This window comes from Gobio gobio (genome assembly GCF_949357685.1).
Source record: "Gobio gobio genome assembly, chromosome: 1".
In the NCBI taxonomy this organism is placed as follows: Eukaryota; Metazoa; Chordata; class Actinopteri; order Cypriniformes; family Gobionidae; genus Gobio; species Gobio gobio.
The window spans coordinates 46,180,507-46,424,299 of record NC_137097.1 but is presented as its reverse complement, the minus strand read 5'-3'; the positions used below and the strand labels follow the sequence as shown (position 1 = coordinate 46,424,299).

At 38.0% G+C, this 243,793-nt stretch overlaps 15 protein-coding genes across 30 annotated transcripts; 9 read left to right on the top strand and 6 right to left on the bottom strand.

Annotated features, from left to right (window-relative positions):
- Positions 1-4,526: 4,526 nt before the first annotated feature.
- Positions 4,527-6,434, bottom strand: nupr1b (nuclear protein 1b). Its single transcript, XM_079823515.1, has 3 exons — positions 6,206-6,434; positions 5,867-6,004; positions 4,527-5,790 (listed from the first exon to the last, which is right to left on the bottom strand). Exons 1-2 carry the CDS (start codon positions 6,303-6,305, stop codon positions 5,877-5,879), a joined length of 228 nt encoding a protein of 75 aa, XP_079679641.1. The 5' UTR covers positions 6,306-6,434; the 3' UTR covers positions 4,527-5,790; positions 5,867-5,876.
- A 3,681-nt stretch (positions 6,435-10,115) lies between these two features.
- Positions 10,116-15,264, top strand: sgf29 (SAGA complex associated factor 29). The gene is made up of 10 exons (XM_079820996.1): positions 10,116-10,299; positions 10,619-10,698; positions 10,813-10,888; positions 11,056-11,128; positions 12,139-12,203; positions 12,292-12,421; positions 12,551-12,697; positions 12,811-12,846; positions 13,337-13,499; positions 14,608-15,264. The coding sequence occupies exons 2-10, from the start codon at positions 10,624-10,626 to the stop codon at positions 14,722-14,724; spliced, it is 882 nt and encodes a 293-aa protein (XP_079677122.1). The 5' UTR covers positions 10,116-10,299; positions 10,619-10,623; the 3' UTR covers positions 14,725-15,264.
- Positions 15,265-16,557: 1,293 nt separating this feature from the next.
- On the top strand, positions 16,558-20,468 carry nfatc2ip (nuclear factor of activated T cells 2 interacting protein). Its single transcript, XM_079818155.1, has 9 exons — positions 16,558-16,858; positions 17,462-17,584; positions 17,744-17,798; positions 18,342-18,453; positions 18,866-18,949; positions 19,145-19,397; positions 19,548-19,692; positions 19,845-19,954; positions 20,057-20,468. The coding sequence occupies exons 1-9, from the start codon at positions 16,826-16,828 to the stop codon at positions 20,216-20,218; spliced, it is 1,077 nt and encodes a 358-aa protein (XP_079674281.1). The 5' UTR covers positions 16,558-16,825; the 3' UTR covers positions 20,219-20,468.
- A 4,025-nt stretch (positions 20,469-24,493) lies between these two features.
- On the top strand, positions 24,494-37,424 carry spns1 (SPNS lysolipid transporter 1, lysophospholipid). The gene is made up of 13 exons (XM_079822277.1): positions 24,494-24,741; positions 26,006-26,215; positions 29,309-29,374; positions 29,637-29,773; positions 29,956-30,107; positions 32,079-32,145; positions 32,344-32,486; positions 32,959-33,111; positions 33,286-33,475; positions 33,636-33,701; positions 34,062-34,160; positions 34,246-34,414; positions 35,655-37,424. The coding sequence occupies exons 2-13, from the start codon at positions 26,008-26,010 to the stop codon at positions 35,723-35,725; spliced, it is 1,521 nt and encodes a 506-aa protein (XP_079678403.1). The 5' UTR covers positions 24,494-24,741; positions 26,006-26,007; the 3' UTR covers positions 35,726-37,424.
- A 276-nt stretch (positions 37,425-37,700) lies between these two features.
- lat (linker for activation of T cells) lies at positions 37,701-47,356 on the top strand. Of its 8 annotated transcripts, none has more exons than XM_079815852.1 (14): positions 37,751-38,076; positions 38,980-39,037; positions 42,238-42,342; positions 44,342-44,381; positions 44,557-44,585; positions 44,705-44,759; positions 44,842-44,900; positions 45,570-45,602; positions 45,808-45,850; positions 45,960-46,009; positions 46,114-46,167; positions 46,263-46,325; positions 46,418-46,502; positions 46,593-47,174. In XM_079815852.1, the coding sequence occupies exons 3-13, from the start codon at positions 42,240-42,242 to the stop codon at positions 46,492-46,494; spliced, it is 606 nt and encodes a 201-aa protein (XP_079671978.1). In that variant the 5' UTR covers positions 37,751-38,076; positions 38,980-39,037; positions 42,238-42,239; the 3' UTR covers positions 46,495-46,502; positions 46,593-47,174. The 8 variants fall into 8 exon arrangements, with proteins under 8 accessions (XP_079671976.1, XP_079671971.1, XP_079671978.1 ...); XM_079815849.1 differs by lacking the exons at positions 37,751-38,076; positions 38,980-39,037 and adding exons at positions 39,059-39,202; positions 40,217-40,265; XM_079815848.1 differs by lacking the exons at positions 37,751-38,076; positions 38,980-39,037 and adding exons at positions 39,059-39,202; positions 39,690-40,265.
- Positions 47,140-72,479, bottom strand: atxn2l (ataxin 2-like). 7 transcript variants are annotated; one of them, XM_079815237.1, is made up of 25 exons: positions 72,168-72,479; positions 71,833-71,930; positions 70,655-70,694; positions 70,456-70,512; positions 62,653-62,724; positions 62,237-62,414; positions 62,034-62,155; positions 61,820-61,911; positions 60,859-61,092; positions 60,407-60,765; positions 60,229-60,315; positions 59,861-59,992; positions 59,710-59,778; positions 59,560-59,624; positions 56,665-57,017; positions 56,474-56,543; positions 56,232-56,381; positions 56,077-56,140; positions 53,140-53,220; positions 50,114-50,295; positions 49,862-49,991; positions 49,656-49,765; positions 49,319-49,501; positions 47,731-47,902; positions 47,388-47,525 (listed from the first exon to the last, which is right to left on the bottom strand). In XM_079815237.1, exons 1-25 carry the CDS (start codon positions 72,186-72,188, stop codon positions 47,473-47,475), a joined length of 3,174 nt encoding a protein of 1,057 aa, XP_079671363.1. In that variant the 5' UTR covers positions 72,189-72,479; the 3' UTR covers positions 47,388-47,472. The 7 variants fall into 7 exon arrangements, with proteins under 7 accessions (XP_079671366.1, XP_079671367.1, XP_079671369.1 ...); XM_079815238.1 differs by having other exon boundaries at positions 50,135-50,295; XM_079815240.1 differs by lacking the exon at positions 53,140-53,220 and having other exon boundaries at positions 47,140-47,525; positions 50,135-50,295.
- Positions 72,480-72,695: 216 nt separating this feature from the next.
- sh2b1 (SH2B adaptor protein 1) lies at positions 72,696-86,624 on the bottom strand. The gene is made up of 11 exons (XM_079830981.1): positions 86,282-86,624; positions 85,979-86,019; positions 83,216-85,283; positions 82,758-82,859; positions 82,189-82,280; positions 81,941-82,026; positions 81,538-81,690; positions 78,859-79,070; positions 78,072-78,246; positions 76,037-76,127; positions 72,696-74,710 (listed from the first exon to the last, which is right to left on the bottom strand). The coding sequence occupies exons 3-11, from the start codon at positions 84,890-84,892 to the stop codon at positions 74,689-74,691; spliced, it is 2,610 nt and encodes an 869-aa protein (XP_079687107.1). The 5' UTR covers positions 84,893-85,283; positions 85,979-86,019; positions 86,282-86,624; the 3' UTR covers positions 72,696-74,688.
- Positions 86,625-92,980: 6,356 nt separating this feature from the next.
- LOC307133884 (heat shock 70 kDa protein-like) lies at positions 92,981-94,912 on the top strand (the record flags this gene model as incomplete). Its single annotated transcript, XM_079829196.1, has 1 exon — positions 92,981-94,912. One exon carries the CDS (start codon positions 92,981-92,983, stop codon positions 94,910-94,912), a length of 1,932 nt encoding a protein of 643 aa, XP_079685322.1.
- A 3,273-nt stretch (positions 94,913-98,185) lies between these two features.
- pitpnbl (phosphatidylinositol transfer protein, beta, like) lies at positions 98,186-111,429 on the top strand. The gene is made up of 11 exons (XM_079818812.1): positions 98,186-98,261; positions 98,683-98,713; positions 98,935-99,080; positions 102,246-102,337; positions 102,521-102,528; positions 102,668-102,742; positions 103,180-103,263; positions 106,373-106,450; positions 108,988-109,095; positions 109,379-109,501; positions 110,527-111,429. The coding sequence occupies exons 1-11, from the start codon at positions 98,242-98,244 to the stop codon at positions 110,572-110,574; spliced, it is 813 nt and encodes a 270-aa protein (XP_079674938.1). The 5' UTR covers positions 98,186-98,241; the 3' UTR covers positions 110,575-111,429.
- A 4,735-nt stretch (positions 111,430-116,164) lies between these two features.
- Positions 116,165-123,946, bottom strand: cabp5b (calcium binding protein 5b). Its single transcript, XM_079818854.1, has 8 exons — positions 123,821-123,946; positions 123,313-123,478; positions 122,844-122,923; positions 122,210-122,240; positions 120,500-120,643; positions 120,174-120,283; positions 119,932-120,079; positions 116,165-117,153 (listed from the first exon to the last, which is right to left on the bottom strand). Exons 3-8 carry the CDS (start codon positions 122,889-122,891, stop codon positions 117,125-117,127), a joined length of 510 nt encoding a protein of 169 aa, XP_079674980.1. The 5' UTR covers positions 122,892-122,923; positions 123,313-123,478; positions 123,821-123,946; the 3' UTR covers positions 116,165-117,124.
- A 1,883-nt stretch (positions 123,947-125,829) lies between these two features.
- asphd1 (aspartate beta-hydroxylase domain containing 1) lies at positions 125,830-136,953 on the bottom strand. The gene is made up of 7 exons (XM_079818841.1): positions 136,772-136,953; positions 136,599-136,674; positions 135,754-136,196; positions 134,783-134,989; positions 131,598-131,805; positions 129,985-130,098; positions 125,830-126,525 (listed from the first exon to the last, which is right to left on the bottom strand). Exons 3-7 carry the CDS (start codon positions 136,177-136,179, stop codon positions 126,416-126,418), a joined length of 1,065 nt encoding a protein of 354 aa, XP_079674967.1. The 5' UTR covers positions 136,180-136,196; positions 136,599-136,674; positions 136,772-136,953; the 3' UTR covers positions 125,830-126,415.
- Positions 136,954-140,858: 3,905 nt separating this feature from the next.
- Positions 140,859-158,718, top strand: sez6l2 (seizure related 6 homolog (mouse)-like 2). Its single transcript, XM_079812550.1, has 19 exons — positions 140,859-141,282; positions 142,798-142,876; positions 142,993-143,121; positions 143,205-143,426; positions 143,593-143,729; positions 143,949-144,141; positions 144,898-145,083; positions 145,207-145,390; positions 148,465-148,628; positions 148,940-149,134; positions 150,011-150,149; positions 150,232-150,428; positions 150,513-150,707; positions 151,258-151,452; positions 154,438-154,629; positions 154,711-154,749; positions 154,854-154,971; positions 155,393-155,504; positions 157,489-158,718. The coding sequence occupies exons 2-19, from the start codon at positions 142,819-142,821 to the stop codon at positions 157,516-157,518; spliced, it is 2,685 nt and encodes an 894-aa protein (XP_079668676.1). The 5' UTR covers positions 140,859-141,282; positions 142,798-142,818; the 3' UTR covers positions 157,519-158,718.
- Positions 158,719-160,362: 1,644 nt separating this feature from the next.
- kctd13 (potassium channel tetramerization domain containing 13) lies at positions 160,363-168,986 on the top strand. The gene is made up of 7 exons (XM_079823329.1): positions 160,363-160,575; positions 161,972-162,248; positions 165,497-165,666; positions 165,825-165,911; positions 166,979-167,031; positions 167,491-167,686; positions 167,764-168,986. Exons 2-7 carry the CDS (start codon positions 162,008-162,010, stop codon positions 168,007-168,009), a joined length of 993 nt encoding a protein of 330 aa, XP_079679455.1. The 5' UTR covers positions 160,363-160,575; positions 161,972-162,007; the 3' UTR covers positions 168,010-168,986.
- Positions 168,987-169,360: 374 nt separating this feature from the next.
- hirip3 (HIRA interacting protein 3) lies at positions 169,361-182,691 on the top strand. The gene is made up of 8 exons (XM_079820421.1): positions 169,361-169,515; positions 170,103-170,223; positions 174,287-174,443; positions 174,531-175,145; positions 175,226-175,392; positions 177,709-177,859; positions 181,683-181,781; positions 181,925-182,691. Exons 1-8 carry the CDS (start codon positions 169,448-169,450, stop codon positions 182,113-182,115), a joined length of 1,569 nt encoding a protein of 522 aa, XP_079676547.1. The 5' UTR covers positions 169,361-169,447; the 3' UTR covers positions 182,116-182,691.
- A 6,658-nt stretch (positions 182,692-189,349) lies between these two features.
- LOC307123976 (trypsin II-P29) lies at positions 189,350-194,800 on the bottom strand. 3 transcript variants are annotated; one of them, XM_079812880.1, is made up of 6 exons: positions 194,695-194,800; positions 193,726-193,746; positions 193,444-193,612; positions 191,029-191,291; positions 190,617-190,759; positions 189,350-190,142 (listed from the first exon to the last, which is right to left on the bottom strand). In XM_079812880.1, exons 1-6 carry the CDS (start codon positions 194,747-194,749, stop codon positions 189,858-189,860), a joined length of 936 nt encoding a protein of 311 aa, XP_079669006.1. In that variant the 5' UTR covers positions 194,750-194,800; the 3' UTR covers positions 189,350-189,857. The 3 variants fall into 3 exon arrangements, with proteins under 3 accessions (XP_079669006.1, XP_079669008.1, XP_079669007.1); XM_079812882.1 differs by having other exon boundaries at positions 189,436-190,142; positions 193,543-193,612; positions 194,695-194,786; XM_079812881.1 differs by lacking the exons at positions 193,726-193,746; positions 194,695-194,800 and adding an exon at positions 193,841-193,932 and having other exon boundaries at positions 189,527-190,142.
- Between the last annotated feature and the right edge of the window lie 48,993 nt (positions 194,801-243,793).

The window sequence follows — 243,793 nt, the reverse complement described above, 5'->3', positions numbered from 1 at the left end:
CTGGAGAGATTCTGTCTCTGATCTCTTGTCAAGTGTGCTCCGAACTCATCAGGCATTATAGAACAAGACTCAGAGCTGTTATCTTGGCAAAAGGAGGTTGCAAAAGGTATTGAATAAAAGGGTGGCATGAATTGTGTATTAGAGAGAAAACATTTATTTTATAAAGATATCCCCAGATAGACAGATAGATACTCTGAAGCATGAAGCATGAACACTCTCATATTATGAGTCACCACACAAACATAAAGGAAGACTAACAGACATGACCCTAATGAGAAATATGGTGACAGGCACATTAGCACACTGACCGTGCGTGCAGATATAGAGAGGGATCAAGTCAAAGTGTGCTATGAATATCTAAACACCTCTCACACACTCACACATGAGTGCTGACCCCAAGTAGTCTCATGCATGAGTACATACAAACACACTCTCACACCAGTTGACACTTGCAACGTCCCCACCGCACATTCTTACTGCAACAGCAACAGCAGGGGCCCTCCAGATGTTCAAACTGAAGAGACATTCATAGAAATGCACAAACACGCACACAAACACACACTTGCGCACCTGCATGTCTGACATACGGAGCAGAGTTTCTGACTCTACACGCACTCTTTGCACCCATCCGTCTTCAACACACACACACATACACACACATGCACCATGAGGAGAGGTAGTCTATGGTCTCTGTGGTCTCTTTTGGAATTTCCAAAGGCTTGTTGCTAGGCAACAAGAGGAGCTTCTCTACCCGGAGTGATACGATGGAGGGAAAAGGATTGAGAGATGGAGGGGGTGAACACAATACTTTAAATGTATTTTTAAAACTGCTCCACAAAGTTATTGATATCCAGTTACTTTTGCATCTAATTTTAATACATTTCTTTTTTCTTTTTTTAAAAAATTCATCCATTTGCCATTCGGAAATGAAGTGCCGTGCTGAATTTATAAATAAGTAAAACTATAGGCCTACGTTTGAGTAATTCAGGTGGATTAATAGAAACTTCCTGATATCTTTGCATTTGCAGAACAAGACTTCATTTGCATATTAAGATTTTCCTATGAAATCTTCTAACCATGTATACATGTTTGTTCCGGTGATTATGGGAAAAGGAAAAAAAAGAGGATTGCGCTGCCGCAGTGTGTCTGTGGGAGAATGACATAAATGGATTATCTTGTGTTAACGTTACAAGCAAAGTGCAAGGGGGAGGTGTAGAGGAAAAAAATTCTGTTCTTTCAGTGTGTTTGTGGCAGGATGAATATGAAGTTGTTATAATTTATATAATTTGCATCCCTCTCAAATTTAGCTTGTGTATATTTCAGACAGCTTTGCATATTATCTTAGTAATTATTATTATTTAATGAGTGCAGTAATAAGGTGTGCTACTTCAAAGGTCTCATTTTGCTGTGAGACACAAGATACTCCAACATTTCGAGTATGTCGCATAATAATCGAATCATTTTTCTTCATTTTGTTTTGTTGTTCAGTGTTCTTGTTGTTTTTTACCAGGTTGTCTATCTCCTTCCCCAGAACATTAACCTCTGTGTGCCTTTAGATTGCAGCTGAGCTCTTTACTCTTTACTCTTGTCTTGACCCTGATGTGCTGATAACATTCAATGCACGTTTGGAAAAAAGAAAAGGAGTTAAAAATTGATCAACCTAGAGAGATTCCTGTGGCCTACTGACTGATTAAATTTTAATCTAATGCTTTGGTTCTTCTGTGTGCATATCTCTTCGTGTTGAATTAGCCTAATATAGATCTTTCAACATTTATGGACTCCGTTTAAAACTCTACATAACTCGCCCTAGGCAAAATTTGTTTTCCAATTTTGTATTCCTTCTGTTCCTCATTCAGTTCATGTTTATTGAACAGATTCTGCCTGTGATTTAATGTTATACAGCTGCAACTGTTCATCCCATGAGTATGAGTTTATTTAATTGTTCTTTTCAGTGTTGCCATAATTTCCAATTACTGAATACGTTGACTAGATATGAGGAATATGATTTATGAAATATGAAGTAGCCTATAGCAGATGCAAAGAGCTCACAATCTCTGCATAAGGAGTTGTGCGGGTGTGATTGTTGCATTTGATTATCCCACTTTTCTTTTCTGTTGAAAAGGCTACTAACAAAAAGAGCATATTTGCCTTGAACTGCACACTATACTGCACATGCTTTTCAAAACGCTCTTAAATGAGATACATGGCGCTTCTAGATAATCCTCTGTGCAAAATTCATTTCCACGTCTTATTTTCAGCTCCACGTCTCTTTACTGCTTCACTACTGCCCTCTATCTGTCTCGAGATGATATATTGGCCTGCAAGGATTTTATGTTGCTGTGACAGATCGTTTACCTACATTGTGACAAGACAAATGTATGCTGGGTCAGTTGGAGCACTTAATTTGCACTTTAATGCAGTAAATTCTTAAATAGGAAATATGGCAGAATATCAGAAAAAATGTGGGGTTGTACATTTTATTTTTTACCAAACATGCAAAACACTGAATTCGTTTAAAGGTGGGGTAGGCAATTTCGGAGAGGCTAGCAATAGCAAGCTAGCTTTGAAAGCATAAGATCCCTCCAGAGCTTCTCAAATTTCGGTGTGATTGTGTTGTCATTAATGGTGCATAAGTCTGAGTCCGGGGACGTGAACAGCTCCGAGTAGAACATCACAAGTGGCCATCTCTTAATTACAATAGTTAAAAGATGGCGTTAACACAGCATAAACTCGTTGTTTTGGTTCAGGAAACACGGTAAAAGGTGGCTGCTTTTTGTTTGGAGCGCTTGGTGACTGTCCGTCTGTGTTTAGTCCAATTTTTCATGCCCTTCGCTGGCTAACTTCTTCACTCTGATGTATGTCACTGCTTACATTGCACGAGTGCCCACAGGGGAACCCTTCAGTGTGTTTAAATGGAACGTCCTATAAGCCCTTGATCACTTGGAATCCACAATGGAGCTGATTTATTATTTACAGTTTTTTTTCCCCCTTGTTCATTTGTTTTACGCACCGTTCTATAGGCCTGTATGTACACTTGGACTGTTGGAGAAAAATATAAAAAATGACACAAACCAAAATGATAACTACAATACACTATAACAGTCAGCTTATGGTAGCTACAATTAGCTATTATGAGGTTAAATGTCAAAATAACTCCAATATCATACATTCGAGTTGTGTGGGATGGGGGTAATTTAAAAGGATAGTTCACCCAAAAACGAAAATTTTATGTTTTTCCGCTTACCCCCAAGGCAACACAAATTAAGATTTTTAACTCCAACCGTTGCCGTCTGTCAGTCGTATAATGCATGTGAATGGGGTCCAATTCTATTAGAGTAAAAAAAAACATGGACAGACAACTTCAAATTAAACCCTGCGGCTCGTGGCGACACATTGATGACACGAAACAATCGGTTTCTGTGAGAAACCGAGCAGTATTTATGCTATTATTTCACCTATTATCAGACGAATGTCATCAGCTCTCCAGACCGCCATAACTTCCTGCGAATAAGGTCAAAATACCTGCGCGGTCATAGATATATACATAGATGCCTCATTAGTGCCTGCACGGATGGGTCGAATGAGGAATCTACGTATATATTTCTATGATCGCGCCGGTATTTTGACCTTATTCGCAGGAAGTTATGGCAGTCTGGAGAGCTGATGACATTCGTCTGATAATAGGTGAAATAATAGCATAAATACTGCTCGGTTCCTCGCAGAAACCGACAACTAATTTGAAGTCGTCTGTGCATGTTTTTTTTACTCTAATAGAATTGGACCCCATTGACATGCATTATACGACTGACAGACGGCAACGGTTGGAGTTAAAAATCTTCATTTGTGTTCTACTGAAGAAACAAAGACACCTACATATTGGATGCCCTGGGGGTAAGCAGATAAACATCACATTTTCGTTTTTGGGTGAACTATCCCTTTAATCTGCTGTGACATCACAATCCTGTTGCATGGTCTATGGGTCTGCCTGAAGTGCACATATTGAGTAGACTCCCTCAGTGAAAATTGAGGGGTCGAGGGTCTGTCTAAATAAACTTGACAAAGTTGAATGCACTTCAAAATGGTGGCGGGGATTCTCCCTAGAGGAAATGATTAGAGAAGTTCTCGAGTGTATGTCTAAGTGGAGTTAAACGCAGCCCATGTCTACAACTCTGCATAGCCTCATGAAACACGCTAATGGTGTGTGATATCTGCAGACCGGTATGCAAATACATAGGCAGACAGGCAGGTAGGACATCCATTGCATTTGGTCCAAATGCAATGATGGGACGAACATTTTTGGTCCTGAGACTTCCACAGATGATAGGCCCTATATGTACATTTTTTAATATTTAGACCATTATTGATTGCTAAAACAGAGTTTGAAACAGTATAACAAAAAAAGTGTTAATGAAAAACATTGCCTTTAATGTGAAAATATTTAAAGGTAGGTAGTTTGTTTTACAAGCACTTTTTGTTATTCTGGTTGAAACTCTCTTCAAATCCTTATAGCCTTTTAGTTTTTTTCTGAACCAAAACATCAAGCTTATGCTGCTTTCACGCCATGTCATAATTGTTATTAGGCTACAAGATGGCAACCCATGACGTTCTACTCAGAGCTGTTCATGTCCTGACTTGGATTTCTGTGTCAACACTATCAAGCGTAAGTTAATCTGCAGCAGTCAGGTGGTACAAGTAAGAGCTCTGCAAGTTGTTTACCTTCATTATTATTGTAGTCATGTGCTTTGAGACATGAGGTCATGTAACGGCGTCTCAGACTCGGATGTTTTGAATGAGGTGTGGCTTTGGAGAGCGCTCCGAAGGGAGGGTGGGACCTCATGCTTTCAAAGCTAGCTTGTTATTGCTAGCCTCGCCGAAATTGGCTCTCCTCTACCTTTAATAGGCCCATTAAATCTGCACATCCTTTAAAAATGTTATACTCTGGCATCCCTTTACACATTAGGGAGGGGGAAAAAAAAACATTAGCTACTTTTCATACCAATTATCGGTATAAATCTATAATCTAATCAATTGCCTTGCCATTTATTGTACTAGTAACCAAGTTGTTTCCGAACATTTACTGTTACCTAATCTGTTCTTTTTGTCTTGATTTTATCATTGGATAAAGGTTATCAAAATTTGCAGGTAATTATGTCAGTTGGCTTATGATTTAAACCCATATTTAGACACTTTTCAACTTTTATAGAAAATAACCAAACTGCTCATATGAGTCTTGACACTGTGCACTTGCCATTTTTTTGGACTATTTGTTTACTACTATTCATTTTAAAGTCACAAATTATTTTTCTTTAAATTATTATTTCTTAATTCTTTTTAATTCTAAGCCTTTTCATCAAAGTTAGCAGCTGAATTTTTATCATGACTTGAATGTTCATAGAGGCAAGTATCATACAAATCTCAAGTTTGATGGAAAAAGTTGTCTTTATTAAAATAAAATAACTTTTAAAATGGACCATTTAAAAACACCCAACAGATCAAAGTCTACACTTGGTCAAAGCTACGATTTAAAACGTACATTTCACCATCACAAGCACATCAGTTCCTCTGAACAGGTGCTCGTTCTGCAGGGCCCACCACATACACAAGAGCAGTGCGCCTGACAAAACTCTCCGCTCAACGAGTCACTGACCGGGGAGCTTCACTCAGCCTCCTCCCGCTCATCTGATCCACAGGCGGAGGTTCATGAAGTGAAGGCTCTCCTTCTGCAGCCCAGCGCCCGTTTCCCGCAGAGACACATGTTGTCGATTGCCGGTTATAGCCGTCCGATTGAACCTACAAGACAAATATGATTATTCAATTGAGATCTACACCCTTAAATGTTAATGTGGGAAGAGAGGTTTACACGCACCTCTTCAGTGTCACTCTTTGGATTTCTTCTCAGAGTTCTGGAGTTTCTCCACTATTTTGCGCTCGTGTCCGGCAGGGTTCTGTCTGTTTGTGTTGCAACTCGCCTCCTTCTTTGTTCTGCCTTTGCGAGTAGCGCACTCTGTAGTTAACACAAAACAAGTCAGTGGACAAGAATGAGTGGTTAAAACTGAGAGCCAACAAACATTACAAAGAACGTCGAGCATGAACAAGCGCTCTTTAGGAAGTAGCTAGCCTAATATTGCCAGACTCACAAAAACACTACTACTAACAACAACAACAACAACAACAACAACAACAATAAAGCTAGATAAAAACCTACCAGTATAACGGTCTGTTAAGTTATAATATTCATATTTATCGTAGTAGCGGTCCTCAAAGGTCGTCGGCTCAATGTTTTTCACGTCAACGTGGTTACTCATTTTGACAGTGAATGGCGAAACACGAACTTCTGAAGCAACAGTGGATAGAGACGAACAGAAGTTTAGCTCTGAAAAGCTAGAAATATGTGGTGTTCAGTTATAGAGCTGTTTGCAGGTGCCTTCTTTCTTGTCCTCGGTTCAGCGTTGTTTACAAGCCGTGAGTCGCTCTCTTTTAAACACGTCGCTCCGCCTTCATTTCCTTCAGTTCCACGCCTGTGGATGGGTCAACATGACCAGAAGGAAAGTTGCATCAGATTCGAGTTAATGTTTGATCAGTAGACCTCATCTACTGCCAGACAGGATGTCCTTCAGAGCAGATGACATTGTTTTTGTTTTGACTTGCATTTTTGTTTGATATTTTTACTTGATAAACTTCTCAAAACTTAGGTCTACCTGACTGCTTATGCTGTTCTTTGTTATTTCAGGAAGTCATTTTTTAAAATTGTCAATTAGGTCTTGTCTGATATCCCTATTTTCATTAACTCTCCCTCTCTAGGAGCGTATTTGCTTATATCTGATAAAGATTAGATTAATTCAGTTAATGTTTGTCTCTCTCTGTTGTTTACACCTGACTTTGTTTTCAGACTTCTCACGTCCCTCTGTGGACCTAGACCTGTTAACCTGCTTCTCTATTTTACACGTTTGTCTTTAGGCTTTTGTGTGGATTACTTTTTAGCCTATATTTTCTTTGCTTATTCACTGTTGAAGATCTACTCCAGATGATTGGGTTTGTCAAAACAGTGTAACCTGCTGTATTATGTAATTTGACTGACTATTAGCGAAAATTGTCTTTGAACTGCACCTGCTGGGAAAAACAGCTGAAGAAATGTCTTTTGTCCTTATTGTAGTGTGACTTTGACTAGATTCACAGTGTCCATATCCTCTATAATTCAGTTTATTCTCTGTGTCAGTGGTGCTTGTGTGCCAGACACATTGAACGTGTGTGTAACCAAGCATAACAAACTGCATAGAGTGGGTTCTGTCATCAGCACAGAGGATCATAGGATGCAATCTGCCACAATTGGCGAAATCTATATCCTCCACTGGCAAAGCAAAGCCCAATCCATCATTCAAGATTCTTTGCTGTCCGGCCACAAGCTGTTTTGGTTCCATGCCATCAGGCAAGCATTATTGCGCCATCAAAGAGTCAACACATAAAGACTAAAGATTCCACCCTACAGTTCATAGACTAAATAACATTTTTATCTGACATATTCAAGGTTTTTTGCTGGTTAGCATGCCTAGTGCCTGCTGGTCGATGTCATACAAGATTCAGAGGGCAAAAAGCATCTTTTTCCATCAACAGCCATTCAAAAGGCAAAATAAATGAATACTTTTAAAGGGGTCATGAACTGGCTTTTTAATTTTTTTATACTGTTGTCTGAGGTCAACTTATGGCGATCGCGTGGTTTTTACATTAAAAAACATCATAATGAATAAGTAATAGGCTATTTTATGCAATTTATGATTTATGCAATCATCAAATAGTCCTGAAAAAAATGTTTCCACAAAAATATTAAGCAGCACAAGTGTTTAATAATAAGAGATTTTTCTTGACAAAGCATCATAAAATAATGATTTCTGAAGGATCAAGTGACACTTAACGTTAAAATTTGAAAACTTGACGTTAAAATTTGAAAACAGTTCACAGTATTAATAACACAAAATAAAAGACTTTTGATTTTTTTATCAAGTAAATGTCCTAACAATGATAAATCTTTAAAGAGAATTATTATATTACTATTATTTGATTTGGTAGCATAAAATATAATAAATATACATCGATCAGGCATAACATTATGACGGTGAAGTGAATAACACTGATTATCTCTTTATTACGCCACCTGTTAGTGGGTGGGATATATTAGACAGCAAGTCAACGTTTTGTCCTCAATGTTAATGTGTTAGAAGCAGGAAAAATGGGCAAGCGTAAGGATTTGAGCGTGTTTGACAAGGACCAAATTGTGATGCTAGATGACTGGGTCAGAGCATCTCCAAAACTGTAGCTCTTGTGGGGTGTTCCCGGTCTGCAGTAGTCAGGATATATCAAAAGTGGTGCGTGGGCACCCCTTACCTGGGGAACACATGGCACCAGGATACAAGAAGGCAAGCCGGTGGAGGCAATGTGATGCTTTGGGCAATGTTCTGCTGGGAAACCTTGGGTCCTGCCATCCATGTGGATGTTACTTTGACACGTATCACCAATAAGCATTGTTGCAGACCATGTTCACCCTTTCATGGAAACGGTATTCCCTGGTGGCTGTGGCTCTTTCAGAAGGATAATGCGCCCTGCCACATAGCAAAAAGGGTTCAGGAAAGGTTTGAGGAGCATGTGTTTGAGGTGTTGACTTAGCCTCAACGGTCATAATGTTATTCCTGATCGGTGTAAAGATAATTTTTTTTTATAGTCATTCAGCGTATTTATGGTCTGTTGTCTATATTAATATGAAGTTTACATGAAGTATTTATTGTTTTACTGACATGCTCTCTTTTTGCATTCCATTGTATAAGCACATAAAGTTCTTTAGTCATTCCAGTGGAATTTGGTTTGATGACTGAGTGCTGTGGATATTTTTGGGCAATGTAGACGTTTACAGTAAGACTCCTGTGGATCTGTTCTGTTTTAATGAGAGAGTACGAGTGCAACCGATTCAGTTTTCCTACTGTGCTGAATTATTCCAAAATGTGGTCCAATGTAGTTGGTTATGTGAGTGCATGAGCTACGTGACAAACGAGGGAAGCAAAAACTTGGCAAAAGATTACACAATTTATTTCTTCCTCCAAAGCCACAAACTATATTGAATATAGCACACAAGTAAAACTCTACAGTTTCCTTTATCTCTAACCATAGGGCTCTAGTTCTTTATTAAAGTTGATTCTATGTTTTCTCTCTTTAAACAAAAATGTTTTTCCTCCCTAATCTCTTAATTTTTTTTGCTCTTTTAGTACACATTCTTCTCTTTCTCTATTTTGCCTTGCACTATTTGCCTTGGCTCTCAAATTAATATCATGTGAGAGTGCAGCGTGCTGTACAGTAAATATTTACAGAGTTATTGGCTGAGCCGACATGCATTCAGCTATGACAACATAACAAATCTCTCTACATTTCTTCATCCTTCTTGCACTTTTTGTTTTTCACCCTCCCCTCAAAGTGTCTCTGTTGAAAATTAACTCCATACTATCTCAATATTCACAGCCTTTGGACACAGTAAAGTGCAGGTCAGATATATGAGGGCTTATTATTACTGTCTGAATGATTTGTCTCTTTCATTTAATCTTTGACGGTTGCTTTTCTCCGATATGGCCACTTATGTGTCGTGTTTAAACTCCTCCGGTCCTCACTCTCTCATACTTTATCAAAGCTGGTTCAAGTATTAAACATAACAAACACACCTAAGCAAGACAAAAGGAATTTTAACATTGTGGAAAAAAAAACAAAAAAAAAAACATTAAATATAAAAAATACATTTTAATATAAAAAAGGCAACGTTTAAAATTAAGAACAACCCCAAAGACAACTTGATCAAACAGTGAAAAATGTTGCTAAATATGTAGGTTAATGTGGTAATAGTGATGCAAATTATGAAGATAACGCATGATGATCTTTTGTGGCATACACACTATCTTTACTCTATGTAATGAGCTCTAAATGCCATAAAAGTGGCATATAATAATAATACATTTTATTTGTACTGCACTTGAGATGTATTTTAGAAATATGATTAACCATTGGTAGTAGTTATTTATCTCTCTAAAAGATCCTCAGTAGTTATTTTTCAATAAGGCGTTTTGAAAACATGCCATGAAGTTTGTCCCCTCAATGTGTCCGTACGAGGCCTAGCTGCAGAGCTTAACCAATCATTGCAAAGCGAAAACAAATCCCAAAATTCGTTAAGGAAAGCGAAACTGTAATAAATAAATGTTTTTCGATCATAGTTCGAGTACTAATACACAAGGTGAATCTGGAAAGTATCGCGAAACTGTGTATTTGAAGGTGAGATTCATGCTTTTCTTGCTTATCCGTGTGCGCGCGGAGGGTATGATCTGAGAATGTAGATTTGAGCTAAATAAAAAAAAAAGACGTAAACCTTAAGGCACTGTTATTAGAATTAATGCATTATGGCAACATTATCTTTGCTTTGTGTGCGTGGTGGTGCTGTTTAATTGTTACACTGTAAAGTGAAACATAATGAAATGGGGTCAAAACACACACACACACACACACACACACACACACACACGTGTGTGTGTGTGTGTGTGTGTGTGTGTGTGTGTGTGTGCGCGTGCAACTGACATAACTTTTGTTCTTGCAGATACAATGGCTTTAGTGTCAGCAGACACCAAAATCGCAGTGTTGCTGAATGAGCTGCATCAGCTCATAAAGCAAACTCAGGTGAGCACGACTCTGTTTCTCATGCATGATCACTGTAGTTTGGGTGTATATGCTTTGGGAAACACCCCGTACATTCACCCAGTGTTTAAACTCTAATCTCTCTTAAATACACAGGAGGAGCGATCAAGAAGTGAACACAACCTTCTCAACATCCAGAAAACACATGAAAGGATGCAGACAGAAAATAAGAGTAAGGCAATATTTCCTATTGCATTGTCTACAATGAGAAATTTTTCAAGTGGTGAAGCACGCTATTATTTTCAAACTGGATCTCTCTCTCATATTTGTATATTTGAATTTTATTTCTTGTCTGATGTCTCTGTTCCATATTAAAACTATTAATATCTTCCTCCTCAGCTTCTCCATATTATAGGACAAAGTTGAGGGGTCTTTACACTACAGCTAAAGCTGATGCTGAAGCTGAATGCGGGTAAGGCCGAGGCTGAATGACTGATGCTGCATTTGGTTTCTCTCGTTGCACCACTTTACTTTAATGCAAATCATGTATTTGTACTGTTTTTAATGACCACAAGATGATTCATCAGATGATCTGTTCATGACATTATCTTTTTATGTGTTGACTATTTGTTTTTCATTTTCACAAGAAACATCTTGTACATCTTGTGGTTTTACAGCCCCATCTTGTGGTAATTTTGCCCAAAGCTTTCAAATGTGTGCTGACTGGAAATACTTTTTTCATTTTTAACCCTATAAAGCATACTGTATCACATTTTATACTCAAATTTATAAAGACTAAATTATCAACACGTACCTGTTGTACACAATCTGCTACATTCAGTTTGCTGTATGTCTTTTTTGCTGTGAAATCTTTACTGATTTTTATAAAGTAATTGTAAGTATAGCTTTTATAATGTTAGCGATATGAATACTCTGTGGACTGAAGCAATTTAGGTTTACCTAATTAGTCATACATTATTATTATTTTATTTTTTAAATCATGTTAAAATGTGAATATCATATAAATATATAAAATATGATACATCAGGATTTTGAGGAACATTTACATCTCTCAATCTATCTCAATCGATAAAAACTACAGAGCTTACAACATAAACCATTTAAATATCACCTGTCCTGAAAGATATAGAGTGACAATTGATAATTATATGCTTATTACTTTACAAGCTAGCAGAATTTCATCTTACTTTTTGGCCATATAAATATCAGCAATGGCATATTTTTGCTCAGTTTGGGCTTCTGGATATAATTGTTTTCCCCTACTCCAGCATGAGCTCCATAATCTCATATATCAAATTTCATACCTGCTGTAACATGTATGATACTCAACATAAAAAAACATATGCAAAAATGTTTTGATTTTTTTCCGGAAAGGTTCAACAAACTATTCCATATCAAGAAATTATTATTATTTTTTATGTCAGGATTAAATGATCAGATTCATCTGCATCCTTCCCACAGTATACTTCACCAGGCACTTGACAAGATTGCCGTAATTAAATCCCTTTTGGAGGAGAGAAGGATTGGTAAGTCTTGGATGTTAGTTTGTAATCGTGTGCATCTACATGCATTTGCACAGTTGTGGAAGCTGATCAACCCTTTCTCTTTCTGCAGCTGCCAGGATGGCAGGAGTGTACAGTGACACCGACCCACCGAGAAAGACCATGCGCAGAGGTGTCCTGATGACCCTGTTACAACAGTCAGCCATGACCCTTCCTCTCTGGATTGGCAAACCTGGCGAGAGGTACCATTTCGAGTCTCTTGCTTTATCTCTTATGTTCTCTTAGTGTGAGATATGATAATTTATTCAGTGAATATTGAGTCAAAACGATTGTTACATTTCACTAATTCATCTTCCGTCTTACTCCATCAGTCCACCACCACTGTGTGGCGCTACACCAGCAAGCAGTGACTATGTGGCTAAGCAGGGGGACAAGGTGGCGGCACGTGTGAAGGCCGTGGATGGTGATGAACAGTGGATTCTTGCGGAAGTCATCAGCTACAATCACTCCACCAACAAGTAATCATCTACCAGTTGATCTCCACTTGATCTGTTTATGTATATTTACTTGTAGCTTTTAAACCTGATTGTGTGAAATGATAATGTAGCATCATGATATTATCTTTTATCAGGTATGAGGTGGATGACATTGATGAAGAGGGTAAAGAGTAAGTAAAATTTCATTTTCAAATTTGTTTTTAAAGAAATTAATAATTTTATTCAGCAAGGACACATTAAATGTCTTTTGAACTTCCTAAAAAAAGTATTATGGCGTCCACCAAAAAAATAAGCTGGACAACTGTTTTCACTATTGATAATAATAATAAAAAAATTCTTGAGCACCAAATCAGCATATTAGAATGATTCTGAAGGATCATGTGACCCTATAGACTGGAGTAATGATGCTTAACTCAGCTTTGCCATCATAGGAATAAATTACAAATATCAAATATATTCAAATAGAAAACAATTATTTTGAATTGTAATAATATTTCACAATTTACTGTATTTTTGACCAAGTAAATGCAGCCTTGGTGAGACTTCTTTCAAAACCATTAAAAAAGTAGACCCCAAACTTTTGAACAATAGTGTAATGCCATGGGTGCTTTAAAACTAACCAGGACCTGTTTATTGTTTCTCATTTTCTCCTCTATTCAGGAGACACACGTTGAGTCGGAGAAGAATCATTCCACTCCCACAGTGGAAAGCAAACCCAGAGACCGACCCAGAGGCCCTGTTCAGTAAAGATCAGCTGGTGCTGGCCCTCTATCCACAGACCACTTGCTTTTACAGAGCTCTGATCCACACGCCTCCACATCGGGTGAGCGGAACAAGAGTGAAAACAGTGGCTTGTGTTGAAAATGTTATCGCTATTTGTAAAGATGCTTCTCTAAACCCTCATGGGATTAATGTTGTTAGTCTGTCAGAATATTTTTATTATGTTTTTTTAATGGCATCACCAGAGGTTAAATTGGGCCGGAGCGCACCGGAGCGCAGCTCCGCCTCCTCAGGTCCACAACACACCCTGCTGGAGCTCAGCTCCGTCTCCTTCAGCACGAAATATTATTATTAGACTTTAATTATCGTTCGTCTCCTGACAAATACAGGCTATATGGAATTATCAGATGCCATAAGGCATTAATCGCTGCGTACATAGTAGATGTAAGCACTGTGGGCGTTCACACACAAGAAGAGGATTTATACTCATCATTTGGTCAACCTCACAGTGAGAGCCCTGCACAATTAATTCCATATTGCAACTTATTTATTGTTTGCTGCATAATTGTTTGTTTTTAGTTGTGGACCTAATAATTACTATTGTTGACATTTTATTGGGAAAAAAAAGCTTTTTAATAATAATTTTATATAATTTTTGATTGTGGCTCTTTTGGAAAAATGCATTTAACAAAAATGAAAAAAAAAAATGGCTCTTTGGTCAAAAAAAGTTCCCAACCCTTTTCAGGGACACTCATCTTTAGGGGAGGATTGTCAAATAATCTACTGCCCACTGACAAGCTATTTATTATTCATTTTTTGGCCTTCAAACTTATTAAAAATGCACATAATGTAGATCAGAGAAATCAAATTTTTCTCGGGGGAGCATTCCCCCGAACCCCCCTAACTACCTCAAATTTGGGACTTCACTGATTTAAAAAAAAACATGCTTATGGTCCTAAGTGAACTGTAAAGTATTTCTCTTTGTTTGAATAACTCAACTCTAACTTACACCGTAATACTGGAAAAAGAGCCCCTTTGGTGTAAAAACACATTAAGTATTTTTCCGGCGCGATTTTGAATGACCATTCACCGTAAATAAGGGCTCCCGCTCCCTACAAAAGCCAATTTAACCACTGGGCATCACTAGTCCAGTTATATATGAGTAGAATGATAATTTCCATACATTTTGACACCTCTCACTTCTTTTCCAGCCCCAGGATGACTACTCGGTTCTGTTTGAGGACACATCTTATGCCGATGGCTATTCTCCACCTCTCAATGTCGCTCAGCGATATGTAGTGGCCTGCAAAGAGAACAAAAAGAAGTGACAGAAATATACAATAATGGGACATTATTTGCAAAAAGACCCTGCATGATTGTTGTGATTGAAAACAGGATATTGGGCAGCCATTCTGTTTTATGTGCTTTCCCCCCTTTTTCTGTTACCATGTACAGTATATAGTGTTGGTATATTTTATACTGCATCATTTGTATGATGTTTTTGTGGATCTAGATGCAAAGAGACCAACTGCAAGTGAATTGTGCTAAAGTAATAAACCATTTACATGTGAAAGAAAGGCACATCAATATATTGTCTGTAATTTATAAAGGCAGAGTGATACATGTTGTTTAAATGTTAAAGCTGCACTATGTAACTTTTCCGTCCGCTAGAGGTCACCTATAGACCCTTTTCACAGACTGTGATGACGCGTTTTAACGGTCATCAATATCATAAATCCTGCAACGTTTTTTGTATTTTCATTTAAAAAAAAAAATACATGTACATTTATAACACTAATACTTTGTATTTTATTACCTTTGCATCAAATTACAATAAAAAAGTTACCGCTGCTGTGAGGTTGTTTAGTAATAGCGTCTATGGGAGTGATGGTAAAAATGAACATATTTCTCCCTTTTGACTGCTTTTATCAATCTCACTCTATTTTTTCCCTCTTTTTGAAAGTTGTGAAATCACTACTGTGGCATTTTTCTTTTGCTATGTGAGCAAATGGGCACACAAAAAAATATTTAATGTATTCTCTCATTTACAGCTATAATATTTAACCCAACTATGACGACTTCCGCTCTGAGAAACCCGGAAATGTGAAAAGGGTCTATTCAAAACAAAGGCGTAGTTTGGTGATGCTAAATTTGAGCGCAGACTCCTGGGACATGTGGTCTTCACCTCACAGCCGGTGGAAAAGAATCGGGATAGGACGCGGCAGAAATCATGTTCATGGATGCGATTATTAACGTTACTGTAGTATGAAGCAGAACAGGACCGAGTGTTGTGGAGCTGAGCAAGGCCACTGAAATGATTGTTAATAAGATGAAAGCAATACGCCTCGCGAGCAGCGGGACTTTTATTATGACACAGTCGCCGGTGCTATTTCCGCTTTTCCGGTCATCAGTATGAGGTAACGCAGCTCTGTTTATCATATTAGATATATTTGAGTGTGTTGAAAATTATGTTATGACGTTACTTTGTGCGTTCGCGCGGTGGCTGCTATGACACTTGTTGCACACTGCAGTGAGAGTGAAGCGTTTCTGCAAAATAAAAAAATATATAGTGTTGGTATATTTTAAACAGTACTGCATCATTTGTATGTTTTTGTGGATCTAGATGCAAAGACACCAACTGCAAGTGAATTGTGCTAAAGTAATAAACCATTTACATGTGAAAGAAAGGCACATCAATATATATTATATGTATTCTAATATATATAATATTTAATGTATTCTCTCATTCACAGCTATAATATATAACCCAATTATGACGACTTCCGCTCTGAGAAACCCGGAAATGTGAAAAGGGTCTATTTCACACTGCAGTGAGAGTAAAGCGTTTCTGCAAAATAAAACCGAGGGTAACGCAGATTTGACGCCATTGACAGGTGACTCCCTCACACGTCCTGGTTCCTTGGTTAAAATAGCAATTTTCTCACCATTTACAAATAGTTGGAAACATTTGAGATATTGTAAGTACTCAACTAAACAAAATATATAACACTGGCCTAGTGGGTTTTGGATATTTTACTGAACATTTTTTACATAGTGCACCTTTAAAATAGATCTTGAAAAGGGCTATAACACCCCATACCCAGGGCTACACATTACATACATGTAAAGTTTTTTTTTTCTCATTCATGTTGAATTACATCCTTCTTGTGGTGCAGTACATTTTTGAGAATTAACATTTACACCACTCCAACTAGAGTAGACCTTGTCTCTATAGAATAAAGTTGTTATTGTAATTAAGTCTTGTTTTCTGTGAAATAGTTATATAAATCACCTTACCCTAACTAACTTTTTAATATTCACCTCATCAATATAAGAATCAAGCGTTTAAATGGGTGAGAAATAAAGTACGCAGTGAGTAACCCAGCCTCTGTTATGTGACGTCACACAGACTCGCCTAGGCGCACGGGAATGAGCGCGCGGAAACGGGCTATGGCTGAAATGGTAAGATCTCGTGTATAACATTTATTCAGGGTTAAGTTTAAAGAGTTATTGCTACTCTGTGCGTTTTACATGGACACGAAGTTTGAACAGTTATTATCAGAAAACTCTGAATATCTAATCTCTATAACTGTCTTGTTGTGCAATAGCACAAAAGGCTAACGTTAATCAGCTGCCGTTGATTAATGTGCAACAACATCCACAATATGGAAAATGTGAATCGTTTTCAATGGTTTTATTCTAGTAAATGTGCACGTTTTAGCCTCAAGTTGTCTACTCCGAGAAGTTACAACATTATTTAGGATTGGTTTCAGATTGTAAACGGTTCATGTTTAACTTGCATTCAAAACCCCTAAATTCACTTAACTCAGCCTCTTTTGGACTTATTAATCATGCTTAGGTCCTTTAAACATTGTTATCCGGTTTACCGAACAGTTTCGATATTTGTAGCTGTTGTTACACAAGTCAGTGTAAGTATAAACACATTTGTTATTTCGCTTATGTTACGATTAGACCGTTCCCTAAACCTGTTTTACTGTTAAACTTATATTAAAACCCAAAATGAGATGATATGGGGAATATATTAACTTGCCCTCCTAATTTCAGGTATCAGACAGTGTCGGGGATGTAAGTGTTCCTGTTTCAGACCCTTCAAAACCACATCCTCCCAAACGCCGACGCATCATCGACGCCTCATCCATCACAAACGTACCTGTTTACTCCAACAAGGTGGGTATATATTGCCAGCTTAACACCAGTCATTTATGCCTCTGGGAAAAAAATATAAAGTTCATGACCTTTACCACATGTCTGTAATCTATATGCATTGGAATGGATGTGATGCAAGGTGCTAATAGGTGATTCAGATGTTATGTTATTGTGTTTTAGGTTAACCGCTCCTTAAATCTGAAGCCAATAACCTTCAAAAACACCAGTCTCACAGGTATCAACTTATGGACCACTGTTATTTGGTGCTAATGTATTTGAGTAAATTACATTTTATACACTATCGTTCAAACATTTGGGGTGAGTTCTTTCTGGAAAGAATCCTGAAAAGTATCACTGTTTTTAAAAAAAAGTCCAGCAGCTCAACCCACTATTTTCAACATTGATAATAATAAATGTTTTTTGAGCATCAAATCAGTATATTAGAATGATTTCTGAAGGATCTGAAGTAATGGCTGCTGAAAATTCAGGAATAAATTACATTTAAAAATATATTTAAATAGAAAAGCCCAAGTTCTTTTAAATGTTAATAATATTTCACAATATTACTGTATTTTTTGATCGAATAAATGAACTGCTAATGATCAAAACATTAAAAGAATCTTACAAACCCCAAGGTCTTGAATGGTAGTTTATACTGTATCTTGCCTTGTATATAATACTTTTCTAATTACTCGCAGACTCTTTATTATGGATATTTATCATTTTGTTAGTAGGATTAATCCAAAGGCATCCTTGTTGTTTTTATTTACCATAACAGATGCGGAAAAGGATGTTCCTCTTTGGTCTCCTTCCCCACCCCGTGCAGAGAAACGGCCAATCAGCATTGATCTGAGTGGCTCAGAGGACGAGCCAGAACAGAGTGAAGCTCCGTAAGTACACTGTAAATAATGTAAATAAATGAATTGTTCTTCTGACAGCTGCCTCAAAAATAGCTTCTTGACATCAAAATGAATCATATGCTGCGTTCACACTATGTCGTAATTAGAGGACAACACGTGACTCTGTCCTTTTCACTTTCTTGGACTCGTAATTAAGCGTTTCTATAGCCACACTTTTAACGCCTAAATGAATCTGCAGCGGTCATGTGGCACAAGTCGGAGCTCTCTGAAAATTCCCAGTTTACAAGTTGTAATTACGAGTTCTACGAGGACGTGAATGCTTTTTACAAGTTCGAATTTTATAATTAAAGTAAACCTATAATCAGGTCAATTAATCAGCTGATTGATGAGCCTACTTTAAGCTGTGTCCTTTCATCTAACCATCATCTTCCTCACCTTTTAGGGAAATCCTTCGTTCCCCCTCTCCACCCCCACCACCATGTAGTCCACCAGTGAAACAGAGCAGACGAGCAAACCAGAAAATACAGTGAGTGACATCATGAGTAATGAAAAATACATTTCCTGATCTCTCTTTCAGTGTGACCTTCTTTTGTTGCGTAACGTGTTATGCTCTCATGACACTCAGAAATTACCTTTCAAGGAGGATACAGAAATGAATAACAAATATTAGAAGTAATGAAATGAGTAAACAGGTTTGACATTCTCTTCATCTCTGTTTTAGAGAAATCAACAGGAAACTGGATGCAATCGGCTCTCTTGTGTGTCTGTCCCCTGAGCCCCGAGAACCTGTCGTTGAATACAGAAACTCTCCATCTCCTGTGAATGACTATGACGACGATGATGACATCATCATCATTTCTTCTGGCAACAAAGGGAAAAGACGTCCCCTGAATACTGAGGGCAGAGACTCCGCGAGAGAAATTTCCCTAAAATTCCGCTGCCGAACAGAGTTGTTCAAAATCCCAATACTCTCTGTAAGTGGAATAAACACGTTTTTTTGAGGCATATTTGTTTGGTAGAATAAAAGTATATGAATACATTTACCTTTTTTATTTAAGCTGGCAAAATCATGTTTTTAAATTTGACTTGGACTGTCATTAAATGTACGTGTCTTTCGATTGCAGACGGCTCCTTTGAGTAAAGCTGTGGAACAGCTGGCCAGCAAACTCAATGTCGCACCCAGCCAAATTCTTTTATTAAAGAAAGATATCGATCTCCCTATTCACTCGTCCGTCAATGAGCTGGGTCTCGGCATAGCTGACATCATAGGTAATGGAGAGCAGTGGGAATTTTGAGCTGAATTCTTTTGGATGCATCACAGTGCATTTATTCCATTGTTTTTTAATGGATCCTTTTGAATGTTTTTCAATGGAAACATTGTATAAATGACACATCCTGCAACTCCCTTCTGTCTCTTCCAGATTGTGTAGTGACAGAGAATAAACAAGAAGTGAGTGACAAACGTGATGTCATTACTGTGCGACTGCAAGGCAAAGAGAAAGCATCTGTGCAGGAGTATTCCATAAAAAAGGTCTGTACTGTATGTCTTTTTGGATGTTCTTCTTGCGCCGTTGTGCAACTTGTGTTTCTGTGAAGGAAATTTAGTACTCAACTGCTCTGTTTTTTTTTTAAGAATGCTCCTCTAGGGTCCATCCTGTCTCAGTATGTCTCTGGTTTGGCTGCCAGTGATAGACGGAAGGCTAAATTCCTCTTTGATGGGTCAAGGGTCACACATGATCAGACTCCAGCTGACCTGGACATGGAGGATGGTGACGTCATTGAAGTCTGGGCCTAAACAGCGCATTTGTAAAGGATGCCTGATAGTTGTTTAGACCTTATCATTAGCTGAAAAACTGACCACAGACAAAAGTTTTTTTTTTAGGTTTCATGAACAGCATATGTTTGAGGATATGCAAAAACAATATAAAATCTGTTTAACAATTGTGTATATACACCATATTTATTAAAAAATTGTGGATTTTTTTTAATGAAAAGAATTTATTTGATTGAAAGGAATGTAATAAAATGGCAAATTTGTACAAACTTGTTTCATTGGAATTGGTTTTGGGGGGGCATTTTACTTTTATGAGAGCATACCATTTTAAAAAAAATTATAAAACACAATATCACAACCATTTATGTCAAATAATTAAATTGAATTAATAATTTGAAAGAAATTATCGACTTGAACAATTATAGCTGTTGCCTATAAAAATCAAATGCAAAAGTAGCTGCAGGTTTACCAACATTCACCTTTTGAGTTTGTAAATATATCAAATATTTGTAATTTGAAAATTAGTAGTTAACCACAGGGATATGTGTGGTATTTTGTCACTTTACCGAGACGATTTCTGACCTAGCAACAACCTGAATTAAATGCAGCAAATATTAACTTCACACTCATGTAAACTCACGTTATCTCGGGTCATTAATCATCTCAAACAATTCATCACTGCTTTACTATTGCTATTAAAGCACCAGCATTCATCTGCACAAAAAGAAGAGACTAATGAATTACTCAGATTCACTAGTGATTGTGTTAACATCTTTTGTCGTCTTAATGTCCTCCAGTAAGGGCTGGCGCAAAATGCAGCATCTCCAGCGGCAGGGACTTTCACCGGCAGATGTCAGTGCAGCGGCAGCCACAATTTCAGCTTTGGACAGCTTATCTGATTTAATATCAAAATTGTGCAGCATATCAGAAACTTGTTCTATATAACTGAATAACAGTTTATATTCATATTTAATAAACAGCATTTTATGAACACGTGAGACATTAATTTTGTCGGCACTGAAACATGAAGGTAATATTGTCACTTCTTGCTGGATATGTATACTGGTCATATAATTAGAATATCATCTAAAAGTTGATTTATTTCACTAATTCCATTCAAAAAGTGAAACATATTATATTCATTCATTACACACATACTGATATATTCCAAATGTTTATTTCTTTTAATTTTGATGATTATAATGACAACTAAGGAAAATCCCAAATTCAGTATCTCAGAAAATTAGAATATTGTGAAAAGGTTCAATATTGAAGACACCTGGTGCCACACTCTAATCAGCTAATTAACTCAAAACACCTGCAAAGGCCTTTAAATGGTATCTCAGTCTAGTTCTGTAGGCTACACAATTATGGGGAAGACTACTGACTTGACAGCAGGGCCGGATTAACAATTTCCTGTGCCCTGGGCAACAAGACTCAAGGGCCCCCCTGCCCCTGCCCCAAAGCAACAATCGCAAAGTCGCTATCAGCAAGAGCATATAGCCTATACTTCTATACTAACAAATCAGGCTTCTGCAATGCTCAGTGGAGATGTATGTAATAGCCTCAGCATAAAGTGCATTCAAGAGACAGAACACTAATGATGCACTAATGTTTAACATAACTTTTTACAATTAATCTTTCACAGAACTTAGTGGCTGCTACAGAGTAATTATTAAATGTTTCAATATAGCCAATCAACCTATATTTTGACTGCAACAGTGAAATAAAGCAGACAGCTAGGGAAGCCTTAACCTAAAACCAGAGATTTTTTATTCCTAAAATGCTACAATGTGAAATTGTGGCTATTTTTGGAATATGTTTCATAATGTCGACTAATTTCAATTCCTTTTCTCTTTTATATTTTCTTTTAGCGCTCCTGCTTAAATTTCAGACAGTGTTGACTGATTGGGTCGACGATTCCAAGCCCAAAAGCTCACTAAAACCCACCCAATTCAAGAAAAAAACACCCAAAATTTGAACTGCCAAAATAATTTGATATAATTTTATTGCCATGTCAATCAAGGCTGATTAGCACCATTTTATCTCCTTAAAACAAAATAATGATGTAAAAATAAAAAATAAATCCCAGGAAAATGGATCAAAACAGGGCATTCAAAAACAGTCATGCATGACATGGAAAAACACATGCATCATTTTCAAATGTCAACAGTAAGAATAAACTAATTTAAGTGCAAAAAGTGCCCAATATAATCAGAATAAACAATGTAATTAGCGGGCATTTCGCACACATTACTTTACACACCACAGCCAAAATGTGTCATTCACTGATGCTGAACAATATTCCTACAACAAAAAATTAACAAAAAGAATGCGTTTACTTTTGTGCTGTGCTTTAACTTCAGATATAACTAGTAACGTTATGTCTTTCGTGAAGTACATATTTATAGAACATAACGCAGAACTTAACACAGTCAAAATGGATTAATCGTTGATTCAACCCTCTTTCAGCAGCTGTTGGGACGAGTAGAGCGCAGTCTAGACGCTTTAAAAGGTGCAGATGTCCTGATCAGGCCAGTGTGCACACCATGATGCTCAGGAGTCATATAAGTTACTAGCCTATTCGATTTCAATTCAAGTCATTCAACCTCTTGGAGTTAGTTATATGTATAAAGAGTCTTTGAGTCAAAGGTGTAATCCACGTTTTGAGAGTTGGATCCCTCTCCCACTCATTACTGTAGATAACTTACTGTATATTTATGCCACTTTGGCAGAGCGATCATTTGATATTCAGCTACAATTTCGCGCTGAAAACCTGTCATGAATGAGCGCGAGTCGCGACTCCCTGCTGATCGCTGATTGGCTGAAAGTGCGTGCTCGTCAGCGACGTCAACACCAACGCCAGCTGACTGTACGCTGAACGCTGGGCCGGTGTGTGTCATGATGCACACTTGAGTTTGTTATTAACCAATTAGACTATACAATTTAGATGTTTGAAAACCACCAAAATGACCCCAAACCAACCCAAAATTTTGTCCACTTGCCCAAACCCGTTTTTAACCGCACAATAAAATTCAAAACCGCCCAATCTGGCAACACTGATTTCAGAGCGTCAAGTCACGTGATTCGACTTGACAGCTCGTGCTCGCTCGCTGCACAGCAGCGCAAGAAGCTACAGACACTGTTTTTTACGTGATTTAACATATGTTGATCGAACGGGTTGCAAAAATATAATTAGGAAAGTAAGGATTGCGTTTATAACGTGATCTAACATAATATTTGACAGTGCCCAGGGCCCCTTAGATGTCCTGTGCCCCTGGGCAAGTGACCAGTTGCCCTAATGGTTAATCCGGCCCTGCTTGACAGTTGTCCAAAAGACGACCATTGACACCTTGCACAATGAGGGCAAGACACAAAAGGTCATTGCAAAAGAGGCTGGCTGTTCACAGAGCTCTGTGTCCAAGCACATTAATAGAGAGGTGAAGGGAAGGAAAAGATGTGGTAGAAAAAAAGTGTACAAGCAATAGGGATAACCGCACCATGGAGAGGATTGTAAAACAAAGCGCATCAAAAATGCGTGGGATTCACAAAGAGTGGACTGCAGCTGGAGTCAGTGCTTCAAGAACCTCTACACACAGACATATGCAAGACATGGGTTTCAGCTGTCGCATTCCTTGTGTCAAGCCACTCTTGAACAACAGACAGCGTCAGAAGCGTCTCGTCTGGGCTAAAGACAAAAAGGACTGGACTGCTGCTGAGTGGTCCAAAGTTATGTTCTCTGATGAAAGTAAATTTTGCATTTCCTTTGGAAATCAGGGTCCCAGAGTTTGGAGGAAGAGAGGAGAGGCACACAATCCACGTTGCTTGAGGTCCAGTGTAAAGTTTCCACAGTCAGTGATGGTTTGGGGTGCCATGTCATCTGCTGGTGTTGGTCCACTGTGTTTTCTGAGGTCCAAGGTCCAGAAATATATAAAATAAATAAAATATTAAATAAATAATAAATATTATGTCTATGGGAGAAAGTCCCTGGCCGCTGGAGATGCCGCTTCGAGATGCCAGTGCTGCATTTTGCGCCTGCTCTTTCGCATAAAGCGCGGAAGAATACATTTTTATACCATACCATCATTATCCAGTCACAGAACTACTAATACATGAAATGAATTAAAGAGCTAGTTAGGTGCCCAAATCAGAATATCCTCATCACCTACGTTATGGGTTTAAATTGTATTTATTTTTAATATATCAAAATAATGCAGTGAGGGTGAAAATCATAGGTGAAAATGATGTGCTGACAGCTGTCGGAGGAGGGGGAGCGCTCGCTCACATGACTGCCGCGGAAGTACTGCGTCATTCCAATATGGCGTCGCGCTGAGCTTGTACTAGATCAGAAACGATCAGAAACAAAACAAAACTAAGTCGATCAGCTGCACATTTCGCTTCGAGACTCTCCACTGCAAATCAAAAATGTCCACACAGGAGGTAAGGTAAAGATCCCGAAACGTCTTGACAACTCAGAAGGGAGCCCAACAGCGCCCAGAAGAAGAACTTTGAGGACGCTTCTGACGTCGCTTTGCATTTTCCAGGTAAACAATACTGCTGACCGATTAGTAAACAAAGTCTCGGATATATCAGATGGGAGACAGTTCATATCGTTCTTTTATATAGGTGTTGTGATTTGCATGTCTCTGTCAACAATGTTAAATGAAAGGTTGTGCCATTTTTTTTTGTGATTGAATATTTTGCTTTTCCAATGTTATGAAAACACCGGTGTGTTTTAAACGAATAAACCACCGTTAGAGTTGCCTGTGCCTTTTCCATAATAACCACTTGAAATACCGCGCTTTGTGTGTGTGTTTTTGTTGCTGTCCGTGGAATATGTTGCTTAACCTGCTTCATATGTCTGTACATAGACTAGTATTAGTCAACACCAGGCATCAGATGTCATCAGTCAGCAAAAAACCGGTTCAGTTTTAGTTTGATTCTGCTGACAGTCTGCTGAAAGTAGATAAAGATTCCTTAAAGATAAAGTTACTTGAGTTTATGCATCGATTTTCATTTATTTACTGTTTTAAACAAAGCTAAACATTTACGTTTTTAACGTTATATTATTAATCAAAATCGTGCACTCAGGCAAAACTCTCTCTGCCTGCATAGCGTTTTCTTGCTAATATTTTTTTCCAGGATTTTTTCCTCCATCATTGTATTCACATGACATTGTGGTGAGATTAATTTGCATCACGAGCTTGTGCCTACTTCCTTCTCCTTATGCATCTAAACTACACTCCTGACAAACTAGATTATAAGTATAATTCATGACTTCTGTCCCAGTGGAATCTAGAAAAATGGCTTCAGGGCTTTAAACAAAGCTTTTTCAGTATTTCTCGTCTTGTCTATATTTTAAATGGATTATCTCACACAAAAGTAACAGTGGGGATCAAAAGTTTAAGTCCACGTTTAAAAACTAAATAAAAACAAAACAAAGAAACATTTTCAGAAAATGACAAAAAAGAAAATCTAATTGTGCACTATTTCATTGTCACTAATCAAATACGCACTTTTAATTTCAGCAACGTTACATTCAAATGTTTTGGCTAATAATTTATAGATGCCTTTTTTTCCAATTTTATAATGAAATGTTATTTAAATGCAAATTAGAAGCATTTTCACAAGACATCTGAAGCCCACCATACATCATCATGTGAGGTTGAGATTAGAACGTGATCAATAATCTTTGTGTGTAATCAGTAGTAGACTTTGGTCTTTTTTGCTCTTGAGCATTCAACACAGTAGGCTGCTACTGTCAATGGTTTTGCTTTTTGTCATCTTAATTTTTTTTTTCTGCAACAGTGATGTCACGAACAGATGTTTCTGCGGATACCACACCCTTCTTCTCAGATTATAATGAGGAGGAGGGGTCGGCTGACAATGGGGTGGGTTCACCTCAGCCCGAGGAGGAGGAGTCTGCCAGTGGAGTGTCTGATAAGAGAGCTATACTGACTGTGATTGTACTCTGCTACATCAACCTGCTGAACTATATGGACAGATTCACAGTGGCAGGTAACCAGTGCTATCAGATTTCAGCGCATCAGTGCTGCTAGACAATGCTGGCTCCCTTTTCATCCAGATCAAATGCACAAGACAAAGACACAAAGCATGTGCTTTTTGTTCATGACATAAGATTATCCTAGTCTGGATGGTTCTTTTGGAATCAGATAACTTGTAAATCTGAAAATTCAGATTCAGTTTTTATTAGTGCTGTCAAATTGATTAATCACAGTTAATCATATCTAACATAAAATTTGTTTCCATATATGTGTGTGTGTGTGTGTATATATATATATATATATATATATTACTATATTTATATGTATTATATATATATATATATATATATATATATATATATATATATATATATATATATATATATATATATATATATATATATATATATATATATATATATATACATACACCGATCAGGCATAACATTATGACCATGTAAAGTGAATAATACTGATTATCTCTTCATCACGGCACCTGTTAGTGGGTGGGTGGGATATATTAGGCAGCAAGTGAACATTTAGTCCGCAAAGTTGCAGCAAAAATGGGCAAGTTTGACAAGGACCAAATTGTGATGACTAGACAACTGGGTCAGAGCATCTCCATACAACTAACCAGAGCAACAAAGAAGGTGAAGCGGAGCTAGTTGATGGATTAAAATTTTGCTGTATCCGGTCAGCAAAACTCTGAACACATCTTCCTTTCTTAAGAATGACTTCAGTGCCTTTTCTCAAAGAAAAGCTTAACTCCAAGTCTTCCAGAGTCGCGGCCAAAGCCGATTCGAAAGACTGCTGTTCGCCAGCTTCTTTGTTTTCAAGTAGCACGCGGAATCGCCGCAACTCTGCCGTCATTATGTTAAGCCCGCCCACCAAATCTATACAAGATGTTATTGGCCTGACTAGAGTTTGCTTTTTCCAGCTCGCAAGCCAACGGAGAGTTGCTAGACGCCCTGGCTGAAAATTATATTTGCTGCCGCCAGGGTGCGTCTATATTTCTAGGATAATAGAAAGGTGTCAGAATACACAGTGCATTGCAGTTTGTTGCGTATGGGGCTGCATTGCCGCAGACTAGTCAGGGTGCCCATGCTGACCCCTGTCCACCGCTGAAAGCGCCAACAGTGGGCACGTGAGCATCAGAAATGGACCACAGAGCAATGGAAGAAGGTGGCCTGGTCTGATGAATCAATTTTTCTTCACGTGGATGGCCGGGTGCGTGGCTTACCTGGGGAACACATGGTACCAGGATGCACTATGGGAAGAAGGCAAGCCGACAGAGGCAGTGTGATGCTTTGGGCAATGTTCTGCTGGGAAACCTTGAGTCCTGCCATCCATGTGGATGTTACTTTGACACGTACCACTTACCTTAACATTATTGCAGTCAGGGGCGCCCCATAACCAAATAACCAAAATAACCATAACCAAAACAAGCAACCACCCCCCAATATTTATAGCCTACCATGGTTAATGGAAACATAGAATCAGGCTATTAATTAATTATATACATTGTGCATTCAGAGGAATTAAGTTCCCGTACAAAGTGAACGGACCAGTTATCTGCACAATACGACTGAAGCCCGGTTTATAATTGTGCGTGGGTGACACGCAAATCACTGTATACTCTGCACACGTTCACCAGAACGCTCCAAAAGTGTGATAAAATTTGCGCAAGCAGTTCCTATTGATAAAATGCGAATTCTATTGACAATTTACCGCTTTAAAATGCTATGGAGAAAGTTGAATGTGACCTAGAACAGCCACATAAACAAAAAAGACTGATGAAAAGAGGAGAAAACATCATTCTGCACCAACATGAACATGCTTTTTAAACTACTCATGACAACATTTACTAAAACTCATCACGTTCTGTTGTATTTATTGTGGTCAATTCTGACTAAACCTTGACTAAATTTATAAAAGATAATCTGTTAAGGGAATAGATTTTACACTAAAAATTTATATTACAACTGTGGCGTGTTGTACCTATAGTTTCTAGACGTGTATGTTGCTATTTTTCCTTACAAATGCTATAGATATAAAAAAGAAAGAAAAGGTTAACATTGGCCTTAGCATTGCACTGAGGAGTCACCAATGGTCTTACCTCCTTATTGTAACAAATGCTATAGTTAAACAATTACAAGAAGTTCGTTACTTTTTCATAATGCCAAGTACATGTTAGAATCAAGTGGACCTTCTTGAATTTAAAAAAATGAAAAATATGTTCTGCTAATAATGACATATATTAGGTAAACCTGGCTTTCAGATATTCCAAAAGATGACAGAGAAAATTTACATTTTCAATATAAGAACATTTTAAGTACAGTTAGTTTGACCTATCAAAGCCATAATAGCCATAGCCTATCATATGTCAAACTGGTAAGTTTTTAGGTGCTTAAATAAAATACAATCAAAGATGCGATTTACCTATTTGACTGCACTAGTTTTCATGTGTTGTTTCTGATGCAGTGTTATTTTAGTATTATTTATAAAGTATTATAGTATTTATTACAAATACATTTTTAGATTTTCATTTCAAATGTAGTCATTTTGTTACGCAATTGTGGCATTTTGTTAATATTTCTGTTTAGTTTGAATTTATTTTTATTTCAATTTTAGTAATTTTAGTATTTGCCATTGCACCCTTTCTAATTTTAATTGATTCATTTTAATTTATTGATATGCAGAAATTCTTAATTACTGTTTAAATCAAACCTAAACATTTACACTCATATATATTATTTATCAAAATCGTGCACCCATGTATTTCAGTGCCCATAGTGTAAGTTTTCTTGCAACTTTTCTCCCTTTCTTTGTCACTGTATTCACATGATTATTTTATTTCAGCTTTATTTCAATACATGAAAAATATTTTAAAAGTTTTAGTTGACAATAACAACACTGCTCTTATGAGGTTAAGTAATAGTATTAAAATAGCAAAAGGAAAGCAAAGAGATTTCTTGTTGCCAATGTTTGATTCGTAAATAACTGTAAACAGAATTTTTGGGATTATTCTGTGAAACATATAATGAGCAACAGTGTGTGAATTTGTCGGTAATAAAGCTGTGATAACAATAAACTTCCTCTCTTACAGGTGTACTTCCAGACATTGAGCTTTACTTCAGCATTAGTGATGGAAAATCAGGGCTACTTCAGACAGGTGAGCAGATTCATACCATGTAAAATCCATTGGTCACACTTTATTTTAATGCATCCTTGTTTCAGTGTAATTATACATTTACGTACTGAATAAAATTAATTAACTACATGTATTTACTATAGGGTTAGTTTTGTTGTAGGGTTAGTTGCATGTAATTATGCATAATTACTATATTAACTACATGTAACGTGTAACGAGGGCACTGTAATATAATATGTTACCATTATTATTATTTCATTTTTGATTCTTTATTGCCCTTCAGTCTTCATCTGCAGCTACATGTTCTTGGCTCCTGTGTTCGGATACCTGGGTGACAGGTATAACAGGAAGCTGATCATGAGTGTGGGTATTTTCTTCTGGTGTCTAGTGACACTTGCCAGCTCCTTCATTGGCAAAGATGTAAGTCCTACACAAAACATTTCAGACATTCATTTGCCTAAGGGTTAAATACTTGAATACCATTTTACTCAAATACTTAAAGCAATAGCTTTCAATCTGTGACTTAGTGTCTCATATACTGAAGTGTATATATCTTAAAGTGTAATTTGTTGAGTAAACTAATAGGATGTATCTTCTCTCAGTATTTCTGGGCGTTGTTGTTGACTCGAGGGCTAGTGGGTATTGGCGAGGCCAGTTACTCCACCATTGCTCCCACCATCATCGCTGATCTGTTCATCAAAGAGAAGAGGACCAACATGCTGTCCCTGTTCTACTTTGCAATCCCAGTGGGCAGGTGGGAAACACCCCCCCCCCCCCCCCCCCCCCACACACACACACACACACACACACACAGACCGAGAACTGACAGTCAAAAATACTGGTGTTTTGTTTTTTCACACTTTAGCTCTATGCACATTCATAGCAGGTTACATTCTCACACTCGTACACAGATGCGTTATCAGTTTTTTTCACACCAGGAAATGGAGTTGCATTTTTTTAAGTTTCCAGGCTGCTACTGTTGAGCACTTCTGAGGGCAAACTGAAGTCACTGGTTTGTTCAATTTCGTGATGATAATTAAAGTTGGCATGAAATGAAAATTCTATTTTCTAAATGCATGTTATTGATCTTATTGAAAATAATTAATCCATGCATGTTTCATTTTTATCTTAATCTTAATTTTTATTTGTCTTAAAGGAACACGCCGACTTTTTGGGACTCAATATCATATTTTGGGACTGCGTAATATCATTGTCCCGCTGCACTCATGGGACGGCTCAGAGTTCCATGATTACTACACAGGAATGAGAGTATAGTTCCTAAGCATATCGGTCTAGAAAATCTTAACTTTTCATTTTCCGTCGGTCTTAGTACACGATGTAACTATACACATCACAACCATAGACTGTTAAAAAAAAATATGGACGTAGTGTCCGTGACGTCACCCATAGGATCCTGATGAGCCGTTCTGAAGCACAAAGTATGGACGAGCTGGCCGTTGCCATCTTGGCAGCGCGTCATCGCGCGTCACTCCCGGATAACAGAAAATGGCAAAAAGGCGGGACGTGGGCGGAGCTTAAGTGACGCAATGACTAACAGACAGCAGACATAAATGGCTATCCGACTGTCACTCGAAGTGGCCACGCCCTTAATTATGCAGAACTTTAAGGCTTTATATAATGTAAACGAATGAGTTATAAAAAAATTCACCCCCCTCACAGTTGTCATGAAGGGCAAAATTAGCCGTATAGACCAAAACCACAATTTGTACCAGACTGTAAACATGTTTTATTCTGCTGTGAAGTTGGGCATTTTAACATGGGGCTCAATGAGATTCTGCTCCCTTCTGGAGCCTGTCCCTAGCGGCCAGTCGGTGAATTGCAGTTTAAGGCACTTCCGTATTGGCTTCAAGAGAAACTGCGGGAGGTTGCCGCTTGATCACAACATGTAAATAGGAAAATGTTGGCGTTATTTTGTCACTTATTGAGCAGTAGGCTAGCTGGAGTCGTTTACCTCCAGTTTTTGTGCTAAGCTAGGCTAGCGGTGGGTGCGTCAGACAGAGTTATGGTACGCATGGAGATGAGAATGTTATGTATGGATTTATCTAACTCCGGGGGATACGGTGAATAAGATAAAGTCACAAAAAGTTGGTGTGTTACTTTAAATTAATCTTTCAGTGAAATGACAGACTCTATGCTGGACTTTTCCAATGATTTAGTTTGCTTAAACCCCGCCCATTTTTCATAGTCGATTACAAGCTCAAATTCAGATGTGCCTCCATCCAATCAACAGCTGGTGGATTGAACCAAGTCCCGCCTACATCATTTTTTTTCTTTCCCTCGGATGTACATCACAAAAAGGAAAAAAACACCTGTCGCTAATTCCGCTTCATTTAAAATGTTCAAATGTATCACTAAAGCATCTCCAACATCTACTGACAGGCTTTTTTCTGTGTGTAAATAAATACGTTTTCATTTAAAATGAATTATTCATAAGCAGTAATGTTCGGACATGTTCTTACTTATTTATATTATTACTTGTATTATTTTAATAATTAGAATAACTGTTTTCTATTTGAATATATTTTAAAATGTAATTTATTCTTGTTATGCAAAGCTGATTTTTTACTCCCGTCTTTAGTGTCATATGAATGTCAATCAGACATTCACTTTCTGTCTAAATGGGCAATTCTCTGCCAGCATAAGCTGCAGTGTGGACCGTACTTTCCCAGTTTTCATTCAAATCTGCTGGTTTTTCTTTCCTCAGTGGTCTGGGTTATATCGTGGGTTCAAAGGTGGATGATGTGTCTGGGGATTGGCACTGGGCTCTTCGGGTACGTCTGCAGCACCAAACCTTTCACTGTTTATCTGTCTATGGGTGGATTACATAATGTGTGCTTGCTGCTTTCACCACAAAAACACACTTGGAGATTAAATATGATAACAATTCTCTTATTTTATCCCACTTCTTCTCACTTTCTTTCTCTCTCTGCCTTTTTGTTTGCTGTTATTTGTTTGTTTTTTTTCCTTAGGTGACCCCTGGTCTGGGGGTGTTGGCCGTGATTCTCTTATTGTTCGTAGTTAAGGAACCGAAGCGCGGTGCGATCGAAGCTCGTCCGGAGCACACGCTGCACAGAACCAGCTGGCTGGTGGACATGAAAGCGCTCTGCAGGAAGTGAGTCACTGAGAGCTCATGTTGCCTTTAAAGCATAATTTATAAGTCATGGCCTTTGCCTTAGATATCACGCAGGGAATTTTTCAATATCTGATAATGCTGCTTGACCCTATTGAGGTTTTTTTTTTCCTCAGTTATTGAGTAATTATTGCAGACACCACTGCAGCCTCTGATATGATCAGTTATAAAATATCTAATTGTGAGCAATCACAAGCAATTTTGATCACATTTCAGGGTAATTTGTATCACTACGCAAGGCCTGCTGTTGTTAGAAATGTATGTTTTTAACACCAAACACAAAAACACTGATACATTTAAACAACAAAAAAAATAAGTTCCACAGAAGTCATATAAAGTCTTGAATATATTATATATGAATATATAATATATAAAGAAGTTGAAAAAGTTTCTTTCCTGAACTAAATGTCTTTCCCCATCTCCCTCTTGATTTATTTATTTATTTATTTTTCAGTCCAAGTTTTATTCTCTCCACGTTTGGCTTCACGGCTGTGGCCTTTGTGACAGGATCACTGGCCCTGTGGGCCCCTGCCTTTTTATTTAGAGCAGGCGTCTTCACTGGAGAAAAGCAGCCGTGTGTAAAAACCCCCTGTGACAATTCTGACAGGTACCAGACCCTCCTACACACAACATCTCTTTCTAAAGATACACACCATGACATTCGCACTTCTTGTATTGACTTCTGTATTCTTCTGACATCTTTGTATGCACATGCTGTATTGTAAATACATCTGTAAAAGACATGCACTAGTAATGTTTTCTAATCTCTACTGCTCTGCAGTCTGATGTTTGGCGGCATCACAGTTGTGTCGGGCATCCTGGGCGTAGCGAGCGGAGTGCAGGCCAGCAAGAAGCTGAGGACGAAAACCCCACGAGCTGATCCACTAGTCTGTGCTGCAGGACTCCTCCTCGCTGCTCCCTTTCTCTATCTGTCCATCATGTTTGCCCAGGCTAGCACTGCAGCCACATATGTAAGTCACTCATTTGACCTCTCCTCTGACCCGGTTTGATCTTTTGATTTTTTTTTCCAGGAAATGTTTTCAGTTTTTGATTGACCGCAGTGGTGTTGTTGAATGAAGGAAAGTTTTATGCTGACCATAATTGTGGTTGACTATTTTGTTTTCTCATCAGGTCTTTATCTTCCTGGGTGAGACATTCCTGTCTATGAATTGGGCCATTGTTGCAGATATCCTACTGGTGAGTTTCCCTTCCTTCTATTTAATCCACTACCAATTCTGGAGAATAATGAAAAGATGGTTTTGTTTCATTATTCATTCACCCTCATGTCTTTGCAAACTTGTATAATGTTGTTTTTTTTCTGTGAAACACAAAATTAAGACTTGTTTGAAGAAGCGTTACACAGTTATTGCCATTCAACGACGTAGTGTTCATAGTGTCCTCAGACTATCAAACTTTAAAGAGGGCAAATTAAATTAAAATGCTAAAACCAATAAAAAAATGTATTTCCCCCCATTATTACCAATTATTTTCTTTGAAATATGTTGAATAACATGAGGTCTCTTTACTGATGTCCTTATTTCTCTCTCTCTCTTTCAGTATGTTGTGATCCCCACACGTCGCTCCACCGCAGAAGCGTTTCAGATTGTACTCTCGCACTTGCTGGGCGACGCTATTAGCCCTTACCTTATAGGAGTGGTACGTCAATCTCACAAATACACAGAAAAGTGTTCTTTTGAAAAAACATTTAAGGTTGCATGTGGTCTGTTTTTGCCCCATTAAGGTGTCAGACTCGATAAAGGAGTCGGACTCATACATGTGGGAGTTTCGCTCACTTCAGATGTCACTCCTTCTGTGCTCCTTCGTGGCCGTGGGGGGCGGAGCTTTCTTCCTTGCTACGGCCCTCTTCATTGAGAAAGACCGAGAGCTGGCTGAGAACTATGTCCCCTCTGGTGAGTGATATCACTTATCACAGTCTTCTCTTAAGATTAGAGACCATTCCTATTTCTAATGATTTTGGTATTTTCAGGATATTCCTGTCCAAATTGTTATCAATTTTGTTTATTCATTTATTCATTCTGTGTATTTATTTATAAATGTATTATTTATTTATTCAGTGTATTTGAATTGCCAATTGTTACATCATTAATAATCCACATTTAGGAAGACATTTTCAAAGTAACATTCCTGGTTAAATACTAGGGATTTGCCCGAAGCGAATACCTTATTCTACCGAATAATCTACCGAAAAATATTAAAGAGACACCCCTTGTGTTTGCTGAATAACATGTTAGCCAGGGGATGGCACAATATTAGTGTGGCTACATACCGTAAACCTCTAAATTCATTATGCAATAATGAGTCTGTGAAGTGAATGAGGGAAAAGTAGTACATCATACACGTTTTCTATTTGTAACTTTGTGCGGTATGATGCATGAAAACTCTGAGTAAATGAGCACAGCACGGTTGCAAATTAAACTGACACATTGCCGTCTCTGTGCGTCTCTCAGAATTCAGCTTGACGAGAGTAATATCAACTAAGATGCTGAATTATACACAGTTTCTACTACTTGATATGTTTGATATGATATGTTTGTCTGTCTCACTCTCTCCCGAAGTCGGTGTTATACCGAATTATGGTCACAGAATTCGCACAACACATTTTGTATACGTAATAATTTGTTCATATTTGCATTTGTATGCACAGTAAAAATTGATTCAGCCATTTCTCTAATCAGGATCTAATCCGTCCTTTTTGAGTTTTTGGATGATTGTCCTGACATAACACTGAACACACAGTTCCTTTGGAAAATAATACATTTAAAAAATATATTTTTTTAAATCCTTTTATTTAACATTTACTATTATTGTTTTAATTAGAATGTGTCAGATATCTGACAGCTGCGTTATTTAAGTGTAATTGAGATACTATCATTTTGAATTTATTTTTATATATTTATATTGTACCTTTTATTTATTGTTTCTGTATTTTTTTTTCTTTTCGTCATTCTAGTGTACTAAATGAAAACGTATAACTAAATGAGTATTTAGTTATATTAAATAAAATTGAAAATTTTTATCTATGATCGATTTTTCCTTTTGTCTACGTCTTTATATGCTAACAAAATGATTTTTTAGGGTCATTATAGGCACTTTAGAAATCTAATATACTGATGTCTTTTTATTTTCCAGATGACGCACCAATTGTTGTTCCACAGAGAGGCAGGTCCACTAAAGTATCAGTGTCAAGTGTTTTAATTTGAGATGACGCAAGGATTCAGATGCTTTTCAACACAGGGAACAACATTCTGATTGACTTTCAGCCATCAGCAGCCAATCCTGGAGCAGTATCAGACAAGTAATCACTGACTGGACAATCTCCACAATACGGAGTTTTATAGTAATTTATTATGCTTATATATTTTTTTTGTTATATCCTTAACACCAATATTGATTTGGGAACATTATGAACTAACAAAAAACAAGGAACATCTTACCTGGAAGTCCTGCGTGCTGTCGACCATTCAGCCTTTGGTTGGAAAAGTCAACTGTTGGAAGAGACAGAGGCACACGGTTAACACGTGGGACATGGAGAGAGCTGTTATGTTGGGGATGTTTCTTCACCTTTAATTAAAACTCATGGAGCTGTGTTTTACATTTCAAGTCATGTTAATTACATTTTAGACGTTTTTATTGAAGGGGATTTGAATAGATTTTTCAAATCGCTCACTTGCTTTTATCAAAACTGGACTGTGACTAAAAACTAACAGAATCAGACTGGGTCCTAAATAACACTGAATCCTGTCTGTGATCTGCCGTCTCTTGTTTTAATGTTTTCTTCCATACTACATTTGAGCTTTCAGGGTCTTTTAGGAAGTACACAGAATACAAACACTAATGCTACCATAGCATGATTCAGATATTAATTAATTTGATTTTTTTTTACAATATTGTTACGTATATTTGTTGCAACGGCCTGGTTCATGGCATGTTTTAATAACTGTCTTAAACTGTAATTATATTTTGTTTTTAAATGAAGGCAGTTTTTAGTTCATTCCCTTTGCTGTGGCTGTTTTCCAGGCAATACTTTTGAGATAATTTGCAAACTTGCTTGCTAATTGTGTTTTGTAATTTTTTTTTTAAATATTAAATTAGAAAAATGTGATCTTATTTGTCTTTTTGGATTTTCTTGCGTGTTAAAACTTGCTTTAAATCTGTTGCCCTCTTTATTTCTCTTTACGGCATATCTCAATAATGGCGAATCGTTTTACTTCTTTATATCTTTCTCTCTGTCTCTTGCATGTTTGCTTTCTTTCTCTCTGCAGTGGTAACAATGATGATCATAAGGTTTTCAGTTGCTGTGGTTTCCTGTTTGTAGGTGGGATATAGAGATGCAAGCCTGTTTGGTAAATTTGCTGTGAAAATTAGTCTCGTGAATGAATTATGAAAACCGAAGAGCCTGAATCGAAACATGCAATTTCTGTGCAGTGGAACATTTGGTGGATGGTGTTGTGCCTGTGATAATACACTTGTACCTATATGTCATTCCTGTCAATTGTGTTTGTGTAGGCTACAAGAACACCACAAAATGCCACAAGAGTGGGAGGCAAGATTGAGAAATTATGACTCACTGTCCGCCATAATGAAGTGCAGTTTTAACCCTTACAGCTCTAAACAGGCTGTGTTTTTAATTTTACATTTTAAGAACTGTTTATCATTAATTTCTCATGAAACTGTAGTGTGTGTGAAACTTTGTGGAACATTATAAAGCATGACTCTATTGTTGATTGTCTTTTAGAATTACCAATAATTATTCAACATTGAATCTTGCAACCGATAGCGCAAAAGTATGATTTTGTTCTAATGTGGTCAAATGCTCAGCCTAATGTAACCCACTCTTGTCATTTAAAAAGCACTTTTCATAATCTATAAAGTTTGAGAACAGGTTTTTCAAAAATCATGATTTATTGACTTCTTGGCATCTTTTACGTATGGTTGTTAAGTGGCCTGTGTTTTGGTGTCCTCTAAGTTGCATCCGACAAATTATGAAAACTAAAACGAGCAATCAAATCTGCAAGACAACAGAAAAGCGAGCAAGAAACCGAACCTTCAGCTACAAGAGATGAGATAAGGAAGAGATGTGAAATGAGCGAGAGAGCTGCCAGTTACAGATGAAAAGGGGGAAAAAAGATGCTGACTGGTGCAAATGATGGAACGGTGCTTTCAATGAGCCTATGAGGAGACAGAGCAAGTGCAGCGAGAAGAGAAACCTAAAAGTAAAGTTCTTTGCGGCAAAGGCCCTGTAGATCAAGACACACCTCAACAGCTCGTATGAGTTAATAAAACTTAAGGAATTAACTTCAGCAGATATGAGCGTATTAAAAGATTGACTACTGGGATTATTCTAGCTTGGACTGGGAGGTCTATTAGAAAACGGAGGAAGTAGTGATCTGTGTGGGTGGAAGAATAAAAAATGGTGGCACCTTTACTGTGAGCTAGGTGTGATTTGTACAATCTACAGCGTGCGTGTGAACTGGTCTCCAGTTTGGTAGCAGGTTTCTGCTGAGCAGAACGTGTGGTGTCTTGATTTGACTTGACTGCTGCTACTGATAGGGTAAGCTTTTTACTTTATCTGTTCTTCAAGTAAAACTAATTGGCATAATTATATATGGAATACTCTTGAAGTTTTCTATGATACGATACAGAGAGCTTGAGTTTGAGTACAATAATGCTCATTTCTACAAACTGTCAAGAAATCCTACATTATATGATCTGCAACTCTCAATCAGTGGAGATGAGGAACTTTGCAGACCAAACTTTACTGTCCACACCTTTGGTGTTCTTTGATGCAAGTAACATGCTATTTAGCACCAACGTGGTTGATGCGATTGACAAAAGAGCTTAGAAACATTTATCAAGCAATGTGATTTCAAACTGCCCAAAAAGATTATGATGAATGGTTAACTTTCCTTAATTTTGGGTGTGGGACTTCATATGAAAATAAACGTTTTAAAACATATGGGCAATTGCCTCTGCAAGTCAGCAAACATTAATTTTTACCCAAAAGATTTATTTCGAAGTTTCAATTACTAGCTCAATCACTGATTGATAACAGTTGAAGGGTCAAGATCTTTTCAGCCGCAAATGAAACCTCATTATCACACTCAATTTCCTTTATCAAGCCAATTGCATTCATGCTCTTAGTTTTTTTTGTTTTGTTTTTTTTCTTCACACCTTTTTTCAATGCTTGCAGTAAAGAATGCATTGGAGTTGGACGAATACATTTAATACATTTTATCCATATAAATGAGTGGCCCTGTTGTGATGGATGAGTTCCTGATTTGTTCATGACGAGTTCATGATTTGATACTTCAATTAAGAAAATGTAGACTATCTGCCCTGATTTTGGGGGTTCTGTGTAATAGTTTTATATAACTTGACAGCTCTAGGATTTAAGAGAGGCCCAAACCTCTCATAATGTCGTTTTTTCTCTCTCTCATCTAACTGCAAAATACAGGAAATCCGTTTCCTGGCACAATGCAACCACAGACAGCCCTACACTTGCATATATAGAGGTGTGTAAAAACTTGCAAGGCAGGTGATGCCAAGTGAAATTTCGCAGATTGAGAATTTGCCTAATTAAAAAAACGGCAAAACGGTTCATCTGAAAAGAACTGACGGCTCAGAGATTTTTAGAAATGTTACAGAAAAGAAGAGCCTGTATCCACTAAAATGTAGAGGTAATATGGAGTTTGTTTTCTATTTGCGCGTTATTTGTAATGGTGTTAAATTAGCTTTTATCTAAAGCAAATGAGTAGTGCACTGTTGTTAGGAAATAAGAACTGATATATATATATGTTTATACTCAAGTGAAACAAACAAACAAAAACTTGCTAAATATCTCATAAAATACCCTTACAGGTGTTTGTCCAATTTCTATTAAAACACATTGAGTACTAACTTTTTAGTTTTTTTTCTTGTTATATGAAGGTCTCATTAAAACTTTCTTTAAAACTTTTTTTTTATCATACTTTAATCATTTATATTTGCTGTTTATCAAATTTCATTTTTGTGTAGATTGTTTTGCCCTTGTCCAGAACAAGATTTTTAGTCATAACATGAAAAAACCCCTCATAAAAAGATGAGACTCTCATATTTAAAACTATAATAATCTAAACAAAGAGTGATTTTCCCACACTAAAATTGGTGCATTTATTTATCGTGAAGGCAACCATATCAGTGAAGCGCAAAATCAGACTTGATGTGTGAATAAACAGAAATCAAGATAAGTATCACTTGTTATCCAAATATTTGAATGTGTCATTTCCAAATTAGCTTTAAATTTAGTCAAAATAATTATATTTGTGAACTTATGATGCACAAAATGCTAGCTATAAAATAATCTTTAGCAAAGAGTTCATTTTATTACAAAAAATATTTAAAAAGTAATTTCCACAAAACGCAATCAAGCACAATACATAATTTGAGATGCAAAAGAAATGACACGGGTGAGAATTTTGTATATGATTCTTAGCCTATGTATGTATGTACTTAATGTATGCACTATTTGACCTTGTCAATAGTCAAATTAATATTTGTTTTGTTTTTCTGAACCATCACAGGGCTAAACACAGATTGTATTGTACATATCTTTTTGGCTAAAAATGTCCTTTAGTTGAAGAAACACTTTTATATTCCATATATGTATTCTCAACAAACGAGTCCTAATACATGATACTTTTTTTGTTTTATAGAAGTTGAGATGTTTACTGGAAAACAAGATGATACTGATTAAGAATACAAGCAAGTACAAGCAAACGATTAGTCATATTACTCATCAAAAACACCATTAGAAGTTCTGAAAGACAACCAGAAAGATGCAAGCAACACTGTAAACCTGAATAAGTTGGCAAAACTAAAAAAAGTTAAGAAATTGAAAGTTTAAGTAAGCAGAACTTGCAGATTTGTATTTTGTACTCATACATTTTAATTGCTCTTAATTTGAAATATTTTAGTAAGCTAATTCATATTTAACTTAAAATTACAATTTAATCTCAATTTAAATATTTTTAGTGGTGGAAACTTGGCTAGCTTTACCTAACTAATTAAATAAATGCTACTTTGCTAATTGGTGAACATACTTTGATAACATTAGCATAGCACTTACTGAATGAGGACAGCAATATAAAACATTTAACATAAACCTGTTCTCAAACTAAGCTCATGCTCCACTCGTCACCATGATGGTAACTCTACCAAAAAAAACAACATAAGAGAAACTCTTCTAAACTAACATAACAAAAAAAAAAAACATGAAACACAACTAAATCTCCCACGTATCATTAATCTTGCACCAAAAACATTATATAACACTTATTTGAGCATTTACTCTCCCTTTTGAGCGTCATGGCAAAGCATGCTGGGAAATAGAAATCCATACCCAGTTTCAGTTAAATTTACGCTGGTCTAAATGAAAAGAAACAAGTTAATAAAACTCAAAACAATGAAGCAATTCAGATTACTTAAAATGTGTCAGTTTTGAGAACTTAAAAGAAAAAGTTCTAAATACTCGTAAAAGTTCATTTGTTTGAACTAATTTGTTTAATTTAAGCTGGCTCTATTCAAACCAATTATTTATTTTGAGTGTTAGGGTTTAGTTAAGGGATCTAGATGTGCAAATTAAAGCATGCAGTTCTTCAAATTTAGCAAGAATGTATTAAGTGATAAATAATAAACTTTATTTTATAAAGCGCCTTTAAATGCAACTTCTAAAAGCGCTTTACAAAAGGACACAGTGTAAAAGTAAAAGAGATACAGAAAACAAAGTACTAAACATACTACAAACATAAACCAGATGTACAAAAATACAATATACTAATAAAAACTATGAAATCACATATACGCAAGTCAAAAAAGTGTGTTTTAAGAAGAGATTTAAAAACACTAACAGATTCCGCATGTCTAATCTCATACGGAAGAGAGTTCCAGAGTTTTGGAGCAAGGGAAGAAAAAGCCCGGTCACCCATAGAGTGCAAGCGAGTTGAGGGATCAGTTAGAAGCTCAGAGTCAGAGGAACGGAGATCACGCATTGGACTGTAAACAATTACAAGTTCTGATAAATAATCTGGTGCCAGGCCATGCAAAGCCTTATAAGTAAGCATTAACATTTTTAAATCTATACGAAACCTGACAGGGAGCCAGTGTAGAGATTCCAAAATAGGGGTGATGTGCTCTCTCGACCTGGTCCCTGTCAAGATTCTAGCGGCTGAATTTTGGACATACTGCAATTTATTTAGGGTAGTTTTCGATACCCATTGCAGTAATCAATACGAGAGAAGACAAAAGTATTGATCAGTTTTTCTGCCACAGAAAATAACCACATGGGGCGCAGTCTTGCAATATTTCTGAGATGAAAAAATTATGTTTAAACCGTGTTCTGAACATGAGGGTCAAATGTTAAGTGAGCATCAAAAATCATGAAATTATGAGTCCCGGTAATGTTAAAAGAGCTCATGGAAGATCTGTATCTTCAGCAGTTTCTTAAAATTTGTGTCACTACAAGAAAGAGCACCTCAACAAATCATCTGTTGTTTCATTTGTATAGTTTCATATAGACTAAATGAAATGAGTTTACCAAACTTTTTATATGCTGCAGCTTCATTTATGCAAAAGGAGCAAACATTTCCCAGTGTTAGTCACACTAACCTAAACCACAGATTCAGAAGAAGGTTGTTGCTCTCTGTGGTGACCTAATAAATCGATGTTCTCTTCTCAGTTATGGACTCCACTGCACTGCTGTCTGTGGTAGGCGGGGCTCTCTTCCTGTCAATCATCCTATTATCCAGTCTTTGTACATACTGCTGGCGACATAAACAACCAAGTAAGTCCTCAATACTCTATCTATAATTAAAGAAAATAAAAAAATTTGCCTCATCAAAGCGTCATGTTATAAAGGATGTTTTGTGATGTATTTCAATTTGTAGTGTTTGATCATATCTAAATATTTATTCAAATGCAAACCCTAAAAATAAGTAAGCAGTTATGATCTGCAATACTTTTTTGAGCACCTAGACTAGATAGGCCTACATGTATTTTTATTAAATACAGTGGGTAAAGGCATTACAAATGAAAATTATTTTTCCAGCCACAATATGACTCTAATTTGCCTCTTTGCATTGGAATTCTCTTTTAACCTTAATTACTACACTAATTGTAATGCAAATAATAAAAATATTAGAAGAAAAATATTTGAAGTGGTCATTAATGGACCATAATTATTGCACAAATAGTATTTAGTACCAAAATATCTCCTCAACATATTCAATAAATCACTGATTCTTGAGATAAGGGACAAACTCGTTTTAGATGTTAAAAAATAAAAACTAACACTACATTTTTGTAGACAAAGGTCTCAGATAATGAACCATGTAAGGGAACAGGCTTATTTCTAAATATTTTTTTCGAAAATTTTATATTTATGCCCTCTATAACTTAATTTATGTTAACTCCGTCAGACACACTAAAAATCATGCTAATTCAATTTAATCCATCCAAAACAATGTAAAGTCTTCAGTTATTTAATATTGGTGTTCAGTAAAGGAGCTAAGTCATGTTAATGTAACTGTGTATTTTTTATAATCTGTTGCAGTTTTAAACACTTTGTTTGGCAGTTTTACAACCTCATGCTGAGGACAGGTTGTATTACATGCATTTCCAAGTATACAGTGTGCTTTTAAAATAATACAAAATAAATTATTTAAAAGAATAAGCAATAAATGTCCTGAGTATAGTACACATTTCCCTTAGATGTAATTTTTTAAGTATTTTTATTGTGTTATTGTATTCTTACTTTTTAACATAAATAGGGCTTTTGTGTTTGGGACATGTTTTGTCCCTTATCTCAAGAATCAGTATTGAAATAAAATATAGAACATTTATTTAATTGAAAAATAGTTAAGGTCACATTTGACCACCAATGAGTATGAGTGTGACCAATTAATAAGCAATACCTGAGGGCTAAATACTAGAAAAACATTAACATTAATGTTAACAATGTTGCATCTCCATCACTCTCCATAATAAAATGATACTGTAAATGTGGTTGGCGTAATAATCAATGCACACTATGCTGTACAGTTCACCAAACATTTCTGCAAATACCTGTTATAGTGAAGCTGTTGTGTATCCGCTTAAGCCATTCAAATGCATTGACAGAGCTGGTTTGTTTAGAACTATTGAGAGCTCCATGGTGACCGCGCGCGCCGCCGCGAGATGAAAGTATGTCGCAACTCTGTTTTTCAACGGCTGACTGCCACATTGTTATGCCACATTAACCAAAACGGTATTTATTTTTTTAATTTCGTTTTAAAACGAATTTTTTTTAAAAGCTTAGACTTTGCAGAGTGAGAGCGTGAGACAGAGCCTGAAAGCGCGTCTCACGCCAAATGTGTGAGAGTTGGCAACCCTGCAAGAGTTATAGTTTTGCACTTATTACGTTTATACGCGACGCTATAACATTTTTTTGTGTAGTCGAGAGCCACATTCATCACATTCCGGCGCAAGTATACACATGCGTAATCACATATTTCAAGAACTGAATACGGATCATGCATCGCCTGTCTTTCGGGAGCATGCGCAGAACGACAAGTTGTTAGACTAGGCGTTCTGCGCATGCTCATATAATAGACATGTATGTTCAATCCTTGAAACATTTGATGTGTATGTGCTGGTTAAAGCCTAGCAGTAGTTACATTATCTAGGTCTGTTAGCCCGACTTGCGTAAAAACCAATTTAACTTTAAGGTGAATGTAAACATAATGATTAAAATCCATTGTACATGATTTTGTTTGTTTACTGGCTATATTTTATTTATTTTACAGCATCCATCCCTCAAAGGTCCAGTGACTCTAGTCCAGCAACGTAAGAAATAAATTCTCACATACCCTCTGTTTTACATATTTTGCCAAATAAAGGATATTGTTTGCGACACTGTTGTATCAGTCATAATTATCATAAATATCTACAGTATATTTTTGATTGAATGTGTTTGAAGCTGTATATGTGTGTTGGCTCAACATTGTCTGTCTTCATGCAGATTTGTGGTTCGGCATCCCCAGTCGACATGTAAATAAATTGTCCTTTCTTCTAACACACAACAAAACACACAAGTTATTATAAAATAAGTAGTGTTCATAATAAAAATACATAAATGCATGCTTGTATCTTCCCTTGTTATTATTCAGACGCACCCCATCCAGACCCTCACAGAATCGGCAGCGTACCTTACCCACTAGCTAAGTGAGTTTTATACACAAACACATATATACACACACACAGACTGTGTTGTGCTTCAGTGTGTTAATAATGACTCTTCCCTCAGTTCACTTAGTTCACCATCTATTACTGTCACAAAGCTGCCCTCCTGTCCTCCCTCAGAAAGTGAGTAACATAGTCATGGCCTTTGAGACAATATAATAGCCTACTCTAACAGCTCAAGTGTTATGTAAAAAATTTTTTTTAAAGTAAAAGTAGCTTTGTTACTACTATACAAACCTGACACAAAACATGTTTTGCTTCTGAATAGTTTATGCTTTTCATCTTTTTCCTTTCCTTTTTTCTGTAACACTTTACAAGGTCTCATTTGTTAACAGTTAATGCATTTGTTAACCTCAACTTTTGAGAAATATATTTTTATAGCATTTATTAACCTTTGTTAATGTTAGTTAATAAAAAATACAATTCTTCTTTGTTTGTTCATGTTAGTTCACAGTGCATTAACTACTTCTAACAGATACAACTTGATTTTAATAATGCATTAGTAAATGTAGAAATTAACAGCAACTTATATTAATAGATGCTGTAGAAGTATCGTTTCTCTCTAGTTAAAGTTAACTAATGAAAATGAAACCTTATTGTAAATTGTGTCCTTTTCTTGTTCCTTTTGATTTCATTTAATTAAAAATTTAACTTTTCTTTTTTTTCTCTCCATATATATAATGTGACCTGTGAAACACTTTGAACTACACTTTATGTATAAAAGGTGCTATGTAAGTAAATGATGAGGCGTATTATTATTAATGCACACATTTCAATCTTTTGTCTCTGTAGCTGGAAGTCAAGCCAGTTATGTGAATCAAAATGGTGAGGAGAGAAGCAACATTCATGTCGATGACCATGGTCAGAAATCATTTGACATTTTTGAGTAGTTATGGAGTGTATTGTAATTGTGCCTTACACATACGTAACTGAATAATGGATTACATGGAAACTCTTTGTGAGTGAACAAATGTGTGTGCATGAGAGAGAATGACTGGTAAATAATCCGGAATATGTGACTCTTCTCTAGACAGTGAAGATGAGCCGTATGGTCAGCCTCCAGGTGACTACATGTAAGAGCACTCATTCCAGATCCCAAATCTTGTTCCAAACTATTAGTCAGGCTAAAGCTGAATAATTGTCCGTATGAAATTGAAGGAAATTATATTTCTCCCTCCCCAGAACTGTGATTCCAGATTCCCCATGCACGCAGCCTTCATCCCAGAGTTCAGGTAAAAGATCTGAGATTAAAAGAGGATAGCAATTTATTTACTGTTGTTTATTTATAAATAAATTGTCAAATCTTCTGATGATTTTATGACATTTAACTTTATAGAAAAGAATTATATAAATGAAGAGATAAGTGGCTCTGAGGATGACTCAAATTCAGGTACTACATGCTGAAAAATATGAAATAAAAATGACCACAATGGACCGCTGCAATACATATAACTTTATCCTGTGAATGCTGCGCTGTTTTTGCAGACTGTCCTGATTATGAAAATTTCCCAAAGTCGTCAAAACCAAACCTCCCAAACCAAATCTCTTGTAAGTGTGATTGTTAAAATACAATGTGCTCAACATGCCTTATGGTTTATTTTCATGAAATTAAATATTTTCATGTTCCTCCTCACCAACAGGTCTGTCCCTTGGAAGTATGAGCAGTGACGATGAGCGGGGCAGCTCTGATTATGTTAACACAGAGCCTAACTCGTAATAATCGAGGTACTACACAGTTCTCTAATTTACTGCACTTCACTGACACATTTTTTAAAAGAACAGAGACTAAACCCCCCCCCCCCACCCTTTCTCCAGGATTCACCTTTTATCAAGTGATGTTGGTTAGAGGCCTCAATCATCCCGAGTCTCCAGATACACCCATGCTTTGAATTCTGAAGTGCAGTACCACCAAGAAAGCATTGAGCCACTGTCACCTCACAGAAGACTTCACTTCCTCCCTCAATCCTTATGACACATCTGCTGACAATACCTGAGAATTGTTTTTTATTTTTTAAACGTGGCATTTACGATGTAATGCATCCTGGCTTTTGCTTCGAAAAATATGAGTGCATCAGAGTAATTTCTTTGACTTCATGTAATATAAAGCTTTTAATATGCAGTCATAAATGTTTGTATAGGCTTGTAAATGGGGAAATAAAGTTTTACTAATTTACATTGTGTCTGCTGCTATAAAATGGATAGAAATTGTAAGCATGTAAGAAAAATTTGAAAGGCATTTTAATCACTGAATGCAGCGTTTAAAAAACAAAAAAATGTATTATGTAAGAACTGGACAAAACACAAGGAGAGTTTAAAAATTTATTTTTATAAACTTTTTTTGTATTTTTTTGTTCTTTTTTTTAACCATTTATTATTTGCTTATTTAATAAGGGGGTTGAGGACAAAGGGAGAGGTCACTGTATTTTTATAAAAATGTCCCTCATTCTTTCCATTTTTGTCTTAAACGCTCACTCGTTCCCTCTTCCTGATTTAGACACTACGTGTCCCCGTCCGCTCAAATTAAAAATAGCAAAAAGGGGGGGAAAATAAAACAAGCACATTCAGTCTTGCCAGAGGTGAATAAAAACAAAATCTTTTTTTTCCATTCTTGGAGCAGGTGGAGGTTATATACACATGTGCGATCCCACAGGAGGATCAGATGGGGGTGCTCTGCTCAGTCTCAAAAGTCACTCTGTCAGTTTCCAGGAGGGTGGAATGGAATCTGCTGGGGAGGATGCTGCACCGGCACTGATAAAGAGCAGAGAAAAACAGAAATTAAAGAAAAGCTTAAAATAAATAAAAAAAAACAATTGATAAAAGGTGTCTGCACATAGCCGTATATTAAAAATCTAATTTATATAAAATTACCTGATTTCGGCAATAGAAACCAGAATGGTAGTTTTCATAGCAAAGCTACAATGTCACAGAGCACACTCGTGTGCAGGAAACTCACCCTGAGGTGGTCCAATGTAGGTGTAGTGCTGGTGGGGCCCCTGTTGGGGTGGGGGAGGTCCGTGCTGGGGGCCAGAACCTTGCTGAGGTGGTGGGGCATGAAGCAACATCACAGGTGGTGGGCCGTGACCTCCAGAGTGGTGAGGACCTGAGAGAGCACCTTGAACATGGGCCTGAAAAAACAAAAGTTGCAAAATAAAACAAATAAAATAAGTTGCCAAAAACAAAACATATACAAATATTATTATACAATATATTACAATAGAAAATGTATTCCAGTGATGGCAAAGCTACATTTTCAACATCATTACTCCAGTCTTTCCAAATAAAAAAAAAATATTCTGCACGGCCCAACTACAGCCTTATTTAGCAATGAGATCAAAAATCATTCAGTTGATCAGTTATATTTTCTCACCAACGAGCCACGAGGGGGCAAAATGGTGCCCCAGTTTCAATTTGTCAACGGGATTGATTTTAACCATTTCGATCACACCGGTGATTAGAACGTTCAGTGCATCACTGCTGAATTCAAACTCATATATATATATATATATATATATATATATATATATATATAATTTGTTAAAATCTAATTCCATACACTGATGTCTATGGAAGCTGCAAAAATACTCATTTCAGTTATAATTACACATTGTAATTAACAATCAGATAGCCTACACATTGTGTATGAAACAAAGTATACTTCATTCTTCTCCCAGTTCACCGGTCACTTTTATGTATTTCAAGAAAAATTGATGAATTTACGTGATGTAAATCTGGCAGATCCTCAGAATAAAAATTAAATGAAACTCATCGCAAGTTATATTAACTAACATGATCATTATAAAAAGGTGTTTAAATGACATGCTTTCACTTCCACATATTTGAAAATCGGAATATATCATAATTCAGGATATAGTTAAGTTTGTGAACATTTTGAATAAAAAAAAATTAAAACAAAAGGAAAAACTAAAACGCAATAGCCTACATATGACATAGTGTGGCTTCATGGTATGTCGCCAAGGATCTAATGCGTTCTAAAATAATGCCGCCTTAAAAAAAATAAATAAATACCTTGTGCTGGGGGCTCAGCTAGAATAAGCAGTAGGCACCATTTAATGAGAGTTATTTTGACCTCAGGAAAGCTGATTATATATGCAAAATTAAGTCGATTAGAGGTTATGAATTTCAGTTTCGATTAATCGTCCAGTCCTATGTCAGGTGCTAAAACTAAACCACAGAGTAAAACATTAGAGCAGGCTTTGGCCCGCGGCACTCCATATAACAGAGACTCACGAAGATGGAATAATTTGAAGTCAATGTCTCATTCATCACGACTTGTTTCGTTATTGGATAAATCAGCATTTGTGAATAATTTTTTTTTTAAATGAACGATTCAATGACAAACACTTCTAAATAAAGGGAGAAAAAAAAATCCTTTCCATGTGGTCAATAAACTATTAATTGATTGAATTTACAGAAAAGTTATCGTTATCGGGATATGAGATTTTGGTAGTATCACCCAGCCCTACAAACAGACACGCAGTGTTTAAAAAAAATGTGACTGCTGATATGGTTATGGTCATCACCTGTGCCAGCTGTCCTAGAGAGGAGTACGGGTGAGGCATGGGCTGGTGTCCTGGCAGACTGTAGCCCTGAAGGGAGTAGGAGGCCTGTGGGGAGCTGTGTCCAGGGGGCATGTTAGGGGGTGTGGGGGCTGACAGCGGCCCAGAGTGGTACAAAGACTGAGGCTGAGGACCAGACTGACCAGACTAGAAAAGACAGACAGAATTACAGAAGGTTTTCATTACAGAAGGCATCTGAAAATCTCTTGAATTAATATTTCTTTGCAACAAAAGATTAAGTTCTTAGTGGGAGCTTGTGGAATAGGCGTTCAAGTTGCTATTGATTGGCAGGTAGATGTACCTGTCCTGGACTGGGGGCAGGGTGTTGAGGGGGCTGCTGGCTGCCTGTGGGGGTGCTGGAGGGCTGAGGATGATGGATGGAACCAGAGTGATGAGAGAATGACTGCGGAGCTGAAGGAGAAAAATAAATAAATTATATAGTTGACAACAAAACCACCCCGAAATTAACTCAAAATCAATCCATTTTATAAATAACTAATTGCTTACCATACATCCCCTGCTGAGGGGCTGGCGGTCCTTCAGTCTGACCAGGGTACTGTGGACCTGGGGGACCCAGTGTCTGCGGGTGTCCTCCCGATCCAAGCATTCGTGGTCCACCCTGGAGCATAGAGTACACCTGAGACAGAGAGAGAAATAACAGGGGGGTTTTTGTGACGGTGACATCTACAATAATTTTTTTTATTTCAAAACAAAATCAACTTGGAAATTAATTGGAAATACTAAAAGCATTTGTTCTACCGGAAACGTGAAGGCTGGTACCTGTCCAGGGTAATGGGGCATTGCTGATATGACCTGGTTGTACTGCAGATATGAGGGAGGGTAAGGAGATGCCACCAGAGGAGGTCCTGCTGCTGATGCCGCAGCCTGGAGCATAGGGGGCGCTGAAGAGCTGTGGTCTGGACGAGGAGTCCCCACAGAACCTGAGAGACAGGTGGTAGAAGTAATACATGAGTTGAGTGCAAAATAGGACCTGCAACTCTTATTTTAACTGATTTATTATTATTCATATTAAAAGGTTAGTTCGCCCACAAATGAAAATTAGCCCATGATTTTCTCACCCTCAAGTCATCCTAGGTGTATATGACTTTCTTCTTTCAGACGAACACAATTGGAGTTATATTAAAAATGTCCTGGCTCTTCCAAGCTTTATAATGGCATTGACTGTTGGGTCATTTTTGAAGTCCATAAAAGTGCATCTGCCCGTCATAAGCACACGGCTCTGCGGGGTTAATAAAGGCCTTCTGAAGCGAATCGATGCGTTTGTGTAAGAAAAAGATCCATATTTAAAACTTTATAAAGCAAATATCTAGCTTCCGGCTGATCATCTTCCATATTCAACTTACGGAAAAGTGTAGCGCCCGAACCTCTCGCAGTTCAAAATGCTACGTCTGACGTCATTGCACACCAGTTACGCTCATCAGATTCGTATCTGCATCGATTCGCTTCAGAAGGCCTTTATTAACCCCCCGGAGCCGTGTGGAGCAGTTATGATGGATATAGATGCACTTTTATGGACTTCAAAAATAGAGCAACATTCACTGCCATTATAAAGCTTGGATTAGTCGGGAAATATTTTATTATAAATCCAATTGTGTTAGTCTGAAAGAAGAAAGTCACATACAACTAGGATGACTTGAGGGTGAGTAAATCATTTCCATTTTTGGGTGAACTATCCCTTTAAATGATAATAATAAATTGTAATGTAATACATTAGAAAAAAATATTATTTAAAATATAACATTTAAAATAAAACTTAGGCCATTTTTTGTTATTATTATTATTATTATTACTACATTTAAATTAAAGGGGTCATGAATTGAGAAATCAACTTTCCCTTGAGCTTTTGATAGCCTGATTCTGTAAGCCCCGTCCACCAATGAGCCTGACATGTTAGATAAATAACAGGCCTACGTGGCGCTAAACCGGATCAAACTTCCAAGCAATAAAGCTTATGGCATGTCCTTCCTTTAGATTCCAATATTAGCAATGCATGGTTGAACTTTATTTTTAAAGAAGTTCCAGCTCACGTGGGTAAAGACATTACATTTGTTCACTTCATTTTACCTGATTCGTTTGTAAACAAGAGACTGGATTTGCAGACAGAATGAGATTAAAAACAATGCTGTGGCTTCTGGATCTGACAGGAATGGTGCAACACAATTATGGGAGTAAAACATTTTTTTTTAATGTGATCGTATTGCATTGTTACATGTAAGACTGGAGAAACCTTAAGAACTATAAGAGATTGCGACTCTCTGAGAAAAAGGAAATTAACATCTGAACTGTCTCTTACGAAATCAGCATCACCATTCGAGACGCAAGTCTCACCTCAGTATCATCCTAATCTTCATTGACCCTATTATCCCCCCACTCCTACTCTCTCCAGGGTTCCTACAGGTTTCGTCAAGTTAAATTCAAGTTTTTTTAAGACCATTTATATAAAAAATGTATACCTATTTGACGCTTCTCTTTTGCTTGTTGCTTGAGGTCTGTGTTGTGTTGCAGTTTATGGTTGTGGTGCTGTAGCTTGTGATCTTCATTTACTGAAGGTATCATGTGTTCGCAGTATTTTGTACTGTGCCCCAGGGCTGCGTTGCGTTCTCAATTATTAGTTCCGCCACTCTTCATTTATTCTACGTTATTTAATCAAAATAATCGTAGTTGACAAATTAAACTTTTGAGGAAAAATACAATATGGAGAAGTTACATACAGCACAATTTTTAAGACCCAGACATCAAAATTCAAGACTTTAAGACTTAAGGTATTATTTCCAAATTAATAAATTCAACGCTTTTAAGGCTTTTTAAGACCCCGCGGGAACCCTGTCTCTCCCATGTTGAGATCACCTGAAATTCACCCAAAACCTATATGGTTTAATGTGAACAAGTACTATACATTGTTATACATGTTTGGTATAATTTGAAATGCCTCAGTGCGACTGGTACAAAAGGTCTCATCGCCACAGACGCAAACCAAAAGGTAATAAAGTATTTAAGAGTTGAGAGATATCAGAGGGTCATGCAAATCATCCTGTCCCCAGTAAGGTGTAAAATACCCACTTCTGGGATTGTGATTAATGTAAATTCCCATTGTTAACACGTTTACATTTGAAAGTTTTCTATCTAGGTCTGAGTATTTAAGGAGATGTTGCAGGAGGTTCAGGGCGCAAATCTGTAACCAGATCAGCCCGTAATGCTATGCATTATGTATCTTGTTTTCTTGAGGTCAGGTACGCATTTCTTACTCTTTACTTCAGAGCATTTGATGTACGTATCGATTATCTTTTAATTGATACATTTACCTGACTAATAATAAATGGTCACATTGATTTATTTTGACATGATTGATTTTAGTGCATTATGATGAATCTTTTGTTACCGCAAATGTGTGTCAAGTTAGTAACGGACTAAAATCTCAGCCAACTCTTGGCATTAGTCCAAGTGTACTTAGACTGTGAAGGCTAAAAGGGAATTTCCGTTTAGGACAACAATAATGTTGATCGGCCAACCTAAATGGGGTGAGCCTTACCTCTGTTTAAGGTAATGTTACAGTTAAAGTGTACGTGGGAAACCATGTCATGACCAAACCAAAGCTACTATCAGAAGAGTAATGTTGGGCAACTTATCTGTAGTAGTGGTCATGACCTCTGATTAGAGATAATGTTATTTTAATTCAAGTGTACACAGATCCATGGGGACTAAATAAAATACTTTTAGAGAAAGCAAGCATGAGAGCGGCACTCTAAAACAGTATAGTCATTTACCTCTGTCTAGTAACCAAGACTGGCAACTTTGTGATCGTGGGCCCGCATAATGAATGGCCGGTGCGAGGACCCGGTGCGAATCTGAGAACCGAATGAATAATTTCAATAAGAGTAAGGAGTTAAACGGATTAATCAAATGTGTAGTTAAATTGTTATACAAATGAACTAATAACCAATCGGCATTCTAACCCAAATTCGAGGTCATGATAAAATGGAGTAAATTGGAATTATATTACTTTGCCCCGCTAAAAAGACCAAACGAGCAAGAGACCTTCACCCAGTAATCGTAAAGGCCAATTTTATACTTCTGCGTCGGACCTACGCCGTAGGCTGTGTGATGCGCGCGTACCCTACACCGTACTCTGACGCGCACCTCTCCAAAAATGTAACAACGCGTCAACTCTACGCGGACCGCACGCGCCGTGATTGGTCTGCCAGAACCCCTCCCTCAGGTCAATAAATAAATCTGCGATAGGAGTGTGTGTGTGTGTGTGTCCAGAAATGGGATGATAGTTTCATCCTTACATCTGCTATAACAATATTTTGTAGTGCAGAGATTCTTTATGTTGGTGAATAAATACATCCGCTGTGTATAGTTTATTTATTTTCTCATTAAAACCAAAGATGTTAATCAGTGATTGTATATCAAGAACAGGGACACATTAGGGTGCATTTCAACGGAACGAATAGTCTCTGCAACAGCAATCGATTGAGATGTCGTCTGTGCATGAGCCACCGATACTGAAAACAGCGTCACAAGCTCTCGGCATGATTTCAAAAACGCATTCCAGCGCCAGATCGCCTCTTATGTAACTCTACTAATCAACTAGAGATGCTTAATTTGTATTACATACAACAACTCAAGTTGCAAGAAAAGCCGCTATCTGTCGCCATGACGGCTGCTCAATACTCCGACAATGTAAACATGCGTCTTCTTCGGCTTTTGCCTTGATACTGTGGGTTACCATCAACATGCCCGTGGACACTGCCTCTAGTGGTCTGCGTGTGTAATTGCACCTTGACACAGACAACAATGCAGAAGTATAAATGCTCACGACGGCGTCGGCTACAGGCGTAGCCTACGGCGTACACTCGACGCAGAAGTATAAATTGGCCTTAAGCCTTCATTGGGACGATTGGGCGGGCCTTACATACGTTTGATATCTACTGATTATGTGTACGTGTCAAACGAAACATAACTTCCATGCTGTCACAGGCTGGAGCATCCTTTGTATTTGAGGTGTTCGGGATCAGACTCGAACATGTATGGACCAGGCTCTCTTAAATAGTGAAATAACATTCCTTTCTTGAGGTGCGTTGTTCACTCTCTTGACTGGTAATTTGGAGGAAAAATACAAATCGCGGAAGTTTTGAACATGCTGATTTGTCTGTTGGTAATGCACGCTTTGCAGTTATATCCACCAATCGGGCTGGCCAAGTAATAAAAAAAAAAACATTCCAATTAATTGCGGGTGGATGAGTGAGAAATGTTTGTGTTTGTTTGATAAAGACATTTTGCGAGCCCTGTGGGTGTGGTATACTGAATAATTATTATCAGTTTCTTCCTATATACTTGTATACATTTCCTTTGATATGATGCATAATTGTCACTGTTTTCTTGTGCATTTCTATGATTTTCATGCTTTAAGGGATCATTTACAGATTTATATCCAATCCAATATAATCCTTATCATCATTGTTTTAATCAAAATGCTTGTTATAAATATTTTGGGTTCTATAATAAGCGTTATTACTTCAAATTAATATGTTATATTATTGTTGCTGGAGATGGATGCGTGTGATTGCTATACGTGCATGGGCACGTCATTGCATGCATTTGTAAAAGGAGTTCTCGCAATATGCTTCATTCACGATAAAACAACGGTGAAGAAGCATTGTCTGAATGTCTGTTTCCATTCTAAATCATCCTTTACAGGTATAAAATGTACATCATCATTGTTCTAACTGAGTATAAGAAAGACTGATTGCTAGATTGTTTTATGATGTATATGTGAGTGCAATGTCTGTAAACTCTGTATTTAGCACCACTGATCCATTCTGCGCACATGGTTAGCATGTGCCACGATTAGCACGCACGCCATCTATATCCTCACACTATCAGTGAAGAAAATAAACTCATAACAAATTAATGAATATGCTAACCATGTGCGCAGAACAGATCAGTGGTGCTAAATACAAGATGATATTTTCTTCACTGATAGTGTGAGGATATAGATTTTATATATATTATAATATATATATATATATTTGCACTTGTATGTCAGAGACGGTTTTATTACGGTATGTGTGTGTGCGCTTCAGATGCGAGCGCGAAATCTGTGGGAATTAGTAGAATTAACGTTATGTGCAACCCCGCACGAAATTCAGACCGGTCACACTAATACTAACAAAAGTCCAGCAGAACACCAGTTCGCAATGTTCAGAGGATTAAACGGACTGAATGAGAGGAGAGCGCAGCTGATATCGATACTGTAGAAAATGAGTATTGTATCGTTTCAGATATTTCAGTATCGATACATAGCGAAATATCAATATTTTTGACAACACTAGTAGGCATACACACGGGTTCGAAGACTCGCTCTCTCGCCCCCTACAGTGCAATTCGGCTAGGTATACATCCGCTCTAAAATATCAAGGTGAAAGTCATCATAGCTTGCGTAGTAGAGACCCAGCTCCCAACCCAACTTTGAGAATAGATTAACAGCGATATTTTTTTTAATTGCCCGATAAGAGTCGCACGTTAACGGCCCACCACTAAAATAAATATATATATTTAAAAAAAAAAAGCCAGTTCATGACCCCTTTAAGAGTTTCAGGGCCTATTATTGATATAGTTTCAGGCACTATTACTACTACTAAACTTATATCAATACATTAATGCTTCATTACTGGTTGTAGTAATATTGTAAGCATTACCTTTTGTTCTTTGGTACTTCCCTTGACCAACAGTCGTCATGGGATACTGGTACATTTGAGGTGCCTAGAAAACAAGAGGGGGAAAAAAAAGTACATATAACATCTACGTTGCACATTTTTTTTCAAAATTATCCATAAGCAGCTGGGATGGAGACCTGTACGGAGTGACCCTGTATCTGGATGGGCGAGACATAGCTCAGGTACTGGGTGTTATAAATGGCTCCCTGGCCTGGTGGGGGCTGCAACACCACTGTGGGGCTGGGTGGAGTTGGCCGTGGCGGGGTGGGAGTGGCCGAGGGCTTCACCTGCAAAATGGACACGACACACTGGCTTGGCACATTCAGCTTTTCAACAGTTGTATAAAAGGAAACTAAACAGTGAAAATTAATGCTCTCACCATGCTGAGAGGAGCCTTGGTGGGGTTGAACTCTTTGGCGTTGGGGTTTAGTGTAGATTTCTTCACTTGACTGCATTGGAAAGCATTTTGAAATGCATTACTTACCAACAGACTTAATATGGTATTACTAGTAGTTGTCAAATGGGAGTAGTAAATCAATTAAGCCAAATATTCTGAAATGTTATACTTACTCAGTCATGCCCTCTGATCTCTCAGCCTCTGGTTTGCCCTCCTCACTGCCTGGGGTCCTTGCGGGTTGGGGCGTCCCTGATGTTTGCCCTTCTGCAGTTGGCATAGCAGTGACAGATAGGGCAGAAGGTGCAGAGATGGTTGTGGTTGGTGGAGGGGTGGTGGTTGCCACCCCCTCTGCATTTGTCTCTCTACTTCTCTCTTCTGCTGGAAGCTCTGCGGTCAGAGTTGTTGCTGGTTTAGCTTCTGTAGGAGTGGTGGAGTCTGTTTGTGTGTTGTGGGCAGGGTTTGTTTGAGAAGAGTTAGTGGCCGCAGTTTTGGGGCTGGAAGTATTGGGGTTGGAAGTAGATGGAAGCTAAAAATCAGAAAGGGAAAAAATTATTAATTGTACTATAGTTTTACTTATAGTTCTGCTTGCCCATGGGCAAAGAAAGCGGACCAATAAAAACTAATGTAGTATGTCCAGATTACATTCATACTATATTTAACATACTTTTTACATGTTGTGAAGTACAACCCAATTTCCAGAAAAATGTCCCAACTTTGTAAAAGAATCAAGAATCTGTGATTTGTTAAATAAAAAAAAAAGAACAAAGTGCCCAATGTTTCCACTGACCAAATGAATTGTATTTTCAAAATAAACAAATTGATTTTGTTTGATGCATCACAATCCAAAAAAAAGCCATGACCAATCTTTTGCAAGCAGAGATTGGTCATGGCTCATCACTTCATTTTTTGTCATTTGTCAAACAAAAACAAAATGTTCTCAAAGCAATATTGCAAACAATTTAGGTCTTTCAGCATCTAGAATATATAATCGTGGAAAGATTCAGGAGATAACTCCCAGTCTGTGTAGAGAAAGGTAAGAAAACCTGATACTCTGTTAAATACAGCCACACTGACTTTGGAAAACCGTTGCCACTTAACAAAATCTGCTGCTGCATCAATAAATACAATCTGAATCGGCTATGCAAGGAAAAAAACTACATCAGTTCTATGCAAAGATGCAGCGGAGTTCTCTGCTCATCACAGCTGATCCAAAACACAGTAGAAATGTGTGCTGTCGTCAAATGAGTACATGTTTCAGCTTGTTTTTGGGAAAAACGGACATCAAGTTTTCAATCCCAAAGGCGAAAGAGACCATCCAGATTTTCATCAGTGACAGGTGCAATAGCAAATATCTGTCATGGTACAGGGGTACTTGGAGGCGTATATTGGGATACAGAGACATATGCCGCCATCAAGATGACATCTTTCCTGGGAAGCAAGACAATACCAGGCTTCATTCTGCATGCGATATCCTTCGGATGAGACATTAAACTAAGGTCCTGACTTGCTGTGGTCATTAAAAATCCCAGGATGTCCTTCAAAAAAGTAGGGGTTTAACCCTGGCATCCTGGCCAAATTTGCTCATTGGCCTCTGTACATCATCATGGCCTCTCCACCAATAAACTGGTGTGTGGTGGGTGTTCTGACGCAATAAAGTCTAACTTTAAAATGCATGTTTTTATCCATCCTTCTCATATTTGTAATACTTTGGTCAGTTAATAAGAATTGATGCAGTTTTATATTATGTATTTGAATGAATTAAAAGAGCCGTTTCATGCCTATCCTTGAATCACTTAACTAGTCGAGGTTGATATAGGATTTAGAAAGTAATTAGTAATAAGTAATACTTTTTGGACAGAGTAATTTGTACAGTAATCTAATTACACTATTAAAGATGTAATTAGTAACTAATAATTAATTACTTTTTTAGAGTAACTTACCCGATACTGTGTGACAGTGGTAAATATATGCCTAGAGCTGCACGAATAATCGTTAAAAGACTGATTGGATTCAAACACCCACACAATCTTATTCCTTAGTGGCAACGATTCCACCATGTCTTTTACGCCGGTTTCACATCACAAGCATCAGCGGAGCATGAGTATTTTGTCGCTGCTCATGTTGGGAGAATGAATGGGAGGGTCGGCCGTCATGTTTCTGATGCGAGCGCTCATTTATTAACACGTGCTGCTCATGCTCCGCTGATGCTTGCGATGTGAAACCGTTTAAACCAAAGACTTTAGGGACTTTGGTTAACCTTTGAAAGTACGATCACACTGCAACATTCAAATCTGCATTCGCACTGCCGCTGATCCGGAGAGCAGCTGCCATGTAAATGTACAATATGAAGCAGCTTCACAAACAGTCTTTTCAACCACACATTATCATTATTTATGCGTTACAAACGTATAAATTACAGGATAAAAGTTTATAGTTAATGTCTATGGTAGTGATCAAAAGAGTAAATCCTCTTTTAAAAGAATTTAGACACTTGTATTGCTCATTTTAAGCAGGAGGGGGCAACAGGTGTGTTTTAAAAAAGTGTTGGTCTATGAATGAGACAGACTCCATACATATAATTTCATTCAAATTATTGTTTTTGTTTAAAAAAATAGACTAAGCCAATGAACAATTTGTCAGAACCTCTAGTTTGCATGTTATTTTGTGTAGTTGTCTAATGGTTTTTTTTCCCTTCAGAATCATGGGATAAAAAAAAAAAAAAAAGAAACCGCAATTTCCATTTTACACACACTTGATTTATACTAATTTTATCCAGAATCGTGCAGCTCTACCCCTGTCCTAAAGTTTTTGGAGTGTGTTGAAGCCATCAAAATCAAAATGTGTTTATATTTACAAAATACACTTAAGTTGGTCAGTAAAAACATTGGACATCTTTTCTTTGTACTTTTGTCAGTTAAATAAAGGTTAAAAAGAATTAAACCACAGATTCCCATTTTATTGCATTTTACAATGTCCCAACTTTTCTGGAAATGGGGTTGTAATTACGTATACAAAAGTAGTAACTACTCAGAGTATTCGATTTCAGATGCATCCTGTGACACACTCACCCTAAAATCATTATGAAACTTGCGAAGCTCATCGAGGTGTTGCAATCTCTGCTGGTCTGAAGAGACTATGAAGAGAGAGAAGAACATTTATTGGCTAAATGACAAGTGCATGTAATGAAATGACCAAGAGTAACACAACTTCATGATTACCTTTACTGCCCTTTCCCTCCTGAGGACTTGCTGGACTCTCGGTCCTTTCCTTAGACAGAATTTCATTCACTGAAGTGAAAGGAAGAGTTAAGATTGTTGGACACGTGTATAAATGAACAGTTTGTAACCACTCAAATTTATAACATCTCACCATCTACAGGGAACAGAGGGGTGGGGCCAGTGGGTTTAGGGGTCACCATGGTAACTGAAGAGGTATCCATGTAGGTAGGAGTAGTAAGAGGAGAGTCCTGGGAAGGAGCATCTGGTTTGGGGGAACGAGAGACTGGAGAGAGAGAGAGAGAGAGAGAGAGAGAGACAGAAAAAAGGTAAAAAATTTAACTTTAAGAAAAACAAGGGAACAGAGGATAGAAATGTATACACATACCCCATTCAAATGTTTGGGGTCAGTAGCTTTTTTGATTTTGAAAAATTAAATAACTGTATGCACTCTCCAAAACTGTATTTTAATAAGAAAATAAGCCTGTGTGTGGGTGGGTGTGTATAAGCATGCATATTAACCTGTAGGGGAGGAGTGAGAATTTGAGGTACGCAGGTTTCTGTTGTTCTGTCCAGGCCTTTGAGACTTGGGTGACATTCTAGATGACACTATAAGAGATTAATGCAATGTTCATTAGTAACACAGAGGGCGGTAATAACCATCATAACCACTTTAAGTGATAGGTCACAGAAGACTTGCCTCCATTGACAGGCCGGGCCGAGTCTGAGAGAGACTGTGGGTGTGAGAGTGAATGTGGGAGTGTGTGTGGGGAAGGAGGGCTGGAGTGACCTGGCTCTGAGGGGCGGGGCTGTGTAGGTGGGCTGCTCTGTGATTGGTGTGTAGAGTATCCTCCTCTGACAGAGAGAGGGCTGCTCCTATCAGTGGGAGGAATGATCTGACCACTACCAGAGGGAAGGGGTCTAGGGGAGGAGCTTGAGGGGCCAGGTCTATTTGTTCGATTAGGCAGGGTGGATACAGCTCCACCTCTTTCGCTCCTTCCAGAAACTCCCATTTCTCGCTCCCTTGCCCTCTGGGGTAGAGGAATGTACTTGCCCTCCCTAAAATAAAGACAGCAATGATCATCATTTTACTAAGGAGAAATACTACGCAAGATAACAGCGAGGGAAAGGAAGAAAAATATTGCGTCAAACCTGCTCCCAGCAGTTGAGAACCCAGGGCTATCCCTTCCTCTTTCCCTTTCTCCTCCATCACGGTCTCTGTCCCGAACCACAGCGCTGAATTTGTCTTCCTCAGTTCTTCCTTCATCATTCTCCAGTGCTACCCGGTGACGATACTGTGAACTAGCTTCAATCTCATTAGCCAATCTGGCGGCTCGAGCTTCTCGCTGCCTGAAGCCCTCAGAGCTACCCCGCTCCAGAGGAACCCTAGAGACAGGCACCAGAAATCAAGTAAATATCACATTCTTCTAACAGGAAGACTAAAGTTTTTACACACACATTGAAATTGAGTAATGTACTAATATGTACAAATCAGAGGTCGATTGACACTGGATTGCCAAAACAATAATAAAGCGATTAAAAGCAATAAACTGATTGTGCAATTTCTTGCCAGTAATGTGTGATCCAGTGAGAAACAACAAGAGTTTACATTAAATATATGACAGATACAGCTTAGTGTGTAACCTAATGCATAATACAGGACTTTCAGTATTATAAACAAGGAGTCAAGGACGAAATATACCGGGACTTGTATTTTGAAATGCCTATGCTTTACTACCAGCTGTTCATTCACAAAAAAGAGGAGATTAAATATGCACAATATGACAATGTTTACATGAACAGTAATCATAAGCAATTGCTAGGCATAAATGTGTGGCTTTCATTGACTGTACACACTTTGACACCATGAGCCTGTAAATCGTAAAACAGCGCTGCTTTTGACTTTAAATGTGCAACGCTTTGGGCCATATTGCGGTTTTTCCATCGCCAAATTTTCAGAGGCAAGACTTTATGAACTTAAATTTTATCAAACTGAAATTAAACTGTAAAGAGTGGGAATCCTGTTTGAAGGACAAAAGGCTTTCCCACTTCCAACTTTAAAGGTCATGGAAAAAAACAAAAAACATCTAAAACTGACAGGACATCAACGTACGTGTACATGGAGAGACTGGCGTCATAGGTGGATTTCACCCCATAGGTCTCCTCATTAAAGCGGAACATCTCACTGGCATCCCAGCCATTAGCCTGAAAGTGAGAAAAAGAATTTCAATCATGCGAAACCTCCACCTAAAGACATTCATTGCAATAATACACTCATTTGTGATCATATTCGTTTGTGTATATACAAGCAGGTGGCTGGAACTCACTGCATCTGCATCTAGGTCAAAATTTTCTCCATTGCTATCGCCTCCATCCCACCTTTGAAGGACCTTCTCTCGGTGGTCACCGTTTATTCTCGTTGAGCCGATTGCAGAGTCTGTGAAAGTGTCTGAAAACACAAGCACACACAAAGCATTAAAAGCATGTCCATTTCTTACAACAACACAAAAGCGTACCTCTGTGTACACACCTCGGATAGCGAAGTTGAGATCCACATCTTTGCAGATCATAGTGACGAGGTCACTAGGGCCAAAGATCATGGTGTCTGTGATCTCTTCTCTCCTGGGATGGACAGGTGTGTCGCCACCACCGCCTCCATCGCCTTCCTCATTTTTCACCTTGTGCACTGCATCCACTGCCAGCTCACACTGAACACACAAAGACATTGAGTGGAATTTGAGCAACATGTTAAATTTAATAAGGCTTTGTTCAGAAAAATACTCATTTGCCACAAAATACAAATAAATAAATAATTGGATCAATCTCAAAGATCAAATTTGGGAAAACAAATCTGAACTTGGTTCAGCATGAACAACACCTGCTTTAAAAACAGCAGCTTTAAGCGCGAGATTCAGAAAGCAGGATCAATGCAGGTGTGTCACTTACACGTGAGCTTAATGTCTTAAAGATCCCCTCATATAGACTGCCGTTCTTCACCATAACATCACATCTGGAGCCCTGAGGGAAAGATTGCATATGCATGTCAATTATTAGGGCCCAAGCCCAAAGGGCGCAGAGCCCTATTGTTCTTCCTCAGATTATTCTTTGTTTTTTTTTTTTTTGTTTTTTTTTTCGACTTCTCGGGTACTTTTGGGGCACTTAACATGCTCGAAAACTCTTGAAACTTCGCACGGGCGTCGGAATGCGCGGCCATCAGAGCCGGGCTGAAGCTGGTACCCGGGCGTGGCAGGGGGGCTCGACAGCGCCCCCTAAAGTGGGGTCTGAAAACTTGGTCCATATATCAAACACACTTGCACGTACATGTATGAAACTCGGTACACATATAGATCTTATCAGGCCGAACAACTTTCGTGCTCTAAGTTATGCGTCAGCCCTACAGGAAGTGAGCTATTATGGGTTGTTCGGAAAACGCATGCTCTGGAATTTAATATACTCCTCCGAGGCCATTGTTTCGATCATTGCCAAACTCGGTCAGCATGAAGAGAACATATCCAGGATGCTAAATTGCGAGCGGACTTTTGATATCTCAAATGGTTTGGCCGTGGCGAAGCAACGAATTTATGGCGAGAAAAGGGAAACAGGAAGTGTGTTATAACTTGTGCAAACATTGACTGGTTTGGATGAAACTTCAGCTGTGTGTTTGTTGTAAGAAGCCGATCACATGGATATGACTTTTGTGAGTCAAAGTTATAGCGCCACCAACTGGCAGCAGGAAGTGTGTCACTTTCAAAAATGCTTTGAATCACCATCTTATTTTGACCCGATTTATTTCAAACTTCATCAGTATAATGTGAAAACATGACAGATAGAGACGTAGGAAATGGATTCCTGAAATTTCAAATACTGTTGCCATGGCAACGTGTCAAAGTTTAATAATCTTTTGGCTGTTCTGAGGCTCTTAGCATGCTTGAAATTGCTTGAAACTCAACACACACATCAGAGATGTCAGTCAGTACACATGGACAAAGCCTCAGAAACGGGCGGGGATGAGGGGCTCTCTAGCGCCACCTTTTGACAAAAGTGGGGGGGTTAGTTTTATCTTCAGTCACCAAACTCGGTACATATATTGTTCTCTTCGAGCCGGACAACTTTCTAATTTACAGTCATTAGCTCCGACCAACAGGAAGTCAGATATTTTGGTTTGAAGGTGAATTTTTGGTTAAATCGGGGTCTGAGTTTTTACGTTCTCCTCATAGGCGATTTATTCAATCTCCACCAAACTCGGTCAACATGAAACAAAGATACTGAAGATGCTAAAATGTGAACGGATATTGGATATCTCAAACGGTGTTTCCATGGCAAGGAATTAAAGAAGGACAAAAAAGGGGAACATAAATTCTCTGTGTCTGCTGCTCTCCCCTCAATGAACACAAGATGGCAGCATTGTATTAGTTTTGAAGCAGGATATAAAAAAAACTTGTTTCTCTCTCTCTCTCTCTCTCTCTCTCTCTCTCTTGTTTGTGATTTATGAGGACACAAATTTGTATAATGACATGGGTATTACACTGGTATTACAACGTGTATGTGTGTGTGTTTAAAAACATACTAAAACAATGTTTTATTCAAATGTAACCAAATACCTTTAAAATAATCATACTATTTTTCAGATCAATATATTTATTTTTATTCTTATCACCTGACAGCCGTGATTTCATGTACTCATTCAGACAGAACTCTTTTTTAAAACAGAGGAGTGTGAGTGTGTTTTCTATACATGTGCTTTACAGAAGGTCATGTGCTGTGTTTGCAAAGATCACTTTTGACACATTTGTCTTTAAATTCATTATTTACTGACATAGTTCAAATTTATTTTAAAAAAAAATTCACATTATTTTCTACAAGTGTCTGTTTATAAGTGTCTTTTTTCACAGAAAGTTTTTGTTTGAACGTGAGTATAATTCAGGGTCTGAGTTTTTACGTTCTCCTCGTAGGTGATTTATTCAATCTCCACCAAACTCGGTCAACGTGAAACGGAAGCTTAACGCATTAAAAATATTTAACGCAAATAATGCAGCGTCCGTTTTTATATCCATTTTTGCTTAGCGTTACATGATCACGCTCCTATTCATGTAAATGCTTCCAAGCGCGACAAGACACAAGAGAGCGCGCTGTATGCCAGTGTCCTGTCTGTGTGTGTGTGTGTGTGTGTGTGTGTGTGTGTGTGTGTGTGTCAGTGTCCTGTCTGTGTGTGTGTGTGTGTGTGTGTGTGTGTGTGTGTGTGTGTCCTGTCTGTGTGTGTGTGTGTGTATGTGTGTGTCAGTGTCCTGTCTGTGACACACACACACACACACACACACACACACACACTCGATGCATAGATAGACTCGCGTCAGTTTCCTGCTCACATCGAGTTCTCTTTTGCTCTTGAACAAACAATAACACAGAGGATTTTGAGTATTCTCATATTAGAGTCTTAAATTAGTTAAATAACGTCTTAAATGAACTTTAAAGAGTTGTGAGGAAATGAGATGAGCGGGACCGCGTGTGAGATCCGCGGTTGTTCTTAAAGTGACAGGAGCACTGATGATGCCTGTCATTAATGTTCATCAAAGAACAACGGGAACAGAGAAAATTGTAGCTTTAATGATGATTCATCTATATTTCATTTATTATTTATGCAGTTAAGGAAGGTTTGATAACTATTACATTTCTGTATAACAAGGAAGGCCATGGGTAAATATAACCTTTATTATTTTGGGTTTATGTAAAGATTTTTTTAAGTTCACTTAAATTAAAAGTTGTTTTTTAAAGCCTAATAAATGTTGAAATTGGGAGCTTTCAGTTATACTGTAATGTAACGTCATTAATGTTTCATAGAGTAAATACTAAAGTTAATAAAGAGTAAATTTCATAGAGTAAAAATAAATACTATCGAGCAAAGATACTAATAAAATAAACTATGCTTTTCAGGTTTTTCTGGTACGTCTAACATTAGTTTTCAGGTACAGAAATTGATCAAATGTAAAATAACATTGCATATATGACTGTATAAATTAAAGATTAATCCTATTAAACTTACAAAAGTTATTCAATCAAGAGCAGTGAGTGATGCCCTTGTCTTTTGTTTGACATTAAACAGACAGCAGTAAAGGCTACTGCCCCTTTAAGACCTCGGATATGCGTCGTCTTTTCTGGACTGTATAAAGCTTACTTAAGCCATATACAGACAATGTCTGCTAGAATACTCATCAATATGTTGACATACTTTTTGCGTGAGTTTGTCCGTTCAAGAGCAAGACTTGAAAGAGAACTCAATATTTGCGCGCTGAGAGACGTGTGCGCGCTCTCGGATGAGTGCACGGAAAATTTTCTCACAGTGCGCGCGACTTCTCATTCGCGTCTTCTGGCACTAAACCAGATAGTTGCGTGTTCTGAGTTAACACAATCAGAACGTAAAAATACGGGATATTTTACGGGAAAATACTAAAACGGGAAGACAGCGGGAAAAGAGCTAAAATACGTGAGAAACCCGGAAAAAACGGGAGGGTTGACAGCTATGGTGTGTGTGTGTGTGTGTGTGCGCGATATGTAGGCTTAGGGGTAGTGTAGGGAGATAGAATGTACAGTTTGTACAGTATACAAACCATTAAGTCTATGGAATGCCATCTGCCTGTCTTTCCCCTTCCCCCTCTCTATCTGTGTGTGTGTGTGTGGGGGGGGGGTCTCTCTCTCACCCTGTGAGTTTGTGTGTGTGCCTTTCTCTCAGTCCTTCCCCTCCCCCTCACTCTCACTCTATCATTGTGTGTGTGTGTGTGTGTGTGTGTGTGTGTGTGTGTGTGTGTGTGTGTGTGTGTGACTTTCTCTCTTTATCATAATTTAACCCTTTCATATAGGCTATCACAAATAACTATCACTTGAAATAAAAACGTCATGTGATGTGTTTGCCAAGATCACGTATGATGCACATGTCTTTAAATTAATTATTTACTGATATAATATAAATGTATTAAAACATAAATTTCACATGATTTTATAAAAGTGGCTATTTATAATAAACTTCCATAAAATGTAGACACGCATCTTACTCTTACCTGACACTGATATTAAAATCATCTTTGCAGTTTCTGTGATTTGGCTCCATTTATAAATTTTTTATCAAAAAAATTTTATTGGACCACCCATATTGAAATGAAAGCATGTTTTATGGTGCATAAGATTGGTGCACAAACGGTAGCTAAGGCAGCTCAAAAACACATGAAGAGAAGTATTAGAATAAAACAACATCAGCATTCGAATGGTATTCTGAACTCATTCCAATTTGACCTTTGACATAATCTGACATGAAATTCTTATAAATTTAATTGATCTCATAGATGTGGCTGTTGTGGTTTGTGGTCATAGCAGCACCAACTGCTGCAGTTAATGTGGTGAATTCAGATGACTTTGACATAGTCCTTTTATGTTTTCCCATTTTAAATGCCTATTGCCTGCCGTGCACAGTTAAACTGATGCCACCGGGGTGGCGGTGCCACAGGCTTGGGCCCGTCATCGCTGCTCGCAGCTTTAATTTAAATTGTCGTTTAATGCTAAAAACAAATTAGAGTAGTGATTTTTAAACCCAGGGGCTGGGGCCCAATAGGGCACCTTAAAATGTCTTCTTTTTTCAAGTAATCCACAACAAACATCATAATTCAAGATACACATTTCAATTCACCCCCTGATCTACGGCTGACAATATACAAATCTTTACCACGATATAAAATGTCTTTTATATTTTAAAAGATTTTGCTATATCATGTATATCGCAGTGTGTAAATATATAGCACTACTGACACTTCAGAGTGATGAAATGCATGAATGAGAACAGTTATAAGCACAATATATCCTGAAAAGGAACGATGCTGTGCTCATGCAGACTGGCACGCTGCCAAAGTGTGCACACAGAAAGCTGCATCTCTCAGCATGCGATCCCAACTTCAGTTCTCTTTCGCGTCTTTCTTTGTGCTTGAATAGACACTCAATTATGTCAAAATACCTATTGTGTGAAGTATTCTTGTAAACACAGCCGGTTATGTCTCAAGTGAAAGTAAACAGTTGGGTTTAAACCGGATGTGTATCAGTATAATCGATCTGTGCATTTGGTCTTAAAGTGACAACAACTTGAATAAAAATGAGTGCTGTCAAAATTAGCGCGCTAACGCATGGAGTATATTTTTTCAGATTAACGCGTTAACAATATTTAGCAGCCTAATAAAACAGCTGGTGTGATGTCTGTCATTAATGTTAATCAAAAAACAAAGGTCGATACCTATTTAATTTCTGCACAAACAAACTGTTAAAACCGAACAGTATTTATACATTTGTTTACCTCAAATACAACACTATGTCCAACAGCCTTGAGCGTGTGATCACTTCCGGTGAGTGAGGTCTGTACGCGATTTGGCGTAGTTCCTCAAGCGCCGGAAGTGTGAAAATTATATAAATAATAGGGGTGGGAGAAAAGGTTGATGCATCGCGATTCGTTATCTAACGATTCAGAATCGATTCGGTGTTCAATTCAAACGGCCACTTCACCACTGTGCGCACGCGGAGTCACTGGCCAAACAGAAAAACCCGTTGATAGGCGAACGTTCGTATGCTGGTGAAATGGCTTTGTTTAAGATAAAATGGACAAACTACAACATGCTCAGGGGCGTCGCACCCGTGGGGACACTTTTCCCGGTCAGAGGGTTCAACACCCACACTTTTTATGCAGTTTTGCACAAACGCCTTACAGCAGTCGCTCCTCCGTTTCTCTGGCCGCTCTGTGTCTGCGCTCGCTGCCACCCCATTTCAAAAATGCATTTTGCTCATTAAATGCAAAGTTTTTAATTTCAAAAGCATTTCTAAATTAAGTTCATATTTCCAACAAATGAAATTCTGAGCCAAAATAACGAAGTGGTGCTCAAGTAGGCTAAAGGCGCTTTCCTTGCCATTAATGCTTACTCCTATGTCTCCGATGCAGTGGCCGGGACATAAACCTACCAACATCCGTGGCATAATATTTGGAATGACTTATCGAATATTGCTGAATTAATGCTGAACTAATGTTTCAAACGAATGGAAAATTCTGAACAAAGACTTTGTTTTGGTGAGCGATTCGTTAAATGTCTCTAACATGACTTTTGCAGCTCGGCAAGTTCTCGTGTGAGATGTTATGCGCACACACTGAATTTGGCTTCTCAGCGAGCGCTAAAGTTGTTTTTCTTCTGCATTAGCAGAAAGAAAAAGATTTTAAAGATTTTTTTGTGGCTCTAACCAAAGTAAACTTTTTTTTGCTTTAAATAATTTTTTTGTTAATGTTCTAAAGAAACTGAAAGATTGTCACACTTAGATGTACATTGAGAACTGATAATTCTTAATGATTGTTCTTTGCAATTGTATGGCTTACTATGTTTCATTAGAGCTTGTTAATCCTGAATAGCACTTTGTTAATAAAATAAAAGTATTGAAAGAAATCTTCATAATCATTTTTAATATGGCAATACTGTCAAACAGATGTTCTAACTATAAACAAAAAACATATTAGCTCCAATTTTGGTTAAAATGTAAAGTTCATGTACTTGCACAGCAGGATAATTAGTTACCAAAAATGTATGTTAAGAATTGTTTTGGGAATCGGATCGTTACTCCCAGAATCGGAACGAATCGTTAAGTGCCTTAAGATTCCCAGCCCTAAAAAATAATGTGCGGTTTCTCGCACAAACCGATCGCTTTGTGTCTTAAGACATCAATGTGTCGCCACGAGCTGCAAGGTTTAATTTGGATTTGTCTGCATGTTTTTTTTTACTTTCATAGATTTTGTTACCATATACAACTGACAGACTGCAACGATTGGAGTTAAAAATCTTAATTTGTGTTCTACTGAAGAAACAAAGTCACTTATATTGTGGATGCCCTGGGGGTAAGCAGAATAAACATCAAGTTTTCATTTTTGGGTGAACTATCCCTTTAAATATATATATTTTTTTTATTTCAGACATATCAGTATTAGTATCAGTGATACTGGCCTTCATTCATAAAGAAATAAATATTTAAAATATACCGTCTTTAAGTTGTTTCAACATTAACTTGAGTAAATTAGAGTAACAAAATAATAAAAATATTAACTCTGATGTTTTTAAATCACAATTACATGTGATTAGTTACTTTAAGCGATTGACAACACTAATAAAAATAAATGTATATTTAATTCATACAGTGAAGACCACGCAATATTTTATTTTTACATTTGAATATTACATTTCTGTACTAATTCTAACTACATGTCAAATAACCTATTGTACCTAAAAAAAAGGTGTTATATTGTGTTTGTCCAATTGTTTCTAATTTGATGCTTTTATTCTTCTTTTTAATAATAGAAATAAGATAAAACATCACAAAAACATCACAAAATAACTACATTCGATACATACCATTATCGTGAAATAAAATCTCATATTGTGAAATAAGAATTTGGTCATATCGCCCACCCCTACCCTGGACAACAACAGTTTTTTTTTCTTCCCCCTTTTCTTTAAAGAACCATGTATATTAATACAATTTTACAATTCCATGGGCATTTAAAAACAAATATCAATTTTCTAGTTATGCCAAGCTCTAAAATACTTTATCAAGTAGAAACACAACTGGTGAAGTCAATATTGTTGAATATTGCTGTGGGCCTTAGGGTCAAAAAAGTTGAGACCATTATAAAAGAAGTGTGATTTCAACAGCCAACGAATACATTTATTTCATGCCAAAACTCACCACCACGGCTGTTAGAAAATGGAGCATCCTGGAGTTGTTGTACACACCCTCAAACACCTAAAATATAGTACATGAAAATATTTATATTTGGTGGTCAGAAAAGGCAGCGCAATATTCAGAGAATACTGATTAAGACATGTTGATTTTGTAATCTTGAAATAGGATATTATAGTTTACAAATGCACACAAATGTACGTACAGGTGGTGACTGTGAAGGAGTCTTCACTGAGTTTCTGTTTCTTAAAAGAAAAAGAGAAAACAATCGTTAGTAAATAGAGATAGATAAACAACAAATGACAAATTTAATTCTAAACGTTCATTTTTTCCATTTTAAAGTTCAAATGAACATGTTTGAACAAAAAATAAACTATATCAATACATGTACATATAAATACAGCGACAAAATATGAATAGATAAACTGAACCACAAGCAAAAGATTTCAACATTTATTTTTTAACAATATGACAATAATACAATTCGGGATGTTAAGTATTTACTGTACACATGAGCTGTATCAAATGTTCGGGAACGCGCCCAAATTTGCTGTCTTTCCACTCAGCCCCGGTGTTGCAGGCATTGCTCTTCTGATACATGTGTGGACAACAATTTCAACACCGCGAAGCGCGTGCTAAAACAAAAGGACAACCATCCACGAGTAACAAAATAACGCTCGACATTGAGGCTGGTTGCGCATCATGACAAAATATTATTTAGCAAAGCGAATGTGTAAACAATGGCAACAAGGCTGTTTTTTTTATTACGACAGACCGCAAAGCGGGTTAGCGGACCTGGCTAACAACAAGCAAATGCCGAATCGAAGACAAGACATACAGCTTTACATTAAAGTCCGCAAATGTAACGTTACACATTTCGTGCCCCTCGCCACAACCAAAAAGAACGAATATAAATTACGAGTGTTTGTACTTTTGTGTCATATGCATCCCGGCTCTTCTTTTAACGCGTCTGTAAAATGGCTCAAGTTGAAAGTCGAACACAATACCGAAACATATGGGATCGGAAAACAACAACAAAACACTGCTGATCCCTTCCCATGACCCGCCTCCGAGAGCAATCATAAGCTGAAAAAGATGGCAATCAATTAAAATCCAAACTCGATTGGTTGACAATATTCTCTCTGGGCGGATGTGTACCGTTTACGGCAATCCTATCAATCGTTGGCCCAAAATTGTGTCAATCAAATGTGCTTCGCGGCGATTGGCTAGTGCTCCTGCTAATTTAACAAGGCTCGAAACGATTGGTGTTCAATGGACTGTATTAAATATGCGCTATGGGCACGCCCACATTGACCGGTAGGCCTCGTGTTAAAATGACAATCCGCGGACTTTCTGAGCGTGGCAGCCCAACGTGTGCGTTACCTTCCCGGGGCGGGTCTGTTAGAGTTACTCCCTGGAACTGATGAAGCCATTGACCCTGAAGTTCCATTGGATGCTTTGCGGCCACCGGGTCCAGGCTGCTGTTAGAAAGCATAATGGTTGTTAAATGTTGACACAAATTATGTATTAATCACATTAACGTATATTTAAAAAGACGGCTAGCAGGGTAACTAGCATGTTATGCTAAATGTGAAAGTGGAAGCTTAATGAAGGACGACAATACTTGGACCATGAAAGCTATTATAAGTTTTAATAATACCGATTAAAGATTATATAACGCATACAAACTGATTGCGATTTATTGATGTGGTACTTACGTTCTGTCGGCGAAAAGACATATCTAGCCGCTAACTCAGTTGCCCGCTAAATTCCCCTTGTTGCCTATGACAAGCTAGTAGCTGGACTAGCCTGTCTGCGGTGTTATTTTTGTGGTTTTCCGCAGCGTTCTCAGATCCGCACGAGCGCGATCTCCGTTATAGCCCGAAGTCCAGTTCAATCCGATATTCTGTTACGAACGAACACGAAGAGATAATGAGCCTTATGTTTCTATTAAATATTACCGGCACCACGTCTCGTGAATTAGCCAGCGATAAACGCGAAGGCTGTTTTTTCAAAATCCCTTGATTGTCATTGGACAACGTCGCGTGATGACGCAATGGCGCACAAGACCCGTATCACGTAGACAGCCACACGTAAACCATGCTTCGTCAAATAATTGCTCATACTTTTGTGAAGAAATATGCAATTAAATAACATTTCACACATCTATCTATCTATAAACCCGTGCACCCGAGCATAAACCTGTCCATCCATCCGTCTATAATAATTACACAAACACAACTCAGACATATTGTTTCAGTATAATTATATTATATCATCATCATCATCATCATCATCATCATCAACATCATCAACATCATCATCATCATCATTTAATTCAATGTAGTACCTGAAACTCTAATTACACAGAGTGGGCAACAGTGTCCACCTTAACACACAGTCCCAGCACAGAGAGACAGAGAAGAGAAAAGAGAGAGAAGGCACAATAAAGGTTTAAATAAAGGGTAAAAGGGAGGAGCACGGCGCAAATGGATAGAGAACAAATCATACCCAATGATTTGTGGGATCAAGAAGAGAACAACTGAAATTAGCTTAGACAGGAGAAGAGAAATAAAACAAAAACAGGAGAAGACAGATGCAGGCACTGAACTGAATGGCAGACACTGCAAATAGACTGATCGAGGCACAAAATCAAGAATGACTGGCACAAAACAAGAGGGAATGACAAGTAACAACACAAAAAGGCACAAGAAGAAAGGGGCTCTTTATCTTTTTTTTCTTTTCATAAGTTTGCCTGAAATCTGTGGAAAGTTTGAAGGAGACAGGAGTGGGACAGAGTGAGATTAGAAGAGATATAAAAAGGCACAAAAAATTAGAAACAGAAAACAGATTTTGGAGAACAAATATTATGTTCATATAGTAAACAACAAAAATAAAAGGCATTTTGAAAAATAAAATAAAAATAATAATACTATTATTTGGACAATTATTAAATTCATTATTATCATCATCGGTTATTGTCATTTTCGTACTCAATAACAATTTTTCTTTAAATGAAAGATTCTCTCCCTCCTCTGGACTCTAGCTTTGACATAAGAACACCATAAACAAATAACAAAGATTGTAAAGCTAAAAGGAAAGGTAGGATGTAAAGACAGAGAGCAAGAGAGACGGAGAACAGAGGAGCTGGGTGAAAGATCAGGACTCTGAGGTAATAATGGAGTCTATGGAGATGTTTAATATGCTAATTAACCGTAAGAAGTAATACTAATGGATTTCAATGGACTGGGCTTGTTGTTGTTGTTTTTTGGCAAAACTGGACATTGTTTAAGCCCAAGGCAATGCCTTCTACTGAACTACCAAAATCAGTACAATTGAAATGAACAGGAAGGAAGAAAAGTACTTTGCGACATTCGTAGTTTGTCAGTGGCAGAACAAAACGAAAACAAAACTAAAAATGTTCCAGTAATCATAATAATAATAATAACAACAAGAGTGCTGGTGGGTAACAATCTCTGAACAAGTAAAAAATATCCCTCACCTTGGGGGGGAAAAAAACTCCTTTTGTATAAGTGCGAAGGGTCAAAGAATACTAGACATCTGAATGAATGTAATGACTAGAAGGACTCTTCAAGAAATAAGTTGCTAAAAACACAACACCAGCTCAGTGGTGGTGCTGATACTGTCGTACCTTCCTATGCAGCAGCACCAGAGGAGGAACTTTCACACTGACAAACACTGGAGAACGAATGAGTAAAAGCTGACCAACATTTTCACAATGCACCTCCAATTTAGTGTAGAGCCGTTACTTAGTGTTTTAAAGACGTACCGTCAGGTTCATATATGCTTATGTGTATGGGTGTCTCTCTCTCTCTCTCTCTTTCTCTCCATCACTCTCTCGCAACGTGAATGCACATGTTTAATAGTGTTAATAACTCAGTCGTGTGACCCCTCGGTCAGTTCTTCCGCTGGAGAATACTGAAAATGCTGATTGTGAAGGGCTCTCCTCTTCCTCCTCTATCCCACCTCGTGGTTTTCCCCTTTTAGAAGAAGGAGTACTGGTTGTCGATGGCTCTCGCCCTCCCTCCTTCCCTCTCCTCGCCCTCCACCCCTTCGAGCTGGAGGAGCGGCGGCTCCCGCTCACGTTCTTCGCACTCTTCTGCCCCGCTGCTTGCTCCGCCTCCTCCGGCGGCCTCCGTTTCACTCCCTCGTTCCTGCGGCGGGGTCGGGGGTGGAGGGCGTCCGGGAGGCAGAGGGGGAGGCGGTGGCTGAGGAGGACTACGGGGTCTGCTGGTCAAGTCTGAGAACAGCGATAGAGAGGAGAACCAGTAAAGGAGGATAAGTAATCACAATAAGACACACAAAGTCTGACGAGAAACTATGACATGCTAGTAATGGAATTGGTCAACACATTGCACACAGACTGTTTACACCCTGCCTCCACTAAACAGCAGTAAAGAGTCATCGCTGCTCATTCGTTACATACATCTTCTAATCCTGAATTATGTTTGTATGGAGACAGAGCTCACGGTCTATAAATGTGTGACATTCAATAAAAATTACGATGTTCAATGAAAGTGTTACCCTGCGACACACATTTCAGGATGGATGTGTGCAACTGAAACCCAGCTGTGAATGAGGAAGTTAAGCAGACAGATGTGCGCTGAAGTGAACGGATGACCTGTCGCTACTCTTTTTCTGTCTTATTCTAACAAGCTACCTCTTCCGATCATCCTGTATTCCTCAAAATGTTTCCCACAACTCTTTACTCTTTCATCTGCTGTCCCAGTCCCCATCCAATCGAAATTGACCCGATTTACACTCCTCAAACATTTCCCCTGTCTTATTATGCAAATGTAAAAAACGGAATGTTTTCTATATTTGCATAATTTGGGAAAAAAGAGAAGCTCTGTAGCTCAGGAATGATTTGCCTGATGACACGCTTTGATGATCCAGTCCAGTCCTGTCACGCCCTGTATTTTCTTCATGAATATAGCATTTCACTGGAAATATGTATACTACCATTAACATTAAAAAGAAACTTTTATTCAGCAAAGATGCATTCAATTGATTAAAACATCATGTTACAAAAGATTTCAACTGAATGCCATCCATCAAAGAATCCTGAAAAAAATTTTTTTTCGAACGTTTTCAAAATTGATAATAATAAGGAATGTTTAATCAAATCAGAATGATTTCCGAAGGATCACACTGAAGACTGGAGTAATGATACTGAAAATTCAGCTTTGACATCACAGGAATAAATTACCTTTTAAAATATATTCAAATTGAAACCAGTTATTTTAATGTAATAATTTTGATCAATAAATGCAGCCTTGGCTTTTGACTTCTTTCAAAAACATTAAAAACATCTTACTGACCCAAAACTTTTGAACGCAAGTGTAATTTACAGAAAGTTAAATGGGTTGTAACTTTAAAAAGTTTTACGTGACAATATCCTTTCTTTTTCTGACCCTTAAGAGTTAAGCAAGCTGTTTTTGGTACTGTACCTTTAATATTTGTAATATGTGTAAATGATCTTTGTTGTTTTGCTAATGCCCATGTACCAGCATGACTTTATTTCCTTCTCTGTCTATCTCTCTCTGTTGAATCTGGTCTCACTTACACACAGTCAGAGATGGGGGTTGATGGAGAGTCGGGGTGGCGCGTGGTGATGACATCACAGACTGTGGGGCGGCTGCCTGCCCTTTCCCGGCCTGCGAAGATGACCCAACGACAAACAACAACAAAAACAGCCAATCAGAGCTCTGATATGCACTATGGGAAAGGCCAGAGGCTGAAGCGTGGCGAGGGGAGGGAGAGAACAGTATGAATTAAGTGCGTGACTGAAAATCTAAATGATGGAAGGCAGTGGTGATGGAAGAAAATAGATTTATGTCCAAAAGAAGAATGGAGGATAGTAGAAGAATAGTAGAAAAGATGCAGTGATTGAAAAGTATAGCTGAAGCATCTATATTCTATAAAGTGACGAAAAAGCGATCCAGGATAGATCATGATGAGGAAATAGTAGGTAAGGTGAGCCTTTGAATGTTTCATGAGGAGTTTGGAGGGGGGGGTCATATGTCAGGTCAAGCACACAGAAATCACATTAGGGGAGACCATCATCGTCAAAACACAAAAGCAAAGCCATGCACAGCAGACTCTGGCAGCAGCAATGGATCTGTGTGCGCGAGTAGTCGTAGCAGATGCTTGCACAAAGTGTCCTTTCAAAAGCATGCCGTGACAGGAAGTGATCTCACACACAGGGTGATCCCACATTTAGTCATTTCTCTGTGACAGGTGCGAACAACTCATGCAGTGGCCATGTTGTTTATGAATACACACACATACACATACAAACACTCTCCACATTCATCCCACTCACATGACACACACAAGCTCGATGCCAAAGACTGTGTGCGTCGCTAAAATCTACCCAGGATTCAAGAATCAAACTGACAGAAGCTTAACGCCTTCTAAGAAATCTTGGTAATTTTTTCCTTTCATGGGCACACAGGGATCTCCCCCAAAACAGCTGTTTAACGCAACATTTATGTCTTTATTAGGGTGGTCAATTGATTAAAATATTATGATTAACCACATAATTTTGTCATTGATAACAGTCAGATGCAGTCACATTATTAAGAGTGTATTTCTCAAATGGTATCAAGATGCATAGGAAATGCAAACATGAGATAAAATATGATACAATTCAATAATAAAACACTTCATGGATGTAATGTCACATTTGTGAAGGTGCAGACTTGTGATTCACTCGTGAGTGGCATTTCACTTAAAAATTTATTTATATTTGCAAAATATGTCAACTTGATTTAATTTATAAATAATTGCCCTATAAAGAGGTTCTTGGTCTCACTATCCACCTTATTTGGCCGCAGCCATTCTAAACTGAATGTGTCTGGCTTCCGGTCTCATCCACTTTGTTATTTTTAGATGTACAAAGCAGCTTGTTATTCAGCTTGATAATGCAAACAGTTTTTTCTTACCATATTATTTTTATGTACTGTCGTAATTGTAAACACAGTGGTTTGTATCGCAAATACTTTGACCATTTACTGCACTTTGTTATTCTTCTAGTTATTTACCTATAGTTTGGTTCTCGTTATAAACCCAATCTGTTTCAATCCGCTCTGAAGTTTCAATCAGTTTTTAAAAATCACTCAGAACAAATAATAAAATTAAGTCAAATTATATAACTGTTAAAAACAATAGTTAAAAATGTTAAACATTTACTCACAACAGTTAAATTTGAAAACCTCATGTATAAACAGATGTATAAAATATCAATAAGTACTGGTGTACTACGATGTATTATTATTTTTCTATATTTCTTTGAAAAGAGCCAAGTCTACCAGTACTGTGAATTCACATTAACATCAAGAACATTCCACAAACATTCCGCTTTCAAAATATGAAGTAAAATAAAAAAGAGGTTATAAGTATTTGTTAACATTTTAACCCGTTTTGGATATATAGTCAATGTATTTATATCCATTTTTATCCAAACAGCTGTTCTGAGGGAGAGGCAAGTGGCACCAGTGATCACTTACCTGCCCGTCATCTAAAAATGCAGAATTTCCCTGTTATCTAAGCTCTGTTGTAAACCTTCACACCTTAAAGCTGAACCCAACCTTCCATACCTGGCTGCCGGACATTCGTGGCCCCCACAAAGCTGATGAGGGTGACATCAGAGGCGCCCCCAGATTCCAGGGGAATGGGGTGCACACGGAAATGCTCCAGCATGTCAAAAATGGACTGGAACCAGAGATGCTGCACACGACACTGTCCATCCTCGTTCAGGGAGAGACGCAAGTGCTGGGAGGAAAAAGCCAGAGCAGAAGGAAGAGGTATTTATTTCTATTCATCAAGAATCCTGAATTTTTAAAAAAGAAATGTATACTTTTATTCAGCAGGGAAGCATTAAACTGATCACAAGTGACAGTTAATATTACAAAAGATTTCAAATAAATGCTGTTTTTGAACTTTCTATTCATCAAAGAATCCTGAAAAAAACATATCACGCTTTCCACAGAAATATTAAGCAGCACAACTGTTTTTCAGCATTGATAATAATAAGAAATGTGTCTTGAGCAACTTTGCATCACAGGAATAAATTACATTTTAAAATATATCAAAAATATTGATCAAATAATTGCAGCATTGGGGAGCATAAGTACGGAGCCCCTAAAGGGACACGCTGGTGGAAAAAAATATATTTCAAAACTTCTGCATTAGTTCGCAAAACTTTTGCACTCCCCAGTGCTTGCAAATTTTCTCTGGGAAACACAGAACATTTGCGAGAGAACGCAAAAGCATTGACATATATTTTTGCCATTATCGTGTCCCTTTAAGGGCTCTGTACATAACAGAAATCTTACCCAACTCAAACCTTTTGAACGTTAAAAAAGCATCACCACAAGCATTTACCTTTGCTTTGCCCTGGAAGTTGAAGGTGAGGACATACTCCCCGCGTCGTGTCTCACTCTGCCGCACAAGGAACACTCCATGGCTGGCCATGCCACCCGCCAACACCAGCTGGGCAGCCTTAAGACGGGAGAGTGTGCCGTGGAACCACTGACACTCACTCAGAGGATGTTCCACAGTCTCTGACACAGAACCTTCAGAAAACAGGAACGACCCTGAGAAAAAACAGGGGAAAAAAACTGAATACCTCTTATCTTGATCTATCATAAGGTTAAGAGTTAATGTCAGTAGCTAAAATTCCATCCACGTATTTTCACCTGAATTTTGGGATACTGCATTATAAAAGTCAAGTCAACTTTATTTATATAGCGCTTTTAACAATGCAGATTGTTTCAAGGCAGCTTCACAGTGTTAAACAGGAAAATAATGCAACAGAATTTTATTCAGCCGTATAGCCGTTCTGGAGAAAACGGTGATGTCATCAGTTCATTTCAATTAACATACAGTGACAATGTGGGCTTTAGATCAGTATATGGTTTTGGTTAATGTAGTTTAATAATTAGATTTAGTTGGATATTTGGTTGACAAATTTAGTGTGCCCAACTGAGCAAGCCAAAGATGAAAGATGAATGAAAACACAACGTAAACATAGCATTTCCAAAACGACTATAAAAACACATTAGATGTGCATCAAATAAGCCATGTTACTGAATAATATATTGGAGCAATATCTTCGCACAGCATCTCTATTTACTTAAAAACACAATGAAATTATCTTTTCTTCTGTACTGTGATGTACATCTGAGTGTTATCGAAAGTGTTATCAGATTATCGCAAAAAATGTCGGCCGGAGACTTGGTTCCACCAGTTGTTGATTGGATGGAGGCAGATCTGAATGTGAGATTGCTGTCGACTGTAAGAAAGGGGTGGGGATTAAACTGACTAAATGATTGGAGACGTGTGGCATATGTCACGAGAGTGAAGTCTGCAAAATAGAGAAAAGTTGCTCCGGCTACTTTTGAGATCTAGAGCAGCTAAATCTTAGCCTGGATGCCAGCCGAATTTAGCCCCGCCCACAAAAATTTTTGCTCGGGCAATTCGGTCTGGACTCGCTCCATAGAGGAGTAATTATGCCCGAACAGAAACTGTTTGGACCAATGAAATTGTCAGGGCGGGCTTTAGACGATGATGGACAGATGATCAACAGTAACGTAATCATCCACGTCATCGAAGGCTCTTGGGTTGAATTTGCTCTTATCCTAAACGGAGAACTTGTTCGTATATGCATTCACCTTCACTATTTCTCTCAGAAACGAGGATCGTGTTAGTAAGTACTCTGTGTATCCTTAAATTATTTTATTACTGGCAAAGATTGTTTACACTCAGCTTTTTCTTGTAACGTTACTTAATCCAGCGTGCGTGCAGACAGGGTTGCCAAGTGTTTTTGCAATGTCGCGCACAATTGCTACTCAAAACTATAGCCCAAAACAATAACTTTCCGGGGGGTTCGCCGGAAAAAAATGGCGTTTGGTTGGCAAAATATGTTATTTTGGCAAGGTTGCCTGCTAAAATTCGCATTCCTGGGTTTATATAATCACATAATTGGGGTCGCTTCAACCCGCGGACATGGAGAAAAACACGGACTTGGCAACACAGTGCAGTTGAGTTCTGTTGACGTTACGCGTCGCTCCGTTGCTCTGATTGGTTGTGGGTCTATCCAATTGAGGTCTTTCCTGGCTCGGTTGAAACACGCCCCATAATCAAAGCTCAATGGAGCGGTACCAGACTCAAATTCTGACTAGAATTGAGTATGGCCACGCCAGGCTAGCTAAATCTCAAACCTCCGCCATGCACCAACAGTTTAGGGGTGTGAACGGTCACTGGTCTCACAATTCAATTCGATTACGATTATTATGTCAAAGATTAGATTTGATTCGGTATCACGATGTATCACGATGCGTTGCATCCTCATTTTTCAATATTACTGCACATGGCTACATTTTTGTCAATGAATACAGTCAGATATATGCAATCCCAGCAGACGACAGGACCATTTAGAACTAACAAACTCTAGTAAATACTAAAAGCGCATGAAACTGTCAAGTAGTGTACTTAAGTTACTATAATGTTAACACACGCTTGCAGCCTCGCACACACAAGCATACAGTCTCACGCACGCGTACGCACACAAAGCACATGTGATAAATGATGTCAGAGAAACATCAGTAGGCTATAATCGATTATGGTCTATTACTGCATCAATGCAGAATCGTCCGCATCGTGATGCATCGATTCATTTCAACACCCCTACAACAGTTAATTATAAGAACGATTATAAGAAAAAAAGAAAACATATGCACGGATGAATCATTAACAATAAGAGCAATAAGATACATTTAAAAAAATAGTTGGGGTGAATTGCATGCCGACTTTAATAAAATGGCAACAGTGGCTTTCCCAGTGGCTGAAACTTCCAACCCTGGAGTGATGACTTTGTTTTCTGAACACATGGGATGGGAATTCTGCTTTATTTGCAAATTGTTTTCTCAATATTTGAGTTTTTCGCAAATCAAATACTTGGATGGAAACATTGACTTATACGCCCTATTTAATCATATTTAGTGTAATGTAAATGTCATTATGATCTCTGCCAAAATGTGTGTGTTCAGTGTAGTACGGTACCTGTGGCATCAGGAGTTTCAGCAAAAGGTGTGCCAAGACCGGCTCCGCCCCCACCAAGCAATCGACTGTCTGATTCATCAAGAGGGGCACGGGGTGGTAACTCAGGAGGGAGAGGCTCCAGACGGGGAGAACCACCAACTCCACCATAGCACACTATAGTGATACATCACCATCTGTAGTTACTGCTAAATATCTGTAGCCTATTCATTTTTACTGCTAAATATAAATATTTCAATTCCGGATCAGATGTTTTTAATAATTCTGTTCAACCACAGAATCACCAGTTTGAGATTTGTGGGCTCATTCTAACAGTGGCAAACTTCATGCAAGCACATGTCCCATTACACATACTGTCCTGAATGCAGCTGACCACATCATGGTGACATCATCTCCAGACGCTTACCTTGAGACAGGCGGTCGTTGAATTCTGGCGTTACGCTGAGGTCGGTGAGAGCACTGCCACACACTCCCTCAACATCCTCTTGCTCACTGATGAGAAGAGAAGGGTCAACGAGTACATTTGAGATCATTGCTGAGTTTTGATTGTCACATGGTGTAATACAAGCAAGCAAACTACTAAGAGTGATCTCATTATACTTTCCATACACAAAGTGCTTTCTCTTTTTAATAATTTGAAACACAAAGACCTACCTCAAACAAATAGCGTTTCTGATGTCACTGAGCCAAGCTCTCATCTGAACCGCATCTCTGGTCTCGATCACATACTGCGCCTGACCTTCCAACTGAAGAAAAACAAGAGATCAAATATGCAGATATTCAATGTGTTCAGTTTTCAATGATTAGAATCTTTGAGATGGGTGCTAAAACACAGGATGTAAATGCAAATTACAATCACAGTTATGAATAAAATCTTTAAAATGCCTTTATTAATTACATTTATATAAAAGGTTATATAGTGATTGTGACAATTAGTTTTCACAATATTTTTCTTACAAAAACGCACTGCTTCACTTCAGAAGGCCTTTATTAACCCCCTGGAGCCGTATGGATTACTTTTATGATATTACTTTTACATTTTTGGGCTTCAAAATCTAAGGTACCATTCAGTCCCATTATAAAGCTTGGAAGAGCCAGGATATTTTTTAATTTGTTTGTGTTTGCTGAAAGAAGAAATTCATATACACCTAAGATGGCTTGAGGCATAATTATTGAAGATTTGACTAACTACTAAATACAAAAATAGAGGTGTTCTGACGTACCTGTAGAAGGAAGGTGTTCTCTTTGTCTGGCACCTCTATAGCTGTAGTGCTCCTCACATCAACAATAGAGCCGCATGGGACAGTCAGTCTGGGCTTGGAGGACTGAAAGTAATCAAATATGTTAAAATATATAAATGATATATATCTTATTTAAACTAGTCAGCTAGTACTTTAATATATAATGTTATAATATTATAATATAATTGACAGAAATAATAATAATAATACAAATAATATATTAAAATAGAAAACTGTTATTGCAAACACATTTCTCAATATTATTGTTGTACTGTATTTTTGATCAAATAAATGGTGAGCATAGGAGACTTTCAAAAACATTAAAACATCTCACCGACCCCAAACTTATGAACGATTAGCACATATATAAAATATGTGTAAGTATGTGTAAATAAAAACGTAACACACAATTTACATTTAGAAGAAATCCTGTCACTCACCTTAGGCGGGATGTAAAACTCCAGGAAATACTCCAGCCCTCCATCCACTCCATCCTTATCTCGTTCTTTCAGAACTAGACGGCACTTGTGCCAACGCATACCCCGTCCGCCTGCAGCTCCCCCGGTGGCCGTAAGATGCCCTGACACTGTGCTGTCCGTGCCGTGGTGCAGCAGTCCAAAGGAAAACCCTGGGAAACCATGAGTGCTGGCGAACTCGTCCGAAGACGAACATACAGTCACACCTCCCTCCCGTACCAGCCTACCCATCTTCCTGGGGGCACTGATGCTGCTTGGTGGTAGCGCCGAGGGGGACACGACTGATGAAACTGGTGCTGTGGCGGACAGAGTCGGCGGCGGTGAGCGAGACAGTCGCAATTTCTCCAAGCGGTGACTCCATTTCTCCTTTTCCCCATCACCGTTGCTCCTCCGCCAGTCACGGGCCTCGGAAAGCGAAAGGGAGGTGGCGCTACTGGAGGATGATGGGGGCAACGAAGAGGACGACGAGTGAGGGAGGGAGAGGGGAAGGGAGAGAGACACAGGGAGAGAAGCGGGAACACCCTGCGAGCCGGAGTTCCTCTTGCCATCTTGCAGGCCTGTAGTGTAGCTGTAACTGGAAGGAAGAGGGTTGATGTTACCCACGCTGCAGTTCTGAGGGGAGTCGCTGGAAGAGCTGCGCCAGTGCAAGATACCTCGCACGCTCCCTCTGACACTGCGGCCCACGCTGCGCAGAGAGAACCGCTTTTTTAGTTTATTTTTGGAGTGACCCCCAATGGGTGTCCCATTACCTTTTGACCCACTATTTGCTGGTGTGCCAGAGGGGTTGAGGCATGTCGGAGTCTGGCTGAGATCGGCTCTTTCCAAGTTCGACTCACTCTCGCCCTCATCGTCCCTTCCCACTACTTCCGTCTCCACCTCCTCTCCAGCCACGGGCCCCGCCCAGCTGTCCTCCTCTTCCTCCAGGTCCTTGTAGCCAGATGGATTGTGTTTGACTGCAGTTCCCCTCTCCTCCCTCCGCCCATTATTCCCGCCCATAGAGGAAGAGCATGACGAAGAAGAGGATGGTGGGAGAATCTGCGTATGAGCATACAAATCCTGAAAGGCTCCAGTATTCTGGAATCGTTCCGTGCCGCAGCCATCCTGGGTCAAGACCGGTTTGGGTATAGCCCGTGTGTGAGTGGGCAGGCAGGGGGTGGCAGCCTCTGGTGGCAGCAGGGACGGAGACGCTGCGTCCTCCTCCAGCGATGTAACGTCCGATTGGGCGACCCAGTTCACAGTTCCTTCTCTACCGACGCCCGTCCCCTCGAGCTCGCTCTCGAAATGACGAACAAATCTGTCAGTGAAGCGGCGGCAAAAAGCAGCTGCTGAATCAGGGGAGTAATGCGGGTTCTCCAGCAGGAAGGCCCGGAAATGGCGGGCAAAGTCACCGGCGGCTACCCGGGCATGGAGCTCACAGAACTCGGTCCAACTAAGGCAGGGAGACGGAGATGGTGTGGGTGTGTCAGACAATGATGACAAGGGCTGACTGGCAGGAGCTGGAGGAGGCAAAGGTGGGGGTCTCGTGGAGAGGGGCAACAGTGATGGAGATGGAGGAGAAGGCGATGGAGACGGGGAGGGCGGAAGGGGAGACGAATTAGCTGCAGCCCGTGGGCTGGGTGGGGTTAAAAGGGAGCCGTTCATGACTGACTAATAATAAGTGACCAATTTAAGACCAAACGATCATCAAAGATGTCAGGATCGTTGCGGTCTATGTGCGTATGGGAAAGGCGCCACCTGTTCATCAGGCTACGTTTTTACAATTGACATGAATTCAGAAAACCTGACCGAAAAATGTGGCCTGACAATGATTGGTAATTGTCTTCCCCCATTTAAAAAAAAAAAGATTTAACTCTGTAACAACAACCTTTGATGCTCTAAAATAGCTCACATTCTACATAAAATAATATGTATAAATGTATGTATGGTGAGTAACAATAAAACATGTCAAAAGCAGCCAGCTGAGCTGATGGTAGTTCTTAGGTGGTCTCCGGTTTTAAGGCTCGGAGAGGATCCTACGGTAGGGATTTGTGACCTAAATGATGAATAAATAGAGAAAAAGAAAAAAAAGAATTATTTGTTATTGTTATATTTGTTATTATGTTGTATATTATGTTTTCAAAAAAATATAATAATAAATAATAACAATGCAGTCTTAACAAAAACTATTCAAACTATAGAAATTGTAACAATATTGTAGTTAAAGGAATGGTTTACCCAAAAAAGAAAATTCTGTCATCATTTACTCACCCTCATGGTGTTACAAAACTGTGCAAGGAGATGGCAGACTGACAAATTGTCATTCTTCAAAAGTGAATAGAGAATGAGGTTGTCTTTCTGCCTAACATCTCTTTGTACAGGTTTGAAATCATAAAGTGAATAAATTATGAGGGGTTTGTGTGTATGTGTGTGTGTGTTTGTATATGTAAGTATGTATGTATGTATATATGTATATATCATGTTTTAAGTGTCATGAAGGAAGCATGTTGAGGGAAGCGTTGTTTTGCTTTGAGTTGTGAGACCAAATCCTCCTCCTGATATCTGAAGAACGTGCTGAGCGTTCATTTATTTTAATTGTATTATTGAACCATATAGAAGCAAGAAATTTAGCTTTTTGAACATTTTAACGTAAACTAATCGAAAACAAGACATTGATATGAAACCTGTTCATACGATTCACATGAGCGGAAGATGCAGAAATGATGCTCATAAGCCCCGATGATAACTCACCATCTTCAGGCCAGTGTGTAACTCGAAGCCGGTGCAGTTAGCTATAAAGAAAAACACATAAAGTGTAAAGGCCTGTCAGTTGTAGTTACAATAAAATTGTGCGATATGGGAAACCACACAAGGTCTAACAACACGTTTCGCCTAGTTAGCTGTCTGACATAAGTTTAATTGTCATACGCTCTCACGCTGATAATGTCAACACACCAAGCTAACTCGGGCTAGCCAGTTAACTTTAGCTCATAAAAACGCTGGCTAGTTTGCTAACGATCTTATGCAATAGAAAAAAATGTCACAATAACTCACCTTTTTGCACAAAAGACGCAATTTGTTCGCTGGCGTGATTGAAATTCGAAAAAGTTTAAGTGCAAATATTGAACTAGCCTGGTGCTAACTAGCTAACCCAGCACTGCTAATAAATTATCAAGTTTGAGCTGCTGGTCAGCTAGCTGGCTGTATTGCTAAGCAGGCAGTTTGTCTGCCAATATTAACACTAATATTCATTCCTCCGTCTAACTGTCCCCCGTTGATGGTAAACTTATTGATGAATCATATGGTATCTATTTATTCATAAAGGCTTTGCAACGGCTCTTGTTGCAGGTATATGAATATTTCTCTGCCTGCTGTCCCAATCAGTCTCTCGCGATATAGTGGGAGAGGGTGTAGGTTGGGGGGACAGGGAGTGTTGGAGAAGGGGGATTTTCAATGGGAGAAAAAATCTGAGGAAGAGGGATGTGCACTTTTTGGAGGAGCCACATTGGACAGTTGTGTAAAAAAGTAATACAAGGATGGATGTTGCTCCGGCTGATGGCCGAGTCATATGTTTGGAGGCTGTAATACACAGGACTTGAGCTTGCTTCTTGCTTATTCCAGTGAGAGAATCTGTGCTCACTGGAATCCATTTCAGGACTGGAGAAATGCTATGTTAAAAATGTATAAAACAATAACATTTTAGCCTATAATATTTTCATAAAGTACCTATTGTGAGTTAAAAAATATATAGAATTTTTTAAACTCCAAAAATCCTAATATTCAAGACGATTTAAAAAGAATATTCTGGTCATTACGAGTGAAAGGCACAAGTAGGCTACTGCTTGCAAATAGCATAGAGATGAGCTATAAGCAGATAGCTGAACATTTTCCAAAATGATCGAAAGTGATTTGTAAATAATAATAATAATAATAATACAAATCCTAGGTAGGTTCAAAAAATAATTGTTCACCAGTGTAATTGTAGCATTGTAGAATGGACTTAGGTATACATTGGGCAAATCAGTCTACAGTTAATCTATTAATAGGCCTATAACAATAATAGTTACTCTTAAATCTTTCATAAAAATGTTATAGATAGTCACATAATTATGAGAAACTATGGCATAAAGTTTGAGCTGCTGTCCCATTAGTTGAGGTACAGGACTGTGCAATCTCCGTTGTAACTGTCCTGCAACAGACCTGTTTTGGGGCCTGTTTGCACCCACTCCCCCTTTCACATCCTGTGTATTCAGAGTCTGTGTACCTAAAACATTTGCAGGAAAACGTTAATAGAATATTCTGTTTATTTTTGTTTACATCAAAGAGTGAAGGAATTTGTGCTCCAAAGAGCAATAAAGCACAAATAAACATTCATTAGACTTAAGTAGCCTACGCCAACTCTGCCTAAACACAACACTTTCTTCTGTTCAACTTCACACAGTAAACATTGCAGTCTCCCAGCAGAATAGCACAAAAAAGCATCCACTACTTTCCCACAACACCATATTCTTTAGGAATAGTTTATGATGATGAGCTTGTATCAGAGTCAGAGATCAGTAGGGCTCTGTGACTGTCCTGTGCATTCAATGTTAAATATAATGGTCAAAGAATGTTTCTACTGAAAAGATTCAATCATGACTGATTATTATTATGATCTAAGCCAGTGATTCCCAACTGGGGTGCCATGTAAGAATCCTTCAAACATTTTTAAATAGCTAAAATGTGTATTAAACATTTAATAATTGCAAAGAACATACACAAATTAATAATAAAAAAGCAAATCATAAGGAAGGTTGGTCTGAATTCCATCTCAGGATTGCGGGGGTTGCGCATAATTTAAATTTCAACACTCATGTCCAAAGCGCACATAAAGCGTGTATACTGGATACATGCGTCAGGTCTTGAAGTGAAAGTAGCTTAATAAATGTGCCACTGTCTGTTATTAACTTTTGTAACTTTAATTGATTAATCTGTAGGCTATATATTTTTTACAATGAAGACTATCCAGTGTTATCTAAAATTTGGTTATATTTAGACCTACCTGAAAAACTTTAAGCAGTTTATTTCATTTGTATCTTTATTTTGTTCTGTTGGATTTATTTGTACTACCCTTAGTCATTAGTTTAAAATCAAACTATCGTGTGCTATTGCAACAAAATTAGCCAGCCTGTCCTCCAGCTAGCCCATTGTAAAAGCACAAATACATTGAGTTAGCAAACATTTAGGTGAGAAAGTTGTAATGGTAATTGAGCAATGTTTATACAGTCATGGTCAGAATTATAGGCACCCCTGGTAAATATGATCAAAGATGGCTAAATAAATCTGCATTGTTTATCCTTTTTGATCTATCATTAAAAAAATTCCCAAAAATATAACCTTTCATTGAAGTAAAAGAATGGAAAATCGGGGGAAAATCACATTATGAAATAAATGTTTTTCTCCAAAACACGTTGGCACCCCTTTTAAGAGTAAAATATCTCTGAAGTATATTCCCATTAAACATTTTTAGCACACCAGGGTGACTAGGAACATGACATTGTCGACGTCTTGTTTCACAGGAGTATAAATATGAGGAAACACAAAGGAAAAATGAGGAAAAATTCCCTTAATCATTCATCACAACAAAACCAGTAAAACCAAAGAATATAGTTCTGTTGTGCAGCAAAAGATTGTTGAGCTTCACAAAATAGAAAGTTTCTGTAGGAAAATAGCTAAAGCATTGAAAATTCCCATTTCCATCATCAGGGCGACTAAAGAAGTTACGAATCTGCCTGGAAGAGGACGTGTGTCTATATCGTCCAAATGCACAGTGAGGAGGAGAGTTTGAGTGGCCAAATACTCTCCAAGGATCACAGATGGAGAATCACAGAGATTAGTTGAGTCTTGGGGCTACATGTTGTTTGGGAGGAATTTAAGAAAAATCCTTCTTGCTCATCCAGAAACAAACTCCAGCATATTCAGACACGACTGGAACTTCAAAAGGGACCTGGTTCTGTGGTCAGATGAAACTATAAAAAGAGCTTTTTGGCAGCAAACCCACCAGATAAAAAGGGATAAACATTACCCCCTGCCCACAGTTAAAAATACAGCTGGATCTTTAATGTTATGGGCCTACTTTTTTGCTGGAGGCCCTGGACATCTTGTTCAGATACATGATATGGATTCTAGCAAATACCAACAGATAAAAAATCAAAACCTGACGGCCTCTGCTAGAAATCTTATAATAGGGCCGTGGTTGGCTCGTACATCAGGACAAGGATGCAAAACAAACGTCAAAATCAACACAAAAATATGTGTCTCTGAGCACAAAATGAAGCTTCTGCCATGACCATCACAGTTCCCTGACATGAACCCAAATAGAAAATGAGTGGGGTGAACTGAAGAGAAGAAGCACCAACATGGAGCTGGGAATCTGAAGTATCTGGAGAGATTATGTATGGAGGAATGGTCTCTGATCTCTTGTCAGGTGTTCTCCAAACTCCTCAGGCATTACAGAAGAAAAAAGCATTTATTTCATAATGTGACCCCCCCCCCCCCTTTCAATTATTTTACTTCAATGAAAGGTTAGATTTTTGTGAATTTGTTAAATAAAAGATAAAAAGGATAAACAATGCAGATTTATTTTTTACAGCCATCTTTGATCATATTTACCAAGGGTGACCATGACTGTATAGGCCTATGAATTATTTTCCATGATATCGAAAATAGTATTAAATATAGATACTTTTCAAGGTATTGTATTAAAGTCAGAAATTCCAGTATTGTGACAACACTAGTGTTGGGTGCCACAAATTACTGAACATTTTCAACGGGTGCCATTACTGAAAAAGGTTGGAAAACACTGATCTAAGCCATAGCATCATTTTTTCATAATTATGAGACCATCTATGACATTTTCTTGAAAGATTTAATATTGTTTAAAGTCTCAATTATTTTATTATTATCATTATTTAATATTATTATTTACAAATCTATTTTGATCAGTCTGGAAAATAATATAATCACTGTTCTAAACATCTGTATGCAGTTTTTGCTCCTTTCACTTGTTATGACCAGAGATAGATTTGAGAATGGTCAAAACAGTGCAACAGGAATTACATGAAAGGATTTTAGCAGTAAAAAATCAATAGATTGGGTTTAACTCTGGTATGGTGCTGTATAGTACATAAACTATAACATCGCCATGGCAATAAAAACCATCAGATTTAATTAACAAACTGAACTGAAAATGTTTTATTACTTGTATTCTTAATAAGTACAGCTTTTAACTGGCTACTTAAAAGTGTTTGACCTGTGTTACTCTACCTGGGTATGATTTTTTTTATAATACCATTTAAAATGGAATAATGTCTTAGAAAATCTTTGAAAATTTAAAATGCAGTTGTGTCTGATATGTAAAGCCGGCTATGTGTGCAATTAGAAGTTGTGAAATTACAAGTAGGCTAATCATATTATGTGATAAATAATGTCTCATGCGGTTTCAGTTTTAGGTAATATTTTCCCTCATGGACAGACAGGTGTATGTGACAAAAGAAACCATTGTTTCTCTTCTTTCACTTTCATTTAGTGCCCTCTATTGACTACGGCCTAACATAACAAGATACTGTTGTTTTTAGGCTATTCTTTTATTCTTAAATGTCTTAAATGCCTAAAAACAACAGTTCTCATGAAAACCATTAGGCCTGTAACAAAATATAATTTGATCTCAATCTATTCTTTTTGTAATAGCCTATAAGTATGTTGTCAGTTTCACTGGCATTTTTGGATGTTAGCCTCCTCATTTCAGACATAGTCTATCATTGCTAATATTTTCTGGGTGGTATACGGATATGTAGCCTAAATTATACCTTGGTGGAAAATCTAGAAAATAGATCAGGGTAGCGGCAATCACCATTTCATACAACGTTTTAATTTCTTTAAATTATAGGCTACTTTTTATTATACAATGTTATTATAACTATACAAATCGTTGTAGGATTGACTAACAGAAATAAATCCAAACTAGGATTTAAGTTAATTACTGTCAATGACTGAATGTTAAGCCTTATAAAATATTCAGTCTACGAATACGTATGTTTGTAACTTTGTTTAGACAAGTTTTTAATGATCTGACTCTGAGCGAATGCTCCAGAAAGCGCATGAAGATTCCTGTAGGCTCCCATTGAAACCCATGGGCGGAACTGTCTGTGTGTTTCGCCTTTTTTATTGGTCCTCTCAGCACGAGTGTTCGAGAACTGTTTAGAACATGTGGATGTGCGCCGGCTTCTGCATATAAACAGCAGCGCTGTTCGGGAGCTTCAGTGTTTCCACAGAACTTACTTCAGTTACGGCGAAAAGAACGAAAGTGAAGACAGCTTTCACATCCGTTGAACAAGCTACAATAGCCTACTTCTACTACTACAGCGTTTTTAAGTAAGCATGTTTTTATTATTCTTGTTTCGTTTTTCTTTATTATTTCACTTATATTAATCTTTTTTGTCTTAAATATGAATACCAATATTGATACTCAATGTTGATACCTGCTTCTTTTTTATTATTACTATTTTTTGCAATGTCTTCCTGGGACCCAGAAAAAAAAAGTTTTTTGAATTTAGTATTTTTTCATGTTATTACATTGTTTAGAGCAGGGGTGTCCAATCCTGCTCCTGGAGGGCCACTGTCCTGCAGAATTCAGCTCCAGCCCCACTTAAACACACATGAACCAGCTAATCAAGGTCTTATTAGGCATACTAGAAACTTCCAGACAGGTGTTGAGGCAAGTTGGAGCTAAACTCCACAGGACAGTGGCCCTCCAGGACCAACTTTGGACACCCCTGGTTTAGAGCATAAGAAACAAATGGAATTTTTTTTGGAAAAATATTTTATTCATATGTTATGATATGACCTCAGTAGTTGACACCAGGACTTATAAAACATAAAATGACATTAAATTGCATGTATAGGCAAAAACAGTGGAATTTATTTTAATTCACCAATCAATTTTTAGGTTTCAGGATTTTTTTTAAACAAACTTTAAAGATTATTCTGAATATGTTATGAAAGATATAACGAAATGCATTGATGTACCCTTTTACTTTATGCAATATGTGGGTAAAATGGCCATACTTGGGCTTTCCCATTCAATACAATGTATCTATACACTGCATCTAATTTGGATATCAATGTGTTCTTGGTGCAACATGTAATGAAAAAAGAAGTGTAATAATTGGCAACATTTTCATAATAATATCTAATATTTCATAGGAATATTGATGTGTAATCTCTTTCCCTATTCACTTGTTATGTCTCCAAAATGCCTGATAAACATGATTGAAGTCCTGGCGTCCACTACAGTGGACATTTATGAAATCAATGCCCTGTTTTGTAACAGAAAGTCATATTTTGATTAGAAACCCAATAATATTTTCCTGAGATGTTGATTTATAACAAACAATTTGAAAATTAATCAGATTTAAATTATAATTAAAAATATTATCATATTTCCATAAGAGTGCTAAACATTAATGTCAGACATTTTTAAAGACCAAGAAGAAGTTGTTGTCCTGATGAAACCTCCAAACATTTGGTATCTCTGCAAAGCCCCGAATGTGCTCTTTACAGGACAGACTTAAAACTGTGACATGTATGATGTCAGAGAAATGCACTCAGTGGACAAAAGTCTCAGGAGGATTTGTAAATGTTTTATTTAATAATAAACATTTATGTGGTTTATATCTTTTTATAGTAATCTGTTAACTATACCTGTGAAAAAAGATGTCATCTGCAAAAGGAGTTGCTGTTGGGATTGACCTGGGCACCACCTACTCTTGTGTGGGGGTGTTTCAGCATGGAAAAGTGGAGATCATCGCCAATGACCAGGGGAACAGAACAACACCCAGCTATGTTGCCTTCACAGACACAGAGAGGCTCATTGGGGATGCAGCTAAAAACCAGGTGGCCATGAACCCCAATAACACCGTGTTTGATGCCAAGAGGCTGATTGGCAGAAAGTTTGATGACCCAGTAGTGCAGTCTGACATGAAGCACTGGTCCTTCCAAGTCGTCAGTGATGGTGGAAAACCAAAGGTTCAAGTCGAATACAAAGGAGAAAACAAGACATTTTATCCTGAAGAAATTTCCTCTATGGTCCTGGTAAAGATGAAGGAGATTGCTGAAGCTTATCTGGGGCAGAAGGTGACAAATGCAGTTATCACAGTTCCTGCCTATTTCAATGACTCCCAGAGGCAAGCCACTAAAGACGCTGGAGTAATCGCTGGGCTCAATGTCCTCCGAATCATCAACGAGCCCACAGCTGCAGCCATCGCCTACGGCCTGGACAAAGGCAAAGGAGGAGAGCGCAATGTCCTGATCTTTGACCTGGGTGGAGGCACCTTTGATGTTTCCATCCTGACCATTGAAGACGGCATCTTCGAGGTCAAGTCCACAGCCGGAGACACTCATCTGGGTGGCGAGGACTTTGACAACCGCATGGTGAATCACTTTGTAGAAGAATTCAAGAGGAAGCACAAGAAGGACATCAGTCAGAACAAGAGGGCACTGAGGAGGCTGCGTACAGCGTGTGAGCGAGCCAAGAGAACCCTCTCCTCCAGCTCTCAGGCCAGCATTGAGATCGACTCGCTGTACGAGGGCATCGACTTCTACACGTCCATCACCAGAGCACGCTTTGAAGAGATGTGCTCAGACCTCTTCAGGGGAACACTCGAGCCTGTGGAGAAATCCCTGAGAGACGCCAAGATGGACAAGTCTCAGATCCATGACGTCGTTCTGGTCGGTGGATCAACAAGAATCCCAAAGATCCAGAAGCTTCTGCAGGATTTCTTCAACGGCAGGGACTTGAACAAGAGCATCAACCCTGATGAGGCAGTGGCTTATGGTGCAGCGGTGCAAGCCGCCATCCTCATGGGTGACACATCTGGAAATGTCCAGGACCTGCTGCTGCTGGATGTGGCTCCACTATCCCTGGGTATTGAAACCGCAGGTGGAGTCATGACGGCCCTCATCAAACGCAACACCACCATCCCCACCAAACAGACCCAGACCTTCACCACCTACTCAGACAACCAGCCCGGGGTCCTGATCCAGGTGTATGAGGGAGAGAGGGCCATGACAAAAGACAACAACCTGCTGGGTAAATTTGAGCTCACAGGAATTCCACCTGCGCCGCGTGGAGTCCCGCAGATTGAAGTTACCTTTGACATTGACGCCAATGGAATCCTAAACGTGTCAGCGGTGGACAAAAGCACTGGAAAAGAGAACAAGATCACCATCACCAATGACAAGGGCAGACTGAGCAAAGAGGACATTGAGAGAATGGTGCAGGAGGCAGACGAGTATAAAGCTGAAGATGATCTGCAAAGAGCGAAGATTGCTGCCAAAAACTCCCTGGAGTCTTACACCTTCAACATGAAGAGCAGTGTGGAAGATGAGAACCTGAAAGGCAAGATCAGTGAGAATGACAAGAAGAAAGTGACAGAGAAGTGCAACCAGACTATCAGCTGGCTAGAGAAAAACCAGCTGGCTGATAAGGAGGAGTATGAACATCAGCTGAAGGAGCTGGAGAAAGTTTGCAACCCAATCGTTACTAAGCTGTACCAGGGTGGGATGCCAACAGGAAGCTGTGGGGCTCAGACACGAGCCAGCTCAGGGGCTGGTGCTCAGGGACCCACTATTGAGGAGGTGGATTAGGTATAAGATGGGCAATGTGATTCCTTTGTTATACAATTTACATAGCCTAATTTATAAGATTTTTTTGGACCATTTATTTGGACAGTATTATGGAGCACTAATGATTTTCTGTGGTACTGGTATTTAGATGACTGTTTTTTTTTTCTTGAGTATCTATTTTTGAGACAATATAATATTGTTAAATATATAACAGATTTGCCAGTACTACAGTTGGAAGATTTCTTGTGAAATGTTGTGCATTTTTGTTAGGAATATCTACTCTGGTAAAGTACATAGTATAAGAATGTTATTTAATGTTTAATTTGAATGTTCAACATTCTGACTGTTAAAATGTGTATATTTCAGTTGTTGGCACTGATGTTGTCCCATATTCTATATGAAAGAATGAACTTTACTTTAAGGTTTGTCTCTTAACATTTTCAATAAAATATAAAAAATATAAAGAATTGTTACAATAGACTGTTTTTATGTTTCTTACTTAAAGTTCTTAAATATTTAAATGCTTGGCTAAAATTGACTTTTGATAGTAGGCCTGGGCTCACTTTATTTCCAATGACTTCATATAGTTACTATACATCATTATATAGGCTATTGCTCAACAGTGAAATACATAATTGCTTACAAAACACATAGGTAAAAAAGTGTGGTTATACAGCAGTCTGGGTGAAAGAGACGGTAATAAAAACAAACCTAATAGAAACAAATTAACTGAATTATAATAAATAGCTGAGATATTTATAGACTCATTGGCATGTCATTTCAAACCTGTATGACTTTCTTTTATGGAACGTCAATGACCACCAAAACTGTTTTCTTACCTATATATATATATATATATATATATATATATATATATATATATATATATATATATATATATATATATATATATATATATATATATATATATATATATATATATATATATATATATATATATATATATATATTAGGGCTGCAACGACGCGTCGACGTCGTCGATGACGTCGACTACGAAAATACGTCGACGTGCGTGAAATGCGTCGACGCGTCGGCGGCACAATATTTACGTTCTAGAATGGAACAGAAGATCTAGAATAATGGCAGCTTCTGCTCCCGGGCATAGTGAAAATGATCATTTATCATATAAAGCCAGACCGCGACATTCAAAAGTGTGGGAGTACTTTAAACAGAAGCCGAATAAAACTGTTCTTTGTTCGCTCTGTAACGCCGGTTTCACACTGCACGCGGTGGCAGAGCAGAAGCTGTGCGCGTGGAGAGCGGGAGCTTTCACACTGTCAGTCAGTGTTGCCAAGTCCGCTTTTTTCCGCGGAATTGGGCTACTTCTACACTGTTGCCGCGGGCTGTGTCTCATGTCCGCGGGTTGAATAGAAAAAACACACATATTTAACCCCCCGAACGCGATGTTTACCAAAGAACCTCCCCGAAACGCGATTGAGCTTGTTTTGGGCTAGTTTTGAGTAACGAATGGGTGGGTTTTATTGTGTAAACCTGGCAACCCTGCTGCCAGTGTTCTCTCGCGCAGCTGAACCGTGGCGCGTGTATTGCAACAGACGGTCACATTTTCCTGGGTTCTTCTCCGACCCCAGTACGTCTCGTGCTTTTATTTATTATGGGCTGCATATATCTGCTGTAAATGCGACCTGGTTCCGCTCTGTCCCAAACACATATGCATAATAACTTGCTGTATATAGGTAGTTTACATGATTAAAGTAACATTAAAGTTAAGATATGCCTCTAGCTTTAATCATTTAAATGTGTCTTTGAAGTTTGGGCAAAAACTTCTGGCAGCTTTAGTCGTTGTTTATGCACATGTATCTTCAAAATAGACGACTAGTTATACATTAACACTATGCTGAAAGCTCCTGTATGTGAACCTTTTGCAGATAAATACAAGTGCATTTTCGTTTACTATTGACAAAAATCAATAAGTAAATCATACTCAACTACTATAGTAAACAACTTTTCCTAATTAGGCCTACTCTGTATACATTTTATGATGAATAGTATCATTATATATTATGTTTAAAAAGCTTCTTGTGTTCATATATTTCATTATAAAATGGCATACTATGTACACTACCCTTCCTGAAATACAATTAATATTGTCATCATTCATTGATTTCATGTTAAAATAATATACAAATTCACTACCCTCTTTGAAATACAATAATCAGTAAAAAAGAATAATAAGATTAATCTGGAAAATAATCGTTAGATTAGTCGACTAATCGAAAAAATAATCGTTAGATTAGTCGACAGAAAAAATAATCGTTAGTTGCAGCTCTGATATATATATATATACACTGTGTATATACTGTATATATATATATATTTATATATTAGGGGTGTAACAATATATCGCAATACAAAAATGCAACAATATGTATAGTGTATAGTGACAATCTGTATTGTGTATAGTAAACCCAAAATGAAAATTTCTGTTTGAGAAAAAATTTAAGTTTACAGAGTTTTAGTATCTGTATACCTTAAACTATTATATATAATGATGAATATAATGTAGGCTATAATAATGCAATGGGGGAATATTTGTGGGTCCTCCTGATAATGCCAAATGTCTCATGTTACCAGTAAAAAGCGTCCTACATTATTTAAAATATATCTAGTAGTCAGTGACAGAGTGCAAGCATATTCGTCTAAAATATTTCTGTATTTTCAGCTTCAGAATCATGAATATTTTTATTCTGGTGTCACCATTGTCCTGTACATTGTGTTACCAGCAAGTCCAAGCCTATTCATTTCCACCCCAATGTAATACCAAGCATTTTAATCAACAGTACATTTTTTGTTAAAAATGTAAAAAAAATTGTACCATATGTCTTGGAGTATCGCAATAATATCATATCGTGAGTTCAGTATCGTGATATGTATACCTAAACCGGTAGCGTAAATTTTATATATATATATATATATATATATATATATATATATATATATATATATATATATATATATATATATATATATATATATATATACTTTTAGGCTTTTCTAAAGTAAAGCTTGTTCGCGTTTATGATAACAGATTAAGCCATCCTGGTAAAATTGTATTCTTTTTTGACAAAACCAGAACATTTAATTTTCTTTTCACAGTTTTGCTTATTATGATCAAACAAAACAACAACAACAACAAGAACAAAACAATACTAAGAGAGACTATCCCACGAAATTCCCTTCCCATCATGGTCTCTGTCCTCAGACCCCTGGCCCGCGCGTCCTCTTCACGCCCCTCTCCACTGATGACGCGCGCGTCTCATTTCCGGCGACCGCAATCTGTTGTTGAATGTACCGTTCTGTCCAGATTCGGGATGGTACTCGTCAAGCAATAGTGAGTGGCCTTTACAGTATGCATTAACTAGATTCAGTTGCGTTATATCGTGCAGCACGTGCCTGTCGTTTTTGAAGCATATTCCCATATGTCATAATAAATGGTGAATTTTAAGCCCGTGATTTGGGTGTGCTGATCGGCGCTAACCGCTTAGCCTGCCTGATACAGCATTACGGTGTGTTTTATGGACCGCGTTCCCACCAGCGCCGCTATTCATAAACACATGATAGGATGGGCATTTAATAAGAGTAGTGTTTTGAGTTGAGACTCCGCTGGTTGTTAAAACGCTGGTTTATCGTACAATAATGCGGGGCCAGCTAACGACACGCCCGTTATACCAACGCGCCGCGATGTAGTGTCCATAATAGAGATAATAAATTATTCTTAGCTTTTTTTAACCTCTATCCTATTCTCCTTTCAGTCAGGTGCTGTTGCCATGTTCAGTAGAAGAGGTAAGAAAAAGAGTAATTGCTGTTAGAATAACCGGCTGCTCTGTCTTCTGTGATCAGTGGGAATCTGTGCTTCTGTTATTGCTCAAGCAAATATTTAGACAGCTCCCTTCACTTTGATGGAGTCAGCAGCACCTCTTCTGCATTACATTGTTTGTCTCTATTGTGCTGTGAACAGTTGCCATTAGTTATGTAATACCCCCCCCCCCCCCCCCCCCTCTCAGTACCAGGTTGGCCAACTGTACTCAGTTGCAGAGGCCAGTAAGAACAACACAGGCGGAGGAGAAGGGATTGAGGTCCTCCGAAATGAACCATACGAGAAGGATGGTGAGAAGGGCCAGTACACCCACAAGATCTACCACATACACAGGTGAGAGCATGTGTAAAGGCTTTGATCATGTTAACAGCCATGCCGTTTTCACCTGATCAATAAGACTATGATCACAGAATTGCTGTTTGAACCTCTAATAGGGACTCCAACTGTTTTATGTAGTGAAATATACACTAAAGTTCAAGAGTTTGTGGCCGGTAAGATAAAAAAAAAATGCTTTTATTCAGCACGAATGCATTAAATTGATCAAAAGCAACAGTGAAGACTTTGTTGCAAATATATATGTATATATATATAAAATATATATTGTGTAATAAATTATTTATAGAACACATTTGATTCGAACACAACTGAGGTTGACCAAAGTGCTTTACAATGAATAAAATAATTACAATGAATTAAAAGGGAGCAAGATAGAGAAATAAAAAACAAAATAAACTTAACACTATACAAGAGAGACACAAAATGACACACTAATGGATTTTTAAAAGTCTGGGAGGATAAATGTCTTAAGACAGGATTTAAAAGCAGTTATAGATGCCTAATGTAAAGAGGAAGGATATTCCAAAGTTTCGTTCCGGCGAGGCATCACGATCTTATAACAAACAATAACTATTGAGAATATCTAGAATGGAATAAGCCTATGGACTTATCTGTTTGCACAATTAAAACACAGTATTGCATTATAAACAATCAGTTGTCAAAATAGTCAATAAAGGGATTGTTCACCCAAAAATGAAAATTCTGTCATCGTTTACTCACCCTTATGTTGTTCCAAACCTCTATGAGTTTCTTTATTCTGTTGAACACAAAGGAAGATATTTTGAACAATGTGGGAAACTGAAAAGTTCTGGGGCACCATTGACTTCCATAGTTTTCTTTCCTACTATGGAAGTCAATGGTGCCCCTGAGTAGCCTGGGGTCCGTTCTTCGTACGTCGCTAACTCAGTTAGCTGGATTTGATTGTTAATGATTTGGCATGATCTTGGATTGTTTGGTTCTTCAACGCTCATCCTGGACTTGCTGTCATAGCAACAGGTCCGGAAGTTTAAACCTGCTCGCGAGCAGGCTTATTTCATGTAAACAGGATTAGATTGCATCTTTTTAAGCAGCGTTGATACTTAAAATGTGTCCCAACCACTGCTACTTTATTACAAGAGTTCATTACTGAACCAGGGGCAATAATAAAAAAAAAAATAATAATAATATAAAAATATTTTTGAAAATAATATTACAATGTTGTGTATAATACTATAGACACAGCCAGACACTTGATTGAGAGATTTATTTCTGATAGAATAATTACTTTATCATTTTATTGGAGTCTTACACACATGCTATTAATTTGAGTGATGACGGATATTATGGGAGTGGCTTGATGCAGCGCATGAGATGCAGATAACTTGATCTTGACGCTTAAGAAACTCTAATTAATGCAGTCACGTAACACAAATTAAAAACAAATTGCTAATGACAACATTGAAAAAAAAAGGTAAAGGGTGTACGAATACTACAAAATCGTGAATGTAAATAATTGGGAATCATGTTTTTAAAAAAAACAGTGCACATTTAATTTATCTATTATAACTTTTATGTCGGTTTGGTCGTTTGGCTGTTTCCTTATAAAAGTCCAGAAATTCGTGGGTTTTTTTTTTTCGTGTTTTTTTCTTTGTCAAGTTTTTTGCCAGGTGGCTTTTTTAATTATATGATGTCATTACATTGCTGTCTTGCCGCCAGCCAATCACTGCATTGCTGATCTTAGACAACGCGCGGTGATCTTAGACAACTTAATCTAGATATTTTAATCCAATCCGCAATTTCGTTTGAAGAACCAAGTTAGCTAGAGATCAGTTATCAGGATTAGAAGATCTGGGATCTGTCAAATCATCTCGGATGTATTAAGCGAGGTACGAAGAACGGACCCCAGGTTATAAACTTTCATTAAAAATATCATCCTTTGTGTTCAGCGGAACAAATATATGTATACAGGTTTGGAACAACTTGAGGGTCAATAAATGATAACAGAATTATTAGAAACCCTCAGTTAAACTTTAAAACACTGCATGGTCTTCACTCTATGAATACATTGATTCTTATTAAAACTACTGAAGTTATTCAGTCAAGAGCTGTGAGTGATTTTGTCTTTTGTTTAACGTTGATGACACAGACAGCAGCAGGTATTTGCATTAGGTTTTACGACCGAATTTACGGATCTAATATAAAGACATGCATCTGATTTCTTTCCCAACTGTTTATTTACTTAAGACATAACTGACTGTCTTAATGTAAATATCCACCAAGACGAACACTTTGACACATTTTTGTGTATATTTGAGCGTTAAGGCACACACTTGAAACTCAAAGTATAAGGGATGTAAGTGTGGAGATCAGTCTCTTTCGCAGTTCAATGCGCTTTTATAAACTTTTTAAAATAAAGCATGTCCTGCAGTAGACTGCATTTTATGACAGCCATGTTACATGATTTGACTGATTTGGATGTTAAGTTTAGGCTTTTAAGGAGGGGCGAAAATAATAATCGTTGTAAGCAGAAACCGATAACTAAAATGATATTAATCGCAAAGCCCTACTGCTGTTGAGTTGTTTTTAAAATGTGTCACTACGCATGAAAGACACATGATAGAGACTTTTAAAAAATACATTTTATAAAATTATATCATAAAATCTGGGAATGTACTGCTTTGAATGTCACTAGGCAACGTTTTTACAGAAAGTTCTTTAGTGGATTTTTTTAAAAATGTTTCACCAGGAGTATTATTATTATTTTTTTTGTTAATCTAATATTGAAATGTAAAATCTTATGTTTGTTATATTTATGTGAAATGGTTATCAATTGTTGTTGTTTTTTTGCTACACCTGTGTTCATTTTGTTTATATATTTATTTTTAATATATTAATCTTGCCATGAAAATAGCCACAGATGCTGATATGGCAATACAAATAAAAGAAATATAAAAAAAATCTGTCCCTTCATTATATATTTAAACCTGCTCTCAATGTTTTGAATTGTTTGCTTGTTTTTCAAACAAAAATATCATGTTTAAAGGATACATTTCACAAAAATATCCCAACATTGAAAAACACTGCTAGAGAAAACAAGCATTTATGTAATTGATTTTCTGAATCTTATAATTGAGATGCATTTAGTCTCCCCTAATAGTTTAAATATCGATTTGTCTTTTACAGCAAGGTTCCCGGTTTTATTCAGATGTTTGCCCCTGAAGGAGCCCTGGTTTTTCATGAGAAGGCGTGGAACGCATACCCATACTGTCGCACTAGTTAGTAAACACTAATTACTTTGTGCATGTGTGAATAATAAGTGATTTTTTTATACAAATGGCATTATATGATTCAACCCTTTTTTGCTTTTGCATTTAATGCATTGAGAAAAATCACTGATCTATACAAAAAAAATCTGTTCTTTTCTTTCCCACAACTAAATCAATTATGGAAAACTTCAGTTGTTACAGTAAGTGTACTTTTGAAATCAAATATCTTGCTGAATCAGAGTTTAGTCAGCATGTCTTTCTGTTGTTGAAAATGATCTAAACACTGTGTATGAAATAAAAAAAAGGATTCCGTTTGTGATGTTCTCTTGTGCTTTTCAGAATGAGTACATGAAAGATGATTTCTTCATTAAGATTGAAACCTGGCATAAACCAGACATAGGAACTACTGAGAATGTGAGTGTTAGTCCACAGTTCATCAGTGCCTTAACTCTGCTAGAGGTGGAGTCTTTCAACCAGAGTGTCTCTCTCTAGTTTATTGGTCTGGGTGCAACGCAAATGAAAACAGTTAAAACGATTAATAAAAAGCTTGTTTAATTAAGATGGATGGTTGATGGATGAACTTGCGCCTTTGTTTGTTTAATAAATAACATATACATTTTGATAAGACTTTCCGGTAATGGGCATCGCCATCTTTATTACTTTTATCCACTGTCAGAACAGTTGGAGGCATTATCCACGGCTAATGCAAGAATAGAAAAGGGGCTTGACTTCCGTAATTTGTTCATACAAACGTTATTTGATCCTGTTGGATGAATTGCAGAGTCTCATCTGTAAGTAAATCCCACTGAAACTTTTTTTCATTCTATTGTTTCAATCGTCCTCTTATGCAGCCTCATGGTCTTCCACCTGAGGAATGGGAGGACATTGAGATTGTGCCGATCGATATAGCTGATCGCTCTCAGGTGGATGATGTGGTGAGTTGAACTTCTGTCTTTGTGTGAAATTGTCTAGCATTTGTGCAAGTAGAAATAATTTTTATGACGTAAGCTCACTTGAGAAATTATTTTATCAGAAAAGGTTTTAGAGTTTTTATCCCGTTAAATGTTAAAATCCTTGTATAATATTAATTGCTGTATTTTGTCAGTTTTCTTGGTTTTTATTTTTATTGTATGTATCAGGGTTCCCACGTGCCTTGAAAGTACTTGAATTTCAGACACATGAATTCAAGGCCTGGAAAGTGCTTGAATAAAATTTGAAATAAATTTTGCAAAAATTATTACATGCCCCCCTTAGTCCTAGTATATATGTTTATACCTTTAAAAGTATATTGTATATTTAAAAGTATGTAGTATATTGAAATATACATTTAACTGTACTTTAACAAATTTAAAAAAATGTTTTTATAGTTTCATGCATCCTTTTTTTTATCAACACTTGAATGTGGGTAAGTTTTATAAAGAAAGGCAACATTTTAAACAAAAAGTTGCGAAAATCGCATTTTTGTCAAAGACTATACCTTGATCAGATTCAAAACGATGATCAAAACACAGATGGAGTAGATTGAGTCCATCAACACCTCTAAAGCTTTACAGTCGTTTCCTCTTCATGGGTTCGACGTTTCATTTGGTAACATTAGGTAGTTTTGATTTACTTGCCGTTTAATGTTTGTTGATCATGTTATTTTACATTTGCAATCTTCTATCACTTGTTTCAGCTTCTTCTTCTCCTGTATTTTGATCCGGAGATTCTGTATTACATGTCATAGCGCCCCCTACCGTATAACAGTAAAAACATGCATAGCTGGAAAATTCAGTCAATGGCGGAGAAAGAGTAAAGTAGATTTTAAGTAAATTCCTATGTACACTACCAGTGGACTAGCCTACACAAAAATTCAGATATGCAGAATTAGGAACATATCTGTTTTATATCAATATTCTAATCAATATTTTCAAACAATGTAAGTTTAATAAGACCGTATGTAAAACTATGTAAAAAGTATATTTAAAAGGCTGCTCAGTCAAAAGATTAAACACAACTACAAGCCAAGTATACGTTGAAGACTTAATTATACTGTTTAGCATATCTCGATCAAAAGATTGAGTACAAGTATAGGCCAAATATACTTAGACTTTTCTGTCAGTACAAGTCAAGTATACTTAAGTGCAATTTTAAGTATATTTCTGAGAAGTACTAGGCTTGCTGTGACAGTCAGTGTTACCGGTGTTCAGCCGCAACACCGGTTACATCACTTGCCCACCGCGGAACTGCCCCCACCATCATTTTAATTAGTTTTTATAGTATTAAAATAATTTAGTTCAGTTAGAGAACAGACACTACAATTAAAAACTGAACGTGTCTGCTTAATACAGCGTGAGCCGAATGAGCAGGAGTCAGATTTCATTCATCACAAGAGTGAGGAGCTGAATGACAAGATGGCGGCGGAAGATTGGTTTCAAAGCAAAATGTTAAAGCGCCTATTTAAGTGAGTTTGTCATTGTACTGTTTGATTGTTGTGTTTTTTATTAAGAACCATAGGCTAATGAACCCACCATTCATTCAATCAACCCTCCCCTGAATTGGAGCTAATTCTAAACCGAAAGTAAAATTTGCACGGCCACTGTGTCGCACAGTGCGCACGCATTTTACGGCCGCACTGACATTCACGCTGTGTTTCCACTGGCGCGTTTTCAGTTAATTTCTATGCAAGCTCCACACCATTATGAATGCCCGAGCGGCCGTGCGCATTTTACTTTAGTTTTATAATTAGCAATTTAAAAGCCTCCACCGGTGATACCGGTATTACCGGTGTTGTCACACGTCGATTAACCGGTGGGAAAATATCCTCACGGTCACATCCCTAGTTATAAAGTCTTATATAAATTGTGTCAATTGTGTCTTTATTAAGTCAGAATTGTGAGAGATAAATTGCAATTCAGATTTTTTTTTCCCTCAGAATTGCGAGTTTATATGTATATGTATATTATTTAATATTATATATATGCTGACTTTATAAGCCACTATTACAATTTATAAAGTCATAATTGTGAGAATTTCCTCCGAATTTTACTTTATATCTCATGCAATTCCCAGTTTATTTTTCACGATTCAGACTACTTTTCTCAGATATAAACTCACAATATCGAGAGAAAAAACTCAGAAAAGTCAGAATTGCGTAATGAATTGCAAGAAATCTTTATATATATAAATATATATATATAAATATATATATATATATATATATATATATATATATATATATATATATATATATATATATATATATATATATATATATATATATATATATATATATATATATATATATATATTCTGACTTTGACTCGCAATTCTGTGAAAATAGTCAAAATTGGGAGAAGTCGAATTAACCTTTTTTTTTATTTTAACAAGCGGAAACAAGCCTTTTTTTTTCACTCAATTGCAATTATTTTTATTTTATTTTTTCTCTATATTACAATGTTTTTACTCAAGTAATGATTTATAAAAAATGAAAACCAAGACTAGTGTGGAATAATTGTTAACATTAGGGATAAGAAACCTGCAACCGGTTTTAATACGTTTCCAAAATTTCATTTTTGTAAACTATGTATTTATGTGCAAATGATTCTGTACCTCTTCTGGGTTAAAATGGATGCAAATGCAATGGGAGGGTTAAAATGTTACGTACTGTAAGAGGTATTTTATGATTTTCCGGATGCTGGGATGTGAATTTGATAGGTGCTTGATTATAAAATAAAAGGTGCTTTAAGAAGTCCTTTAATCTGGTGTTCATGAAAGAGTGGGAACCCTGATATATGTAACTCTTGTATTTTTGTAATTCAGTTTTTTCAGATGGCCTCAGATACTACTAACATGGCATTAAATAAAACTATACTGATACTGTCTAGCATTTGTATTACTGATATACAGTGTTAAACTTATTCTACCTCATGTTGCGCTTAAAATCCTGCAGATTTAACTCAAATCCATACCTTATAAGCACAGAATCATCTGTTGATCTGCTATATTGCTTTAATATTTTTCCTCTTGCTTCATCCCTCCATCACTGTTTAATTCATCTCTCAGGACTACAAACCAGAAGAGGACCCTGCCATCTATCACTCAGAGAAAACTGGGAGAGGACCTCTGGGACCTGAATGGAAGGTACACAAACACGGCATATTCTCACACACACACGCACTCACTCATACACATATATATGTATGTATATTTTATTGTCTTTAGGGCTGGGCAAATTAACGCGTTAACGCGGGCGATAAATTTTTTCAGCTTAACGCATTAAAAATATTTAACGCAAATAACGCAGCGTCCGTTTTTATATCCATTTTTGCATAGCGTTACATGATCACGTTCCTATTCATGTAAATGCTTCCTAGCGCGACAAGACCCAAGAGAACGCGCTGTATGTCAATGTCCTGTCTCTCTCTGTGTGTGTGCTGTCTGTTGGGCTGTGTCTCATGTCAGCTAATCGAGGGACACTCTGACACACACACACACACACACACACTCGACGCAAAGACAGAATCGTGTCAGTCTCCTGCTCACATCAAGTTCTCTTTTGCTCTTGAACAAACAATAATAACAACACAGAATTTTGAGTATTCTCATATTAGGAGTCTTAAATGAGTTAAATAACGTCTTAAATTAACTTAAAGAGTTTTGAGGAAATGAGATGCGCGGGACAGCGTGTCAGATCCGCGACATGTTCGGCAACGGCCGTTATTAAAGTGACAGGAGCACTGATGATGATGCCTGTTATTAATGTTCATCAAAGAACAACGGGAACAGAGAAAATTGTAGCTTTAATGATGATTAATCTATATTTAATTTATTATTTATGCAGTTAAGAAAGGTGTTTGATAACTATTACATTTCTGTATATGTCTAACAGGGAAGGCCACAGGTAAAAATAACATTTATTATAATGGGTTTATGTAAAGATTGTTTTTAGTTTTTTTATGTAGTCATAAATGTTTCATAGAGACATTAGTATCAGTGATACTGGCCTTCATTCATAAAAAGATGCCATTACAACACATATTTAAAATATACTGTCTTTAAATTGTTTCTTCATTTATTTGGAGAGTAACTTAAAATATTACAATATAAAAATAATAAAAACTAAAAATATTAAAAACTTGCGATCAATCGTGATTAATTACAGATTTTTTTTATTAATTAGTTAATTTTTTTAATCGATTCCCAGCACTTACATATATATATATATATATATATATATATAATATAGTGCTGTCAACGTTAATGTATGCGTTTATTTTTTCCAGTTTAAAGCGTTAAAATTATTTAACGCAGTTATCACCGCATACGTTTTTTTGTCTTCCTTTTGCTAGCATTACATTATACACCAATCAGGCATAACATTTTGACCACTGACAAGTGAAGTGAATATCACTGATTATCTCTTCATCACGGCACCTGTTAGTGGGTGGGATATATTAGGCAGCAAGTGAACATTTTGTCCTCAAAGTTAATGTGTTAGAAGCAGGAAAATTGGGCAAGCTTAAGGATTTGAGCAAGTTCGACAAGGGCCAAATTGTGATGGCTAGACGACTGGGTCAGAGCATCTCCAAAACTGCAGCTCTTGTGGGGTGTTCCCGGTCTGCAGTGGTCAGTATCTATCAAAAGTGGTCCAAGGAAGGAACAGTGGTGAACCGGTGACAGGGTCATGGGCGGCCAAGGCTCATTGATGCACATGGGGAGCAAAAGCTGTCCCGGGCGGTCCGATTAAACAGATGAGCTGTAGCTCAAATTGCTCAAAAGGTTAATGCTGGTTCTGGTATAGAAAGGTGTCAGAATACACAGTGCATCACAGTTTGTTGCGTATGGAGTTGCATAGCCGCAGACCAGTCAGGGTGCCCATGCTGACCCCTGTCCACCGCCGAAAGCGCAAACAGTGGGCACATGAGCATCAGAACTGGGTCACGGAGAAATGGAAGAAGGTGGCCTGGTCTGAAAACGTTTGCTTTTACATCACGTGGATGGCCCAGGTGCGTGTGTCACTTACCTGGGGAATACATGGCAACAGGATGCACTATGGGAATAAAGCAAGCCGGCGGAGGCAGTGTGATGCTTTGGACAATGTTGTGCTGGGAAACCTTGGGTCCTGCCATCCATGTGGATGTTACTTTGACATGTACCAACTACCTAAGCATTGTTGCAGAGCATGTACACCTGGTGGCTGTAGCCTCTTCCAGCAGGATAATGCGCCCTGCCACAAAGCAAAAAGGGTTCAGGAATGGTTTGAGGAGCACAACAACGAGTTTGAGGTGTTGACTTGGCCTCCAAATTCCCCAGATCTCAATCCAATCGAGCATCTGTGGGATGTGCTGAACAAACAAGTCTGATCCATGGAGGCCTCAACGGGTCAGGGCAGCAAAAGGGGGGACCAACACAATATTAGGAAGGTGGTGATAATGTTATGCCTGATCAATGTATATAAATATATATGCACGTGCTGCCTTCTAAAGGTGCAGTCACATTGGCTAAATTTCATTGGCAAGAAAAGGTCCATTGTCTTTTGTCAATAGTGTAGCGATGTTGCCTGTGTCATTGATATTTGCATTAACAGCCTTTTATTCACAGTTTCTGTTTACACACATTTAAATGCAATATTTTATTATACTATCCAAAAGAGTGATTATCTACAATATCTGTTGCAGAAAGAGCTTCATAATGGTAACTGTCCTTATATGACTGCATATAAGCTGGTGACAGTTCATTTTCGCTGGTGGGGTCTGCAGGGACGTGTGGAGAACTTCATTCATAAGGTGATCCATCAGCACTGCTATATGGTTTCTCATCACCAACACAAATAGGCTGAACTTACACTCATAATCTATTAAAACATATCACTTGTTTTTATCTTTCTGGGGTGTGTGTACTAACATTTGTACTTTGCATTTCTGGAACGCTGCTAAGTGAATAAATGTAATATAAATATTCTGATTTGATATATTTCGTTACATGAAGATTTGGCCGTTGCTGTCAGGTGTCGATAAGTCTTTGTTATACTTACAGTAACATCAACCTCATGTCTCTCTGTCTGAGTAGCAGGAGAAAAGGCTCTTCACTAATTTCCACCGGCAGCTCTTTTGTTGGCTGGACCGCTGGGTGGACCTTACTATGGATGACATTCGTAGGATGGAGGAAGAGACACAGAGGGAGCTGGACCAGGTATAAGTTTCTGTAGAAGCCATACAATGCAGTTCTGCCCACAGCAACCGAATGCTTGCAGGACACTCATTTATTGAGATGACTATGGAGAATTTGATGCCACTAATATTACTATATTTGCAGATACAGTCTTGTCAGTTTTGTGACATAATGCTAGACAAAAGTTGCGGGATGGTTAGAATTTTTTATGTTTTTGAAAAAAAGTCTCTTATGTTCACCAAGGCTCCATTTATAAAAATATACAATAAAAACAGTAAAATTTTGAAGTAATATTGCAATTTCTATTTGAATATATTTCAAAAAAGGACATGTATCCCTGTGATGTCATTGCTGAGTTTTCAGCATCCAGTCTTCAGTCACATTATCCTTCAAAAATCCCTTATATACTGATTTAATGCTCAAGAAAAATAGATAACCGTAACAATACAATAAGGTTTTATTATTTAACATGAGATGACTATATTAGTTAACATGAACCAATGAACAATGTTTCTAAAGAATGTATTATTCATAATTCATAGTTCTTGTTAATGAATACATTTTTTTACAATTTTAAAGTGGTATCTGTTAATATTTATTAACAGCTAAGTATTATATATAGCTAACAATGGAAATTTGTATTAACTAATGTTAAAGACAAATAATAAATATTGAAAAAAATATAATAAGTTGCTCAGTGCTCATTGCAAGTTAATGCATTAACTAATGGGACCTTAAATGTTACCAAAACCTTTCTTATTATTATCATATTATTGTAATGTGCTTAATATTATTGTAATTTGCTTAATATTATTTTTGAGGAAACTGATACATTTTTAGGAATCTTTAATGAATAGAAAGTTCAAAAGAACAGCATTCATTTGAAAATGTCTCTACTGTCACTTTTGATCAGTTTAATGTGTCTATGCTGATTAAAAGTATTAATTTAGTTCATAAAACACTTTACTGACCCCAAATGTTTGAATGGTAGTGTTCTTCCATTTGTCATTAATTATTATTAAAAATCTCTTTATTTTCATTTTCAGATGCGTAGCCAAGGGTCTGTGCGAGGGATGAAAGCAGGCGAGGACTAGGGAGCGTCGAAAGGATAGAAGAAACAAAATAGGGGCTACTTTTTATTTTACCTCCTCCAGTCCTCATGGCCAACCACAACGTGCCACATTATGAAGCCCTTCCAAACAGGAAACTGTCATCTCTTACCCAGGACATGTCCATTACCATGAGTGTGAATGGGTTTGTGCGAATGAGCAGGGTATGCATGTGTATCAGTGGTTTGTGCAGTCTGACTTTAAACCTCATCATTTGCTGCCAAATTCTTTTGGATTCACTTAAGGTATGTTAAGTGATACCGGCATTTCTTTTTATAATTAAGTATTATATATAACTGTTTAATGGTTTTTGGTTCATTTAGCAACCATCAGCTTTTTACTGAGTGCGCCAGTGGAGTAACGAATCCCGAGCCCGTTTCGCAGAGAGACTGGGGAAACATTTCACTACATGTATTTTGACCATAATTAAATGACTAAGTAATTTACTTCTTAATTCTGTTAAATCTGTCATGTTGTTCAGGAAATCTCGGTGGAAACTTGTATATGCCTCAAGAGGTAGGTTAATAGATGTCGTATTAAAGAAACTGAGATGAAAGGAAAACCGTATGGCTCAAAGCATAACATTTTTTTGGTTTGGTTATGGTGGTGTTTTGGATCGGTTCTGCACTGATTGCAGTGTGGATGTCAGAGCATTAAACTGATATGGTTTCATTTTTAAACTGAGTGTAAGAGCCTTGAAACCCCTCACACATTTGACTGACATGCTACAGGCCACGCCCCTCTGTTCGGGTGGGGATGGTCTGAATTTTTTGGAAAGTGAATTTCAATTTACAATAGGCTACTGTAACAATAAATAAAAGAAAACATTGACTACCATGAGCTGTTTGCATCATTTGATTATTTTGCGCTGTTATTTTTTGTTTATATCAAGGTTCCTTTTAAATCACAAACCATTTGTATTCTGAGTAACATAAGATTCATGTAGCTACCAAGCACGATTAATATCTTAATTTAAATGACTTTTTTTTGTTAATTATACCTCTGTTTTACAAAAAATAAAAATATGATTTCCAAAGGAAATGCTAAATTTACTTTCATCAGAGAGCATAACTTTGGACCCCTCAGTCCTTTTTGTCTTTAGCCCAGGCGAGATGCTTCTGACGCCGTCTGTTGTTCAAGAATGGCTTGACACAAGGAATGCGACAGCTGAAACCCATATCTTGCATACGTCTGTGTGTAGTGGTTCTTGAAGAACTGACTCCATTTTTGAATGGGTTTTGTTTCACAATCCTCTCCATGGTGCGGTTATCCCTATTGCTTGTACACTTTTTTCTACCACATCTTTTCCTTCCCTTCACCTCTCTATTAATGTGCTTGGACACAGAGCTCTGTGAACAGCCAGCCTCTTTTGCAATGACCTTTTGTGTCTTGCCCTCCTTGTGCAAGGTGTCAATGGTCGTCTTTTGGACAACTGTCAAGTCAGCAGTCTTCCCCATGATTGTGTAGCCTACAGAACTAGACTGAGAGACCATTTAAAGTTTTGAGTTAATTAACGTTAGCTGATTAGAGTGTGGCACCAGGTGTCTTCAATATTGAACCTTTTCACAATATTCAAATTTTCTGAGATACTGAATTTGGGATTTTCCTTAGTTGTCAGTTATAATCATCAAAATTAAAAGAAATAAACATTTGAAATATATCAGTCTGTGTGTAATGAATGGATATAATATACAAGTTTCACTTTTTTAAATGGAATTAGTGAAATAAATCAACTTTTTGATGATATTCTAATTATATGACCAGCACCTGTATATGACCTAGTTTTCTGCTCCGTGATTAACAGCGTCCTCTTGAGGTTGAGTTTTGTACTGACGTCCTTCAGTCCTCGTGTACTTTGTATCTTCTCTCCCATTATGGCCAGGATTTGTAGGGGCCTCGGACACTGCAGCAGAGCATGAATGCTAGATCCTCGACCAGTAAGAATTTTTTTAGACTAATCTAAACAAATATAGCTTGATAGACTCCAGTGACAGCAGCACACAATTATATGACGAGCGTTATGTAAAAAAAGACATTTCACAATTAAGTTTTAAATGTTGCTAGGTTTCAAAGATGCAACATCTTAAAGGGACAGTTCACAACAAAAACTTTATTTACTCGCCCTCAAGTTGTTCCAAACCTGTACAAGTTTCTTTCGTCTGCTGAACACAAAAGATATTTTGAATGCCGCTAACCAAACTGTGGGCTCCATTCCATTGACTCTTCTCCATACTATGGAAGTCAATGGGGCCCATCAACTGTTTGGTTACCCTTAATCTTCAAAATAAATTATTTTGTGTCAAGCAGACGACTATCCCTTTAAATCATATTCAGTTGATTAGTCGGCTCGTAAACCCATCATTAATGTACATCTTTGTCAATATGGTGATGACGCAGCAAAGTAGACTAGGGGGAGACAAAAGAATACAAGAAAATAGAGGCTAATAATAGATTTAGCATAAAATAATGTTTGTTAATCGAATATTTTATGCAATGTTATCAAGGAAATAGGGTTTTTTTTAATGTCAAAAGGTCCATTGACTGTTACAAACAAATTAAAATAAAAAAGCAGGTGGAACGTCCAGAAAACAGATTCATTTTGATATTCAGGATTGATTTTTAAAAGCAGCTTGTAAAAGTTTTAAATGGCAATTACAGACCTGTGATTGTGTTGTGAAAACAGCATATTTTCTGTGAAAATTTGGTAGTGAGAGAATTTGTCATTTAATGCATTTTAAGAATGGCAAGATCAAGGAAGAGAGATGTTTTAGAAAAAAAAAACTATATTCATCCGATTGGGACTCTAAAGTCTTCCCACTCATGCACATGCCATGAGTTCGACAGGTCAAGACACTGAGCAGAACACACAACCTGTTATATCATCAAGATTTTAAGAAAGGAAAACATCCTGCTTATATACCTAAATACTAGATTAAATGCAGACAAAAAGTGGAAGACAGAAGGAGAGTGTGACGGATAAATGAGGGATTATGTAGCATCAGAGAAAAGAAAATGCCTATATAGTAGGATTAAATAATACAAATAAATGAATAAAAACAGGTCAGCATTACATAATGTATCTTCCCCACAGACATGCTCTGACTCCATGTCTATCATTTTCTCTGCTATCATTTACCCTGCTGTAAAACAACATTCATCATCATTGTAGTCTAATGTATTTTATATGTCGTCTATGTAGTGACTTACTCATAAAATCAATGTTATACACTGTAAAAAAAATGTTTCCACTTAAGTGTTTGTGCTGCCATAAAATTTTAAATCTAGTTAACTCAAATATTCAAGTTGTCACTTAGTAGTACTTAACATTTCAAGTTAACTAAACTTAAAACTTTTCAGTGATAAAAATGTTTAGATTTAATGACTACAAACGTATTTTCTTTTCTTTTTTTCACCTTGAATATATGTGAGTGTACACAACATAATCATTATTTTCTTTTCTTTTTTTCTTTTTTAAGAACTGACTTGAGGCACAATGTTATATAAAACACACAAAATAATATATTAATAACATTTAAAAAATAAAGAAATTAAAAGTCTGAGACTACTAGTTAAAGTGCTTCTATTTTATTACATGACACATTATCCTACATTAAATTAACTCCACACTGTAATATAAATAGTAAATTATTGTAATTATAAAATATTGTTGGTTTAACTTTAAAAAAAGTAAGTTACTTTAGTTCATTGAAATTAGAAAATTGAGTTAATACAACAACGGAGATTGGATTAATACATAGAAACTCAAAAAATTATCATATAGCATTTGTGATAATTTGATGGGCACATCAAATGATCACAAATGTATGCTTATACTGATTAGTGATCTTGAAATAGTGTCAAAAAAGATTTACCTACTGTCTCCATACCCATACATAATCCTAAATACCCTGTTCAGAAACATTTAAATAATCACATAAATGCAATTAAGCCCTCTAAGCTATATGAATTACTAACTTGGAGCAAATTTACTGGTCATGATGTAATGTTGTATGTGCATGTCTCCCAGTTGCTGCAATAGAAATAGATTGGTAACAGACCAGATGTCATTAATGGCTTAGTGGGGTTATTTGGCACATCTGGCACAGAGGTTTATGAGCTGCTGTCTGTCTAGATGAGGAACAAAAGATGAGGTTCATTACAGGTCTGGAGATAACTGTTATTCACTGTATTAAAAGAGTGCTAGGTTTTGAATAGTTAACATGTAGAGTCTTTTTTGTAAGAATGCTGAATGCTGGTTCATCATGGAACACATGTTTCTTAGCATTAGCTCACACTTAGCAGACCAGCCAGAGAAGTGTGTGCTGAGCAGATGTTCGTCGAAAAGCATGATCAGCTGCGGAGGTTAAAGCTTTTAGTGGATTGCAGGATTTGATTATATTGAATATATTATGTTTTCCAACGGTCTACTTTTAATGCTATTTTCGGGCCACAGCGCAACATACAAGCAATACATTTGAGATTATCGACCTAATGCTGAACGTCATATACCGGTATACGTGTGCAGTATGGGTGCATAATCCTGCTGAAAGAGGCCACTTCCACCAGGGAACATTGTCATGAAGGGGTGTTCACAATTTTTTTTTTGAGTGACCTGGTCTCAGCAGACCATTGCCCAGAGCATCACTGTTACGAGCCCCTGCTCTTTTTCTTGTTTTCCTCTTTCTCTTTCTCTCCTCTTTCTAGTATTTAAGAGCCGCTAGTAGCACTTCACGAGGCTTACTTCAGGAAACCTGTTGTTGGTGGTTTTGGAGTTTTTGTTTCCCTTTCTTTTGTACAGGATTGTGAGTTTTGTTTGTTTAGTTCTATTAGAATTGAGGGAAAGCATAGGTAAGTAAACTGACAAGGAAGATTCTTTTGTGTTTCTTAGGAGTTAGGAAAACATTAACTCTGCGTTGTAGTTTAGATTAGTTAACTCAGCAGTCCTTATTTTAAGTTTTGTATATATTTATATCTTTGTTTGTTTTTGTTACTTTCTGTTGCCAATACATTTTACGTTTTTATTGCCCTGGCCTTTGCGATTTTTGTTTTGCTACTTTCTTGAATGGCTCTTTATGTTGGTCCCTATTTTGGGTCATAACAATCACACTCCCTCCCTTGGCTTGTCGTCATCCCACAGAGCATCACTTTCCACGTAAATGGTGCAGACATACACAGCCGTCCACGTGATATAAAAGAAAATGGGACTCATTTGTCCAGGCAACCTTCTTGCACTGCTCCAAGCTCCAGTTCTGACACTCGCGCGCCCATTGTAAGCACTTTTGCTGGTGGACAGAGGTCATCAGGCACTCTGATTGGTCTATGGCTACACGGCCCCATACACAGCAGAGTGTGATGCGCTGTTTTGTCATACATTCCTCCAGTAGCCATCATTAAAATATTGTGTGACTTGTGCCACAGTAGACCTTCTGTTGGCTCAGACCAGACAGGATAGCCTTCGTTGACCCCGTACATCAGTGAGCTTTGGGTAAATTCTCACCTGCTGACCAGGAGCAACACACAAACCTTGCCGTTTCAGAGATACTCTGACCCAGTTGCCTTGCCATAACAAGTTGGCCCTCGTCAAAGTCGCTCAAATCTTTATTTATACAGCATCCAACACGTTGATTACGAGAACGTATTTTCTTTCTGATTAGTTTTTTGTATTTTCACTTCAAATGACCTTGTAGTAAAAAAAAATTTTTTTGTACTGTCGTCAGTTAAAGTTGAAAGAGAATGAACAAATCAGAGTATTGATTTTGTTGCATTTTACAAAATGTCCCAACTTTTCTTGATTTGGGGTTGTACAAAATAATGGCAATATAAATATTCCCTATTTCCTTATGACACACTACAGCAAAAGTTATAATGTACGTGCCTAAGACTTTAGTACTATATATAAGTTTATTAATAACATTTGTTTGTATTACTCGTATTTGTAAATTGTAGAAGTGGCTGCAAATGTTGATTGAATTTTAATCGGGAAATTACAGGCAGATATGGCAGAGTATTTCTATCATAATATTCATGTAATGCTATTTCTGTTTAAAATGTATACACGCACTGATGCAGTACAGAATTAGAGCGCGGATAGACAGGATTCCAGTTCCCTGATGACATTTGTCATTTTCAGCGATGAGCTTAACTAAAGCCTAGATAATCAAATTACAATAATATCAGGACATACAGACTAATGCAAAATTAATAACAGTCCGTGAGAGTTTTTAACTTGGTTTTATGCCAAAAGTTTAAATATGCATGTCCAATGAAAGATACAATCCTATTCTGAACATGTATATCAGACATGCACTGAAATATTGTTACATAATCCTGAAATATGACATTGTAATTTACAGAGTTTGAGGTCATGTAAAGCAAAACAAAGTGGCACTCAAAGAGAGTAAGACATGAATACACAAAGAAAGTGGTATAAAATACTGTTCCCATATGCATAGTACTGTAGCCGGTGACGGTCTGAGTCTCTGATGCAGATGTTCATTTTCTCAGGCCTTCTTTAACATCTCCGGTGTATTCTCAATTAGACATTGGACATCATTTTGACAAACTCTAAAAGAGAGATAAAAAAGCAAAGCAGAATTTTTAACTCTAGCTAATATTATGTGAGATTATTTCTCAGTATTCATTACGTAGTAACTAATGGCAAATTTATACTGCAAAGGTGTGATGTGGCAATTAGATGTCTTTACACAGACTGAGGTGGCATAAATGCATTTACACAGCAATTATAACTGCATATTGTTATAGAAGGGATGAGATCAGAGCAGACATAATTTAGTCTGGCTTTTATGCTGCATTGCATCTTTACACAGAATTTTAAGCAGACACAGAGCAGCTGTGTAAAGATGTTTTAAGATACTTAGCAACAGTGACAAGTTAAACCAACAACTAAAATGCATTATTGATATCTTTGGTTCTCAATCCCAATCGGTCAGCATCATATTTGCATTTTAGATGAATTCTTATCTATTGTATATAGATTTTTATGTAGATATTCTTAACCATTTTGTGTTTTGTAGTGTGGTTAGGTTAGGTTTTTAATCCTGAGATTTATATCTCTTTTCAAAGAGACCTGGCCAAAATATTACCATTTGTACATTTGTACATTTGAGTTAATCACAATGTGATTGTATTTATTTAAATGAAAAATTATTTAAATGATAAAAAAAAATACTAATTGGCAAATTTAAAGAACAAATAGCTAGTTCTATCAGGGACAGGGTTCATAACAAGCCCGTTCTTGACCTCACATTTGATCACACTTGCCGTGAGACGTGAGCATGTGTTCGTGGCACTTTGAGCTAAAAGGGCCACTACACATCAATGACCCAGACCACCTCTGTGAATGAAACAGTGTGGAGTACAGGGTGTTGGATCCCTTACAGTCTTGTTAGTTTAATTACTGAAACACCTACTGCTCCGATGTTAATATATTAAAGAACATTCTCAACACTTTAGTAATCACTGAATAAGGTCAGTCCAGCAGTATGGTGTTTAAAGATCCCTTTGCATGTATTTCCGCATGTGAAACAGTTCTACTATAGATCTGTGTGTAATTATATATGTGTGGCAGTGCTAAACTAGAACAGAGTGTGAAGATGATCCGATAATTCAGTGGTTCTAAACTAAAGCAAATCAGAATCTGGAATCTATATTAACCCGTGGTGGCGAGTAACGAAGTACTGTAAGTTGAAAGTAGTTGGAAGTAACTTCGTTACTGTATAAGTACGCTACATTTTCAAGTAGGCTATGTACTTTTTTGGACTATCTTTATTTTTGGAAACTTTTACTTCATTATTCCAAAACATATCGTATTTTTTACTCCACTACATTTAATAAAAACATGTCGTTCCTCTTTATTTTGAACTGAAGAAATCGAGACCTGCTCAGGGTCCGATTCGTAAATGAGCTGATTCTTTTCAGTTAACCTGTTATATTGTTTCCAAAATCGCACTGAACTATTCATTCGTGAATTCGACCGAACCGATTGCATCTGTTCTCGAGTCAACAACTCGCTGAACGACTGATCCGATCAGAGCGAGTCTTCAGTTGACAATTGACTGAATTCACAAGTCTGACTCAAAATGAGCAATTTTTCTAATTAATGCCCATGCATCTGTAGCAGTGAATGCAAAACTAGTGTGTAGCATTTTTGTTAACACATTTTGCCCTATATGTGACGTTTTTCACATAGGCCCACATATCTAGCAGTAGGCTACTTTTTAGTTTTAATACTTAAAGGGTTAGTTCACCCAAAAATGAAAATTCTGTCATTAATTACTTACCCTCATGTTGTTCGACACCCATAAGACCTCCGTTCATCTTCGGAACAGAAATTAAGATATTTTAGTTGAAAACTGATGGCTCTGAAAGTCCTCCATTGGCTCAGTGGCACCCTTCACTCTCAAGACCCTTAAAAGGTACTAAAGACGTCGTTACAAAGTCCATCTCACTACAGTGGTTCTACAATAACTTTATGAATCGGCGACAATAGTTTTTGTGCGCAAAAAAACCCTAAATAACGACTTACATAGTGATGACGATTTCAAAACAAAGCATCATGAAGCTTCGAGGCGTTATGAATCACTGAGTCGAAGCAGCAGTTTGGATCGCCAAATTTCAGCAGTTTGGCGGTTTGACACGCGATCCGAATCATCATTCGGCTCAGTGATTCGTAACGCTTCGAAGCTTCATGATGCTTTGTTTTGAAATCGTCATCACTATGTAAGTCGTTATTTAGGGGTTTTTTGCGCACAAAAACTATTGTCGCCGATTCATAAAGTTATTTTAGAACCACTGTAGTGAGATGGACTTTGTAACGACGTCTTTAGTACCTTTTAAGGGTCTTGAGAGTGAAGGGTGCCACTGAGCCAATGGAGGCCTTTCAGAGCCCTCAGATTTCAACTAAAACATCTTTATTTCTGTTCTGAAGATGAATGGAGGTCTGACGGGTGTCGAACGACATGAGGGTAAGTAATTAATGACAGAATTTTCATTTTTGGGTGAACTAACCCTTTAAGAACATTAAAAACTAGTACTTTTGTACTCAAATAAAGTTGAAAATGAGTAGGCCTAGGCCTTATTTACTGGATTATTATTTTAGTAGGGTATGCTTTTACTCAAATACTTGATTTGTGTACTTAGTCCACCACTGACATATTAACACTCCCAGTTTCTGTTATTAAAAAGTATGAAAACAAGCAGCATTGTCATAATTACAGAAGAAACACCAGATGACATAACTTTGAATATTGTTTTGGGCAATGAGAACCACTGCTAAAGACCTTTGTTGAAAAAAAAAAAAATGCTAGTGTGAATCTATTTTACCCTCAAAATCAACAGTCCCGTCTCCATTGTTGTCTGCTTCTCGGACCATGGCTTCTATTTCCTTCCTGTTTGTGTTTTCACCTAGCAGCTTCAGCATTGCATGCCTCAACTCATCGATGGTGATGGTGCCGTCACCGTCCATATCAAACTACATAAAAATATAAAAAGATTACAGTCAAATATTACACTTTTTGTTGGAAATGTGTTTAGGAAATTTAAAGGAAAAAAGGACATTTCTTTACCTCTCTAAATGCATCTTTCAACTCTTTCAGTCCGATCATTCCAGCCGTTTCTGCCAGCAGCTTTGGGGCCATGAGGTCAACAAAATCCTGAAAATCTACACTTCCTCCAACTGAAAAAGAGGCAGATAAAAAATAAAATGAGCAGAAATCTATGTGATCAACACATGATAAATAAATAGATGGAACATCCATGGATTACGAATAATCTACAGTGTTTCAGCAGACATGGGTACAAAACACATTGACTGGACGAGCATTAAAACACAAAAAAGCTGCTGGTACATACTGTATGTGAAACGGGGAGGGGAAGGGGACAGATGTCTCACGGTTCATGTTGATGTTCTGGCTAAGTTCAATCAGTTCCATCTCAGTGGGCATGTATCCCATCGTCCTCATCAGGTTGCCCAGATCTTTACAGCTGATCAATCCATCCTTATCCTTATCGAACTCAGCGAACGCCTCGCGCAGCTCTGCATCACACAAGTCAATTTAGTTCAATTAGACTTCTGGGTACATGACAAATTGTTTAAATGCATTGAAAAATCTGGGATTTATTGTTATTTCATTTAAACCTAATAGAAATATACAAAAAGTTTTACGATTTTGAAAAAAAGCTAAGAAAATGTACTAATCAAAATAAGATACATTTGCAACATTGATCATGTGTACAGATGGTTAGATGTTCTTGGTCAGTGCTTCTGTCATTAAAGCAAAAGAGGACAAACCAAATACTGAAAGTTCAACTTTTCACTTTATTTGATGAAAACATAATTTGTCTATCAACAAATGTTATATAAAATTTGAAAAGATTATAAAATAGAAGCATTGGTACTCTCAGACTTATTGACTGCTCATTGACTTTACTGAATTGCATTGGCATCTGGCATTTCACAGCTGGTTTGCATCTATCTTATTCTGTAAGGTTAATCTGGTTATGTAAATGAACCAGAAATGTGGAGGAAAATAAATAATCAGTTTGATTAAATAAATTACACTGGTCTACAGCCAAAATGCTTCTGAAAATAACATAATTCTGGGTCACTGAGAATTAAAATTATATTTAAAATTGTTGATTGGCTCTAGGTTTCAAGATATACCATTGGGCTTTATGCGATCCTTGACTTGGGAATGGTGGAGGATAAGTTATAAAGGGAAGGGATCTCAATTTAAACCAGAAATGACTAAAGTACATCTTTAGTTGCAGAGTTTAAGTATGGTTAAAGCTAAACTCTGCGAGGCTGTGGGCCATGAGCTGAGTTTTACACCCCTGGCATAGACTGCGTACAAAAACTTGCCTTATCAGACAATGACTTTGTAGGCAGTGTTTATGTACTAGCGTGAGGTTTTAATGATCTACAACAAAATAGAGCGAGCTTTGCTGAGAATTTGTATTTAATGACTACAATAGTAAATTCTTGCTAGAAATGACATCAGAAGTGGAAAATGTTGGTCAAGTGCGTACATTTACACTTAAACTGACCGCCAACCACAATGCCATCTTTTTTAGCTCAACTGTCATGGAATGGAACACACTGAATTGTAGGATATCAAAGGCAGAGAAGGATACATCTATGCTGCTTTTAAAAATCAATCAGATGAAGGTCTCTCAGGAGACAGGAAGTGACGCAAACATTTAATTCTGACGTGCTTTGATACCTTCCTATCTTGCAATGCATCCTCCGAAGGCAGCATTTTTAAGATTTCAGACGCAGCCTGAGATTTTCCATTAATACAAGAATACAAGAGACAGGCCAAGAAGTGCAGGGTAAACATCGAACTGGAATAAACTATGTACATTATAGTAACAGGTTCCTACAGTTTATAGACGTAAAAAACTTAAATATTTTGGAAACTGTAGCCAAACAGTTAATTGTCATATTTGATTTCAAAATACATAAATAGCACATTTTACCTCTGAAGCAGATGACTTCTAAAACATTGTAGATCAGTATCATCAATTAATTTACAGGAAATAATCAGTGACTCTGTTAAAGGTAAATATATATTTTTTAATTTAGAGTAAAAGCAGTCCTTACCGTCTATCTCCTCATCAGCGAGTGGACGATCCTGTAAAACAGCCACAGTTAGGCTTTCTTATATGCATCAATTTTACAACTGAGCATGACCTTTATGTAAGGTTTATGTAAGCAACAATCTGTTGTTAATGTCTTAGGACTGATTTTGAACTCATTCTCTCAGATATATAGATAATTATAATTCCTGCAAGCACTCATTAATCTCTTATATCCAGAACCATAAGAGAGATAATTCTTCTGCTACACAGACCAGTTTAGATATTTATAACTCTACATGGGTATTAACAGAATGAGTTCTGAATGAGTTCAGCAAGTTTAGAATGGAAAAAAACAGCAAGATCTTTACATAGTGCTCCAGTGAGGAACTTCAGGTAAAAATCAACGGCTACAAGGTTGTTTTTTTTAACGTCTAGCAATAGACATTAGAGTACAAGACAACAATATATATATTAAAGCAAAAGAGGACAAACCAAATACTGAAAGTTCAACTTATATATATATATATATATATATATATATATATATAGTTCCTCACTGGAGGTATTTTCAGTATTTTTAATATATAAAAATATAAAATAAAATAAATATATGTTACATATGTTATATAATATATATATAAGCCAAAGAGACTTACAATGTTTTTAGATCCTCTTAGGAAAATGCATGCCGGCCCCAGACTCATATTTGACAGCCTCTTCTGTGTCTTCTGTGTGTCTTTAAACATTTTCAAAAATTAAACATACTGTCATTTGTATCGTGACAACATAAACATTACTTAAACTAACTGCTATTTAAAATATTTTTCACATTTTAAGTTTTATTTATTTATTATGAATATCAATTTAAGTTGTATTTATTATATAATATAATATAATTCATAGGCATACATAATATTTTTTAAATATTTTATATAAATATTTGAATATATAAAACCTTAGTAATAGAATTCATATGCATAGAATATGTAGTAAGATAACATTGAAATAGACCTGTGCCTAAATATTCAATACCCCCCCCCCGACACCCCACCCCTATAAAACAGTATACGTAGAAACCCACCTCTAATATTGCAATTCTGAAGTCTCTAACAAACATTCCCTCACCTGTTCTCTCAGCTCCTCTGTCCACAAGAAGGAATGGAAGAAGGTCAGTCCTCTTTAGTTTTGTTCTGCTTTGTGTTGCTTCTGTCAGCCAACTCTCTTTTGTTCTTTGGTTCAGAGCGAGAACAAACCTTTCTCACTGTCAGTCAGCAGCTCCTGAATGATTAAACTGAGGGAGGGAGTCAGAGAACAAACACACGAGTGAGTAAGTGACAGTATGAGCGAGAGAGAAATAGAGTCAGAGACATCAAATTCTTAAGCAGAACCAGGCAAAAGTGACTGCAAATGACTGACATGAATTTTATTTATAGTTTTTTTTCTCCGATTTTTCTATAAACTGGATGTTGCATGCATGTGGATTATTTAAAATAAAATAAAAATATTCATTTATAATAAATTAAGATGAACTAATATCAAGATGTAATGCATTGAAAATCTTCATAAATATATATTTATATATATTATTAATTTCTTTTTCCAAAAGCATTCCAAAAGCACAAAACAAGGTTACCTTAAATGCTGTTCAGTGCAATAGTGTCCTGCTTTTACTTCAGATGCCAATGTATCATAAATCCACATGCGTGTATGAGTTTTGAATTTATTGACGTACTACAGCATCATCATGTTTGGTTGTGTCAGTATATTTCAATGCATGCATGATTTGTTTGTTACGTAAATTGCTAATGCTAAGCATTTTCTTGAATCCTGAAATGTGTTTGCATAAGAGTAGCCCAGTAATCCCAGAGCTCTCTGCGCTCGCCACCATTACTAGCACTGTCTGACTGCTAAGATTACTGCTTAACAGGCCATTCGCCAGAGAGATAGTGGGGCATAAGAAAAGAGGATTAAAGTAGTGGAATAGAAGAAAAAAAATCAAATGCTCATATGACAGAATGAGAGAGATCGAAAAAGAAGGAGCAGATGGAAAGATATTTGGAGAGGATGTGGATAAAAGTGAAAGAATGAAAGCATTATAGCTGCCTCTGAAACAGCTTGAAGACCAGAGATGTGAAATGCAAATAGATAAACAGAAATGTCTATGAGAATGAAAACGCACAGTAACTATCGAGACTGATGGCAAAATTTGATGGTAAAAACTTATTTGTTACAGTTTTCTGTTGAATCAAACTCACTAAACAAGGCAAAATTAAAAGAATAATTTATGGATAAGAGTGAGAGCGGACTCAAGAAACATTTCTATTATAAATGTTGAAGACATTGTGGGAAAAAAAGAAAAGTTGTGCTGCTTAATATTTTTGTAAAATACTTTTGTGACATTACAAATATCTTTACTGTCACTTTAAGTTAGTCACCTGTCAGTTCTTTAAAAAAAACAAATCCTTGTCCTTGTGGGGATCCTTGAATCCTTGTCCTTGTGGGGACATTTTTTGTTCCCAATGAGGAAAACGGCTTATATAAAAAAAAAAAAAGTAAAAAAGCAGAACGTTTTCTGTAATTGGTAGGTTTAGGGGAGAGAATATACTGTTGGTCAAGTAAAAAATCCTTATGTCTATGGGAAGTCCCCTTAAAACATGGAAACCAGTGTGTGTGTGTGTGTGTGTGTTCATGTTTTTGTATCCTGGTGGGGACTTCAACCTGAATGCACACAGACTCGTGGGGACTCGTGTCGCCGTGGGGACCTAAATTGAGGTCCCCATGAGGAATAAAGCTTATAAATCATACTTTTTTTGATAATTAAAAAAATGCAGAACGTTTTCTGTGATTTAGGGTTAGTGTAAGGGGATAGAATATAGGCCTACGGGTTGTACAGTATAAAAAACATTATGAGAGTCCTCACAAAGATAGCGAACCAGACGTGTGCACTGAAAAAAAATATTATGGCCTGATTAAATTAAGCATAAATAATTTGTGCTCGTTTAAATAATTTAAATTTAGTTTTTTTATTTTAATTAAAAAAATGAATTGGTTTTATGGGAATTGCATGTGTTTTTGTTTAAATTGAGCTAAAAATAAATTGATTGCGACCACTTACGATAATTTTTTTTAGTAAATTCAACAAATCATTTTTGTCAGTGTGTGTGCGAAAAGTATAATGGCTGTTTAATCTTGTTTTGTGTGCGTCCAGTGTCCGGTGTTAAAGCACATTGTCAGATTAACTGGTGGGATTATACATCTGTTGAAATATATATTTATGCCATTTTGCTGTATTATGCCAGTACTAAACAGATCATAACACACATTACATCATACACACATTATTTTTAAACGCATCATCCTGAGTCTCTTTCTGTCTGTCTCGTCATTTTACCCTGTCTCTCATGCATTTTTGATTGTATGCATCCCCTGTAACCCCTTCGTGATATTTCATCCTCTTTATTTTCTAGTTTTTCTACTCTCACAGGGTTCAATGCAGGAAGATAAAATTGCTGACAGAGGAGACCTCCAACCCCAGGTGTGTGTTTGGGTGCTGAGTGAGTGTAACTGTCCTGCTGTGAGTGTGTGAAGGTGAAAGTAAACTGATACTTCCTCCCCCTCCAATGTCACCAGACTAGAGAGTTTAAATTTAACAAAATGTTTTATTTTAACTCAGATGAATACATACTTGATATGCAGGACAGTCATCAAGTGCATTTTTGGCAACACGATCAAAATTCATGACGCATGCAAGTAGTCCGGTCATATACAGTATGCTGTCTTCAGTGTGCTTCACAGGTCTGAAAATAAATCGGCATCTGATGAAATAAAACAAGATTTATAGCATAGCTGTGATTCGCTTGTACAGTATTTACGGAGAACCTTGTATCACAGTATACATCAGAGAGGTCAGGAGGAGAAATCAGGCACAAAAACGATAGAACAGGAACGCGGGATTATCAAGACAGGCACAAGTCAAATGTAGATATGAAGTTTGAAAATTGTTCGCATGTCATCACAGTATCTGTGTGCTCAGGGCTCAACAGTTCTGACTGAACTGCTTTGACTAAAGGATTTCAAATGGTTTCGGTTGAACAGAGACACATTAAATATGTGGTAGTTAATCATAAATATCCTCATGAACTTTCAACTAAACCAATGTTTTGCGAACTTTAAAACAACATTTTCTGCATTTTGCTATGACGTGGGTTTGACCAGTGCATCCTGGGAATTACTGCTCTGGGGCAAAGATGTAGTCTAGAGCCTGTCTTTCCGCAGCAGCCACGTTAGGATGCCACAGGTCCACACTGAAGATAACTCTGGGACCATCTTCAGCTCCCCCTAGAGGACAAACAGAAAAATGTTGAGATATCTGTAGTATCGCAGTTATTTCTTCTACAGTTTAAAATCAGCATGTCAAAATGTACTTATTTTTTATATGGCAGTATTTATTATAATTATTTATCTGTGCACATTTTTTTAATGTGCTATTGTAATCTTTAATAGAAATAAAAATGTGCTTTGTCTCAAATTTCTACTTCAGAAAAGACTAGTTCTGTCACTTTTAAAAGTAATGCTTTACTTTATTGTGCGACTCCGTGAAAAAGTAACTATTTTTGTTACTTTGTTACTTTTTATGCAAAGTTATGTGCTATGTTATACTTTTGCTTACTTTTACTCAACTGAGCTGGGCTTGCTTGTTTGTTTTTTAATCAAAATAAATAAATAAACGTTCTTGTGGCCATTTCACAACAACCATAGAGGGTGCAGCTCAAACAAACCTTTTAGCTAAAAGTATATTAATACAGTAAATACATAGGGCCCTTTCATACACCCGGCACAATGCGAAGTCACAAGTGTTTTTTGCTAGTTTCAGCCGTACGCAGTTATCATTTTCACATTCTCCGGAAAAAAATGGCATTCGGGGGGTAAAATATGTGTTATTTTGGCAGGGCTGCCTGCTAAAATTCGCATTCCTGGGCCTGTATATCACATAATTGGGGTCGCTTCAACACGCGGACTTGGAAAACAACCCGCGGACATGGCAACACAGTGCAGTTGAGTTCTGTTGATATTTGACAACTAACGTTATGCGTCGCTCCGTTGCTCTGATTGGTTGTAGGTCTATCCAATTGAGGTCTTTCCTGGTTCGGTTGAAACACGCCCCATAATCACAGCCCAACGGACCAACGGATCAGACTCATATTCTGACGTCAGGCTAGCTGAAACTAGCACGTGGCGTCACATTGCGCCAGGTGTATGACAGGGCCCCTAAAGTCAATAGCACAGTATTTTTTGTGTTATTTAAAGGGTGCGTTAGTAATATGTGCTTATAGGCGGGTGCACAACGCGCATACACTCTGATTATTACAAACACAGGGATGCGCAGCAGCACAGAAAGCACAAGGATTCCTCTTTGGAGAAGTGTTCAGTCTTTCCTCTCTCATGGGAGATGAGACTCTGATTGGTTTATTGCACGTTAAGACCAAAACACACCCGTGACTCATTAAGAGACTAGGTACAACCCTTTTTGGACCATGCGCCTGGCACGTCAACGTGCTAGTGGATTCGGACACGCCCTAAGTGCACCTGCGCCATACGCTTTAGACTATGTGCTCAAAGTATATAAAGTATATACATACAATACATAAAGTATATTACAATAATCATCATGTTTACACAACAAACACAACGCCTACTGCGTTGTCTCTGAACATGGGGCCAGGAGAGGTGTCAGTCAATAAATGAGAAAACAAAGTAACTTGCGGTACGTTTTTGAAAAACGTAACTCAGATATTTTGTTGTAAATTTAAAAGTAATGAAATACTGATTACGTAACTTGTATTACTCACAATGCATTACCCCCAACATTGGTCTCAATGACGAAATTCAGAGATTTTGATATGAATGCAGACATTTCTCATGCAACTAAATTATCTATGCTAACTATCCATAATAATTTTATTATCCTACACTACCGTTCAAAAGTTTGGGGTCAGTACATTTTTTTACATTTTTATTATATTCATATTATTATATTTACTATATTTTAAATTATAATATTTTTGATTTAGCATGGATGCATTCTATTGATCAAAAGTGACAGTAAAAACATTTATAATGTTACATAAGCAGCACAACTGTTTTCAACATTGATAATAATAATGATAGTAATAATAAATGTTTCTTGAGCACCAAATCATCATATTAGAATGATTTCTGAAGGATCATGTGACACTGAAAACTGCAGTAATCACAGGAATAAATGACATTTTACAATATTAAAATAGAAAACAGTTATATTAAATTGTAATAATATTTTAAAATATTACTTTTTTAACTGTATTTTTGATTAAATAAATGCAGCCTTGTTGAGCATAAAATCTAACCAACCCCAAACTTTTGAATAGTGTGTCAATAACAATTTGTGTTGAATTGATCTCTTGATTTTATTTTAAATGATTTTTAAGAGAAACATCTGACACCCAGTTGACAGAAATGACAAAGAAGCATCTTGTTCATTGAAAATGATCCATGTGCCCTCTCAGATTTTTGCTAATGTAACATTCAACTAATCCCATTTTACACACACTGAAAAAAGTGAGTTAGATTTACATGATTTAGTGTTGTACATCGGTCCCACATGAATCAGTTAAGTTAAACATACATAATTAGTTCATATAACTTCAACATCATGGAGTGAAGTTATTTTAAGTGACCCAATTAAGTAGTCTCAAAGTAAATTTTATATGGCTCCCTGACATGATTCAGGCATTCAATTTAATTCATTTTCATATATTTAAACATCACACAACTGAATTATAAGACTGCACTAGTTAGTTATCAAACTTTTAGCTAACAATAGCATACATTAACATCTTAAATCAGTCCACAGCCTAAGCAAATGCTCCACTCTTCTCCACAATGGTAACCCTCTGTAATTTTACAATTAATTCCAACATAATTGTACATTAAGCACTATTACATACTATCAAATCTCCCCGTTTTCATCTGGCTCAAAAACACATACAAAAACACTTAATTTCAACATTAATCTCTTTCGATTCAACCATATGCAAAGCATGCTGGGAACTAACAAGCACCATCAAGTTAATGTCATTGTCGAATCATTCATGTAATCCCAACACAAACGGATTAAGTGAACTTAAATTTTACATTTATTTACGTGGATTGAACACAATCAAATTAAGTTAGGACAAAATGTATAGCAATTGTGTTGCTTTAGCTCATTCTAATTAAACAATTTGAACAAGCAGCAAACATTTTTTTTTTCAGTGCATATAAATGCAACATTTCATCTAGAGCATGAAGTGGGCCAGGACTACCACTGACTGGTGACCCCTCGGAAACATAAAGGCATAGCATAACTGGCATAACTCTTCAATAACTGAGAACTCAGTTTAGTTTTCTGATCTATGAAAAAGCAACCTCTAAGGCAGAGATGGGGAACGTTGATCCTGGAGGGCCACTCTCTTGCAGAGGTTCAAACACACCTGAAGCCAATCAAGGTCTTCAGGATTACTAAAGTTACAGGCAGGTGAGTGGTTTTTTTCTGGGTTGGAGCTAAACTCTGCAAGAGAGTGGCCCTCCAGGATCAACGTTCCCCACCCCTGCTCTAAGGGGTCAGACTTTCCTCTATTCATCATGTTCAGAATGTCTATTATCTTTATTATGGTAGTTTGGTGAGATAATTTTAGATCTGTTGCAGCTTCTCTCGTTTAGCTTTATGTCATTCAACATATTATGGTTAATGAGATTTGTACAATGTAGTTCTCTGACCATTATGTGAGATGGTATGCAGGAAAGAGTCATCCACAAGGAGGCAGTGTCCCTCTGACCAACATTGAGGCTCCCCACCCACCACCAGTTCACACTGAGCAGGCGTCTGAAGACCTAACACAGAGACAGAGCAAATGCAACTTCGAATTTCATGAAAAGAAAAAGACATTATGTTGGTTTTTATATATATATATACACACACACACACACACACACACACACACACACACATGTTTGTTTTTGTGAAATGTGAGGACATTCCATAGGCGTAATGGTTTTTATACTGTACAAACCGTATTTTCTATCCCCTTACACTGCCCCTGCCCCTAAACCTAACCCTCACAGGAGACTGTGCAGTTCACTTTCTGTGAAAAAAAACTTGTTCTGTGTGATTTATAAGCATTTTGAAAAGTGAGGACATGGGGAACGTCCTCATATTTCACCCTCTTTTTGTAATACCTATGTCATACCCATGTCATTATACACATTTGTGTCCTGATATTTCACGAAAACATGCCCACACACCCACACACACACACACACACACACACACACACACACACACACACACACACACACACACACACACACACACACACACACACACACACACACACACACACACACACACACACACACACACACACACACACACACACACACACACACACACACACACACACACACACACACACACACACACACACACACACACACACACACACAGTATATATACAGTGGGGAGAACAAGTATTTGATACACTGCCGATTTTGCAGGTTTGCCCACTTACAAAGCATGTAGAAGTCTGTAATTTTTTTATCAAAAATCCAGAAAATCACATTGTATGATTTTTAAGTAAATAAACATGCAAGTATCTTCTGTTGCTTCTGAAGGGCAGTACTAAATGAAAAAAAAATATTGTATTTAAACAAAATAAGAAAATCTTCATTCTGTTCAAAAGTTTTCACCCCCATCTCTTAATGCATTGTGTTTCCTTCTGGAGCATCAGTGCATATTTGAAACTTTTTTAATAGTTGTTTTTGAGTCCCTCAATCGTCCTCAGGGTGAAAAGATGGATCTTAAAATCGTACAGTCCCTGCTGGAGAGGGTTCAAGTATGCAAAAGAACTGAGAAAAAACTGAAGAATGTGCAGGAACTGGAGGATTTTTCTGAAGAACATTGGACAGTTTAACTGCTCAGGACAAACAAGAGACTCAAGAACAACCATCACAAAACCAAAAAACAGCCGTGAATCATCCAGGGAACGACACACAGCACTGAGAATCAATGGTTCATAAACTTTTGATCGGGGTCATTTGAATAAATTCAGCATTTTTTTTGTCTTGTGGACTATATGTAAAAAAAAATTATGTAAAATATCTTATTCAGGACAGTACTAAATAAAAAATAACAAGCATTTTGTATGATCTCCTTTATTTAGTTAAAATTATTCACATTTTCACAGATTCTGAAAGCGGTTCATATACATTTTCTTGCCACTGTATTACATAAGTATATAAAATATATATATGTATATATGCGCATCACCAGCCAGTTGTTTACAGGCAGTCCACAGAAGAGGATTTCTCTGTGATTTAGTGTTGTGACTTACCCAGATGGCAGCGCAGACGTGTGTTTGTAGGGCCATAAGCCCCTCCCAGTGTGGCCCCTGGACCCAGGATCCAGAAGCCAGCAGACCCCAGAGAGTTACTGCTGATGAAGGTTCTGAGCGAGAGGAGGGTTCGGTATGTGCATGGACACGCACGGCAGTTACTGGCCACACACACCCCAGCAGTATAGAGTGGGAACACTGTCTGGCCCTGAGAGATGAATACATGAGTTCATCATACATGCATACGGTATGCACACGACACATTTTCCTTCTTTATATACCTGCTGGCAATCTTTTGTAACAGACACATCATTTTTGTAGCCTGATTATTATGAGAGAATGATAAATTTAATGCAAACAGATCCCTAACAGCAGTGCAGTACAAGTATTGATTGGAAGATATTAGGAGAGGCCGAGAAGGACAGCCAGAGAATGAAAGACTCTTGGTGAATGTGCATGCTGGATGAAGTAGAGTGATGCAGAACACAAGTGATCTATCTATCTATCTATCTATCTATCTATCTATCTATCTATCTATCTATCTATCTATCTATCTATCTATCTATCTATCTATCTATCTATCTATCTATCTATCTATCTATCTATCTATCTATCTATCTATCTATCTATCTATCTATCTATCTATCTATCTATCTATCTATCTATCGATCTGTCTGTCTGTCTGTCTGTCTGTCTGTCTGTCTGTCTGTCTGTCTGTCTGTCTGTCTGTCTGTCTGTCTGTCTGTCTGTCTGTCTGTCTGTCCGTCCGTCCGTCTGTCTGTTTGTCAATTCAGTTGTGAATACTGCACAATTCTGATGAACTGTGATTGTATAGTTTGTGCAGACGTATAAAAATCAAATTAACAGATTTTACTGCGACTTTTACAGTTGTTAGAGTTTTTTTTATTCGCTTTGGTACTATTTTCACAAGTAAACATTACATTTTCAAAACTCTTAGCACAAAAATCCAAACTGATCACATTTGTAACGCAGCTAGTCATTCTTTCAAAACCTGATGTAATGCTTTCATTCCACATAATCATTGTTTCAAACACAAGATTATTGTAATATGTAATGAGCACATTTGGTTTCATCAAAGAAACACAACAGTATGATCTTCTTTCAGTCTAGTACTTTTAACAATCAGTTCATTTACAGTTTTTCTCAGTCGCTTTGGTACATTTCTCAGATCAGAATTGAAATTCTCAAAGCTACCTGTTCAATCTTCACATCGTTGTGTCACTTGTGCACATCAAAAAAGCAGTTTCTCATTTCTTTGAACAAGTTGCAAATGCTTGTGTGCATCCATGCAAATGATTATGTACAATTCTCTGCTGTTTCCTACATTATCAGTTGCTTATGTCATGTTGATCAAAATGTATTATAATGGGTCTCTGTTGAATAGTCTCGCCCCACACAACATTTAGGCATTAGTTCATAGCATAAGTCTTTACATGCAAAATGGTTGAACAAGTTTGTGGCGAGGTGGACGAGCGAGAGACATGGGAGGAGCGAGCGAGACCGGTGTGCCTCGCCGGTGACGTTCATTCTCAATCGCGCACACCGATCTCGCTCGCTCCTCCCATGTCTCTCGCTCGTCCACCTCGCCACAAAGTTGTCATAAAATGTCAAGCATATTTCTATACATTTCCATTAGACGTTCACATTTCTACTTTTGTTTTTCTGGATGCAGTGCTGCCTTTTCCTTTTTGTATCGCAATGACATGGTCTGTCAACAAATTACAGTACAAACAGTAAAAGCATAAATGTGAATCTTGTCCAGTCTCTTGCATTCAAACTCCCACATACACTAAGGGGTTACCTACTATTTACAATAATTGTCATCAAAATTTCAGCCATATTTACATCAGAACATCCCTCCAGAGTAAAGTTATATTGACAACATGACTAAGCAATTTGACTGTCTTATTCATACACAATGACACAAGGACTTGTCATTCTGATGGCACTGACATGTTCATTGACACAGATATTTACTTTTGAGAGATAGAAAAGAGACTGGCTTTTGCAGGTAATCCATGGTGTTTTGCTATTTGTACGAATTGTTTTGAGAAATGCACTTGCTGTTTTGCAAATGTCGAGGATGATTCGAGAAATGTACCAAAGCGACTGAGAAAAACTGTAATAGCAAACAATGCAAGATACATGTTTCAAATCTCCCTCGCTGAATTATCTACAGTAACACAGGCAACATATGCCTCATTAGAAAATACACTTACATTACCTAACTTATGTAATTGAATCCATAATGTTTGCAATAGTATTCAGTGTGTTATCAAAAGGTGTGATAAAGTTATGACACAGCCATGAGGTTCTGTGCTATAACAGAGTTTGCTGCCAATAAATGCTCTCACTTATGACTGAATATACTGTAGTTGAGCTTTATAAGGGTGAGTTACAGTAATGTGGCGGTCTCTACCATGGTAATCTGTTTACAGTATCACATGGTAAACATACTGTAATGAAAACATGCTGTATTTTATACCATCTGTCACCCTTCTTCTGATTTCTGATCAGTCTGATGTTACACCGTCATTGACTATTTCCACTCCCTTATACTCTATTCTGCTCTATTCACAAATTGCTAATATTTCTGTCCCACCTAATGCCCACATTTTGTCTCCATAATGTAGAGGCCACACACGCACACAGTTTGAACATAATGGTTATAATCTAAGATAAATCGCTTATAATGTTAAAATAATTAATTTCCTATGGTTATCTATATCGGAAATTGCAAACAAAGTAGAATATATGTCTATAGAATCAATATCTATAGAAATCTATAGGTGTACCAAATGATTAATTGATTAACCATTGATCAGTTGGAATAAATAATAGACAAATGAATTAAACTGAATGAGAAGAGATGCAAATCAAAAGTTTGATAAAGGGAATTACTGTGAATGAAACATTTATAAAGATGAAACACTTATTTTGTTTAGTGAAAAGGATACTTTGTGGTTTTGTGTATTGTGCTAACACAATTGAAAACATGCTGAAATGTTTGAAAAAAGTGCACTTTTGATGATCTGTTGTGATATTAGCACTATGAGTTTTGAAAATGTACACCTTGCTTGTGAAAAAGTACCGAATAAAAACAACTGTATTATAACACGTTGAAATTCCTGTAGCAGTTGCTTGAGACTAATTTACATAGTCACCTTTGGTCCTTGGTAGCTCCACCCTAGCTTTGTATCAATCCCCCTCTGGTACACTGCCTGAAACTCAGCAAGGATTTTGGGATAACTGGCCTCCAGAACCTCAATGTCATGACGATGCGCATCCCTGGGAAAGAAAGGTATGCTGGGAACATCTGGGAGGTAGAAAAGATGAGGCTTCTGAATCGATGGGCGATCATTGTTCCTTGCCTAGACAGCAGAAAGGAAGAAGTTGAGGGACAAACAGTGACATAAATGTTAAGCTACAACCATCAGGGGCGATTCTAGGATTTTCATTTTAGGCTGGCTCAGCCCCCAATGAGGGTATGATTAGAAAAATGGTAACACTTTAGTTCAGGGTCCGATTCTTATTAACATGCATATTACTAGGATATTGGCTGTTTATTAGTACTTACAAAGCACATATTAATGTCTCATTCTGCATGACTTTATTCTACATCCTTAATCCTACCCATAGGCAGAGTTTTATAACCCAGAGTTCCCAAATGTGAGGTAGTTAGGGGGAGAAAATGTAGATTAGTCTGATCTACATATGTGCATTTTAAGATGTTTTGAAGACCAAAAATTGGATAACAATAGCTTTAAAACCAATTTCCACCTGATATTAATATGTTTTATGAATCATTTTCTTAGACACGTTAATTTACTGAAGGCTACCAGGAAAGCTAGGTAACTAAGTTTATTAAATTCATTCAACCCCCCTAAAAAGGGCATACACTCTAAAAAATACTGGGTTAAAATGAACCCAATTGACAAATCCAGCAATTGGGTTGTTTTAACCCAGCGTTGTTTTAAGCAAACATTTAATCCAACTGCTGGGTTAAAACAACCCATTCGCTGGGTTAAAACAATTGTTGGGTTTGTCCATTTTCAACCCAATTTGGGTTGATTTTAACCCAGCATTTCTTAGAGTGAAGTGACACCTCAAATCATCCTACTTTCCCATCTCTGACCTGATTGCGCAGGCCCTTGTGAATTCGCCCCATGCCGGCCCAACTGTAGCGCTTAGCATACTCCTGTAGTGCTCTATACAACTTCCTGCTTCCCGCTGCAGCGTCGGTAGGGAACGGAGCATGGCTCAACACTGGTGTCAGGTAGCTCTCTGTTCCTTCCTCATCCTCCCCCGTCTCCAAAGTGATGGCGGCAGATGCTTTAGGGGCAGAGTGTCCGGGGTCGACCGGGGAACGGCTGGATGACCGAGAGAATGAGGACCGGCTGGAGCTGCTTTTCAGCATTCCAGAGTGAGATGGCGGGTCAGAACCTACGCGGTAGCAGTACCAGAGGAAGAGGAGCAGGACGGTCCAAAGGAGCCCGCTTAGGGGAGGACCACCCAGCAACGCACATGGGGGAAGCGGGACCAAGTCCAGAGACCAGGACATAATGATGAGAGAGTGAGCTGCGAGTGAAAGAAAGGAAGAAAGAATTATTAAAGAAGTTATTAAACATGATATTCACGAACTTGTGCTTGTTACGTGAGACTTTCTTCAGTCTGTAAAACCAATACACTTTGACGTAGCCTCCCTTCAACTGTGTTTATGAGCAATAATTCATATTCAGCTAACCACAGGTAATGGATATTAGATATATCATATAAAGATAATAAAGATTGCATAATGAGTTCTGCTGCAGTCAGTGTGTGTGTGTGGTCGCTTTCATTCTCAGTTCTCACGTTGCAAAACATTTCACACGGATGTCCGAGCGTGACGACGGAAATAACCGATTTTTACCGAACATTAGGCTACAAGTTACCATTCGGACACTTTAAATATGAAGCTGCGCTGTATGTGTGTTCGCTTACCACTTCTCCGCGTCTTACTCAGTCTCTCTTTCCCCCTTCGTTCTCACCACGTCCCTTCCTCTGTTTATCTGCAGCCCTGAAAAATACAGTAAATTCCGCATTCAATGCTTCCGTGAGGATGGAAGAACGACTCCTCCTTCTTTACGAAACAGACCGAAGATGTTTTGTATTACCTTTGTCCATGTACTGACGCATCTGAATCAGCCAGTCACTCTTTGCCTGGTTGTTAAGCTGTATTTTAAAATTCTATCAACCCCCTTGCTGTTAGCATAGAGGCATCGGGGCAAGTTTCAGCACCGATACGCTGGACAGCTCCTATGCAGAGCGTCGTCTATGTCTTGCGCTACTGCAGTATAACCACTGTGTGGCGCCAGTGGGGTAGACACAAAAACACCCTCAAACACCAACCAAACGCCACACTAGAGAGTCGGACTTATTGTGGCGAATCCTTTTTTTTGTGGTTTCAATGAACACTGAACAGGATCAAAAAACGGTTCAGTGATTCTTTTATGTCATCACGTGATCACTGGCGTCACTCCGTGAAATATTTGCGTACTCTAAACCACTTCCCAACCATGGTCCTGGAGTAGCCTACCACCAACACTGAACATTTTTCAAATTCACATCATATCACATATTTGTCTCACTTATTTGACACCCATCTGAGGCCTTGCAGTCTTTATTAATTAGGAGAGGGAGATATAAATGCAGTGTACAGTAAAAAAACGTTTCAAGTTTTTAAAAATCGCTATGACAATTTTTTCAATCCTTTTAACAATTTTCCTAAACTCTTAACGCAGTTAGCACAACATCTGTCTGTGTAGGCTATACAATTAACACATTTATTGTTGCTTTTACACAAAAGCCATATAGTTAACACAAATTTAAAATGCTTGAACTTCTTTTACACACAAGCTCAACCAAGACCAAAAAATTTATTTTTACTGCCAAATTTACCAATGCTTTAACACTTTATGTCAGAACAGATAACACCTTGTTCTAAACCTAACCTTATAGGCTAAAGTCAAGGTAAACAGCTATATTGAGAATTGAAACACAAATATATCCCCTGTATTTTATTCCATTGTTACTGAGAAACAGCTGATTGAATTTATGCAAATATATAAATCACAGCTGATTCCCATCTAGGAATTGTTCAGCTGTTGATGTTCTTTCAGTCACGTGGCCCTAATAATATATATATATATATTTTTTTTTTATTGTAAACAAGAATGAAGTTACAAACAAACTACAACAATACAATAAACACGAGTACTACACATAATATTAGAGTATTATCTTAGAATATTATCTTGACATGAAATAACATTAACAACAGATATAGAGGCTGAGTGTTATTGCATACAGGTTGACTATAGATATGAATGAAATGACAGAAATTAAATGACGAGAATAAAATAAATGACAGGAGTGAAGAAACAGAGGGGGGGGGGATGGGGGGGGTTGTGTGTGTGTGTGGGGGGGATTTGGGAGTTGAGTACGGATGGTGGATCTGGGAATGTGGAAGTGGTGGCCTTGCAGGGTTGGGGGAGTTTAATGAGTATGTGGGAATGTCTGTGTGTTAGTGTGTGTGTATGTGTGTGTGGGTGTATATAAGGAGTAATGCTGGCTTATTGTTGGGCCCGGGGTGATGGAAGCTGGATCACATAGGATGGTTACAGAGGGAAAAATATATATATTTTTTAATTTTCTTTACATAGGATAAAAATAAGTGGAATTAAAAAAATAGAAATAATTGATTGGCTGACTGATTAAGCAGACTGCCTGGGCACCCATACATAGCCACAGTGCCCCCCGGCCCAAGCACAAGGTATACCATGGTGAGGCGGCAGAGGGAAGGCCCTGCGCGCCATCCGGCCCCCAGGCCCCTAGCACACAACCCCCCACCCCACGAACAGAATGCTTGAGTGTGATACGTTTCAGACTGTCACAGTACAGCCGATAAGCTCTGGAATGCGGAGGGGGATCCTGCTCCAAAGAGATTATAATTGGGTAATAAATTAGGAGAGATCTAAAGCGGTATGGTTATTTACCCAAACCTGTCACACACACACACACACACACACACACACACACACACACACACACACACACACACACACACACACACACACACACACACACACACACACACACACACACACACACACACACACACACACACACACACACACACACACACACACACACACACACACACACACACACACACCCCTGAGTCTTCAAAAACTCAAACTTTGTGTCAAGACATGATGTATTGTGCTGCTTCAAAAGCAGGTTTGTTTTCCTTCAACTCTGTAAACATTTGGATTTTTTAGTAAGCTATTTTATAAACATTCAACTTTTGCGAGCTATATTTTCATTTATATTATTTTAAAAGAACAGAATGCTTGTGCATGTGTGATACACTTCAGTTTTCACAACACAGCCAGATATGCTATGGAAATGCGGAGGGTGGGAGGGAGATCCTGACTTCAAAGATACAAACTTTCTGTCAAAACATGATGTATTGTGAATCCTGTTGGTGTGAAATACACTTCAGTTTTCACAGTACCGTAACATCAAAAAACTCAAACTTTCTGTCAAAACATCATATATTATACTAACTTCAAACGATAAAACCATATGTCAAAAACTCAAAGGGGAGGGGAAACAACAAGGTCAAAGGTCATTCTGACCTATACCGGATGAGCCCCCTCACCCGGAAGCCCCGCCCCTAAAGGTCAACGGTCAAAGCCATAAATCATTCTGACATAAGGTATAGCATATATACTACTCCTCTGGTCTCTAATATGTAATAGTTTGTCTGTCAAAGGATTCAACATCTACCTCCCTCAGGGGGCAGAGGAAAGCTCCTAAATGAAGAACAGGAACTTGTTATTGTCAACATGGTGATTTCTGAAACTGAAGGGCATTCTATAAAGCTACTCTGAGATGGGTCATTCATTTTTTGTATTGAATTTCTGCAGCAAAAGAAACAAAATGCATGCATTTACTAAACCCAACAAAACAAAAATGTGGAGTCTTCAAACGACACAATCTATGATCAATAAAATATGCTGTCTATTGTATAAGGGCAGACCTGACACATACAATAATGCAGTTTCTGTAATTCCATCTAGTGTTAGTGTTTTTATGACATTGTGCTATGATTGACTAAATGTTCCTGTTGGAAGAGAACATGTGTTAGTGTTTTGCATAGTGTATTGTGTTAGGAGTTTAGCATTTTGCCAATTGAAAATGTTGGTGATGTGTGCGTTAAGAGTTTAGGAAATTTGTTAAAAGTATTGAAAAAATTGTCAGCGATCGTAAAAAAAAACTGTAAAAAAAGTACGTGTCCGTGCTGCCCTAAATGTTTTTGCTTAGTCAACTCAAATATCCAAGTTGTTAGTAGGCCTACTTCACATTTCAAGTTGACTAAACTTTAAATTTTAAAGCAGCATGGACACTTACTTTTTTAATTTGAAACAACCATTTTTTTAGTGCTTATTTGTTGAGCTTTAGTTTCCATAGTTTAGATCAACTTTAAATATAGAAGAGGTTTAGACACAGTACATATATGTTTATATAAGCCTATGTGAAATTTAGCTTAAAAAAAAAAAAAAAACATAAAGCATGTAATATTTTCCTGAATATTCAAATAACCCAAAGAAAACATCTTTAAAACAGAAAGAAAAGTCACCAAAACAGTCACAATCTGACCAAATTTTTGGGTAAGCCTTGCCAAAACACGTGAATAACTTTTTCCTCAGAAGGTGACAAAAAGAGCTACTTATTTCATATCGGACTTAATTATATAAGAAAGACATTAACCTTATGAATCAATTGAAATGTAATTTCTTTTACTTTAATTAGTAAGCAGATACTTTTGAGGCAAGGGCATGGTAGGCCTATTCTCACAATACTATTCAAATATGATATTATGTAAATACATTTTTACTAGCTCTTATTTTACAGTTATTTTTGTTGCTCTGCAGAAAACAGGCTATATCCAATCATTGTGCAGTTAAATTCAAACAGGTAAGCCAACATCATGGAAATGTAGAACCATGCAACAAGAGACACTCCAGAGGGAATGGCATTGAAAACAACAGCATATTCATTAGCGGTTATGAATTTCTGTAAAAAAAAAACTAAAAACTAGAAGCTTCAAAGATTCGTGGACGAATCGTTCAGAACGGATGTGAGCCGGTTCATTAAAACGATCCGACTCCAAGAACGATTCGGACATCGCTAATTGACAGTCAACGCGCCAACCATACGGGTAGGAACTGCCATCTATTCCTGTTCCACTCACCTGCTATCCTTAGGCCTGCAAATAAACGAATGAAAAAATACAATCAAGAACGGAGGCAAACTGTTTTTTCCCCCTTGAATCGAAACCGTCACTGTCTTCTCCGAGGGCTCGGATGGAACACCCGTATTTGACAACAGCTGGGCCAGGAGCGTTCAAATGATTATTTAAAACCCGCGCAGCGCCAGTTGTGGTATTCTGGAGGGGGTGGAGGAGCGAGACACGGAGCATCGCGCTAGAAACGCAGCAGCGAGAGCGGTGCTAGAGAAAAACACACACACACGAAATATTCAAAGAATCACCAGAACAAGGGAAGAAACCTAGTTGGATTCATTCTGCCGAATAAAAACCAGAAACTGCGTATTGCGGGTGCGTATATGTTCTGTTTCCCTCTGACAGACAGTGGTGTTTTCGCGAGCTTGTTATGTCGCGCGACAGCCAGATACATAAAGATGCAATGGATGCTGAAATCATTGTAAACCATTAATATTTATCCAGTATTGCTTTTCGTTAGAACAAAATACAGGGTTTGTTTCAGTCTAGACGGCTCGCTAATGTTTTTTTTGGGGGAATTGGGCGTCTTGCGTCATAGGAAAGGATAAGAGATGTTTTTGAAGCAGATAAGGGGAAGAGCGTCGGAATAAATTATCTGAACGCTCTGCCCGCAGTGTCAGCAACATCTTCTGCCCGCATATTTGATCGTGGACTATCATTTCTGTTGGCGTGGGTATTAATTATGAGCCTCAAAATGTTTTCATCGTCATCTTGTTGTCAGTTGCATTATGAACCCTATTTTTTAATCAGCACCGGTGTGTGCGGTAAATACTAAATGAGGCTCGTGGTGGTGAGTGCTGGGCCACTGGCAGCCCAAACCTGCCCTCTGTTACCTGCCTCTCGTGTTGGCGGTGACATCATTGATCACTGAACGTGGGCACGTCAGGGGCCATATGTCTCGTGCACTGTCAGGCCTCGAGGGCCACGGTGGGGCCATGATAAATGGAAAAAGCACCAATGACTTTGAGGGAAGATTTTACGAGATGACGCATTTCTGCAGTTTGTTTATTTTAAACCTCTTAAGAAACTGCAGTTTTTTTTTTGTGCGACATATCATCATTAATTATTTTAAATCTCAGTCACAAAAACCCTATTCACAAAACTAACTGTGCTTTAGTTTATGTGATAGTTATGAACCATGATTTTAATAGTGAGCATATAATTGGAAAGAAACCGCTAATGGATGACTAATGTTCTTGAAAGTTTCTTATGCTCACCAAAGATTCATTTATTTGATTAAAATTTAATAAATCGGTAATATTGTGAAATATTATTACAATTTAAAATAACTTATATATATATATATATATATATATATATATATATATATATATATATATATATATATATATATATATATATATATATGTAATTTGTTCATGTGATGCTAAGCTGAATTTTTTAACTTAAGTGTCACATGATCCTTTAGAAATCATTCGAATATGATGTTTTGCTGCTCAATAACCATTTATTATTATTATCAATGTTGAAAAAAGTTATACTGCTTAATAGTTCTGTGGAAACTGTGATTACATTTCTCAGGATACTTTGATGAATAGAACGTTCAAAAGAGCAGCATTTATTTGAAATAGAAATCTATATAACATTGCAAATCATCGTCATTATTTTTGGTACATTTTCACAGAAGAGTCAAAGACTGTCATTCTATTTATTTGTATGTATAATGACTTTTAGGAGTACACTAGCATATAGAAGACTTCAAACAGACAGGAAATAAAAGTCTCAAAACTCCTTTTGATTTCATGGGTTCAAACAGTCTTCTTCTATACCTCTTACTGTTTCTTTTTCCTCTCTTTTGCTTGCACACAGGCTGTCCTCTCATATTAAATAATGGTGTCCACAGTTTTTGCTGTGACACTGTCTGTCACACTGCTGCACCTGACTTCAGGTAATGTGCACATGCTTGTGTGAGTGTGCTTTTGTATGCTTAACTATTCACGCAAGGTGAATGTACATAATATATGCTTAAGGAAACTAAGTCTGATAGTTCTGTGGTCTTTTCAGGTGCATCTTTAGGGATGTCAGACACTGAGGCTCCTCCCACTGTGACCTCTAGTCCCCGCCCCTTGGGAGAACTCATCCATGCTGCACTTCTGAGTAAGGAGTACCTGGGCCACACCCCTAATAGCAGAGGTCAGTCTTTCCTAAATATAATAACGAACCAGTTCAACGTCATCACAATTTGAATGAATCTAAATCTGTGATTTAACTCACAGGTACAACTACTAATCCGACCCAGGCCATCCCGTCCATCAGAGAATCAGAACCCGCCTCCACAGTGATGTCACCAGGAATCCTCACTACAGCAGTGACCTCATCGGCTGCACCTCATGCAGGCCAGTCAGGTTTTGGGAGTGCTGTGACATCACCGCCAGCTGAAGAAGAGACCACAACTACACTAATTACTACAACAACAATAACAACAGTGCACACACCAGGTACATTAACCAACAATGCCGCATAACAGTTCAAGACATACAAATCATTTTCAATATGAAGCTCTAAACTTCACAGATTATGCCCCTCAACAGGTCTTGGACCATAAATGATTTCTAAATCAATATTTTAAGTTGTCTTGAAAACTTTTAAACTGTCTCTCTCAAGTTCAGTGCAATGCCAGCCTGTCAGGAATGGAAGGAATAGTCGAGTCCCCTGATCTGCTCTCGCCCTCATCTCCCTTTTCCCCACTGGAGTGCACCTACAGCATCAGCGTGTATCCAGGCTATGGGGTTGAGATACAGGTGTGATAGTCTCACAGTTACCAAGGTTTCCATTGTAACCTCATTTAGCCTCTCTCTGGGTCACTATGGTTACTGTCTGCTAACATAAGCTGATGCATCTTGTTGGCATTTGCATGGGCGATGTCACGTAAATGAGTTCTAGAATCTTTGCTCTTGATACAATCTTGGGGAATGATATCATTAGCTGTTGTTATGGTAACACCACTGTCTGTCTTGAAGGTAAAGAAAGTAAACTTGTCCAAGGAGGAGTCACTTACCATTCTGGAGCTGGGTGGGACAACTCCAGAGCTTTTGGCCAATGAGACGCTCATGAGCGAAGGTCAGGTGATTCGCAGCTCAACCAACCAAGTGCAGATCCACTATAAGAGCCTGAAGCAAGCCAATCATGGTGTTTTCAGCTTTCATTATCAAGGTACGGTTTTATTTTAACTACTGTTTAAAAGATTTTTATGTTTTAGAAAGAAGTCTCTTGGGCTGCATTTATTATGCTGTATTCACACCATGTCGTAATAGCCGTAGTCCTGAGATGACAAGACATCCTCGGCCTGGAAATAATGCTTATCTGTGGCAACGCTATCAATGCTTAAATTAATCTGCAGCGGTCAGGTGGTACAGCGTACAGTTGTAATTATCATTTCTACAAGGAGGACATGGGTACTTTTTACAAGTTGGAATCTCGTAATGACGACAAGGCATGCCGTGAACACAGCTTTATTTGATCGTAAATACAATAAAAACAATGATATTGTGAAATATTATTACATCTGTCTTAAAATAACTGTTTTCTATTTGAATATGTTTTAAAATGTAATTTATTACTGTGATGTCAAAGCTGAATTTTCAGCATCATTACTCCAGTCTTCAGTGTCACATGATCTTTCAGAAATCATTCTTTATGATAAGATTAACTAATGGAGCCGTGTTACAGAGATGTTTAGAAACATGTTATCATGTTAATCTTTATCATCTTTAAATATTATAACCATAATTATAACTTTTGATCAATTGAATGCATCCTTGCTCAATAAAAGTTTTAATATCTTTAAAAAAAAATGTATTTCTGACCTTAAAACATTTAAACTGTACAGTAATTGAATTATAATTTGTCAACTGTTTTGACACCTCAGGAATGACAGAATTGTCTTATTGTTTTAAACATCCATTCCAGCGTTCCTCCTGTCCTGCCCGTTCCCCCTCTCCCCTGAGGGCGGTGGAGTGACTGTAACTGACATCCATCCTGGTGGTCAGGCTCACTTCCATTGTGATCCAGGATTTGAGGTCAGAGGTCATGAGGTTGCAACCTGTTTGAACACCACCCGACCCAAATGGAGCACCTCAGAACCCCAGTGTGTGGGTGGGTTGCATTTTTTCCCCCATTCAGCTATTTATATAATTTTTCATTATCTACAGTTGCTTGAAGACACCTCCATTTATTGCCACGTGTATATGCATTCACATGTGTTTTTGTATGTTAAAGCTGTATCTTGTGGAGGATGGATTAGAAATGCTACTGTTGGCCGCATCCTCTCTCCAACCCTCCCCTCTGCAAGTAACCATAGCAGTGGTAGCAACCTGAGCTGTCATTGGCTGCTGGAAGCCAAGGAAGGCCACAGGCTCCACCTTCATTTTGAGAGGGTGGCTCTTGATGAAGACAATGACAAGTAAGAGTTCATGTCTTGCTCACTCATGTTAAAGGGTTAATTCAAAAATGAAAAAAAAAAAATTTATCCCTCACCCTCATGCCGTTCCACACCCATAAGACCTCAGTGAGGCCTGCATAGCCAGCAATGACATTTCCTCTCTCAAGATCCATTAATGTACTAAAAACTAATTTAAATCAGTTCATGTGAGTACAGTGGTTCAATATTAATATTATAAAGTGACGAGAATTAATGAATAAATAAATAACGGCTTATATATTGATGGCCGATTACAAAACATAGCTTCATGAAGCTTCGAACCGTTATGAATCAGCGCGTTGAATCATGATTGAACGCCAAACCGATGAAATCACGTGACTTTGGCGCTCCGAACCGCTGATTCGATGCACTGATTCATAACGCTCTGAAGGCCTCACTGAGCCATCAGATTTCAACAAAAATATCTTAATTTGTGAATTCCGAAGATGAACGGAGGTCGTACGGGTGTGGAACGGCATGAGGGTGAGGAATAAATGACATTATTTTCCTTTTTGGGTGAACTAACCCTTTAAGTTACTTATCTTATATCTCTATTAGTGTTGGTTCAAGAGAGAGTTCAAGAGAGTTTTATTTGTCACATACACAGTTATATACAATATACAGCTGGCAGTGAAATGTGTTTTGGTGTTGTGCGAGTAACACCGAGTCGCCATCGCGCGGCGCCTTCTTGAGTTGGACAGAAAATACAGCATAACATGAGGATAGGTAGTGAGGGGTGAGGAGATGAAAAAAGCAACCCCCAGACTATGCTCCTACGGGAGCACAGTTTGAGAACAGTAAAAAAACATCTCAGCAACATGAGCACACATTACAACATGAAACACGACATGCAACAGGGGAGAGGAGTCGGGGGTTGAGGTGTCCCAGCACAGCCAGGCGTCCTGGTCCTGCAGCCATTTCAGGCGCTGGTCACAGACCCGCTTGTCAGACTGGGGGTACAAAGCGGCGAAGGTGAGAGATGGGTGTGTGCATAAGTGTGTGTGTGTGTCTGCAAAGTTCATTTGCATGTTTGTGTAGGCCTGGAGAGACACGCCTGGCACCGTAATCTCGGTGCTCCAGTCCGCAAGTTGCTGTGGAGACAACCTTGATCAGATCCCAGCCCGAGTCAGCAGGTGGTTGGGGGATGAGTGCAAGAGCGTCTTCCTGCAGTGCTCTTCTGGGGGAGTTATTGTCTCAGCAGCGGCCTTGGCCAAGACCGTGCTGGTTGAGGGAGCCGAAAGCAGATAAGATTGGGATTTGTTTGGTCTGGGAGCGAGTAGCCACAATTTATGATTACTCTCTTAGTTCGTTCTGGTCTCTGAAACCATTTTGCAGAGCAGTGAGCTTTTCCGTGATGATATCCATCTTGCGTTGCAACTCCAATATGTTATCCATGTTGCGGTTAGTAGTCCCAGTTTGAGAGATGACCGCTCTGCCCACTGCTTCAATCATGACGGGCAGCCTTGTGGAGCTTTGAACAGCTGTCACCGCTTCCTGAATTCTTCGATATCCCAGGGCAATGCCTGATCCAATCAGCAGAAACCCTGTTACCATGAAACCAAATAGGTAGATGTCTTCAATGTCCTCTACGGAAAGTGCCGCTAGACACACAACATGCCACCTCTCCCACGCGTCCATCGTGTAGCCAGCAGCAAACGTTCCGGCAGGGCAGTCAGGTTCCCCCGAACCCAAGCTTCTCGTCGAGAAGATGGTGTCAATTGCGTTGAGAGACCAGTTGATCAAATCCATAATTTTTAGTTCGAGAGCAGTGCGTGGAGAGTCTCTCAAGTTTATAATGGGGAAGCCATTTTAAAGGAACACGCCCCTATTTTTTAAAATAGGCTCATTTTCCAACTCCCCAAGAGTTAAACAGTTGAGTTTTACCGTTTTCGAATCCATTCAGCCGATCTCCGCAACTTTTCATTTTCCATCGGTCTTAATACACGATGTAACTACAGAAGAGTCATGTTTTAAATAGGAAAAATATCGAAACTCTTTGGTTTAATTTTTTTAAGCGAGATGCTAAAGGTCTAATCAGATTCAATGATCTATGCTAAGCTATGCTAAAAGTCATTACATATTGTGGCTTTATTACATTGTATTTACATATGTACATTAACAGAAAAATACATGAATAATAACATTATAATTTACTTTATTGTTAAAAAGTTATGGGTCAGTAAGAATTAAAAAATTAATAATAATACTTTGATTTAGCAAGGATGCATTAAATCAGGGGTTCCCAATTCTAGACCTTGCGCCTCCCTGCTCTGCACAGTTTGTATGTCTCACACATAATCATATCATCAGCTCATTAGAAGAGAGCACCATGAACTCGGGTGTGTCCCAATTGCCCCTACGCAGTGTTCACTCCCTGAGCACGGGATATCTGTTGAAGTTCACTTCACTTAAAAAATGCGTTCATTCGCAACACCCTGCAATGTCATCAAACACAGAAGAAACTCACTGCCATGATCTTGATCCTTCCAGAATCATTCCATTCTCTTAACAAAAAGTTGCCAGTCACCGGCAGGGTTTTTGATCGTTTTCACAAAAATGTAATGGTCCATAGAATATTTAGTTGTATGAATATGCAATATATCAAAAGAAAGAGCAGACCCTCTGCTTTTAAACAAAACAATTTTTTTTTTATTCCAGCTTCATGCATTCCTTTTTTATCAACACTTAAATATGGGTAAGTTTCATAAAAAAAGCAACATTTTGAACAAAAAGCTGAGAAAAATCACGATTTTGTCAAAGACTACATCCAGATCAGAAAATTCTGTGTTTGGCGGGGAAAGAGTAAATGTCACCAGTCCCACCGCTGGCCGTTTTGATGCCCTAAGAGCGATCACTTTATGATGCCCGCGGTGGCGGCGGTCTCGAATTTGTAGAGCGGGGGGTTAGAGAGAGCATTATCGTGTGGTGCCCCCCCTGAGCACTTGGTGCCCTACGTGCAGCGCGTAATACACGTGTTGGGAGCGGCGGCACTGAATGTCACACTTTTCTTAATGTCGTTTTCTTTCCTTTTCCATGCTACTCCCCCCCTTTCCTAGGCTGATTGTGCGCAGTGGGAATAGCTCTACAGCTCCGCTCCTCTTCGACTCAGATCTGGATGACGTTCCAGAACGAGGCTTCGTGAGCGAGGGAATGTCTCTCTTTGTGGAACTCACAGCAGATTCCTCCTCCATCCCACTGCTGCTGGCACTCCGCTATGAGGGTAAGACAACCTGTTCAACAAAAGGTTTTATTCACTGTTCAAAAAGAGCCTAAGTATATTTCATCACTATAAGCCAAATAAACCACCGTAAACTTATTTTAAACTTAAACTTAAACTTTTTTACATTTACTGTATATAATTCTTAACAGATGCTTGTCTAAAGAATGAACGTATTGTTGCTTATTGTGATGTCAAACTTATTTTAAGAAAAAAAAGAATCACATTTTTGTACCTTCAAGTCTGGGTTCTAAAAATACTTTCACTCGCACTTAATAACTTTCCATCCTTCCTCTTCTTCCTTTCTCTTTCAGCCTTTGATGGGGAACACTGTTATGAACCTTACCTGCCTCATGGGAATTTCAGCAGCAGCGACATCACCTTCCCACTGGGTACTATAGTAACCTTCTCATGCTCTCCTGGTTTCGTCATGGAGCAGGGATCAGGAGTCATGGAGTGTGTTGACCCCAATGACCCTCACTGGAATGAGAGTGAACCTGTCTGCAAAGGTATGATATCACATATAACCTTATGCTTGCCACATATATCTGTACAGCATATGTACACTACCAATTAAATGTTTGGATCAGTAAGATTTTTATTTCATTTTAAGCAATCAATACTTTTATTCAACAAGGATGCCTTAAATTGATTAAAAGTAACAGTAAAATGTTTAATGCTGTTATCAAATAATTCTAATTGAAATAATTGCTATTCTTTTGAACTTTTTATTCATCAAAGAATCCTGAAAAGAGTGTCTCATGATTCACCAGAGTATTAAGTAGCACAACTGTTTTCAACATTGATAATATTAATAATAAATGTTTCTTGCGCACCAAGCATATTAGAGTGATTTCTGAAGGATCATGTGACGCTGAATACTGGCGTTAGTAACGATAGCTTCAACATCACAGGAATAAATTACATTTTCAAATATATTAAAATAGTTATTTAAATTGTAATAATATTTCAACATCACAGGATGTGGTCTATACAAATACATTTGAATTTCACAATATAACTATTTTACTGTATTTCTGATCAAATAAATGTAGCCTTGGTGACAAAAAACATTACATTCTCACACGACCCCAAACTTTTGAACGGTAATGTATGTCATTCTTTCTCACAAATTCATCTGTTGATCTTCATTAGAACGGTCAATTTAACTAATTAATTAGTGCAATTATATAGAAAATAATCCTTGTAATGTTAAAGTGATTCAAAGTTCATTCAAAGATCATTCTAAGTACATTTAGCAAATTTCTAAACAATCTCAAATTTTACATACTAGGGGTTCAAGGAACTTCATCTCATCTAATCTATCTGGCCTTATAATATGAAAGCTATTCTAATAAGATTGCTCCTCTTTCTCCTCTTCTCAGCTCTGTGTGGCGGGGAGCTCACAGACTCAGTGGGTACAGTGTTGTCTCCTGACTGGCCACAGAGCTACTCTAAAGGGCAGGACTGTGTGTGGCAAATACATGTCAGCGAGGACAAACGCATCGAGTTGGATGTACAAATGTAAGTATATCTATTTGATTGTGCCAGTTTGTGTTTAAATCTATTTATGGTTTAATTCTATTTGCCTCTCTTTTGCTTGCAGTTTGAACATCCGCCATAACGACGTTCTCACTCTATTTGATGGTCATGATCTGATGTCTCATGTGATTGGACAGTACCTGGGCTCAAGAGAGAGGTTCAGGGTTGTATCAGGAGGTTCAGAGGTCACCATTCAGTTTCAGAGCGATCCCGATGACTCTACGTTTATACTGAGCCAAGGCTTCCTCATCCACTACAGAGGTAAATACATCAAAAGGGTTGTGCCTTTTTTATATGGTTTGTGTTATTGCTTACTGCGAAGTCACTTCCTTTCGTTTCTTGCAGAGGTGGAACCAAATGACACATGTCCTGCCCTTCCGCAAATTGAGTTTGGCTGGAGCAGCTCCTCCCACCCATCTCTGGTGAGAGGCAGTGTGTTAACCTATCAGTGTCAGCCTGGTTACGACATCGTTGGCTCTGACATCATCACCTGCCAATGGGATCTCTCCTGGAGCAACAACCCGCCCACATGTGTAAAAAGTGAGCTGAGTTATGTTTGTTTTTTAATGGTTAGGGCTCGTTCACACAGAACCCGTTTTCAATTCCAATTCAGTTCACATTTATTTGAATAGCGCTAAGTTTGTGTCACATTATCAACATACTATTAGCTCTTTGATAACGTAGTCAAGCAAAAGGCAAATCATATTACTGACATTGTAAAGTGTTTACCTCAGTAACTTGAGCAAAGTTGAGTGAGTGGATCTTGAGCTTGTGTGAGTGAGTGGAGGCGAGGCGGGGATAATTTGCATATTCATATTCCATTTATACTAAATCAAGCAAGGGTGTAGAGTTACATTCGAGCTATTTTAAGGCATGAAGAATTTTTTTGAATGTCATTTTGGTGATCAAAGATGAGTTTTAAGGGATACAATTATTGACTACAGGGGACTTTAATAGTTTACTGATAAGTAAAGGATTAAGAGTTATGGCTTTGATTGTTCATCGTTTTGTGGGCAATCATTTGCCGGTTTGATTAATTGATTAATATTGTACACACTGTCTTTTTCTCCTGGCTTTGATGTGCCTTCAGTCCAGCAGTGCCCTGACCCAGGAGAAGTAGTCAATGGAGCACGCTCAGTACATCCGGAGTCTGGTTTTGCTGTGGGAACTGTGGTACGTTTCACATGTAACCAAGGTTATCAGCTGGAAGGCCCGAGTCAGATCTCCTGCCATGGCAGAGACACCGGCATGCCCAAATGGAGCGACCGCAGCCCAAAGTGTGTCTGTGAGTACATTTTAGGAAGGTGTGTGAGGGATTGCGTCTGGTCTGGAAAAAGTAGATTTTCAAAAAATTAAGAAAATCTATTGTGATTGTTTTTTTCCTCGATTCTGTATGGATTTGATTCTGTAGAATTTGAAATGGATTATTATTAATAATAATTATGGTTGTCCAAATTAATGCATGCATGATTAAATGCATTGAATGAAACTAAAATAATAAATAAAAAACAATAAGTCAAAAAATGAATCCTGATTAAAGATCATAATCGGTCTTATTACTAATGGTAAATTATTAAATCATATAGTAGTGTTCAAAGGTTTGGGGTCAGTAAGATTTTTTTTTAAAGAAATGAATACCTTTACTCAGCAAGGATGCATCAAATTGATCAAAAGTAAAGATATTTACTAAATAACTAAAGATTTTTATTTCCAATAAATGCTGTTGTTTTGAACTTTCTGTTCGTCAAATGTTCGAATGTTTCAAGGTTTCCACAAAAATATTAACCAGCACTGATACTGAAGACTGTAATGATGCTGAAAATTCAGCTTTGACATCACAAAAATAAATTACAATTTAAATATATTTAAATAGAAAACAGTCATTTTAGATGGTAACAATATTTCACAATAGTATAGTTTTTACTGTATTTAAAAAAAAAAATGCAGCATTGGTGAGCAGAAGAGACTTGAAGGGGTCATGACATGGATTTTTTTATTATTATTTTAATGTTTCTTGAGGTTCAATAATAATGTTAATAAAAAAATTGTGCACAAAAAACTAAACAAAAACATACATTTTCAACCTTCATTCTTTTGTCTGGAATTATCAATTTTTAAGGGGCTGCTCCTTTAAGGCTATGGTCACTGTTATGATTGGCTTACGTCATTGCATAGGAAATACAATCAACGCCCCCTTCGTTATCGCACGCGAGTAAGTGTTTAAAAAAATGATCCATATAAAGCCGTCATTTACAGATAAAGCATTATGAAATTGTTTACTTAAGGTTCATAATGCAGCTGCTTTCAGATCCAATACAGTTGGCTGCTTCAGCTGTTCACAAAAGTGTCTTTGTGAACTCTCCATTACACTGTACCTCGTTTACAAAAAAATCTATTGACAAATTCTCTGAACAAGCATATAATCCTCCGACATGATCCAGGACTCCATTAAAAATGAACCATCCACTTGTTACTGATGCTGGTATCCTTCTGAAGTCTGTACAGAGATGAAAACGAGCTGTTTAAACAGGACGCGTCAAAGCGAACGTTCCTTTACACTTCTATTTATCCTCTTGCTGGCAGACTCAAGCGCATGGAGTAAACTGAACGGTCGTCTGTATACTGTATCCAGTGTAGACCACGTCAGTGATTATAATGGGTTCTATTTGCTTTTTATGTGACGCTCACATCTGTTTTAGGCAAATGTCAGCCGTCTGAATGGCCATAGGTGGGGCCTATGGTGCAATGATGTAAAACTGTTCGTTGATGTCTTGCTCTGGAGGCAGGCATATGCAAATGGTTTTCCATGTGATGTCACAACTCCCCAAATATCCAAACAAGATGTTTTTGGAGCTTTATTAAAAAATGAGGAGGACGCTCTGAAACTCGTAGGACGCTTTAATGGTACAAATACCTCTTATGTATCAAAGGATCAAGGCAAATTAGATTTCTGGGGCCAGATTTACTAAACAGGGCAAATTAGCGTGAGAGCACAATTCCAAAAAAGTGCAGATAAGAGTGGAAATTTCTGTGCATGATCTACTGACAACACGCAAATTAAAGAACACTGACGCAGCCGGATCATTTCCATAATGACCTCCTCCCGTAAATTTTGCATCTGAAACAGAAACTCCTACAAATGCATATGCAATAAGTTCAGCTGCAAAAATAACTCTGGCCACGTCTTTTCAGTGAAAATTTTTCACTGCGTGTCTTTAATAAATCCTGGCCAGTGTTGGGGAAAGTTACTTTGAAAAGTAATGCATTACAATATTGCGTTACTCCCTTAAAAAGGAACTAATTGAGTTTTTTTATGAAAAGTAATGCGTTACGTTACTTTTGTGTTACTTTTTCTCACCTGGGCTGGGCTTGTTTTTGTTTTTGTTTTGTTTTTATAACAAAAAAGTTATATTTTTGTGCAACGGTAAAGACCTCTTCATACCAAAATTGAAATAATAAGCCCCAGGCTGAGGTAAAAATGCTAATTCACGCATGAACAGTAGAGGGCGCAGCTCTGCTGTGCTGCCATTCTGGATAATGGTAGAATAGGATGCAGGAGAAAAAAAGTTTTACCAATAAAAACTAAAAATCTAGTAATTTTCATCATCAAAGGTCAGCAGCATGACATTGGTAAATTAAATATAAAGGTAGATTATGCATAAATATAGTTGTTTTATTTAACATGCAATTATTGGAGGTTTGCATAGTACTCTGATTTTGCATTTGACTGATTTTAATCATTTTGAGGAGTACAGAATCTTTATTGTGCAAGTGAGATATATATACGCTCACATTTAGTCTGAAACTACAATAACCCTCATGTTTACACACAACGCCTCTGCACTTATTTTTATCAACATGGGGGCAGGAGAGCTGTCAGTCAAATTAATGTGAAAAAGTAGCTCAGATATTTTGTTGTAAATTTGAAAAGTAATGCGTTACTTTACTAGTTACTTGGAAAAAGTAATATTATTACGTAACTCAAGTTACTTGTAATGCGTTACCCCCAACACTGATCCTGACAGTAGTTTTTTAACACCAAAAGAGGGTTTGCATTGGCGCAAGATGTTAGTAAATCTGGCCCCTGATGTCATGACCCCTTTGACAAAATCTTACCGACCCCAAACTTTTGAACGCAACTGTATGCAGGATAAAACTCTACTGATACAGCTAAATGTCTTAGCCCAAGTACCAGTGAAGATTCCTCTCTAATGTACTAACCAATAAATCATCAATCCAACATATTCCCTGCTATATTTCTCCTAAACAGTAAAATATGATCCATGCCCAAACCCGGGCGTGCCAGACAACGGCTACCAGACTCTGTACAAGCACAGTTACCAGGCAGGTGAGACGCTACGTTTCTTCTGCTATGAGGGTTATGAGCTCATTGGGGAAGTCATCATCAACTGTGTCCCAGGACACCCCTCTCAGTGGAATAGCCCACCACCCTTCTGTAAAGGTATGTGAATAGGAACTAGTCCAATACATAGAGTTAACATTTTATCCGAAGAAATTAATAAGTCACATTTGTTGTTTGTAGTGGCCTATGAAGGGCTACTGGACGATCATAAATTGGAGGGTAACGTTGATTATCATTGTATCAGTTATATTCATATTGCTTTGATAATCTGGCCTACTGTGTCATGTAATGATGTCCATGCTATTAACTTTCCCTCTTTTCAGTTTCTCAGTCATTAGAGGCGTCTCATCAAATGCTGAGTGAGAACATTGCATTGGCTATCATCCTGCCAATCATTCTGGTCATACTTCTAATTGGTGGAATCTACATGTACTACACCAAGTAAGTTTGACAGGCTTGAGTTTTTGAATGCTTTTGGTTTGAACATTTGTTTGAACATGAAATCAAAACGGACCCTGTTAAAGTTCTTAATAGATTCCCCCAGTCTTATTTTGATTTATGCAGTTATTATTATTGAGCATTATTTCAGAGAAATGATTCCAATGGAATCTTTCATGATGTCACCAAATAAATACATAAAAGAAAGGTGTGGCTTCTTTCTGGCATAAAATGGCCACTTTCCTAATCCAATTCAATCCAAAATCAATCCTGCTCTAAAATACTTTACCAAAGTAACATGGCTTGCGAGTGCTATTCCATGTAGTCTTTAAAATTCAGTTATTTCATTGATTATTGTCAAAACCTTCTTCACAGCTGCTCCTTATTTAGCTCTTCTGTGCTAACACCTCTCTCGCCGTCTCAGTGTGTGTAGGTGGCAGTGGAAACCGTTGTTCTGGAAGTCTCTTTCTCACACCCACTCTTACAGTCCCATCACAGTGGAGTCTGACTTTAACAACCCTCTCTATGAGGCAGGGGTAAGATGCTCACAAGTGGAATTTGTACTTATTAACTGTTAGGAGGTACAACTCAATACCAAAAGCTTATGCATGTTCATGCATGTTCTCTTTAAGGAATCACAGTCTGTTTGCTATGTTTGATCTCGTATATATTACTTTGGGAAGCCTAAAGTTTATTGTAGCCATTCGGTTTGAATGGTATCATTTAAATGACTCAATGATTCATTTGAGTCTCTGAGCAGAAGTCACAGCACAGCATTCTCTGTCTTATTTTCAGAGGCGGACTGTAGTGAAGTATTTTAACATTCTACTCAAGTACATATTTTAAGTATATGTACTTTATCACTTTTTTTCTTTGGAAAACTTTTCCTTCACTACATTCCAAAGCATAATGTCGTACTTTTTACTGCACTACATTTCATAAATTAAAGTTTTCTTTTTACCTTTAATACTTAATTGCATTAAAAATGTTGTACTTTCTTACTTGAACTCAAGTAAATCTTTAGTATACAGTATAAATCAAAGTATACAGTACTACTTTTTTAATGTAATAAAGTATTAAATGATATTCAATATGAAACGTAGTGCAGTAAAAATTACAATATTATGTTTTGGAATGTTGTGAAGTAAAAGTTTTCCAAAGAAGAACACTGACAAAGTACATATACTTGAAAAATAAAATTACTTTGAAAGTAAAAAATACTTCACTACTGTCCGCCTCTGCTTATTTTATGTGTAGAATATGTATAGTTACACAAACGTTCAAATAGTCAGGTTCAGTAAGATTTTTTTTTTTTTTAAAGAAGTCTCTTATGCTGCATTTATTTGATAAAATTTTGTAAAATATTATTGTAGTTGTTAAAAGTAGTTAAATATTATAAACATTTTTAAAATGTAATTTATTCCTGTGATCAAAGCTGATTTTTCAGCATCATTACTTTAGTCTTCAGTGTCACATGATCCTTCAGAAATCATTCTAATATGATGATTTGATGCTCAAGAATTTTTTTTAAATATTCAATTCAATGTTGAAAACAGTTGTGCTGCTTAATGTTTTTGCGGAAACCAGGATTATTTGATGAATAGAAAGTTCCAGGACAGCATTTATTGAAATTAGTGCTGTCAAAACGATTAATCGTGATTAATCGCATTCATCCATGCATGTATATATTTCATATTTTTTTTAAATATTTATATATAAAATATTTATATATAATAAAAATTATATAAACATAAATGCAGTATATACATGGAAATATTTCTTAAATATATACATGTACGTGTGTGTATTCAAATATACATAATAATGATACTCAGCACACACACACACACACACACACACACACACACACACACACACACACACACACACACACACACACACACACACACACACACACACACACACACACACACACACACACACACACACACACACACACACACACACACACACACACACACACACACACACACACACATATATTATGTAAACACAAACTTTTATTTTGGATGCAATTAATAGTTTGACAGCACTAATTGAAATATTTACTGACATTTTAATCTATTTAATCCTTGCTGAATAAAAGCATTAATTTCTTTAGGCAAGGCAAGTTTATTTATATAGCACATTTCATACACAATGGTAATTCAAAGTACTTTTCATAGAAAAGGAATTAAAATGGTAAAAATAAATCGCAACATATGCATAAGAAATATATTTTTTCTTCTTAAAAAAAACAAAAACAATCTTACTGACCCCAAAATTGTATACAGTAGTGTAGATGCTGTTGTCTGTCATCATGTTTTAGTTTCAGCTATAATTAGGACGTTTTATTTTGTTGTTGTTGTATTTAGTGTTGATATATATCGGTTAATGGTCTCACTCTTAATGAGTTAATTTATTCAGAAACCCTTATTCTTTGGATAAATACTACCATTATAAATTTTCCATCCTATTTGCTGGTAAACTGTGTATGCTTTTTCCTCTCTCTCACTGTAGGACACACGAGAGTATGAGGTGTCCATCTGAGACAGGAGTCTTCAAATGTGGGTGAATGAAAAGGAGAAGAAAAGGAAGGATACTGTTATTTTTCTCTCTCTCTCCACAAGACATTCGTTTGTTTTATTAAATTAATTACAACACATAAATCCCACTTTACACAGTCTCTCTCCTCTCTCTTGGTCGTTTCACTAATGTATGTGCTTAACAAGCGCGTGTGCTTGCAGGTTTATGCAGGTGCCTCGGTTATGTTAGCGTGTGTTTACATATGTGTGTATGTTATTGGCATCAGAGTAATGAAGTACTGACAGTAACAACAAAATTGTTGTAAGTACATATTGTGAATATGATTTCCACAGTCAGGCATGATTTGTAACAGAAGGTTTGGTGCCTTAAGGACTGTAAAGTGGTGAAGGTTTGAACGAGAAAGCGAGATGGGGAGAGAGAGAATGAGAGAGACTTTGACAAGTGAGACAAAGATAAGTACACAAACGTATATAATCCGAAATACAAAAACTATACTCTCATGTTTGTATACAGATACATGGCCACACATTGATTCATATACATACACATGACGAGGAGAACATATTGAATGTAAATATTTTGATTGAATATTGAGTATACAAAACAGATTCAGTGCCAAAATACATCCCATAATGTGACGTCACTTCACGTTTCACTGGTTGCCATAGTATTTCTCGCATTATTATGTAAAAATGAGGACAATGCCAGCATTTCATATTGTTCTTTGCTGTTTCTTAAAAATCTATTTCTGCTTGATGTTGAATGACCATGTTTCAGAGGAGCGGAATGTCCTCTCGCTTACGGCACGCAACGATTGTATATTTTACCGCTTCAGCTTAGGATTCATGATCAATTATACTTACTGTCATTGTTATCAGAGTTGATGTTGTTGCATATGCACTATGTTGAGGAAAATATATACAGAAAAAAAACTGCTTGCTGTGATGCAGTAATCGAACTGAAATGCTTTTTATAAATTGCTATTTTTTTTTTATTTATCTCATGGTTTCTTGTTAAAATGCAGTGAGTTTCGTCTTTTTCACTGTGCCATTACCAGAGCCGATGTTGTGGAGGGCTTTGTTGCATTATAGTATTACTTGATTGTTATTTATTTATCAACATAATATACTTGTCATGAAGACATTTATTTGCTGAGATTTAAGATGAAATAAAAGTCTCTGTTGGATGGTGAACATGTCTTTTAAAAAATACATCTTTATGATTATTAATACTAAATAATACATAATTCTTGCTATTTGCAAATTTATGAATTATATATTAAAAGTTATAAATATGCATATTGTATATAATTAATAATATATCATTTATTTATAATATATCACTTCTTAAAATATAATTAACACATTTGCTAATAGCAAGAAAAAATGTGTACTTTGCATATGTGTACATATATTCCATGCTCCCCATGTGTGTGTGTATATAATTCTACTGTATACTATATGGACAAAAGTATTGAGACACACCACTTAATTTTTGAATTCAGGTGTTTCATTCAGACCATTGCCACCGGTTTATGAAATCAAGCACCTAGCCACGCAGTCCTTATCAAAACCCTATCAAAAACCTTTGGGATGAACTAGAACGGAGATTGCGAGAGAGGCCTTCTCATCCAACTTCGGTGCCTGACCTCAGAAATGCTCTACTGGATGAAATTCCCACAGAAACACTCAGAATCTTGTGGAAGGCCTTCCCGGAAGAGTGGAAGCTGTTATAGCAGCAAAGGGGGGACCAACTCTATATTAACACTCCATAATATTATATATACACACATATATTACACTAATTTACATATTCCACATTCCCAAGAAAAAAAAGAAAAAGGTTTAAAACTTAACAGAAAGTTTGTTACAGAAGAAAACATTGACCTAATAAAATAGACCCCATACGAATGACTGAGTTCAGGCAGCTTCGCTACTCTTCACATCATGTCGATTCTAACATTTCTAAATATTTGGACATCGACAGCTCATGTTCTTTTTGTAAACAAGCAGAGAAGACATTTGCACATCTGTTTTTTGGATGCCCTATTTCCAAAAAATTTTGGTCTGACCTAGGTTCTCATATATTTAATCCTGCCATTGTTACACACTGATTCTACCAATGTTACACAGACATTATTTTTTTATTATGATAATAAAAATAGACCCCTGGAGCATATTGTTAATTTTTGTAATTTTATATAGAGATTCTTCATAAGTAAAAATTGCAATTCCATCCTATCCCCACTCTGAAATTGAATTAAACTCACTTCTTAAATCTCTTTATTATATATATATATATATATATATATATATATATATATATATATATATATATATATATATATATATATATATATATATATATATATATAATAAAGAGATTTAAGAAGTGAGTTTAATTAAATTTCAGAGTATATATATATATATATATATATATATATATATATATATATATATATATATATATATATATATATATATATATATATATATATATATATATATATATATATATATATATATATATATAAACTAAGATTCCTTGAATATTAAGAAATATTTAAAGAAAATAACTAGCTTTACTAGTGTATTAATGTCTGTGTGTTGTATTTTAGTGTCTGTGTCCTTGTCATGTCATTTAACAATTTATGTTTTGGCTAACTTTTATTTGTTAAATCATGTATCGTTTTATGTTGCGTTTGTGTATTTGTTTGTATTCCCCATTGCAATGTTCTTGTGTTCTAACATTAAAGAGGCTACCAAGTGTCATAAAAAACTTCTACCAATCATGTCACGTATGCCGTTACAGGAGGGCGGGACTAACTCGCTTGACAGACGTTCATTTGGACCAATCAGTCAACGAAAGACACTCCTCGCGAGGGTGAGCAGCCATTGTCAACCCACTACAAGCAAGAAAGAGGAAGAAGACAGTCGTGCTGCGAGACAACAGAGGAAATTATGATTTGTTGATAAATCATGGCAGGTTTACTGTTATAGATGTAACAGTCCGTATCGATTACTTTATATTTTGTGCACCTTATAGCGGGGACCCAGCTCGGTGAGTGTTTTGCTCGTTGTCAGCCACTAATGTCATCTAGAGCTAGCTCAAGGGCTAACAAGCTTATCAATACAAGACACATACATCATCTAGCTCACTAGACAGACTCTGTACATGTGTGTCACTTCAACTGCAAGTTGTCAAGTCATTAAATAACTAGTGAATGGTAGGAAACAAATTTGGTGTGGTCTAGTCGAGGATTAGCGAGATCTCTCAGCTGGAGTTAAGATCTTACTGAATGTGTTGACCTAATTCTGTCCATTTCCTCTGATATCAGTACAGAAACACATCTGTGGCCTCCCCAGTGGAGTGGACAGATATTCACAATCTCAACCCTCCAGACTATTGCTAAACGGGTGTTATTCACACATGTTTTTAAGGATGTCCCAATGCAATGAGATCATCGGATGCTCTTTGACAGATCCTAGATGCATTGCTTTTATGTATCAGATATTATGTTTCTGCTGTTTCTGGATGTTTTCTTTGTTATATGTGCTCTGAAATCGTTTCAGTAGTTGTCACATTACGAAGTGTGCACACTTAATGCTGTAATGTCAGTCACCTTGTTCATACATATCTCTGAAAATGTCACATTTATTGGTTTATTTTTCCCTCATAAAGTTTTATGTCTTGTACATATTTGAAATCGTGTGAGCAATCACCAGAAATTGCTTTGATGTCATACTTTGGCTTTTTTAACGAAATATGTTTTTGAAAATATTCTTTGACCATCTTTTTGGCTGGGGATGGGAAGCTCTGAAATGCTAAAAAAGCATTATTCAAGCATCCATATCCACTTGTGTGCTGTATTCCTTTGAAGCCATATGAACATTTTGAAATCATATGAACAGATTCTGTTCACTGCAAAATGTTAACTGTTCTAGTTGACCTTTATGACTTGATCAGTCCCATTTGTGAACAAAGTATCCAGACCAGTTTTGTGAACTATAATTCAACTAATTCACTCAAAAGGACAATTTGTACACAAATTGGACATTCTTTCATGAGCTAGGACAGATTTTTAATCAATAATGTCCTAAATTTTGGTCTCTTCCTACACTAAACTACTGTATGGCTTAAGAGCTCTTGGAATATGGTACATGATTCATGTGGATCACATTTGTGCTGCTTTGTAATTTTGGTGCTTGACAGCCCCAGTCCTCATTCAGTTTCTTTAAATTAATGGAAACGAGAATATTCTTCAGAAACTCTCCTTTTTGCTCCTTAGAAGAAAGAAAATCATACAGGTTTGGAACGACATGAGCGTGAATAAACAATTATGAAGTATTGGGTGAACTATTCCTTTACCACTTTGTTTCAGAACGACGCAGTAACCTCTCATAACAACCAGACTGAAATTCTGTCTGCTCTGTATTTGTGTCCTTTATATTTTTAGGCAGTGAATAAGCAGTATTTGATTTCTACTCCCCTGATGTCTGCTGAGGCATCTGGTTCATCTGGCGGGAATGTGGTGACTGTGTCTGGTTCTGCCTCATCTTCCTCCAGCCGTCTTGGGGAAGGAAAAGCTGACAGGAGCCTGGTGGGCAGTAAGTATGTGAAGCTCAATGTGGGGGGAACTCTCCACTACACCACCGTCCAGACGCTCAGCAAGGAGGACAGTCTGCTCAGGAGTATTTGTGATGGGAGCACAGAGGTCACCATAGACTCTGAGGGTAAGAAAAAGAAAGAGAATGTGTTGTACACAACCTTTCAAAAGTTTCTGAATTTTTGAAAGAAGTCTCTTAAGGCCCGTTAACACCAAGAACGATAACTATATTAGTGTTCACACCAGCTAACATATTGTTCTGTTTATTCAAGAACTATATCATTATTGTTATAGGGATGGGCAACAGTGGTCGAGTAATCGAGTACTCGAACGTGACAGCGATCATCGATCATGAGAACGATGATCGCCCTGAAAAAAAAAAAAAGTGCCTCTTTTTTATTGCGTCATTTTGAGCGGTACCGGAGGTCTGATTGGTTAGCGTTATACAGCACGCCTACAGACCGCGGCGAAATAAAGTGAAACTGAGGCGTGCACTGCAGTGATGTCTGGAATCACTGTGATCATTGAATGGTTAGTGCAAGATGTGCAGCGCCAATCTGTCATAGCCTACATAGCATTATAATGAGAGCACGATGGAAATTAGAATGCTGTAAATGATCTGTGTTTAGTTCCCCGTGTATCAGCTGATCCACAGAGAAACTAGCGAGAACACTCAAACTAGCGCGTGAAGTTCATGTGCGCATTCGCGTCCTTTTCTGCAGATGCACGTTGTAAGATTACTTTTATGTTGTCTATATCTGATTCATCTAATATAAGAAGCGTTTGGTTGAGCTTATTAATAAGCTAGAAAAGCGCTGCCGTTATACCGGCTGTTGTTCATTCTCTTCAGTTTCAGCTCAAACGCATATTTCATGCTCGACATGATGGTTTAGAGACAGTCAAATTCTTTTTAGATAGGCTATTTCTTTCTCAGAATCATTGATATTAGTAATGCAGCAGTGCTATACTGTTATTAGGGATGAAACGGTATGGAAATTTAACATCACGATTATAGTGACCCAAATTATCACGGTTATCAATATTATCACGGTTTTGTTCAAACGAAATGAAAGTGTTCAAAAAGAACAGATGCACTCACTTAAAACATTTCAACAAGTTTTATATTTGAAATTCAACAAACAACAAATAACTAAAGCAGCTCTTAGCACTTTTTTAAGCTAGATTCTGTGGGATTTCCTTCCTTAATGGCCGTCATCAATAGCAACGCATAACACATAAATAATAATAATTTGTCGTAAATATAATCTCTAATATTATCACTGTAAATATATTCCCAAGCAATATTCTCAGTGTTCTATCAGACACATTTAAATCTAGCATATTTTGTTAGAGCCCAAACAGTATCCTAGTGAAATAATGCATATCCATATTTCCATATGATTTGACAGTTTATTTTATTAAATATCAAAATGTGTGCATCATACCTGACACCTAGATGAACACTTTACAGTCTTTTTATGACTGTCATTCTCTTCAAATGCTATTGAAGTTTGAAACGTGTATAACGTTAACAATGTTGTATGTAACTTTACAGGCGGTCCCTAAATTCGCCTGCGTTATGCCAGTCATATCAGATGCGCTGTGGTTCTGCTGTGTTTTTTTTAAACCATTTTCGCTGCTGAAATAGAACAAAAGCAGTCATCCACTGTATGATGAATGAATCTCCTGCGTACAGCACACGTTTATCTCTGCTTTGAGTGCAGATTTCAGTGAGTGAGAGCGGCGCGCACTCTGAACAAAACTCCGCTAATCTGAACGCCTTTGATTATGAGATATTGCATTCATAAACTCAATAGAAGCACGTGTAAGTGCTTCTAATGCGCAACGCGATTATAACAGATGGCTTTTGAGAAGACTATTATAAGTTCAACAGCCAGAGTGGCTAGTGTGCAGCCGAAATAACGTTACACTCGCAAATGGTGGTTGTTGATGTCAAGCCCTGATTATCCCTTAAATGTCGCCCTAGTCTTGTCTGAATTTGTTCGTTCGCTTCACGTTATTATTTGCCAGACGTAGGTTTGGTATTGAGGTCAAAGTCCACTTGCCTTTGCGTTCGTAGTTTTGAAGTGTTTTCCCTATTACAGCGACTTTCTTCTGGCATGTTTGCAGACAGGGTGACCATCTTAGATTAAGTTTCCCTCAGGACTTTTGTAAAAGCCAAAATATGACCACGCCTCAGATTTGGTCCTTTTAGAAGGCAGAACAATCCCCCGAGTGCTGTCACTGCTTTCTGCCATTTCTCCTCATTCAGAAAACAGCGGTGCGCCAGACTGACGCTGACTGGACAAGATTTACCACGAGTTTTCACAACCGTGATAATCACACGCGGTTTTAATGATAATAAAATTTTATACGATATTACTAACCGTCACTAAATTTTATCGTGGTTTATCGTGAAACCGGTAATCGTTTCATCCCTAACTGTTATCGTATTTTTTTAACAGTAGACCTATAGTTTATTTAAAGTTGTTTTTCGTTATGAGTTCGAAAACGCGCAGTGATGTCTGTAAACGCTTTGATCATGAATAATACAATTAAGTTCATGATGTGCAGAGTCAATCTGTCAAAGCATTATAATGAGAACAGGATTTTAATAAAATGTTGTTTCTGTGTGCTTTCGTTGTCCGTGTATCAGCATTGTTAAGGGAAGAGCGCATTCAAAATGTTCCGTTTCAAACCCTTCGCCTGTAAAATCTAGCACGCTGAAGTTCACGTGCGCATTCACGTCCTTTTGTGCTGATTTATGTCGTTATAGGTTCATAATAATCTTCATATTAATATTGATATAGGGTGCGTTTGGTTGAGTTTATTAACCAGCTAGCAAGCTCTGCAGGGTGGTGTTATTTCACAGTTTCAGCTCAAAGGCAATGCTCGATATTACTGACTTGGTTATTTGAGACGGTCATTTTATAAAGATGTTTCTTTTTCAAAGACATTTATGCATCATAATCTAGCAGTTATTTTTTTGTTTTATATGTTCATGTTTTCATATACCTGTTTTCATGTCACGTTTGTATTTGTCAACAACCATTTTCATAAAAGTTTTCATTATCTCAATGACGGAGATGCCCCGCCCCCTGCACATGCCCCGTCCCCGAGTACTCGAGTACTCGTTTTTGAGACCTATCGATGATCGAAATGAGAAATTGACAAAAATGCCCATCCCTAGTTATCATTATAGTTTTATGCTCACCAATAGACATATTTTGTAACAACATAAATATATTTACTGTCACTTTTGATCAATTGAATGTGTCCGTGCTAAATAAAAGTATTTGTTTCTTTAAAATAAATCTTATAGAGCCAGAAACTAGAACAGATGTATATATAATGTGCGTTCACTCATCTTTTAAGGCTGGGTTGTGCTAGACAGATGTGGGAGACACTTTTCCCTGGTGCTGAACTTCCTGCGGGACGGGACAGTTCCTTTGCCGGAGAGCACGCGGGAGCTGGAGGAAGTGTTGAAAGAGGCGCAATACTACAGGCTTCAGGGTCTTGTGCAGCACTGCCTCACCGCATTAGAGGTTAGAGGATCCACTGGACTTTCTGGTGTTTCTGTCCCTTCAGTGTTGGGTCAAAGAAGCATACATCTGTCTGCATTGAAATGAAATGCTTCTTTGAGCCAAGGAAGGTGTTTGGCAGCTGTTGACACTTACTAATGGCTTTTTTGATGTTGATGCAGAAACGCAGGGATGTCTGCAGGGGTTGTCACATTCCTATGATCACTTCAGCCAAAGAGGAACAGAGAATGATAGCCACATGTAGGAAGGTGAGATAACAGAGGCATAATATTTACTTCTCCTCTGACAAAAGCAACACATGAAAAATGTGATCTCTTAGGGCTGGGATACACTATACAGCTTTTGCCCTCATTTGCAGTCTAGAGCACTGCAAGATTTGCAGTTTGCAGATTATGGGCAGTCAGAGTTGACTGATTTCAGAGAAAATCGTGTAGTGGACGATAGGCACAGTCTCTGATTTCAGGCTATGATTCCATCCAGTCGGAGGATATCAGAAATATTTGGGTTTTCTGAGCCGATTTTAGAACACCTTTGTATTATTTCTCAAGCGTCTCCTAGCAATGAGGTGGATGTTTCTGTGTGAGTTTGTTGTGTTCAGTAACCATTTACAAATTTGCCAAATGCATGATGCCTAGTTTTTTAAATCCATTCTGATTTTAAGACAAGACACTACTGGTAAAACCATTGTTTTAGCCATTGCACTAGTTAATTTTGATAATTTGCTTGACTAGAGGACAGAAAACCTCAATAATGTACACATTTAGTGTGTTTATTTTATTACACTTTTTCCGTTTGTATCTGGAGATTTAAATTACATATATACATATACTTGAAGGCCGGTTCTCAAAATGAGTTTTTTTTCCTTCATGCACTGAGCCAGAAATCTCCACTAATTTATTCCTATATATATTCTGATGGCTTTTGCAGAAGGGTTTGTTTGTTTATAATTTGCCTGATTTATATATAATTTTATTCCTAAAAACATGGTGATTCTTAATCTGCCTGTTGACAGTACTTTCTGCTTTATTTTTTTTTTTGAGTGATAAAAAGAGATCCAAAATCCCCTCTATAAAAACTCTAATATGCCAACAAAATGAAACAATGTTTTTGAACCTGGCTTTATTCAATGTTCAGATATCTGTTCTGGAGATGTATGCAAATTAGTGCATATTTAAGCATAACATTTCAGAAAACTTGTAAAACCAAAAAAAGTCTTAGTCTCCTGTTTTCTGGCCTTTAAGGATCCAAATAAAACCATACAGTATGGAGGAAAAAAGTGTTTTTTCTTTCATAAATAATCTTTTTCTCATTGCAGCCAGTGGTAAAACTGCAGAATAACAGAGGGAACAATAAATACTCCTATACCAGGTACATACAGCCCTCATTCTCACCATTCCTGCTATTTCAAAAAGAACAATGTTTACTCTGAGCCTTTCTCATTTCAGGAAGCATATAAACCATCATGTGATTATGTGACTTAGTCAAATACTATTCTGAATCTAAATTAATTATTGTTGTCATACGCACACCTCACTCTGTGGCAAAAACGAGATAGCTCAATGACACCTTGTAATTATGCCTGGTGACTGTAGGAAAATCCAAAATAATTTTAAAACACAGAACTGTTCCTGTATGTCAAACAGTAGAGCATGGCACTAGCAACACCAAGGTCGTGGGTTCGGTTTCCAGGAAATGCATGAATTATAAAAAATGTATAGCTTGAGTACAATGTAAGTCGCTTTGGATTAAAGCCTCTGCCAAATGCATAAATGTAAATGTGAGCGAGAGGTGCCTTTTTCTATATAAAATGACCCTTTGTTCCCTCAGCAACTCTGATGATAACCTCCTGAAGAACATCGAGCTGTTCGATAAGCTGGGGCTGCGCTTTAACGGCAGAGTGCTGTTCATTAAAGACGTGTTGGGAGATGAGATATGCTGCTGGTCTTTCTACGGCGAGGGACGCAAGATCGCTGAAGTCTGCTGCACCTCCATTGTTTATGCCACTGAGAAGAAACAGACCAAGGTGAGCAAAAGGGAATTGAACTCTCTTGTCGGTGTGCATTTATGCCTGTTTTCTCACTTTTCTATCTGTTCACATAGGTTGAGTTCCCAGAAGCTCGTATCTTTGAGGAGACACTCAACATTTTGATCTATGAAAATGGACGAGGTTCGGGAGGTATGGCCCTGCTGGAGTCAGGGGGCGTCTCGTCACCTGGTGTGGGCCAGTCGGAGGAGGAAGGGGCCGGTGTAGGGGGCGGGGATAGGCGGGTGAGGCGCATCCATGTTCGGAGGCATATTATGCATGATGAAAGGGGTCACGGACAGCAGACTGTCTACAAAGACTGAATCAATCAATCAATCATGCATGTGAAAAATGGAAAGATTGGTTGAGAAAAAAGAAAGACAACTTTGGTATGTTTAATACTGCACTGAAATGGGAGGGGTGGGGGTAATATGGGCTAGTTTAGAAGTAATACTGAAGTTGCCACAGTGTGGCACACCTTTTTTCATTTTTTTTGTTGTTGTTAAATTTAATTTATTATTCGGTTAATTTATTGTCCAGAATTTTCATTTTTTCAAGATTCAATGTGAAATAAGTTGTATTTTTTTGTTTTCTGTTTTGATTTGTTTGTAATGGCGACGTTTATCTTTCAGTGTTTAATAGTAAACTGTGATGTATGCTGAATTGAGTTGTTGAGAATGATGAAAGGTACATGGTGGACGCGTCATGTTGCATAGGACTGTCAGATCTTCTGCGAAACTGACCAAATGTGAGCAGCTTTTTGTTGTAGCCTTTGATAGCAGGGGGCCAGTTTTAAACTTTCTTTTTGTAGCACAAAAAGAAAGCTTAACAAGTAAACGTTTTTACACAACTGTGCCTCACGATTGGTACGTCAAATTTTGGATGGGCATGTTAAGCAATATTTCTAAGACTAATATTGTTATTGTTTAACAATCAAATGATGTAACATGATATCACTGAATACATTCTAAAACAGGAACGGGTTAGATGTAGGATTGAAATACTTCAAGCCACATCTGCACTAAACAATGTTATAATTTTATTCAAAATCATTTCTAGACGAAGATGGCTCCTGGCATGACGACAGTAGTGACCACTAAGTTACAAACCACTTCGCAAAACAATGTTTTATTAACCAATGTAAGCCATAAATGTATGCACTCACTATCCTAGAACAAAAACACCTCCTTATTTCTGCCAATTAAACTAGTTTGTGGAATGCCGTCCAAATATTGTCTTGGAATTTTAATCAAATTGAATTAATATTCCATTAACATTTTCAATAAAAATGCTTTTTGGTAAAATCCTTGTGTTTTTGAAGTTATTTTGGTTTTGTTGAAAGATATTATTCCAAAGAATTATGCATAATACAGTAGATCATAATAGTGAAACCAGATAAAGGATGAAAATGGTAAATATGTCAATATTAAATTACTTTGAAAAGAAACCCCAAATCAATCATAAAAAGTATCTGTTTATGTTTTAAAGACGTCTAAATCCTCTAACCTAAAATATTTATATTTAGCATATTTATAAGCGTATTCATGAAAGAGAAATACACTAGCGCAAAGCCGTTTAAGAAACGTTTTGACCAACGGTATGAGGTTATAAATAATGTTACGTAAGCGCGTCTCTCGGAAATTGTGCGTGATGACGTAAAACAAACGTAGCCGAGCACTGCAAAGCGCGCCAAGAGAGGGTGTCGCGCTTAGTACGCACAGTACGCAGTGGTGTAAAAAGTGGCGCAAATGTGTAAAAAACATGGCCAGAGAAGAGGACGCGATACGAGAGTTCGTTGTGAGACAACTGCACAAGTGTTCGGATCTCAGGTAAACTGCGGGTTGAAAGAAATGTCGAAATGCTGGCATTACATGTCAAAGAACGTTATGTTATGTGTAAGTCAGGGCTGAATCATAAACTCGCTCCTTGAGAAATAGTGTAACGTTACGCATGTCAGGTCTCACATCGTCTCCTAAATAGCTAGTGAGTGATATGAAGGGAAAAGGAACGGATTAGGAAGATATAAAGGGGTGGGACGTGTTGGATTCTTGTTTGAAGACGGTCACATCACACACAAGATGCGCTTTAATATGCATGTGTCGTGTAAAACATTACCGAGGGACACTACAATGATGTGTGACGCAGCTTACGTAAAAGAGCTTGAAGGAAATCCTTATTAGTTTATTAGTAACGTTACGCTGGAGCGGTTTGACAGATGAGCCTCACAACAATGGCTCTGTGCCATCACATTAGTGGCTTGTTCATGGACATAATATCTAAGTGAAAGTGTGCTTGTGTTTTGGTTTGTACAAAATGTGTGAAGTGTTTAGTCATGTGACATTTTGCACGGATTTTTATTGGTCCATCAGAATAACATTTGCATGTCTAATGTACTGTTACTCTGCCACCTTTCAAGTACACTGACTTTAGGCATTTTGCGGAGGGGATACCTGGAGAAGGTGGGTAGAGAGTCGCTCAGCACCAAGGACAGACAGCTGATGAAGAAAATTGTCGAGGAGGAACTTTTAAAGATGCAGGTGAGGAAGAGACAGTAAAGCTGTGTGATCGTACCATCATGCATCTGTCAGGAAACGACCCTTTGCTAAGCTCCGCCCTTTGATTATTATTATTGCAAACTCCAACACACTTTACAGAAAGTCTCAGATCAAATTGAAGTCCTTGAATTGGCTGAAAAGTGTTTCTAAAGAAATTGTTATTCATGTTTAACATGAGTGAGTGTTACACTTGAGGTCTTTGAGCGGTGCAATTATTGCTGAAATGTGCTCATAAAGTGGTTAATTGGTTGGAGATTATTTCTTCATGGATAGGAAGGAATTGTAACATTGCTAAGCATTTGATCTTATCAGCATGTTTTCATTTAAATAAATGAAGTTACAAATAGGGGCAATTTGACGGAAATCTTTATATAATGATATAAATCACAAATTATATCAATTTCATAATTTTCGTCACCAAATTCAATATCACAAAACAACTACTTCTAGCCTAAGTAAAACGAAAACTCAAGCTTACTGAAGACAAACAGTCAGTGATAAAACCAGTACAAACAAACTAACTACAAGCAAAAGGACAAAAGAACAAATACACAAATGAAATGGACTTACCTGAAAAACTACAAGCACTAGAAATAAAAACTACATTAATACTACATAAAGTAATTCAATTTACAAAAAAAAACCACTGCATAGTCTTAGTGTAAATTAAATATTAAATATACATCTATTCTTATTATAACTACAAAAGTGATTCAGTCAAGAGCAGAGAGATTTTTTTTCTGTCTTTTGTTGTTTGATTAACATTCAAGCTGCAGTCCGTAAGTTTTACCTCTGTCGCCATCTCTGTTTGAACTAGGGATGGGCATTTCAAGCAAAAATTATATTCGACGATCACTGGGAATTATTCGATTTTTATTCGAAAATCGCAACTCCTCCCCCGCATGCACGCATGTAAAGGCTACACGCGTATAAACAGAGAGAGAGGGAGAGAGACCATTCACGCTCTCAATCTGTAGGATAACAAACTGTTTCATTCATTAGGGAATAGGCTATATCAACTCAAGCCATATATTTATTGTAACATGCTGAAACATATGACTGTAATGTGACATCGCCCCAAGTTACCTGATAAATGCCACAAGTCTACAGCGTGCGCGTGAGACGATGTGTTATTCTTCTGTTGTCTCAGGGCGTTTTAACTCTGGCATTTTAGTTCGGAATGAGGCACGGTTAGCATGAAAAATTGCTAATGTGAACGTCTGTGATGACGTAAGATGAACGCAAACGCACCAGGGTTCAAGTTGAGTGTGAAACCAGACCAACACTGCGGAGGCGGAGGGAACAATCAGACTCGGACCGCAGCAAACGTGTCCAGTATAAAACACCCTGAGAACTGACTGGCAGCTTTTAGGTGCGTTATTGGCAGCGCCTCTGGTTACATGAACGCGTCAGCACCACATCAGCACCGACAACATGGGGATTTTTTTTGGACGATAATCGCACATACTATTCGATATTCTATAATTAAATAACTAATCGAATATTCGAAAATCGCGACCCATCCCTAGTTTGAACCCTGAAATTGTATTTATTTGTAGAGTTATCTTTACGTGGGTTGTGCATCGACATGGTTCCTCAGCGTGGAAGAATTTTAACCAAAAAAAATTACATTAATGACACATGACAGCAGGTTTATTAGGCTGCCGTCACTTTAAGATCGAATGCACTGATGCCTTAATATATTGATACACATGCGCTTTCTTTCTCAACTGTTCATGTTCACTTACGACATAAATTAATGTTTATGAGGATACTCGCAAAGACAGGCATTTTGACAGACACATAAGTATGTGCATTTAACCGTTCAAAGACCAATAGTAAGACAAAGGTGCCAAAAAGAACTCAGTTCCAGTACTCACGCGGTCTAAGGCTACGTTCAGACTGTCATATTCGATTGAAATCCGATCAGATTTAGCAAGTGTGAATGGCAAAAAATCACACGAAATGCGACATTCAAATGTGGTTTGAAATCCTATCGAAATCTGTTTCAGTCTGACCGCTCTGACCAAATTTTGTGTGGTTTATGTGGCTTTCTCACGCCATGTATGCCTACCAACGCAACACCATTGCATTAGAAACCAGTTTAGAAAACATATACTTACATGTTTATCACTTCTAGTCACGTTTATGAAACTTTAAATTGTTTCCTGTAAAATGACACCAAAATTGTGTATTTAGGTATGTGGGTATTAGCCTGGATGCCAGCAGAACTTAGCCCCGCCCGCAACATTTTTACTCGGGCAGTTCTGGACTTGCTCAATAGAGAAGTAATTATGCCCGAACCGAACAGGACCAATGAAATTGTCAGGGCGGGCTTTAGACGATGATGGACAGATGATAAACAGTAACGTAATCATCCACGTCATCAAAGGCGTTTGGGTTGAATTTGTTCTAATCCTAAACGGAGAACTTGTTCATATATACATTCACCTTTACTATTTCTCTCAGAAATGATGATCGTGTTGGTAAGTACTCTGTGTATCCTTACATTCCTTTTTTGCAACACCGGCAAAGATCGTTTACTCATCTTTTTCTTCTAACGTTAGGCTACTTATTCCATCGTGCGTGCAGACAGGGTTGCCAAGTTTTTACAACGAAACCCGCCCAATTGCTAACGTTCCTCAAAACGAGCCAAAAACAAGCCCAATGGCTTTCCAGGGGGGTTCTCCGGGAAAAAAAGGCATTTGGTGGGTAAAATATGTGTTATTTTGGCAGGGCTGCCTTCTAAAATTAACCTTTCCTGGGTCTGTATATCACATAATTGGGGTCGCTTCAACCCGTGGACTTGACAACACAGTGCAGTTGATTTCTGTTGACATTTGACAACTAACGTTATGCGTCGCTCGGTCGCTCCATTGCTCTGATTGGTTGTAGGTCTATCCAATTGAGGTCTTTCCTGGTTAGGTTTAAACACGCCCCATAATCACAGCCCAACGGAGCAGTATCAGACTCCTATTCTGACTAGAATTGAGTATGACGACGTCAGGCTATGTGGGTATAGGAAGCTTTTCAATTTGGGTAGGCCAAATCCAGGCGGAAATCCCAAAAATGGTCCCAGAGCTTAAGAGGTTAAAACGCCTGCAAATGATATGCTTGGCAATGTCACATGAGCATAACTGTGATAGAGACGTTAGTCCAAAATCCCTGTTGGCTTATTGTGTCTACCAGTATATTGCTAGTCACACAGTAACATTATTAAGAACTGGTCTGTAAACTTGTTACTTTGATCATCTCTACTTACTTTAATCTGAATGAATACACATAAGGAAAGTAAATGTCAGTAACTTAATGTTTATTAAAGGGTTAGTTCACCCAAAAATGAAAATTCTGTCATTAATTACTTACTCTCATGTCGTTGGACACCCGTCAGACCTCCGTTCATCTTCGGAACAGAAATTAAGATATTTTAGTTGAAATCTGATCGCTCTGAAAGGCCTCCATTGACACAATGCACGGTTCACTCTCAAGACCCTTAAAAGGTACTAAAGACGTCGTTACAAAGTCCATCTCACTACAGTGGTTCTACAATAACTTTATGAATCTGCGAGAATAGTTTTTGTGCGCAAAAAAACCCTAAATAATGACTTATATAGTGATGACGATTTCAAAACAAGGCATCATGAAGCTTCGAAGCGTTATGAATCAGTGAGTCGACTCATGATTCGGATCGCGTGTCAAACCGCCAAACTGCTGAAATTTGGCGATCCAAACTGCTCATTCGACTCGCTGATTCATAACGCTTCGAAGCTTCATGAGGCCTAAGTCAGTTAATGATGCTTTTCCGTTTATTTGAGAATGAAGACGGAGACATTTTAAATCACAGCATGCACTTCTCAAGATTTAAATATCTTGTCACTATTTTAAGTGTTTCAGCCACAACTTTTTTCCAAATGTTTGGAACTTTCCAAACACACGAAAAGAGAGAAAAAAGCTTGTCTTATAATATGGTGTACATCAACATTGTGATTTGTCAGTAACATTTTGAAGTTGAGGTTTAGCGAAGGAAATCTTTTTCAATTTTCAGGCCAGCAGTGATGATGAGCCTCTTATTAAGAGCGTGAATCCGTCAAAGAGCCAGAACAAAAGGAAAAGGGTGGATGGTGACAACAATGATGATGGGGATGAAGAGAATAAAATGGTGGGAAAGACAAAGAGATCACGGCTGGAGGAGTCTTCTCCAGGTATCTGTGTAGTACTTGTGGAGTTTGTCCTTGTTTTGTTTTCTCATTAGATTTTGCGTGAGTAACTTTATAATTTTTCTTTTCCAGATTCCCCTGACTCTGGAATAGAGAAGGCTATGAATGAGGGAGGGAAAAAAGAGGAAGAAAATGGAAGTGATAAAGACACCGATGAAGACAGCGAGGAGGAGCAAGAGAAAAAGAACGTTAAGAGAAAACCACAGAATAAGAGACGGGGCAAGCAGAGCACTCAAGAGAAGGACAGTGACAAGAAAAAGAAAGCGAAGAAGAAAGGGAAGATGATAGATAGGGATGAAGATGAGTTGGAGGATTCTGATGAGGAGGAGTCCAGGCAAAAACCACCATTGAAAGAAAAGAAAAAGAAAGAGGATTCAGACAGTGAGGATAAACCAGCAAAATGTGAGTCTGCGAGTGATTCTGAGGATGAAAAAGTGAAGAGCAAAGCGAAGACACAGAACAAAAGAAAAGATGTCAGAAAAAAGAAGCCGGTAGAGAGGGATCTTGTGAAAGAAGTGGAGAGGGAAGTGTTTGGGAGCAGCTCTGAAAGTGAGGAGGAGAAAAACGAGAGCACTGAAACAAAAAACAAGAGCAACTCTGAAAATGAAAGCACTGGAGACAGTGAAGAGGAGAAGGATAAAAGAGAGGATGCCGCTGATTTATCCTCTAAAGAGATTGAGGAAAATGGTAAGAATCCCTCAGAGGTCAAAGCGGGTGCACGTTTAAACCTTTCTACTTACATTGTTCATCTCTTCTTTTCTTTACAGAGGAGAAATTAGAGGTCAATCAGAAGGAGGAAGCAGAAGACTCAGACTCCTCGTCTCTTCCCTCACTGGAGGATGAGGAGGAACGAGAGAAGGGCAAGAAGGAGGGCGAAAAAAGCGTGACAAAGAAAAAACGCAGTGAGGATAGGGAAAACGCAACCAGAGGAAAGGCAAGATGAATTTGAGAACTCAAGACATAATGACCACAAGCAACCTTTTTTCTCTACTGTCTGTTATATTTACTTTACTTATCAAACAAGCAAGAGTGCTGCTATTCTGAATATCAGCATGCATAAATATTTTGTAATATTATAAATGTCTTTACCGTTTCAAGTAAGTGCTGTTCTTTTGAACTTTCTATTCATCAAAGAATTAAAAAAAAAAAAGTATCACGTTTTCCACAAAATATTAAGCAGCACAACTGTTTTCAACATTGATAATAATAAGAAATTTTTCTTGAGAATTCAGCTTTTCCATCACAGTAACGCATAACATTTTATATATTACGTTAAATATATTCAAATAGAAATTGTAATAACTGTAATGATATTTCACAATATTACTGTTTTTGACTGTATTTTTGATCAAATAAATGCAGCCTTGTTGAGCTTAGGATAATTTTTTCAGAAACATTTAGAGGTCTTACCGACCTCAAAATAATTTTGGTTTGGGGCAAAAATGCTCCAGATATTTAAAATGTTGGATAAAATACCCTGTACTGTAGTGAATTTTGTCATCTAACATTTGACATATTTCACAATATTCTGTTCCTGGCTAAGTATGGAAGCATGTTTCCACCACGGAATAGAGAAAATGGTAACTGACTTTTTTCTCAGAATTGCGAGATATAAACTCATTTGCGTGTTATAAAGTCAGAATGTGCGTGATCTAAACTCGCAATTCTGAGAAAAGCAGAATTGTGAGATATAAACTCGCAGTTGCGTGTAACAGAGTTCGTACAGATACTGTAAAATGACATTTCTGGACTTTTAGCACCATTTTTTGTTTTGTTTTCATGTGACCATCTCGTTCAAACATTCTCAAACAATATCTTTATTATCTTTTAAATTCTAAAAAAGGTAAATAGTGAAATAAAAATATATACTAATAAAACAAAATTGCAAAGTATGCAATGACTGGCAACTTTAAGTCTGGGAACATTAACAAAGCCTTAGAGTTTTCAGTGCATAGGAGAGCAAATAGAAAGAGGGCATGTAAAGCATTTCAATGTAATGAATTACAAAGTAATCTAATGACTTGTTTTTTATTATTAATATATTGTTCATATTGTTTGTTTTTAAAACTCAAATTACAGATATAAGGTATCCAAAATACAACACAACTTATTTAATAATGTATTTTAAATACAAAGTTTATAATGGGCATTATTGTTCAATAAATAATATTTTATGTTATTATGTTGGTGTATTTGGTATTGAAAAACTGTCTGATGGGGGTTTATCAACGACTTCAGTGCAATATACATGGTTCCACCAGTAGGTGCAGCAAGGGACTTACTTTAACAGTGAGCTAGTAGACTGTTCATTAAAAGAAATTCTCATCCTCCTTCCCCATGAATATATGATTGACCTGAAGAATGAAAGCTGTATCATGTACTCTGAAATATATGAGCAATATCATGCTCATAGCCATGTGAAATGACTCCATATCTATATCAGATGGCTGCAGCTTTAATTTTGTGTGAAAATATTGTATTTGTGTTAGATAAAATATTTAATATTGTCTTTCAATAGTGCAAGTACCTTTTCATAAATATGAATATTTTATTTAAAAAAAAAGTAAAATTCAAGTACTTTAAGCACCTTGTACGAACCCTGGTGTAATAAAGTCAGAATTGCGATATATAAAGTCGCATTTGCAAGAATGTGAGTGGACTTTTTTCCCCCCTCAGAAACTTGTTAACTGGTAATTGCAACTTTATATCTCACAATTCTGAGAAAGTCAGAATTAGTTTAAATTTCTAAATTATGACTCTGTTACTTGCAACTGCACGTTTATATATCACAATTTACACAAATTATGAGATAAAAATTCGCAATTACCTTTTCTCATTATTCCGTGGCGGAAACAAACTTTCATAGCTAAATGTGTAGATCTAATAAGTAATCTAATATGTTATGGTTAGTGCCTTTACAGACACAGTAGTGACCTTTAGCTCTCATATGTCTGCATTTCATTGTCTCTGTGGCGATTAGTTTCTAATTCAATATGAATTTTGATGGAAAAAATACCTTTTAATACCAAACATAAAGAAATGACTCCCAACATCTCCAAACAACTGCAATGGCAGACAGCAGTGAAAAGCTATGTAATCTAACAACACACACATAGCGATGTGTTTATCGTGTATGATATTTTGTGGATTATTCCCCTTATTAAACCTAATTTTTACATTTTACATAGTAATGATTGAATTACTAAAATAGGGTTTATAATAACCCATTTGACTCATTTTTCACCATCAGGATGAAGAGAATAAGGCTGTGTCCAGACTGAAGCGCTACATCGCCCTCTGTGGTGTGAGACGGAACTACAAGAAGCTGTTAGACGGCTGCCGATCAGTAAAAGCAAAGGTGGCTGTGCTGAAAAAAGAGCTGGAGGAGCTGGGTGTGGAAGGTAAGTGCATATGTGTGGACACACGGGGGAGCACGCACACAATTAAACCTCTCTAAGACTGCTTTTTACATATGAAGTCTGCATGTTCTGCGTGTCTCTGTGAAAACATGCGTGTCGCTTGTGGTGTTTTCAGTGTCTTGCTGTCCACATACAAAACATGAGCAGTGGTTACAACAAACGTTAGACACTTTCTTTCCACTTTTCGAATATTTTCATTTTTAATTGAAAATAAACACCTTTCCGATCTGATATGTGATGGGAAAAGGAAGTACAGCGAGTTCGACAAAAGATGGATTCGAACCTCAGGTTGAATTGCGTCAAAACTTAGTGCCACGCACCTTACCCCAACACTATCATGACTGACAGATACCAATGGCGTGTTCCAATTGAAAAGTCTTACCGTTACTTGCGGCCTGATGGATGGATTCTCTCCCGTGTTAATGCGAGTTTTTAAAAGTCCTTTTTATAGAATTTTGCATCGCTGCTGTTTATCTATCACACAACTGCAAATTATAGGCTAAGAGAATAGGTAAACACACTTCATGAACTCATGACTGCGCGACATACATGAGACATCCTGACACCTAACTGCCTATCACACCTGTCAATCAAACTCATCAAGCATTATGCAAAAACCATAGACTGTAAAAATTCACATTTTATTTATTTCAGTATTTGAGATGTTATAATAATTTTGTAATTACGTTAAAATAGTTTAAACAACTGTTATTTAACAAATATTATTATATTTGTATTATAAACTGGGGGGCCCTAATCATCATAGTGTTGTATAGTGTTGATTAAAAACTGTTTTTTTTAAGAAATATACAACTACATTTTTGTGCTTTTTTATTTTATAAATTTTTTTAGTTTAAACAGTAAACCTCTATGGTGCACCACTATGTTTGCAAAAAAATTAAAGGAATTGTTACATTTTCATCTGACTACTAGGGGTGTAATGGTACACGTATTCGTACTGAACCGTTTCGGTACAGGTACGGTGCATGCATGTACCGAACGGTACAGAATGCAGTCTTTAACAGTCAACAGTAGGCTTGTTTTACGTGCGGAACATACTTAAACCTGAGTTCCCCCACAAACATATTAAGTATTCTGTCCATTTTATCACGAAATTCAAACAATAAATGCCTTTTTGACGCTCTTTAATGTGAAGAGACAGATAAATAAAGGGCTATATGATTGTAAAATGAATTGATGTGATTGATGATTTAATTACTTATTTAATAATCAAATATGAGTAATACAAGTTAACGTGTCACCAACTTCACCTCAGATGCGTGCTCTTCAGAATGTGTGGACGCGCTCTTCCTGAAACAACGCACTGAAAACGCCAACTAAACCCAGTAAATTCACAACGATGTATTACAATTAGGGTTGGGAATCGTGAGAAATTTTCCGGTTCCGGTTCCGGTTCCGGTTCCGGTTCCGCCTAACGATTCCGGTTCCGATTCCGGTTCCATTAAAATTATTAAACAAATAGTGGTAAAGGAAAAAGGCACAATACGCAACTCAAACAATCCATTTTGTGTTTATTACTTGCTCTAAAATTTATTTACAGGTTGGCAATGTCAAAAAAGTCCTGTACTGTACATATATTACAGTATTAATTAAGCCATTCTTGCAACACATTTTTTTTCAAATGAACACCTCTGAAATTGTCTTATTACATTTTATCTCTCTGTCTCTGAGTAAAACCAAGTTATAAATTATATTTATTAGTTATATTTATTAATTAGTTAGGCTATATATTAATTTAATAGTAATTTAGTTATTCAGTGAACTTGTAAATAATAAATTGCAATTCAGCATTACAAAGGTAGTCTAATTGTGCCTAAACGCTTACCTAAACCATGGTGACTCAACGGTTGACAAATATATATATATATATATAGGCCTTTCACTATAAATCTGGTATAAGCCCTGAGGCATTCTGTGCTGTAGCAAATGTTTTGTCAAATTGCTAGTGCAGCCTCCTTTGCATGTTATTAACTTTTCACGCGTTACATTTTGCTTCATTATCATTCATTCTTTGGAAATGAATCCATACTTGTGACTTTCTCTTCGCTATGCTGGTGGTCAACGAGAAAATATCTGACGCAAAACCGTAAATGTGTAGCGCGAGGGCTTTCAGGCTGAACTGCGTTGCCCTCCTGGAAGCGGCAGGCAACGTAATTAATATTCATGATGAGGTGAGCCAGGGTTGCCAGGTTTTCACAACAAAACCCGCACAATTGCACAATCGCTTCAACCCGCGGACATGAAACACAGCCCGCGGCAACAGTGGAAAACGGGAAAGCGGGAAAATCACGGAGTTGGCAACACTGGCTGTCACTCGCTATGAAAGGATACGCTTCCAGCGCTTCGCACACACATTGCACCAGAACCGTTTTCGGAACCGAAACTTAGGAATTTCGCGCGGTTCTGGTATTTTTCAAAAATCAGTTTCGGTTCTGCATAAGAACCGGTTCTCGGTTCCCAACCCTAATTACAATATTGTTCTCTTTTTAATTATGTGACATGACAGTCCCAATCATAGTCATTATAAGTTGTGCATTGCTGTTGGAGCTGCATGCGCTAAAAGCTGATCACCAGCACGCTTCACTACTGCATTAATTCTTAACCAGATGCGTCCTATAAGAGATAAAAAAATCAGCTATAGATAGGCCCACACACAATATTACAACTTGCATTTACACAAAGCAAAAGGCTGCGAATGCACATGCAAACTTAAAGTCAAGATGAAGGTTTAACTCTAGCTGTAAAATGGTCCCAAAACAGAGCTTTGGGACCTTGTGTCTGATTTACATGTTTCACGGTTGAGCAGCACACACGCGCATGACTCTGATTAATCGAAAAGTTTTATCGATTAAATGTATTATGGACAATTAATTGATCATCGATTAATCATTAACATCCCTAGTGGAAAGACAAATGTATAAATAAAACAAATGTCATGTAGCATTTACCTCAGGCAAGTCATTGAGTGTCCACAACAGGTTAGTTCACTAGAGAAATGAACTCTTTCGCTAAATATATGCACTATATTAGCCTATATATTCATTATATTCTAATTAACCTGTTAGTGATGTCTTGATTATTTAATGTATGTTTAAATTGATCTGTCATGATTATATTTCAACAACGAATTGGAGTATAAAACAATTGTATAATTAGAAGTTAATGCAAAAACTGCCTTATGTGAAGTTTACATGTTTGCATACAATGTGTTATTTGAGTGTTGATTATTATATCTAAAAATAAATAGCAACTGAATGTAGGTTAATAGTTTGGACTCTGTTGTTAACCTTTCATATTATAGTAATGTGCAAGTAAGGGCTCCCTATATAGTTTACAGCATTATTTTTAAGAAACTTTTAATTATAATTGAATTAATTTAATTTCAGGACAGACACAATTTGTTCAGTAAATCAGTTTAATAACAATAAATAAAAAGCAATTTTATATTTAGTTTTCTCTCCCCTGCTTTACAAAACCCGTACCGAACCGTGACTTCAAAACCGAGGTACGTATCGAACCATCAGTTTTGTGTAAATTTGTATTCAATCAAAAAAACGAAAGTGTACAAATCTATTATTATTAGATTTGTGAATTCAATTGATTAGACATGATTTGTGATTATTAAAATGTAATGAAACCATTTTTAATAAATAAAATATTGGGGGAAAATAAAACTGAATTTGGGGGAAAAAAATATTTAATTGGACCCTATATGAGCCCAATATAAGTTATAAAGAATTTGTGTGCAAACATTTTTATTACCAATGAAATATGTCTGTCCTAGGTCAGCCCTCCATAGAGAAGTGTAAGAAAGCTCGACTAAAGAGAGAAGAAGCACAGGAACTGGCTGAGCTGGACCTCAGCAACATCATCACCACTCAGGGTAATGACACTTGATTCTGTATCTCAACGATTCCCGTGTGCATGAATACCTGGAAATCAGGGAATTGTAAGATTGTTAATTTTTTTTTGTTTTTTTTTTCCCCTGTTCGTCCCTAAACCTAATGAAATGACACCGTTCATCAGGACGTCCCAAAAGGAGAGCAGCAGCTGCAGCATGGCCCCCTGCACAAAATGCCTCTCCCCCCTCTGCCTATAAACGTGTTGTGGACTCGGACTCGGATAGTGGGGAGAGCCACACAAACATGGGCCGCAAGAGAGGAGCAGCCTGGGGCAACCTGCAGGGAATCATCAGTGATGATGGGGAGAGTGACTAGATGGCAAGTGCCTTGTTCCTACAATCTGTTCCAGCATTTTACAATGCATTCCATAAATTCACCTGCTGTCTATTTGACAACAAACTGTTTAAAAACTAATGAATCAGTTTCTACCTTGGCAAAGGAATTTTATGTGTACGTCCTCTATGGTTACAGGATGTGTTTGAATTTCCTTCCGATATGTTTGTTCTCTCCTTTCATGCGTTTTATAATTGTTAGTTTGTACTTTTGAAGTGTATTTAAGTGTTCCAAATGTGTAGTATGAGGTTCATGCAGCTTTGAAAATAAAATAATGTATATTGAATTTGTTTTACCTTCTCCCATGTCTTTTTTTGCAGACTTAAGTGTAAATTATTTCAGAAATGTGCTTTGACACAATGTAGACAAAAATATAACATTCCCACAATGAATTTTTGCATTCTTTGTTTTGATTATGTTGAGTCAGTCACTACAGCATAGGAAGTGATTAGTGCGAGAACAGCTTATGTGAGCTCTATTACAGAAATTCAGATCCTGAAATATGGAGTAGTTTTATGAAACTAAGTCTTTAATAAAGTGAATGCTTTTGTAATGAAGAGATTGGTGTACGTGGAAGTCATTGATGATGACCCCAGAATCTAACCACTAATCAATATTGAAGTTTGTTCAAAATAAAAAGACCTTTAAAAGAAACCGTCAGCTTAATTTAAGATCCATAACCATCAAATTACAGAGACAGAACATAGGAGTGATGATGGAAAATGTGAGAGCAAGGGAAGATGAGAGGAGGTTGGGTGTTTATGTGAGAGTTGATTCAGTCTTGATATTCAGACACTATGATGTGCAGACCAGAAGTGTTATCATAACAGCTCGCATCACCAATCAAAATACTGGAATGAACCCACTGGGAGCCCTGCTTTCTGACCAATGGACTTCCAAAGTCATTCTGCATAGACAAACAGTTTACATTTACACCTCTACAAAAACACTGTCAACCACTGTAATGGAGGATAAAGCAGGACTGCACTCAATATTTAGTGTTACTACAGTAGCGAAAAAAAAGTACCTGGGACAAGTTACTCAAGATTACTGTGAACTGATGTGGATGAAAAGTAGAACTTAAGACTGATGTGCTTACCATACATTTGGCCTTTTAGCGGAGGGGAAAAGGACCACACACATCAGGGGCCCGTTCTTCGTACGTCGCTAACTCTGTTAGCTGGATTTGATTGTTGACGATTTGGCATGATCTTGGATTGTTTGGTTCTTCAAAGCTCATCCAGGACTTGCTGTCATAGTAACATGTCCGTAAGCTTAAACCTGCTCGGGAGCAGGCTTATTTCATGTAAACAGGATTAGATTGCATCTTGAGGTGATACTTAAAATCTGTCCCAGCCACTGCTACTTTATTACAAGAGTGCATTACTGAACCAGGGGCAATAATAATAATTTTAAACAATAATATAAAAATGTTATATTGTATATGTATATGAGAATGTATAATACTATAGACACAGCCACTTGATTGAGCGATTTATTTGTGATGGAATATTACTTTATATAATTTAATTTTTATTGGTTTACACACATGTTTTACAGTTAATCTGAGCCCTGCAAGTAGGTGATCACGGATATTATGGGAGTGGCTTGATGCAGCGCAAGAGGATAATTTGATCTTGACCCATAAGAAACTTAAATACTGTCACGTTACAAATCTGCTTCAAATTAAATTAAAAATTTAATTACAACATTGAAATAAAAATGTAAAGGGTGTACAAATACTGTATAAAATCGTGAATATAAATAATTGGTAATCATGTAAAAAAAAAAAAAAAACATTTATCATTTATCTATTTTAACTTGTATGTTGGTTTGGTCGTTTGGCTGTTTCCTTATAAAGGTTCAGAAATTCCTGGGTTTTTTTGTGTGTAATTTGTCAAGTTTTTTGCCAGGTGGCTTTTTAATTATATGATATCATTACGTTGCTGTCTTGACGCCAGCCAATCGCTGCATTGCTGATCGTGGTTTCAAGTATCGATGCATCTGCCCTCTTCAGGGGAAAAAAGAACGCTCAGTAATCTTAGATCATTTAATCCAGATATTTTAATCCAATCCGCAAATTCGTTTAAAGAACCAAATTAGCCAGAGATCAGTTATCACTTCAGATCACTTCAAATCCACTATGGAGTTGATTTATTTATTTTTTTCCTTTACAAAATTGTTTAATGCAGCATTCTATATGTATATATGTGTATTTGGGTTATTTTAAATAAAAATATCATAGAGTTGTTTGTGGTGGGGTAAATTAAACGCAATATGCGGTGACGTCACAATCGTGTTGCATTGTGGTATATGAAGCTGCCTGAAGTGTACATATGAAGTCAAAATCGAGGGAGCAAGGGTCTGTCCATATAAACTTCCCTTGTCCACTTCACAAAGTGGAACGCACTTCAAAATGGCGGCGTGGATTCCCCCGAGGGGAAGTGCTTAGGGAAGTTCGCAAGTGCGTGTCTAAAACTGGAGTGGAACGTAGCACCAGAGTCCAGCCAGGATGATGCCTCACGGCGGAGTTGAGGGAGGGAGGAGCCAGGGGGAAGCCAGGAGCAAGAGTCGGGTGGATATCCAGAGTCCAGCCAGGATGATGCCTCACGGCGGAGTTGAGGGAGGGAGGAGCCAGGGGGAAGCCAGCAGCAAGAGTCGGGTGGATATCCAGAGTCCAGCCAGGATGATGCCTCACGGCGGAGTTGAGGGAGGGAGGAGCCAGGGGGAAGCCAGGAGCAAGAGTCGGGTGGATATCCAGAGTCCAGCCAGGATGATGCCTCACGGCGGAGTTGAGGGAGGGAGGAGCCAGGGGGAAGCCAGCAGCAAGAGTCGGGTGGATATCCAGAGTCCAGCCAGGATGATGCCTCACGGCGGAGTTGAGGGAGGGAGGAGCCAGGGGGAAGCCAGGAGCAAGAGTCGGGTGGATATCCAGAGTCCAGCCAGGATGATGCCTCACGGCGGAGTTGAGGGAGGGAGGAGCCAGGGGGAAGCCAGCAGCAAGAGTCGGGTGGATATCCAGAGTCCAGCCAGGATGATGCCTCACGGCGGAGTTGAGGGAGGGAGGAGCCAGGGGGAAGCCAGGAGCAAGAGTCGGGTGGATATCCAGAGTCCAGCCAGGATGATGCCTCACGGCGGAGTTGAGGGAGGGAGGAGCCAGGGGGAAGCCAGCAGCAAGAGTCGGGTGGATATCCAGAGTCCAGCCAGGATGATGCCTCACGGCGGAGTTGAGGGAGGGAGGAGCCAGGGGGAAGCCAGGAGCAAGAGTCGGGTGGATATCCAGAGTCCAGCCAGGATGATGCCTCACGGCGGAGTTGAGGGAGGGAGGAGCCAGGGGGAAGCCAGCAGCAAGAGTCGGGTGGATATCCAGAGTCCAGCCAGGATGATGCCTCACGGCGGAGTTGAGGGAGGGAGGAGCCAGGGGGAAGCCAGGAGCAAGAGTCGGGTGGATATCCAGAGTCCAGCCAGGATGATGCCTCACGGCGGAGTTGAGGGAGGGAGGAGCCAGGGGGAAGCCAGCAGCAAGAGTCGGGTGGATATCCAGAGTCCAGCCAGGATGATGCCTCACGGCGGAGTTGAGGGAGGGAGGAGCCAGGGGGAAGCCAGCAGCAAGAGTCGGGTGGATATCCAGAGTCCAGCCAGGATGATGCCTCACGGCGGACTTGAGGGAGGGAGGAGCCATGATGTAAATCTCCTTTACGAGGCCATGGGGATGACGGATGGAGATTAAGCCGGTGGAGAATGAGCTCAGAGCACAGACAGAGAGCCGATGGACAGGCACGACACTGCAGGCTTTTGGTACTGGATGACTAAGGTGGAGCTGGAGCGACTGAGGCCCGAGATTAAGTCGGAAGGAAGGCGGAGTCAGACGGAGCCTGAAGCCCCGTTCACACCGCCAGCGACACGCAGCGACAAAGCGACACAATCCCATTCATTTCAATGGAGCGCTGGCGACTTCCGGCGACACGAGCGACAGTGACCGTTGGCGACAGAATGTGGGCGTGTCAAGCGACACGAGACAAGCGACAAAAGTTCAGAAATTTCAACTTTATGCAAATGAGAAGCGATTTTCGCGAGCGACAACCTATAGGAGTGAAGTCAGTGGAGTGCGCGTGATCCGTCTGCTGTACTGCTACTGCGGTGTCGTGTTAAGATGGAGATGTTGATTTTAGATGTTAGCAATTTCCCTGTTCTGTACTATATGTCTCTGTGTACATACAGAGACACATTTAAAAAAAAAAATGATGCATGGAAGGACGAGGGTGATCTGCTAATGACGTTTATAGGCAACCCGTAGTGGGAACGCCCACTAGCGACATGAATCTCTGGGGCTGGCGACATGCAGCGACATCATCGCTGGCGGTGTGAACGGGGCTTTAGGGGTGGAGAGACAGGAGGCGCACAGCAGACGGCTCTCAAGTCCGTGGCGTAGGCGTGGCGACGTCTGACCGAGGTGTAACCGGAGGGTCGATGGTCCAAGGTGGAGCCGACAGAAGACAGCAGGGTTTTGGCTGTTCATTTACACGACAACAGCATTTTGTGGGCCTAAAAATGCAAGCTTTTGAATAACGGTTTCAAAGAGCAAGGTTTTGAAAAAGATACCTTTACCATCTCCATGTAAACTACTAAAATGCAAATCTGTGAAAACGGTGACGTCATGCGCATGCATGTTCACGCATGCTTATTACGTCTTCGTGGGGTGTTCCTTGACAAAGCGACATGATCTCCAACTACTGGCCTGGCATGCATAATACAGCCCTTTTAGTCATTTTCGTTTTGGCAATGTTGTCATTTGTTTTTGGTTCATCGTTGTCGTGTAAACATACCCTTGTCATGGTTTTGGGTTTCGTTTGTGTTCATGTCTTTGTATTTATGCTCCTTGTCCTGTTCCTGGTTCTGTCATTGGTTAATTTTTTTGATTGTTCACAGGTGTGTCTTGTGTAGTCATTAGTCCTTGTGTATTTAAGCCCTCATGTTTGCCCTGCGTCTTTGTCTAGTATTATACCCTGAACCATTGTTGGTGAAAGCATGTCCATGGTTCTGTTTATTTCTTGTTCATGTTTTGCCAAGCCAAGCCAAGCCAAGTGTTTGGAGTAAATAAACTGCACTTGGGTTCAACTGCAACTTGCCTGCAGTGGACTCATTACAACCCTAGGTCACGGGGAAACGCAATGAAACTATGATTTTTATATAAGATCATACTGCCCCACTTGTCAATTTTTGAGGAACATTTTGTAATTTCACTTTTACAAAATAAAGGGAAAATAAAGTTATAAAAGGGAAACTTTTATTTCAGGGATGCCTTGCATTCTGCATACTTTTGTGCCTCAGGTTTTGGCCACATTTCAAATCCACACCAATACTGTTTGAGACAGCTTGTAGATGATTGGAAACTAGAGATGTTTAAAAGAATTCTGAACTAAAAAAAAACATATTCTGATGATTCTATTTAAGTTTCTGTTAAATAAAAGATTTAAAAAAAGAAACAAAAAAATAAAAACTTCTTTTATTTCCATCAAAAAACCATAACCATCTATCTATTGCCAGCAGCCATATCACCCTGTAGCCAGAGACTGGTTTCCCACTGAAGAAGCTAAGCAGGGCTGAGCCTGGTTAGTACCTGGATGGGAGACCAAATTGGGAAAACTAGGTAGCTGCTGGTAGAGGTGTTAGTGAGGCCAGCAGGGGGTGCTCACCCTGTGGTCTGTGTGGGTCCTAACGCCCCAGTATAGTGATGGGGACACTATACTGTAACAAGCACCGTCCTTCGGATGAGACGTTAAACCGAGGTCCTGACTCTCTGTGGTCATTAAAAATCCCAGGATGTCCTTCGATAAAGAGTAGGGGTGTAACCCCGGCATCCTGGCCAAAAAAATTTGCCCATTGGCCCCTGTCCATCATGGCCTCCTAAGCTGGTGTGTGGTGGGTGTACTGGCGCAATATGGCTGCCGTCGCATCATCCAGGTGGATGCTGCACATTGGTGGTGGTTGAGGAGATTCCCCCCTTCTATGTAAAAGCGCTTTGAGTGAGTACCTAGAAAAGCGCTATATAAAATGTAATTAATTATTATTATTATTATTATTATTATTATTATCTAATTACTGTTCTTTAATCTTAAAGAAAATATACAGCATTACAATGCTGTGTGAAAGCGAAAAACATTGTTGTATACTATTCATATTATATATTATTCACTATAATTATAATAATTTTTGTGTAAAGTGTCGTTAAAGTCATGATTGTACTTGGTATTGTGGTACATTTTTGTGCCAATCCATAAAGGTGAAGGTGGCTGAGCTGAAAAGGACGAACTGGTTGTGGAGGTTGTGTGGGGGACAAGGGTGAAGTCACCATAACTATGCCGAAACCTGCTAAATTGCATTCCTTGAGTAGTTTTGGTTACTAAGATAATGCTATTCAAGTTCAAGTTGTCCTATTATGGTTTGAGATAAATGAGGAAATGAGAATGATCCACACAGTACCATGGTGCTAAATATAAAACGTATCATGAGAAAAATTGTAGTGCAAAAGGAAATAGGACAGAAAAAAATATTACAACAATGCAAAACGAATGAATTTAATTGATCATATAACTAACTGTTCTTTTCTTGCAGGATCAAGATTTATATGCTTTTGAAAACTAAAAATCCCCAGCACTTGGGTCAAAAGGCATTGTCTGGATTACTGTGTGCGCAGCAGGTCAGAAACCTTAAAAAGTACAAAGTTTAATTTCTCAAGATAGTGTTTATAGTGAAGCACTAGATATCTCATTTTCATTCCTAAGTGATAGTGCTGAAGTGGAACACTGAGACCTTATTCCCAAGTGATAGTGTTCATAAGGGATGAAATGTCGTCTGACTCACTCGAAGCAGGTGTTGAAGTGGAGATACCTAGTAGCCTAATTTGTAGGTGTAAAAGACATGGCGGGGCGTTCAGCTTAAGTCAGGTGCGTAGGGGAATTTCTACCACAGGACATTCACAGAAATTTGTATCAAGATACATGTATTCATGATGAATTGAATGTTTTGGCGACTTTCCACATGTTTGCAAGTTGTGTGTTTTATGAGAAACTATAGCCTAATCGTCATGCAAATGTCCGTGCAATACATTTTACAAGTGTACAGATTTGTTTTTCTTTTGTACACTGTGAGATTGATGTGTTAAATAAGATGTCAACAAGAGTGTGTTTGTGTTCTATTGTTTATCATTTATTTTCACACCCACACACTAGTTTTACCCATGGCTAAAAGCATGGTTTATTCAGCTTTGAAAACAAAAGTAAATTTTTTTTTTTTTTTTTCAGAAATTCACTCTGACTTGATCATAACACTCACTTCAATACTTTACAATAGAGATGTACAACAATTAAAAAGCATTCAGAAAAAGATTTCTTACATTTGGGTTTTCTTTATTCAACAAAGTATATAGGCCTAGTGATTAGTCCAAAGAAAATACAGGAAAATATATATGATCACATAAAGGAGCTGATTTATTTGAATACAATCTTATTTAAAACATTAAATGAAGTGCGCTTGTAATGAATCCTGTCAGTTAAGGTTATACTTTTAAGAGAATGCTGAACTATATCACAGATCCCATAATCAATATGAAAGTTTCAATCAAAGAAGAGATTATAAAAAGAAACACCTTTCACCTGTGTATAGCAAACTGTCATAATCATTACAGAACTGTATCCATGAAATTATCATGAGTCACACAATCTTTAAAAAAAGTGTAAGAAGATGAGAGGGATGATGGAAAAAGCAAGAGCAAAGGAAAATGGGAGGAGGTTGACGGAGCCTTCATCTCCGACAGAAAGAATCAGGGGAAATGGGACAAATCCAGGCATGCTGCTGTTCGTGTAATAGCTGATCCAGTCCTGATATTCAGACACTCTGATGTATACAGTAGGATAGCTGGGTAGACCACATCCTATAGAGTGCACCGCAATTCCAGACTGAATCCACTTGGAGCCCTGCCTACTGACCAGTGGACTTCCAGCGTCTCCCTGCAAAGACATACACTTGTACACCTCTACAATATCACTGTCAACAACTGACATGAGTATGAGATACAGTGTGAAAAAGGATTGTAATTTCATGGTAAGAATTCCCTTTATATACAGTGTTCTTTGGAAATGTTCAAGTTAAAGATTCAAGTTATCTTATAATTTATAGTGAAAAAAAGGCAATTGACCGACAGATTACTTTTGACCATTTCTTCTTACATTTTAGTACTTCAATAGATTAGTTTATGAACACATTTTCTACTGTAAAACCCCAGCAAAACCGATAATGTTGTTACCGTTGTTAATGTTATATTTTACAGTAAAGGTTTCTGCAACCATGATGGTAGACAAATGGATAAAGATCTGGGTTGATAATGTGGTATAGTGACCCAGAAGATGAGACAACAGTTCGGTCTCTCACGTTTATAGAGAAATGTGGGTTTTGGATAAAAAGTGCCTGATAAAATGTCTTACCGCACATGGGGCTTTCCCGCCCTCATTTAAAAATCCAGCACATATCAAGTTGCTTGTAATGATGCCTCCATAGGCAATATCACATTCAAAGTTGTTCACAACAGGGGTCTTCACCTCCTGCAGTATGTCAGGAAACTTGAATTCTGTCATACAAAATAAATATATAGGCCTGGTTTCACAGACAGGACTACAGAAAGAAAGATTACTGGTGTGCATCTTGAGACAAAACAATGGCAGTGACACATTTTAATACGTTTTTTAATAAGTGTTTCAGTTAAACATGCACATTAGTCTGGGACTAGGCTGTGAAACTGGGGGATAGATTAGTGGAAACATCATAAAACGCCTCATCATTTCTGGCAAATTTTTGTGACACCTTGAATATGTGAGATTTTGAAGTAATGTTCCTCACCTTCAGTATTGATCGTGCCCCATCCAGTGACCCAGCTCTCTGTACCATCAACAAATACACTACCAGCAGCAGCCAGACAGACTGGCTTAATGTAATCAGTGAAAGTCACAGGTGAGGAGAGCTTGAGCAGAGCTAGTTTACGGTCAAGACTGTTATGTTTAGGATGTTTGATGATTTTAATCACGGTCCTGGATGTCTCATGTGGGTTTGAGCCATTTTGGGTCAGACGTCCCAAGTAGACCACAATGTCAGACACATTGATGCTGTAAATACAAGACGATTTAATTACTCTATGAATCCACAGTTGGTATTTATAAAAACGTATTCAAATATTAAGCACACTCAAAAAAATATTTTGGTCTAAATCTAAGTTTTATGTATTTGAATTACATTACAATTTTCCATCCATTTGGACTACAGTTTTAACATAAACAAACAAATAAACTTAATGTGATTCATATTTGTCAGTCAAACGTAAATGAAATAGGTAAGTTTTATGTAATGGTACACAGAAAAATGCCCATGATAAATTAACACAGCCTAGTGCACACTACTGAGATAAAGTACCATTGAAGCAGTGTTCAAGTTAATGAGATAATTGAGTGATGATTGAGAATTAATTATGAACACCTGATGATAATGAGCAGAATCACTGACGGAAAGAGAAACACAAGAACTACAACTGACTTCAGCCACAGCCTTAGATGAAATCAACTGAAGATAAAAGAAGACATTAAATCTGAAGATCTTGGCAGAAGAGGATTAAACAACTCCACAAACAGCATTACCAGCTTCACACATTATTAACCAGACTGACTTTATTTCTGTAATTTTCTGTTTATAGTTTTGTTTGAAGTCACCATGCTGGAGATCAGTGTCTGCTTTAGTTGGGCTCTTAACTCTTTAACTTTTTTCTCTAGCTCCTTTAAATATGTGTTTATAAAGCACATTTGTTATGGCAAGGGAATCCAAGAGAATATCTGGTGATGTTGGCTATTTATATATTGTTAATGACATCGTGTGGCTAAATCGCTGATCTCATTTGGAGTCTAATACTCTGGTTATTGTGGTACTGTGTTAATAGTTTTGTTTTATTCATAATAGTTGCCATGTGATTCTACAGCACGAGTTACAGCACTGTTGTGGTATTCGAATAATATGCAGGATTTAAATCTATGGCATTGCTTAGATATACACAGACATCAAGAATCAATGTATGAATCTCAACAATGGTGACAATCAATTAAAATCTTCAAGCTGCAGTGCATGTTGGGTACCACCAATCAACCGCAAGTGTGTCCCAGCATGCATTGCGGCATGAATAAATTATGCATCTGAATTGACAAATTTTCTTTGATACTGACTAATTGCTTTTACTTTTGCTGTTTTTGTCGTGACATTTTAGTTGCTTGTTTTATGTTCAAAGTTGATCTGTTTATCTTAATTTTTTTTGATTGTCACCATTGTAGAGATTCAAACGCTGATTCATGATGTCTGTGTGTGACTAAGTAATGCCGTAGATTAAAACCTTTTGTGCACTTTTTTTAAATGTTTTATCTGGATATTATTCAATTAACACAACCGTCCTGTTTCTTGTGCTGCATAATCCCATGGCTAATACTATGAATATAACACAATTAAGAACACATTACCTCTATAACCAGCAAATTAGCCTCTAAATTAGAGCAGTGATTCAGGCCAAAACAAATAGCCAACATCACCTGATAATATTTTCTCTTGGATTCCCTTGAAATAACAAATGTGCTTTATAAACACACAGTTAAAGGAGACAGAGAAAAACTAAAGCTAAACAAATTAAGGGTCAAGAGCCCAACTAAAGCAGACACTCATCTCCAGTATGGTGACTTCCATACTATGAAACTATTATTTTCATTAAAACAGAAATTACAGAAATAAAGTCAGTCTGGTTAGTAATGCGTGAAGCTCATAATGCTGTTTGTGAAGTTGTTTAATCCTCATCTACTGATATCTTCAGATATTTAATGTCTTCTTTTATCTTCAGTTGATTTCATCTAAGGCTGTGGCTGAAGTTAGTTGTAGTTCTTGTGTTTCTCTTTCCGTCAGTGATTCTGCTCATTATCATCAGGTGTTCATCATTACTCTCAATCATCACTCAATTATCTCATTAACTTTAACACTGCTTCAATGGTACTTTATCTCAGTAGTGTGCACTAGGCTGTGTTAATTTATCATGGGCATTTTTCTGTGTACCATTACATAAAACTTACCTATTTCATTTACGTTTGACTGACAAATATGAATCACATTAAGTTTATTTGTTTGTTTATGTTAAAACTATGTAGTCCAAATGGATGGAAAATTGTAATGTAATTCAAATACATAAAACTTATATTTAGACCAAAATATTTTTTTGAGTGCATGGGCACTCCATACGGTGTGAAGCAGTCAGCTGCAGACAAAACCCATTCTTTATTGATTAGAGTGCCACTGCAGAAATAGCCTCCATAGGACACACTATGAATGCTGGCTTGCCACGGCCAAGACCCTGCCGTCGTATTCTGCCCTCCAATAATCTTGGTGTTGAGGGGGGCTCGACCACATACTTGATGAGAGAAAATATAATATGAGAATTCCCTGTTTACTCAAAAAAGTACAACACATTCAAAACAAAACATTCTGTGTGACTGAACATGAGTTTGAACCATAACAACTTACCATCAAATTGACCCAGGCAGCCTGAAAAAACAAACAAAAGTAAGTTCTTTGTTAATGTCCTGTTGATCTACATTTTCAGATCAGTCAAGTTTGGCTAAGCAATAGAAATGGAGACCAAAAATTGAATAACCTATGCGCTGATAGAGCTGATGAAGTAGTTTTGTCTCAAGCATCAGCTATGTTCATGAAATTCACATGAATTGAACTCTTATAAAACAGAAAACAAGATTCATTTGAATGTTTGTGGATCCCTGCCATGTGGGAGGAAACTTACAGAGCTGATAAACTGATAAACGTGTGCAAATAGAAAAAAAGATTATACATTCACAGTTCACAGACGATTGTGTGTTAAAATTATAAGCCATTAACAATATATTTTAAAAGGGCTCTTCCTTTATCTGAAAATATAAGAAAGCATCTACAGTCAGCTATCTGTGTTAAATATGGGCTATTAAATGTGTCCCAAAAAATTAACTTTTTTTTTCATTAAAAAAAAAGACTAACTGTAACTAACAATTTACATTTCGTTTATAGTTACCCAGGAAGAACTAACCAGGAACTAAAAATAACCAGGTTTTATATTCAGCAAATATATTTATTGTATAATTTATTTAATATAGGCTATTTTGATGAACATTTTATTGTTTCACTTTTACAAAAAAGAGTTATTGGTATCTAATCAGAAATGATAATGTTTTAACAACATACTATTTGATAGATTTGAGATAATAACCAAGGCTAACAGTCACAAAGAATTCTCACTTCACATTTTACATCTATTATGCATTGACTTATTATTTTGTCACGTTATTTATCATCTTTTTTCTTGAATTATTTTATTTTCACATATGTTCGTGCGAGTTACAAATATATTAATATGTATTCCATTCTATTCCAGTCATTTATTTAACATACTTTTAAAAAAATACAAAGTCATTTAACAAAAGCAAATTATAAGATGTAGCCTACCTGCTGTGTTGAGCAGTATGGCCCCAGCCACACAGAAGACTGTGTTAAACTTCATACTTCTGTTCTTGGTGTGTGTTTTGCCTGCTGTTTCTTCTACTGTCAATTCTCCAATGATCTTGAAGTATAAGTACTCCTGTCTTCATCAGGAGTTTTCTTGCCTCCACCCCATCTAAAGTTTTTCCCCTAAGCAGGTGATGGTATTTACAGAAGAGAGACATGATTGAAACACATGCATTTTATTACTATAAGTGATTGGATTTTTTATTAAATAAAAGACTTACAGTATATACTGGCTATAAATTAATTGTATTAATTAGTTCTCTGTGTGTGAACGGTTCCTGTTTTTTCCCCTTGTTGGATTATTCAAATTTCAACTTAGTCTTGTGGTGAACATGAACTATGAAAACATAGGCTATTAAAATGAAAAACCTAAAATAGCATTATAAATAAAAGTGGAAACTGACTTTATTTCAAGTTGTTACAAGTTAGAGTGAAGTTAATTAGAACGCATTCACCCCTATATTTCACATGTTCTTGGGTGAGTAGGTCCTATGTCATCTCTCAAAAAAAGGAGCACATGTTTACAACACACTCAAATTATTTCTGTTTATCTCTCATTTGCTTCACAGAGAAAGAAATTACAGGAAAAGTCAGTTTCATGCTTTTATGAGCCATCAACAAATTGGGTTCTGGTAAAATTGTCTACATAATACAATTTCATATTAATGATTTATAAATCACTATATACATTTTCTTTTATTTTTGATTCACCTTTTTATTCACCTTTGAATGATTGTCAATGGGGGCTATGATAGACAGAAAAAGGCTAGACAAAGATTAGTGCAAAGTTTACATTCACAGCTTCTCCCGCTATTTAAACACGTGACTTTATTCATAAAATACAAAATGTATAAGTAAATTGCACTTAAATCCATTTGTGCATAAATGGTTGCCTTCAATTAAATGGGACAGTTTACATAATGGTTTATGTAATGGTTTACGTTTTTCCCCCTCTCTTTCTCTTTCTCTCTCACACCGAAACTGGTTTTTCATGAACAATGTGTGTATAGGCCTACAGGTGAACACCAACACATCTTTGCCAAATGACACATGCAGGAAATTAATGCTACTTTATGAATACGCATATGACATTAATTTAATAATGAACAGAATGTTGTTTGGGTTCATTCCTTTGTAATTGCTGCTTTTTGCTTATGTGCACTTATGTATCTGAAAAATAAAAAACAAAACTAATAGCATGTCAATATATTGCACTTCTGTTCTTATCAGCCCACCCAAACTGAGAGCAGCAACCTGTAGGGAATCATCTGTGATGGTGAAAAGAGTGACTTGATGGTAGCCTAAGTGCCTATTAACCACTATCTGTTTGTGCAAAAATATAAATAAATAAATAAAAAAATCTGTTTTACTTTGATATTTAAAGGGTTACCAAGTGGGCATTTGATGTCAACTATAGTTCACCCAAAAATGCTGTCATTTACTCATCCAAACCCGTTAGACTTTCCTTCATATTTGAAACACAAATGAAGATATGTTTATTAAAATCTGAGCCAGCAACTAAAATTTCATAAAGAGATCATAAAACTAATCCATGTGAATTGAGCGGTTCAGTCCAGAAAAGACAGAAAAGCACTCTATACGCTGATACAAATATAGGCTTTTTTCACATATAGAAACATTCATCAACTCATACATCGGATATGGAAAAACGGAAGCTTAAGCATGTTCACTTGACGTACGAGAATCGATGATGTTCATTCTCGTGTGTTAAAGGGTTAGTTCACCCAAAAATGAAAATTCTGTCATTAATTACTCACCCTCATGTCGTTGGACACCCGTAAGACCTCCGTTCATATTCGGAACACAAATGAAGATATTTTAGTGTAAAGCTGATGGCTGAGAAAGGCTTCACACAGGCCTCCATTGGCATTCAGTACATTGACACTTCCAAGATCCATGAAAGGCACTTAAAACGTCGTTACAAAGTCTATCTCACCACAGTGGCTCTACAATAATCATACAATGCGACGACAATAGTTTTTGTGCGCAAAAAAAAATCAAAATAACACCTTTATCCAACTTGTTCTCGACTTCCGTGTATGCCTCCACGACGCATGCGCGAGAATATGACGCAGATCCGGCGTTCGGACATATGACCCAGAAGCGATTTGTTTACGAGCAGAGGAAGACGCGCGTGTCTAAGCTGTTGGATTCTACATTGATCGTGCTTTAGGTCTCGGCGTAGTGCTCAAAATGGGGCTTAAGTGTGTATTTCATCGATTCCCGAACACCGGCGCTACGTCATATTCTCGCGCATGCGTCGTGGAGGCACACACGGAAGTCGAGAACAAGTTGGATAAAGGTGTTATTTTGATTTTTTTTTGCGCACAAAAACTATTGTCGTCGCATTGTATGATTATTGTAGAGCCACTGTGGTGAGATAGACTTTGTAACGACGTTTTAAGTGCCTTTCATGGATCTTGGAAGTGTCAATGTACTGAATGCCAATGGAGGCCTGTGTGAAGCCTTTCTCAGCCATCAGCTTTCAACTAAAATATCTTCATTTGTGTTCCGAATATGAACGGAGGTCTTACGGGTGTCCAACGACATGAGGGTGAGTAATTAATGACAGAATTTTCATTTTTGGGTGAACTAACCCTTTAAAGCATGTTTGAGCTTCCGCAAGAAACAAGGTTTGTCCTTGCGGGTCAAGCAGGTTCGGTTGGGCTTCTGTTTATATTCACTGAACAATGTTTATATGTAAATCAAATCCTAAATTCAATCTGTTCATCATAATAAAGCGATTGTGTCTATTCAGAAAATTTGGACTGAACCACTCAATTCATATCGATTAGTTTTACAATCTCTTCATGAACTTTTTGAAGCGTCAAAGTGTCAGTCAATGAAGAGTAGCTAGCCTACAGAACTGGCTCAAATTTGTGTTCCGACGATGACCGAAAGTCTCACGGGTTTAGAACGACAATAGGGTGAGTAGGCTACCGTAAATTATGACAGAAGTTTCATTTTCGGGTGAATTAACCCTTTAAGCATCCCAATTGTATGAGATTTGTTTATGCTGCTTTGAAAATAATAAAATTTGCATGCAGTTTACCTTCTCACCTCCTCCCTTGCCTGAAAACAAAAACAAAAAAACTAATCACTAGTAAAACTATGAATGATATGTTGCATGCCAACCCTCCCACAAAGTCCACTAAAAATGTATAAAGTTGTGGTCAGAATTGTTGGCACCCCTGGTAAATATGATCAAAGATGGCTGTAAAAATAAATCTGCATTGTTTATCCTTTTGATTTTTGATTTTAAAAAATTGCAAAAATCTAACCTTTCATCGAAGTTAAATAATTGAAAGTGGGGGGTAAATCACATTATGAAATAAATGCTTTTCTCCAAAACACGTTTTCCATAATTATTGGCACCCTTTTATGAAATACCTTTTGCAACCTCCTTCTGAGTCTTGTTCCGTAATGCCTGATGAGTTTGGAGAACACCTGACAAGAGATCAGAGACCATTCCTCCATACAGAATCTCTCCAGATCCTTCAGATTCCCAGCTCCATGTTGGTGCTTCTTCTCTTCAGTTCACCCCACTCATTTTCTATTTGGGTTCATGTCAGGGAACTGGGATGGTCATGGCAGAAGCTTCATTTTGTGCTCAGAGACACATTTTTGTGTTGATTTTGATGTTTGTTTTGGATCGTTGTCCTGGTGGAAGATCCAACCACGGCCCATTATAAGATTTCTAGTAGAGGCTGTCAGGTTTTGATTTTTTATCTGTTGGTATTTGCTAGAATCCATGATGCCATGTATCTGAACAAGATGTCCAGGACCTCCAGCAAAAAAAATAGGCCCACAACATTAAAGATCCAGCAGTATTTTTAACCGTGGGCAGGGGGTACTTTGCACCAAACCCATCTGTCAAAAAGCTCTTTTTATAGTTTCATCTGACCACAGAACCAGGTCCCTTTTGAAGTTCCAGTCGTGTCTGAATATGCTGGAGTTTGTTTCTGGATGAGCAAGAAGGATTTTCCTCCCAAACAACATGTGGTGATGTAGGGGTTGTTTGATTATTATTATTTTTTTGGCTTTCTGACCCCAAGACTCAACTAATCTCTGTGATTCTCCATCTGTGATCCTTGGAGAGTCTTTGGCCACTCAAACTCTCCTCCTCACCGTGCATTAGGACGATATAGACACATTCCATGCAGATTCATAACTTCTTAAGTTGCCCTGAAGGTGGAAATGAGAATTTTCAATGCGTTAGCTATATTTTCCTACAGCCACTTTCTATTTTGTGAAGCTCAACAATCTTTTGCTGCACATCAGAACTATATTCTTTGGTTTTACTCATTGTGATGGATGATTAAGGGAATTTGGCCTTTGTGTTTCCTCATATTTATACTCCTGTGAAACAAGACGTCGACAATGTCATGTTCCTAGTCACCATGTGCAAATTTATTTTAAATATTAATGGGAATATACTTCAGAGATATTTTACTCCTAAAAAATTCTAGGGGTGCCAATAATTGTGGCCAACGTGTTTTGGAGAAGAGCATTTATTTCATAATGTGATTTTCCCCCCCACTTTCCATTCTTTTACTTCAATGAAAGGTTAGGTTTTTGCAAATTTTTTGAATAATAGATTAAAACAGATAAATGATGCAGATTTATTTTATACAGCCTTCTTTGATATTTACCAGGGGTGCCAAATTCTGACTACAACTGTCCATAACACAGGATTCCCATCCCATTGTTCTTTTGGAATGGCAGTCAGTGGAGGAAATTACTGAATAGTCTTTAAAAAAAAACAAAAAAAAACAATTTGTTTTATATTCTGTGCTAGATTAGAAATCCTACAAAATGTATTTATGATGTTGTCCTATCAAATATCTAAATGTGACATTTTTGTTTCTTAAATTGTCATGTATCATATTATATAACTGAATCTATGAATAATGAGGTAAATATAATCCCAGAATTCAGTCATATGGATCTTTATTCATTTCAAAGTTTCCCAGATACCATTTATAGGCCCCTTTTACACTTGGCATTAAGATTCTCTGTGATGGGATCACGATTGAGTCTCACTTTAACCACATTAAATGCCAGGTGTTGATGCAATGCGTTTTCAATAGCCTGATTCAGCTATGAACTTATATGTAATAAGACTACACTGTAAATAATGATAAACGTCTCTTAGATATACTGAGTCGTTAAAGCAAATTGTTGCAGTTTTGTCTACTGATGTAAGATCATTTTCTTTCAATGTTTTCAGCTCGAAGTCTTACCGGTTAGCCCACTTGGCACCTAAAGATGCATGGGCAGAATGACCTATAAACTTAAACTGTAAATACATAACTGAAAACGAATGCTTTTGTTTGCCCCTTTAAAGATTAGTGCTTTGAGTACCCAAAATATCCACTGGGTGGCACTATATGGTTGTTTTTGACATAAAAAAAGGACTGATGCTATTGTCTTAATAAAGGTAGGCCTATTTAGTGAAGTTGTAGACATACTGTAAAATCAGATGAAAATCTGTCATTATTTACTCACCCTCATGTCATGCCAAGCGCGTATATGACCGTCTTCTGTGGAAGACAAATGGAGAAATGAATTGAACTATAATCAGTGAATAAATTGTCACACTTGTAACAGGTACTTAAATCATAAAAATAATTTTGGTACATGCATACATAAAAATGAAATCATAGATCAAAAGTGAACTAATTTAAACATGCCGGCCGTTAATTTTTTTTTTTATTCAATTCTGTTGAGAACCCAAACAATTAGGGATTGTGTCCAGCGCATTTCTGTGGTAAACTGTTGTACAGTAAATACAGTGTGTTTATATATGCACTGGTGTAGTCTCAAATATGCAGGTCACAGGCTGACATTTCTGATATCAATTGCTAAAAAAAGAAAGGAAAAAAAGAAAGCTGTGGTCAAAGCCAAGAGGAGTAAGACAACGCTTGCTTTCTGGTGTCCATGATTTAATTTCATGCATGAAAGAAGAAAACCACTAAAATAATTTCTGATACAGGAGAATCAGTCACTCAGCTGGTTCAATGTGTAATTTGTCTTTTAATTATTCGCACGTGAATATTATTCTTGTTGTGTTATATACACTATATTGCCAAAAGTATTGGGACACCCCTTAAAATCATTGAATTCAGGTGTTCCAATCACTTCAATGTAGCCTAGAAATCTAGACGCACCCTAGCGGCAGCAAATGTAATTCCAGGGTTGTAGCAACTCTCCGTAGACTTGCGAGCTTGATAAACCAAACTATAGTCAGGCCAATCACTGTTGTGATTTGAGAGACAGAGTTGTGACGGTTGTGTGCTACTTCCCTGCTAATAAAGAACGTTGCGGCACTTAAGTCATTCTTAAAAAAGGGATACGGCTTTAATCAACTAGCTCCGCTGATGGGAAAACGTATGGGACTCAGCCACAACCCGCTTGTGATTGTTGTCACCACTGATAGCTGGTTGGTTGTAGCACTATCCTATTGCATACAGAGGGAATTTGAAAGACAAGCGTTTATCCCGCCTCTCGGATTGAGCCCTGCCAATGGTGTGTTCCCAGACCCAACATCTTGTTGTGGGTCTGGCTTGTCAGGCTAGCTTCCATGGCCAAAGGTATAAGATCAAGCACATAGGCATCAGACGGCTTCTCAGGTGGGTCGCTCTCAGGAGCTCAGTGAATTCAAGTGTGGTACCGTGATAGGTTGCCACCTGTGCAATAAGTCCATTCGTGATATTTCCTCACTACTAAATATTCCACGGTCAAGTGTTTGTGGTATTATAACAAAGTGGAAGCAATTGGGAACAACAGCAACTCAGACACGAAGTGGTAGGCCACGTAAAATCACAGAGCGGGGTCAGCACATGCTGAGGCGCACAGTGTGCAGAAGTCACCAACTTTCTGCAGAGTCAATAGCTACACACCTCCAAACTTCATGTGGCCTTCAGATTAGCTCAAGAACAGTGAGTAGAGCAAAGCGTCGGATGCAGTGGTGTAAAGCACACTCCTAAACCATGTGGAAAGCCTTCCCAGAAGAGTTGAAGCTGTTATAGCTGAAAAGGGTGGGACATTTCCATATTAAACCCTAAGGATTAAGAATGTGATGTCATTACAGTTCACGTGCATGTAAAGGCAGGCGTCCCAAAACTTTTGGCAATATAGTCAGTGTATTTTGCTTTAATGGTGAAAATGCTTTTATCTTGCATGTTTTCTAAATTAATACAATTTATATTTATTACAAAAAGGGATTCAAATATAAACATCAATTTCAGAATTTCAGTTGTCCCTTTTGCTTTACTGAGAGCAATACTCAAGCTGCATGAACTTAACAACCCAAATGATCTTGTTCTCGAGCATGATGATCCAAAGATGATCCTGAGAGTCATGATCTGTCATGTGAAATGTGAATTGAAATGGTTTTGAAATTGTGAATAGTTTTTCATCATTTTCCATCATGATGTTTCACCCCCCCACCCCCCCAGGTTAAAATTAGATTTTGAATCCAAAATTAACAGACTTTTGGACCCATCGATCCACCTTATTTTTTCCCGTAAAAGCAAGTGCAGCCATTTCGAAAAAGAATGTGTCAGGCTTCTGATCTAATTCGTTTCCAGTTATTTTTAGCTGTACTAAACAGCTTGTTTGGCTGCTTGATATTGCAAAATGGTATTTCGCTAACACTTTATTTTAGGGTTCAGTTCTTGCTATTAACTAGTTGCTTATTAGCATGAATATTGCTATTGGCTGTTTATTAGTAAGGCACATATTAATGCCTTATTCTGTATGGCCTTATTCTACATCCCTTAATCCTACCCAATACCCAAACTTAAACATTACAAACTACCTATTAATAAGCAGTGAATTAGGAGTTTATTGAGGCAAAAGTTGTATAGTGAATGTGTTCCCTATACTAAAGAGTTACCATATTTATTACCATATTATTTTAATGTATTGTCGTAATTCTAAACACACTGGTTTGTTTTACCAATTGGAAATCTTACACATTCACAGAAAACAATTTTGCAGTGCAAAATAAATAGAATACACTCTTAAAAATAAAGATTCCAAAATGTTTTTTTCCTAAGTGATTCTATAGAAAAAAACATTCTTGGTTCCCCAAAGAACCTTTCAGTAAACCGTTCTTAAAAGAATACTTGTTCTCTTAGTGTGAAGAACATTTGAATAATCTGAAGCATGTGTCCAGTCCTGCTCCTGGAGGGCCACTGACCGGCAGAGTTCCAAGTTCAACCCCAATTAAACACACCTGAACCAGCCAATCAAAGTCTTCAGGCATACTAGAAACTTCCAGGCAGGAGTAGTGGGGCAAGTTGAAGCTAAACTCTGCAAAACGTTGGCCCTCGAGCAGGTTTGGACACCCCTAATCTAAAGAACTTTGTTTTCACTATAAAGAGAACCTTTTGTGAAAAGGAAAGGTTCTATAGACGTTAAAGGTTCTTCATGGAACTCTTAATGTCAATAAAGAACCTTTTATTTTGGTTCCGTTGTTGAGTTCATTGCAGCAAACTTTTGAAGGTACGAGAGTTTAATGAAAGTGCTGCATATTTTCTTCTGTGTGCTCCCACTCTCCTCTTCTCTCACTCATTTCAATGCTCTTCTCCCACAACGATCACACCCACTCCACAGTAACACCTCAAACACTGTAATTAATCAAGACGCGTGCCGTAATCAGGAGGAAGAGTGGCTATTTTTAAAAGCCCTGTCACTGCGGGCGCATTGAGAAACAAGATGAGAGAAAGAGAGAGAGGAAAAACAAGACAGCTTTATTTATTATGAGTGCATTTGGCTCTGAGATATCAAGTAAAACATTTAGCTCAATATCTTCCATCTGAGCTGCTTATATCCTCACATCAACTCTATTAAATCTGTTCAAGTCTGGATGAGAGAAAAAAAATCAATGAAAGTGCTGATAAGAGGAATTTAGATACATGAGCCTTCCGCTTCTAAAAGAGTCTTTTCTTCCTCTTTGTCTCTCTCTTTATCTCATTTCATGATATTCTATAGAGACAGTCTTCACTCTTTTACAAACAAAGTTGCCTCAAGACTATAAAGCAGTGTTTTTTTAGCTATAGTTTAGCAGTGTTTTTTAGAGTTTAGCAGTGTTTTTTAGCTAGTTTAGCAGTGTTTTTTTAGCTAGTTTAGCAGTGTTTTTTAGCTAGTTTGGCAGTGTTTTTTAAACTAGTTTAGCAGGGTTCTTTTGGCTAGTTTAGCAGTTTTTTTTAGCTAGTTTAGCAGTGGTTTTTAGCTAGTTTTTTAGCTAGTTTAGCAGGGTTTTTTTTAGCTAGTTTAGCAGTGGTTTTTAGCTAGTTTTTTAGCTAGTTTAGCAGGGTTTTTTTTTAGCTAGTTTAGCAGTAGTTTTTAGCTAGTTTTTTAGCTAGTTTAGCAGGGTTTTTTTTAGCTAGTTTAGCAGTGGTTTTTAGCTAGTTTTTTAGCTAGTTTAGCAGGGTTTTTTTTTTAGCTAGTTTAGCAGTAGTTTTTAGCTAGTTTTTTAGCTAGTTTAGCAGGGTTTTTTTTAGCTAGTTTAGCAAAGTTTTTTTTAGCTAGTTTAGCAGTGGTTTTTAGCTAGTTTTTTAGCTAGATTAGCAGGTTTTTTTAGCTAGTTTAGCAGTGTTTTTTAGCTAGTTTAGCAGTGGTTTTTAGCTAGTTTTTTTTGCTAGTTTAGCAGTGGGTTTTAGCTAGTTTTTTAGCTAGTTTAGCAGTTTTTTAGCTAGTTTAGCAGTGGTTTTTAGCTAGTTTAGCAGGGTTTTTTTTAGCTAGTTTAGCAGTGTTTTTTAACTAGTTTAGCAGTGGTTTTCAAGTGGTATCCTGCAATATTTACCTTAAAGAGCTTCTTTTTTGAACTTGAACTTGATCTAACCCTTAATGTGTTTAGGATGATTGAGAATAAATAAAGCACATTTTTAGGTTAACATTTTTTTAATTCTTTACACAACCTTAACTGATGTTTATCGCACAAAAATATTTCCTTAAAATTTTATGTAAAAATAATTGTACAATTGGACAATGAAACTGAAGCAACTGGTTTTAGATCACAATCATTTATTAGTATTGTGTAGGACCTCCTTTTGAGGGCAATACAGCATCGGTTCGTCTTGGGAATGACAGATACAAGTCCTTTATAGTGACTGGAGGGATTTTGAGCCATTCCTCTGTCCAGGTTACTATGTGATGCTGGTGGAGGAAAAAAAATTCTGACTTGCTCCTCCAAAACACCCCAAAGTGGTTAAAAAATATTTAGATCTGGTGACTGTGCGGGCCATGTTCAGCTTCACCATCAAACCATTCTGTCACAAGTCTTGCTGTGTGTGGTGCATTATCTTGCTGATAAACGGTTTGCACATGGTCCTGCAGAATGGTTCGGTAGTCTTTGGCACTGATGCGCCGATCAAGCACAGTAGGGAATGGCATAATATTGCAGCCCAAGCCATCATTGATCCACCCCTGTGTGCTTCATTCTGGGCAAGCAACAGTCCGACTCTTTGGGGCTTCTCCACACTAACTCCCACGGATGTGGGAAAAACACTTTGTCCACAGCCCAAGATTTGCACTGTTAGCACCGAAAATGACATTTGCCATTGGCACAAGTAAACAAAGGTATGGCTATAGCAGCCTGATCATGAATATTGACTCAACAGTATTTTTTTTGTTTTTTTTGCAACTGTGGTTTTATGTTTTTTGGACACAGTCTGGGTTAGTACTTGCCATCCCTTTCAGATTACAGACAGTTACTCTTGTTGGACGTGGTTTGCCCTACATGGTTAAATGCCAACATTATAATGTCGGCATTTAACCATGTAGGGCAAACCAAGTATCGAGAGCTATATCCAGTGTATACACTGGATGTAGCTCTCGATACACCAAAAAAGCCTTTCTGTCTTTGTTACATGCAGATGAGCCGGACATGATATTGCTCTGCTAATTTAACCTTCACACTCTGATGGAATGTAAAATCCATCCATCCATCCATCCATCATCTTCCGCTTATCCGGGGCCGGGTCGCGGGGGCAACAGTCTAAGCAGAGACGCCCAGACTTCCCTCTCCCTAGCCACTTCCTCCAGCTCTTCCGGGGGAACCCCGAGGCGTTCCCAGGCCAGCCGGGAGACATAGTCCCTCCAGCGTGTCCTAGGTCTTCCCCGGGGCCTCCTCCCGGTGGGACGTGCCTGGAACACCTCCCTGGGAAGGCGTCCAGGAGGCATCCGAAATAGATGCCCGAGCCACCTCAGCTGGCTCCTCTCGATGTGGAGGAGCAGCGGCTCTACTCCGAGTTCCTCCCGAGTGACTGAGCTCCTCACCCTATCTCTAAGGGAGCGCCCAGCCACCCTGCGGAGAAAGCTCATTTCGGCCGCCTGTATCCGGGATCTTGTCCTTTCGGTCATGACCCACAGCTCATGACCATAGGTGAGAGTAGGAACGTAGATTGACCAGTAAATCGAGAGCTTTGCCTTGCAGCTCAGCTCCTTCTTTACCACAACAGACCGGTACATCGACCGCATTACTGCAGAAGCTGCACCGATCCGTCTGTCAATCTCCCGTTCCATCCTTCCCTCACTCGTGAACAAGACCCCAAGATACCTGAACTCCTCCACTTGAGGCAGGAACTCTCCACCCACCTGAAGCGGGCAAGCCACCCTTTTCCGACTGAGAACCATGGCCTCGGACTTGGAGGTGCTGATTCTCATCCCAGCCGCTTCACACTCGGCCGCAAACCGTCCCAGTGCACGCTGAAGGTCCTGGCTCGAGGAGGCCAACACGACAACATCATCCGCAAAAAGCAGTGACGAAATCGCGTGGGCCCCAAACCGGACACTCTGCGCGTAGAAATTCTGTCCATAAAAATTATGAACAGAACCGGTGACAAAGGGCAGCCCTGCCGGAGTCCAACATGCACCGGGAACAAGTCTGACTTACTGCCGGCAATGCGGACCAAGCTCCTGCTCTGGTCGTACAGGGACCGAACAGCCCTAAGCAGGGGGCCGCTGACCCCATATTCCCAGAGCACCCTCCACAGGATGCCACGAGGAACACAGTCGAATGCCTTCTCCAAATCCACAAAACACATGTGGACTGGTTGGGCAAACTCCCATGAACCCCCCAGCACCCTGGAAAGGGTATAGAGCTGGTCCAGTGTTCCACGACCGGGACGAAAACCACACTGTTCCTCCTGAATCCGAGGTTCCACTATCGGCCGAATTCTCCTCTCCAGTACCCTGGCATAGACTTTCCCGGGGAGGCTGAGAAGTGTGATCCCCCTATAGTTGGAGCACACTCTCCGGTCCCCCTTCTTGAAAAGAGGGACCACCACCCCGGTCTGCCAGTCCAGAGGTACTGTCCCCGACCGCCATGCGATGTTGCAGAGGCGTGTCAGCCAAGACAGCCCCACAACATCCAGAGACTTGAGGTACTCAGGGCGGATCTCATCCAACCCCGGTGCCTTGCCACCGAGGAGCTTTTTAACCACCTCGATGACTTCAGCCCGGGTGATGGACAAGTCCACCTCTAAGTCCCCAGCCACTGTTTCCTCAACAGAAGACATGTCGGTGGGATTGAGGAGATCCTCGAAGTATTCCTTCCACCGCCCGACGATATCCCCAGTTGAGGTCAACAGGTGCCCATCTCCACTGTAAACAGTGTTGGTAGGGCACTGCTTCCCCCTCCTGAGGCGTTGAACGGTTTGCCAGAATCTCTTCGAGGCCGACCGATAGTCTTTCTCCATGGCCTCACCAAACTCCTCCCAGGCCCGATTTTTTGCCTCCACGACTACCCGGGCTGCAGTCCGCTTGGCCTGCCGGGACCGGTCAGCTGCCTCCGGAGTCCCACAAGCCATCCAGGCCCGATAGGACTCCTTCTTCAGCTTGACGGCATCCCTTACTTCCGGTGTCCACCACCGGGTTCGGGGATTGCCGCCTCGACAGGCACCGGAGACCTTACGGCCACAGCTCCGAGCGGCCGCAGCGACAATGGAGGTGGAGAACATGGTCCACTCGGACTCAACATCTCCAGACTCCCTCGGGATCTGGTCGAAGCTTCGCCGGAGTTGAAGATCTCTCTGACAGGGGGCTCGGCCAAACGTTCCCAACAGACCCTCACAGTACGTTTGGGTCTGCCGGGTCTGTCCAGCTTCCTCCCCCGCCATCGGATCCAACTCACCACCAGGTGGTGATCAGTTGACAGCTCCGCCCCTCTCTTCACCCGAGTGTCCAAGACATATGGCCGAAGGTCTGATGACACGACCACAAAGTCGATCATCGACCTCCGGCCTAGGGTGTCCTGGTGCCACGTGCACTGATGGACACCCTTATGCTTGAACATGGTGTTCGTTATGGACAAGCTGTGGCTAGCACAGAAGTCCAATAACAGAACACCGCTCGGGTTCAGATCCTCCCAATCACACCCCTCCAGGTGTCACTGTCACTGCCCACGTGGGCGTTGAAGTCCCCCAGTAAAACGACGGAGTCTCCAGTCGGAGCACTTTCCAGCACCCCTCCCAGAGACTCCAAGAGGGCCGGGTACTCCGCACTGCCATTTGGGCCGTAGGCACAAACGACAGTGAGAGACCTATCCCCGACTCGAAGGTGCAGGGAAGCGACCCTCTCGTTCACCGGGGAGAACTCCAACACATGGTGGCTGGGCTGGGGGGCTATAAGCAAACCCACTCCAGCCCTCCGCCTCTCACCATGGGCAACTCCAGAGTGGTAGAGAGTCCAGCCTCTCTCGAAAAGTGTGGTTCCAGAGCCCAAGCTGTGCGTGGAGGTGAGCCCGACTATCTCTAGTCGGTACCTCTCGAATGTAAAATCCGTGAAGATTAAACACCAGGCAGTGCATATAACCTCCAAAACTATATTGGCCAGTGTTACAGTTTCATTGTCCAACCCCTGTACAGTCTTTACAGTTAAAGTGATTGTTTTCAGTTGCATTTTAAGAATTTCATGCATTCAGCAGCCATTAATCCATCACACTAAACACATTTGGGTCATGGTTGTTTCTGAATTCACGTTAAATGTAATCTCTGGGCTCTAATTTCTTTCACCTTGCATGGTTTTGTTCTTGGTTTTCAAGGATGAGAGCATTACATGCAACCGGCCCAAGTGAACAAATTTATGACATAATACTGTAGTGTTTGATTGGAAACACGACATTTGACATCCACAACAAAAGATACAGGAAGTGTTTTATGGCCCCTTGTACATGTTTATATTAAAGGATTAGTTCACCCAAAAATGAAAATTATCCCATGATTTACTCACCCTAAAGTCATCCTAGGTGTATATGAAATTCTTCTTTCAGACGAATAAAATCACCTCTCGCATGTTCAAAATACTTACGCTATACGTCTGACGATATTGCACACCAGTTACGCTCGTCAGACCTACGTAGCGTAAGTTTTTTGAACATGCGAGAGGCACTGCACTTTTTCCGTAAGTTGAATACGGAAGGCGATTTGTTGGAAGCTAGATCATTTACTTTATAAAGTTTTAAATATGGATATTTTTCTTACACAAACACATTGCTTCGCTTTAGAAGGCCTTTATTAACCCTCCGGAGCCCTGTGGAGTAGTTATATGATGGATAGATGCACTTGTATGGACTTCAAAAATGACCCAAGTCACTGCCATTATAAAGCTTGGAAGAGCCAGGACATTTTTAATATAACTCAGATTGTGTTCGACTGAAAGAAGAATGTCATATACACCTAGGATGGCTTGAGGGTGAGTAAATCAAATTTTCATTTTTGGGTGAACTAACCATTAAAACCAGTGCTATTTTAGTATTACTATTATATTATTTATTAATATTTTGAATTTGCTTTTATTTTTATTTTTACATTTTCATTTTTAATTTTATTTTAATTGAGTAATTTTAGTACTTTAGTTCAAATTTTATTTCAGTTAGTTCCAAGGGCAACATTTCCAAATTTGGTTTCAGTTTAAGATTTGTTTAATTTAGCCAGTGCCAGACGTCCCAGCAGGATCTTGTGTTAGAGACTGATGGCAACTTTAATCACTAAAACACTGTGCTAGTATTTAGTGTCAGTCTGTTTAGCGTCAGTCTAGCGTTGTTCTCTACTGTTATTGTTATTCTCTACTGTACTGACTGTTATTTCGGATAGATCAAATTTCAGGTAGATCAAAGTCAGTGTCAGTAAATGGTGGTATAGTTTATTGATGCTATTGTTTATTAAGCTAGTTTCTTGTCCAAATGTCAACTAATTGTTACATGAATGTCATTGTTCCTTTCTTTATCAGAATCTGTCAAATAAATACCATAAAATGGTCTTATTTAATAACAGAATATTCACTTGAGTGATTTAAAAACCCAGATCATTCAGATCAGTGCTGAGGTCTAAACTGGTTGATGTATTATAACAGAAGATGACTAGCCATTATCCACTTAGTGTCAGTGACTTTTTGACACAGACATCTCTCTCTCTCTCCCTCTCTCTCTACACACACACACACACACACACACACACACACAAACACACACACACACCCTGCAGCGTGTGCCCAACTATATGGCCATTATCTCTTTTGGTTGCTATGGTAACCCTAACCTGTGATCGCAGGCTTGGGTGGTGATGACACTGTATGTGTGTGTGTGTGTGTGTGTGTGTGTGTGTGTGTGTGTGTGTGTGTGTGTGTGTGTGTGTGTGCACTTTTAAGGTATGTTGGTATCGGAATATTGAGTTCATTTGCAGTTGCTATTTTTAAATGTAATGATGTCATTCGTGTGCCTTCAAACTGAGACAACACGCACACTTTGCATGTATAAACATACAAATGCACACACATCATCCACAATCATAATATCAGTTTCATCCAGTACAAAATGCTGTTAGTGAATGTGCTGTTGAACATACAATTTCCAAAGTAGTCAGTTGTGGTTGACATTGATTTCTATGTTCTTTGTAAAGTTCAAGCTTTATTATTATTTTGCAGAAATGGTTGATGTTGATTGATTTATTAGAAATAACAAGGATTGAATTAATCCATGACTCTATTCTTTCATTCTCCATCACCTCCATCTGAGCATTGTGCTCCAAGTTGGCAAGCTACTGTAAATCCTCTAGGATGTTTTTTGGCTGGTCGCTTCACATTTTGTTCTGCTGAACTGATGTTGGCCTTCGTATTGTTGCCGGGTGCACACTGTATGATTTATAACAGCCCTTTAAGACTATTGCTTGTCAGACTGTATGAACATGATCCCCGCTGTAAGCCAAGTCACACTGTTGGTGTCACGGTCAGCAGCTCACTCACCCTCAGCACTACACTTCCCAGCATCCTCCTTGGCTCTTGCACTTCTTTATCACCCGCACCTGCACGTCATCTCATCATCACTTCAGTCAGCATAAAACACACCTCACTCTGTCACTTTGTCTGGTCTCGTTTGAGGAAGGACTCACTTACTTTCCTGTCTCCAGTGTTTTCGATGGTTCTCCATCGTCTTTCGTGTCTCCCTCTTCAAGGTTCCATTACTCACCAGTATCTCGACTGAGGTGTGTGCTCCAGCTTCCATCTTCCTCGCCATCCACAACCGCCTCGACCATCTACAACACAGTTATAGTGTCAGTATTCCCATTCGCCATTCCCCAGCATTCATTTACTTTAATATACTCACCTTCAAGGGATATTCTCTGTCTGCATTTAATAAAGCTCATTGTCATTCTAACCATTCTTGTTGTGAGACTCTGTCCCGTAACAGTTGGGTCTCAGTTGTCATTAAAGGACAACTCCGGTGAAAAATGAACCTAGGGGTAATTAACACATGGTTACCGAGTAGATCGTTCTCTGGGATGCGTTTTCATGAAAAACGAATGTAAATAGTTTTATCTTTAAAAACAGATTAGCTTATAACCAAGCGGCAACCTCCCGCAGTTTCTCTTGAAGCCAATACGGAAGTGCCTTAAACTGCAATTCATCGACTGGCCGCTAGGGACAGGCTCCAGAAGGGAGCAGAATCTCATTGAGCCCCATATTAAAATGGCCAACTTTACAGCAGAATAAAACATGTTTACAGCCTGGTACAAATTGTGGTTTTGGTCTATACGGCTAATTTTGCCCTTCATGACGATTGTGAGGGGGGTGCATTTTTTTTATAACTCATTCGTTTACATTTTATAAAGCATTAAAGTTCTGCATAATTAAGGGCTTGTCAAGACTGTTTTCCAAGATGGCTCCTGTCTGTATACGCGTAATGTTCTGTCTTTATAAAGTATCTTCTTATTAAACTGTTTGTACACTTACAAAGTTCTCAATGCTTCAGTTTGCATGTAGGGACCCTCATTATGCTACCGTGTTAGTGTGAGGCTATTTTGAGCCTTGTTAGTGGTATTAACTAGCCATTTAATTTGACTTATTCTATGCCCCATATACTAGCGTCATAAGCTAATCTGTTTTTAGAGATACAACTCTTTACATTCGATTTTCATGAAATTCATACCAGAGAACAATCTACTTGGTAACCATGTGTTAATTAGCCCTAGGTTCATTTTTCACCGGAGTTGTCCTTTAATTTCAGACTGTACGGCAGTCAAGACGTGTTAAAAACGGACGCATGCTCCGAGTTTTACATCATCAGTCCGTGACATCAATGTTCAGTGATGTGAGCTGCATTTACATGTGGGATAGAAATGGTGGCTAGCACAATCTCTATTTTGATCATGGCTTGTTTAGAAAAGAAAACTGGAAAAAACGAAGAGTGTGTGCAACAAGTGGTGGCTTGTTGTTGTCTCACTAAGGCCCTGTCCACACGAACACGGGTATTTTCAAAACCGCAGCTTTTTCTACGCGGTTTGGCTGTTCGTCCACACGCAAACGCAGTATCCGGTTACTGAAACCGGACTTTTTTGAAAACTCCAGCCAGGGTGAAGTTTTTTAGAAAATCCTGTTACAGCGTTGCCGTGTAGACGGTGAAACCGGAGATTTCGGCTTGTTAAGTCAAAATGTGCGCCGTTATCGCTTTTGTTTATACATGAGTGGAGTCTATGCAATGGCGGACGTAACTTTTAATAACTCTGCTAACAGCGCTTATTACATATATACAGATACATGCGCAGTTATCTCATTGTATTGCAGAACAGAGGCGCCAGAAAACAAAAATACAACATAGTAAGGCAAGTGTGTGAAGCTTCAGTCCACTTGAGCCCTGCCCCTGTGTATACAGTTACATGTCACTGATTCAAAAGTAAACTTGTAGAAGGGTTTCACTGAGCCCATGACATCCCTCAGTGCATCGGTGCCGTGGATGGGACCCATGTGGAAATCAAGCAGCCAATCATAGCGCGGTTTTGCGTTTTCATGTGGACGTAGATTTTTTTTAAACCATGCTTGTGTGGACACGATTGTTTTTTAAAACGGAGGAGGAAAAACTCTGGTTATAAAAATACCCGTGTACGTGTGGACTAGGCCTAATTGCGTCATCAGGTTCGGCGCTCCTATTAGTTTTTGATTTAATGGTTGTCGTAGGAGAAGTCACACTGCAGGGCGGTCCGTCAAATCTTCTGAGACTGCCAGAATTTCATCAGATGTCAAATTTGATCGTTATTAATCATCTGTCAGTGTCAAACAGCGATCAAAGACTTCAGATTTTCACTTAAGATCTAAGGATTATTTAGGATTCACAAAATGTGTCTCAGATGGCCAAATTGTAGCCAAAATCATACAGTGTGAACTTGGCTTAAGACATCAGGTCCCAGTGAAGGACCTTTTTTTTGGGGCACACTGTCTTCCGCTTTCTGCTTAGAGACTTTAGTGTGCCTGACAGAGTATGCAGAGTTCTAAAATGATGGAGTCAAAGCCAGTGACTGGTTTTAAGTGGTTAAAGTTTTAGACAATAAATCACATCAGTTTTGGATGGACTAAAAGTGACCTTTATGGTCTTGGATATGCCTAATGCCCTTACAGCACATGCTGAAAGCATTTTAATGTTCTGCTGGTTTCCATAAGCCATATTGTGTCAATGATCCAGTGCTTAAGTATGGAAAATGGCTCAATTCCCTTAAATTCTTGAGGTTAAGCATAACCAGGGTCACTTCACCATCACTTAGCAGCAATGATAAACTAATGAAGAGCCCTCTGCCGGTCTAAATTGCCTCACTATCTTCAAGTAACCCATTAGTCCTGATTCTTTGAGCACTCAATTAGAGACGTAAAATGCTCTTCTTAATCCTGTTAACCATGATGAATGCGTTTGACTGTTCGATAACATGAGGAGCTCTTGATATATACATTACACAAGATTAATCTCCCTTTTTATTCTCCCACACTTTTTATGAACACATGCAAAAATGCAAAAACAAGAAAGAACCTATATATAGCAGGTCCCAGTGAATACCTATATAATAGGGTATTCTATACCTATATAAGAACCTATATATGTGTATACACTATATTGTCAAAAGTATTGGGACACCCCTCCAAATCAATGAATTCAGGTTATCCAATCACTTCCATGGCCAAAGGTGTATAAAATCAAGCACTAGGCATGCAGACGGCTTCTACAAACCTTTGTGAAAGAATGGGTCGCTCTCAGGAGCTCAGTGAATTCAAGCCCGTGATAGGTTGCCACCTGTGCAATAAGTCCATTCGTGATATTTACTCATTACTAAATATCCCACGGTCAACTGTTAGTGGTATTATAACAAAGTGGAAGCAATTGGGAACAACAGCAACTCCCCGAAGTTGTACGACACGTAAAATCACAGAGCGGGGTCAGTGCATGTGAGGCGTACAGTGTGCAGAAGTTGCCAACTTTCTGCAGAGTCAAAAACTACAGACCTCCAAACTTCGTGTGGCCTTCAGATTAGCTCAAGAACAGTGCGTAGAGAGCTTCATGGAATAGGTTTCCATGGTCGAGCAGATGCATCCAAGCCTTACATCACCAAGTGCAATGCAAAGCGTCGGATGCAGTGGTGTAAAGCACGCTCTGGAGTGACCAATCACACTTTGGCAATGGCAATGGCACACTTTTGTCTGGCAATCCGATGGACGAGTCTGGGTTTGGCGGTTGCAAGGAGAACGGTACTTGCCTGACTGCATTGTGTAAAGTTTGGTGGAGGGGGGATTATGGTGTGGGGATGTTTTTTAGGGGTTGGGCTTGGCCCCTTAGTTCCAGTGAAAGGAACTCTTAATGCTTCAGCATATCAAGACATTTTGGACAATTTCATGCTCCCAAATTTGTGGGAACAGTTTGGTGATGGTCCCTTCCTGTTCCAACATGACTGTGCACCAGTGCACAAAGCAAGCTCCATAAAGACATGGATGAGCGAGTTTGGTGTGGAGGAACTTGACTGGCCTGCACAGAGTCCTTACCTCAACCCGGTAGAACGCCTTTGGGATGAATTAAAGAAGAGACTGCGAGCCAGGCCGTCTCATCCAACATCAGTGCCTGACCTCACAAATGCGCTTCTAGAAGAATGGTCAAAAATTCCCATAAACACACTCCTAAACCTTGTGGAAAGCCTTCTCAGAAGAGTTGAAGCTGTTATAGCTGCAAAGGGTGGGCCAACTCCATATTAAACCCTACAGATTAAGAATGGGATGTCATTAAAGTCCATGTGCATATAAAGGCAGGCATGAATAGTGTGTATATACACTGCTCAAAAAATTGAAAGGAACAATGTTTAAGCAGAGAATGGCATTGTAGTAGAGGTTTGTGTGGGTGTGGGAAGGAAGAAGACGGGGTCGGCGTGACTGGGACTGTTTCTTTTATTAATACTCAGAACTTTGTACAACACAAAACACGCATGGTGGCGTTTCTATCTCAAAATTCTTTTCGTTGACTGTCTCTCAGGCTCAGTTTCCACTCTCTCTGTTCAGCACGTCGTGCACAGTCCCAGTCCGGTCTCTCTCTCCCTCTCTCTCGTCCCGCAGCGGCTTTTATGCGGTCTCTCCACGCCAATTACTGCAATGAGACACAGGTGTTTGTGATCTGCACTTGACCTTCTTACTCACCGCTTGGTCCCGCCCTCTCTCTCCCGCTGCAGACCTCGCAAAACCACGCCCCCTCCACAACAAGCATCAAGTCAGTTAAACTCCTGGGATATTGATCTGGTCAGTTAAGTAACAAGGGGGTTGGTAATCAGTTTCATCTGCTTTAGTGTTAATACAATTACGGGCAGGTGCACTAGATGGGCAACAGTGAGACAACCCCCAAAACAGGAATGGTTTTACAGGTGGAGGCCACTGACATTTTTTTCCCTACTCATCTTTTCGGACTGGTTTTCACCAGTTTTGCATTTGACTGGACAGTGTCACTACTGGTAGCATGAGGCGATACCCCTGACCCTACAGAGGTTGAGCAGGCAGTCCAGCTCCTCCAGGATGGCTCATCAATACGTGCCATTGCCAGAAGATTTGCTGTGTCTCCCAGCACAGTCTCAAGAGCATGAAGGAGATTCCAGGAAGACAGACAGCTACTCTAGGAGAGCTGGACAGGGCCGTGGAAGGTCCTTAACCCATCAGCAGGACCGATATCTGCTCCTTTGTGCGAGGAGGAACATGATGAGCACTGCCAGAGCCCTACAAAATTACCTCCAGCAGGCCACTGGTGTGAATGTCTCTGACCAAACAATCAGAAACAGACTTCATGAGGGTGGCCTGAGGGCCCGACGTCCTCTAGTGGGCCCTGTGCTCACTGCCCAGCACCGGGGAGCTCGATTGGCATTTCCCATTGAACACCAGAATTGGCAGGTCCGCCACTGGTGGTTTTTACAAATGAGAGCAGGTTCACCCTGAGCACATGTGACAGACATGAAAGGGTCTGGAGAAGCCGTGGAGAATGTTATGCTGCCTGTAACATTGTTCAGCACGACTGGTTTGGTGGTGGGTCAGTGATGGTCTGGGGAGGCATATCCATGGAGGGACGCACAGACCTCTGCAGGCTAGACAATGGCCCCTTACTGCCATTAGGTATCGGGATGATATCCTTGGATCCATTGTCAGACCCTATGCTGGTGCAGTGGGTCCTGGGTTCCTCCTGGTGCACAACAATGGTCTCATGTGGCGAGAGCATGCAGGCAGTTCCTGGAGGATGAAGGAATGATGAGGGCCACCATGCTCACCTGACCTACATCCAATAGAACACCTCTGGGACATTGTGTTTCGGTCCATCTGACGTCACCTGGTTGCACCTCAGACTGTCCAGGAACTCAGTGATGCGCTGGTCCAGATCTGGGAGGAAATACCCCAGGACACCATCCGTCGTCTCATTAGGAGCATGACGTTGTCAGGCATGCATACAAGCACGTGAGGGCCTTACAAACTACTGAGTACCATTTTGATTTGCTGCAATGAAATTTCAGCAAAACTGACAAGTCTGCTGCATAATTTTTTCACTTAGATTTCCAGGGTGTCTTTGAATTCAATCCTCTGTAGGTTGATCATTTTAATTTCCATCAAACGATGTGGCATCATTTTGTTCATAACACATACCCAGTCCATATTAGTAAAGATATCCAGCATGATATTTTTCCCCATTGAGATCTCATGTGTTTTCAAAGTGTTCCTTAAATTTTTATGAGCAGTGATATATATATATATATATATATATATATATATATATATATATATATATATATATATATATGCGTATCAGTGAGATAATGATGCTTTAATTATTGGTGAAGAGATCCTCTTACTGCAGAGTTCGAACTTGCTCTGCACACATGCGCACACACACAAACACAAGACTTCAACCGTCTGCATTAATTGTTCCTGCTTCTTTTTTGTCATCTTTCAGCCCTCTTCTGGGAGTACACATCACACACTCGCTTTATGTGGTCAAAGATCAGTTTCTCCAGCAGAGCTCAATCCAAACATGCATTACGTGTTATTAGCCCATGCTGCCCCTCAGATTGGGTTGATCTATTAGGAATTTCTTTCTAAACACAAAGTGCATGAATGAAAGTGGAGTCACAGGTGAGTAATGGAGATTATTGAGGTAGTATTGTCAGGAGAACGGAAACGCAAACACCTGCACACACACAATATCGCAGATCAAGTCTGTGTACTGTGGCTTATCCCTTTACCTCTCTGTCTCAAGCACAATACCACAATTCCAGCACACTAAGCAGTAACTAAGCAACAGGCCAGAGAGGGGGAGAAAGAAAAACTGAGAGACACAGAAGGGATGGGGGTGACAGAATTGTTGGGTCCAGTGGTATCTGCGTTTTATTTAGCATTGATCTAATCAAGTCGGGCTAACTTTTTTTTTTTTAAACACTCATTATTTCTCCCAACCTCTTTCCTTCATAAGGGAATTATTGTTATCTCACAATAGGGGCTGTTGTGTCTGATAGTCTAGGATAGAGATGTGTCTCAACCAGAAATAGGCTGGATGATTAGTTCATAACTCTTATGCTCACCAAGGATGCATCGATTTGATCAATAATACAATATAAACATTATTATTGCATAAAATATTATTACAATTGACAACAAGTGTCTTCTATTTGAATATATTTTTTATGTATGTAATTGTATGTATGTAATGTATTCCTGTGATGTCTAATCTGTATTTTCAGTTTAATTGCTCCAGTCTTCAGTGTCACGTGATTTTTCAGAAATCATTCTAATATGATGATTTGATGCTCAAGAAACATTTCTTCATATCATCAGTGCTGAAAACAGTTCTTAAAATTCTGTGGCTTATTTTTTGTGGAAACTGTGAAATAGTTAGCCTATTTATTTATTCTTTACGGGTCTAAAGAAAGCTATTGAACATTTCCGGTATTTTTGCACAGAAAACAAAGATATTCATTGAACTCCCATTTAACTTTTTTGTGATAAAACAAAAATTCTGAAATAAATTTAAAATATTAATATTTGTAATAATATATTTATCTACATTTTTTTGTTTTTTTTTATATTTATATATATAATTGTTTTTAGGTTTAGAATGCATTGTTTGTATTTTAACTTGTATTGTTTTTATTTTTATTTTGCTTATGTAGCATAGCCTGCATAGATAAATTCACTATATTTGTTTTCATAGGCTTTATATTACACATTGTTTGGAGGAAAGCACTGGGCAGGATGTGGAAGAATATTGTTTAAAATAATGGATTAAAATATTTTTTTAATTTTGAACAAATATTTTTAATGTGATTTTTTTTTTTTTTTCCATCAGATTAATCAGAAAAAATGATCAACAGATTAGTCAATTATCAAAATAATCATTAGTTGCAGCCCTAGTTCATAATATCTTTTTGACAGCTTGGCCAAAAATTTGTCCACACAATTTGGCATGCTGTTTTTACTTCATCTGAATGGTACAGAACTTGGTAAAGGTTTTGGCACTTGCTATGTGAACAGAAACAAAAAATATTAACATCAAATTTAGAGCACAACTTGTTTAGATTTATGGCTTTGATTTCCTTACAATTTTACCGTATAAACATGTTTTGGAAAATATATATTTAATATAACATTTTAAAATAGTATTTTTATGCATTTTTCATAATAATAACCTTAAACTTCTATAATTATTTTTCACTTCAGCACTTTATTACTTCAGCAATATTCTGCCAAGTGTCTTCTTTAAAAAGAAACCAAACTTCATTTTTTTCTCCAAAGCATTTACAACAGTTTAAGTTGGAAATTTAATTTTCTTTTTTAATAATTTTCTTTTTGTTAATTTTTCCAAAAGACACAACAAAAACAAATAATCACTACAGGGAAATACAAACATTATCAATGTAAAACACTTAAATAATCACAAAAATTATTACCACTTGGTTTTACCCAAAGAAATTGAGGAAACTATTTGCATCAGACTTTTAAGTATTTTGAACTCATCTAATTTGTGTTTGACCAAATTGATTTGACATGTTTTCAACATGCACCCTTAAGTAATTTAAACTCAAGTTTCCTCGTAAACACAATTCAAATACTTTGTGTGGCAGAAACATAATTCAACTGAGTAAGGGCCAATAAAATTAGATGTAAAAATAACTCAAGTGAATACACTTATACAACATGCATTATTTATATTTCACTAAATGTAACTCAGTATACCACTCAGGATAAGAAGTGACATATAATTATACAAAATATGTCTTTGCTACAAATCCAAATTAAGTGAGCTACTCAAATTATACAAGTAACAAACAAAAATGTATTTGTAAAAAATAATATTTTTTTTATGTTACACTTACAGCCTCAATGATTCATTTATATCAGTGAATGAATATATTCTTATACATTTGAAGAATAAATCATATGCATTCCCTAAATAATAATAAAGCAAAATAAGATAAAACAAAAATGATTAAAGAACCCACACACAAACAAATCCACCGCAAAACATTATAGACCCAATTCTTGCAAAAGGTCTTCCCTAAGTCACTTAGTCTTTATTTTATTCAATTAAACAAAATCTGATCGTATTGGGGATATACTCAATCCAATCTCTTGGACTGAAAACAACTGGGACTTAAGTCGTAAAGCATATGGTTTGCTTTTCCATTGTAAAAAAAATATCATGTACTATGTTCATCAGTCTTCAAGAGTATAGGTAACATGGTTGCATGCAGTCACTTTCTTGTAATTGCGTTCTATTTTTAGGATTCTGAACAGGTATTTGTTTGGAAAATCACTGGGAACCAAACCCAAGTACATCACCTCAAAACTGAAAGGAATTTATGTATCTCATACCAATATTGATTAATAGAAAGACAGCTCCAGAAAATGTGGAAATGATTTGCCTTGTGGCCCCCGCACCTTTGCCAACAATTGGATCTATATGACTGTTGATTGATCTGAGCAGGTGTGGAGAAAAACCTAGCAACAGGACCCAAGACCAGTTGTGAAGAATGAAGACCAAGAGTCAGGAGTGCAATTAATTAAAAAAAATACTGAAAAATAGTTTGCAGTTTCATCAGCAGAAGCCAGCTTCAAGTCTCACAAGGAGTTCGTAGGCCGCGCTCTCTCTCTCTCTACCAGATTTTCGTACATACAATTTCTGAACAGTTATACTCTTTTCAAGGTCTAGCTAGGTCATTACTGCAGGTTGAATGATTCTGATTGGCTTAGCGAAAATAGATAGTCATAGTAAATTTCTACACATTGTCAGTTAATCAGATTCACGTGTCCATACGTGTCCACTTGTTGACGTTTTCACCCTGGAATTAGGCACGTAGTGACCCCCTGGCTCTTAATGGATAGTGTTTCCTTCTGGAGCATCAGTGAATATTTCAACCTTTTTTAATAGTTATATTTGAGTCCCTCAATTGCCATCAGTGTGAAAAGATGGATCTCAAAATCATAGCTGGAGAGGGTTCAAATATGCAAAAGATGCTGGAAAACTGAAGAATGTGTAGGACCTGGAGGATTTTTCTGAAGAACATTGGGCAGTTTAACTTAGGACAAACAAGAGACTCATGAACCACCATCACAAACCAAAAAAACAGCCATGAATCATCCAGGGAACGACACACAATTTAAGAATCAATGGTTCATAAACTTTTGAACGGGGTAGTTTTAATAAATTCAGAATTTTTTTTGTCTTGTGGACTATAAACATGTTTTATGTAAAATATCTTATTCAGGACAGTACTAAATAAAAAATAACATGCATTTTGTATGATCTCTCTTATTTAGTTAAAATTATTCACATTTTCCAAGATTCTGCAAGTGGTTGACATACTTTTTCTTGCCACTGTATATATATATATATATATATATATATATATATATATATATATATAGGTATATTGAAGCTAGGGGTGTGCATTGGGACTGCCCTCACAATTCGATTCGATTACGATTCACCAGGTAACGATTCGATTCAATTCGATTCTACGATGCATCAAAATTCTACTGCACACAAGCAGTCAGATATTGAACAACAGATTTGATTGGCTGCTATTTGTGTATTATCACTCTCCTGTATCTTTGACATAAATGTCATTAAATAAAATAAAATTGAATGGTACAGAGTATTGGATATGGCATTTTCAAACCTGAAAAAGAAAACATAAATCACTGCTTTCAGTGCTTTGAATGAGAAATGTTTTTCAAACCATTTGACATTAAATAGAGCAATAATAACAGCCAACTTTTTCCAGCAGTGAACATAAGTGTTTTAATTAATCAGTAATCTCCCTCCACCTCAGCCATCTTGATTGTTGTTGTTGTTATGACCCCGGAAGTAATTGAAACTTCACAACTTTATTGTCCAACTCAAGGCCAGAAAATAAACCATGACATAATCGATTATGGCACTTAGCTGCATCGATGCTGAATCGTGCATGCCCCGCATTGCGATGCATTGCCGAATCGATTATTGTTGACACCACTAATTGAAGCGGCAGTGGATTTCAGAATCCGCACCCTTCAAACCCTAATACATCTCCTATAGCATGCTCTATAGTGACACAATTGGAAATACCTATAAAAGTCTTTGTTTTCTAGCCTTCTACATTTCCTTTAAGCATCTGAAAGCTCTGAAGTTTCCCCTTATTCATAAATGTCCAATAGACAGTTAAGCCTTTAGTCGTCCATCTTTTAAACCTGTTATCTGTTTGGTTGGGAACAAACTCCTTGTCGTAGACACACCAGCCCAGCAATACCATGGAATCTTTCAAATTGCATAATTTCACTACTTTTCAAATGTTTAAGGATAAATTTAACCAAGGATTAACTATAGTTAATAATATATTTATCAGTCCAATATCTCCCAATGCTGCCTGGACTGGGACATCCTGAGATTTGACACTTTCTATTTCCTTCCATCTAGATTTATATGCCGGATTACATAAACACACCAAAGGGCAGACTAATAATTATCTTGCAAACAAGGTAGTGCCATTCCCCCGTTTCCCTTCAATAGTGTTTTAAATCTAATTCCTTCCTTTCCAGATAAATCTTAAAAAATTATCCCATTAAGAACTGCTGCATTGGTATATTCCCTGAGACTGAAATAAATATAATAGTCTCGGTAGAATGTTCATCTTGACTGATTCGACCCTTGAGCTCATGCTTAAAAAGAGGATAAGATTCCATCTTGATATCTCAGCTTTCATTTTGTGCAATTAGAGGAGCAAAATTAGCTTGAAATAATTGTGATATCTTTTGGAAATTTCATTTTCATATCTAAAATCATTATTGAACTAAAATATAGTACATTGATTTTATTGGAAAAAAAAAGGAACCGATATTTGGGCATTTGAAGGTTGTAGGTTGAAAAAGTAAAATACACCGATCAGGCATAACATTATGACCTAATATTGTGTTGGTCCCCCTTTTGCTGTCAAAAAAGCCCTGACCCGCCAAGGCATGGACTCCACTAGAGCCCTGAAGGTGTGCTGTGGTATCTGGCACCAAGATGTTAGCAGCAGATCCTTTAAGTCCTGTAAGTTGCAAGGTGGGGCCTCCATGGATCAGACTTGTTTGTTCAGCACATCCCACAGATGCTCGATTGGATTGAGATTTGGAGATTTGGAAATTTGGAGGCCACGTCAACACCTCAAACTCATTGTTGTGCTCCTCAAACCATTCCTGAACCATTTTTGCTTTGTGGTCCAACGCAAAAGATTTAGACTAATGATTATGTTTTAGTTAACTGGACAATTAAATGCAAAAAAAGTTGGCTTAACCAGTGAAAAGAAGTTGGTTCAACAATTGTTGGACCAACCTAGCAGTAATTAACAAGCATACAAGTTGCAACAAGTTAATGCATTCTGGGTGCATCATGCAAAACTCATCCAAGGCTCCCAGAATGCATTGCGGCATGAAGCATGTCACTATTGTTGAGATTCATAGGCTGATTCTTGATGTCTGTGAGTAATCCTCACAGGGGGTCAAAGTGCTATATGTACAAACTGTTTTAACCCCTTAACTGTCACCCCCCTTTTTGAGAATAGTCATGAAAATGCACTATCCAAACTTAAGGGCTGTAATTCAAGAATGCTTTGGAATGTAGACCTAAGTTTGGACTTGTTTTAAAGAAGACACTTAGATTTCATTTCAGAAAGCATTTCAAAATATGGAAGTATGAAAAAGTTATGGAAGTTTAAATTGACTGTAAATGAAAAATACTGTAATAAATATTTTTTATTTTACATAAAATATATATTTTACAAAAAAGTTTTACTATAAAATTACTATAAAATCAAAGCCATATGTCTAACCAAGTTGTGTTCCAAATTTGAAGTTGATATCACAAAAATTGATGTCCCCATGAGAGTTTGTTTAGGCGCTATACCAAAAATAGCCACTGGGTGTCATCCACATTCCATTGATTGTTTTTTTTAATGCAGTTTCCTGTAAATTTTTCACAAAACAGCACCAAATATGGAACCTTGAGACTTAGACCTTTCCGACGATATGTGTTTTGTCAAGATTAGAAAAGATTTTGACTATAAGTTTAACTACTTACAGTAGTTAAAATACATGTTGTTATATGAAACATGACGCCGACCATTAGGGGAGGAGCCTGCTAGAAGAATTTAGTGTACCGTTTCCATGGTAACGCAAAGTCTGATTTCAAAACTGTTTTCACAGGATGAATTTGAGTTCGTAAGCTTTCAAATGATACCTATTTTATGATAATTACTAAAATATATGATACGAAAAAAAGGCGATCAAAAAAAGTGCGCCAGGCATCCCGCCAGGACGGTGACAGTTATGGGGTTAAACCTTATTCAGCTTTTCTGATTAAAACCGTGCTGGATATTTTCTAGAAAACGAAGTTAATAGTATATTGCTCATATTAAACTCAGTCATAAAATCAGTGAATTAAGCTACTACACAATGATTATATTCTTATCATAGAGCAGCCAACAGCATCTGATTGTGTTTTCTCTTGCTTTTCTTGCCACAGCAAACTCTAACTCTCAGCCAGAGAAACACAAACATTAAAAAGTCATCAAACTGCCCAACTAAAGAAAACACTGATCACCATGGCATGATGGTGACATAATTTTTTTTACAATTTTCAACACAAAATCAAAAACTATAAAAACTCAATCAGCTGAACAAAAGATCTTAAAGCTACACTGTGTAACTTTTTTTGTTTATTCTTAGCTAAAAACACTTAGTTCTTTCAAAAATATATGTGCTCATTAATGTATATTTACTTCTTTCAAGTAATAAAGTATTCTCGTAAGTTTATAATATGCCATTAAAAATACATACGGGTGAGGGGTTCGGTTGCCATGTTGCCCCTCCATCTTGAAAGTACATTAGCCAAAGAGGGACATACCCGTAAATTCAAGCTTCGCCTTTCGCGTTTTAACACTCGATGGCACCGTGTCGAATGTGGACGAGGTCGAACTGGAAGCCATGTTAATCTTGGACTAAATCGGACACCGCAGGAGTTAAAACGAAATCGGAATTGAGAGGAACAGAAACTAATATTCACTGGATGGTCATATACATTTTCACCGCTAGATGGGGGAAAATATCACAAAGTGTAGCTTTAAATTGGGAGACATGTGACCATACTCAGTTAATTGAGTTAAGTGAACTACTTTGTTTAAAGGTTGAGTAAACTCAAAAAAGCTGTGCAGCAAGTTGCCTTACAATTTTTAGTTATGTCAACTTTTCTTTTTTTTGCTGTGAATTCTTAGGCAGGTGGTACGTGTCAAAGTAACATCCACATGGATGGCAGGACCCACGGTTTCTCAGCAGAACATTGCCCAAAGCATCAGCCTGCCTCCGCCGGCTTGCCTTCTTCCCATAGTGCATCCTGGTGCCATGTGTTCCCCAGGTAAGCCACACACACTTGGCCATCCACGTGATGTAAAAGAAAACGTGATTCATCAGACCAGGCCACCTTCTTCCATTGCTCCGATAAAAATCGATAAATAACATAAACTTTTATAAATTTAACATAACATTATTAAGTCAACTGCACATATAAATGATATGTAACAGTGACAAATTCAAATGGTTTGTATTTACTCAAATACATTTTGTCAGCTTTACTTGAATTTCTTTTGTTCATATAACTAAATTGTTATTTGTAAAAATTACTCAATATAGTTGCATGGAACCAGTTGACGCTGCTTTTTTGAATGTATGGATGGAGAAACTATCTTTTTTAATACTAAAAATGAAGTCAGTGATGCTGAGTGTCTCACACAAATTCAAATAAGTCACAAACAGATGTGAGCGCACACAGCACAATGCTGCGAGACCTCTCTGTGTCTTCTGCTTAGCGCTAGACTGCTAATGCACTCGCTGGGTGAACTCAGCTAAGTGTCATTTAGATAGAGAGAGGAGGTTTGAACCCCCCACAGACAACAAACAGTTGTAAGGTTAAAATGTGAGATGTTTTATTCAGAATCAACTGCAGTAATTCAACTATAAAATAACAAACAGAGAACAAGGCGTCCTGTTTATCTGCATATTTGTTTGTGAGCATGTTTGTGTATGTACATGTTTTTTGTCTCACTGCATTGTTGAACTTCACCGCTATAGTTTCTGTGTGCAAGCGTCTGTGCAGTAGGATAAGGGATGAAACCTACTTGGTTGCTAGGGGACATCTTTGCCTAAATTTTGTTGCTAGGCTGCCAATTCCCTCAGTTAAGTGGAAACATCTCCCCACTTTTCTGACCATTCACCCTGCAACCTCCTCTGTCTCTATCCATGCATCTCATTCCTTTCCTCCATCTCTTTTTCCAACCAAAATAACCAGCCATCTGTCACTATGCATAAAGGTTGCCTGTTACTAAGAAGTGTAGAGATCCGTCAGTATCTAAATCTGTGAAATACGCAGTTTTTCAGCTACATGCTGGACTCATAGGAATAGTAATATAAGTCTATGTGTCTCATCCAGCCAGGAACTGCAAGAGAAAGCACAAAGGAAGTTAGTAATGTGTGAAGTCCACTGAAACGGTGTGGGAGATATGCAGCATGTATGTGATTACGCTCTTAAGCTTCTTTTCATATCAATCCACGCAATAAATGATTAAAAACACAATGCGAGTACACAAAGAAAGGGTTGAAAAACATGGCACTGCAGTCTTATTTATAGCAACAGCATTCGAATTGCATTCTAAACAATAATGGAATTTGACCACAAAGTAGTCCTTTAAGTGACCTTTGCACAAATTAATTAAGCACTTTTATTAAACCAGCAATCATTCTTACAGGCAGGTTGTCTGACAGGTAGAAAATAGACATTTGCTTGGAAGTAGAATAATCCTATAATCCTGTTATTATATCTCAGTGCCTCAATTAATTAAAAAATGCTTTCTCTATTTTTTGGCAAAGGAAGTGAGGAATCAATAGTGAGCGCAGAACAGCTCGACTGTCACAGAAAAGTTTGCTCTGGTTTTATCGACACTTCGTTTTTCATTTCTTAATTTATCCCCGTCTCTTCTCTCCCACGGTTTTCTCTGTCAGTATGACATTTGCCAGCCACCGCACGCCCGTCCGCCCGCGCGCTCTCGACACACTCGCCTGGCAGCATCTCTCGCACTGTCCTCACTTTTTCAAATTATTGTCACAGCTTCACTGGAGAATACTGTACTCTGTGTAAATCAATCAAATAGACTTTGTTTGTTTCATAATTCTTGTGATATTTGGAACTGCATTGGCCTGGTCTCTTGGGAAACCAGATGTCATTTTAACTTGTTCAAACCTTAATTATGTTCAAACCGCCATTTATATTTTTTATGTTTTATTCTACTATGCTTTATTTCACAGCCATAAATTCTTGTCCATACAATGAAAGTCAATTGGGTTCAAGGTTGTGTTGGGTCCAATTTATATTTATTGTATGGACACACACACACACACACACACACACACACACACACACACACACACACACACACACACACACACACACACACATGTTGGGTTTTTATGTTTTATGGGGACTTTCCATAGGCGTAATGGTTTTAATACCGTACATACCGTATATTCTATCCCCCTACTGCCCCTGCCCCTAAACCTACCCATCACAGGAGATATTCTGCATTTTTACATTTTCAAAAAACATCACAGTCTGATTTATAAGATGTTTTCCTCATGGGGACCAAAAAATTTCCCCACAAGGATGAGGATTGCGGATATTGGCATCTTTGTGGGGACATTTTGTCCCCATAACGTTGGGATTACCAGTCCACACACACACACACACACACACACACACACACACACACACACACACACACACACACACACACACACACACACACACACACACACACACACACACACACACACACACACACACACACACACACACACACACACACACACACACACACACACACAGGTTTGTTTTGCTAAGTGAGGACATTCCATAGGCGTAATGGTTTTTATACTGTACAAACTGTACATTCTATCCCCTACACACTCAAAAAAATATTTTGGTCTAAATATAAGTTTTATGTATTTGAATTACATTACAATTTTCCATCCATTTGGACTACATAGTTTTAACATAAACAAACAAATAAACTTAATGTGATTCATATTTGTCAGTCAAACGTAAATGAAATAGGTAAGTTTTATGTAATGGTACACAGAAAAATGCCCATGATAAATTAACACAGCCTAGTGCACACTACTGAGATAAAGTACCATTGAAGCAGTGTTCAAGTTAATGAGATAATTGAGTGATGATTGAGAATTAATGATGAACACCTGATGATAATGAGCAGAATCACTGACGGAAAGAGAAACACAAGAACTACAACTGACTTCAACCACAGCCTTAGATGAAATCAACTGAAGATAAAAGAAGACATTAAAGGTCCAGTTTTTCGTGTTTTTTTCAAGCTTTGATTGTGTTTACAGTGTGCAATATAACGTGTTAATGTTTCATGTGTAAAAAAACACAGTATTTTTCACACAATTTACTTATCTGTATACCGCTGTTTTCACTGTCCTCAAAACGGCCTGAGAATTTCCTCGTTCTATGAAGTCCCTCCTTCAGAAATACGTATCGAGTTCTGATAGTGCCAGCGGTTCCCGTGTTGTGATTCGACAGCAGCTTAGCTCACGTTGCCCGGGAAGGTCACGCCTCTTACCATAACGGGGAGATGAACGCGCTCAAACTACAGCCCCTGAAGGCAAAACAAAGGTGATTTGACTCCGGGATGAAAATAACAGCGTCTGATGGCGACAAACGCAACCGAACCGAACCAAACGCAACACTCCCTCTTCTCCACGAGGGAGCAACAAGACCACGCCCCCTTTTTCGCGTATTCTTGTGGGCGGAGGTTAGTCAACAAACTGCTCTACTGACGTAATTAAAGCAGGAAATACCAGGATGTAGTCCAAACCGGCCGTTCGCTGTAGGCTTTGAAAGGGAACTTCTGTTAAATAAAATATCTCGCTTGGCATTGAACTTTGAGCTTTATAATTTTACAGGTATTATTTATGCTCTAACAGCAACATTACACACTAACTAAAGTTTGAAAAATGGGATCACGAAGAACGGGACCTTTAAATCTGAAGATCTTGGCAGAAGAGGATTAAACAACTCCACAAACAGCATTACCAGCTTCACGCATTATTAACCAGACTGACTTTATTTCTGTAATTTTCTGTTTATAGTTTTGTTTGAAGTCACCATGCTGGAGATCAGTGTCTGCTTTAGTTGGGCTCTTAACTTTTTTCTCTAGCTCCTTTGTGTGTTTATAAAGCACATTTGTTATGGCAAGGGAATCCAAGAGAATATCTGGTGATGTTGGCTATTTATATATATTGTTAATGACATTGTGTGGCTAAATCACTGATCTCATTCGGAGTCTAATACTCTGGTTAATGTGGTACTGTGTTAATAGTTTTGTTTTATTCATAATAGTTGCCATATGATTCTACAGCACGAGTTACAGCACAGCACCATTCTCCCAAGGTTTATTTTTCTCCATTAGGTCACCTAATGGGGTTTTGGTTTCCTTGCCACTGTTGCCTCTGGCTTGGCGTGCTCAGTTGGGGACACTAAATTTTTCAACTAAACATCGAAATACATCTAAATAATAAACTAAATTAACCATTTAAACTAAATTACTGATCAAATTATTGATCTAAAGCCCACACTGTCACTGTATGATACTTGAAATTTTTCCAGAATGGCTATACAGCTGAATAAAATTATGCTGCATTATTTTCCTGTTTAACACTGTAAAGCTGCTTTGAAACAATCTACATTGTTAAAAGCGCTATATAAATAAAGTTGACTTGACTTGACTTGACCATTGCAGTATTCGAATAATATGCAGGATTTAAATCTATGGCATTGCTTAGATATACACAGACATCAAGAATCAATGTATGAATCTCAACAATGGTGACAATCAATTAAAATCTTCAAGCTGCAGTGCATGTTGGGTACCACCAATCAACCCCCCCCCCCCATGTGTCCCAGCATGCATTGCGGCATGAATAAATTATGCATCTGAATTGACAAATTTTCTTTGATACTTACAAATTGCTTTTACTTTTGCTGTTTTTGTCGTGACATTTTAGTTGAAAGTTGATCTGTTTATCTGTTTATTTTTTTTTTTATTGTCACCATTGTAGAGATTCAAACGCTGATTCATGATGTCTGTGTGTCTAAGTAATGCCGTAGATTAAAACCTTTTGTGCACTTTTTTTATTTTTTATCTGGATATTATTCAATTAACACAACCGTCCTGTATCTTGTGCTGCATAATCACATGGCTAATACTATGAATACAACAATTAATAACACATTACCTCTATAACCAGCAAATTAGCCTCTAAATTAGAGCAGTGATTCAGGCCAAAACAAATAGCCAACATCACCTGATAATATTTTCTCTTGGATTCCCTTGAAATAACTAATGTGCTTTATAAACACACAGTTAAAGGAGCCAGAGAAAAACTAAAGCTAAAAAAAGTAAGGGTCAAGAGCCCAACTAAAGCAGACACTGATCTCCAGTATGGTGACTTCCATACTACGAAACTATTATTTTCATTAAAACAGAAATTACAGAAATAAAGTCAGTCTGGTTAGTAATGCGTGAAGCTGATAATGCTGTTTGTGAAGTTGTTTAATCCTCATCTACTGATATCTTCAGAGATTTAATGTCTTCTTTTATCTTCAGTTGATTTCATCTAAGGCTGTGGCTGAAGTCAGTTGTAGTTCTTATATTTTTCTTTCCATCAGTGATTCTGCTAATTATCATCAGGTGTTCATGATTAATTCTCAATCATCACTCAATTATCTCATTAACTTGAACACTGCTTCAATGGTACTTTATCTCAGTAGTGTGCACTAGGCTGTGTTAATTTATCATGGGCATTTTTCTGTGTACCATTACATAAAACTTACCTATTTCATTTACGTTTGACTGACAAATATGAATCACATTAAGTTTATTTGTTTGTTTATGTTAAAACTATGTAGTCCAAATGGATGGAAAATTGTAATGTAATTCAAATACATAAAACTTATATTTAGACCAAAATATTTTTTTGAGTGCACTACCCCCTTAAACCTATACCCATCACAGGAAACATTCAGCATTTTTACCTTTTTAATAAAACATTGTTTAGTATGTTTTTAAAGCTATTTTAAATATGAGGACATTTGAAATGTCCTCATATTTCATGTTTATGTTGTAAAACCAGTGTAATACCCGTGTCATTATACAAATTTGTGTCCCCATAAATCACAAAAATCACAAACACACACACACACACACACACACACACACACACACACACACACACACACACACACACACACACACACACACACACACACACACACACACACACACACACACACACACACGTTGTGTTTTCATGTTTTATGGGGACATTCCATAGACATAATGAGTTTTATACTGTGCAAACTGTATATTCTCCTTACACTAACCCTACCCTAAACCTACCCATCACACAAAACTTTCTGCATTTTTACATTTTCAAAAAACATCACTTGAATGTATGAATTATAAGCTGTTTCCTAATTGGGACCAAAAAATGTCCCCACGAGGACAAGGATTTCGGACATTTTGTCCAAATTACATAGGGTTTTCCACACACACACACACACACACACACACACACACACACACACACACACACACACACACACACACACACACACACACACACACACACACACACACACACACACACACACACACACACACACCAAGACATTGTTCAAAATATCTTCGTTTTCTAGAAAAAAAAAAAGTCATACATGGTTTTGAACGACATGAGTAAATCATTTATTTTTAGGTGAACTATCTCTACTAAATATTGTAGTAAATATATTAATACATATATTCTGTGATATTAAATAATATTTGACCTGATTAAACCAACTCCAAATATGATTTAAATGATCAACATGGTCAAAACTTTGCTGGAAAACCTGTTGCACACAATCTTCTAATATGCCTTCTGTCATCTGATTGATAGTTTATTCTACTTTTTTTTTATCAAGTAAAAGGACTTTTAACATAATTGTAAAAATGTCCACCTTAATGGTGTGGTACACGTCTCTTTGCTGTGAAATCTACTGATTTATATTGTTAATTATATTTCAGATTGAACACTTACTGGATTGAAGCAGGTTTACTTGATAATGCATACATCATTTTTTTTAAATGTTTTAAATCATGTTTAAATGTGAGCAACAAATATGATACATAAGGCTTTTGAGGAAAGTTTGTACATCTCGTCATCATTGCATTGCATATATTGTATGTTTGCATTAAAACTACAGGGCTTTGATCATAAAACTAAGCATTTAAAAATATCTATTTGAAGATATCGATTGACAACTGATATTTGTAACTGATAAATGCATTTCATAGTACAGTTATAAAGACCTTATTGATTTACATTACAAGCTATGAGAATTTCATCTTAATTTCTGGCAATTTAAATCTCAGCAACTGCACCAAATTGCATATGTTTAAGGTGGGTTTTTTCCTGTTTGAGGATGAGTGCCATATTCTCTTATAAGTCATAAAAGCCTGATGTATCAAATATACTCAACAAAAAACAAATATGCAAACTTTTTTTCTTTTAAATAATTGTTTAAATAGTTTGTCTAAAAGTTCAATACACTGACCCATCTCCAAAAATATTTTTTCTGACTATTATTTCATATATTTGGCTTTACAGGGTTAAGAAAGTTATTGTGTCATAGGCTTCATTTCATTTCTATTTTAAAAAGTGCCTTTGGCTTCACACCAAAAACACTTCAAAAAAGTGATTTCCAATGTGATAAACGCAGGTTCTGAATAGGTCAAGATGAAATGGAGAGACTTCAACAATCACTTTCTTTAAAATATCATAGAGATGCGTCCAGCTCCTTTGGACGCTTCTTGTAAATTTCCAGACCGATCAAGGTATGACATTTTTGACCACTGGATCAAATCCCATTGATATCTAGCTGTGACACAGAATGGTCTCCCTGGCGACATCCAGGCTGATCGTGCGCGCGCTCTCTCTCTCTCCCGGCCCCCACTCCCTTCCACATGGACCACATACACACACACACACACACACACACACACACGAAACCTGCGCGCAGGTCTCATCTGAGTTGCATTGGCTTTGCAAGTGCATTGGGCGTTGATCGTGCTTGTAAAGATTACTTAATGACTGAAGTGTGAGAGAAACGGGGCACTTTTGTATCCAATTTGCGTGTAAACTGAAGGCATGAACCATCCCAAATGATTTTAGGAGATATTTTTAATACTTTTTCTCCTCACAAAACTTGTCCGACTCAACAGGCAGTTGCAGAAAGTGAGCTTACGCCATAAGAAGCTCGATTGTCTTCAGCGTCAGTGTTCTGCGTCCCCGCTCAGGATGAACGGAACGTTTTTCAACCACACGCTGTTTACGCACGGCGTTCTGCTTAACCGCAGTCAAGAGCTCGCGGGGACACTAGTTGATTGCTGCACGGGTAACGGGAGCGAGGTGGCCGCAAACGACGGTGGCGGGTCTTTAGGTCTCGCTCATGACGAGCGCAAGCTGTTCGTTACGCGCGTGGTGCAGATCGCGGTGTTGTGCGTTCTTTCACTCACGGTGATGTTCGGGATCTTCTTTCTCGGTTGCAACCTCATGATAAAGTCCGAAAGTATGATTAACTTCCTAGTCAAGGACCGGAGACCATCCAAAGACGTCGAGGCGGTGATGATCGGACTGAGCTAGCCACGGGTGTAACCGGTAACCCGGCCAGCAATTGTCCTCAGATTGGGATGCAGGAAGATATGCAACTTACGTGTTCACTCCCTTTGTGCTCTGGGAAGAAAAGGCGACGAGGATGAACTGTTCCTGAAGCAAAGATGACAGAGATGCAACTGCATGTTTACAAAATGAGAATGTATTATTCATGTTTACGTAGCTTTTTGTATTTGAGGTAGTTTTGCTTGTGATTTTTTACAGTGAAGTGTTTACACGTTTTTACCTCATAAAAAAAACAGTAGTATTACTGCATTATGTTTGTAAAAGTATGCGAATTATACAATGACTTTCGCGTGAGGGGGGACACAAAATGTAGCTTCTGCGCAACTAGGCTATTTTCTAAAAGTCCGTTGTAGTTTAAACAAAACACAATGGTTTTTTGTCATAACAAAGTGATAACTTGTTATGATTTATTGACGCACCCGCACAAAATTCGTCATAATGCACAAGGTGTTGTCATGGTTACTTCCTTGCCGGAGCAATTTAGCAACATGTAAAAATAGCTTAATCGGTCTAACTTATTATTACTGAAAACCCTATTTGAAACCTATACTTGTATGAAAAGATATGTAGCCTACATTTACTAAGACTCTCCAAATATTGTGTTTTGACTCCCTTTTGGGGGTGGGGGTTTCAAGCCTTAGGCTAATTGGAGAAATTCTGACTTGCCCAAACCCACCACCACCCTGGTTTGTAGACAATCACTTCCAAAAGCATGTTGTTTTGTGAACGGTGACCTTTGCACCTTGAATTGATTTTTAAGATGTAAAAATGTATTTTCTTGGAGTTTAACCCGTGACCGAGAGCACGTGAGGGGAGAGATGCTCGTCTGGTGGGGCACTTGCACGTTTTCAAATGATTTCTTCCCTGATCACAGCGGCTGACGTCTCTCCCTCTGCATGCGCGATGCTCGGTGTGTCAAGCACTTTCTGAGGAAGACCTCAATGCTGCATGGAGTATTTTGTAATTTTGACTTGCAAACTTGAAGTGGTGCAGCATGCTTTGAATAAAGTTGTTTAAAACATTGCATTGCATTTGTTTATTTCTCTCCAATGGTCAGCCATGCAGAACAGTGTAAGTGAAATAACTGGCCAATTTTGCCACATAAAAAAAATAGGTGTGTATATATATATATATAGCCTATTTATAAGGTTCATCTTCATTCATTATTTTCAATAGGTTATTGGTATAGATAATTCAGTAATAATTCTCCCAAATCAATTTTTAAGTTTGAATTGAACAAATGTGTATTTTACTAGTAGTCCACTGTATGAAGAATGTTTGGGTATAAAATGTCACATTTACTTTATTATGCTATCCTCACTTACATAAATTAACTATAGTGTCCTGCACCCACTAGTAAAAAATTATATCTGGTGTCTAAATAATTTTTGGTTTGACTGTATGCACACAGATACAAGTGTTGTGATGGAAAATTCTCAATTTGTGAATTAAACACACAAGTCGTCAGGTGTCTTTCTGGTAATTTATTACTATTAGTCTCCTCTCCTATCATCAGAGTCTGGTTCCAAAAAAAGGCCTTTCTGCTTACACACAAGCTTATATAACCGATCTGACTTGATTTCACATCCTCATTTCATCCCTGCAGGTCTACGTGGCTGTTTGTTTATATTTCAAATGTTAATATCAACAAATAAGCATTCTTTCCAGTAACTAACAATGCATTTATTTCAATAATTATCAAGCTTTTATCGCTATTTTACTGTGTGTTCTTGAACTGAAGTGGCACCTTTACAGCCAGTGTTGGGAGTAACGCATTACAAATAACGTTAATTGTAATCGGATTACTTTTTTAAAGTAACGGCTAAAGTAACAAGGTACTTTTAAATTTACAAGAAAATATCTGAGTTACTTTTTCAAACAAGTAATGCAAGTTACTTTGTATTTACTTTCCCATTTATTGACTGACACCTCTCCTGTCCCCATGTTGAGAGAAATCGTGAGTAAGTGCAGAGGCTTTGTGTTTGTTGTGTAAACATATTGTAATTCTGGACTAAATGTGAGCAGGCATTTACTAACCTCACTTGCACAAAAACAGATTCAGTATTCCTCTAAATAAATAAAAACTAAATGAAAATTATTAATCAAACCTGAAATCATTAAAATGTTAAATACATAATTGATGTATTGCATACTTTATTAAACAATGTCTTTGCTGTTGACCTTTGATGATCCAATTCAACCATATTAATAAAAAACATAAATCACTTTAGTTACTTTTAGTCTTATTTGAAGGAAGCGTGTTAAACTTCTAAGACATTTCATTTTTGGTGTGAAATGGCCTTTACATTACAAAACTCAAAAAAATTATTTGTTGCATTTACTTAAGAAAGCAGGGTCAAGTGGTTCCACACAACTATATTGAGTCATTTTTACATATAACAATTTAGTTATATGAACAAAAGAAAGTCAAGTAAAGCTGACAAAATTCCCTTACAGTACATACAAACCATTTGAATTTGTCACTGTTACATAATATTTATATGTGCAGTTTACTTAATAATGTTATGTTAAATTTATAAAAGTTATGTTAGGTGCGCACATTTATTGATTTAATTTACTTTATTAAATTAACTACTTGCTCTACAAGTGTAAGTGGATAACTATTATATATAACAACAAACATATTTTTAGAAACAAAATTAAAAAATATCTGAACAGGAAGTCCACCTAGTGTATGAGTGTATGAGTGACAGCCTAAACACAGGCACCACTCTTCTGCATAATGGTAACCACAAAATTACAGAAACTCCTCTAAATGTCCAACATAACACTAAGATAAACTAATAACATCTTTCCCTTTACTGAAAAAGATAAAATAACACTTTAATCCCTAAATGTATAATTTCTAATGCAGTCCCTTGTAAAGCATCCTGGGAATTACAGATCCACTGCCCAGTTTGTTCGTTTCACTCAGCAATGTTAAGTTAACCAAACAAACACTTATTAAGTAAAGCTGACAATACTCGTTTTAAGTAGAAACTACTCAGTAAATCTAAGTAACTTTTGTTACATGAGTTTTTTAAGTAATGTAAACAAGGATGATTTGAGTGCAACCAACAACAGTGAAAGTTAATTTTTTTGAGTGAACTTGTTTTGTAATGTCCAGTCCAGGTAAGAAAAAATAACACAAAAACACATTAATTTCCAAAAAAAAGTAACTAATTAACGCAATTAGTTACTTTTTGGGGGAGTAATGCAATATTGTAATGCATTATAATACTGCCTACAGCACAGTCAAAATGCTTAGTTGGGTTCAATAGCAATTCGCTGGATGAAATTGTAATCTCCACACAGTGTCGTGAGGGCCACAGAACGATCGAAAATAACAGTAACTCACACACAGCAATACACAACATTACACATCTCAAGCATCAATCATAATCTATTGTTTAACAAGCAAAAGAGAAGGATGGATAACAGGAAAGGGGAAGTGGGACACCTAAGAGGAAAGTATATTTTTTAAGAAGGGCATATATCCTTATATTTCTGTAGAGGAGATCTGACTGTCTCTGGTTTCTGTCTCATGCTCAGAATGCATCTCATCCTTTCCTCCATTCCTACTTCCTTTAATGGGCTGAAAAAAAAGAAGGTAAGAGAGAAAGCTGAGAGCTGGAAAGAGAGAGATTCGCAGAGTTAACCTGCTCATAAAATATTAAATTGTACATGCAGATAAATGAGCTTTGCAGTGTCAGCACTGGGTGGTTGTAAAGTATTTGGCCAAATAAAAATTCAGGACCATGCACACATAAATTAGTGCACAAATGCAAAATGTTTTATGATTCTCTCTTTATATGTATTAAAAAATTACTATTAAATTTCTCCCTCATAAGATTAGATTTTTTTAGTGTGAATTATATTTTAGCATTACTGCCAATTAACTTTATAAAAATACAGCCAAAATGTTCTGGTTATCTTGTTTTTTTATTGTGTATATTTTATTATAGTATGACCACGCTGTACTTTGATGCTATTTTTGCAGTTCGTTTTTTAACTCTTTCCCCACCAGCATTAATTTTTTTGTTGTTGTTGTTGCCAGCCACTGCTGCCAGCATTTTCGATCATTTTCACTTTTAATATTATATTTTGTTGTATGAATATCTGAACATGCAATAGAACAGATCGTCTCGGGTTACGAATGTAATCATGGTTCCCTGAGAACAGGGAACGAGACGCTGCGTCAGCTTCGACGCTACGGGGAACGCCTCCAGCGTGACTGGTGCCTGAAATCACATTGAATCACGTCAATCCTATTGACCGGCGACAGCCTATGATGTCATCAAGGTGCGACCAGGAAGTATATAAGGGAGCCTTGCCAACATGACAGTATCTAGTACTGGCGAAATGGCAATGCTCGGGCCTCAGGGGAGCATCCAACCAGAACCGCATTAACAGAAGGTTTACCCGATGTTCAGCTCGACCCGGGCCCTAAAAGGAGGTGAAGCAGTACTGGCGAAAAGACGCTTAGTTCCACCCCACGACCACTGGCGAAGTCGCTGTCTCCTGCACCACCTCGTCTGCATTACTTGTGACCCCAGAACGCAGAGAAAGGGGGGCGGGCCTTGGCCGGACGACTCTGAAACAGAGGAGGCTGAAACAAGGATGCATAAACAACGCCATGTTCTTATATAAAAAGACAGGCCAGGGGCGAACAACTTCATTAAAAGGGAACGCCCCCATCCTTGACAAAGCCTAGGCCAAGTGGTGCGACATAAGTCCGCACTAGATCCACTCAGGGCCGGGAAAGAAATATTATCACCTCTAATATACACAATGAGGCCCCAAAAACCCTTTTCCCAAAGCCCCGCAGAGGTGGGCGCAGATCTCACTACAGCTCGTGCGTTAGTGCATACCCGGTCTTCAGCTACTTCCCACTTTTACACTAGGAAACACACAGCTCGCCTCTTACACTACAAGCCCTCGGGCAAGAGCGCGATTCAGTTACCCACATAGTGTGGGAAAACATAGCACGGAGAGGCAGCAGACTCTACTAGCAGAAAGTGAGGTATTCACACACAACCACATAATGTTGCAAAGAAGATCGTTCTTAGCTTACTCACGGGGAGCTGCAGGTCCTGCGAAGATCCAGCGGCGATCCAAATTTCCCCAGAAAACCTCTCAGGCGAGCGAAGGTATAGGAGTTCTGAAAAACATAGTTTTGAAAATGTTTCGCCCTCAGAGAGGGGGACTCACCAATCGCTCCCAGCGGTGCTTCCAGCCAGCCATAAGGCTAGTATCCGCCCGCCATCCTGAGGGGGGCGCTTTCACCAAACAAACCAGGCGAGCCGGCAGAATCCTACATTTTCTGCTCATCATAGGCCACCGGCCTGATGTAAAAGCGCCCGGGGGAAAAACCAGAGGAAGGGAAAAAAGGCAGCGTTCATCTCCGCGCTCCTCGGGGGGTGGAGTCTGCTGCCTGCGCTGGTTCCGGTTACCAGCCCCGGCTTCCTTCCTCTTCCTGTCGCGGGTGTCCCGCCTCCCCTGCGCCCCAGTCCTCCGCGGCGGGGCGCTCGAGAGGCGACTCTGGCTCGCTATTCCCGTCTCCAGCCCTCAGACTGGGACGGGCCGGGGACACCCGACTGCCTGGGCGCGGTCCCGGACCTCAGCGGAATGCATGTCCTGAATGCCGCCAAGCGCACCTTCGCCTCTCCGAACTTTCCCACCACCGCCTCTACGGAGGTGCCGAAAAGTTCAGATGGCGAAACCGGGGCATCAGGGAGGAAGGATTTTTTCCTTCTCCCCCATGTCCAAACGGTTTAACCACAGATGTCTCTCCGTGGCCACCCTCGCCGCCATCGGCGCTATCTGTACGGTGGCCCGGAGAGCGAAAACCGCGGTCCGGCGCGACTCGACTACCGCCTCAGGGGGTCCCTCCCCCCTGATCGAGGTCCCTCAGCAGGTCCGCCTGATAAGCCTGCAACACAGCTGTGGTGTGCAAAGCCGCTGCAGCGCGACCCACTGACATGTACGCCCTGCCATTCAGGCGTTTAGACCGGCAGGGTGGGAGCCACAGTGTCGCCGGCCGCCCAGAGGCGAGATAAACATAACATCTCGTCCACGGGCGGCATCGACACATACCCAGCCAGGCAGTCCCTCGACATCAGCGACATTTAGCTCACCGATGTCGACAGATGCGGGGCTGAGTATGGTTTCTTCCATTCCCTCGAGATCTGCTGATGGAGATCTGGAAGGAATGGAAGACTCCCAGGAGTTGGGAGGTCATGGGCGGAGAGAAACCGATCGTCCGAACTGTTTGGACGCTCAGCCTTTCTCCTCAAGCGCCGCAAAGGCAGCTGCAGTCTACCCGCAGCGCGTTCCATGACTTCCAGCAACTCCCGTACATGGGACAGGATGGTAAGAAAAGCTTCAGCATTTTTAACTGACTCACCCATCCTCTGCTCGAGTGGAAGAGCAGCAGACGAGGAGGAGGAACATAAATCCAGCTCCTTCCTCCGAGGTCCGCCTCTCGCGATCTGGATCGTCCTCAAGAACCATAACTGTCTCCAAGCGACGAGCCAGATCCATCTGGGAAGCGCTTTTGGTATTTAGACGCCGCTCAGCCTCAGCTCGAGGGTGGCCGTTCCCAGATGCTGAAACCTCTCCCCTCGAGAAGAGGTCCCACCGAGAGCGGAGCGTTTCCAGAGGACAACGCTCACAAATACTTTCACAAGAGGTTCGCAAACCTCTCATGCATGCTCTTCTCCCAGACAGTAAACGCAAAGTGTGTGTGTATCCAAAGCGCAAGATACACATTCAAAACACACCTGCAGAAGTGGCGTTCTCAGCACACTTCATTGTTATCCTTCTTGTAGACGTTTCACGTGAAGACAGGCAAAACAGTCCCTGAAGACAAAAAGATACTGTCATGTTGGCAAGGCTCCCTTATATACTTCCTGGTCGCACCTTGATGACATCATAGGCTGTCGCCGGTCAATAGGATTGACGTGATTCAATGTGATTTCAGGCACCAGTCACGCTGGAGGCGTTCCCCGTAGCGTCGAAGCTGACGCAGCGCGAGTTCCCTTTCGAAAGGGAACCTCTGGTTTTAAACAACAACAACAAAATAATCCTAACCCTAATCATGATTTTTTTAATCAATACTAAAATATGGGTATGTTTTATTAAAAAAAGCAAAATTTTGTGCAAAAATCTGAGAAAATCGCTTTTTTTCAAAGACAAGACTATGTCTGGATCGGATTCAGAACGATGGTCAAAACATAGACGGAGTAGATTGAGTCCATCAACACCCCTAATGCTTGCACAGCTCGTACTGGGTCGACATTTTATTCAGTAACATTAGGCAGTTTTGATTTATATGCTGTTTAATGTTGATGATCGCGTTATTTTACATATGCATATGATTACACATGATGACACTTGTTTCTGCATCTTTTTCGCCATGTGTTTTGGTTAAGATTCTGTAGCTATACTCTTTCAGATTATGTGTAGCGTCCCCTATACCGCATAACAGTGTAAACACGGAAACCCGAACATTTCCATCGGACAGTATAGCTACCTAATTGTTTCTCACATGGAAGTCCGTGAAAATAAATTTGCATACCACCTCAGTGATAAAACTCTGATGGTGATCTATTCACGTGATCCTGCGCACTTTTGAACGCTGCTCACGTGGTCAATAACATAGTAGCCTATGCTGTAATGTAATTTCCTGTTTTGTTATAATAAGAATAAATGCATAGCCTGTTTAATTTAATGATAGGAAAATTATATCCAAATTATGATTCAATTATCTGTTTAAAAATAGGAAGATATAGAATCCACATGGAAATTAGTCTTTTTATTTTTCGAGCGGTGATGAAATATATTGCTCTTGTAAATATCTTGACAGCACTGTAATACAATCTAGATCTTTAAAATATAGTATTACAGCTAAGCGCAACCTAGGTGTTCTGCAGTGGTCAAAAAGGATATAAACAGTGAATTCTGAAGTGATATATTTAGATGTGGATACGGACGGCAATTAAACAACCACAGGACCTTAATTGTTTGTCAAAAAAACAGATAGAATTTGGCCGGGGATTTTTACGCGGGCGCGGTGGAAGAAAAACACTGGCATTCTGGACTACCCAGCTAACAGGGAACGTTTCCATAACTTTCACTAACGTTATGTAAAAGTTATGTAAATGTTAGAAAAAAACATTCCTAAAATAATGTTTCAGGAACATTCTTATAATGTTTTCATAGTTCAAAAACATTCTCGTAACGTTGAGAGGAAACATTCTTAGAACAACATTGTTGGAACGTTTTTATGATGTTATTTGGGCTTGACGTATGTTCTCATAATGTTGAGCGAAAACGTTCTCATAACAACGCTCTTGCAACGTCTTTATCAGGTTTTTTGTGCTTGACTGATGTTCTCATAATGTTGAGCGAAAACGTTCTCATAACAAAGTTCTTGCAACGTCTTTATCATGTTATTTGTGCTTGACTGATGTTCTCATAATGTTGAGCGAAAACGTTCTCACTACAACGTTCTTGCAACGTCTTTATCATGTTATTTGTGCTTGACTGATGTTCTCATAATGTTGAGCGAAAACGTTCTCAAAACAATGTTCTTGCAACGTCTTTATCATGTTTTTTGTGCTTGACTGATGTTCTCATAATGTTGAGTGAAAACGTTCTCAAAACAATGTTCTTGCAACGTCTTTATCATGTTTTTTGTGCTTGACTGATGTTCTCATAATGTTGAGCGAAAACGTTCTCAAAACAATGTTCTTGCAACGTCTTTATCATGTTATTTGTGCTTGACTGATGTTCTCATAATGTTGAGCGAAAACGTTCTCACTACAACGTTCTTGCAACGTCTTTATCATGTTTTTTGTGCTTGACTGATGTTCTCATAATGTTGAGTGAAAACGTTCTCAAAACAATGTTCTTGCAACGTCTTTATCATGTTATTTGTGCTTGACTGATGTTCTCATAACGTTTTCAAGATGATAGAATGGAATGTTTCTGTAACGTTCACATAAACCAAAAAAAAAAAGTTCTTAATACATGAAGAAAACGCACATTTTAAACATTTATAGAACATTAACCAATTACGTTCTCATAACGTTTTCAAGATGATAGAATGGAATGTTTCTGTAACGTTCACATAAACCAAGAAAAAACTTTCTTAATACATGAAGAAAACGCACATTTTAAACATTTATAGAACATTAACTAATAACATTTTCATAACGTTTTCAAGATGATAGAATGGAATGTTTCTGTAACGTTCACATAAACCAAGAAAAAACTTTCTTAATACATGAAGAAAACGCACATTTTAAACATTTAAAGAACATTAACTAATAACATTTTCATAACGTTTTCAAGATGATAGAATGGAATGTTTCTGTAACGTTCACATAAACCAAGAAAAAACGTTCTTAATACATGAAGAAAACGCACATTTTAAACATTTAAAGAACGTTAACCAATAACATTTGCATAACGTTTTTAAGATGATAGAATGGAATGTTTCTGTAACGTTCACATAAACCAAGAGAAAACGTTCTTAATACATTAAAAAAACGGACATTTTAAACATTTAAAGAACATTCCGTAATAACGTTTTCATAACGTTTTCAAGATGATAGAATGGAATGTTTCTGTAACGTTCACATAAACCAAGAGAAAACGTTCTTAATACATTAAAAAAACCGGACATTTTAAACATTTAAAGAACATTCCGTAATAACGTTTTCATAACGTTTTCAAGATGATAGAATGGAATGTTTCCGCAACGTTCACATAAACCAAGAAAAAACGTTCTTAATACATGAAGAAAACGCACATTTGAAACATTTAAAGAACATTCCGTAATAACGTTTTTGTAATGTTTTCAAAATAATTGAAT

Excerpts from the sequence above, each read along its gene's own strand:
- nupr1b (XM_079823515.1), bottom strand. The coding sequence starts at position 6,305 with ATGAGTAACCACGTTGACGTGAAAAACATTGAGCCGACGACCTTTGAG. Across the intron at positions 6,005-6,205 it reads CTTAACAGACCGTTATACTG|AGTGCGCTACTCGCAAAGGC; the intron begins GTAGGTTTTTAT and ends TGTTAACTACAG.
- sgf29 (XM_079820996.1), top strand. The coding sequence starts at position 10,624 with ATGGCTTTAGTGTCAGCAGACACCAAAATCGCAGTGTTGCTGAATGAG. Across the intron at positions 12,422-12,550 it reads ATTGGCAAACCTGGCGAGAG|TCCACCACCACTGTGTGGCG; the intron begins GTACCATTTCGA and ends TTACTCCATCAG. Across the intron at positions 12,847-13,336 it reads ATTGATGAAGAGGGTAAAGA|GAGACACACGTTGAGTCGGA; the intron begins GTAAGTAAAATT and ends TCCTCTATTCAG.
- nfatc2ip (XM_079818155.1), top strand. The coding sequence starts at position 16,826 with ATGAGCGCGCGGAAACGGGCTATGGCTGAAATG. Across the intron at positions 16,859-17,461 it reads AACGGGCTATGGCTGAAATG|GTATCAGACAGTGTCGGGGA; the intron begins GTAAGATCTCGT and ends TCCTAATTTCAG. Across the intron at positions 18,454-18,865 it reads CCAGAACAGAGTGAAGCTCC|GGAAATCCTTCGTTCCCCCT; the intron begins GTAAGTACACTG and ends CTCACCTTTTAG.
- spns1 (XM_079822277.1), top strand. The coding sequence starts at position 26,008 with ATGTCACGAACAGATGTTTCTGCGGATACCACACCCTTCTTCTCAGAT. Across the intron at positions 29,375-29,636 it reads ATCAGGGCTACTTCAGACAG|TCTTCATCTGCAGCTACATG; the intron begins GTGAGCAGATTC and ends ATTGCCCTTCAG. Across the intron at positions 29,774-29,955 it reads GCTCCTTCATTGGCAAAGAT|TATTTCTGGGCGTTGTTGTT; the intron begins GTAAGTCCTACA and ends ATCTTCTCTCAG.
- lat (XM_079815845.1), top strand. The coding sequence starts at position 42,240 with ATGGACTCCACTGCACTGCTGTCTGTGGTAGGCGGGGCTCTCTTCCTG. Across the intron at positions 42,343-44,341 it reads CTGGCGACATAAACAACCAA|CATCCATCCCTCAAAGGTCC; the intron begins GTAAGTCCTCAA and ends TTTATTTTACAG. Across the intron at positions 46,010-46,113 it reads GCCTTCATCCCAGAGTTCAG|AAAAGAATTATATAAATGAA; the intron begins GTAAAAGATCTG and ends TTAACTTTATAG.
- atxn2l (XM_079815237.1), bottom strand. The coding sequence starts at position 72,188 with ATGTCTTTTCGCCGACAGAAC. Across the intron at positions 70,513-70,654 it reads CTCCTTCACAGTCACCACCT|GTGTTTGAGGGTGTGTACAA; the intron begins GTACGTACATTT and ends ACTATATTTTAG. Across the intron at positions 57,018-59,559 it reads AGTTTCATAATGATTTTAGG|CTTCCATCTACTTCCAACCC; the intron begins GTGAGTGTGTCA and ends TCTGATTTTTAG.
- sh2b1 (XM_079830981.1), bottom strand. The coding sequence starts at position 84,892 with ATGAACGGCTCCCTTTTAACCCCACCCAGCCCACGGGCTGCAGCTAAT. Across the intron at positions 82,860-83,215 it reads AGTTTTACATCCCGCCTAAG|TCCTCCAAGCCCAGACTGAC; the intron begins GTGAGTGACAGG and ends GATTACTTTCAG. Across the intron at positions 82,281-82,757 it reads AGAACACCTTCCTTCTACAG|TTGGAAGGTCAGGCGCAGTA; the intron begins GTACGTCAGAAC and ends GTTTTTCTTCAG.
- pitpnbl (XM_079818812.1), top strand. The coding sequence starts at position 98,242 with ATGGTACTCGTCAAGCAATA. Across the intron at positions 98,714-98,934 it reads TGCCATGTTCAGTAGAAGAG|TACCAGGTTGGCCAACTGTA; the intron begins GTAAGAAAAAGA and ends CCCCCCTCTCAG. Across the intron at positions 109,096-109,378 it reads TGGAGAACTTCATTCATAAG|CAGGAGAAAAGGCTCTTCAC; the intron begins GTGATCCATCAG and ends CTGTCTGAGTAG.
- cabp5b (XM_079818854.1), bottom strand. The coding sequence starts at position 122,891 with ATGAGTCTGGGGCCGGCATGCATTTTCCTAAGAGGATCTAAAAACATT. Across the intron at positions 122,241-122,843 it reads TAAGAGGATCTAAAAACATT|GATCGTCCACTCGCTGATGA; the intron begins GTAAGTCTCTTT and ends GCTGTTTTACAG. Across the intron at positions 120,080-120,173 it reads TGAAAGATGCATTTAGAGAG|TTTGATATGGACGGTGACGG; the intron begins GTAAAGAAATGT and ends ATTTTTATGTAG.
- asphd1 (XM_079818841.1), bottom strand. The coding sequence starts at position 136,179 with ATGTCCTGGTCTCTGGACTTGGTCCCGCTTCCCCCATGTGCGTTGCTG. Across the intron at positions 131,806-134,782 it reads GGAGCTACCAAGGACCAAAG|GGCCAGACAGTGTTCCCACT; the intron begins GTGACTATGTAA and ends TTCATCTCTCAG. Across the intron at positions 130,099-131,597 it reads ACGTCTGCGCTGCCATCTGG|GTCTTCAGACGCCTGCTCAG; the intron begins GTAAGTCACAAC and ends TCTCTGTGTTAG.
- sez6l2 (XM_079812550.1), top strand. The coding sequence starts at position 142,819 with ATGGTGTCCACAGTTTTTGCTGTGACACTGTCTGTCACACTGCTGCAC. Across the intron at positions 150,150-150,231 it reads ATCGAGTTGGATGTACAAAT|TTTGAACATCCGCCATAACG; the intron begins GTAAGTATATCT and ends TTTTGCTTGCAG. Across the intron at positions 150,708-151,257 it reads CCCGCCCACATGTGTAAAAA|TCCAGCAGTGCCCTGACCCA; the intron begins GTGAGCTGAGTT and ends ATGTGCCTTCAG.
- kctd13 (XM_079823329.1), top strand. The coding sequence starts at position 162,008 with ATGTCTGCTGAGGCATCTGGTTCATCTGGCGGGAATGTGGTGACTGTG. Across the intron at positions 167,032-167,490 it reads AATAAATACTCCTATACCAG|CAACTCTGATGATAACCTCC; the intron begins GTACATACAGCC and ends TTGTTCCCTCAG. Across the intron at positions 167,687-167,763 it reads CTGAGAAGAAACAGACCAAG|GTTGAGTTCCCAGAAGCTCG; the intron begins GTGAGCAAAAGG and ends CTGTTCACATAG.
- hirip3 (XM_079820421.1), top strand. The coding sequence starts at position 169,448 with ATGGCCAGAGAAGAGGACGCGATACGAGAGTTCGTTGTGAGACAACTG. Across the intron at positions 174,444-174,530 it reads GCTGGAGGAGTCTTCTCCAG|ATTCCCCTGACTCTGGAATA; the intron begins GTATCTGTGTAG and ends TTTCTTTTCCAG. Across the intron at positions 181,782-181,924 it reads CAACATCATCACCACTCAGG|GACGTCCCAAAAGGAGAGCA; the intron begins GTAATGACACTT and ends ACCGTTCATCAG.
- LOC307123976 (XM_079812880.1), bottom strand. The coding sequence starts at position 194,749 with ATGAAGTTTAACACAGTCTTCTGTGTGGCTGGGGCCATACTGCTCAAC. Across the intron at positions 193,613-193,725 it reads CTGCCTGGGTCAATTTGATG|TATGTGGTCGAGCCCCCCTC; the intron begins GTAAGTTGTTAT and ends TCTCTCATCAAG. Across the intron at positions 190,760-191,028 it reads GGGCACGATCAATACTGAAG|AATTCAAGTTTCCTGACATA; the intron begins GTGAGGAACATT and ends TTTGTATGACAG.